The sequence below is a fragment of the Xenopus tropicalis genome, chromosome 1 (assembly GCF_000004195.4).
Source record: "Xenopus tropicalis strain Nigerian chromosome 1, UCB_Xtro_10.0, whole genome shotgun sequence".
NCBI lineage: Eukaryota > Metazoa > Chordata > Amphibia > Anura > Pipidae > Xenopus > Xenopus tropicalis.
Window position 1 is genome coordinate 151368894 of NC_030677.2, and position 258795 is coordinate 151627688.

General features: G+C 39.1%; 7 protein-coding genes across 19 annotated transcripts; 2 read left to right on the forward strand and 5 right to left on the reverse strand.

Annotated features, from left to right (window-relative positions):
• The first annotated feature begins 7727 nt into the window (after positions 1 to 7727).
• prkab1 (protein kinase, AMP-activated, beta 1 non-catalytic subunit) lies at positions 7728 to 17613 on the forward strand. Its single transcript, XM_002932076.5, has 7 exons — positions 7728 to 7967; positions 11401 to 11567; positions 12491 to 12584; positions 15629 to 15743; positions 16249 to 16382; positions 17225 to 17293; positions 17373 to 17613. Exons 1-7 carry the CDS (start codon positions 7824 to 7826, stop codon positions 17448 to 17450), a joined length of 801 nt encoding a protein of 266 aa, XP_002932122.1. The 5' UTR covers positions 7728 to 7823; the 3' UTR covers positions 17451 to 17613.
• Positions 17614 to 18004: 391 nt separating this feature from the next.
• Positions 18005 to 88722, reverse strand: cit (citron rho-interacting serine/threonine kinase). Of its 6 annotated transcripts, none has more exons than XM_031895845.1 (49): positions 88620 to 88722; positions 84132 to 84229; positions 82267 to 82414; positions 81473 to 81648; positions 80378 to 80479; positions 77926 to 78068; positions 75105 to 75198; positions 73731 to 73934; positions 70883 to 71036; positions 64857 to 65040; positions 58106 to 58211; positions 57226 to 57369; positions 52130 to 52249; positions 51745 to 51915; positions 48908 to 48961; positions 47613 to 47666; positions 47049 to 47189; positions 44691 to 44816; positions 42912 to 43007; positions 42211 to 42327; positions 41969 to 42078; positions 41351 to 41525; positions 39370 to 39567; positions 39220 to 39273; positions 37923 to 38120; positions 37636 to 37829; positions 36668 to 36803; positions 35160 to 35180; positions 34825 to 34929; positions 34330 to 34470; positions 34106 to 34222; positions 33415 to 33577; positions 33168 to 33332; positions 32930 to 33067; positions 32590 to 32770; positions 31670 to 31761; positions 30948 to 31052; positions 29937 to 30106; positions 29750 to 29830; positions 29102 to 29237; positions 28871 to 29010; positions 27089 to 27181; positions 25805 to 25913; positions 25192 to 25320; positions 25009 to 25089; positions 24387 to 24465; positions 24132 to 24311; positions 21344 to 21635; positions 18005 to 19481 (listed from the first exon to the last, which is right to left on the reverse strand). In XM_031895845.1, exons 2-49 carry the CDS (start codon positions 84225 to 84227, stop codon positions 19458 to 19460), a joined length of 6237 nt encoding a protein of 2078 aa, XP_031751705.1. In that variant the 5' UTR covers positions 84228 to 84229; positions 88620 to 88722; the 3' UTR covers positions 18005 to 19457.
• A 153-nt stretch (positions 88723 to 88875) lies between these two features.
• Positions 88876 to 132264, forward strand: bicdl1 (BICD family like cargo adaptor 1). Of its 3 annotated transcripts, XR_004222626.1 has the most exons (12): positions 88876 to 90138; positions 95579 to 95794; positions 104678 to 104794; positions 113563 to 113574; positions 115366 to 115512; positions 116395 to 116574; positions 116701 to 116919; positions 117316 to 117459; positions 121799 to 121929; positions 122710 to 122830; positions 126755 to 126863; positions 131265 to 131352. XR_004222626.1 is itself a non-coding variant. In XM_031901601.1 (11 exons), exons 1-11 carry the CDS (start codon positions 89821 to 89823, stop codon positions 131469 to 131471), a joined length of 1812 nt encoding a protein of 603 aa, XP_031757461.1. In that variant the 5' UTR covers positions 88876 to 89820; the 3' UTR covers positions 131472 to 132264.
• Positions 132265 to 132353: 89 nt separating this feature from the next.
• rab35 (similar to RAB35, member RAS oncogene family) lies at positions 132354 to 147385 on the reverse strand. Its single transcript, NM_203688.1, has 6 exons — positions 147261 to 147385; positions 139830 to 139880; positions 136068 to 136191; positions 134532 to 134656; positions 134313 to 134437; positions 132354 to 133265 (listed from the first exon to the last, which is right to left on the reverse strand). The coding sequence occupies exons 1-6, from the start codon at positions 147310 to 147312 to the stop codon at positions 133137 to 133139; spliced, it is 606 nt and encodes a 201-aa protein (NP_989019.1). The 5' UTR covers positions 147313 to 147385; the 3' UTR covers positions 132354 to 133136.
• A 4900-nt stretch (positions 147386 to 152285) lies between these two features.
• On the reverse strand, positions 152286 to 192273 carry gcn1 (GCN1, eIF2 alpha kinase activator homolog). The gene is made up of 58 exons (XM_012969744.3): positions 192170 to 192273; positions 190958 to 191060; positions 190552 to 190615; positions 190345 to 190476; positions 190143 to 190251; positions 189579 to 189677; positions 189363 to 189497; positions 189188 to 189256; positions 188997 to 189105; positions 188768 to 188842; positions 188515 to 188643; positions 187603 to 187653; positions 186215 to 186313; positions 185860 to 186033; positions 185562 to 185714; positions 184550 to 184642; positions 183155 to 183230; positions 182888 to 183047; positions 182339 to 182528; positions 182123 to 182247; positions 181104 to 181282; positions 179891 to 179984; positions 179502 to 179615; positions 177986 to 178184; positions 177100 to 177249; positions 176831 to 177009; positions 176620 to 176700; positions 176292 to 176435; positions 176070 to 176197; positions 175746 to 175935; positions 175355 to 175425; positions 175052 to 175217; positions 174650 to 174844; positions 173945 to 174191; positions 173740 to 173861; positions 173549 to 173663; positions 172906 to 173085; positions 172602 to 172822; positions 171902 to 171970; positions 171639 to 171777; positions 171351 to 171547; positions 166683 to 166825; positions 166466 to 166583; positions 165375 to 165590; positions 164709 to 164873; positions 164463 to 164624; positions 164055 to 164147; positions 163322 to 163465; positions 161213 to 161482; positions 160153 to 160266; positions 159838 to 160068; positions 158957 to 159150; positions 158761 to 158875; positions 156993 to 157089; positions 154903 to 155051; positions 154037 to 154144; positions 152837 to 153055; positions 152286 to 152743 (listed from the first exon to the last, which is right to left on the reverse strand). Exons 1-58 carry the CDS (start codon positions 192185 to 192187, stop codon positions 152618 to 152620), a joined length of 8007 nt encoding a protein of 2668 aa, XP_012825198.2. The 5' UTR covers positions 192188 to 192273; the 3' UTR covers positions 152286 to 152617.
• Positions 192274 to 197999: 5726 nt separating this feature from the next.
• On the reverse strand, positions 198000 to 203237 carry rplp0 (ribosomal protein, large, P0). Of its 4 annotated transcripts, none has more exons than XM_012958254.3 (8): positions 203140 to 203237; positions 202053 to 202159; positions 200161 to 200336; positions 199993 to 200080; positions 199764 to 199910; positions 199421 to 199606; positions 199199 to 199339; positions 198002 to 198260 (listed from the first exon to the last, which is right to left on the reverse strand). In XM_012958254.3, the coding sequence occupies exons 2-8, from the start codon at positions 202104 to 202106 to the stop codon at positions 198108 to 198110; spliced, it is 945 nt and encodes a 314-aa protein (XP_012813708.1). In that variant the 5' UTR covers positions 202107 to 202159; positions 203140 to 203237; the 3' UTR covers positions 198002 to 198107.
• A 7549-nt stretch (positions 203238 to 210786) lies between these two features.
• Positions 210787 to 245244, reverse strand: pxn (paxillin). 3 transcript variants are annotated; one of them, XM_031896189.1, is made up of 16 exons: positions 244976 to 245244; positions 229323 to 229531; positions 225534 to 225610; positions 225316 to 225455; positions 223652 to 223850; positions 223379 to 223514; positions 219309 to 220061; positions 218738 to 219001; positions 217841 to 218224; positions 217435 to 217506; positions 216993 to 217115; positions 216682 to 216852; positions 216437 to 216610; positions 216107 to 216188; positions 215556 to 215704; positions 210787 to 214399 (listed from the first exon to the last, which is right to left on the reverse strand). In XM_031896189.1, exons 1-16 carry the CDS (start codon positions 244986 to 244988, stop codon positions 214133 to 214135), a joined length of 3213 nt encoding a protein of 1070 aa, XP_031752049.1. In that variant the 5' UTR covers positions 244989 to 245244; the 3' UTR covers positions 210787 to 214132.
• Between the last annotated feature and the right edge of the window lie 13551 nt (positions 245245 to 258795).

Sequence of the window (258795 nt, forward strand, 5' to 3'; positions counted from 1 at the left end):
ACTTTATATCCATCTAGAAGATAGGCATGCAGGCATAGGTACGGACATTTGGAAGCGCAACAAGGCGGCCATTTGACTAGGACCAGGTCGTGCGTGAGAGAGCCTGGACTGGTAATCATACCCACTGAAGAGGGAGATAAGTATTAAGTACCAACATATGCATGTATAACTCTGCATTGGAATATGAGACTCATACAGTTTTCAACTTTTAATCCTATCCGGATACATCTAAGACTGTGTTTACTATAACACAATCTGGAGTTACATAAAGAAACGTGACACGCTTTAATTCACGTGTAGAACTTTGCCCAAGTCTTATACACTCAAATATGTACTTAGATTGATATCCCAATACACCTTATTAAGGTTGTATGAACACAATATAGTTACTTATGAGATTGCGATTATCTTGTCTTATTACAATTCAATTTCTGTGTGAATGAGGGGCCCCTCTGCTGAATGGTAGTTGACTTGTGGTTTTATGGGTTAGGGTTTTTAATTGTGCTGGCAGACATGGCTAATAAAGATTAAAGTCTTTTATTTTTATCTAAATCTTATCTGCATACTATTCTTTTGAGGTTATTAAGTCCTTTAGGGTTTAGGTTTGTTTGTTCATATTATTTATGGAACATCCTCATATAGCTATATATACTTTGAAGACACCTAGGGAAATTTTCCTTATTCTTTGTATTACATTGTTATTGTTACATGTATAGATACATACCCCACGTTCATATTTGACCTAAATTATTCTATGCCGCACTTTTTTTTTTTACTTATGTTTTCTGTTGTTGTCTTTACTGGGTAAGTGGTCATCTAAGAGGCCTGGCACAAGCCATGAATTGTGATTTTAGTGTAAAGCTATTAACTGCTAATAATGTGAGCAGGGGCTTTAAAAATAAATTCTACAGTTCCAACTGAGGACATGCAAATTTAGCTGGGTGCCTTAATGCAGTGCTTTTAGCTTTTTGGGGATATCTGGATACTTTTGGCATATACAGTTTTTATGAAATACAAAGTTTAGACTTCTCTTATCCAGTGATCCCAGTGCAGACATCAGGTCCTAACTATCTTTCCTTCCTGATTCACTGATTTGCCCTTTTGTGGACCCTCTCAGAATCCACGGGAGCATATCCAGGGGAATTACAATTAGATATCTTAGTTTACATTTAAATTACATGTTTTTAATTACTTATTCTGTATGCTGCTCTGTAATTGTTGTAGCAGGCAACTCATTACAGTTAGGAAGGATATATAACATGTAATAGGCTACACAGTTCTTCTAGACTCCAAGCCTTGCTGATACAGTGGGGTACAACTGAAAAGGTGATTGCACCAACCTAAAAGTAACTGTAACCCTATTTTGGCTACTGTGGTACTTATAACACGCAATCACCTGCGTGTGGCGCTACAGGAGCCCTGAGCCCCCGCTTATTTGTGGGGGACAGGTTTGATATAAATGGCGTGCCTCCACCCATGGTAGGTATAGGTAGAACTATATGTCTCCTCCCTGGGAAAACTCTATGAGGTCCTCCTTGGACCCGGACTCCCAGCAACTCCCGGTACCTTGCCCCTCCCTTGGGGTAGCTGCTTACCAGGCAGTTGAGGATCCTCAGTATATGAACCACCAAGACACTGGTTAAAATGGTGAACCAGATGAACTTGTTTATTGATGCAGGCAAAACACTTCAGAGGATGTCACACAGACGGCTCAAGTCACACACTCTCTCTTTGGGCTACCCCCGGTACTCCCGCCGGATGCTTCCACCTAGGAACTCACCCCGGTCCACGCGTAGGGCCCCTTCACTGGGAACACTCCCAGGTGCTGACTTGGCTCCTCTTACTACACACTACAGATCCTTAACTCCAGCCATGAGTGCTGGGGGTCTTAACCCCTCTTTCTCCTGTCGGGGCTATCACTGCCCGTTCTCTCTAGCCTGCCTGTCACTCCTAGAGTGACCTGTTACAGTACCTCCTGTACTAGAACACAAGCCTGTTATACGCTTCTTTACAAGAAGCAGTCCCAGGACGAAGACCTGCTGAAACTGGGAGTCATTCCCTTTTATACTTTTAGCACAGCGACATCTAGTGGTGGCTGTTAACTTGCAGGGAAACTCCCTTTTCACACATAAACACCCAGGACCACCTTTAGGTGTCCAAATCTCATAAGGCCACCCTCATGGTGCCTGTCTAAAGGGGAACTAATCCTGGAGGGGCCCAATTCTTTGGGGTCCCTACATTCTCCCCCAGCTGAAACTCTGTCACCTCCTGGCTGACATCTCATACACACTCAAATACTTTACACAGTACTTTTACATCACGCTTCAACAGCCTCTCCTGAGGTCTGTCAAGGATACAATGGGTTACCTGGAAAAAATGTTAAACACAATAAACATTTCCCTTCAACCCCTTCAATCTTTGTGTAAGTCCCACACAAGAAAAATTTGAAAGGACACTTGTTGCCCTTAACCAAATTTAAAATTTATTGAACTGGAAAATCAAAGTCTCCACCTCTCCTTAAGGGAGTCCATGTCCCAAGGTAATCGGTACCCTGGGATACCTCCAACCAACCGGTTGGGCACTCTGGTCAGTCCACACTCCGACTGACGAACCCTCCTGGGTCTCCTTGCGGCCGGGCATCCTCCTCTGGCCAACACAGGATCTCCCTGCTGTCTGATGCAGCTGTCATCTTTGCTGGCAAAAGCTACCAGTAACTGTGCACACGCTTTCTCTCGCGCTGACTCACTCTTCTCCAAAATGGCCGCCGCGACGTCACTCCTTAAGTCACGCCCAGGCCTCTTGGCGCACTTTCTCACTGATCCAGTCGGTCGCTCCACGCAATTGGGCGGCACCAATACAAACGCTGGTTACACCCCTCTCTCTCACGCTTCCTCGCGTGTGCCTTCTCGGTCCCTTTGGCGCCAACAGCCCTGCAACCCGATTGGCTAGGAGCCTTTCCTCACTCCTCTCGCGCCAAAATCCCTCTTGGATGTGGATCAGGGTGGCCCAAACTTTAGCACGGACGGAAGGGAGGGTGTAGCACTCACACAAGGCCTCAGTTCCCTTAGGGCCCTTTCTGCTTAATGATTTCTGCTCTCATCTCAGCAGTGCCTCCAAATGTAACCCTATTTTGGCTACTGTGGTACTTATAACACGCAATCACCTGCGTGTGGCGCTACAGGAGCCCTGAGCCCCCGCTTATTTGTGGGGGACAGGTTTGATATAAATGGCGTGCCTCCACCCAGGGTAGGTATAGGTAGAACTATATGTCTCCTCCCTGGGAAAACTCTATGAGGTCCTCCTTGGACCCGGACTCCCAGCAACTCCCGGTACCTTGCCCCTCCCTTGGGGTAGCTGCTTACCAGGCAGTTGAGGATCCTCAGTATATGAACCACCAAGACACTGGTTAAAATGGTGAACCAGATGAACTTGTTTATTGATGCAGGCAAAACACTTCAGAGGATGTCACACAGACGGCTCAAGTCACACACTCTCTCTTTGGGCTACCCCCGGTACTCCCGCCGGATGCTTCCACCTAGGAACTCACCCCGGTCCACGCGTAGGGCCCCTTCACTGGGAACACTCCCAGGTGCTGACTTGGCTCCTCTTACTACACACTACAGATCCTTAACTCCAGCCATGAGTGCTGGGGGTCTTAACCCCTCTTTCTCCTGTCGGGGCTATCACTGCCCGTTCTCTCTAGCCTGCCTGTCACTCCTAGAGTGACCTGTTACAGTACCTCCTGTACTAGAACACAAGCCTGTTATACGCCTCTTTACAAGAAGCAGTCCCAGGACGAAGACCTGCTGAAACTGGGAGTCATTCCCTTTTATACTTTTAGCACAGCGACATCTAGTGGTGGCTGTTAACTTGCAGGGAAACTCCCTTTTCACACATAAACACCCAGGACCACCTTTAGGTGTCCAAATCTCATAAGGCCACCCTCATGGTGCCTGTCTAAAGGGGAACTAATCCTGGAGGGGCCCAATTCTTTGGGGTCCCTACATAACAATATTTTCTCCTCATTTACTGGTAAACACGTATCATCCTACTGAAGAAACCTGCTTGTTTATAACCATTTTTCATATACATATCTTGTAATGGGGTATTAGTTTGAATTTCAATACCAGAATCCAATCTCTTAGGACGTTAATTAAAGCATCCTAGAAATTGAATGAGCAATAAAACGCACAGCAGCATTAGCCTTCTAGAACAAAACGGTGAATCTTCTGGATTCAATTAATTTAGGCAGTTACAAGTCTTGTAAAACCTGTGCATAATAACAAATATGCAAATATGAATGTGCCATGAAATGTGCTCAGAATATTCTGCATATTTTTTTCCTTGACTTTACAGTCAGATATACTTTGTTCTTAATCCTGAGTTCTTTTGGTGGAATGTGTTTTCCAAAAATGTTTTGTTAATTTATCATTAGCCACTGTTGTTGCGGTCTGTTTTATTTTTTGCTATTTAGTTACTGAATATATTTGCGCTTTGCATAGACTAATGCAGATTTGCAACATAATACACCCTTGTAACTTTATTGTGGCTGTATTACCTGTAGAAATACAGTAATTTTTTCCCCTGAAATCCCAACAGATTAGATATTCTAGTAGAAGATCTATTATAGTGTCTGTTAAGAGCCACTGTTTGCTATGTGGCAAGAGAACAGATGTCTCACTTGCTGTTATATGTAATCTTGTTTATATGTAGCCCCAGAATAAGTGGTGTTGTGGCTTGAAGTGGATTCCATGAAGTTGTTAGGTAGATATATGATGATATCTTAATGGGAGAAAGATCTAGGAGTATTTAATGTTTGTTCTAAAAAGGAGTTCATTGGAGTAGATTAAACAAAGAGGGAACTAGAGAGGAAACACAGGTGTATGGTTGGATAGAAATCTCCTAGGTAGTTGTTGGATATAGGTATGGGGCATGATGAAACCCATGAGATGAGACAGTAATGTATAATCTCTGTGATTATACCTAGGGAGAAATTCAATTCAGAACAGTACTTTAGTCCACGTGTAGAGCTTATATGAGTCTTATATGTTGGTGGGGCTCTAATTGGTACCTCTGCCACCAGTGGAAATAGTACAGGTATAGGACCCATTATCCAGAATGCTCGGGACCAAGGGTATTCCGGATAAGGGGTCTTTCCGTAATTTGGATCTCCATACCTTAAGTCTACTAAAAAATTAATAAAACATTAATTAAACCCAATAGGATAGTTTTGCATCCAATAAGGATTAATTATATCTTAGTTGGAATCAATTACAAGGTACTGTTTTATTTCTACATAAAAAAAGGAAATCAGTTTTAAAATTCTGAATTATTTGCTTATAATGGAGTCTATGGGAGACGGGCTTTCCGTAATTCGGAGCTTTCTGGATAACGGGTTTCCGGATAAGGGGTCCGATACCTGTATATACATATGTCACAATATTTCCAAATGGTTTGTGTGGTTTTATTGAAGATTACCTCTCTAAAACCACACACGTTGCAGAGTCATGTGAGTGTCATTTGAAATATTATAATATAATGCCCGGGGAGAGCAGTAAATCCCCAGAGAGCTGGATACACTGGCCCATGTTGGATTGTACAGCTATTTAACTTATACATTCTATTGTCACTTTCTTTGTAAGACTTTTTTTGTGAGCTGAGAATTCCTTACCCTGGTTGAGGAAATAAAGGAATCATCGGTGGGGCTCCCCAGCTACTCAAGAAAGTGCTTCCTTATAAAAGACTCCATTTGCCACAATGGCTTGCATGAGATTAACAGACCTATAAATACAAAAAACTGCAGAAGTTTAAAAAGCATTGTAGGAAACTAAGTTTTAGCTAGAGGTGAGTTAACTACTTCAACATTTTTTTAAATGCGCACGTAGTCAAAACCAGTGGTGAAGGAAGTAGCAACGAAGACACAGCTTCCAATAGCAGTTACATTTACAAAGTTGCTTAAAATTTACATTTTCTTTCACTAGATAAAGTATACATTTGGGGTTTTAAACCCATTTAATGCATGAGACCATTTATTAATGCTTCTCTATTTACTCCATTCTTTAACTCATCTGTAACAATGAAAACATGTGGCCTGCTAAACAAAACCTTTTATCAAGCCACAAAGCAGCAGTGTATATTATTTTAGAAATATCACAAGGTGTCACTGCTTGACAGCAAATGCAGTATAGAAAAACATTACCAGCATAGAAAACATTACCAAAATGTTCCTGCCATAGGTTGAGTTAAATACAGTGTCAGTCTAGTACTAATCTGCAAACTAAGATTTCATGATGGGGCTCTATGTATATATGTATTTATTATATTCAAACATTATGCCAGTGTAATTAAGCCTTAGTACCTAGATAAATTCCATGCCCTAAGGTTACAAAACTAAAAATTAATAAAAAAAATAAACAAAAAGCAAATAAAATATGAAGACCAGGTACAAATTGCATTAGAAGTTAGTTATCTGTACCAAGTTTTTTGCGGGACAGTCCCTCTTTTGACAGCTCAACCCGCAGTCCTGGATTCTTACTGAAAAGTCCCTCGTTTCCCTTTGATCTACTGCACCGAAGCTAAAAATGATACAAATTTAATTAAAAAATGACTTTTGACAAAGAGCCCAGAAAAGTAAAAAGCCCCCCCACCCTGCACTGAGATACCATTGAAACTAATAAGCTAAACAGGTCTCTTGGGGGAACTGAGACTTGCTGCTTAAAGGGCAACTTCACCTTTTTCAGCAAAACTGTAATAATACATAAAAATAGACCCCAAAACCCCCAGAAATGTGTTAACTTTGAATAGTAAAATGGGCATGCCAAATGTAATAAAATGGGAGTGGTATTTAGGGGGTGTGGTTGCAAAAATGGGTGTGTTCAAAAAGATTTGCCGCACTGTGAGCAGTGTCCCTCTTTCTGGTCTCAAGATGTTGGGAGGTATGCTAATGTGGCAAATCTATTGGCAGTAAAATGCCAAAAAGAGACCCAGACTCCAGACTCCTCGTTTTAAAAGGGAACTACTTCCCCCCCAGGCAACTTTTAAGCCTTTGATACAGTGCTACACTAACTCCACCTCCCCCACAGCCCCAAATGTATCTGATCATCTAATCACCTGTACAAGTATCAGATCCAGGAGCATGTGCATGGTCTACTACTGGCCCAGTGTGCATGTTACTGTTAGTTATAAGTTAGAAAACCAAAAATGTGCAAATGTGCAGGCACTAGCCCTGCTACACAGCTTTGCACCCCAGGAGCTGCTATGGAAGTACAGATACATTTGGCAGTGGCACTGTTGGTGTCATGAAGTCTTTCTTACTTTTCTCCTACAACTGTTTAAACTGTAGTTTTAGTTTAATTATTATTAATAATAATAATAATCATTTGACATTATGCAGTAACCCATAGCAACCAATAAGATTTTTGTTTTTAAACAGGCTACTTGCTGGTTGATTGCTATATGCAATTAATTAGATATAGTGCAGCTTTTTACTACCCAACCTCTCAATCTCATAGCAGTGTCAATATTCTTATAACCCTTTTTAATATTGTATACTTTTCCTACATCTGCAAACAACGACCCCAGTAGAGGAATTCCAATTCCAACTATACGCAGATATTAATTGGCACCTATCCCTTTATTGTCACTGATATCACTGACAGATAGCTGGAAAAGGAGTAATGGAAAAAAACAGATCGAACGTCATGTGCGACAACGAGTCTTTGAACGCAATATCGTCACATCCGCAGCAGGAAGCGGAAGCGGCGTGATAAACAAAGTCCTTTCTGGAGGTTTAAAGAGCGATACCTGCTCGTAAAGTGTGGAATATGGGGAACACAAGCAGTGAACGTCCCGGTCCCCACAAGGTGCGAAGAGATAGCACCGGAGCAGTGTCGAAAGGGGATGACAGAGCCAAAATACTGATGGACAGTCCTGAGGATGCGGATATGTTCCCTGCGGAGGAGAGTAAGGTAGAGAAGCGGCTCGTCCTGCAGCCATGTCCCTGCGAAACATCGTCCTGGATTAGTACAGGACAAGTTTAGGCTTAGTCCGACCTATGTCAGATCAACAAGTTTTCACTCATAAAGTGACCATGATACAATCTTTTAATACTAAAGTGTAATTGCTTCCTACACCAGCCTGTTGCTATTGGTTCTGTCACCCAGTATCTTGTCTCTCTTCTTGTCCACATAAATGGCAAAAGGAAATTCAAAAAGAGTTGCACAGTACCGCCCAGCAGTGGTGAAAAGGGTACATCACAGTAGTGATATTCTCTTCTCTGATTGGGGCAAATTTGTATAAACACAGGGCCAATTTGCACCGTGGCAACCAGTAAGAATTCTACTTTCAGACTTGAAAAATAAAATTGCTGATTAGTTGCTATGGGTTACTGCCCATGTGCAAATCTCCCCATTGACTTTAAATGAGCCCCATTATGTCTTAGAGAGTTATAAGGCAGATCATTAACAAGTAATGCTCTGGGAACTGGGTTGAGTTGCATATGCCCCAGGCCCTCAGAAAGGGTTAATAGCCAGGAGCAGAAAAGTTGAGCAAGCATCATGTGAACAGGTGTAGTAAAAGCAACAAGTCATGTATGTAAAATGTGTATATGCACAGGCTGAGAAATAGCTCCTCTGCTGGCTGCACCCAGTGGCACCGCTGACCTGGCTGTAGATGCATGGTGCATTTAGGCGTTACATGAATACATGAGTATACATTTCCAGTGACCTGTCTTTCTCCTGAGACAAGAGGTCCTCTGCGCTCACCCAGTATTCAAATATAAATATATATGATGGACATTAGGACATTATGTGCATTAAACTATTAAATAATGTCCTCTTCTTAAAGAAAAAACAGGAATTGTTTGACTGTATATTCCAGGTAAAGATACCTCCTGTATGAATCTTGTGTTTACAGCCTCATTGCACGCCCAATAAATGTTTTAAAATTTAGTGGTGAACACAACTTTCCCTTTTTTCCTCTGTGTCTCCACGCACTGTAGTCTTGCTGCTGCTGGTACTACTAAAAAACATTTTCTGTAGAGAATGAATAGTATATGGGTGTGTAACAACACACTAAGTACTAAGTCCACTGCATGAATTAAGAGCGGGTGGAGGTGTAACCAAACTACATAAACCAATAATAAACAATCCAGTATTTGTCCATCCTTGGCAGAGAAGTTTTACTGTCTGCACCCAACACTTCATCAAGTAAATTGGGGATTCTGTGTAGCACCTTTATTTAACCATCATGTCCCCACACTATAGGCTTTCATTGAATTCTTTAACCAGACATTGCTATTCTGTTTCTTAGTTGCTTAGTAAAATGAAGAGAGGTTGATGGGTAACATTAGAATGGGGTAAGGCTTCTTCTTTGGTAGCTCAGTGGTTAGCTATGCAGCCTGGCCTCTCAGAGTTCCTGAGTTTGATTCCGACATGGGCGGGTGCTCCAGTTTCTTTATACAGTCAGGTTAATGTGCTCCTGGTGACATTGAACCTGCTGGGTGTAAAAGTGGTAGGAAAGTTAGATTGTAAGCTCCAGTGGAGCAGGAACTGACGTGAGCAATTAGCAAGCTATGTAAAGCTTTGTGTAAATGTGTCAGTGCTATGTAAGTAAAAGATAAAATAAAAATGAATGGTGATTGCCTGCAGCTTGGGACTATGTGGTGTAGAGAAAGTAAATAACGGAGAGCAGCTATCTGATAGGGGACAAGATGCTGATAAAGACTGAGCTGGAACTGGTATTTTACAGAACTACTTTTCTTGGTTACATATTTATATTAACTTTAACCAGAAATTCTTAACCCATGTGTGCCCATTGATTTTTAGCAAGGATCAGCATGATGTCAGAGATTTTCCATGAGGTTCAGTATACATGCCTTGTGCAGCTGCCTATAGGGCCTTCTCATGGATATTCATCAGCCGAAGCAGAGGCACAAGTTCATGGCCTTTTATTAAGTAGATGTACTGTATAAATCATTTGCCCTGGGTACAGTGTAGAAAGTTGATAGTGCCTTAATTCATGCAATAAATGTCAAAACCATATTTAGTGGGTATTACGGACTTGAATAGTGATCATTGGGAGAAATGTTAAGTAAATACATAAATATGGGCATGGCTGTATCAGTTGGTTTATTCTGCTGAAGACTTTATTATAGACCAAAAGTATTTAGGTTTGTTCCCATAGATCACAGTGAGCATGTACTGCAGGAATAGAAACAACCTTTACTCATATTTGTCAGTCAAGTGGTATTTCAGTACTCCTGTTAATTGAGGATATTAGAGTCTTATAGAGACACATGGTTCCTTAGTGCTTCTCTGAGCATATCTGATATTTCATTTAATTCCCAGCTGTTTTCTAGATATTTATATAATCTTTAGCTCGGCTCCATGTGACTGTCTGCCACTGCACCCCAGGCAAACTCCTGCAGCTCTGCACAACTATCTATGTCTGTAAGGATTATGCGATCCTTGCCTCAACTTGTTTGAACCTGCCTCAATGTTTTAACCTGCCCGATTTTAAGCCAGATATTGGTTAGTGAGGCCCATACACAGGCAGATAAGTTGCTGGCTCAGTCTGAAGGGGACAAATCAGCAGCTTAAATCTGCTGTATGAAAGAATGGAGGACAAGCAAGGCAGGATGCAGTAAAAGTATGAATAATACTTTGGGCAGGAAGCAATTCAGGTAGAATTTGTGAGAGTTAATATTAAACACCAGGATCTAGAGTAATATGAAACTTTAGAGGGTAGATTTATAAAAATGTGAGTGTAGAGCTTAATACATAAAAATCACCCACATTCTATTCATTCCTATCATCCATTGATAAATACACTTCTAAAAATCCAATAGGAATGAATAAACAACGGGTGAGTTTTATATATATTTTCCCCAAATCCCATGTTCTAAGATGAAATGAAGTACAGGTATCGGACCCCTTATCCGGAAACCCGTTATCCAGAAAGCTCCGAATTACGGAATGCCCATCTCCCATAGACTCCATTTTAATCAAATAATTCAGAATTTTAAAACTGATTTCCTTTTTCTATGTAGAAATAAAACAGAACCTTGTAATTGATTCCAACTAAGATATAATTAATCCTTATTGGATGCAAAACAATCCTATTGGGTTTAATTAATGTTTTATTGATATTTTAGTAGACTTAAGGTATTGAGATCCAAATTACGGAAAGACCCCTTATCCGGAATACCCTTGGTCCCGAGCATTCTGGATAATGGGTCCTATACCTGTATTCTAATTCAGCATTGTAAACATCTTTATTGCTTTATGGAGCATAAATCGGCAAATAATTAACTTGCAAGTTTATTGTACTCTGAATTCAACCGCTATTAGGACCTGTTTAAAAAGTGTGATCTCTTCCTTTTCTTTCTCATTGTTCTTTTAGGGTTCCACAGAAAAGGAAGAGTTCCTGGCTTGGCAGCATGATTTAGAAGTAAATGATAAAATGCCATCTCAAGCCAGACCGACTGTATTCCGCTGGACAGGAGGCGGCAAAGAAATCTATTTATCAGGGACCTTTAACAACTGGGCAAAAATCCCACTTATCAGAAGGTAAGCACAACATTTACATCTGGAATATTTGTTTTATTTATAAATGTATTTATTTTTTTTAATTTTAGTCAGTTTCTAACATTCCATAAATGCTGCTGAGAAATGTATCAACTAATGCAGGAAACTGTAACAGTTCAGAGTCTGTGCCTGGGTTACAGAGTTGCTAAACTAAAACACCAGAGAGAGGAACAGTAACATATCAGCTCCTATATTGGAAAACCAGAAAAAAATGAAAAATAGAAAGCAATAGGATATTTTCTGTTTGTAATGCCCCATTCAAGAAAATAAGGGTACAATGGCAGAGCTGTAAATGATAGTCTGGTGCGATTTTTTTATTTTTTTTTCCATTTATTTATTTCTTAAAGGGGACATATAGGATAAATGGGAAAACCCTAATCCTGTAGGCAATTATGAATAATATACGGTGCTGGTTTCACTTTGTGCTAAAAATGAATCCTATCTGTAAAAATTGCCCCTTTATTGGAGCTCCCTATAGACTCTATCAGTTCTCTGTCTGTGTTTGAAATGGAGAGTGGGCGTGTCCTAACGGTCCCTGCCAGAAGCACAGTAGGAGGGGAGAGCCAATCACAGCCCTGCAGTGACACAAGCACAGACAGGCTTCAGTTCCCTATCAGGTCAGCCTAGCTGCTGATTGGTTCCTATCTTATAGTGCAGTGTACGGAGGGCCGCCGGCTCCCCAGCTCATCCAGAGAATTCAGCCAGCAGGAAGTGGAACAGATGGGCGGGCCTAGTGGAGTTTTGGTGGAATTTCTCAATAAATCAGTCTGAAACACAACTTTTTTAAGCACATTTCTTCTATATCTAGAGGAGTATAATTCTCCGGTACATTCTTAATTGTTATAGGATATGTCTCCTTTAAGATGGGTGTTCATGTGTTTCAGTTGAGCTGTGTGTTTTTTCAGCCACAACAACTTTTTTGCGATATTGGATCTTCCAGAGGGGGAACATCAGTACAAGTTCTTAGTTGATGGCCAGTGGACCCATGATCCAGCTGAGGTAAAAGAATGTATTTTATTTGTTTAAAGATCACTGTAAGTCTAAATCACATTATGTTTGTTGAGCTATTAAAGGAGAAGGTAAGTCCTCTATCAAAAGAAACACAGGATTGTTTTTCTTCTTTTGTGTACACATGTTTTTCATGTTCTTCTGTGTCAGACCTGCTCTCAGAAAAATCCTTCAGGGCACAGGCACGGGCATGAGTCTGCTCAGTTTGCTCCTCTCTCCTGCTCCACCTCTCGTCAAAATTTGCTCTGTGTAATCTGAGCTACCAGCAGCTTGAGCTGCAGCACAGAAGATACTGAGACCAAGCTAAAATGGCAGCTATCTTAAAACAGAGGGAGCTTCTAGGGCTGTTAACTCGGGTATGGTAAAGCTGTGGTAAAGCTTTCTGCAGAATAAATATAGCATTCAAGCTTGCACTAATGTGACTAATATATTGGCAGTAAAATGCAAAGATGCCATTCCTTCTCCGTTAACTAGTATTAGCTGGGATTTTTAACAAACTAAATTTCATAAGGAAAAATGTGCCTGCTAGTGTTCAATATAGAAGTACTAGCAGTTCCATGGAGTTCTGTGTCCTCCTGATGCAGAACACCATTACAAAACTGCCCTGCACCAGAGGTCAGAAGTCTAGAATTGGGGTGCACCATTCAAATAGTCTTAATGCATATCTGACACATCAGTCATTAAGCTTTTGCTAGGTGTCAGACATCAAATGGAAAAAAGACGAACTTGAAAACCAGTCTACATCACACTTTAAATTAATTGCCAGAGAGTGTTTGTACAGTGAGATTTGTGGGAGCTGTGGGATTCTCTCCCATAAGCAATATAGCAAACCTGGCTGGCAGGTTTCTGAGCATTGTCAGTAGAATAGGGAAAAAACTGATTAAGCTGTCTAAAAGCCGGATGTTAGGATATTGGGTACAGAGAAGTAACAGCCACATTTTGCTAAAGCAAAGGAAAATGGATATGGGAGTATGGTAGGCCTATTAATGCAAAGGGATGTGTATTGCATGTTTTTTGTGGCTACTGTCATTGTGATTTTGCTGTTACGAAATATTCTTTTCCCCTTCGGTGGCACATTGCAGATGAATGTAGGTGTTTCTGGAGTAACTAGAAGATGGGTAGGAATTATTATAGAAGAAGGAAGGACTGCTGGAAGGAGCTATTTACCAGTTGGTCCTTCCAGCAGACACGAGGGACACATTCCAATTACAAGAAAGGAGTTCCTGTTTCCTGTAAGGAAAGGATTTTTTTACAGTTTAAAAACTGACTGACACATTAGCAGGGTCAGACTAGGGGGTGAAAGGCCCACCGGGGCTACCGCCCCAGGGGCCCTGCACCCCCCAAGGTACCTCCACTGACGCATCCACTGCAGGGGCCCCCGCTGCACACCCCTAGCCCCGCCCAAAGTCCTCCCCTGAATGCGTGTACAGGTATAGGACCCATTATCCAGAATGCTCGGGACCAAGGGTATTCCGGATAAGGGGTCTTTCCGTAATTTGGATCTCAATAACTTAAGTCTACTAAAAAATCAATAAAACATTAATTAAACCCAATAGGATTGTTTTGCATCCAATAAGGATTAATTATATCTTAGTTGGGATCAAATACAAGGTTCTGTTTTATTTCTACATAGAAAAAGGAAATCAGTTTTAGAATTCTGAATTATTTGATTAAAATGGAGTCTATGGGAGACGGGCATTCCGCAATTCGGAGCTTTCTGGATAACGGGTTTCCGGATAAGGGATCCCATACCTGTATATGAAACGCATCAGGGGAGGACATCGCTGGCCAGGAGAAGCGCCAACAGGGTCGGGTCTGGGCCTGCCGGGTATTTTCCCAGTGTCCCGGCAGCCCAGTCCGACCCTGTACATTAGATAGCTTCATGAATGGGCTGGGTTGGGCTTTTTAGCAAGTGAGGGAATACAGGGTTATGGGAGATAGCTCTTAGTACAAGTTGATCCAGGGACTGGTCCGATTGCCATCTTGGAGTCAGGAAGGATTTTTTTCCCACTCTGCGGCAAAAAGAGTCTTCCTCTGGGTCAACTAGCAGTTAGGCAGGTTATATATAGGAAAAGTAACTACAGTAGAATGTACTGTTGCCCTGCACAGGTAAAGCAGGTGTGTTTGCTACAGAAAGGCTACTATAGTTTATATAAATAAGCTGCGGTGTAGCCGTGGGGGCAGCCATTCAAGCTGGAAAAAAGGCGTGGGTTACATAGCAGATAACAGATAAAACGCTATTTTACTCTACAGAATTATCTGTCCCTTTTCTCCTTTTTTTTCCAGATTAAATGGCTGTCCACATGGCTACACAGCAGCTTGTTTATATAAACTCTAGTAATGTTACTGTAGCAAACGCACAACTTTTAGCAGTGCATTTACTTTCATCTACTTTTTTTTTTTTTTTTTTTTAAAAAGGTTAATTTATTGGTGTTACTATTCCTTTAAGGTTGAACTTGATGGACATGTGTCTTTTTTCCCAAACTTACTTTGTTACTATGTAAAAGAAAAAACACTGAGGTGGGGCACACAGTACAGTAACCAAGCTCTGAAAAACTGCAGTACTGTGGATACACGTGCTCAGAGGTGTGGAAGATGTTTGCAGCTCTCAGCAATAAGTACCCCTGGCTAGTTTTTTTTTTTTTTTTTTTTTTTTACCATATTGTAAATTCTATGGCATTAAGACTTAGGGGGGTTATGTAATAAAAGGCACCAGGTTTGCCTAGAGCAGTAAGAAATAGCAGCAAACATCTTATTGGTTGCTATGGGTTACTGCGACTGGGCAAACTTAAGTTTCTAACCCTAATAAGTAATAAAAGGCACTAATTGTAAAATCAAATGGTCAGCATTTGAATAACGTGCCTGGCTCTTGAAGGGTGAATTTACTTGTATAATTATATAAAAATGTCTATAATCAGTTGTGCCTGAACTGACAGATTTCTCTAGCACTTGCTGCATATAAAATGTATCGCGGAAAATCACATTGCAAATTTAATGAATACTGCTTTTTAAAAATGCTCACTCTCTTTGTCCAGCCAGTAACAACCAGTCAGCTTGGCACTGTGAACAACATCATTCAGGTTCAAAAAACAGACTTTGAAGTATTTGATGCCCTAATGGTGGATTCTCAAAAAGGCTCTGATATATCAGGTAAGGTTAGCCTCTTCATTAATTTAACACTCTCTGTTTCTAGGTATATAGCAAATGGACCTGCATACTACTCCCACAGAGGTATCTGGCTCTTTACATGGACACGGGAATCTTCTTTTTCTAATATACATTACAGCAGTGATATACTGTCTTATTCTGTATAGGGAATAAAGTCCCCCGTGTTGTAAAATATAAGGATATTAAAAGTCACTTTTTATTTCATGCAAGAGGCCGAAGACTAAGTGCTTTCGTACAAGTCCTGCAAGGCATATTTACATAAGTTTCAAGGACTAATAAAAGAATACATGTTCTGCCCTAAACTCAAATCCAAAAGCAAGCAACTCTCAGTAGTGCAGAACACTCCGACTTATACATACCAACCAGGAAGTGCTTAAAAAAGAAGGCAGGAAAGAGTGTGCTCTTTGTTTTACGTTGATATGTGCTCATGTTTTAGATATCACGCTTTTTGTGTTGCAGCTATAAAGTGCCATTGTTTTTCTTGTAGATTTATCCAGCTCTCCGCCTGGGCCTTACCAACAAGATCCATATAACTGTAAACTAGAAGAACGCTTTAAAACCCCTCCAATCCTTCCACCACATTTGCTTCAAGTAATTCTCAATAAAGACACAGGCATTTCAGTAAGTACGGCTGTTTGCTTTAAAATCTGTCACTGCATTCAGGATGTACTCACATTATATTGGCTTATAAAGATTTATAGCATCAAGGGCAGAACCACATTTCTTTATCTTTATCCTTTGTTTGGGAATTAGATGTTGGACAGACAGCTTCCCAGATACTTTGTCAAATTGTGTATGTTTAATATTTATGTAGCTCAGGTTTGGGTGTATGTAGTTGGATAGTTTATACAATAGCAGTTTTTTTGTTTTTTTTATATATATATATATATCTTTGAAAAATGTATTCCCTGCTTTTTATTGAACTTAACTTTTTCTAGGTTCAGTGTTCAATGTTATTTATTCACAGGTAGCCCTAAGTATTTTTATTTCGTTAGCGGAGTTTGCTATAATTTCTCATAAAGGAGAACTAAACCCTTAAAACAAATGTGCATAAAAATGTTGTTTATTTTGCACAGCCTACCTTTTTACCCAGTTTCATTTTTACTCTGAACGGTTCCTTTAATTAAGGAACCTGTCCCCCAGGCATAGGAGTAAAACATTGTTTTCCTAAATTCATAACTGGTAAGTATAGTAACAGAGCCATTCAATTTGACATTGGGCGATAAGGCACACATGTATGGCAGCTCTGTAGAATGCAGTGGTAGAGAGAAACAGGAGTACATTGTACAACATGGGGAAGCAGCACCCTCTGCTCACATTTTTATTCTCTAACCCTTGTTTATGTGCTGTGTAACTTGCTGGTACTGTACAAATAAGCCCTGAAATGAAATATGATTGTGTTACTCTTATGCTGTATTATTCAAGATGAGTACAAGCTCCTACATTTTTTTTTTCGCTTACAGTGTGACCCAGCGTTGCTTCCAGAGCCAAACCATGTTATGTTAAACCATCTTTATGCCCTTTCAATTAAGGTAAAATGAGGGGGGGAAGAGTGTTTTTAATATGTTGCTTGTACGATTGTTGATCTGATTTTCTTTCTTTATTTTTAAGGATGGTGTGATGGTGCTAAGTGCAACCCACCGTTACAAGAAGAAATATGTTACCACATTGCTGTACAAACCAATATGAGTGTGCTTGATCGATGCTATAGAATTTTTTTCACTTTTTTTTTTACCTGTAAAGTGCATTAAATATTTAAAAATAAGCTATATTGTGTACAACCAAATTCTGTGGGTCAAACCTTTGACTTCTTAAAAATTATATGTAATAATAATACTCTGATGAAAGATTGTGTCGACTCCTCTGCATCATTTCTTTACACTAATAGGCCTGGCATCCTGATGTATGTCTGCATTTATATGCCAGAGCAGTTATTCTGATGTCAGTGCTCACAAAGCACAATTATAGATGTACACTGAAGTCACGCAGATTATCATAACTGTCATGTTGCAAATGAAAACTCTGCCAGCAAAGGTACCTTGTTACAGAGAAAAAGAAAATGACATGAATTAAAATGGACTCTATTGGAGATGGCCTTCCCATACTTTAGTGTTTTCTGTCTAAAGGTTTTAGGTCACTGAAGGAAAAGGATATTATTCCTGTTGATAGCGGTGCCATCAGTTCCAATGGGAAGAGTGAGTACATCCTCTGTACATAGTTAAAAACCTGTCCGACACAAGAAGTTTGCACAAGCGAGTTATTTGTTTATTATCTAAACCTTTTTGAACAAGCACAGCTATAATTTATAGCCAAAGAGTAGTATGTTAAGGGGCATTTTTATGCCTGTGTCTGTATCACTTAAATCAGCGCCATGCCCAATTTTAATTCACACTTATACTGGTTTGGGGCAGGTGTGAGAGTGCAGTCTCCATTCTTTATACCTTACCACTATTGCCTGTAATGTCAGAGCTTATAAATTTGTTAATAGTCATTAAAGTCAGTGAGGAAAGGGTGCTCTGGTGCTGCTGGGTTAGACTAAGCCTACAGCATTGGATCTGTTCAGTAATCCGTAATACTCTAGAGCACAGATTTGCATAAGTTTGAAGTGCATTTATTTTGTTCTACATTATTAGCAAAAAGCAGCAAAGCATAATAGAAACCAAGCATCCGGCACCTTGCAAGCACGTCCAGTTCTCATTCTTAGTCTATTACCTAGGAGCAGCCTGCTCACCTCTCTTAAGTCTCCACTCATTACACAATGGGCAAATTGAAAAATGCACAGTTTACCTTAAAAAAGTAGAAACATATTCAATTTTATGAATATAAACTTTCTGGTAAATATGTACAATCCTTGTAATTAAGGAAGCATTTAAAGGGACACTGAACCAACTCACTAACATCTCCATTAGATGAGACTGGGCATGTTAGCTTAGCATTACCCAATAAATTACAAGGGACACAACATCAGCAGGAATGAATAGTAGTGTGAGGGTTCTCCTTTTGGGGTGAAATCCTTCATGCATTAAAGAGCAACACAAATATATACATTGTCAAAGTGCAAATTACTACATGAACACATATTCTCAGAGTTAGGAGATTACAAACGTTCTCGATTACAAATTGAAAAATGAGAAGCCAATAGAATATCTTCTTCATGAACACCTAGAAAAGATTTTAGCACCTTTTTCTGACATATTACCCCTGGCACATTCATGATGATAAAGCAAGATCTGGATTTTAGTGAGGTAGCAGAAGCATTAGGATGTAAATATGCAGAATGGTGTGAAATCATTTGCTGGCCAAAAAGTAGTAGGGATTTGGAAATGTACTCATATGGCACAAAGTAATAGCAAGACCCTGCAAGTTAAGTGGCATTTACATTAGGGCTGGAGGTAACATATAACTGGTAAATCAGCTGGTAGTCAGAGTTTATGGAACTTAATGACTGGAAGTGTTCAGTTAGGAAATCGAACTAAAACAAACAGAACTGATGTAGTGCAATAGTGTTCTTCTTTAGGAGATGAAACAAATGCAGTATGGAGTGTGATATTCAGCCTTTAAGCTAGTTGGCGATTTTAGCACACAGCTTCACATATACAGTTTAATGTTTTTGCAGTGGATGTCTGCTACAAACAATAGAATCTGGATATAAAAACAAATCAGTTTCAATAAAACTTTCCGGCTTCTTTTGTTCAGTTATACAGAAGACTGGTCCCAAACCTTAAAAAAAAAGAGAAAAAAAATGACTGCATGTACCTTGTAAAATCACATTTAAGGGGAACTATAGGCCCAATGTATAGTAGTAGTGGTACACAGATTGCTGTTGCAGGCGTCCCATTTTTTCTCTATATCATCTACTTCAGTGCTGTCCGACTTCTGTGGTGCAGAGGGACGGAATTTTTCTGGTCTACATGGTGGAGGGCCAATAATGGAAACCAGTTTTGACCACTCCACTTTTTTTAAACCATACCCACTTGAAACCACACCCATGTTATCACATGACCATACCCATATTAATGGTGGTAGTACAGCAAAAACTTGCCATACTCTGCCTTCCCTACCCTGCCTGTGTGTGTGTGTGCCATACTCTGCCTTCCCTACCCTGCCTGTGTGTGTGTGCCATACTCTATGGCACACAGAGGCAGCATAGGGCAGGCAGAGTATGGCGCACACACAGGCAGCATACAATGACACAATGCTGGCACTGCTCCTACAGTCTGCACAATAACTATATATTAAACTTTTAAATTGCAGTACCACCTCAGTATATGTACTTTTTGTAGTGTGCAGAGATTATTTGTGGGTTTCTACTGCTCCTACAGTCTGAGGTGTGAACAGGTGAACAATGTGGGTGATTACAGTCTGAGCCTGAGGTGTGAACAATGCAGGGGGTGAACAATGTAGGGATAAAAAGGTGTGAACAACACAGGGGATTACATTTTTAAACAATTCAGGGGGTTTACAGTTAATCTCAGTACTGATACCATTTAAAGCTTACAGAAAGGTAAGCCATCAAAGCAGCCAGACAGGTGGGGGGCCACACAGAGGGGGTCATGGGCTGCCAGTTGGATAGCACTGATCTACTTATACTGCTCCAGACCTCCTCAAATATACATGAGTTCTGGGCACAACTCACAGACTGTATGCCATCAGGGTGATGATGGGATATGTTACTTGTTAGGACTAGAATATTATCTGATGACATGAAGTTTTAAGATGTCTTTAAAAAAAAGTGCAGAAAACCCAAAAACTCAATGTAAAAATTCACCATCTGAAAGCTAATCAGTTTCTATAGAAGGCATTTGGAGTTGTCATAGGCAAAGTCAAGCCATATTCTCAAACTTGATTTTTTTTCGAGCTTGTGAACTTGAAAAATTTGAGATGATATTTAAGTTTTTTATTCAAGTGACTTTTCCCTATTAATAAATAAGCGACCATTTGATATGCAAGTTTTTTTGATTTAGAATAACAAACCTGAGTTCACAAACTCGAAAATTGGTAAATGATCCCCTTTAGTGTTGCCAGGTGGCGAAAGTCAAAAAGGTGCATAGAATGTTTGGGTGGTTACAGCTTAGGGCAGGGATCCCCAACCTTTTCAACCTGTGAGCAACATTTAAATATTAAAAAGTTGGGGAGCAACGCATGAGTTTCTAGGCGGTTATTTACTTGTCCAATGTGAACCAGCAGCCGACAGGAGGCTCTATATGTTAGTACACCTGCTTTTTATACAACCAAAACCTGCCTCCAAACCAGGAATTCAAAAATAACTACCTGCTTTGAGGCCACTGGGAGCAACATCCAAGGGGTTAGGGAGCAACATCCAAGGGGTTAGGGAGCAACAAGCTGCTCATGAGCTGCTGGTTGGAGATCACTGGCTTAGGGATACATACATAATATTCATGCTGTCAGAAGTGCTCAGAAGTGTAATGTGAGCAATTGTAAATTAAGCAGTATGGGTGGGCATTCTGTTTCAGTGAGAATTAACCAATGTACCTCCACGTGCTATCAGTGCTATTCTATAAACTGAGTTTTTCGGTAGAAAAGTGATATTTCTGAGGAATACTAGGAATTTATTCCCATACCTTATTGACTTGTGACAAGGGTGTCCTTACAGCTCCACGGCTCCTGTTGCTCTCTTCAAAAAGCCTTCCAGGTGACCTCTCCCGTCTGGTGCTCAGTAACCTCCCTGGAGACTTCTCCCTGTCCAAAGGCCTCCCAGGAGATTTGTCTCTGCGCATTTCTGTCCGTCCTTCGCGGTATCTATGAGGTGTACTAGGCTCCCGTACGAGACCTTGGACCTCAGTTGGCACTGGGCTGGATGCTATTCGCTTTGTTATATGGTCATTGTAAGATGGTGGTCCTCTCTTGTTTGGGCTGTCAATAAAAGCATCCTTTACTTACAAATCAACCTTTCTTGTTATGTCCTGTAGCCTATTTATTATTTCTAAATAGAAGCTAAAAGCAACTGTCACAATCTGTACACTCACTGTCAATTAATTATCATATGTAGCAAGCCTTATTATGACAGCATAGGCACTGTACCATACTAAACAAAATACAGTAAGAAAGTTTATGGGTGTGTTGCCTATTTAATAGAAAGTCTGGCTTTTAATGTTATTATTTCACTTGTCTTTTTGTTCAAGAGATACTCTTTCAGCTTGCTACTTTGCCTGATTGCTAGTAGCATTAAGAACCTAGCAACCAGCTGTTTAAAGAAGGAAAACAAATGTTTATATTTATACTATGTAGAACTACATACACACATACCCTAAGGGGCTGATTTACTAACCCACGAATCCGACCCGAATTGGAAAAGTTCCGACTTGAAAACGAACATTTTGCGACTTTTTCGTATTTTTTGCGATTTTTTCGGCGTCTTTACGAATTTTTCGTTACCAATACGATTTTTGCGTAAAAACGCGAGTTTTTCGTAGCCATTACGAAAGTTGCGTAAAATCTGGCGATTTTTCGTAGCGTTAAAACTTGCGCAAAAAGTTGCGCTTTTTTCGTAGCGTTAAAACTTACGCGAAACCTCGCACCTTTTAAGTTTTAACGCTATGAAAAAGGCGCAACTTTTCGCGTAAGTTTTAACGCTACGGAAAAATCAGGCCAGATTTTACGCAACTTTCGTAATGGCTACGAAAAACTCGCGTTTTTACGCAAAAATCGTATTGGTAACAAAAATTCGTAAAGATGCCGAAAAAATCGCAAAAAATACGAAAAAATCGCAAAATACCGATCATTACGAAAAAAACGCCATCGGACTCATTTCGACCCGTTCGTGGGTTAGTAAATGTGCCCCTATGACTTATACATACTATTTAGATTATAATCCTTATGTAGTGTATGTATACAAACTAAGGTTGTTAAGATATTAGCTGTCTGTATTGGAGTGGGGGAGGGACTGATACAGACACAGGGAATAAAACTCCTTGCAGAATGTGCCCTAGTCAGTTGTAACCATGTACCCAAGTGCTGTAAGACAGAAGTGCTTGTTACTACTAAGCCACCATGAGCTGAGTGAGTTCTGACCTTGCCCCTCCTGCCCTGGAGGATAGCAATTCATTCTCTACAGCTCTCAGTACATCTAGATATGCTGGGAGGATAAAGCTGAAGATACAGAATGGCTTCTCAATGGAGAATGCCTGAATATTTATTGAATCCTTGGGCTGTCTTCAGAACAGTCCTTGAATAAAATCACAATTCTTTTGAAAAAAAAAGGAAGTGGAAAGCAAAACTGCTCAGAATAGGACAGCTACAGCTATCATACCTTTTAATATGAACACTCAAAATGCTTTAACTATAGGACTGATTAGTTGCATACTGCATGATTGAAGTCAGTCTGCTAAGTTCATAATGCACAAAAGCCATGAATATACTGTAACATATTTTCTAAATGGCTAGTTAAACCACACCCATTGCTGACAAAGGTGTATAATTAAGCACAATGTTGTGTAATCTCCAGCAACAAATACTTTCCTCAATTCAAACAATGTTGAGTTGGAGACGTTCTCTGGTAGAAACATCAGCACACAAACTATTCACGCGAGTGAAACAAAATGGGTTTCTATGGCAAAGGATCAGCTCAAGTGCGGGCTGTAAGTTAGGTGGGAGAAGAATGCTGCTCGGGGGCTGTTTTCCTAGTTTAAGTTAGGGCTACAGCATACAATGCCATTCTTGAATATTCTATGCTTCCCACAAGGTGCAGACAGAATGGGGAAGGCTGTTTCCTGTTTCAGCACAATAATGCCACCAAGCATTAAGCAATGTCCATAAAGATGCACTTCTGACTACACACCTGTTGGGTAAATTGGAATGCCAAATGCAAGCCAGGCCTAAACTCCAACATCAGTGCCCAACCTCACTGATACATCTATGGATGAATGGAAGCAAATCACTGCAACAAATTTCAACATTCAGCAAAAAGCCTTCTAATAATGGTAGAGGCTGTAGTAGCAAAGGGAGGATCAACTTAAAAATATTATTCTTGCGTTCAGAATGAGATATTAAATAGTTAGGTGTCCAGATACTTTTGGTGATATGTGTATAAAGATGCTGATGGATGGATAGATACCTAATGTTTGCATCAGAGTTAAGTTCTAGTCCCTTTGCAATAACACAGAGGGTTTTCTTTTTTCATCTGAGCTGAGCAGCAAATTACCTGGCACAAAATAAGATGCTGCTGGTTCACATCACTAGCAAATGAGTATGATGAGCTAATTGAAATACAGTTTATTTTTAAACCTGTTATTCAGTGTAGGCTGCAATCTAATCAGTCTGTTTTGCTATGATGGAAAACATTTGGTATTTCTTATGCTCATGCAAAAGACTTCTAGGTTCCTAGTAACTGAACTGGGGATCTGAGCTCACCTGCGAGTTGTAGAAGGAGCCCTATGAAGTTCACTTGTAGTGTCCTTTACTAGATTTCCCTTGCAACAGATTACTCTCAGCTTATCCTGGTAAACAGATGCAATATAAATGGCTCCAGAAGAGATTGCTGGTCCCAGGTAACGTGGGTTGGGAATATCAAGATGGGCTCGAGCTGGAGCACTATGAAGAGAAGGAGTGCTTAATGTCACTGTTTCAGATTGGCGTTTCAATTTGGTTTCATAGAATCTCACTCACCCTAGTGCAGCACGTCCCTGGATCTCAATCACCTCCAAAGAGTTAAAATGGGTCACAAATAAGTACGGTTCCCTGTAGGCTAAATTAAACCAAAAAATTATTGGTAATATATTTCCTATAAATAATATAGGTAAAAAATTACAATGATCCAGATGCACATTTAGTGCACTCATATATTCATAGCAACTATTACTGCAATTCATCTTAGTTTGAAGGAAGGCTGAATAGAAAAACAATTAAATCAGAAATTCATATCTAGAGATATTTTTTCCATCAGAACTCATGTGACAACGTCTAGTTGAGTGCAAAGGGGAAATGAATATCACTGGCATTGGGATCCAGAGAGGACCTAGCCTTTGGGAAGGGGGGGGAAGAGTATTTATTACACTGTGGCATATCAGTAGTTTTAGATTTGCATCTCAAACATTGTACCTTAATAACTCTAAATGTATTTTATTGTTTTATATATTTTTGGGTTGCAATTTGTACCATCAGAAATGGCTTTAGCTACCACTGGAGACATTTTGGGGATGTGGAAAAATATGCTTTAAGAACTTAACAGGAGGGTGCAGTGCAAAGACCTGCCAGTACTGTTTTTTTCTCATTTTGTAAATTCACCTACCAAATGCAAGAGGAAGCCGACTCCATTTCAAATCTTCAGTACGACTACGTCTTCCATAAGAATCAACAAATACACCGAACTCTGCAATGTGTTAAAAGTATTGTCAGTATTGCACAAGACAATCCGACAGTGCTATAAAATATGCTTACATAACATTTCCCCAGTGTTCTGTACAGATCTTACCATGGAAGCAAAGGAGGTATTCTTCTCTCTGGCCTGTGCTGTTTACTTGCATTATAGCTATTGGGAAGCTATTGGAAGATGAAGCAAACACAGCAGAAGCCAAGGAATGGTCATTTTTATCCAAGAACTCTGCAATGAAATAAATATTCAGAAGCATATTGCATATTGCACATTGCACAATATTGCATATTGCACTGACTTTGTGGCTAAGAATGCGATTAGAGTCACTAGGGGATGACTCCCAGCATACTGGCCTTTCTTTGTCCTTTAATATCATACAGAACTTGTATATATTAAATAAGATGACTAAAAAGGGAAAACTGCAAATGATGATCAGTTGCCTTTACTTTCCCCCAACCTGCAGTACTGTAAAGAAGCAATAGGCAATATAATGACCAGTGATCATGCTTTATATTCTGATATACAGACAGCTAGTGTTCTGTGAATGGAAGGGCATAGGCTCACGTGTATTATCAAATACAGTATATATTTAATAGAAATCCCCTTTTAATACTAATTGAACTAACACCACTTTGCATGTTACGTATTGTTAACCCCCTGTATTCTTTCAAGAGTACACCTTTATTATGTATCAGGCTACATGATTACCCACCCTCCAGAGTGTACTGCTTCATCTCAATCTCATAGAACTTGTTTGTTCCAATGATGACACTGTAGCCAGTGAAATAAATGCAACTGCATGGCTCAGAAGTTTCAATTTCCTGTAAAGACATACAGAGAAGGCATTAAAGGCATGTTATATAAAAAATTCTGGATTCTTTAAATGGTTTATACAATACTGCCTGAAAGATGTTATTGCTCGGTAAATCTGTGCATACATTCTGCAATGCAATTGTTCATTTAAATATACATGCTTATCTTCTGACTGCACTGGCCAAGAAGTACATCCCAAGGCATCACACTGAACAAGTTCTGTGCCCAGTATATGGTAAAGAAGGGTCACGCCACTGAAATACAGAAGCTGAGGCAAAGTCATGTCTTATGCCATGTGCTGACATTTTATGCTCCATCCTGACTCTGCATGAGATGACGTCACCATATAATGATGGGGGCAAATAAACAGGACAGTTTTGCTATTATTAATTATTTATACTTGGGATAGGCACAAACCATAGAAACCCCAATCACTTTTTCACAAGCATGCCAACCAACATGTTTTAATTTGTTTTTACTATCAAGCACACAAATATGATACAAATAAATAACATTAGATCTGGTGTTAGGGTTTCCACCTCACCCCTTTAATACTGGTAACTTAGTGAACCCACATCCTGAAAGGTTAATTAGCAAATAAGATGCATGCTGCAGGCTGAACTGATTTTTGTGCAGTCATGCAACATGCATCTTAATTAATTGATAACTACCCATGCAGAATGACGATTCAATATGTGGTTAGTATTAAAGGGGTAAGGTGGCATCCCTATCTATTGTTCACATTTGTGCCACAGACCATAAGGTCAGAACCCAACTTTACTTTGAAGAGATGTCAGAGACCAAAACTAATAATAACAGTATTGGGGAGCTCAACTCTCTGTTAACATACCCAAACGGGTATCAGGTGCAAATACTGGAGAAAGGGTCCAGAGGGGCCCGAAACGTTGCTCTTGTTTTTTGTATGTACTTGGGCAAATAAAAACTTTTTTACACGGCTTGCAACTTCAGTGTGCTACTGGATTTTTTTGCAGAGACCAAAACTAAAATCTTGTCAGACCCGTTAATTGTGTTGAAGGTAGAATAGTGCCAGGCAAGCAGAGCCAGGCCAAGTAGTATTGTTGCCCACAGCAACACTTCTTGGACCTGGTTCCCTGTCCTTTAACCCCTTTCTCACTGACACCGACAACTCACCAGTACCATTACAAATTTAATTTGCGATTACCTTTCTTATGCAAAACTTGCCGAGACTTTCATTGTAGCGCAGTATGACAACTTTATTTAACATGGCTGCACAGATGCATAACCCATTTTCAATCTAGAAAAAAATTATATTTTTTGTTAAACACAAGGCAGTTAACAAACATTTTAACTTCTTAGAATCATTGTCTGGATGTTTTGGTCAATCAGCTGCATAATCTAACCATGATAATGGTAGATGCAGTTAAACTGTTACAATCCCAACATTTATCATTTATAGTTCTATATTCACTATATAGATATATTTAACTTGTTCTATAATGTTCTGCCAGCAGGTGGTGCTACAGGCATCCTTGTACAGCTTGTGAATGTTAACTCGTAAAAAAGAATTACTTGAATGTTCCAGAATATTGTAAGTAAGATAAAGGAATAAAAACCAAATAAGAAATCCTTTCATTTAAAATTCATTATATGAAGCTGCTGGGTGAGTAGTGATCAGTATTTGTATGTAACCTGTATGTTCGAGGTACTACACACCTTTCTATTGTGCAGCACTACAAAAGTATGTGCAGTGAATTTTCTCAAGTGTTCGGAGTCCAACCTTAGACCTATGGCATCTACCTAGGTCCACCTGTCACCACTGCTAATGCTACTGAATGAGAAATTATGTGTGTTCAAGGAAGCGTTTTAGAGTGGAGGTCTGACTGTCACCAATCCATATGCTTTATACACATCACTTCTCATTATGTAACATTAGCAGCAGTGACAGTGCATTCGCGCCCTGTTATTTTAAAGTGTGAAAGAAGCTTAAATATCACACTATCACTATAATACATTCGCTGTTTTTAGTATTTGCTATTTTTATCTGGTGATTGTGAGCATAGCCTTCAGCTTGCACTCCAAAACATTCCAATTCTCATTCAGAGTTTAAGCAAACTGTCACTTACAACTACTGCTTGACACCACAGAATGGCACTCCATTTGCAATTTTTGGAACCATGAAGATCTGCACAACATACATATGGATTTGGTTTAACAAACCATACAGCAGTAGTTGAGGCTTTTATTCTTCATACTTAGGTTACATAAGCTCTAATGTTTAGGACTGAAAACATTTGAACCCTGCACACATGGATGCACTCATTTCACTCTAATTAAGCAAGAAGCATGTTAACTCCGGACTGCAGGCTGAGCTGCACTTCTCTGCATATTTACTTTTTGCTTGATGATGATCAGATTAAATTCTACAAGTTGCCTGTATTTGCTCACATCTACAAGTAATAAAATTGACAATAAAATCTGGTCTGTAAACTACATGAAAGATTTGCCATCCAATACGACAACTGCTGGAAGGGAACACTGCATGCTGCATGTTCATCCACTAGGAAGTCTGATTTCTGCTTCTCATTGAAATACACTGACTGCAATATGTAGACGGAGGAAAACAAGAAGCCATCTGACTTTAGCTGATCAGATTGTACACTGCATTGCAGCAATAAGGATCAGATTGCATACCATCACAAAATCATGTGGTGTTGCATGATAAGGCCCTATGGGTCAGATAAAGCCAGAAAGCAGTTAAATGATAGAATGAAAAAAGAAAAAAGAGTTAACCAGGACTCGCACTTCAAAATGGAAAGGCAACTAATTATATCACATACCAATTCTTAATTAAACAGCAGCTGCTTTTTCAAGACACTGAAAACTATTTTGGTGAACTTTCTAAAGCATTTGTGCTGCAAAGAAAAAGAGAGGTGCATGCTACAAAGCTGGAGAGAGAATTAACCCTTGCCCAGACATTTCTAACCTTTCCTGCAGCAAAAAGGTGACATCCTTTAACAGCTTCAAAAACAGTCATTGAGATTTCTGGCTGTGCTGGTAGATGTGACTGAGCCAATGACTGCTTCACCTTCTTCACATCAACAAGGCATAGAGCCCTTTCTTCCCCTGAAAAATGAAATAGGAACACTCAAGATACAGCTAAAGCTACATGCTATGGGGTTGCAACAAAGATTAGGTTAATCAATGAATGCCTTACCTGCTATTAAAAGAAGTTTATCCAGCTCCTTAACAATATGAATCTGGAATACTGCTCCTATACCTGGTATGTGAGTGAGAGAATTCTTCAGCACATTCAGAGCATAAAGACCCTCCTCTGCGCCAACCAAAACAATCTGCACACAAAGGATGGAAGCATATGATACCAGCGCCAGTGCAAGACCTTCATATATTTTTATCTCAATATTGTTTATTCTTTTAATCACATATTTTCCTAACTCAGTGGAACCTACAATCTTGGGTCCCAATCACATTCATATAACACATGCTAGGGTCAGTTTAATTAGGAACCAATTAACCTGCCTTTATGCTTTTGAAGTGTGGGAGGAAACCCACACAGACACAGGAAGAACATGTCAACACCTTGCAGATAATGCCCCAGTTGGAACGGAGCTCAGGACCCCAGCGCTGTAAAGAAGCAACGCTAAACCACTGAAGAGGGACTAAAATAAGAGCCTAAAGTTGAAGGTGGTTTTTGATCCTGTCTCTTCTTCTGCAATATAGGAAATAATTTAGTGAAGCACATCTCTCTTTGCTGAAGAAAAAGTAGTTAACTAAGCCTTGCCATGCCAAGGCAATGTTAGCCAATGGCTGAAACAGACCTGCCAGAATGAAAAATTCAGATTACCTGCTCAGTTAGAGGTATTGTGCAATTTATATCAAGACGGTCTTCCCCCTCCAATTTTAACAAAGAGTTTCCAAGCAGTTTCTGTATTAAAAATAAAAAAATTAAAAATACATAACTAAAATAACTCCTAAAATGTGTCACACTTTGGTACAGTACATAGATTTAATCTTTTATATTGAATCCTTACAGCATCAGCCTCTGCTTTTTCTCTGGACACCCTTCCTCCTGCAACCACAGACTCCAGTGCATTAACCCAACGCTGCTTATCAGGAAAACTTGGCGCTAACAAGTACATAGTGCGCCCTGGCCAACAAGTTGTGTGTGGATGAGACTCAATCTTCATGACGTATGGCACATCTGCAGAAAATAAAATGCAGGCAGTATAAATTCTGAACTGATAATGTAAAGTAACTGTACATAAGACTGTCACAATTTTTCTTGTCTTTACAGTCCCCTAAGGTGGCCATACAAACCCTAGGGCCAATTGATCGAATTACAAGGGCGGACATAGGTAAGATTTGCATCAATGTGGACGATATTAGACTAATTTGATTGTTCGGCCCTAGTGGAATGGCATATTCGTTTCGTTTTTCCAAAGCTGCATGATGTTTCCTCTTGCAGACTTCACGCGACTGGTGGAAAGACAATTAAGGGAGATTAGTTGCCAATGGTAGCCGAGTAACTGTGAGCAACTAGTCTTCCCATGCGCCATGAGCCTTAGCTGCTTTGTTTAGTCACTGTCGGGTAGATAATTAGTTTGCCAGTGTACAGATAAAATAAGTCCATGATGGTAATATCTACCTTGCAAGGACCAAACATAGAAGCTAAGTGGCTGCATCATACAAGATACGCACTCTACACAGTGGTCTCACTAGAATTTACTGGGTCCCCCTATGTTTTAATGTCTCTTAAAACTTCAGTACAATGACTTTAATAAACAAATATTGAAATTGCCATCAACCAGGGCTCCACTGGGCCCTCTCTACACCAGGGCACGCAGCAGTCATCAGATCTGCTTTTTATATGTTTTTTTTTAAAAGGTATATTATGAGGCATTACTTATTTACTTAATTATACCCTGTTTGAGGATGAACCCAGTACAGATATAGGATCCATTATCTGGAATGCCTGAGACCTGGGGTTTTCTGGATCAGGGAGTCTCTCTATAATTTGGATCACCATACCTTAAGTCACCTACCTGATTTTGCAGTATTTACAAGCTCTGTAGATCCAACGGCACCATGAACGGTTACATCTCCATCAGGAAGACAAAGCTCAAACTCCTCTGAAGGCCGTTGTCCTCCTTTAGTCAAGAAGATTTATATATAGATATAAATGTGTAGAAAATCTGAATATGGGACGCTTACAGGATAAGTTATACATTACCAGCAGGAAACCGCAGTGCACTGTACTGGTCTGCCGATTATGTTTAGGTTTGGTTTATTTGGTATCAAAGAAAAGCAGTTCCAAACAACTTTCCAATAAATTAAACATTTTTGTATATGGTATGGCAATTGAAAGTAGTATTTGTTTATCCCTTTCTGTTCTTTAGTCCTGACTGTAGCAAAGTCATTTCTACCCTAGGTAGCTGTCACTAAATTGGTTTCTGCTACATCATATTAGGAGTCAGAGCCAGAAATGCAGAGAATATATAACCAGCTGGAGAGAAACTGCTTTCAATAGCAAATACATTAAAAAACAACAACTTTTGGGAAAAAAAAGCTTAGAACTGCTTTTTCTTTTATTACAGAAACAGCATTTTTTGGTTGGAGATAAAAATCTGTGAAATCCTTACATAGCAGCAAAAATATAATTTCCGATGGTGGAATGCAATTCTTAAAGTCAAAGGATGATAAATATTGTTTCTTAATCCATAACTGATCAATAAAATATTTCTTTAAATAAATATTAAAAGTGTACCTTCTTTTAATTCAGTATCATAGATCAGCACTTTAGACCCTTCCAAGACCACATATTTCCTGTCCCATCCTTGCTGGCCACGTTTGTTATTCCTAAAAAAAAAATTCAGGAAAACATCGACATTATATATATATATATATAGTGAAAAATATAAGGCAACAGGCACTCACGTTTAACAATGGAAAAGGATGCCTGGGTGCAAAGTCCAAGTAAAATGCATAATCAACAAATGTGAGCCGCACTCGCAGGTCTTAGTATGATCAAAAAAGAAAATTTATTAAAGCATCAAGCCATATATATATATATACAGCCAACGTTGAGTAACAAAAGCATATTAATTTAAAATTAAAAAAAGCCATGACAAATGTTTTCTAAGCAATTAACCAGTTTGAAATAAAGTTATATCTGCATGAAACTGAAACATGGGTACAGGTATGAGATGAGTTATCTGTAAACCCATTATCCAGAAAGTTCCAAATTACGGAAAGGCCATCTCCCATAGACTCCATTTTAAACAAATGATTCTAATTTTTAGAAACTATTTCTATTTTCTCTGTAATATTATAACAGTGCCTTGTACTTGATCCAAACAGATATAATTAATCCATATTGGATGGAAAACAATCCTATTGGGTTTATTTAATGTATAACGTTTAAATTATTTTTTAGTAAACTTAAAGCATGGAGATCCAAACTACAGAAAGATCTGTCCCAAGCATTCCGGATAACAGATCCCATACCTGTACTTCAGCTCAGGACATAAAATGTATTACTAATGCTGTCACTATATTTCATGCACCTGTGCACAGCATGAAATGCTACAAAAAGGAAAAAAAAAATCCCATCTTTGACTTAAGCTCATTGACATACAGATATTGCACCAAATAAGAAATATCTCTGTGTTCTTTAAAATGTTATACCTCGGAATTTTCATCCAGCCTTCAAGTCGCACAACACCATTTGCTTCCTTCGTCTGCATTCCAGGCGAATTCATTTTCTCTCTACAAAAGGCTTCAGTGAAATGTGAAGCATATTCTGCAGGGAGGCCACATGTAGCTGGGAGGCAGGAGGAACACTTTGGGTGACACATGACCTGACATTCTTATAGAAAAACAAACAGAAACACATGTTAACAAGTTGGCTCAGCAATTTGTTTGATGGGTTTACAACCGAGATGACTGCCCTTAATATGTTATATATTTACAAAAAAAAAGTGATAATTTGTTTTACTGAAATGTCAGAAATAAAATCTCTTCATACCTAGGCACTTTGCTCCCTGCCGCCCAAAGTGAACAGTATCCAAGCACACCGAACATTTTGCTGCTCTCATGGTAAGTGCAACATTAAATCTGTGTGGAATATTATGATGCATTCTTTCTTTAAGTCGGCGACTGAATTCTGTAAATAAAAAAATAAAATGGAAGGTGGTACAGTGCTTTATGTAGCATTCTGCACACCATAAGAATAATTGTCAACAATTTGCTGACAAATAACACACCTTCAGGAGCTGATGATTCTTTCCTTCTGCTGTTCTGTGGGGCAAGCAGGCTGACTGCATTGGGCTGATGCTCAGGTGATCTGACCAGTGCAGACATGATAATCTGTTGTCTTGCTGTACCAGGTGTAGAAGGAACAGGATGATCTGACACCTTTAAGTGAGCAGCTACATGAGGCAAAAACATTATTCAGAAATCATGTACAGTGAGGCTGATTCTTTATAAGTGGATACAAGAAACATGACCTACCTTCCTCTCTTGCAGAGCGGAGTTCAATTCGTGTTTTTTGAAGAGCCTCTTCTAATTCTGCAGTTCTAGCCTTCTCTTTTTCAAGCGCTACTTTTAGCTCATTGTACTGTAATGGAACCTGTGAGGTTTGATTGGGTTCATCTCTGCGCCTACTGAACAAACCCTGCCAAAGCAGCCAACAAAGAGCTAGATGGTCAGTACTGTAGTGTTTAGCTAGCAGCCACAAGGCTATTTTGACAGCATACATCCTGAATGAAAACTCATTTTTAGGAATTAGCAAACTAATCTTAACTCTGAAAATACTCAATATTTATTATGAAAATATCTAATAGTAGATTTGGCGTTTGGCATATTGCTGGCATTTTGAAAACCAACATATATATATATATAAACAAATATATATTTATGTTATTCAATTTTCATATGTTTGTGCTGTAGAGACCCTTACAACATCATGTAAACTGGAAAAAAAGGACTGATCAGTTGGGCAAGCTATTTCAAGCTTTACATACTGTATATCTGTGACTATTGTAAGGGAATCCTTATTATACAAAGTATATAGCTGGCAATGTATATAGGTGTTGGGTTTCTTTAACATAAGATTAAACCTGCTTCTTGGAGGGATATACTTTTTGTTATTAACCCTTTAAAACACCCACACCCTTAAAAAAAATAAAAAGGATTCTCTCACATTTTGTACCTTTTTCTTCTTAGATGGCTGATCCATTTTTGCTTGTAAGAAGTCAATGAGTTTTGTTTGTTGGGAAATGGTTCCTTCCATCTTTACTTTTTCATGAGAAAAGAGTGCCTGTAAGGAAAGAGTCTAACTAGATCAACCTTTTCACTAAAAATAATTCCATGGATAAGACAGAAAGGAGCCTAGTAAACACTTTATTTAATACCATATTAAGCTACCTGCATGTTTTCCAGTTGATACTCCAAATCACTTCTTTCTGTTTTAAGCAGATCAGCTCGATCCAGGGCCTCCTGAAGTCCTTGGGTCAGGCGGAAAATGTGATTCTTTTGCAGGTCCATCTGCTGTTGCAACTTAGCCTGCTGCTCATTGTAAAGTTTATATACAAGTTTAATAGAATGCAAAGGTCTACGTGTGCATTGCTGGGTTTACAACTAACTTATGGGTTTACTTAAATAGATTTTTTTGAAATCCAATTTTTGTTTAACGTTTTGGTTGAATAATTTATATAGCAATGGTTTTAATGGGCCCATCCCCAACCACCTGACTGTTACAATGAGTAAGTAAAGTCAATGAGGAAAGCTACAAAAAACAAAATCACATTCTGCTTGTAATCCTTGTCTATGACTTTTGGCACCCGTGAAGATTTGACGCTGCCTTTGGGGGGGAGGGAAATAAGGGCAAACAAACCTTTGCTTTCCTTATTATTTCATTACCTCTTCTAAAAGCCGTTGCTTTAGTTCTCTTTCAGTCTCCAGTTTTTGTTGCAAACTGCGAGCATTCATTTCCAGCATTGCATGCTTCTTTTCCAAGTCATTTAGCTGATAAGTTAGAGAACAATCAAATGAAACAAAGGGGAAAAGTAAATATAAAAAAGTAAAAAAAAAACTGCCTCCAATAACAAATATATTTCTATGCAAAACCATAGGGATTTGCGGAATACACTATTGGTTACAGCCACAGTAAAAAGGAAAAAAAAAAAACTGATTGGGGACCAGAAGATCTCTCCATAGATTTGTCAAGTATCATAAAGGGAAAACCAGACACTAACCTGATTCAAAATACGGGCAGGCTGCAAAACAGGAAGATGGGAACCTGTACTGCTTTTGTCAAATCACAGTCACAAAATTAGATGTGCAAAGCACAGAAAAAATGAGCAGTATCATTTATGAAAAAATGATGACTGAGAAAGGAAAAGGCTAAAATGACTAAAGCAATGGATGTGTGAAATGAAATCATCTGTCTTCTCAAGGTATACAAAAATACACCACTAGCTAAGCTGGAAGAATTATTTATTAAAATTGTAGTAAAATTGACTACATAAAATATTATAGCATGATTTGGTTGGAGACAGCATCCCCTGCAGTAAAACTAGGTAAGGTCACACTTCTAGGCACCAACTACCTCCCAAGTGACTGCACTCACATTTGAAGGTGACTAATGGGGGGGAATTCAATTATTTTTTCCCTGCCTCCAAAACTATCAGTCACATGCTGGAAATCTCCCCATTTGCTATTACCATGCAGGAATTAAATACAAAAAAACATGAGGGATGCTTGCATAGCTTGTGAGGCCTTTCTCACAAGCAGAAATTCAGCAGGAGTGGGGCCTGCCTTCACAGTGTAGGGATGAAAGCAATGTGCTTATTTAATGCCTTGGATATCACAGTAATAGTGTGACCACAGCAACTATGTTTTATATATCTGCAGTGTTCTCTTTAGACCCTTTTAGCCTCAGGCTTAGCTGAGCATATATTATGAGCTAACCGGCAAATATTGCACCTTTTATTACATAACCCTGTAAATATATATCCTAAATGTGATATCCTTGCTTTTCATACATGCCCATATCTGCTGCTGCTTCTACATAAATCTAAACTAAACATATATTTAGTTGTTTTTATTAATACATATTTAGTGAAAACAATGTCAGTTGTACTTCATAGACTGCAATTTTGAAAGTGATTTTTCAGATGCAGAAAGTTTGAGTAAAAAATAAAGTTGTGAACTGATTAGTGATTTTTGCAACCACAAGGCAGAGTAACATACAAATGACTGCTATGGCTCAATAAACAGCTGTTAAGAACAATATTTTGCCTTACAAATTTGCATAAGAACCTTTATGCAATTTGATCATAATGATGGACAGTGAAAGTTTAATCTATCTGTCCATCTATGAAATATGATGTGGGTGGTTCAGCAAGACTTAGCGAGTTGGCAAACATTAGCATTAGGCACATGTTTTGCCAGCCAGGTTGTTAGAATCCCAATAAGGGCAACATGATTCATGGCACAACATATAGTATGTGCACCTATATAATCATGATATTTGTTTGATATTTGATTTTTATTAAATGTCATAATTAAATATTGGCTTTTGCGGATGCCATCAGGGTTTTACATGCTTAGGAAGCAAGTAGGGCAAAAAATGAGAATGAGAAACGCAAACATGGCTTTTCAAATATGCAAATTTGAAGAAAGTATGAAGGCCATCACAGAAAAAGACATTTTGCACAATTATTAAATACTGTAAATGCAGTTTTATATAGATTTTGCTGACCTTATCTGAAAGACTTTCTGTCTTGAGCTTCTGATCTTTCAGTGCTTGCTGTAAAGCTAAGATTTCAGCCTTGTGTTCCTTGGCAGCTAATTCCACCATCTGGCGTGATTCTGTAGTTCGTTGGTCAGATCGTACCCTACAACATATATTTTTAAATGGCTTAATAATACCTTATAATACTCTTTTTTTCACAGGGCCCCCGCGGCCCTGCTGAATGCTACATATGTGTATGCTTCTGGTTCAAAGAGAGTCTTTTGAATCAGAGGAGGAATGTACGTCCCCAGTCTGACCACCATCCAACCTGAACCTGCAATGGTTGCCCAAATTTCCATCCAAACCTGTTATATCCTAACCATCTACAAATAACAGGGAATTAGCCTCTCACTTCTATTACTGCAAAAGGTTATCACAAAAGCATGTGTTATATATTGATAATATTTTGATCATGGAGAGGGCACTAGTATCCTTTCAGACAAATAAAAAAATTCCAGAAGGACTGGGACCCCTGGATCTGGTGCACATTAACACAAACCTTTCATAAATCTACATTGCTTTATTAGCCAAGTAATAACACAGCTTCTTAACACGATTATATATTAAAGCTTTTTTTATCTCACATCTTCCCCTACCCCCTTTTCTTCCCCTGGTTATTTTTTTGTCATTCCTGTTATTCCACTGCATTTTTCTGGTACATCTATGTAAGATAACATTCTGTGTATTAACAACATACCAGTCAAATCACTTACAATCACTATAAATGTCAAACATACTATTATTTATGAATAATGCTTTTATTTGAATATAAGTCTAAGGGTCACAGTTAAGAACAACTGCAATACTGGAACAGTCACTATATACATGGAAAACACCGTAGCAATTTAGAGAAAAAGTAATCCATAGAGTCTGTATGTGGTTATCTACTTCAGTGATCTTTTTACAATAACCCATGCAGTTTCGTTGTAACTTACCTGCTCTGTTTTTCGGTATCCAGCAATCTCTGTACCTCTCGAAGTCTACATTCAAACTGAGTTTTCTCATCTTCTAGGGAACTACGCCAGCTCTCCCACTGACGTTCCTTTTCTAGCAACTCATCATTCAATGCTTCAAGATCCAGCACTTGTTCCTCTAGCATGGTACATGTAGTTTTCAGGGCCTCCATGGTCTGAGAATGCCACACAACAAAAAACAAGTGAAACAGTCTCCTTACTAAAACCACAGATAATGTAAAGTAATTCTTCTAAATTAAAATTCCCACCTGCTTTTGACTTGTGAGTTGCATCTCTCTTTCTGTGATTTCTCTTCTGAGATGATCCACTTCACTTCGCAGTTGCACAATTTCATCAGTGGCTCCTGAAACCTCACTAAGTTGCTTTGACAAATAAAAGTTTTGATTGTTCAAATCTGCATTTTCTTGACTGATACGATTAAGCTGATCCTCTAGCTCTGTAAGGACCTGTAAACATCATTTCATCAAAAGTTATGTATCAAATACTTTAATTATCCTGTATATTGTGTAAACATTTGTTACTACTCATTAGATTCTCAAAACATTGCTAAATTTTGTTTTTATACCATTTCCAATTTTTATCAAAAATATAAAATTTTCATGAAATTACCTATTTAAAAATGGAAACGTTTTATTTGACTTTGTAAGACCCCTTAATCATTAAGAGAGCAATCATTTTATTTAGGTAGCTAGAGAAATAGCTATAACACATCTATGTACAGATCCCAACCCTTCAGGGATCATTTTCTACTTAATTTGAGTATTTCAAAATGTAATATCACATTTCTCATTCATTGCCTTTTCCCCTTAAAGGGGTGGTTGACTTTCAGTTAATTTTTAGTATGTTATAGAATGTCCTATTCTTATCAACTTTGCAGTTGGTCTTCATTTTAATAGTTTTTGAATTATCTTCAAAATCTTATGCCTCTTTCTAAATTTAAATGTGGTCAAATCATGTCAGAATATCAATGTCTTTAAAGGTGAGCTACCCCTATAATAGTTGAATTATATTTGTTTCATAGCAAAACCTAATTAGTGAGTGTGGGGGGGATCACACCTATACACAATGGTTCCCTCTTTTAAAACAATAAATTGCATTTTGTAAACTAACAAGCACGGTACCTATAGTTAGTAAATAAGAAAATAAGTAGAAGAAAATACAAAAATAACTGATAACACAGAAAATCTAATTTTAGATAATAAAAGTAAGTTGAACAGCAAGGAGGGCATAAGATTGGGAGGTAGGAAATAATAAAAGCAATGCCATTTGGAAAATCAAGATGACACAAGCTGTTTAAAACAAAACATTAAGGATTTCTAAAATTAGCCAATGAAAAAAAAAATTAATTGCTTAATTTCAAGGACCAGCTTTTAGTAAACAAGATAGTAGCAAATGATGGGTGCTCAATATGGCTTGTTAGACTCTGTGCATTGGCCACATTCCCAGCATGTCTTCTCAGAAGCTAGCAGCAGGAAGCACATAAGGAAATATGAAATTTAATCTCCCTTTCAATACAACAATAAAAATGATAAATTCTGTTCTTACCGTACAACTGTCACGCAAAGTATCAAATTTGCGCTGGATCTCATCTCTGTGAGACTAAAAAAAGAGGGAATATAAAAGTGAAAAATTGAATGTTTTAATTGAGAATGTAAAACTATAAAACGGATTGGTTTCTGTAAGAAGGATCCTCACCCTTAAAACTTGAATCTCTTCCTCAGCCTCTGCAGTTGTATCTTCCAGCTCTGTTTTTGCCTGATGTAGCTGACTCTCTAATGCAGAACGTGCAGATTGCAAACTGGAGATCTGGGTTTCTCTTTCCTGTAATGTGAGCTGCACCTCTGTTAACTGTCTCTTTAGCTCCAGCTTTTGTTCTTCATGCTCCAAACTAATCTGGATAAAGAATGCAAAATTATTAGCCTGTTTGGTGTAGTGTCTAGAACAGTATTGCCCAGATTTTGGTACAATGTCAAAATAGGGAGAGCATATTGGGCAAAAACAGTGAAAGAAAAAAAGGGAAAATCTGTGGAGGAGGGCAAAATCAGTAAAGAAAAAGGAGAAATCATTAAAGGAGAACTAAACCCTAAAAATGCCATATGAGGGCTGCCTGTCATATAAGCTGATGCTACAGAGCTAATTATTCAATACTGATGCAATCAGCAATTGGGGTAATAAATCAATGAAAGAAGAGAAAGGTGAGGGAGTCCGTTTGGGTCAGGCCAAAAGAAGGACAAAATGTGAAAGACACTTTGACTTAGCAACAATCAAATGATAATAAAAGCCAGTGGACAATGGCCAGTAGCCAAGTCTGCAGCTTTTACTAGTCTTGAAATGGCCAGCCTTAGTGCAAACAAAGAGAATATTGTGTTTTTATAATTCAATGGCCTTCTTTGATGAAACAGTGTATCCCAAATCTTTCTGACAATGATTCAGCCCCATCCAAGGTCTTAACCCTTCCAAGCACTGGCTGACCCTACTCTTTAAATGTCAATCCTTTTAACAGTCACAATAAACAGGTATCTAGCTTGTTTGTGTTTTCTCAGTCCACATGTGTCTGCTTTTTCTGTATATTACATTTTGTCCAACTGGTGGTATGTATATTATGTATTGTAATTGTATTTACTGTTTTGTGAATATTATTTATTTGGGAAATGTTTTTAATTCTGATGTATTTACTGTTGTTTTTTAATATATTTATATAGAACACATATTTGGTGAACTGTTCTGAACGACGATTGATCTTAGACTCTCTACCCGGTGAATGGGACAATCTCATCACTGAAAATTGGTTTTTACCTCCTTGTAATAACGTCACTATTGGCACTTCCAGACTCATTGAGAGTACTATTTCAACTGCGATTTTGCACTTTCAATATTATTAACTATATATATTGATGTATTTGTATGACACTTATTTTTTGACACTATTGCACTTTATGTATTTTTTATAACAATATGATGGTATTTTATTGTCTGTAAACATATTATATGCTATACTGTGGAAAAAGAACTTTTGGAACTATTTTTTAAATTTTTTTGTAAGAATATAGTGTATATTTTTTCTTTAAAGGAAATTTTTTTCTTAATATATTAAAAAGGATTTTTGACTCTATGTTGAAAATGTTCTGTCCCCAATATTTAGATATGATGTGTAATTTTCACTATATGGAATAATATACATTGTGTATTGTTAATGCTATTGGTAACTGCTAGAAGATATATTTTTGTATAAAGTATTTGTATGGCACCCTTGTTGTGGGTTAGTTAGAAACTATGTTTTTAGCTTTTTTTGATATGCGCCAGTTTTCTCTGACTCGCGACTAATCTGGCTTGCGACAATTTTTTACAGCAGAAATGACATAACGGAAGTGACGTCACTTGCAGTACCAAACAAGGTGTGTCTTATGGGTATTTAAACTTGCATAGAATGCCTGCACATCAGAATCCTCTTGACAAAGGACTGTGTTCTGAAACGTTGGAGTTTTCTCAATCCACGTGTCTGCTTTTTCTGTATATTACATTTTGTCCAACTGGTGGTATGTATATTATGCATTGTAATTGTATTAACAGTTCTGTGAATATTTTCCATATAAAGAGCATTATATGTTAAACATACCATTTGCTGCCTTTTTGTGGTTAGTAGGTGTGCATTGAGTAACTGATTGATTTGTATTACCTCTCGCAGCCTTGTCTCCAGTTCTAGAAGGCGGTTTTTGTCAGTGTGGTCCTGATTATTTATTCTCTCTAGCTGTTCCTCCAGTTTCTGATTCTGAGCCTCTATTTTTCCTGCCTGTGTTTCCAGGTAAAACTTTTGCTGCCTGAGTTCTGAAATCATCTCCTCTTGGGCTTTCCTAAAAGAGTAAAAAAAAAAAAAAAAATTTTTTTTTGCAGTGACAGCATATGGTTTTACTATAGGGGACAATTTAAAGTGATACTGGCATGTTCCAGGTTTTTACAGGAACTTGTCAGTATCACTTTAAAAAGCTTCCTGGCACTAATTTAACATTAACATTTAACCATGCCATATCCCAGTCCCTTATTACTTGCCTGCATAGGAGTTTAGACACCGCTACAGCCAAGGGTTCAGGAGGAAGGGGGGGGGGGGGTGGGACCAGGTCTTGGAAGGGGTGTTGGTAGTCAATCACAGGTAAGTTAACAAGGGGAGTCAGTGTGATAATTTAAACATGTTAGATTAGTGCCAGGATGCTTTTTAAAGTAATACTGACACGTTCCAGTAAAACACAGAATGTGTCAGTATCACTTTAATATATTATTAAACATTAAATATACTTACATGTTCCTTTGTGTAAAAAGACTGCTATTAGCTGCCAGTTTATTAGCTTCAGATAATTCTGCTAACCTTTGTTCCAAGGACGTGATCTTTGATTCCAGAGCATTTATCATCTAAAACATTTAAATGTATATTACAGAACATGCATTCAAATATAGTTTATAGTATATAGAGACAATTATGCGCCAGCAATAAATACATTAATTGTAAACTTAGTAGACCATCTACTTTCCTTGTATACTCACCGCTTTTTGTTCACTAAGGATTCTGTTTTTCTCACAAATCTCTTCTTCATTTTTTATACGAGATAATTCAAGGGCCTCTTTATCAGCAAGGTCTTTTTTCATTTGAGTTTCAATATTCTGTTTGGGAAGATAATTTATACATAGCACTCAGCTGGATACATCCAATACAATCCCTTAAAATATTTTTTCTCCAATATCACAGAAGGGAACTTAGTGTATTCTACCATCTACCTTCCTTTTCTTTCTGAAGGTGTTTATATTTGAAGATGGCCATGTAATTTTATTATAATTATCAAAACACATTTAAATAGAAGGCCAAAAATGTTTTCAAAACAACGCACATTGCGAAAATATAAAGCAACATTCTAATTACTGAAACAAGTACAAAAGGTCAATTTTAACAAGAAAAAAAAGTTTTTAATCAGGGTAGGACCTTTGCTTTGTAGAAAGTAATAGTAGTGATGATGAAATCCAAACATTATTTTTTAAACTATGATGCTGGGCAACTTGACCTGGACAATTTAAAAAACAAATAAAGGGGATACAATAAGAATGTACGGTTGAACCCCTTATCCGTTATATCCTTGGTCCTGAGCATTCTGAATAATGGGTCCTATACCTGTATAACTAAAGGCTACTAAAAATAATTATTATTGATGGTATATATAAAACATATAAACAAGCTTAAAAAAATTATTTACTCTGGCCTTTTCTTCATAGACTTGTTCGTTCTGTTTTAGATGAACTTCCAAACGCTGTGCTCCCACCTGGGCCTCTCTGTATCTTTCTTCAAGTTCCTGCATAGACAAATTAAATCATTATTACTCATATATAAATACTTTTCTTGAGCATTTACACTTTTAGTGGTCGCATAAAATCTAAAAATAACAGTAACAACTTTAATAATAATAATTATAATTTAATAATAAAAGCCTATTTTAAAAAGCAGTTAACAAAATGTGGTGTGATTGGTCAGTTAGACTTAGATGGCTACAACTGGTCAAATATACTTTCCATGTGTTAAATGACAACTTAGTTTTCTTCTTGTAGATTGTAAGCTCTTTTGGGAAGGGCCCTCTTCACCTCTTGTATCGGTTATTGATTGCTTTATATGTTACTCTGTATGTCCAATGTATGAAACCCACTTATTGTACAGCGCTGCGGAATATGTTGGCGCTTTATAAATAAATGATAATAATAATAATACTTAGGTGCATACTTCATGGATGCACTCTTTTCTCTGCAGCCACATCTTATTTAAATGAGAATTAGGTGAGGCAGCTAGTATATGTTTGCATGGGGTAATTACACAAGTAACTAGTATAAATCAAAGAGTACAAAACACACAAATAGAATATACCGGAATGCCTTGTGGCACAGATATTTTCATTTCACTTTTACTTAGGAACATATTTTATGTCACAAAGGTGGCTTAGCATTTAGATTTTGATAACAGAAATGCAGAGGTTGATTTATCAACACTCAGTAATTTATTAGTAGTATTTATTAAACAGCAAAGATGTTTGTCAAAACACTACTGAGGATTTCAAATGTAACTGTTTATCTTCCTCAGTGAAGTGAATTGTTCCAGTGCTGAAAATAATTGTTTGAATATTTTCTCCCTGAATGCAAAATGCTTGGTTTGGACAGGTGATAGCACTGCTGTAAAACAGAACAGAACTGACATAGGTATCTTCTTTGATATAATGTCCCTGACATTAAGGAAAAAATTAATAAATGTGAAAAATATTGATATTTGATAAATCGGTACGTAAAGGGGTGGTTCGCCTTTAGATTAACTTTTAATATATTATAATGATCAGTTCTAAACAACCATTCAATTGGACTTTTTTTTTTTATAGTTTATGAATTATTTGCCTTCTTCTTCTGACTCTTTCCTGCCTTCACATGGGGGCCACAGCCAAAAAACGTTTGTTCTGTGCGACTACAAATTTATACTTACTGTTATTGTTATTTTATACAACTTATCTTACTATTCAGGCCCTCCTTTATTAATATTCCTGTCTCTCGTTCCAACCACTCCCTGATTGCTAAGGTTGCTGAAACCCTGGCAACCTGATAGCTGCTGAAATTCCAAACTGGAGAGTTGCTGAACAGAAAGTGAAATAATTAAACCCTAAACATAATAAAAAATGAAGACCGATTGTCTCTCTGCGTCATACTAAAAGTTAACTCAAAAGGTGAACAACCCCTTTAAAGGCTATGACAAATGGGAAGTTCTTTACGCCACTGACATCCAGTGGAAAACATAAGAAGATAAATTACCAATCTGCCTGTCACCACTCCATTTTAGAAGCACTTGGTGCCATGAATATGTTCCACTATGTGCTAAAGCCCTAAGTGTCTCTGTCAAAGTTACAAGTTTCACACTAATGTATTTCTATATAAAGGAAGGACCAAACTGTGAATTTGACTTCATAATATTATGGTAAGTATTACTGTATTATGTTTAAACCTACCATAATCTTTTCAGCCATTTGCTGAATTTGTTCAGATTTTGTCTGAATATCTTCCTTCAACTTGTTTTCCCTACGTTCTACTGTCTCCAGTCTTCTTACTTGGTTTTCTAGGGAATGACGTCTTTCCTAAAAATTAAACATAAATCTTATATTTCATTTATACTCAGTCAACATAAAATAAAAAAATATATTCCATCACAAAACAACAGATGTAGCTATATTTAAAGAGTGATATGAATGCAGTTTACTTATAAAGATGCATTAAAAGGGATTCATGATTTTTATTGTGTAGTTTTCAAATGATATTATATTGTGTGTATTGCTAGAAACTCTACTAAATTCTACCACTTTAAATTGCATTTGTTAAACTAATAACTATTCCTGGAAGTCACTGTACTATTATACACTTACACTGAAGTGTACACTGGTAAGGCCCCATCTAGAATATGCTGTTCAGTTTTGGTCTCCAGTGCTCAAACGGGACATTATTGAGCTAGAGAGGGTCCAGAGAAGGGCAACTAAGCTGGTAAAGGGTATGGAAAGTCTCGGTTATGAAGAAAGACTGGCCAAGTTGGGTCTGTTTACACTGGAGAAGAGGCGCTTAAGAGGTGACATGATAACTATGTATAAATATATAAGGGGATCATATAATAACCTCTCTAATGTTTTATTTACCAGTAGGTCCTTCCAACGGACACGAGGGCACCCACTCCGTTTAGAAGAAGGGAGGTTCCATTTAAATATTCGGAAAGGATTTTTTACAGTGAGAGCTGTGAAGTTGTGGAATTCCCTCCCCGAATCAGTCGTACTGGCTGATACATTATATAGCTTTAAGAAGGGGCTGGATGGATTCTTAGCAAGTGAGGGAATACACGGTTATGGGAGATAGCTCTTAGTACAAGTTGATACAGGGACTGGTCCGATTGCCATCTTGGAGTCAGGAAGGAATTTTTTCCCCTCTGAGGCAAATTAGAGAGGCTTCAGATGGGGTTTTTTGCCTTCCTCTGGATCAACTTGTAGTTAGGCAGGTTAGGTATAGGCATTATGGTTGAACTTGATGGACGTATGTCTTTTTTCAACCCAACTTACTATGTTACTATGTTACTATGTAAGTGTATACATATGGCCTTTACTGTACAAGCTGATTCATATAGTCTGAAGCTAATGGCATGTAGGACAATTTTTCAACCGCATATTTTACCTAGTAGAGAAAAGCCTAAAACTTCCTATTGATATAAATTAAAACTGCCAGGCACAGCAAGTACACACTGGCCTTGTCCCAAAAATGCAGGTTAAAGCATTTTAACAACCATCTGTACTAGCAGAATTAGTCAGTTTCCAGTTTTGTCCACATTGGCGATTAGTGGCAGCTAAAATGCCATTGCAATGCTTGATAAAATTAAATGAAAACCAAACTGAGTGACATACATGGTGTCATGAAAACCAGACCTCCACCTGTCCCTGTTACATGTACTGGTGGTTTTCCCAGTGGCAGCATCAGCCAACCCTGTGTGCTGTAGCCCATACTGTAAGTATACACAGGTCATTTTCTTGCTAGGGCATTTTCTTGCTTGCATATTATTGTGTGAAAACACAAAAGATTACATTTTCTCCCTGACACATGGTTTAAATTTCTTGGAGACTGCAATTCTGGTAAGGTGCCACGCAATTTTGTCAGCTGTGGTAAACATGATTTCCTCGGTCAACATAACTACCCAAGTATGCTTCTTCTTAAAGTGAATGGGGAACAGCAGTGCTAGCAGAAACAATGATTTATTTTCAGTTCAGTCAGCTAAATCCTTCAGCAGAAGTGTCAGGGAGACCTCATTTCTTGAAACCTGCCCATCATTCCATTAGTAAGCTCACTTGATTTTCCTCTGTTTGCATGATAGGACTGTACTGCAGCATTGAGAAGAGGCAAACTTATTGAAAAACATGTTACAAGGCTAAGAGAACTTGAGAAAGAAAAATTTTGAAATGAGCTAGAAAAACATCTGCTTTTTTTCCCTTTTTTTGTTTAAAAAAAAAAAAAAATCAATTCACGATTCTAGTCAAGAAGCCTTATTAACTAATGCTTTTTGAAATAAATCTGTTTTCCCATGACAGTATTCCTTTAAGATAAGGTTTTGACATTTGAGCAAAAGTTGAATAAAATTAAAAATGCAGTTTGATTTCATGTAAAGGATTTGTGTCCCATTTTAAAGCACTGGCGTATAAAGCATCAGTTGCTTCAGGACGAAAAACGCTGTATTGTAATGTATGTGTGTTGATGGTTTAATAAGTAAAGTATTGCATTTAAAAAATGGTAGCCATTTCTAAATAATTTCTTTTACAGAAAAACTTAATTTGTGGCTGTACCTCAGCATCAAGCAGTTTTTTCTTTATTGCATCATTTGAATCATCTCGGTTCTTGAGTTTCTCAAGCTCTTTCTCTGCTCTCTCTTTTGCTTGGCGGATGTTTTGGAGCAATTCTGTAGCTTCTGAACTGGCTTTCACAGCCTAGAAATATGCACATATAAATATAAAACAGTAAAACTGATATATCTTAAAAGTTATATTTTTGACAAAAAAGAGCAATGGCTGGAATTTAAAAAAAATTACTGTCATTAGATCTAGATAGTTTTTGAAAAAGTAAGTAGTTATACTAAGAATAATAATGGTGTAAAAAAAAAAAAGTGTCTGCAAACAGGCAGCTTGCAAACCCAAGGTTTGACCAAATGGTTAAATGCAGTTTGCAACCACTAGTTTTAGTCAGTCAATAACTAGAGTACAAATATAGTGCAATGTTAGATATCCCTGACAGGATCTTGGAAGCACTTTATTAATACCAGCAGAAATTTCTGGCAGCCTTTTCTTTAAAACAAGCTTAACTGAATAAGCCCATTTTGGGGAATATTTTTCCCTTTAAAAGTTGTATTTTACCTTTGCCAATTTTTCCTGCAACTCTTGAATTTTGTTCTGTTGGTCAGCATTGACCTGGAATCAAAGTTGGAAGATAAAGTTATTATCAAACTAGACACAGGAAAGTTCTTTATGAGCATAACATAAAATAATGATTTACTTACCATACCTAGAAAAAGACAATGTAAAATATATTAAAATATACCCTCCATTTTGACATGAGCTCATGCAGCTCATCTACACAAACATGTCAGATTCCACAGACTGAAAGAAAACCATAACTGTATGAACAATTATTTTCCATTGTGAAGTGATGGATTCTGGGACCAATGGAATGCTACAGCCTTATTATTAATCTTTGAACAAACAGAGAGGAAGATGTTTAAAGATTTCAAAGAGGCTGTTCACATATTATTTTTTTTTTTTTTTGGGGGGGGGGGGGGTTTACATGTCCTTTAAAGGAGAAAAAAAAGTTAAGTACCAGCCCAGGGCACTTCTCAGCAAGCACTACAACGTGATCTTCTTTTTTCAATGGCTTCTCACTCTACTGTGCATGCACACTTGCGCAAAGAACGTAGAAACAGAACACCATGGGTCTGCAGTGCTCACTGAGAAATGCCTTTGGCCAAGAGCAGTTTTCTGCACTGGAGAGTATCTAACATTTGGCACCCCTTTCCTTCTCATTTAAGGGTGATGGTGAACTGGTGCTTGTGAACAGACTATCATGGTTTCTTCTTAATCTGTGGAATTGGGTATGTTAGTGCAGAAAAAAAAAATCATTTATATTTACTTCTGGAAGTTCAGACAGTGTTTATGCACCATTTCTACATAAGCCTAACTGAAAAGGCACCTGTCAGAAAGGAGATATATTTTCTCTTTAAAGAACAGCAAACATGTTCATCATCTTCTGCTGCTAAATGATCATAATTCCATGAGAATAAAGTTAATTTCCTACTGCAGTGTTTTGCAATTCAGGCTGAACTCAAATATCATCTGAATCTGATGCAACAGCCAGATCCAAAATTGGACTGATATGAAACATTACATATTACATTTTACCTACAGCTTTCTTTGTTTGATTTAACTATGATAGTAGAAGTGGTCAGAGCTTAGCTGACCCAGAATAAAACATTAAAAATTACTTTTTAAAATACCTAAAATTTATGTTTATATTAACATGTAATGCAAAAGAAAATACAGCACTATTAATGCTTTTATAAAAATTAGATTTTATTAAAGGGGTGGTTCAGCATTAAGATAACTTTTAGTATCAAAAATATATTCTATATATTTAGAATCAAAACTATAAACCATACCTTTTCCAGCTTAGTATGCAGTTCTCCAACTTCACCTTTGCCATGATCTTTAGCCTTAAAAGAAATGATTGAAACAAGTGTCAATATAAATTAAGGGCTCATACTCACGGGTGTTTTGCCCTGCATTTCTCTGCAGTGGATTTCTCTTGCATTCCGCCACAGGGGAGCACAGAACGAAATGCAGCCCATTCTTTCTTACTGGCCTTTACTGACACAGACGCATATAAGCACTAAACGCAGGTGGAACGCATCATGTTCCACCTGAATTCAGCGCTTACATATGCCTGTGTCAGAGTAATCCACGGAAGGTAAGCACAGGGTGAGACACCTGTGAATATGAGCCCTAACAAAAAACTGGTTTGCTGTGTATTTATCTTTTTAAATTAAATATAACATTTCAAATTTCATAACTGTGAATTCCAGAAAATTTTAAATGATGATTAAAAACTGGTTAAGGTTCTCCCATTAAACAAAAATGCCATTGCTGAAGATAACAATATGTATGCAACTAAAAATTGTGGTTATTCTTTTTTTTCCTCAGACACTTTGGGATACAGGAGCTATATAGTAGCAAAACTTCCACCAGTAGGAGGCAAAACACCCAGGAGAAAAGACTGGCTTCTTCTGTAGCTATACTCTTTCTGTTTTGACAAGCTCAGGCAAGAAAGGAACCAGAGACAGAAGAAGTCTGGTGCCCCTCAAGAGACTGAAGAGAAAAGTATATAATGGTAATACAAGATCCTACTTTTTCTCACATTATTATGAGGGGCACAGAAATCAAGATATTGGAACATACCAAAGCTTAGCTATAAGTAGTAAAGAGAAAGTGGTGCTGTTCCCAAGTAGGCTTACTTATCTGTTGCCTGCAATAATCAAGCATCAAGACTGACGATGCTGAAGCAATGCTGACAACTGGAGTGACATGTTAGGAGGCCTTACAGCTGCAACCACTGACTGACTTGGAATTTTACCTTACTTTTCCCAGATCAGCAGAGCTCCGGTGAAAGGCCTCTCTGGGTTAGCTGCACAGGATCCAGTAATTTGTGACTAAATAAGAGAATCTGTGAGGATCGGATGCACTGTCAAAATAACTATACAATAATAACTTCTGTGAGGAATTCTGGGGGGTACGTTCACGGATTTTCTGCCTAATGACAATAAGCATTTCAATTGCTGTCCAGCAAGCTAGACTCCAAAGCAGGTGTGAGTAGCTAGGTGGCCTGTTCAAGAGCAACTCACAAGGCACAGCAGAGAATTCCCAATTGGGACCTCCTCAGTGGTGGTCTCTAGTACAATCCCTAGTAGCAGTAAAGCAGGAATCCATTATAGAACTGCCTGTTATCCTGTATCTGTGGAAGATACAATAAAAACTGAACTTTTTCTTCAGAGCAGGGATGGTTTAGCTACAAAAGGATAAGAAAACTTTTCATGAAGTGTCCTGCCCCCTAGTGGTGGTTCCTATGTCCACCTTGCTTCCTGCATCCCAAAGGTTATACGAGAGCAAAGGAACATTTGGGGACAGAACAGAAAAAACAATAAGTAATAGTTGGAGAAGTTAGATGAGTATACTGAGCTTTTAGTTTATTTAATCAGGTTATCAGTCAAGTTGTATCTAGCCCTTAGAAACACTGATTTCAAGAAAATCCATATATAAGGACATATGTATAAAACTTGCATAAACAATGTCTTAACTTCCAAAAACAACCCTCCCCCAAAACCTTAAGCTCACAATTTGCTACTCTCCCTTACTTGTTCTGTTTAGAAATGGTGGACTTGAAGTCTCTCAGCTTTCAAGAGAACCTGTGTAACACACACTATGGAAAGCAGAGGGCCTCCAAAACCCAAAATACATCACCCTTAAAAGTAGAACAAGGTGAGGGAAGGGTAACATTAAACTGTGAGCCGCAAGGGGTGGAAAGCTGGTCCAAGCAAGTACACCTACACCTATCATGGATTCCTTTTAATCTATGGAATTAGGTATATCTGTATATATTTTGTTTCGAAAGTTCAGACTGTTTATCCAGCTTTTCTACAAAAGTCCAACTAATAAAGGTAATGTCAAAAAGGGTGTTATAGTTCCCTATAAAGAGGGAGTATGATATTTTAATGAAATACTGGACATATTTTCTTTTCAGATATAAAACATTTTAAAGCCCCTCCAGCTAATCAGATGAAGGGGACCATAGAAAATCCTTCATTAAACAACTAAGGCCACTGAAAATCTGATACCTGTATCAATTGCAGTACAAATTTTTACCTAACTGGAGCAAATCCTTTTTCATAAGCTTTAAAAGAACAGTGTCCCTTGACTAAATAATGCAACAGACACATGTAATGTTTTCAAATAGAATAACTTATAAATGGCAATATTAATTGTTTGGTTTAATTAGTTAAAAGAGCAATAAAACATCTGTTTCCATTAAAACATATAAACTATTTGTCAGCAAAACTTTGACACACTTAGCTACTACTGTATATGATCTGTCTGGAGACAACAGAAGTAGGTTGTACCTTGGGGCTATCAGAACATTTTGTTCATAGCCTCTCATCATATGTATATGCTTTGCAGTCACTACACACGATGCATCAGTGCCACAGTGGAATAGCTATGGATAGACCAGAGTTTGAAAAACAACATAGGCATGCTCCCTGAATAAACTACCCCAGCAATGGCAGCAAGATGCATTAATTGGGTCTGTTTATGAATTTCCATTGAACAGTAAAATCCTAGGTTTTAACTTCCATATATTGATTTTGTGGCAGCAAGACAATGCCACATAGTCCACATGGATTGCTCAGCTAATCAAATGCATTCACTAAAGTCTGTTAGTTATTACCTTCTGAAGCTTTTGTTGACATTCCACTGCTTTACGTTTAAAATCTTCTGCCGCTAATCTGGAGTCTCGTAGTTCTGTTTCATAAAGATCACTCCGTCTCCGGGCAGCTAAAAGATCTTCTTCCAGTTGGTGCATCATCATCTTCATCTCTTCTAACTGAGCTTGAAACTCCTTCAAAGAAAGGTGGAGTGTATTATAATCTATGTCCAAACTTAATCACACAACATGTAAGGAGCCAGGGGCTGCATTACAAAACTCCCATTTTCCACTCAGCATCAAACTTTAAATAGTAGTACACAAAATATATATTTACGTTTGCATGATACCAACATATAGAATTTATCAGTATTTTCAAAAAGCTAAATTGTATCATAAGAGTACAAACCTGCTCCTTTATATCCTGAAGCTTTCTGCTCTGTTCTCGTATATCATTCAGTAGTTGCAGAGCCTTATCATCCTCCTGGGAAACTTCCATTCGGGCCTGTTCGAGGCTGCGCTTTAAACTCTGATAAACATACATGACGTTGGATAATGAGCTAACTTCTCCAGATTTTGTAATACATACCAAATAAATGTCAGCTCTTGTTTTCAAAAAGTAAAAAAAAAAATAATTATACAGGTTAGAACTTAGCAATAGATGGGGGAGCTAGCAATAAGGAATTTAGATATCTCAATCTTGTTATGTGCAAGTGGGGGGAAGGGGGGGCAAGTCAAATGGAGGTTTGAACCCAACAAGCCTGAAAACCATTGTGCAATACATTTATTTTTTGCTAGCACTGTGTACAGAGTGGCTTAGTAAAGCAGAAAGCCACACTTCCCTGATACACAAAGTAAACCTGGTTCAGAAAGATAATATTATGGCCCAGATTCCATTGACAGTCAGTAGGGGAGAGAGGTTAATATAACCTTTTAATAAAGAAAAAAACAAAAAAAAACACATCATTCATTACCTATAGGAGTAGCTAACTTTAAAATAGGAATTATTACATTTTAATTAACAGGTAAACTATTATGCCTGGATTTTCCCATAACAGCATTATGACTGCCACACTTCCTCTTAAACAGTCTGCAATCTATGCTAACATTTATTTTGCTTTTCTTGAAGCAGAAATCGATACCACATGAAGCTTTGTGTGATGTTAAGAAAAATAATAAAGAAAACAAATAGGTACAGTTAATGCTAACAAATGGGGGATAAAGTCCTAACTAAATATATGTAAGAAAATAATTTAAAACGCAAACGCCACAAAACAAAAGCTTCTGTATATAAGACATAGGGATTGTGGTTGGTTCTATGCATTTAATTATGTTTGTTGGTCTTGTATAGTTCTCTCTTATAAAGGCTCCAGTCCCACCAATGGATTCATTATCTATTTGAGTGTATGGAAGGAGGAAGTGGAAGTGATACAGTCTCTACCAGCTGAAAAATGTTAGTAAGAGATTTGCTCTGTGTGCCATAGCCCCAAAATGCTACACTTAAAGTTAAAGGGGTGGTTCACCTTCAGGTTAACTTTTAGTGTGTTATAGAATGGCCTATTCTTAAAAACCTTTCAACTGGTTTTCATATTTTATAGTTTTTAAATTATTTGCCTTCATCTTCTGACTCTTTCCAGCTTACAAATGGGGGTTACTAACCCCAGCACCCAAAACACTGTTGCTCTCTGAAGCTACTATTTTATTGTTATCATTCCTTTTTATTACATATCTTTCTATTCATATTCCTGTGTTTCTTTCAAACCATTGTCTGGTTGTTAGGTTAAAGGAGAAGGAAAGGCAAAGTCACTTGGGGGTGCCAAAATGTTAGGCACCCCCAAATGACTTGAATCGCATACCTTTTACCCTGGGCTGGTGCCCCTGTACGGAGGGAACAGCACCAGCCCAGGGTACCTGTAGCGCTTCCTCTTCCTGTAGTGTTCGCGTGCGCATGCGCGGTAGATTGAAAAGCCGAACTTTAACAGAGAAGTCGGCTTTTCACTCTACTGCGCATGCGCCTATTGTGTTAGTCTTATCGAAACGCAGGCGGAAGGAGGAAGCACATCGCTCCAGGTACCCCAGGCTGGTGCTGTTTTCTCCTAACAGGGGCACCAGCCCGGGGTACGAGGTAAGCGATTAAAGTCACTTGGGGGTGCTTAAGATTTTAGTACCCCCAAATGACTTAGCCTTTCCTTCTCCTTTAAATTGGACCCTAGCAACCAGATAGCTGCTGAAATTCCAAACTAAATAATTTAAAAAAATGCAAATAACAAAAAATGAAGACCAATTGCAAATTGCATCTGAATAGCACTCTCTACATCATACTAAAACTTAATGCCTATGCCTATAAAAACAACCACATGAAACTAACTTCTGTGTGGTGATAATGGCTTAGCAATTTGTAACTAAAAACCTGCCTTTTGGGAAAAAATATATATATAAATAATTTCACCCAATATATGGAGCCAAAAATTATTTTTTTTTGTGCCCTTCAAGCAAAACATAAAAAAGACTTGACCAGCAATATAAAAAATAAATGATCGTATTATAAGAGCAGAAACCCAATTGAATCTAACTGCATCTAACTCAACCTTAGTGGCATTGACATGGTACTATTTTGACGAAGTTACAAATAGCCAGAAATACCCTGCCATAGACAATACTGAGAATTCCCTACTAAAACACTAAAATTCAGAAATCATTTTCTTATGCATTTTTGAGCGATTACACGATTTGAGTGTTTTAGCAGTATTGTTCATGGCAGGTAAATTTCTGGTGTTTTGTAGCACCTTGTGTCATTGCCCTATCCTATGACAGTCTGACGGGCTTTTACTTTGTCTACTGCTGAACTATAAGAGCTTATGCACTTTACATACCCTATGGTCAAACTCAATTTCACTCTTACCAAGTTACCATATCATGCCTGTGTTAAGTCAAATTGGGTATCTATTTGTATATGAGCTCATTTTAGAGCAATAGTCTACAGACTGATTTATTTCACCTTTTATTTATCAACTGTATCTGATTTTCTGTTGGTCAAAAGTTTACATACACTCGGCTAGTATTCAACAGCATTGCCTTTTAATTGCTTAAAGAGACAGCATACACCTAAAAAAACTTTTCCTAAAAATGAACACAATAAATAAGACTTGTGTTAAAATTATTTAATGCAAATTGTTTTATTCAAAGATACTTTCCTATTTTTTGTCATTATAAAGCACTAATTAGAAAGCGGAGTAATTTTCAGAGCTTTCTATCTAACTTTGAACAAAAAAACCCTTCCCTAACTAAGGAAGCATTTTTAAGGCTTCTCAGTGAAGTGGTAATTAGTTTTATAAGCTCCTTTGAAGTTGGTTGGGATCAGGAAATGACAGGAAGTGCTAAAGTGAAACTGGCTTCACATTCTTCTTTAATGCCAGAAATAAAAGAAACCATAGATATTTCCTAATTAAAAGAATAGGCAAAAAAGCATGTTCAGCACAAGCCCCTATGTGTACTGGCAGCCTACAGAAGTCTCTGTTTGGCATCATACTAGTTTTTATGCAACCCCAATACCTCCTTACCACAAATTCAAAAATAAGCACCTGCTTTGAGGCCATTGGGAGCAACATCCAAGGAGTTGGTGAGCAATACGTTGCTCACGAGCCACTGGTTGGTGATCACTGCTTTAGAGCATGGCTATGCTCGAAGACAAAATTACAACCAAGTTTTAAGTTGCTGGTTGATGTCTGAGGTGTTGCTTCACAATTTCAACATAAATCTTCTACCTCATGATGCCATCTATTTTCTTAAGTGCACCTGTCTATTTCCCAACAAAACACCCCCATAGCATTATGCTGCCACCCCTATTCTTTACAGTGGGGTGGTGTTCTTCGGCTTAAAAGCTTCACCCTTATTTGTCCTTACATAGCAATGATGATTACAGACAATTCTATTTAAGCTTCATATGACCAGAGAACCCTCCTTTTAAAAGACTAATTCTTTGTCCTCGTGATCATCTGCAAACTTCAACTTCTGTATTGCTGATGTTAATAATTTGGTACCTAATGCCGCCATCTGCTTCACCAGTTCCATTGTTTTTGTCCTGGGTTCAACCATTCAGAGCAAAGTTTGTAATTCCTGAGTATTAATTTTAACCTCCTTCTTATGGCTCTAAGATTTTTGTATTGGTGTATAAATGTTTAAACAGATGCTCGAGGAACCTTCAACCTTCAAAATTGCTCCTAAGGAAGAACCGGTCATGTGGAGATCAACAATTTTGTTTCTGATGTCTTGCTCGGATTTTCCCCATGGTATCAAGGACAAACAGATACAGCTGTATTTAAGGATTGACTTTAGAGCCACTTCCTTTATTTGCACTGCCATTTAACTAGCAATTTAAAAATTATTTAAAGCGATGGGCAACTTGGTTTACGTAAGCTTTTGACCCACAGAAAATCATATAGGTATAGTAAATAAAAACTAAAATATGGATCTCTAAATTATTGTTTTGAAATTACTTCATATGAAATTAAAGTAGATACCCTACTTAAAGCAACAGTAAGTATATTTTAAAGAAATTAAACTATAATGTACTGCTGCCCTGCACTGGTAAAAGTTTTGTGTTTGCTTCAGAAACATTACTAGAGTTTATATAAACCCTGGTGTGTAGCCATGGGGGCAGCCATTCAAAAGAAGAAAAGATACAGATAAACCCTGTAGAATACAATGGTGTCTTATCTGTTATCTGCTATGTAACCTGTGCCTTTTCTCCTTTTTTCCAGCTTCAATGGCTGCCCCCGGGGCTACACAGCAGCTTATTTATATAAACTATAGTAGTGTTCCTGAAGCAAACACACCAGTTTTACCAGTGTAGGGCCACAGTAAGTTATATTTCAATTACTTTAAAACACTTTCATTTTTTGGTGTTACTGTTCCTTTAACACAGGCAATGTATGGCAATATGAGTGAAAGTGCAAAAAAATTGAATTTGAACATCTTTAACATAGGTGTATGTGACCTTTAGGGCTCAACTGTCTTGTAAATCTTCTATAGAAGTATTTTGTTTATTCTTGAATCCTGATTTTTATTCAGCCAATTTTCCCTTATTATTTCTGGTTACAAAAAAATTATTAATTTCTTTGGTTTTCAGTGCTGTTTAGTGCTCTGTATACTTTTTCCTGTTACTCAAATGTTTAGTGGTTCTGTTAAACAGAAAAATTAGTTTAAATACACTCACAAAAGACTGAAAAACACAATAACAGGCAAAACAAACAACACACATTCAGTTACTTAAGCTAAGTAATACACATCATTGCATTGCCTTTTAGGTAACCCTTTAAATTCTAACAATACCTTACAAAATAGTGATTCCTCCTATGTAAAGGATTTAAGACCTTGGCCTCTAATATACAGATACCACAGTGGATTAATTACTTCTAATTGTTCTTAATTACTGTACTGTTTTACTGGCTAGTAAACAATATCACAGATGGAAATCATTTTGAATGAACATAATTTAATGCTCACGCTGCATTCTGTTATGTAGGTTGCCAAGTCCTGTTCCAAAAGAGATCTCTGAGTTTCAGATGCTTTCAGCTCAACCTCCTTTTGGCTGAGAACAGCCTCCACCTCTGAAACCCGTCGGTGAAGTCGCGTCATTTCTTGCTCCATCTGTAACATAAACAAAATTATCTGCATGTAAACAGCTCTTTAATTTCAACTTGCTTGCAAAAGAAAATTTTCTTAAGAGGTGCTGCCACATATACTGAACAAACTGCCCACTTCTTCTACAAGATGGGCTCACAAAGTCATCCACAGTCAGGCTGTTTACATTAAAATAGTGGCCGATGAAAACTCCTCACTGAGAAGAGTTTTGTAAGAAAGATATGGTCATTTTCACCTGTTAAAGTCCCTTTAGAATTATCCCAATTCCAAGTCTGAAGAGAAGATGATTTGCCTCATTTTCACATAAACAAGGGGAAAGCAGTTTGATGCCTTCAGAAAGTCTCCAAGATGAGTGAAAACAATATCCAGTAAAATGCCCAATATGTTCCGTATAAAAAAAATAAAGCAACTTATTTCTTCCTATCCACAAGCACTGAATGTCTACAGTTTAGAAAAAAATAAATGAATTTGCATCAGCTTATCCTCTCCAACAATGAGGAATGTGCTCTCCTCACCCAAAACAGAAGGTATCCTACACTCGGTGTAAGACGGACTATTGAAGGTCCAGAGTGGTCAGTTGAAAGTAATGAGAACAAAGGCCTGAACACATTCGTAAGGAAGAAGAGAGCTGGTGGAAAAGTACTCTTTGCACCAAACAACAAAAATACTTTCTTGATTCCCACGCAAGCAGAGGATGTGTAATCCTGCAGCAAACAGGCAGGTCGATCGTTGATTTAAATACCTTGTGGCATTTGTCCTGTGTGTCCTGAAGCTCTTTACTCTTGTGAAATAACTTCTTCTCCATGGAGCTCACCTTGGCTGGAGAGTCCAGGCCAGATACAACAGACCTAAAACACACAAAGACCAACAGACAGCTGAAAACATGCATACTGAGCAGTTTCTTGCTCTATATTAGCATTCACCCAGAAATAGATCCCAGGTCTAACTGTACACATTTTTTTTATTTTCTAATGTTTTATATTCTACTACAGGTATAGGATCTATTACTCGGAATGCTTGGGACCTGGGATTTTTCCATAATTTTGGTGGGGAAATTTTGGGATGTGCTTTAAAAACTTAACAGTTCTCTTACCAAAGAGGAGGGTGTAGTGCTAAGGTTTGCCAGTACATGTATGGAGAATATTATCCAGTCTTTCTGTAATATGATCACTGTGCCTTAAGTCTTTTAAAATCATTACATATTAAAAAAAGGCCCCTAATTAATAATAACAATTATTTAATGAGGAACCTCATCTGAGCTCCTCTTAACACCTTGCATGCAGAAGTTCAACAACAAGAAGGAACCACAAAAGGACATATAATAGTTCTGTTAATGCAAACAGTGAATCCCATGTTGGCAGATGACATAATGACCAATCGTCCAATTATCCAAGCCTAATTCCTATTTCAGCACCTCAACATCAGAACTCTAGTCTTAGAGATAAAGAAAATGTCAGGCCTAAATTACAAGTAAGAGGTATAAGACTATACAGAAGTAGAATAATTTCTAGAGGTCTAAAATAAAATCCAGTATCTTTACCATGGATGTGAAAAAACAGTCAAGGACTAATAAACAAGCTTTAGAAGTAGCAACCTGGAGCTAATTACTTCTGAGGTGACCCAGCACTATGGACTTCAAAACATATCTTTTGGATCCAGCAAAAAACCTGACCAATGTCAGCTAGGGCTAGGGCTTACCACTGATAAAATTCAGATTGGTCATAAACTTCTGTTGATGCTAGAAAGGAACCCTATAGATCAGTGCTGTCCAACTTCTGTGGTGCCGAGGCAGAGGTAGAGAATGGCACAGGCAGCACTCTGCCTGCCCTATGCTGCCTGTGTGTGCCATACTCTGCCTGCCCTACCCTGCATGTGTGCCATACTCTGCCTGCCTTATGCTGCCTGTGTGTGCCATACTCTGCCTGCCCTACCTGTTTGTGCCATACCCTCCCTGCCCATGCTGCCTATGTGCCATAATCTGCCTACCCTATGCTGCCTGTGTGTGCCATACTCTGCCTACCCTATGCTGCCTGTGTGTGCCATACTCTGCCTACCCTATGCTGCCTGTGTGTGCCATACTCTGCCTGCCCCACCCTGCCTGTGTGTGCCATACTCTGCCTGCCCTACCCTGCCTGTGTGTGTGTGCCATACTCTGCCTGCCCTATGCTGCCTGTGTGTGCCATACACACAGGCAGCATAGACCAGGCAGTACATACAGTGTCTGGGGTGTGAACAGGTGAACAATGTGGGTTCACCTGGGATTACAGCCTGAGCCAGAGGTGTGAACACTGCAGGGGGTGAACAATGCAGGGATTAAAAAGTGTGAACAACACAGGAGATTACATTTTAAAACAATACAGGGGGAATACTGCCTGAATCTGAGGTGAGAACCATGCAGCGGGCCAGTTAATCTCAGTACTGATACCATTTAAAACTTACATAAAGGTAAACCATCAAAGCAGCCAGACAGGTGGGGGGGCCACACAGAGGGGGGTTGCGGGCCGCCTGTTGGACAGCACTGCTATAGATGATGGCGCCAAGCAGCACTCAGTGCTGGATTTCTAAACTGGGCGCCCCTAGGCCAGCCTCAACTACACCACCTACCCACCCACCAGGCAACCTGTCTGGCAACCCATGCACCTAGTAAGCCAGCAACCTCACACTCCTTGCCCCACATGCATGCGCACCAATTGACCAATTGGATACCTTATTCAGCTAGACGCTTTGGACTAAGGACTAGTGCTTGAGAGATATATGTGGCTGTGGCCTTCCCACAATGCCCAAATTCTTTTTAAATAAATAAAACTAAATTTCTCAAGGTTGCAAATTTGGGGAAAGTATTAATAACAGTCAATTTCAATCACCAAGATACTGACAGCAGCAACAATACTGCCACCTTTGTTAAAGGAAAAAAGTTTATAAATGTGCTGCAACCCAAACAGAAAATATGCTATATTTGATCTAGTGATCTCTAACAACCTAGAGAGAATCACCAGTCTTGTAGTACTACATGACTTAAAACACATAAATTGGGTCAAAGAGACTATAAATTTCAGAACAGTGAACTGTAACCCTCTTAAAAAAATCTAGAAGCAAAGACCAACCTTGTGTGGCTTAACTCAAATGTAAACAAGTAAAATACTGAAGAGGAAAGCTTCTAAAAACTACATGTCTGGGAGGCAGATGCCTTTTTAAACAAATGCCCCCTACGAGCGGTATGCCGTTTGCACACGGAGGGAGCTTCCAGTGTGGGCATGTTTACCCCAACCAGAGTGCAATCTCTTAGCCTTATTTGGGTGACAGGCTTTAAGGGATGGAGATATTTTGGTTACAGAGGCTCTGAAAGGGAATCACCAGTGAAAAGGCCTGCACATCACTTCACATCAACTTCTAGCAGCCAGTGAAGATATAGAACTGCTGATTTCTTTAGAAACCAACAGTGCTTAGAAGCTCTATCTGTGCACTCTGCAGGAGAAACATGTTTTTTCTATTAACCTCCTCTCTTAAGCTCAGCTTAACCATTAGAGTGCACAATCCAAGCAGGACTTTGTATCAAAGTAAATTCTGCCTGTGTAAGCCTGCATTTTTGATTGCATGTGATGGTGCTGGTGAACAAAAGGGATATATGCAGTGCAAATGATGCGGTTCAGGTGGAGGAGATGTGTCCAACTTACATACACGATAGGAAAATGTAGGGTTTATGTTTCCTTTAAGTTTATCCAGAATGTGTCACCTCTGCAGGGTTATCTGGAAACAGTGGCTATCTGGGGGTACACAAAGGTACTTGTGGATGAAAAAATTAGCTGTGACAAGCTATCACAGATAATCATTAGAAAAGGCCAGAAAGATATGGCTCTGTATTAAAGGCTTTATAGATTCACGGGAGGATCCAGAAATTCTTCCTCTTTACACTGTTATGTCCCATCTAGAATATTCAGTCCAGTTTTAGTCTCCTGTACTTAAAAAGGATATTAATGAATTGGAGAAAGCCCAAACAAGAGCAACTAAAGGTGGCCATACACGCACCGATAATATCATACGAAACCTCGTTTCGTACGATATTCGGTGCGTGTATATGGTATGTCGGCGAGTCGACCGATATCGCAGGAAGCTGATTGGACCAGTTTGAAAATTTTGAACGGGCGCCTGACCAAAATTCTCCCTTCAGCGCTGAATCGGCAGAAGGAGGTAGAAATCCTATTGTTTCTACCTCCTTACCTGCCGATTCAGCCCTGAATGGTGTGTGGCGGATCTGACGATGTTTCGTGCGACCATCGCCACGTGTATGGCCAGCTTTAGTTAATAATTGGTATGAAAAGCTGCAGTTATGATAAAGGCTGTTTAAGATAGGATTGTTTACACTGGAAACAACAAGCTTAAGGGTGAAGACATACAAAGCTACTAGTAGCAGATACTTGTCAAGCCAACTAAAATAGATAATGCTGATCATTTACTGATAATTGTCTCTACATGTGTTTTAGCAGAGGCATTTCTTAGTATTTGTATAGTATTTCTTAGTATTTTGTCTATTGCAGGGTATTTTAGTAGCCGTAAAAAAAAGTAGCTGCTACTAGTAGCTGTGTGTGTCTTCACTCTAAGGGGACATATGATAACTATTTATAGATATATAAAGGAACCAAACAATACATTCTCTGATGCTTTATTCAACAGTAGATCCTTCCAGTGGAGGCAAGGACAGCCATTCTAATTAGAAGAAAAAAGATTTCACCTTAAGATGCAAAAAGGGGTTCTGTTTACAGTAAAGGCGGCTATACGTATCAGTAGTACATTTAATGCAACAATCTAAAACTAACATTAAGACTAGAATGTCACAATACAAATCGGAGGATGTTTTGAACAAGAAATAGTTGGCAGACACCAATTGTATGAAAGTGACCATTGTAGGTCCCCCAAGAACATGGTGGTACAATACACAACACATGCGCTGATTTTCGTTATCGTTATCCAACCAAAATTTCCTAACCTGTCCGATCCACTAAACAACCGATTGCCATGGTACAATAATAATTCTGAGCCCACGCACAGTATGATTTTATCGGTACATGTATGGCCAGCTTAAGACTTGTTCTAGCAGATTTATCAGATTTCATTTTTAAGAAAGGGTTGGATTATTTTATAGCAAGGGAGACAATACAGGGTTACTGAAAATACCTTTTAGTACAAACTTGACTGCTTCGTCTTCTTTGTTACTATGACATCATATAATGAAACTAATCTACACCTAGAACATTTAATACAACAGAAAGGAAAGACAAATGTAAACAAAGGCAGGATTTGGTGCTTAACATCTTAACATCATTTGAATGATTTCTCTTAGGGCTCTGGCACACGGGGAGATTAGTTGGCCGCGACAAATCTCCCTTGTCACGGGCGACTAATCTCCCCGAACTACCATCCCACCAGCAAAAATGTAAGTCGCCGGTGGGATGGCACACACTGCGCAGGCGATTTCGGCAAATCTCCGAAGTTGCCTCGCGATTTGCCGAAGTTGCCTGTGCAGCGTGTGCCATCCCACCGGCGACTTACATTGTCGCCGGTGGGATGGCAATCCGGGGAGATTTGTCGCGGGTGACTAATCTCCCCGTGTGCCAGAGCCCTTACGTAAACTACTGGAGAAGATCTTTAGATTTTAAATTTTAAATGCAGAGTTACAGATGCACACAGGGTGGCTAGTTATTTTCACATATTTGCTGTTTAGGGTTGGTCTCCAGGTTTCCTTTTAATGAACCTTGAAAATGATATTATTATGGGCTCTTTTTTAATGCTTTCGATATCTGTGTAAGTGTAAAAAAATAGAATTAAAAAACACACATCCACAATGACCTTCTGCTTTCACATAACCAGGTAAGTAAAAATGGTTGTTCTGTGTTAACTAAATCTCACATGACCAGCCCCTTGTGCTTTCTGTGTGGTTACTAACTAAAAAGCACATTTTTAGTAAAGTGTGAGTTTACCTCAATATGTCAGGCATATTGTTACGACGACATTGGCTTATTTACTTAAAATCATAACTAGGCCATTGCAGATCTAATGTGTGAAAATTTTTCTGGCATAAAATCTCTGAAAATTCAGCAGCATATTTTCCCTATCAAATCTTAGTGGAGAAAATCTGCTAGAGAAATTAAACTTATGTGGAATATTTGCTTGTAGGATATAATGTTGATAATGAGATGCAAAAGTGGCTTCCTTATCTTAATAATGATAGTTCGCCTGCCTAAACCTGGCGAAATTCCTCTTGTGTTTTTGGCACATTGGTGTATCGACATGAATGTTCGCTATATTATGGTGAATTGTCATATTTGGTGAAAATATTTAAAATTTTAACTTTTGCCCTTTAGTGAATAAATCCCTCAGTTTCTATTAATAAATTCCTACTACATAGATGTAAATTAACACAGCTTATAAAAACAGTTAAAGCTTTCAAATGTTAGCATATCCATTTATAGTCACACCCATACTGAAAGTATAACCTCTAAAAAGCAGTGCCTTGCACATGCCCTTTAAATGGACCGTGTTTATGCTTTGATTATACAGTAAGGGTTAGTGTCGTGAATTGTATAGCTCTGACAAATCTAAATTTAAATAATCAGTATTGTAACAGGGCAACACATCAGCTTGATACCAAGGTAGAGTTACAGTAGGCTTAATTTAAAGTAGTTGTATCACAATTACGCTGCTGTAGGAACTATGCAGATGAACAGCTTGTATAGAACATCAAATAATTGCCTGGTCCGTCTAACTGCTGCCTTATCAGAAACACTGCATATTCAGTGTCATCTGGACTACTATGCTACCGCACACAGTATTATTTCACTGCATGTTTATCATAACCACAGAGTGGATCCACCCTTTCTGCATAAAGTTTGCAGAGAAAAATATACTATACAGAAATTACCAGCTCTGATGTTTTTTGCATGTCTTAAATTCTGGCACAAATGTATGGAAATAGGGATGGCAGTACCCGGTTTCAACAAGCAGGCATTACATGCCAATATAACCTGGCTGCATTTGAACATTTTTTTTTAAATCAAGGATTTGTGTGATTTCACCATAAAAGTTCTATAGGAAAAGATCAGATAACAACATATTTTTAGCTTTCATTTCAAAGTCCTGGCATCATCTGTAGTAGTAAAGTGTTGTCATTAACCCCTACATGTCTGTTAGATCTCAGGCATCTTGCTACTATTGAATGGGTTTCATTGCCTAGTAAGCAAAATTATGTCAATTATTTATATTAAATGTTAGTCTTTCGGAGACTCTTCTTCATTTTACTGCTGAAATATTAGGCTTCACTAAAGAATTCACTCCTAGATTACCTTGATCTTCCTATATGTGAAAAAGCAAAGCTGCATGTATACGTATTAATGTCAGCAGGGGTAGTGTGATGCAGATAGATTACAAATAGCACAGCAGGCCACAGTATCATGCATTCTAGGACAAAACCATGCCAGCTACAGAATTGTCTTACTTACTCAGATTTATTAAGCAAGCTCAGAGCCTTTATGAATGAAAACCCCACAAATGGTAAATCGTCACCCGAGAATCCTGCAGAATTCAGCTGGCATGAAGAAGGTAAAATCCGCAAATTCTTCTCCGGTTCATCAAAATTTGAGGTGTCATCATCAGACTTTAAGGTAGGAACGAATGGAGGAGGAGCTGGTCAGAATGAGAAAAATTTGGATTACAAGCCAGAGAAGAAACCTTGATCATTAGCTGCACTAGCACTGCAGCCCCTGCTCTCTCAGGAACTGGCAGACTGAGTCACTGCTATGAAATCGTATTACAGCAACAAGATATTAACCCTTCCATCTCCAGGGCTCCTTTCTGTATCCCATGTAAATATCAGCACAGGTTTTTGCATCATTATCATTTCATCAATTAAAAGAAAAACACATATTGCAGTGTTTCTCCTTCAGCATGGACTGTGCATTTAAAAGATATGAATTCAGCTTCCATATTGGACAGTTCCATCATTAGAGTGAGACTGAAAGGTATTGGGAAAGATTAGCTACGAAGAGTAGAATATATGCAGATGAAAGCCACATATTGAAGATCTATGTATTTTATGTATCATTTACAAGTGGCATTGCAAAGGTGGGGGGGTGGAGTGGAGGCCATGTTTACAGAAAACAAGCAGTGCTTCCTGAGAGAATCGAGAGCTTCTCATCTAGCAGTCTGAGCAAGCACTGTTGTGTGCAGGAAACTCCGGTGTGCTAATACCGTTACCATGGATTCTGAAAAAATCTCCTTCAAGCCAATAGGATATGAACAGAAATGTTCACACTCTATATGGGCTGGCACCCAGCTTGTTTACAGAATTGAATTTCAGTTATGCCATGTTTCGTCCTAATTAAAAAATATTATAACTGCTTCGAAGAGTGGCAAAACCTTCTGACATGACAGTGCTCGAGCAGTACTATGGGAACAGACTTTACACATTTTAATAGACAGAATTTTTCCAGTAACAGAAAAGACAGAAAGGATTCCAAGAAATAGCCATTTTCCTGCTAACATTTGGGGCACGCCAGCTAATTTCTGCACAGCGAGCAGGAACAATAGGGTAAAAAGGCAGCACAGCAGTCCCAAGGAGGTTAATTTAAATTTGAATGAATACAGCCGTCTGCAATTCATTCTCTGGTCATCACCCTAATTATGCAATGATATGCAAGGAAAAAATAACCCTTTCGAATAAAGGCTTCTCAGCAGCAATAATTCAACCATGCACATGTACAGTACAAGAACACACACACAAACATTAAAATGAATCTACTTCCTAATGGATCAGTTTGTCATGTTTATGCTGTCAGGCAATATTCAGTACAGGGTTGGACAACCTTTAGCCCTCCAAATGTACTAAAACAAGCACTGTTGGAGATGCAGTAGTTGCATTTAAAGGACAGCAAGTTACATGTAGCTTAGGAATGCATGTCTACTTGAACAAATAAAATACATGTGGACAGCTACTAGTTGGATAAAGCAAATGCTAACCACATACAAATCTTGCTTGGCAAGAAGGACTCCTTAAAAAGAAATGTATTTTCCTATTTTAGTGTGGCAAGAAAAGATAAGTATATTATGCTTACTAACTGGGAATTCCTAGATTGTAAGCTCCTGCGAGCAGGGTCCTCTGATCCTATTGTAACTCTGTATACCCTTGTTTGTTAAACTTTTTAAGAACCCTGTTTGTTTAAATGTATTGTGAAGCACTGCATAATTTGCTGGTGCTATATAAATAAATGATGATCTTAGTATATTGGCCAAGTATAGGATAATTCATCATTAAAAGGCTTTGTACCCACAGATATGCCTAACAACACAAGTGTTAACCGATCACATTGTTTTCTGTGCCAGCCGCCATTGTTGATAACTGGTAGATGACTACAGATGTTAGTGGCAAGTCAGACCTGCAACAGAATTTTGCTCTACTCTCAATATTTGCTTCTCAGCACCCACATCCAGCCTTCAGCCTGTTCTTGGAAGATATCAAAATCAGTTTTGGGTTAATGACACCTCTGTGTTTAAAGGAACAGTTCAGTGTAAAAAATAAATAAATAGACAGAGCAAAATAAAAAATATTTGAATTAAAATTAGTTGGGCAAAATGTAATTTGTAAAAGATGGAGTGAATGTTACTTTATTGAGTCTATAGTAACTTATTGAGTCTATAGTAACGGCAAGAACACTTCTTCCTGCTTTAAGCTCTCTAACCTCGTAGTTAGTCAGTGACTTTAGAAGGGGCATATGGGACATAACTGGTCATTTAGTTTGCATTTGAATCTGACCTGTGTGCTCACAAACTAACTGAACAGTTATGTCCCATGTGCCCCTCCCTAAAGTCACTGACTAAGAGGTTAGAGAAAGCAGGAATTAAAGTTCTGGCTATTATGTTAGACATCTGCTCACTCCAGCTTTTACAAATTACATTTTTGACTAACTATATTACATATATTTTTTATTTTGTGCAGTCTGTCTATTTTACCCATTTTAATATTTACACTGAACTGTTCCTTTAAGGGCTGGCAGTAGGTAGCAGCCCTGATCTGGTCAAAATGTGGGTGCATATTCTGGGTCCATCCATTTAAACCTATGCAGGTCACTATGCTAAATGCAAGGGGTAAAACAGCACTTGACAACTTTTACTATATTTAGGTGGTTTATTAGATTACCAGTGCATAATGGACTCCTGTTAACAAAATAGTCACAACAAAGGGTGAAGAAAGGGAACTGCATATTAATTAAATAACTTGTGAGGACTAAGGGTGAAGGCAAAATAGGCAACTAGTCGCCGCGACTTTAAAAAATCCAGTGATGCTGCAACTGGGTTTTTAAAAATCACAGTGACTAATCACCCCATTTGTCTTCACCCTAGACATGGACTGGCTCAGTTTTCCCATTCACCTCAACAAATAACAAAAAAGTTATTTTGTTTGTTTTTTTTGTTATTAAAACAATAAGTAAAAAGGTGTTATACTGCCCCCTTAGGTTGGTTGCACATGTAAAGATTAGTTGCCCAAAATAAATCTTCAACTAATCTCCTAAGGGCTGTGGCAGACGGGGAGACTAGTCGCCCACGACAAATCTCCCCGAAATACCATCCCACCGGTGAGTATGTAAATCACTGGTGGGATGGCATTCGCAGCGCCGCGTTTTCCCTGAAATCGCGAAGTTTCCTCTCAAGGAAAGTCATGGCGCCGCGTATGCCAACCCCCCAGCGATTTACATACTCGCCGGTGGGATGGTATTTTGGGGAGACTTGTTGCCCACAACAAGGGATATTTGTTGTGGGCGACTAGTCTCCCCGTCAGCCACAGCCTTTAAAAAGCTTTTCCCCGGTTATTTTAGAAAATTGAAGCAATGCGTATTTACAATATTGCAGGTGGAAAGTATTTTTTAGGAGATTTGTTGCTTGTGGTAAAGCAGATTTATTGCAGGCAACTTATCTCCATGTGTGCCACAGCCCCTAAGTGTAGAAAATCTTAAGGAGGCAGAAAATGTGACTATTGCTGGCTCTCAGCATTTACAGGGCTAAGCCAGTACGGTCTGCTTACCTTTGGAAGCCTTACAGGTATGCTAAGTATCCCTGTGCATGCAACATTGTAATATACCATTTATGGTGGTATGACACAAGGCAACTCCACAGGTTCACGTTTTTTTGTTAGCAAAGAATTTTATTAAAGTGCAACATAACAGTCCACTCTCATGTGGAGCGGTCACCCTTACTGCCAAAGGTTAATACCAGAGTGGTTATCTCTTGAAAACACAGCACTCAAATATTGGGAAAAGGTGATTTATTGTGCCAAAAAAAACATGAGACAATTTTGAGTGTAGAGATTTGCTGCAATTGGTGCTATAAGATACCAGCACCATAAACTGAGAATTTGTAATAAAATACATGACATAACACAGAACACACTGACTGAGAGACAGCATCTCATTTAAACCTGTCCTTAGGCCTAGCAACAGTGTGTGCTTGATTTTTCTCACAGCACCACAAGTAGACTAGAAAGAGGACTGTTTTAGTTGTTTTGTGGCATGGAAATGATTAGTCAAAGAACACACAGGAGTTTTTTTCTGCTCTTCAGAACCAAATTCCAATAGAGATGCCAATATAGCTTACTGTATATACTCGAGTATAAGCCTAGTTTTTCAGCACCCAAAATGTGCTGAAAAAGTCACCCTCGGCTTATACTCGAGTCGGGTGCCATGGGTCCCTCTAGACTAGCACCCTCTCTCCTTTGTGTGCCCTTTAGGCCCCCCACAACCAGACCCTCCAGTGCCCTGGCCTAGGCTCCCACTAGCAATACTTATTATCCCTTACATTTCCTCCGGGACCGGGTCTGCTGCCAGTTTGCCAATGTGCAATGAGCGTGGGGTAGTACTCATATTGTTTTTGTTGACCCTCTTCTCCGCTTACAGAGCTAGTTTACTGTTTTTCTTTGAAATAAATATTGAAAAACATATACCCCACTGATGCCTCATTTAATGTAATTTTATTGGTATTTATTTTGATTGTTAAAACTTAGCAGTAGCGGCTGCATTTCCCACCCTAGGCTTATACTCGAGTCAATAAGGTTTTCCAGTTTTCTTAGGTAAAATTAGGTACCTCGGCTTATACTCGAGTATATACGGTACTTAAACATTTTAGAAGACCACCAAGTAACAGTTGTATAAAACAACAAGTGCATTTACAACTGGGTGCCTTGATACAGTACGTGGCCACATATCTCCAGACTAATATACCCAGAAATAACCCAGGGGTTAGCATCAACACATCCAAGAGAGCCAAAAGGCATCTGATTGACAAAACAGCAGGGACAGGGGATAAATCCATGAGCAAGTAGCAAAAGCTGTTAGAAATCACTGAATATTTCAAAATTGCTCAGTAGAACAGTTTTAGCATGCTTAATTTATATTGCTGCATTTTGCTTCCTCTAAAAATTGATAAACATCAAAACGTTTGCTTTTAAAGGGATCTAAACCCCAAAAAATAATTGGTTTAAACTTACTCAGGGTGGTTCTCTGAATGCTGCAAATTATCTTGACTGCTCCTGCCTACATCCAGTTTATGGCAGTGGGTTATTAGCCTAAATTGTCTAATTAATTAAGAGATATACCCAATGCCCTGAAAAATCAAGCCAGCCTGCCTGCCCCAATTGCAAAGTTGCTATACGTGTCCAAAAGGGTATTGTCCATTTAGTAAAGAAAATGCTAAGAAAAACAATGCCCGCCTGCTGTGCATTTTGTGAGCAAACCACACAAACAGCACGCAAACAAATACATTTGACTAAAGGGCTAAACTCCACAAGCACTTTTGTTGGATGGTGTCACATCAACAGAAAACATCCAACAAAATGGACATACTTTTATGGGTCAAAATATAATGGGACTGATACAAAATCTTACATGTAAACTACATAAAAGAATTGCTATCAAACACAACATGCCTGTTGGATGTGTACGCTGCATGTTGCATCTGACAAGATATAAACTGATGGTGTCGGAAAGACATTTTTTTCTCATTGAAATCCATTGACTGTCAGATGGACACACATGAACAAAAGAAAATATCTTTATCTGCTTGTTTGAGTGCACCTTTATACATAGGCTGTAATCTAATGTGGGATCAGATAAAGATAACTAAGAACAAAGGCAAAGACACACACTAAAATATAAAGGCACACTAACTACTTTGGAATAAGTTTTTCCCTCTGCATGAAGGTTAGTTCATCTTGGTGACCTTTACTATTCTTATGTTTAGAGATGCACACATATTGTATAGGAAAGATGTTCCTATTACAAGAGAGTATTCTACCATTTAACCATGGATCTTCAAGGGGCACTCTGACCAAAAGCTGGACATTGAAGTGGGGCTTGAACTAAATAAGTATGACAGACACTACTTTATATATTACAGTGAAATAAAAAAATCACAAACAAAAGTGTATCAATAGGGTTAATGTACCCTTTACTTATAAAAGTCAGCCTTGCTGCATACTTACTGTTTCGTAACCTATCCCAGTCAGTGTTAGAAAAAAATGGATGACAGCAAAGATCTTCATATTTCAGCCTCTCTTTCTGTCCACAGATCAAAGACTGAATCAGATCAAGAAAATTACTACTGAGTTTCGGTTCTTCTGGAAACTTTAAAAAACGCTGCAAATTTAAAAAAAAATAAATGAACATGGGGCAGCTTGCATGTTAACTTGTCCTTAATTTACCATGTAACATTTCAACTTTTTAATCTTTGTATGTGGTTTTCCTACCATACCCCCATATTCTTTCCCATTTAGGGAATTTTATCCAGTCCCCTAACAACTCCCTGCACTTTGTCATATATTTGTGCAGGGTTTGATGGTTTACTGTATTTAGTATTGAGCACCATCTGGTTACCTAGTGCTTCTGTGTGATTTTGGCTTTGTAGAATTCAGTGAGCAGGTGGTGGGGAGTGATCTGTTCCAGGAGGGAATATTCCATAATAAATGCTACCATTGTAAATATAAATACTTCACTCTTTTTTTTTTTGTAGGGGGGGTCCATTAGTTTATTGTATGAAATGATTTTGTTGTTTACCACCTTAACAATGAATGGTTTGTAAAAGTATGCTTAGTAATTTTTTTCTATTCATAGCCAACATGTTGGATTTTCTTCCCTCACATAGTTTGCAATATTTCTTCATATTCATTTTAGATTGATTTTTCCAGATCTAACTTAAAGCAGCCAGGTACTATTGTCACGTACTGGTTTGTATAAACAGGCCCTCCTTTTTGTGCAGTATGTGACCAACTCATTTAGATTGTAAACTGTACTGAACCTTCTTCCTACTGTGGCTCTTAGAACAGGGTACTTAATATTTGTAACTTTTTTTATTGCAATGATGTAGTTTTACTGCATTGTACTGACAGCCCTCACCATAGAAGAAATCATATATGAATGGAATTATACACATAAACATTATTGTATCTTATCATCTTCTGTGTCACTAATGGCAAATTATAATTTTAGATTTCTGTTAGTTGCATATTTTCAGCTTTGGCAGTGGTTTAAGAACAGTTATAAATTAACCTTGGCAATGTTATCTTGCAGAACCACTCGACCCTAACCCGCCCGCTCCCAACCCAAACACGACCTGGCTTCCTTCCTTTATTTATAGATCCGCCCGCAATGACATCATAAAAAGGGAGGGGCTTCCGGGCGTGCACCTATAAATAAAGCTGGAAGAGAGCTGCCAGCAGTGTAAGGCTGTAGGCGGGGAGGGCGAGCGGAAGAGCTCAGCACGAACCCGCCCGCAACGCGCAGGTGATGTGCCGAGGATGGCCTGAACCGACCCGCGGGTATCAGGCCTGCCCGCACATCACTACCACAGATACTCTCTGGCCCCTGTTAGTGTTACAAATGAGTGGTGGGTGTTTCCTAAGGGTCTGCTCCCAGTGGCAAGAAAGGACATGCATAGGCAATAACAGTAATCACACATTGCAGTTCCTGGTCAGGTCTGCCTAGCTGCTAATTACCATCTGTCATTCTACATTGCAAAGTAGCGAGTGTATTCAGCTTTTTTGCACGTTTTAGGAAAATGGATGGCTGGCGGGGATATTTTAATTAGAGGTGTAGAATAGCAACTATGAAAGGAAAACTAAAGCGTAACTAAAGAAGTAGAGCAGAAATGTTGTACATTATGTTTTGGGTTTCTGTAGCAGCCCAAGGTGACATGGTCTGTGCTGTTGTCAGTTACTGAGCTTAGGGATCGACTCAAAATATACTGCATAAATCGAGTATAAATGTAACAGTAAAAAGCTGATTAGTAAATTTATTCAGATTCACATTATATGACAGATCTAAAACCAGGAAATTGGATCAGACAGACAACCCTTATTTTCAGCTTGATAATTTACAATGGGGAAGGGGGGGGGGGGCGGACAGAATCCAAGATGGGGAGCTCCTGTGACAACTGTTATGACCTATATCATTACTACTATAGAGATGCTGAAACTTTAAGCCAGTGCAGTCAGTTTAGAATATAAAATGTGGCATTTCTAGCCATACTCATTTTTAGGGTTTAGTTCTTCTTTAGGGCAGGGGTACACGGGGAGATTAGTCACACCGCGACAAATCTCAGTTGTCGCGGGTGACTAATCTCCCTGCAATGTAAATCGCCGGTGAGATGGCATACGCGGTGCCATGATTTGCCGAAATCGTCAAAGTTTCCTCTCAAGGCAACTTCGGCAAATCGCGGCACCGCGTATGCCATCCCACCAGCAGAGCGACTAATCTCCCCATGTGTCACTGCCCTTAAAGACACATTCTATAGGTGTATCATGCATTGCCAAACATTTGTTCTGACACTATGGGGGTCATTTATCAAAAATGAAGCTAGCATTTTTTTATTGATTGAAAGAAAAACTACAAAAATGCAATAATATGCACAAGTATTTTCTGAAACCTTGAATAGCCGAGATTTATCAGAGAAAAAAAATGTAAAAGGTGGCCGAAGAAAACTCAGTACATAAAAGAAGTCAATGGGTATTGTTTGTACATTTACAGATTATTAAATCACTCGAGATTGGCAGCCTTGTTAAAAAAATCAATGGAACAAAGTGATGCTTTCCTGCAAAAAATGTGGCAATGTGACTGCTAGTAAAATTATACCCTCGGCTGCTGTTTTCTTCAAGGAAGAGGAGAGTTTGAGGTAAGCAATTACATATCACTATGAGTTTCTTGCCCTTCTTGCCTCATCCAAACAAAAAAAAAGTGACATTCTGGTATAGCAGAATGTAGTTGCACAAAAAAGCAGATACATAATAAAGCACAGAATAAAAAAAAATCCATATTGAAAGACGAATGTACATGTACCTGAAAATTCATGATGTTATTGAATGTTTTTATTGAAGTCCCTTCTGTGAAGGGTGATTTTCCATACATCATTTCATAGGCAACAATGCCTAAAGACCACCAGTCACATTCAGGACCATATGTTGATCTGCCATCTCCATTCATTACCATGAGAACTTCTGGAGCAATGTAATCTGGAGTGCCAACAGGAAGCTTTGCATTTACCTATAAAAGGAAGTGAAATACATTATTTTGAGCAGTGCCAATTGCATTTTTATATATATAAAAAAAAAAGTTATCCTTGAACCAACAACTGTTTTTTTAGCTGTAATTTTGGTGTGTGGGCAGTCATCTCAATGAACTGTGCCTGATCCTGAGCTTTCAGAAGGAACCAGCACTGCACAACAGAACAGGGTTTATCCTTCTTAGGTGTTAGTCTCATATTTGGGAGCTCATTTAGCAATGAAAACAATTTCTGAACTTGTTTTGACCTCTATAATGCAAAATCTTCTAGAGCCTTCAGGAAACCTGCTTTTTGAAAGGATAAGGGTCATTGTATTTAATGTATTTGGGGCTATATTTCCCACTGCCTCTCACTGTATTTCACTGTGCCATTTACTGTATACTGTATTTAGGATCTGGAATTTTTGTTCATAGAAGTCAATGTAACATTATATATGTGCATAGAGTGTGTATATATCCTTTACAGTGCAAGCTAGCTAAGGCTAATGGCACATGGGACAGTGTAGTATATCTGGCAGAGAAATGCCTGAAGCCACCCTGAATTATTGGGAGGCAGTATAGGCAACTTTTCGCTAAAGTTCAGGACAGTACCAATAGTGCTGTTGGCTCATGGAGGCACTATCAAATCAGGCAGCTGAATCCTTCAGCAGCAGTGTAAGAGAGCTGCTATCTTGTTAACTATTATTCTGTTGAACAGCTGCTGGCAGGGGACAGGAAGGGGGTGATTACCACTCCAAGTTGTAGTGCTGCAGTAAAGAGTGACTGAAGTTTATCAGAGCAAAAATCACATGGCTAAGGGCCCCTGGAAAACTAAGGATATATATCTAACCCCTTGTCAAATTTCACAATTAAATATAAAAAAAAAAGTTTTGCTTTTTTAAAAATGGATTTCGGTGGAGTTATCTGCTGGAGCAGCACTATAAACACCTGTGAAAGTTTTTCTGTCAGTATTTCTGTAAACCTGACACAAAGGCAAAAATTAGGAGTAGGTAGTTTATACAGAGGTCTATCTTTCTCCCTAAGCAAAATAAAGAATTTTCTTTCTTTACTTGAAATTGTTTTTAATACAAGCACTATTTGTTTAGCTTAGGAGGAACCTAGTGATACTTAGCAATACAAGATGGGGAGGAAAAGAAAGTTCTATGTTCTTACAGTCTTATTTGCTGTTAGTTTTGCAGCTGATCCAAAGTCAACAAGCTTAATATGTCCAGTGCGGTCAATAAGGATGTTTTCAGGTTTAATATCTCTGTAAATTAAAAAAAAAAAAAAAAAAAAAAGAAGGTTAGAGCCTAAAAGAATGGTATCAAAATAATACTGGAATGCTAGAAAGAATGTGTCTGCAGACTGAAATTGCTAATTTAAATAGAGGGACAAGAAATGTGTGGTATAAGTCGTACAGGGAGAAAAAACGAAATCTTCAAGCAGCACACTTGTATGTTACCTAGTCAACCCTTATTATAAAGCTATTGGATCCATTATCTGGAAACTTATTATCCAGAAAGCACAGAATTACAGGATGTCCATCTTCCCATAGAATCCATTTTAAACAAATAATTTAATATTTTTTGTTCTATTTTTTTCCTTTTTCGGAACTAGCCTTCCACTTAATTCAAATTAAAGGAGAAAGAAAGGTAAAAACTAAGTAAGCATTATCAGAAAGGTCTATGTAAATACAGCCATAAGCACTTACAGAAACGCTGCAATGACTTCTCTGTCAAAAGATTTCTTGTGTCTGTAATTCATGTGCCAGAGACATGCAGCTTTCTGCTCTCTCCTCTCTTCTGCTCCCCCCTCCCTCAAGAATGCTGAGAACTAGCTCCCCCCCCTTAGGAATGTGAATCTGAGCCAATCAGCAGGAAGCTGACTCACTGTTTTACAAACTGAGCATGTACACCGGTCTTGCTTTTGGTGCAGGAGTGAGGCATTATGGGAACTTTCTTTACACAGCTCAGTGTTTTTTCTTCCTGTTTGGCTTCTGACCATCTGAACAGGAGAAATATGGGGAGACTTAAAGGCACTATTGAGGGAACTGGAGGTATGCCTGCAGCTTGAGATTAACTCTTTATTAGCCGTTCCTTCTCCTTTAAGGCTGAAAACTTATTTCCCCATAAGGTTTAAAAGTAGTTAGCATAGTAGTAAAAGAATATGTGAAAGTTGTAGTTCAGTAGCACTAAATGATGGATCATGTCCATAGTGGTACAGGCTCACAACCAAACTTATTCTACCAGTACTTTTACAAGAACTTTCTCCCTTTTGGCCTCCTGGAAGCCATAAACAGAACCTCCCTCAGGGATTTAAGATTTAACAAGAGTTGATTTGTAAAATTTCAGTAATGTATATATGCAACTTTCAACAATACAAACTTTCCTTCAGCCAGGAATGTTAAAGTGGACCTGTCACCCAGACATGAAAAGCTGTATAATAAAAGTCCTTTTCAAATTAAACATGAAACCAAAATTCATTTTTATATTAACACATTCAAACCCATTATAAAGGCATTTAAAAATCACAGCTGTCAATCATATACTGCCTGCCCCGCAGACAATTACTTAAACTTTCCATTCAGCACTAACATACCCCCTACCATCTTCCCCATCTAATTGTGTAGCCAGTGCATAGGCAAGGGCATCAGGTCCCCCATTCTAGCAAATAAACAAAATTTTGTGGTGATACAAAGCTTGCCTTAATAACAGTTCCCACAAAATGGCAACTGCCTGCTGGCTGTGATTGTATATTCCCAAGGCTGAAGGAAAAAAGATTTATATCATTTATACAGTAGGTGAAGTTAATTTTGCTTAATAAACACAATAGAAAATAAATTGGAATTATTTCTTAGGGTGACAGGTCTCATTTAAGAGTTACAGTTTAATTTAAAATACCTATTCAAGTCTAAGGCAATATCTAAGTAGATATGAACTGGTTTGGCACTATGCCTCAGCATTCTAAAGATTACATTTATATTATTTAGCTAATGTAAAGCTATAAAACAACAGCAATATTGTCACACTTGCATAACACTTTCCACAACTTAATGGTTCTCCAAAAAACAATTAATTTTTGCGTGTGTGTCAAATTTGTAACCATGTAGTTAACCCTTCCAGTGCAGCAGATCACATAATTACAGCAGTGTAACAGAAACACCAGTACAATAGAATTTATGTACAGGTATCGGACCCCTTATCCGGAAACCCATTATCAAGAATTCCGAATTATGGAAAGGCCATCTTCCATAGACTCAATTTTAATCAAATAATTCACATTTTTAAAAATGGTTTCCCTTTTTCCTGTAATAATAAAACAGTACCGTGTACTTGATTCCAACTAATATATAATTAATCCTTATTGGTGCCAAAACAATCCTGGTGGGTGTAATTACGGTTTAAATCATTTTTTAGCAAACTTAAAGTAGGAGATCCGAGTTACGGAAAGGCCCCTTATCCAGAAAACCCCAGGTTCCGAGCATTCTGGATAATGGGTCCCCTACCTGTACTATTTTGCCTTGTGAAGAAGGAAAACATACAAACCCCTATACAGGCAATGCCCTGGCTCAGCTCCCTAGCTATATAATTATAGATGTATACATTAATAAAATTAATACATAATATATATGTGTATATAATTTATTATTATGTTAACATTGGTAGATTAATGTTAAGAGCAAATAACAGAGCTAATTTTATGTTTGTTAAGCTGAAATAAACACTGATAGACCTGTACTTGGTTTAGAAAATGTTTTAAAAAGTCTCAGAATAATCTTGCCCAATAATATATAATCGTCTGGTGAGAAATAGTCTCTCTTTCACACAAGTTGGTTTGTTCTAAAATATTTCAAGAGTATAACAACCACACACTTTTAATAAATTACAAAATAATTTTGATTACCAATTAATTGCAAAGAAATAAGGCAGGATAGGCGTGAAATTAATTAGTTGTGTAATGTTTTAATACCTGTGTGATGTCTCATTTCACTCACCTATGCACATAACCCATCTGATGAACACTGTAAATTGCAAGAACTAATTCTGCTAGATAAAACTGTGCCATGTTTTCATCAAACTGTTCATCATAGCGATTCATCAGTGCAAACAAGTCTCCTCCTGGCTGGTATTGCATAACCTGCAAAAAGTTCAAATTGGCATTTACACAGCTAGCATGAAACCACAGAGACATATTCCAAAATTTTAACCAACTCTGCATGTGGTGGCTTATAGCATTTCATTACAGAAGGCAAATATTTTTAAATCCATTATATATGATCGACATCACACACCTGTTACTCTCCATGTTCATATGGCCTTACTTTTCCATTATTCGATAAAGAAAATAACAGGGATTTTCCTATATTTTTTATGATGGTAAGGCATGGAGAAGTCATACACAAAGGGCTCATATATCATAACAACAAAATGAAAATAAATAACAATGCACTACAGGTATCGGACCCCTTATCCACAAACCCATTATCCAGAAAGTTCCAAATTACGGAAAGGCCATCTCTCATAGACTCCATTTTAATCAAATAATTCACATTTTTAAAAATGGTTTCCATTATCTCTGTAATAATAAAACAGTACTTGATCCCAACTACAATATACTTAATATTGGAGTTAAAACAATCCTATTGGGTTTAATTACTGTTTAAATATTTTTTTTAGTAGACTTAAGGTAGGAGATCTGAATTACAGAAAGACCCCTTATCCAGAATAACCTGAGCATTCTGGATAACGGGTCCCATACCTGTACTAATAAGTGTCTGGTATAGAAAATATCTGAAAAAATCTGCACTTTTACTTTGAAACAATATGAAATCAAAAAGATTTTAAAAACTGGCAATAATTCTTGTAGAGTTCACAATTAATTGATTTATGTGAGTAAAGGTATCAGATCTGGCCCAGCAACACACCAGTAGAATGCTAAAGTTTAAAACAAATACCTGTATTAATGCAGCAAACGGGGTGATCTCAACTTTATTCCAAGGTGCTAAAGACACTTAACACTGACCAAACGGTTTCAGGATCACACGGCCCTTCCTCAGCTTGGAATAAAGTTGGGATCACCCAGTTTGCTGCATTAGTATAGGTATTGGCTTTCCAATTTGTTCTTGAGTAATTCCTGCAGAGACATTTAGATCAGTGATCCCCAACCAGTGGTTCATGAGCGACCTGTTGCTCACCAACCCCTTGGATGTTGCTGTCAGTGCCCCCAAACCAGGTAGTTATTCTTGAATTCCTGATTGAATTCCTGGTTGAATAAAAACAAGATTTACTATCAAATAAAGTAAAAATTTGTACCTGGTCTTCATATTTTATGATTTTTTTTTTTTTTATTAATTTTTTGTTTAGGGCATGGAATTTATCTAGGTACTAGGGCTTAATTACACTAGCAACCACAAAGTAGATCCCCTTTAATGACCATGTAGAACAGTGATCCCCAACCAGTGGCTCGTGAGTAACATGTATATATAAATAAAATATGAAAAAAAAACTGAAAGTGCTAATGAGTATATTTTACAAATATACTCTTAATAGATAATTAAATATTTTCAATCAAGTGTTAAAAAGCCGATAAATCAAATGACCATATAAGTGTAGTATACACTGTAGTATACTCTTAATAGATAATTAAATATTTTCAATCAAGTGATAAAAAGCCAATAAATCAGATGACCATATAAGTGTAGGCAGCTACTATTTTCCTATGTAATGTGTCACCAAATATAGCTATGGAATAATAAAAGGAAAAAAAATACCACCTATGGTAAAATCCATCCATTCAATATTAAAGCCTTTTCTATTAACTTAACATAGTATTAACTCATGAGTAAAACATGAATTCATACCCTAATGAAAAAATAACAACTCTTTAAATCTGCTAGAAGTGACATATAGTTAGAAGCCCATTTTCTATGTCCATGTATCACTGTACATTTATGAAGAACTGGGGCACCCCCTATTGTCCCTAAACAGATAATGTGCTACTTTAGGCCTGAGCAAAGATGAGAGATTACTAATACAGAGTATATAAAGGTTCAGTGGTATGATATATATGAAAGTTCATGAGTTAAGATGGGAATCAGCTGAAGTAGCAAGCAATGAATGCAAGCAGTTTTGAGACTACAAGGAGGCTTATTTGTTTTGGATATATATTTATGTATTTAGATTCTAGTTTTTATCACAGCCTTCTCTTACTAAATAAAGAATTTAACATTGTCTGGACGAAAAATTAGTAGCTTTCTTCCTAGGCTACTCTCCTAGATACACACAGGAGAGTCTATCCCATGTGTCGTCTGCTACAGATCACAAAATGACACAGCAACATGAAAGGTGCATAGCAGGGAAAAGGCTAAAGGAACTTCCTGAAACAATTCCTAGATTGTGCTGTTACCCCTTATGCCTCTTCAATCATAACAGACAAAAGTCACTTACCAAATACAAATTTTCTTTGTCTTGGAATGCATAATGCAACTGAGGAATCCAAGGACTGTTATGATGGCTTAATATATTCCTCTCTTCTTCAAAAAAAGAAACCTATAAAAAATTCATGTACCCAGTAGAAAAATAAATTAATTAAAATCTTGCCCTTACAAAGATTCATCAAGAGCTTATAAGTGTACCTTTAAATACAAAAAGTGAATTGACCCTTAATGATCCGAAATAAAAAGCTTTGCAATAATTTACTATTACTTTTACAAATAACAATATAATCACTGCTTTTCTCCATTTCACATTTATCTTTATGTTCTGTTACCAAACACTAAAAATATCTTGCAAAGATGTCTGCTGAATCATATAATTGCTCTGTATTTATAGTAATTGTGTGTACAGAAGTATGAGTCTAATATTATTTGGTTCAGGGAAGATGCAGCAGAATTTTTTCTTCTCTCTTTTCATGCAAGCTCTTGGTATCTATTGCATTGTTTGATTTAGAGAAGATGTTTTAGACACAGTAACCATAAGCTGCTCCTATTTTAAAGTGCCCCTTTAAGAAAGCTTTAAAGAGATACTGACACCAGAAAGTTTAGTGTAGTAAATCTTTTTTTTTTTACATCTATCATAACATTGTCTTTACAAGAACTTTATAATTTTGCCATAAAATTATTTGCCTGATGCTTTTACATTACCTGTCTGATCCTCTGTTCCTCTATGATGGGCAGCCATATTTGTCTGTTAGCATTAGAAGCTATAACTGACAGGTTGGGAAGGGACAGTCAGGCTGGCAAAACAGTCAGGTTTAGGAACTTCAAGTAACAATTGCTTACAAAACCAAACCTGTCAGCGAAAAAACCGCCAACACGACCTATAGGTAGCTTTTTATGTATATTCATATTTTGAAAAGTAGTTTTTTCGTGTCAGTATCACTTTAAACTGAAGATTTGCAGTAGCTGCCAAATCAGCCTATAGCATATAGGGGAGGATCTTGCTACACAAGAGATATAATTAACGATAATTAAACCACCAGAGTTGTTCAAAAGGAAGCATGAGCCTTTTACAGTCTTTTGCACAAAACAGTTTGCTATATACCTGATCTTGTGCAAGGAGAGCTTTCTTCTTCATCACTTTCATAGCAAAGATGTCTCCTGTCACTTTCTCTTTAACTACATGCACTTCTGCAAAATGACCGCGTCCAACAACATTCTTGATCTCAAAGTCTTTTACATTGGGTTGTAGCTCTCGTAACTCTGCAACAGTGTCAGAATCTAGAAAAGTATTAGTCAAAATTTGAGTTATATTGTACAAATATTTCATATATTTCCAAAGTACTACTATTTCGACAATGAGAAAAAATATAGCTATTTCCCAAAAAAGTATGTAATTAATAACAATTAACATTACTATTAGAACCAAGTGTCTAGATATGGGTTTAAGACTTCATTTAAACAATTCTGCAACACACATGTAGTAATTATTGCTTATACATGAGGTTGGTGGATTTTACATTAACCTGAAAAAGCAACAGTTCAGTGTAAAAATAAAACTGGGTAGATCGGCTGGGCAAAATAAAAATTGCAATATAGTTAGTTAACAACAAATGCGATCTATAAGTCTGGAGTGAAAAGACATCTAATGTAGCAGCCAGAAAACAACTTCCTCCATTGTATCTCTCTAACCTGTCAGTCAGCGACTTGAAGGGGGGGGCCACATGAAATATAACTCCTCAGTTTACTTTTGATCATGACCTGACCTCCATGCTCAGGCCACTGCTTACCCTACATTAAATGGGTATCAAGAGGCTTAAAGATTAAAGAAAACATGTTCTTTACAAAATGCATTAGTTTATAGTGGTGAGGGAAAATAAGTAATGGATACAGACTTACATTTCTTTACAAAGTTTGATACATGTTTAATCTTCATCAGTGCAGGGTTGCAACATTCTTCATAAAGAGCACATAAGGAATCTAAAAGACCTTCTCGACTCAGGACATTTAATTGTTGTTGAAAAGGAAACTGGCATGATGACTTTCCCTGAAACAAACATAACACATTATCAGTATTAAAGTGCAAATAAAATATTTAGCTATTATCTCTCGTACAGCATACAGAGTATACTGGTAAGCTAGGTTTATATTTAAGGGTGATTAACACTATATATATGGGGGGCCAAGAAAGCAGCCCCAGCAGCTGCTGGGAATTTTGGGTACCTGGAGTAGGCAAAAATGTACAGACTCTTGACTAATAAATGTAAATTATAACGAAAAAAAACAGTATGTTACAATGTCCTATTTCACATAATAAAGTACAACTTTGCTGTAAGAATAAAACCCAGTGTGTAGTTGTTGCACTAGTGTGAAGTCCAGGTGAGCTGTCATAACCTTATTGATTTCATTTTTTGTCTTTTGTTTAAACTTTAGGTTTAAGGAAGATTTGTAGTTTCTTTAATAAACAAAATAAAAAAGCCACAATGACATAAGCTTAGATATATATATATATATATATATTATATATATATATATATATTTCAGACCCAAACTTAAACAGTACCCTCATTCATGTTGGCAGTGACAGGCCTGGATGGCCCATAAAGTAGTGCGTCAGCTTCATAGCCAGTAGTTCTTCGGTTTGTTCCCAAAAGACACCATGTTCATATAGCTTTAAAACTGCTGAGCTCTACCAGTGATGAAATGCCTTGTATGTTGTGTTTTTTCAATGAACGTGGAAAATATATCAGCATATTATAAGAGTAATCAGAGTCAGAGTGGGATTCGGAGGTACCATAAACTGAGGAGTTGGATATTTACTGATATATATATTCCAGTTTGTCCAGATTCTTTAATAGGTGACTATTAAAGAATCTCGAGAAACTGGAATATATATATATATATATATATATATATATATATATATATATCGCCCTTTAACATCCTTTCCCTTGATCCACCATTTAGTGATGGGCTGTGTCTTCCCTCAGAGATCACATGACCAGAAATAATGCAGCTCTAACTGTAACCGGAAGTAGTGTGGGAGCAAAAAGGCAGAACTCTGTCCATTAATTGGCTGATGGGGCCTAGCATGTATGTGTGCCTTGACTTGTTTGTGTGCACTGAGAATCCTATGATCCCAGGAGGTGGCCTTTAATTTTTAAAATGGCAATTTTCCATTTAGGAATACCCAGTAGCACATACTACTAAATAAGTATATTTTTATGAAAAATGGTTTATTTAGATGAAGCAGGGTTTTACATAGGAGCTTGTTTATGCAATATATATTTATAGAGACCTACATTGTTTAGGGGTACAATCTTTCTTTAAGAAGCTTTTTGCCTTAGTTAAAGGTTATGAGATGAGGGATGTATAACTCTTAAAGAAAGGGTCCCTTCAATAGAACAACACTTTTGGTGAATGGCTACAACTTCTAAACAACTAAACTCACTGAGGTCTCCAATACACTGGAAAAAACAAAACAACCATTATGTGTAGTGGAAGGTGCTAAAAATGTTGATCAGGTAAAGGGACAAGTGTAGAGAGGAGGGGTAAGATTAAAAAATTGTAAAATTAGAAGAGACAAAATAGGGGGAGTCTGTATAAAATACTCCAAAGTGTCTAATAGGGTTGTAAATATGTTTTACATGTAACCACACATTCATGGGCATTATCACATTAATATGCCATGCATTTTTAAAAAAAAAAGGGGAGCACTCGAGCACTAATAAAACTATATGTCCAAAAAGAAATACCAATACTACCTGAAAGAAGTTGTTAAGCCGTGCTGCCCTGCTTGTAATGGGGTCAGAAGAAATGGCATCCGCAGCACTGCGGCTTCCAAACTTGAATTTCAGCATCTCTGAAAAGACAAAAACAGTCAAATATTTTGGAAAGAGCTAACGTGCAGTTCCATGCATTGGCACATACTATGGTAATGCATGGGCAACAAATCTGCAATTGTGCTATGAATTTAGAGTCATACCTAAGGTTATACTATTCCACCACACAGATGTTGGTAATAAAAAGGTAATTCTGTGGCTCAATATCTCCAAAGAGCACTAGCTGCAGCAAACAAAATCCTAAGGGTGAAGACACATGGAGCTACTAGTAGCAGCACTTGTCATGGCTACAAAAATAGACAATGCTGATCATTTACTGATAATTGTCTCTACGTGTGTTTTAGCAGAGGCAATTCTCAGTATTGTCTATAAGTGGCCAATCTTTGCAGCTCCTTCTCACTACTTTTCTGATCATTGGAGTGTTAGGCCACAACAAACAATAAAAAGATGGCCAAGCAAGTGCATAGCCCATCGTATGGTATCTATCCATTTGGACCATGCACTGTGTATGATTACCTCAAACCCCACCTCAAAGGCAACCTTTACATCAGTGATTCTGAAATAGTGGGGCTGGCCTCATGGGGGGGACTTGGAGTAATGGCAGACTCAGCCTGAAGGCCATTATGGATACTCCTGAAAGCCAAGCTTGATGGTGAGAGTGAGATTTGGGGTGAATATTTATTTGCGGTCCTAGATAATCTTGCAACTATGATGAATTAACGGAGACACTGGAGAGCTAAACAAAGGTTAGACCTTCAAGGGGGGCCCTTACAAAAAGTTGGACCTTCAATTGGGGCTTAAACTGTAAGGGCTCTGGCACACGGGGGAGATTAGTCGCCCGCGATTTAACTCCCTGTTCGCGGGCGACTAATCTCCCCTAGTTGCCTACCCCTGCCATCCCACCGGCGAACATGTAAGTCGCTGGCGGGATGGCAGACGCGGCGGGGCGATTTGCGCGAAATCGCGCCGCCGCATCTGCCATCCCGCCGGCGACTTACATGTTCGCCGGTGGGATGGCAGGGGTAGGCAACTCGGGGAGATTAGTCGCCCGCGAACAGGGAGTTAAATCGCGGGCGACTAATCTCCCCCGTGTGCCAGAGCCCTAAAAGTGTTTTATCACTGCTCTACATAGCCCTTAATAATTTTTTTTTTTAGTTGATATTGGTGCGTAGGCGCCATCTCAGTGCATTGTGCCCGAGTCTGAGCTTTCAGAAGGAGCCAGCGCCTCACATTAGAACTGCTTTCAGGTAACCTATTGTTTCTCCTACTCCCATGTAACTGGAGGAGTCCCAAGCTGGACTTGGATTTCTTACTAACTGAGTGGTATTCTGATATCTGATGGGAGCTGCTATCTTGCTACCTTCCCATTGTTCTGCTGATCAGCTGCTGGTAAGGGGGTGATATCACTCCAACTTGCAGCTCAGCAGTAAAGTGTGACTGAAGTTTATCATAGCACAGGTCACATGGCTGTGGCACCCTCGAAAAATGAATACAGCTAGCCCCAGTTTCTGCTGGAGAAGCTCTATTAACTGATGTGTTTTGAAAAAAAAAATTCCTTTAAGTTCCATATATTGGACATTGAAGCTTTGAGAACCAATTTGGTCATTTCATAATGCTGTATCATCCAGCTCCCGACATATACTGGCTTTATCATACATATATTTTGTAACTATAAAAACCAGTAAAAACTAAGGAATGTCCCTTAAATGTTACTATATTTACAGGCATTTAGAAAATTTATGGACAAAGAAAATATATTGATATATACACAGCAGTGTTTGGAGAAAACATAACTTTGTCACATGCAGGTACTCTGTATATGGTTAAATGAAAACATATAAAAGTACAAAATTACAGCTTGACTGCATATTTATTTTGCACTTTTAAATTCTTTCGATTTTAGAAATGGAGTCCACGCGATGATCATACTGACATTTGGTGACAACTTAAGATATCGGAGGGTTCCAGTGGTGGAATTTTTACACTATTTTTTTATCATAATAAAGATTTGGGAGGCACCCAGCCAATATACCTAGTATTATCAACAGGTCATGTGATGCATGTCAAGCTGGGCTATTACACACACCATAGTATGCATACATTATATATACCCTATCTATACCCAGACTTGTTTGGTGGGAGTTAAACTATATCATTCAGATGACTATGGGGTTGCGATTTTTCAGCCCACTCCAAGATTGTTGCTATTTATATTCTGCAAAATGGTGCCCAGGCTCCACAAAGGCAGAACTAGCAACATTTACTCTCAGCCGTGTCCCCTAACTGAAAGCAACAATTGCATTTCACAGCAGCCCCCAACAGCAGCCTGGTATACTATTAGGGCTCTGGCACACGGGGAGATTAGTCGCCCGGAACAAATCTCCCTGTTCGCGGGCGACTAATCTCCCCAAATTGCCATCCCACCAGCGAAAATGTAAGTCGCCGGTGGGACCGCACACGCAAATCGCCAAAGTTGCCTCGTGAGGCATTTTCGGCGATTTGCCGAAATCGCGCCGCCGCGTGCGCCATCCCACTGGCGACTTACATTTTCGCCGGTGGGGATGGCAACTTTGGGGAAATTAGTCGCCCACGAACAGGGAGATTTGTTGTGGGCGACTAATCTCCCCGTGTGCCAGAGCCCTTAGGGTGAAGACACAGAACTACTAGAAGCAGCTACTTGTAATGGCTACAGAAAAAGACAATGACAATCATTTACTGATAATTGTCTCTATGTGTGTTTCAACAAAGGCAATTCTCAGTAGTGTCTAGGGCAGGGTATTTTCTGTCATTTAGTAGTTGTGACAAGTAGCTGCTACTATGTAGCTCACTTATACAGACTGAAAGATTAGGAGGCAGACATGAATGAATTTATGAGACAGGGCTGATTTAGAAAGGTAGGTGTTAAATAGTCCATAGTAATCAATTGCACATTTTGCTTTCATTTTCTAACATTAAATATGCTGTCTAAACTAACTGGTGATTGGTTAGTAAGGGTATCTGGACAAGTGCAATTTATCACCTATATTCGTAATATCCCTGTCTGCAGTGTTATACCTACACTGGCAGGTAAACAGAGGCAGACTCGGGTACATGAGAGAATAGCAGGCCGTACCCACGGACAGCAAGAAGCACTGACACGGGCATAAATATCCCAAATGCGGCAGCTCCGCACTGACACGGGCATAAATATCCCAAATGCGGCAGCTCCGCACTGACACGGGCAGACGAGTCCGCCAAGTCCCTAGCGTGTGCTCCAACAAAAGACGACTAAAATCGTAATCTCGCATAAATAAAGCTGTGCCAGTTAGAAAGCAGCGACTATTCTCTCACACTCTTTATCACATAAATTAACGCCGTATGCTCTGCTTACCTTATATCCTTCTTACCGCCATTAAATTCAAAAACAAACCGTGTACTCTGACTTCACTTCCGCAAACATGTCGGAAACGCCTCACGCCCAACACACTGTAGCGCACTGTACAGCTCCCTGCCGCTGGGACTGGTTCCTCCTGCCTAACGCAGCTCCATGGCTGCAGGCTGCCCCTTCCTAATATCTTCCTTAGAACGAATTGCCCAAAAGAAAAATGAGCAAAATAACGCTTTTCGTAGTTTCTGAATTACGTCAGCAGATAATGACTGTATTGCGCCATCTGGAGTATTTTAATACATAGTAATCGCTTGTTGCGTGTTATATACACAGACCCTTATCTGCTAGTAAGGTATCATTAGTAAAGAAATGTGTGTGAGATCAACCTCGGTTTATCAGTGTCATTTAACCATTTTTTGTGCCAGTGTCATACTCATAGGACTTTTAGTGCCACAGTAACAACTGGAGCTTTCTTTATCTTACTGATGCAATTGTACTTGTTACTTTTGTTGCCATAGATAGTTGTGTTGTGCATACATTGTATAAACTACAAACTCAGCCTGGTTTTTGGGTCCAGGCAAATACTAAATTATACGTGTGTGTGTAGACGCACACACACACTTCGATTGTGCAGAAAACGTGCAGATCTTTCAGCAGCAGTTCCCAAACTGTAGAGCTTCCATAGATGCAGCCGGAATCTCATTTAAATTTGGTGGAAAATAATATTTGCTTTTCTAGATACTCTTGAAAGCCTTATGTTAAGGTCAGTATCTTCCCAAGATATTCTTGGAACAGAATCTCTCCTACAGCAATGTCTGTAACCTTGTTCGATCTCAGAGGTAACCCATGCCAAACTGGCTTTGAAGGGAAAATTGTAAAATTATTTTCCCCAATAATTTCTTTATTCGAAGAGAAATTTAATTGGATGATGTTAAAATTATTATTATTTTTGTAGTCATCTAACTAGACTGTAGTTCATCTTACACAAAAAATACTATTATCTACTTCCTAAAAAGTACATTTATTTCTAGAGGACGCCTTACCGTATGGGTCTGCAGGTGCTAAAATTATGACTGGAATATCTGAGAAATCCTAAATGATTCTAGTGAATTCTCTGATGTGTGCGTTTTAGTTGAACATCTTTTTCTGACTTGTCCAACACGTAGTTCTATTTCCTCCCAAGCAGCAGTCTCCCCATAAGTTAACCTTAGGGGTTTGAGCTCCAGCCTGGAACGGAGGGTGGGATAAGGAGCTCCTACTCTCATCGTGCAAGATATTTCATCCAATCCCGGCGCCCAACAAGACCGGTGCTTGTGACGTCACGCAGTGTGCGCACGCATTCCTAGGGTCCTTGCAGAGATGGGTGAGGGGGAGCTGAGCGCTGAGGGGCGAGGAGAGAGCAGCGCAGCCCGGGGCCTTCGGGGCCGGACCCACTCATATTAAGCTCACTAGTACGGGGAGCGGGGGGAGGGGGTTGGGGTCTGTGAGGCTTTGCGGGGGGTTGATAGAAGACATATCCAATCAGTCACTGTAGCCGGTAGCGCGGGGGTGCTTGCCTTTGCGTAGTTGGTTTAGCGGCAGTGCGGCTGTTTGCATGTGTTTGTACATAGTACATTGATGCCGTGGGGCAGTGTTACAATCTGTACGTGTAGGCTGGGGCAGTTGTCGCGGGTTGGCTAGGGGCCGTGACAGTTTTAGGGACCCAGTCATCACTTCGGGAGGGGTGAGTATCCGACACATGGGGGGATCTGTGGGCAGATTTCCAGACTGGCTTGCGTTACACCCAGCCTGGCGTTCTTCTGTGCCACTGAGGGTGTTTGGGCAGGTAACGCTTGTGGTGGATGTCAGACAGCTGCTAATCCCCCACTTAAGCACTGAGCCAGTGTAAGGCCCTTTAGCCGGCTCACCGGGATTGTACGAGTCCTGAGCCAGCTGCTGTGTTTCATGACATATAAGTCGTACCTTGGTTAGAGGGATTTTGCTTCCACAGTGTAGGGAGGGGGGGCTGGATTTGGTGACAGGTTGTGCTTAGCGGGGTTGCAGTTGTACGGGCTTGGCAGCAGCAGCACATGGTAGAATTGGCTGGGGCGGTAAAGCCATGCTATAAACAGTGCTGTTTAGCGGAGGTGTTTCGGCTGGCTGCGTAGGCTTTCACGCTGGGTGCCGGGGCCCTGGGCTTGGTGTGTGAAGGTAGCACAGTCCGAAGCTCCCCGCTTCAGCACCATTGGCTCCGGACAGCGCCCCATGGAGCTTCCTATCAGCTTCCTGTCAGACAGCAGCCGCCCTGCAGCCTCCTCGGAGCGGGGAGATCAGGCAGCTTTGGGGCGGGGGGAGCTAGAGTTTGATGAGGAGCTGGTGTTTCTGGCAGCTGAAGGAGAGGGGGACCCTGAAGAAATTGAGGGCCCGGAGGTGAGGGAACAGTCGGAACTTCTGTGCATCATAAGGCAGAAGGAGAAGGATCTGGTGCTGGCAGCCAGGCTGGGAAAGGCGCTGCTAGAGAGAAATCAGGACATGAGCAGGCGCTATGAGGAGATGCAGAGAGAGATGACCGACAAGCTGGAGGTAAGGACATTAAAACATAGCACAGCAGTTTACATATAAGCTATAACTTACCACTGATAAGATCCCAAAGATCCCATGTAAAGGGCTTTAGACATACAGCCAGATTCAGTTCAATGAGAAAAAGTTATCTCGTGATTTATTACATGAAAACTTTCCTCCTATTTCAAATCCAGTTTTTTTTTTCTATTGACTTCAATAGAGTTATCACATGATAAACCATGAGATAAGTGTTTCTGAATTGAAGGGTAGCAGATATCGTCTGTAAGATGCTAGGCACGTAGTTTCCCATGGATCTCCAGTGTCTGAAAAGGTGAGCATATTATAGGGCATATTTATCAAAATGTGAGTTGAGAGCTTAAATTATACAGGGATCGTCAACCTTTTTTTACCCATGGGCTACATTCAAATGTAAAAAGAGTTGGGGAGCAACACAAGCATGAAAAAGGTGCCTGATGGGGCCAAATAAGGGCTATGATTGGCTATTTGGAAGAGCCTATGTGGACTGGCAGCCTAAAGAAGGCTCTGTTTGGCTTTACACTGGGTTTTATGCCACCAAAACTTGCCTCCAAGCCAAGTAATCGAAAAATAAACACCTGCTTTGAGGCCAACATCCAAGGGGTTGGTGAGCAACATGTTGCTCACAAGCTACTGGTTGGGGATCACTGGCTTAATATGTAAAAAATTCACCCACATTCTATTCTTTCCTTTGCGTTTTTAAGTGTACTTATCGAATAGCGAGTTTAAACTTTCACCCATTGATAAATACACTTCTAAAAAGCCAATAAGACTGGCTTTGGCCAGAAGTACAACATAACGCAGGAAAATTGCTGGCTGAGCTTTCACAGAAATTTACAAGGAGTTGGTCCTGGTAAAAAATATGCTTTGAGTGAGATCTAAACCACAATATCTTTTTAAGCAGTCACAGCACTGTGCAGTCTCAAAAATGTAAGAATATTACTGAGGCAATCAGAGCCTTTATCAGGAGATACTTTCCTAATATAATTTTATAACAGTTGCTCTTCCATTCTTCTCTTATGGGTAATATTCACCTGGCTGCCTCCTCAATATAGGCCTAGATAATTTCCAAAATGAAAAGGGGGTGCTGGGGGTGAGTAGGAGAGGAAAGACCTACTGAATTGTCATAGACATTCAAAATATGTGATGACAAAGGGAATTAGTGTTTGCAATAAACTACATTTAATTTAAGTAATCAAGGTAACATAAATAAGTTAGCTTCCAATGAATTTATCAATTGCTTCCAATTAAAATTGACATTTAAATGCTGAATTATGAGTGGAAAAGCAGAAGGTAGCCAAAAGGGAAGATGTCTGGTCACCAGAAGCTGCAGCAAGTTGAAATACTTTTCTTACCAGCTGCTAATTAAACTGAATCTTAATGCACTAACATACAGGTCTACATCTGGTGTATTATTAAGCACTGTGTTTTTTTTATTAGCACAAAAACACAACACTAAAACACATCATATTTAACTATTTGACTGAATGCATCTATTGTAGCCTAGGCTTTGCCTGTAGCCCTCTCCCACTCTCATTGTATAGTTAATAAATGTCCTTCAGATGGCATAATGTTTGCAAAACATAGTAGCCTTCCTGTTGTGTGATTGCTTTGTTACAAGTGTAACAACTCATGGCCAGGAAAGCGCATTTTACAGCTCTTTTAGCCTATATAGAACTTTAACGTTTTGTTATAGCAAACTTTGTTAAATTGTTTGTTGCCCTGTTGATAATTATGTCCCATAGTGTACTATGTACTCTAAGCAGTATATGTTAGGGCTGTAGACACCTGCTGTCCAACATCTTGTTCTAAAACTAAGGGTATTAATATGGATTTGGTCATTCTTTTGCTGCTCTAAGAGTCTTCACTCTTCTGCAAAGGCTTTACAATAGCTGTTTGGAATATTATTAGGATTTTCCTCCATTTAGTCAATACAGCATTAGTACAGTTGGTTACTGATGTTGAGTAATCTATCGTAGCTCACAGTCAATATTCCAATTCATGTCACACTTGTTTGGTTGGGTTTCTGTCGGGGTTCTGTGTAGGCCACTCTGCAAACCAGTTATGTACAGAGCTCACATTGTGCATGTAGGTATTATTCTCCTGAAACAGAAAGGGCCCTACCCACATTTGCCACAAGGTAGGAAGCACATAATTGCCATAAATATAATGGTATGCTATAGAATTTAATGTCTGCTTACACTGTAAGAGAGGCCCTAGGCCAAACATGAAAAGGAATCCTATCCCCCATCCTCTTCTACAAGCAATTGTAACTGGCATAACACATTCAGGCAAGAAGAGCTTTCCTCAGAGTAGCTGTAATAAATTGTGTAACGCGCCTGTCTACCAATACTGCCAACCAGCTAAAACCTTTTTACAGAAAGCCCTGCCCTTTCTTATCAGGCCAGGCCCCCTGAACCAGCAGGGCCTGTGACAAGAGTTCTGCCTGTTCACCTTCAATGGCAGTGAACTTGTTTCCTCTGCTCCATAATCCCAGTGTAGTGACCTTTACACCACTCCAGGCAATGCTTGGCTTTGGCTTTTAAGCTTCTGTGTGGCTGCTCTCCAATAAAAAATACCAAGTTTGTGTTATATAGTTCCTGTTCTGATGTTGCTTCCATAGAGTTTGGAACTCTGCAATGAGTGTTGAAATTGAGGGCATACAATTTTCAAATGTGTGTCCAGCCTTTTTAAAAAGTGAAAATTCAAACATCTACAGTGCCTTTAAATTCTTTATGAATGGGAAAAGAGGCCCCAGTGACCTAATTAGGACATCACTCTTGTGAGACACCACAAACCGAAAGGTAAACAAACAAAGTTACATAAAAAAAAAAACAAAATTAAATGTGAATCAAAAATAAAATTGTATCCAATTGTAGTCAGTCCTGTGCAGTGCATTTCAAAACAGTATAAAAAGCAACAAAGTAAAGTTAACCATTATTTTTAAAACTGGTATTGTATTGCTGCTATAAATATTTTAAACACAGTATTTTGCATACCATGATATTTCTTTTCCCTTTGTTGTGTAAATAATGCTGAGGCAACCACCTATGCAATTCACATAAGTAACATTTGTACAAATGATGCATCCTTCATCATATCAAACAAGACTACACTCTGGGGGTAATACTGCATGTTATCAGAGATTCAGTCAGTATGTTTAGTCCAATGAACTTTGTGTGGAAAAGTTAACCTGACGCTATAGATGATAACAAACTCATTCAAGTCAAAACAAAATTAGTATGTGGTTGTTAGAGTTCAACACATAACCATACCTTATGTGTCCAGAAAAAATCATCTTGAATCACACAGAGTGATATGCCACAAATATGGTCCTCAATCTTACTATATAGCCCACTGAAGCCATACATTGTTTTGAGGTCAGGTGTAGATGCATTTCCATCTCAGTATAATCCACAGGGATGAAAAGTTACTTGATATACCATTGTGGTACCAAGTAGCATTTCTCCAGAAAATAGCAGTGGTCAGTAGTCATGTTGAATCGGTCTACCTTGAGTGTTGCTCACCGTGTATAACAATTTTAGTGGTATATAGTACAGGCAAATTGACCAGGGCCAGAACTAGGGGTTAACAAAAGAGGCACATGCCTAGGGTGCAGCGGTTGCGGGATGCTGGGCACATACCACTTTTCCCTGACTTCCCCTAGTTTTCAATGCGCACTCACTAACTTATATATATGATGTATATTTGTCACCAAATACTAGGCACTTGTAGCACTGCTTTCAGAAGAATGTCATGGACACAAAAGAGTCACAAATCTGGACTATGCTGTGGAAGTATTAGGCGTGCCATGTACATGGTCAATGAATACATGGCATGTGTAAAGTGAAAGAGGAGGAAAAGGGAAATTTAAACATTTTATCTGTAATTTAAGATGCTGCCATTGATTCTAAGGACAGACTGACTGAAAACCAGGCAGCAGTTTAAATTAAATGCCTGAGGACTGCACAAATAAAATCATTTAAAACGACCTGACCAGTTGAAGATTTCTTTTAGAAAACCAATACTTACATTATACTTATGGTGACTTTCCTTCTGTAAAGTACAATATACTCTAGATGCAAGACCACTAGTAGTCGGTACCGTATTTAGGTCTTGTGCTACCCTAGCCATTGCACCTAAGTGCGCCCCTCCTGCTTACAAACTGCACGTGCGTATGGGTGTGAGTGATGCAACTTCTAGTGATAATGTTCAGGGGCGCTGCTGCCATGAAGCCAGTAGAAAAACTTTCCTCAGGTGGCAGCACCCTGCAAGTTACCAGTGCAGCAAAAAGTCACTCCTTGTAACTTTAGGATCCGAATTTTTTTTTTTTTTTTTTGTAACTTCTTTTTTATTAAACATAATCAATAATGACAGTTTACATAGTTTCATTCAGTAAGAGAAGCATGTAATATTGCTGTCTTTGATTTATATATTATTAATAACCAAAGACAAATTTAATTTTTTTTAAACCAGAAATTTGTCGCTTCTAGTGCAGGGAGTTCAATGGCACTCCCTGCGCTAGTGATGCAGCCCCCCTCTGGCGCTCAAAAGGTAAGTGCGTGGGTCCGAGGGGGACAGCATCTTGAAAGCCGCCTCAGGCAGCATTAGGGCTAGAAACGCTCCTGGTGACACCACTTCCGGAATGCACTACAATGCGCCTGATACCCCTCTGCCACTGAATTTGCACTGCAAGTGTTTAGTGGTGGCTAGGGAATTTTTTTTTATTATTATTAAAAAATGTAATCTATTATATAGGCACCTGAGGGCCGCTCTCCTTAAACTGTTGCCCTAGGCACAAATCCTTGGGGCCTATATATAAATACAGCCCTTTATGTAGACAGTTTCTGGTGTGTACAGCAACTGCCTATGTTTAATTACCAGGACTCAATGTTTGCTATTGACTGTTTGCTAGGAATGAATGAGTAAGCATCCTGGGAACATAAGAATGATTTTTTTTAAGAATGTCTGTCAGGAAAATGCAGTCATGCGTTTCAAATCCTCGATCATAAAAATAGGCTCTCATCTCATTTCAATAGCCATATAGTTAAATTGACTAATATGATTATTTTGCCTTTTAAATATCCCTTTTTAATATCCTTGGAATAGCAGATGAGACTCCTGTCATTCTGCAGTTTATTTTTTTTCCAGTTTCACAAAATTTGAGTATCCCCACACAAATTGCTTACCAGCTTGTAATCAGCAGTTAACTCTGATTGGTCTGCTGATAACGTTACTGCCATTTCATTTTTAAAGAAATAGTAGTGTAATTTTGTAAATTGGTCCATTGTTTTTCATACTATCTCTAAAGAATGTGTTCTGGGAATAGTTAACACAAACTGACGGCTATGAATCAAATTTCAGGTGCAGTCAATTTAGTGGAGGGATTTGTGATCAATCTATATGTTTTACTGTTTCTTTCCAGCATCTGGAACAAGAGAAACATGAATTAAAGCGCAAACTGGAGAATCGTGAGGGAGAGTGGGAAGGAAGGGTGTCAGAACTGGAGAGTGATGTGAAGCTGCTACAGGAGGAGCTGGAGAAGCAGCAGGTGAATTTAAGAGAAGCAGACCGGGAGAAATTATCTGTTGTCCAGGAACTGTCAGAACAAAACCAAAGACTCTTGGAACAGCTTAGCAGGGTGAGTACTAATGTTGCACTTGAGCTTTACTACCCTGGGGATTCTTTCAAGTTTACATTTTCACTCTTTTCGCCTCTGCTTTGGGGTAAATGTCAGGGATGACCAATCAGTCCTGAAGCTGGCCTCACACAGGCTGATTGTATTGTAATGCTCAAACTGTATTATACAAAGTTCTGTACAGGTTCCATTTGCCTGTTTGCTGTTGTACCCTTTTGATAACATTTTTTTTTTTGCTTTCATTAACTAATATATAGTACATTGATGAGAGGCAATTTCTGAATAGTACTGGCAATCTTATTTATATCCAACTTGTGTGGGTTTGATGGTGAAGCAGGTCTAGTTAAAACATTTCCTGTTTACTGTGCTTATGTGTATCACAAAGCACAGCTCTTGCATGATACTTCAAAAAACATCCTCTGTCATTTATTCCTGTGGGCAAATACCCACTCATATGTGTTGTACAATTTATTTCACTTTATTTGCTGCTGGAACAGTATGTCTAGTTCTAAAAATAATTGTCTGGATATCAGTTGATCCCCACTAACTATCGGATCAGCCCACAAACAAACCTGCAATGCTACATCTATTATCAGTAGGTAGAAGTTGTTTCTTTCTCTGTCAGATTATAGGTATTTAGTTGGAAAAAGATGCTGTGATCCCTAACCAGTGGCTTGTAGGTGTCAGCATTTTGAAGATAGTCTGTTAGGGCTAAAATTCTGGTCTTATGATACCCTCTTGGCCTGTTGCAGAGGTTTTTCTACATTTGTAAAAGCTGAAGTGGTCAAGTAGACCTCCAAACTACTGTTGTAGTTTGTTCATGTTGCTTTCCCTCAGGTGCTCCAGTTTTCCCCCACACTCCAACTACATACTGGCATATTATTTGGCCTTAGGAAACTTGGCAGTAGATGGGTGCACAAGGTTAAGAACCTAGTGTAGAGACCCATAGGGTTAATATGTCCCTATGACTCTACCTTTCCTTTCTCACTAGGCAAGGATTACTGTATCTTTGGTATTAACATATACCTTTTTATTGGCCCAAGGCTAGACCACACCCTACCACACTTTAATATAGTGTTAGGAAAGGGGTGGTTCTTCCTTCTTGGCCTGCAGCATCTAACCTAAATGGATGTCTCCAGGAAGCTTGGGATCCACAAGGCCCAGAAGTTTAGGCCCTAAGGGGACAAGCATCCTTAATGAAGTCAGGGAGCAGGGACCCCGTGAACAAGGTAAAGAAAGAACTGGTTAAATAATATCAGAGCACTTTCTAGGAAAGTGAGTCAGACAGTGAATCGAGAGAGCAGCTTTCCTGCTGCACCCATGAGAGGAGAGTCAAGGAATAGTCTCCTACAGGCTTACTTGCCTTAGCTTAGGGACACAGAATAAACCGGTGGACACCATACTTCACTGCTTAACCTGCATTTACACAACACCCTCTGTGTAGTTGCTTCCACTTTATGAAGGCTCATCCTGTGGAAAGAGAGTCACACATACCCCATTCTCTATCCTAGCTGGACATTTTGAATAATTATAGCCAAAAAGGGGTTACACTAGCTTCACTGAAGCAGGGATAAGTGCATTAAGCACAGTTTCATTTGTCTGCACAATAAATTATATGATAATAAGCACCACTTGAAAGTCTTTGGAACTGGCCTGCATTGTAGCCATATTGTAATCAAATATTCAACTGGCAGCTAAAATAAACCTAAGAAACCTGCAGGTGGAAATTCTTTTATTAGAATTGCACATACAAAGAAAATATTATGGCTGACTATTTGCTTTAGATGTATTGTATAAAACACATATACTGAGTTTAAAATTATTTATTTAAAAAAGGCTATTTCTTGTAAGATATAAATTAATTTTTTCAACTTGTCACTAATGATTGATCAGTTTCTATAAGACTGTATCAAGTCACAAGCCAGTCTATATATAGACAAAAGAATAAAGCTACCCTAAATCTGAAAGGCAGCCAGTGAACTAATAGGATTCAGGCTTGACTGTGCCAAGGAGTTCTGGCATGCCAACAGATTTTGCTTTGTTTATTTGTAATTGTTTAACTGTTTAAGGCTTGCGTGAATTTTCGGCTCCCTTACTGACAAGGTTGCTTTATTTTGGGGGTGGGAATTATATAACAAAAATAAATTAAATGAAGGATATGAAGATATGTTTAAGGCATGGGGTGTGAATTACTCTGAGAGTAAAATCCATTGCTTCATTGAATCTCCATTGACGAGTCAGATATTTATCTATAGTGTTGTAGATGGGTATTCCTCAGAAACCCTGATGCCTGCATACCCAAGTGATAACCACCTACTGAGATTAGATTCTGTTCCATTCAAGTATTCCGATTCCATCTGAAAGCTTAAAATAACCTTATAACCAACAGGTCATGCATTGACTTCACTCACCCCTGAAGTTTCTTTTGGTGGGGATCACTGTCTAATGATATTACTGTATACAGTAGAAGGTTTTTATTGTAGTGTTCATTAATTAATCATAAAGACTACTTAGACATCACTATATATAAGGTTGAAATAACCCCCCTCTAAGCCTCTTTAGTGAGTTGCATCTGGAAGTTTAGGTGGCTGTACTGCTGGAAATCCTTTGTTTTGTGTAATTTGTCAACCCCAGGAAATCAGGTTTTATAAGGTGTCCATATCCCTATAATTATGTTAGGAATTCCTTAGCTGTTGTGCTAGGTAAGATTTTGGGCGGTCAGTTTTCTGTATAATCTCTCAGATCTGACCACAAAATGATTTAGTGTAAAATAGTCATTGCGATTCTTGTTCTGTCTGGTCGTCTGGTTGTTTTTTTTGTGGGGGGAAGGATATTAAAAATAAAATAACAAATAGCTGAGGGTCACCCTCTGTTTCCCTGGGTTTGGCAAGCGGTCGCAGAGTGAGCAAGGATTCACCTGCTTTTAGATGAGACTTTGGTGACTCACAAGCTAATGTAATTGTCACAGTTACCCTACTGTGTGGCTATAGGTGGCCATACACATTTAGATTTTAGTATTCTTCGGATGAACATTTGGATATCGGTTGTACGTTTAAATGCAAGGATCTGAAACTAACATTCAGGCTGAAATTGTAGGATAAAGCCCTTAAAAACAAATCCGAGGATGTTCTGAAAAGAAAATAGTTGGCAGCCACCAATCCTACGAAAGTGACTTCCATTGTAGGTCCCCCAAGGATATCGTCAGATACACAATACATGCACAGATTTTATCGTTATCCGACCCAAATATCCTAACCTGTCTGAGCGACTAAATGAGCAATCGCCATGGTACAAAAATTTGGAGCCCACACACAGTCCAAAAATCTATGCAAACTAGGTTTCGTACGTGTATTACTTTAGTGTTTGTTGGTGTGATTAGGATGGGTTTTAATCTTATGTACCTATGTACATGTACATATGTAGATGATTTTCTGATACAAATCACTAGCCAAAATATTCTGATGCCAGGTTTCTCCTTTAAACTTTTATACTCTGTTCTCATGTGTAGAAGGAGTCTTTATAAAAGAAAATCACCTGCACTGTATTCATCCAAACATTTACTGGTGCTTTTTCTTCTCAAGGCATTTTTATGCGGCATTATCTTGAATAGTGACTAAAGATGGCTGTACACAGGCAGCTGCAGATTGGAGTTCTTCAAACCGATTCGGCAGCTTATCTGCCCATGTATGGGCACCCTCAACAGGCTCACCAGACCAATATCTGGCTTAAATTGGCCAGATCTTGATCAAACAGGTTTGTTTTTCAGTCGGATCAGGGACCACAATGGCTCATTGATGTGGTCCTCGGTTCGACAGCGCCTATGCCCGCCATTAAGGTTCAGAGTGCCTTTTTTGTTCGACAACAGGACATCTACTTTTGTATGCATAAAGTTTTTATTCTAATTGTGAAATCAGCCATCTCTGTAGATAAGAATCTGTAAACCTGTGGTCAAACGAAAATCATTACTAATGCATTTACATGAGAGACCTTCAGATGGCCAAATAAACTTAAAGACTAGAGGGCAACCATTGCTGTGACTATAGATTGCTCTTTATGAGCTATTTGATAATTACCCTGTCCCTGACCATAAGCAGTAGGCATACTATAGAGTACAAATAAAAAAGGGCATTGGTTAAGAATGTATGTAAAAATTAAAAAGAAAAACTTTAGGTACCAGTAATTTTCCTGAATTTTTTGAATCTTTGGTGCAGGTTTACTACGATACTTTAATATATACATACTGATTATTTACATATACATACACACATACAGTACATAAAATAAAGTCTGCTTTAAACTGAACACGAGCATTGTTATGAAGCTGTGGCCATCGTACCACTGTGCAGCATTCCTTTCCGCTGAACAGAGATTGTACTGAGCAGCTAAACTTTCAGTGAATTTTAGGTTGGAAAAATACTGAGCATTGAGTAAAGGATGTGCACACTTACTCTCTCTGTATAATAGAATTTGTTTCACAAACCAGAGATTCAGGGGTGAAGGATTTTGCAGCTGTTTATGATGCACCATGGGCCAAAGACTGCTCCCCACTTTGTTGTGTTATTTTTTGTATGCCTAAAGCATTATAGCGCATGACACCAATTGTTTTCTGTAGCACTTTTTTTTGTAACTAACAATTTTTTATTAAAAGAAAATACAAAAAGGGAGGAGAATTAGCAAATACAGCTACCTTCTGGTAGTGTTTTCTGTAGCACTTTTAACACACAAGCATAATGCATGGCAGTCAGTCACGTAAGGCTATGACAGTTCAGCAACCTGTTCTGGGGTGCCTAAAATATATTTGTACAGGTATGAGACCTGTTATCCAGAATGCTTTGGACCTGGGGTATTCCAAGAAAAGGGATCTTTCTGTAATTTCGATCTCCATACCTTTCATAAAAGTCTACTGAAAAATCATTTAAACATTGCTTAAACCCAATAGGATTGTTTTGCCTCCAAAAAGGATTAATTTTATGGCCTGTTACATTTGTTGCCATTGAAGAAAAGAAATAATGAAGAGTTTGGTTTTTGGATAACCCCACAGAGTTTGAAAAAATCTAAGCTAAATTTTAATCCAAAGGTCTAAACACACCAGCAGAGAAAAAACGATCTGTTGTTTCCTGGATATCTGTTCCTTGACAGGCATCTCCCGCAGCAGTGGCATGACTAGAGTTTGGGGCCCACTCTATAGAGGGCTAATGAAGCATACTCTGACTGGCAGATGCTTACTTTCCAACATTTAAGAAAGAGAGATGTGATGATGTGTTTTGGACACACCCACTTTGTGGACGCTTCGCCAAATACTTTGCCCATTTTACAAAAACACACCTTTTTGGAATGGCAGGATCAGATATGCAAAGTGCACCAGGAGAGACACACAGTAGCCCCCACAATTTTATGATATATTGTGGCCCTAAGCATTTCATGACACATTGTTGTACCTGCATTTTATGCCAGTAAGATCACTTCAAACAATGAAGCTGACACACTTTGTAGCCTTTGCATAGTGTTAGTAGGGGCATGGTCCTGCTCAAAGAGCTTACAGTCTAAATGGGTACTTGTAACTGCTTGTACGTTGCCTCAAATGTGCCAACCTGTTATATGCATTATATATTGGTGGGACAACAAACAATAAACGGTGTGAAATGAGGGGAAACTGTCAAATTTAGGTTTCAGTGTATTTTAAATATTATATACAGTAGCGAGATTGTTTTAGGTGATCTAATGTAGACTCCTTAACATTTTACAAACTGGGTTGAACGAGAGACATGGGATTTTCCTTGCATGTTATCACCTTGATTGCCACAAAGCTTCCATTGTTAATGACAGAGGATTAATGAATGCATTTACTGACCAAGGGCTCAGAGCTACTTAATGGAATTAGTTTTGGCACTTGTAAATTCCATGGAGGTCATTTATTTTGATTAAAAAGCTGTAAATGCAGTATTATGCAAACATGCCTTTCCACTACTCATTTTCTAAACACTACTGAACAATTTGGGGAGACAGAGGAGCCCAGTTCTGAGGGGGATGTTTGCTGTTGCAATAGGAGGAAGGATAGGAGACATTGTAGCAGCTCTTTCCTGGGAAGGGGGGATTCCATTCCAACGGTCGGAGAGTGGAATACTGTGCACTACACAGACATCAACTGTGCCAAAAAGCAATGTTATTGGAACCCACTCCATTGTCAGCCAGTTCTTGTTTTCTGATTTTTGCATTGCTTTTCTGTAAATATCTAAATAAGGAACTTTGTGTTTTATTGGATGGTAATTGTTGAATGATATTGTAATGAAAATTGGAGCATTCCTCTCTTATCCACTTGCATTGAGGGCTTTCCTTTAGCGCATACTTAATTGTGTTAGAAGTTCCAGTAACGTGCTGTAGGAAGTTGGTGCTGTAAGAAGTGATAGTAAATAAACAGCTTCAGGTAGATACTGCTCCAGCAGCTGCTACCTTTTTAATTTTTGTATCAGGGAAAAAAGATTCAGGTCTTGTTAATTACTCTTATTAGCGCTCTGCAAAACTGGATGTTGTGATGCATTGTACTACAGGCTGTTATCCTAGTATAATTAGAGTAAAGTTTTAAAAGTGTGTGATCTCTTCAGTGTCTCGCCACGTCATTACTAGATTAGGCATTGTCACATTAGACTTAACTCTTAAGCTGGCCGTGCACGCACTGAATATCGTACAAACAGGGTCGTACTGGGCTGCCGGGACACCGGGAAAAATCCCGGTGGGCCCCGGCGGCCCAGACCCAACCCTTGCCGACGCTCCCCCTGCCCGACTGTTCCTCCCACTCAGGGGGTGGACGCCTTGTGAGGGGGGTTAGGGGGGCCCCTGCGGGAGGGGGGTGCGGCGGCATGGGCACCTGAAGGGCCCCTGAGGCAGGAGCCCTGGTGGACCCTTCACCCCCCAGTCCAACCCTGCGTACAAAACCTTGTTTCGTTCAATATTCGGTGCGTGTATGGTGGCTCGATGAGGTGACAGATATCACAAAAGGCCTCGGACATCAGTCTGCCTGAGCAAAATCTTCGTTCAGGGCTGAATCGGCAGAAGGAGGTAAAATTTCTATTGTTTCTACCTCCATATCTGACTATTCAGCCCTGAACGTCAGTGGAGGGTGGGAAAGATTGAAATTGCTATGTGTATGGCCACCTTTGGTCTGCATTGTTTAGTATTGCTACTTTTGTATTTGCTTTTTTGGGATCACAAGTTTTTGTGATCAGGAATTTCATTTTAAATCGCAGTCATAATGTAGGTTATAATGTTTGCTCCCATTCAGCCTGATTTGAGTTTTGGGCTTGGACTGACAATATGTGGATTCTGACAAATGCCAGACGGGGTGATATAAGTTGCTATAGACGGTCAATATTTAGTGGAACTGGTTGGGCAATGTGTACCTGAAATGCCATGGCCTATTTTGAATTTCAATCCAGGCCTGCAAATGAGTGGTGGGTATGTCCTAACCCTTATTCCCCCAAAAGCACAGTGGGATGTGAAAATCCATTAGCAGCCTTATAAGGTGGGCACAGGGTGAGAAAAATCTGCTGACTCGGTCTTTCTAAACCCATAGGCAGATGATGGGTAGGAGTCCCTGTGGGCTGGCCCCCTCTGAAAATTTTCAGCAGAGGGGCCCAGCACAGATTAGTTACACAGATTAGACACTGGCTATTAAGGGCTCTGCTGCGTCTGCCATCCCGCCGGCGACTTACATGTTCGCCGGTGGGATGGCAGGGGGAAGGCAACTCAGGGAGATTAGTCGCCCGCGAGCAGGGAGTTTTGCCGCGGGCGACTAATCTCCCCGTGTACCAGAGCCCTAACAGATGAAATCTCCAGGACTCCACAGATAATTAATCTCACCCATAAATAAGTGGTTGCTGACAATGCATATGATATGCTGGCCAACAGTTAGCTGGTGTACCAACCACATGGCAGTTAGCTTTTGCCCATTACATTCGGCCAGAGCTGCTTACAGTAGTCTATTTCAATAGCAGTTTTCCTTCTCTTCCATCTTTCTATTTTTTCATGTCTTGTCTTTTATCATTTCAACAGGAGAATCCATCTCATTGCTCTCCTTCTTTCTCTCTGGAACCATCATATTCTTAGTTTCTTTTCCATGTTAAATCCATTTTAAATTTCTTGGCTTATCCTTGCCCGAATACTTCAGTAGTCTGTCTACATCTTTTCAAAAAATCCTTACTTATTTACTTCTACCTCATCCCATATCTCCAGGTATGGAGTCATTGCACCAACTAGCTTTCTTATTCTGTTAGATCAGTGCTGTCCAACTTCTGGAATTTTTCCAGCATACATAGTGGAGGGTTGCTAATGGAAGCCGGTTTTGACCACTCCCTTTTTTTAAAATCACACCCACTTCAAACCACACCCATGTTGTCACAAGAGCTTTTAAGACCATCCCCACATTGATGGTGGTAGCACAGCATAAACCCAAATGGTTGATGCTCACTGTGGGGATATCAACCATCATTCATATGTGAAAGAATTATATTATGTCATATTAAGACATACCCTTAAATCCATACGGCGGCTCCTCTCCTGTGAATAGCACAGCAACCTGCTAACAAACTCCCAGGACAAACCCATGCCAGGTTCACCTCACACAGGCAGCATAGGGCAGGCAGAGTATGGCACACACAGGCAGTACTCTGCCTGCACTATTCTGCCTGTGTGTGTCCACACAGGGGAGGGTCGGCCTGCGGGCCGCCAGTTGGACAGCACTGCCTTAGATGATTTTGCAGATTTAAACATTATTACACATTCAATTTTTCATATTCCCTGATAAGTAATAATGTGTTTAATAACTTAATATCTACTAATACATTATTTCTAGTTTTTTTTTTACATTGTTTTATTTTGATTTGTGTCTAGGCTACAGAGATGGAGAGGCAACTTTCTCAGCAGGTGAATGTACTTCAGGAGGAATTCCGGGAAAAAAGCCTTTCTACAAGCCAGCATGTTTCACGGTTGGAAAGTCTTTTAGCTGAGGTGAGTCTCTCTAAAGAATGATAGACATCCCTCCTGAATGGTAGTTTGTTTTTAGGGGGCCCTTTAATAAAAAATTGGTTATAGAGTGTAGATTTCAAGATACCATTTGAACTGGTATACACGAAAAAGTCACGTGGGATTATCAGTGTGAATGTATATCTCTGCTTAATATATACAAGAAGGTGTTTGTGTGTCAATGAAATCACTTATGTTCCCAATCCCAATAATGGAAAGTACCAAACTACAGGACCATAGAGTCCATTATAAGCAAATAATACTGATCATTTTGAAAAAAAATTTGTTCCCTTTTCTCTTGATGGTAACTTTTTTTAGTAACTTTTTTTTTTAGTCACCCACACATTAAAAGCTGTATAATAAAAGGCCTTTTTTAATTTAAACATGAAACCCAAATCCCTTTTTTATTAAAACATCCATACCTGTTCTAAATATATTTAAAAATCAGAGCTGTCAATTATATACTGCCTTCTCTATCTCTATGCCTCAGGTATAGAGGTGGGGCATTCAGTTACTTACACTTTTCATTCTGCACTTCCTAGATGTCACTGCCCCACTCACATTCCCCCTCCTTCCTCACAGTCTATAACTGTGTAGCCTGTGCATGGGCATGGGCAACAGTTCCCCCATTCTGGAACATACACAAGATTTTGGGGTGATACAAAACTTGCCTTAACAGTGTCTACAAAATGGCACCTGCCTGCTTGCCATGATTGTGAATTACAAGACTTTAGAAAACAAAATGGTAATAATTTATATAGTAAAATGTGTTTTGCTTAACTAACATGATAGAAAAGGATTTGGAATTATTTCTTCGGATAACTGGTCCCCTTTAAGCTATGGGGATCCAAATTATGGAAAAACCTCTTGTCAGGACAAACTCAGGCCCCAAGCATTCCAGATAATAGATCCTGTACCTGTAAAAGTTTTGTTTCTGTTTTTGTATTTTATATAGGAGCACAGCTTCCAAACCTTCCAAACAAACTTCAATTTTTATTTATAAAATATTGATCTCACATTTCAGCTTATTAGTAACCAAATTTAGATATGGCTTCTGCTGGTGTATGTGTGTATATATGTATATGTGTGTATATATGTATATATATATATATATATAATATATATATATATATATATATATATATATTATATATAATATATATATATAATATATATATAATATATAATATATATGTGTGTATGTGTGTATGTATATGTCTGTACACACTCCATTTTTTTAAAGCTTTTCCAAAACCCCATCTAAAGCTGTCTTTTAAACATAAGCAACCTCAAGAAAACAAATGGATTTATTGCTGTTGCATGGAACGTTCACTCCCACCTCCCTTTCCCTGCTCCTCTGCCAGTCTTTTTTGGGGGGGGGATCAGGGTGCCTAGTACGGATATCAGCATCTGCCCTGAAACACAACAGGCCGCAACTGTAGGCCGTCCAGCATACTAGATATTGGCAAACCTACATTTCTCTCAAACTGTTGAATTGTTTCATTTGTAAGCTTTCATGCAATAAAAATGTCTTTAAAGGAAATCAATACCCAGATGTAATTTATGTCACAGAAGGGTGGATGCATGTCAAGGAAATTGTAGCCTTAAAGGGCAGGCACTGCAGCAGTTACAAAGTCAGAATGGAAGATAAATGAGATAGAAATAACAATAAAATCACTAGCAGATAACATTTTCAGTTGCAGACTGAGAAGATGCAAAAAATGAAAGCCAACTGAAAAATGCATAAGACTATTTTTATCTATAAGCCACCAGCAGTTTATGGGCTGTGCCTTATCCAGAGACTCCCCTGATTGAAAGTCTGCAAGCAGCCTGATTGCCAGTGTCATCACTAACTCACCTTCTGGTGGCTGCACAGAATGCTAAATCATCCCCCCTCCCCCATCTATATGGGTGTTAGTACATACACAGGGAGAATGCTTCAGTATTGGCAATAGGTATCTAGCACCAAAACCATCATCCTTGGTCATTCCCTGGCAATGTTTTAATCTACAAATATCTAAGCAGTACATACAGCCCCGGTAATTGTTCTACACTATCCTCTTATTCTCATATTCTCTTTATCTATGGATAGCACCATCTTTTGTATCTGAACCTCTGGTTAGCTCTGTCTCTGTACCTCTGGTTAGCGTTTAGCTCTGTCTCTGTATCAATGGTTAGTGGTTAGCCGTGTCGCTATGTCTCAATCACTAGTTAGCTCTGTCTCTGTATCACTAGTTAGCTCTCTCTTTTTTTTTTTTTGGTTTGCTTTGTCTCTGTATCTCTGGTTAGCTGTAGCTCTAATTGGCTCTGTCCCTCTTAATCTGGTTAGCTCCGTACCTATGGTTCGTGGATAGCTTTGTATCTGTATCTCTGGTTAGCTATCTATCTAAATTATTTCCGTTTTCTCTTTAATAAAAGTAATGCCATGACTACGTAAGATAATTATGAAAATGAAATTCTTGGTAAAATCTCTTCACGTCACTTGTTAGGGATAACACATCTTGCAGAGAGTTGTTGAAATCCCTGCAGCCCCACTGTTGCATTCCTTTGCAGCTCTCCCATGAAGAGGTAGACTAATAAAGCATATCCCTTTTTTAAAGGATAATATATGTTTCTGGGTTGGTAGGTAGGGCATACTAGGAATGCTGCTGAACAGTGCAGAACCCAAGTATTGCAAAAGGGCTTTGTTGCTCATCAGTGTTGGGATTTATAAGGAAGCATGGCGCTGCTGCTGCAGCATGTAACACTGAAATGCATTTGGGTGGGGTTATACTACTTTTGCAGCATATTGCTATATAAGTTGGGCACCATCAACAGGGAGAAAAGATGAAGACAATGAATAGATAGGGGAACTGGCAGCACATTTTTTGCATGTGCCCAGGGGTTTATTGACGATAGATGGATTATTCTGCATTGCAACCTGCTTTAGCATGCAATTAATGGAGGATTACAATTCTTCTGGCACCATTGCTCAGAAAACAAGAGCTTCCTAAAAAGATTAAAAAGTAAAAGTTCACTGTACTGTACTTCTCTCCCGTCTTTTAGTTTCTGAATATGTATTTAAAAAAAAAATATATATATATATATATATTATATTGGCCTTTAAATGTTATGTTTTCTCTATGCACAAAGGTTTAATATTTAGGATGTGATTTTGGCCCAGCCTTGTGTTAATTTGTCAGTGATATTCAGGTGGGTGTTAAATATATTCTTTATGTACAACATACTTATGTACAATAGTAATCTTAAAGCACAGTTTTTATTAGGGGTGTTTGTTGTTAAATTGTAAGCATAAAATCCTTCACCACCGAGTTCAAACCATAATTTGCATATGGCAAAACTGCACCGCCGTGAAAATATAATTGCTTTCAGTTTTCCAGTGCTTTTCAAGTTACATAATTAGAATGAACCATTTTGATGTAGTTCATCTAGAATTAAAGTGATACTGACAAGAAAAACTACTTTTTAAAATATGAATCTACATAAAAAGTTCCCTATAGGTCATGTTGATCATTTTTCCCTGATAGGGCTGCTTTTGTGAGTAATTGTTGCTTGAAGTCCTTAAACCTGACTGTTTTGCCAGCCTGACTGTCCCTTCTCAGCCTGTCAGTTACTGCTTCTAATGCTAACGGCCTCCTGCTGCACAAATATGGCCGCCCCCTCATAGAGAAAGATGGGGGATCAGATAGGGAATGTAAAAGCCTCAGGAAATACATTTATGGCAAAATTATAAAGCTCATGCAAAGACAATGTTTTGAAAGATGTAAAAAAAGGTTTAATTTCTGGTGTCAGTATCTCTTTAAGAATGTGGCAAAATCAAATTTTATGAAAAGCCATATTTCTTCCAGAATCCTCTAATTGGTGTATTTCGCCACAGCACTACCTAATGGGAAAAAAAGATTTTTTCCTAAATTAAATAAATAGGACTTATGTTTTACATTTTTGCCACTTTATGGGGACGGTGTTGAACACAGATGAACATTGATTATAAGATATGCATGTGACATATTTAGGAAAGAGATGGATACTTTTTCAGAAAAATCTAGTATCCATGGTTACAGGAACTGAGCTAAACACAGACAGACAATTAATTTAGTGAAACCTTATTGCATATATAAAACATAGGAACCCTCCCAGAAATAAATGCCATACCCTATATACTGGCTATTTATTATCCGTTAATAGTATACAGTGCTCATATTGGTTGGGAATCTTTGCTCTCTACCCCCAGTAGAGCAATTACACTAAATGGACATAGCAGGACTTTATTCTGCGCTCTGTTCAATTCCTGCTGAGAGCTAATTACCCAGGAAAACACTGATGCAATTGGGTTCCTATAGAGAAAGAAATCTGACTCCATCCTTCACATTCGATAATTGACGGCAGGTCAAGCAAACTTTATTGAAGGATTCGGTACAGGAATTCATACCCATTTCCCCTGTAAAATAGATGTTGTACACTGTGCCAGATTAATCAATATGTCCTGCTCCATCAGTTTGTATGTTCTTGCTAGTTGAGGGTCTTACATGTCTGAGAGAGAAGAGTAGGCCTTCTCTTAATTATGTATTTCATTGGACATTTATAATGTTATTCATTTGTTAAATAATTACCCAGATTAATATATTTATAATTGAAGTGCAAGGAAGATAATGTGCAACTGCAATGGTTTTATACAGTCCTTGTTCTTTTACAGTTAGTTGTACGGGTATGGGATCTATTATCCAGAATGCTTGGAACCAGGGAATTTTAAGATAAAGGGTCTTTCTGTAATTTGCAGCTTTAGAACTTGTCTACTAAAAAATCATTTAAACATTAAATCCAATAGGATTGTTTTGCCTCTATTAAGGGTTAATTAGAGTGTAGTTACCATCAAGTACATGGTACTGTTTTATTATTACAGAGAAAAAGAAAATCTAAAAATTAGAAATATTTGCTTATAATGGAGTCTATGGGAGATGGCCTTCCCATAATTTGTAACTTTCTGGATAACAGGTTTCCAGATAACAGATCCCATGCCTGTACATTTTGTGTTGCAGTCCTTGTAGTGCTTCATTCTTTATCAGCAAGATGAATTGCAGTATCGGATAGGCTTTTTGTGGGTAATGAGAGTTGGTAGAAAGCTGCTTTATACTTTTAAAATGTCATTCTATACACAGTGACTATGGGGCCCCCTCCACCCTACACCTGTGCAGGTCCCACTTGTGTGCTTTACCTGAAATGCTTAGCAGTCCAGCCTGTTGTTGGTTTTGAGTTGACTCTAGTATGGGCTGCATTAGCGAACTCTCTTATTGCTTGTGCCTACATTGTGAGATTATTGAATTAGGTTTTCCTTCCCTCTGGCAAGTGGGTAGTTTTAAAAGTGATAGGTCCCTTCCTACAACATAGATTCAGAAAGTCCCCTACCTCTATTTTTTAAAATGACTTATAAGACAACTGGTCCATAAAAAAAATATTGGCTATTACTAAACTAAATTTACTTTGGCCATCCACTTGTGTGGCTTCACTGCAAACAATACATACAGTGGAGGAAATAATTATTTGACCCCTCACTGATTTTGTAAGTTTGTCCAATGACAAAGAAATGAAAAGTCTCAGAACAGTATCATTTCAATGGTAGGTTTATTTTAACAGTGGCAGATAGCACATCAAAAGGAAAATCGAAAAAATATCTTTAAATAAATGATAGCAACTGATTTGCATTTCATTGAGTGAAATAAGTTTTTGAACCCCTACCAACCATTAAGAGTTCTGGCTCCCACAGAGTGGTTAGACACTTCTACTCAATTAGTCAACCTCATTAAGGACACCTGTCTTAACTAGTCACCTGTATAAAAGACACCTGTCCACAGAATCAATCAATCAAGCAGACTCCAAACCCTCCAACATGGGAAAGACCAAAGAGCTGTCCAAGGATGTCAGAGACAAAATTGTAGACCTGCACAAGGCTGGAATGGGCTACAAAACCATTAGCAAGAAGCTGGGAGAGAAGGTGACAACTGTTGGTGCGATTGTTCGAAAATGGAAGGAGCACAAAATGACCATCAATCGACCTTGCTCTGGGGCTCCACGCAAGATCTCACCTCGTGGGGTGTCAATGATTCTGAGAAAGGTGAAAAAGCATCCTAGAACTACACGGGAGGAGTTAGTTAATGACCTCAAATTAGCAGGGACCACAGTCACCAAGAAAACCATTGGAAACACATTACACCGCAATGGATTAAAATCCTGCAGGGCTCGCAAGGTCCCCCTGCTCAAGAAGGCACATGTGCAGGCCCGTCTGAAGTTTGCCAATGAACACCTGAATGATTCTGTGAGTGACTGGGAGAAGGTGCTGTGGTCTGATGAGACCAAAATAGAGCTCTTTGGCATTAACTCAACTCGCTGTGTTTGGAGGAAGAAAAATGCTGCCTATGACCCCCAAAACACCGTCCCCACCGTCAAGCATGGGGGTGGAAACATTTTGCTTTGGGGGTGTTTTTCTGCTAAGGGCACAGGACAACTTATTCGCATTAACGGGAAAATGGACGGAGCCATGTATCGTGAAATCCTGAACGACAACCTCCTTCCCTCTGCCAGGAAACTGAAAGTGGGTCGTGGATGGGTGTTCCAGCACGACAATGACCCAAAACATACAGCAAAGGCAACAAAGGAGTGGCTCAAGAAGAAGCACATTAAGGTCATGGAGTGGCCTTGTCAGTCTCCGGACCTTAATCCAATAGAAAACCTATGGAGGGAGCTCAAGCTCAGAGTTGCACAGAGACAGCCTCGAAACCTTAGGGATTTAGAGATGATCTGCAAAGAGGAGTGGACCAACATTCCTCCTAAAATGTGCGCAAACTTGGTCATCAATTACAAGAAACGTTTGACCTCTGTGCTTGCAAACAAGGGTTTTTCCACTAAGTATTAAGTCTTTTTTTGTTAGAGGGTTCAAAAACTTATTTCACTCAATGAAATGCAAATCAGTTGCTATCATTTATTTAAAGATATTTTTTCGATTTTCCTTTTGATGTGCTATCTGCCACTGTTAAAATAAACCTACCATTGAAATGATACTGTTCTGAGACTTTTCATTTCTTTGTCATTGGACAAACTTACAAAATCAGTGAGGGGTCAAATAATTATTTCCTCCACTGTAGATATATGTCTCATCCATTTACCTGAGGGATACCAAGTTTGCAGTGCTCCAGCTGTTTTAGAAATATGACTTCCAGCATCCCACTTACACTAAAAGCCTGTAATCCGGTTTCAGAAAACCCTCCATTTGCCTCAGGGCACCCAAATTATATTGGCTATTCTGGTTCTGATTATACAGCTGCTACTGCGCTTTGCTGTTACCTTGTCTGGTGCATCTTTGGGACATTCATGTGTGTAAACCGGCAGATTGCCCCTGTGTCTCTCGCATGCCTAGTGGGCTGGGCCCATGGCTGGACTGGCAATCTGTGGGTTTGGGCAAATGCCAGAGGGGCTGCTATAATAGGTCATAGACAGTGGAGGGCAGTTTGGGCCTCTGCGTGCCTGATATGTCAGGCCCTATTTAAATCTCATTCCGGACTTAGCTGGGCCCCGCTTGACACATCAGGCATGGGTTTCCCCTTTAATGCTCAGGCTGCTTCACTATGATTTAAGATAAACATATTTATCTCTCAGTTGTTATCAAATTGTCCTATGACAACAACACAAACCAACTGCAATGGTCCTGTATACTTATTTATACAAAGACACTTCATTTATTTTTGATTTTTTTTTTTTTTTTTACAAGCATTTCGGTAAAAGCTGCAAGAAAGATACAGAGACATTAGAACCCTGTTTCTTGGGTCCCCAGATGTTTTTTGTATTATAACTCTCGAGCTAGCTGTGTATCCCTGCTTTTACTTTGTTTTCCAGCCACATCTAGGGACCCAAGGTTACAAAAATAGTGTTGGAGCAAAATAAAAAAAAAAACTAGGACTGGTATAAGCATAATTACAGATTTATAGTGATGACTCTAATGGGTTTTCAACCACTGATAACCTTTAGTTTAAACCTAGAGGCTCCAGGATTGACAGTCGTGATGAAAACTGGGATCCAGGAACCCGTTATGCATAAAGCTTTGAATTATGGGAAGGCCACCTCCCATTAACTCCTTTTTAATCAAAATTTTAAAACATATTTTCTTTTTCTCTAATAATGAAGTAGTTCCTTTTACTTGATACTAATTAAGATATAATTAATCCTTATTGGAGGTGCAAGGATCCTATTTAGTAGATTTAAAGAGACATAGAGCATTAGTGAATAGCTCCCCAGTCCTGTGGGTAATAATGAAAAATATATGGTGCTCATTTTACTTTGGGCTAAAATTATTAACTTTAAAAATGAACTCTTTATTGGAGCACCCTATAGTTTTTTCTATGGTCCCTGTCCGATTTTCAAAGGGGTGGGTGCGTTCCAATGGTCCCTGCAAGAAGCACATTAGGAGGGGAATAGCCAATCACAGCCCTGCATTCGCACAAGACAAGGTAGACTTCAATTCCCTATCAGGGCAGGCTAGCTTCTGATTGGTTCCTTTCCTACAGTGCAGTGTGCTGCCACACCCTCATTAAATCAACTGGAAACATCACATTATTTTGCAGACAGAATCTCAGCCTAATGTCAAATTTTGGTGCACATAGGTTTGCACAGCTGTAATAAAAAAAGTCTTCCTGTGTCTCCTCAGTCCCTCTTCTCCCCAATTCAATCCCATTTTTCCTCTTTCTTTCTCTCCTAATGTGGAGCAGCAGATCCTAGAAGTAAGTACCTGAGCTTTCCTGTGGCTGGTGTGCATGAGCGCTTTCAGTCTGTGTGCATGATATCCTGCCATTAAACATGCAGCGGAGCAGGGGTACTTGCGTAAACCTTCCTAACATTGCTCAGATCTGAATAAAGCATTTCCTGGGTGGCTAAATACCATGTACGCTAATCACAGAGCCCAAGTGTCCTCATCATAATTCAGACCGCTTTGGCCGAATTGTTCTGCCTGACTGACCAACCTGAAAGTTGGAGGCAAGGAAAGATGTCATTTAAAGGTCATGTTTATAGAGATGTCACAGGCAAGTGTGTTATGTGCATTTAGAAATAAGGGAACATTTGCTGGAAGGATCATAGTTCTTAGATTCGTCATCACCATAACAGTCATTGCTTACTTGCCTTATAAACCGCCCCAGGTACCCATTACTCTTTTTATGAATTTAAGAGACAGTCTTTTTTAATTGTCGTGTTGATTTTTTGCTAATATAGTATTCTTTGATTAACCAACGGCAAACAGTGGTACACTAGGCAGGGCAATTTGTTTGTATTTCTTATGTCCTACTCTTTCTTGCTAATTTAGATTATTAAATGGAATGTGCCAACTCAGAGAGGGGTTAAGCTCTGTGTGCTTCAGTGGAGGGAGGGGCTGAGAGGATTGTGAGCGGGAAAGTGAAATGGTTTATTATTGTAAACAGGGGAGAGAGAAGAGGGGTTGAAAGGAGGACACCTATGATAAAGTGCAGGTTGCCTTGGATTGCAGTAATAAACATTTATACAAATCTTTTTGAACGTTTGATGACCTGTTTTGTTCTTATACATGATTTCCCACCTGTAACATCTAGGTTCTCATTATACCCTACCTTTCATATATTCATCTGCTATGTCCTGCATATTCCCAGCTGCAAATTTTTTGCTAACTCTGCCTGCCCAGTTGGCTTGTATCAGAGATACAAGTATTTGCCCAATGCTTTTACATTACCAATCTGATCCCCCATGTTTCTCATGTTCATGTTTTTTTAACAATGTCAGCTTATGACCACATTGACCCTAAAATAAGTTCTATTTTCCAACATACATATTGGGATGTCCAGACCTATATGGCCTTTCCACAAACTCATTTTAGAGCCATTCCTGTCATAATGAGTAATGGCAAATTCACAATTACCGTCACTTAAATAAAAATATAAGTGAATTCAGCTTTAGAACTGAACTTTTGCTTTTGAGGTGAAATTAGAATTCAAGGTCTCAACATTAGGAGTTCAGTACCAGCAGTAGGAATGGCAAGAGTGATTAGCAGGGGTCCGCTGGGTAACGGTGCCTGAAATGAGCTACTGATTAAAAAATAACAAAAAACATACAAACGTACAATACTTTTGTGTTTTTTGTTTTTTATTTGTTATTTTTGCCACTGGCTATCACGCTACTGATGCAAGCAACTGTTAGGTGTAATAATCGGAATAGCCAGTTCATCCTAAAATCGGGCCATATTTATTGCCATCGAGTATTGAAACTGTTTCAGTAGGTCAAGGTAACGGTTAAGTCAAGGATGAAGTTTATGCAGCTCCGCTTTATCTTCTGGCATTCCTTAGCACTCCCACACCCGCCTGCTTCTTTCTGGACCCTGGTTTCCAGGCAGCCCACATTCCTTCCCTGCTTTCACTCCTCCTTTCTTGTAAGCAGAAACCAGGCTTTTCATTCCTGGCCACTACATCAGAATCATTTGGACGCCAGATACATCATTCCTTGTTCTTCCACTCTGTCCTACTCAACTGATTCTACCATTGAATTTCTAGATAAAAATGCTTTCAGATCGTAAACGAGAACTGGAGCAACAACTGAGCACTATCATGGAAGAAAATGAGCAACTTCAGGGACTTGTGGAGGAACTGCAGGACAAAGAGTTAAGCCTAAATCAGCAGAATTTTGGGAAGGACTTACAGGTGAATCAGATAAAGAGACACTGTTTTAAATACCAAGTAGGAAGACAAAGGGTTGCTTTATGACATGCTGTCCATCTCTCTTCCCACTGGAAACTTGCTTCTGCTGGTAATATTCTGAAATGAAGCTATTTTAGCGTGGGTCTCTATTTGCATTTTTACCTAGAAAAAAAGATGGGTGTTTGAGAACTAGGATTTGGGTAATTGTTAATTGGCCATGGTGACCCTTGCAGCCAGCTCAGATGTCCTAGTGATAGACTGAAGAGCAAGTGGGAGAGAGGCAGAATAGGCGAGGGACTCAAAATTATAATAAACCACAATTAGAGGGGAATGAAAATTTTAGATGTTATTTATGATGGAAATTGAATACTTAAAATTTTAATGAGAAATTTTTAAGCCTTTTTGCTGTCCTTTTTTCTCACCCTGCTACTGCTGGGGCTCATTGGAATTCTTCAGACAGTACAGTCTTCTGTGTGTTAGCTTTGAAACATAAGCGCACTGCTTAGTGTAACAATCGGGCCATAATCCCCTTTAACCAGTTGCAAAGGCTTAGTAAACTAATTGCATTGATTACTGCTGACGAACTAGATGCAAAAGGAAAAATCTATTTTAATAAGGTCACCAATACTAATACAATAATAAAAAAATTCTTTGAGAGCAGGTTAGGCCAACGTGTTGGCAAGTGAATACTCCTAGCACTGCTTGTTACGTTTGCTTTAGCTTGTGCAGTTACGCAGGCAAAACTGAACAGGAAATGTTTAAGGGCATTATGGTAGTTTTCACAGTTTGTGCATGAAATTTTTGCCACCCATTATTCATTTTCAGGGTCCATATGTCCTGTTTCAGCGACTGTATTTATCAAACTGTATTTTTTCTTTCTACTAGTTAAGAGAAAGTCAGTTGGAGATAGAAGAAATGCGCCTTTCTTATCGGCAGCTGGAGGGGAAGCTGGAGGAGCTCAGAGAAGAGAAAAGCCTTCAGCATATGAACAGCACAAGCACCTCACTTCTGTCAGAGATTGAGCAAAGCATAGAAGCAGAAGAACAGGAACAGGAAAGGGAGCAGGTATAGGTCATACAAGATTTTGGTATTAGCAAACTTTCTTTGGTTCTTCGGGAATATACCTCTGCATGTTTCCAGCAACTGCAGCTTCCCTTTACTAACTCCCCACTTCTATCTGTATATTCCTAGCTGAGATTGCAGCTCTGGGAAGCACATTGCCAGGTCCGATCCCTCTGCTGCCAGCTCAGAGGGAATGAGAGTGCAGATTCAGCCGTCTCAACTGACTCTTCCATGGACGAATCCTCTGAAACCTCATCTGCCAAAGATGTACCAGCTGGCAGCCTACGCACTGCCCTGAGTGAACTGAAGAGCCTCATATTGAGCATCCTTGAAACCTGCGACTCTGCGGTAATAGTTACTGGTCAGACAGAAGCAGCACTAAATTCCCAAACAACTTTGTCTCTTGCTTATTTTTGCTACCTTGTAGACAAATCTGCCCATGCACCAGCCTGATTTCAAACTCTATGACTAAAATCACTGGAGTCTCAGAATTGGGTTATGTTCCATCCCCCTTTCCTTAATCATTATTGTGGGTACAGGGAAATATACACACACCTCTATGAGTTTCATTAAGTCTAGGGTGCACTTTATAGGATAAGCTACAAAGCTAAAACAATCTGCTCTAGCTTTCTCATTATCTATTTATATTCTTCCTGTATTATTCTTTAGGGCCATTTGTGGCTCCCCTGTTTGGTACATTTAATAGTTTCTAGGGATTATTTACTGTATTGTGTAAATTTATAGAGCTCAAGAAAATGTGAAGATGATGGTTTGGAGGAACAGATCAAACAAACTAGTGAGGACTCCAGGGCTCTGCGGGAGCTTTTACAGGGAGAACAAATGAGAATGAAGCAAACATTTGATGAGCTCCAAGAGCTTCATAAACAGGTGAAATATATTTCCGGTTCAATTCTTGAGTGCTGTATTCCTTTATCTTCTGCCAGTAGTTTACAAGAGGCTATAGCAGGGATCCCCAACCTTTTATACCAATGGAAAAAGTGTTGGGGAGCAACACAACCATGATAAAGGTTCCTGGGGGTGCCAATAAGAGCAACAATTCGCTATTTAATAGCCCCTATGTGGACTGGAAGCCTACAGAAGGCTCTGTTTGACATTATACTGGGTTTTTATGCAACCAATACTTGCCCCCAAGCCAGGAATTAAAAAATGAGCATCTGTTTTGGGGCCACTGGGAGCAACATCCAAGGGGTTGGTGAGCAACATGTTGCTCACAAGCCACTGGTTGGGGGACACTGGGCTACAGGATGCCACATATGATCTTCCCTAATTTCTTTTTTTTTTATCATGGCTTATAATATCTCTTTTGGAAATGCATTGTATCTTTGTTATAAAATTAAGTTTAGGAATGCTTGGGACATACATTTATTGTTTATAGAATTGTGTCCTTTTCTACCAACATTTATGTTCTGAAACTATGGCTGATATACACTCAGGGCCGGATTTCTCTCTGAGGCGCCCCGAGGCCGCCCCTGTGGGTGTCCCCCTCTACGCATGCGCGAACGCGACCCCCGTGTGCATGCGCAAACGCGCCCTCTCCCCAGTTCGCATGTGCAAACGCTCCTTTAAACTCCCATACGGAGCAGTGGGGAGAGGTCCCGACTGATCCGTATGGGAGCCAAATTTACAAATTTTCTTGCGGCGGGGCGGCATGCTGCCCCTAAACTTCTGCCGCCCTAGGCCCGGGCCTTTGTGGCCTCTCCACAAATCCGGGCCTGTATACACTGCATTGGTAGCAGGGGAGCCCCTGGATGCTGGGCATGGGTATCCATACTTACCCCACTGATTGATACTGAGATGAAGCTTTTTGTCCTTGCTCTATATACATTCATTAGCAAATGGATCTCTTTCCCGACAGCTTGTTGGGGTCTGTGCATGCTTGAAGGGATGGTTTACAATTTTCTATTCGTCTTCATTTTTATTATTTTTAGTTTTTTAGTTATTTCAAGTTTTGTTAAGCAACTCTGCAGTTTGGAGTTGTAGCAGCTATCTGGTTGCAAGGGTCCAAATTACCTTAGCGACCAGGGAGCAGTTTGAATGAGAGAATGGTAAATGTATAGGAGAGGACCTGAATAGAAAAACAAGTTTATTACACTGTTTGTTCACCAAGCAATAATTTTTTGGCTGCCGGTATCTGTGACCCCCCCCCCCCCCAACTCCCCCCCCCCCCCCATCTGAAATCTGCAAATAGTTAGAAAAAAAAGGCAAATAGATTAAAAGCTATAAGAAATAAATAATGAAGACCAATGGAAAAGTTGCTTAGAATAGGCAATTCTATAACATACTGAAAGTTAACTTAAAGTTAAACCACCCCTTTAAAGAGGCTGTTCACCACCTTAAAGGAACAGTAACACCAAAAAATGAAAGTGTATAAAAGTAACTAAAATATAATGTGCTGCTGCCCTGCACTGGTAAAAGTTGTGTGTTTACTTCAGAAAGTCTACTATAATTTATATAAATAAGCTGCTGTGTAGCCATGGGGGCAGCCATTCAAAGGAGAAAAGGCACAGGCACATAGCAGATAACAGATAAAACACTATTGTATTCTACAGAACTTATCTGTTATCTGTTATGTAACCTGTGCCTTTTCTCCTTTTTTCCAGCTTGAATGGCTGCCCCCGTGGCTACACAGCAGCTTATTATATAAATTATAGTAGTGTTACTGTAGCAAACACACCAGTTTTACCAGTGCAGGGCAACAGTGCATTATATTTTTATTACTTTAAAGCTCTTTCATTTTTTAGTGTTACTGTTCCTTTAACAAAACTTATAGTACCACAAATATAAAATGTAAGTTTTACAAATGAATGAATTTAATTTTCCTCCTTTTGTGTATCCCAGTAGCCGTTCAATAAGCCAAATCACTGTTATAATTTGATAAGATTATTGACAGGTTTTTCAGCAGCAGTAAAAGGGTCAGGCCTTACTGGACATGCTCTCGCTGCTTTACTGAAGTGTCTAGCAGAGCGACAATTGATACATTCATTGTTGGGAATGCTGTCAAATTTTGAATAGTTTAGAAGGTCACCAACCTGGTGTTGCAAGCTTATATGAGATGGAGGGAAATTAAATAAATTATAACCAATTGATTAAACTAAATATGCAATTGTAGATGATACCTTTTGTGCAAGGGGGTTGTCTCTTTAATTGCACCAGAAATCACTCATTTGAAAGCAAATCACAAAATAATGTAAAGTCCAGAAAGCTGGAGCTATGTGTGGCCTGTGATTATCCTCATGCCTTCATTAAACACAATAAATGGATTTAAGCAGAAGGGTAGTCATAGATATTAATCTGGCTGTGCACTGCCTTGCACAATGAGAATGGTGTGACTCAATGGCAAAACTTGATTCGTTATTAGTTCTTATGTACTAGGATGGGATTATACACTGTTGTTTATTAAAGCCTTGCTATAACCTATATTGGGCAGCTGGGAGGTTTCATCTCAAATGTTTAACTACTTCCTAACTCCTAAGTTCTAGCAGCTTCTAACATAAAACCAAAAATCTCCACTGATAATTTTTATATGAATGTGATATCCTTTAAGTTTCCAGATGGAGACTAGTGTTAAGTCCTGCTGTAGAACTGCCAGTAATACATTATTATATATTTTAGGCAGCTTTGTGCATTGTACCCTTAGACTTGCCAGCAATGCAGCAGTCAAGTACAATTCAAGAGGTCAGCCATGTGCTGCTTATATTCACACACACCATTCTAAAGACAAACAGGGGCCGGTAAATCCTGATAAAACTGGCCCTAGTGTGAGTGAATGTGATAGGGACTAGTGATGTGTGGCATTGGGCAAAACCTGTGGGATGGGCAGGTTCAGGCCCAACTCTTCTCTTGCCCTCCCGGCCTGTGACAAAACTGAGCCCCGCTTCCGGCAGCATCAGGTTGGTTTAGGAACTTATTTATACTGATAAACAATTACTTACACAAGCAGCCCTATTAGTGAAAAACCATCCACATGACCTATAGGTAACTTTTAGGGGCCCATTCATCAATGTACAATTGAGTCCGAATACTAAAAATTTGTGTTTTAGAACTGTGCGTATTTTCTGCAATTTTTCCGTTCATTTCCACAACTTTTTCGTACTTTGCGATTTGTGCGACATTGTCGCAACGAGTACGAAAATTTTGTTATTCATTCAAGCTTTGGTATCGTGACTTTCCTTGGGCCAGGTTGGAGCTGCAGAGTGCCATTGATTCCTATGGGAGACTTTCCTTGGGTCAGGTTGGAGCTGCAGAGTGCCATTGAGCCCTATGGGAGGCTTTCCTTGGGCCGGGTTGGAGCTGCAGAGTGCCATTGAGCCCTATGGGAGACTTTCCTTGGGCCGGGTTGGAGCTGCAGAGTGCCATTGAGCCCTATGGGAGACTTTCCTTGGGCCGGGTTGGAGCTGCAGAGTGCCATTGAGCCCTATGGGAGACTTTCCTTGGGCCGGGTTGGAGCTGCAGAGTGCCATTGAGCCCTATGGGAGACTTTCCTTGGGCCAGGTTGGAGCTGCAGAGTGCCATTGATTCCTATGGGAGACTTTCCTTGGGCCGGGTTGGAGCTGCAGAGTGCCATTGAGCCCTATGGGAGACTTTCCTTGGGCCAGGTTGGAGCTGCAGAGTGCCATTGAGCCCTATGGGAGACTTTCCTTGGGCCAGGTTGGAGCTGCAGAGTGCCATTGATTCCTATGGGAGACTTTCCTTGGGCCGGGTTGGAGCTGCAGAGTGCCATTGAGCCCTATGGGAGACTTTCCTTGGGCCAGGTTGGAGCTGCAGAGTGCCAATGAGCCCTATGGGAGACTTTCCTTGGGCCGGGTTTGAGCTGCAGAGTGCCATTGATTCCTATGGAGGCTTCCAAAATCATGCACTGAAGGTTTAAAGTCAAAGTTTTTTGCGCCTTTTTCGATTATACTTTTCCACTCGTACTTTTTGAAGTCTGAAATTCAGACTTTGATAAATCAGCCCCTTAATGTACATTAATATTTTGAAAAGTAGTTTTTTTTTTAGTTTCAGTATCACTTTAATAAAATGAAGATTATGAATGGGGAGGGAAAAAGCTTTTATGGATCCCGGAAAGGTCAGAGATTTATAGAGCCCAAAACATACGCCCTTAGAATATTTGCATTTATTTCCTTGTGCGGAATTGATCCTGTTTCTTGTATTACTAACCACTTTCTTCCGTGAGCAATGTCTTTATTATGTATTTCTGCTTAAACAGGTAACTTTGCTCAGTGTTGAAATGAATGCACTCAAAGAAGAACGAGACCGTCTCCTAGTACTGACCCAAAATGATGAAACCCAAGAGCAGTTAATGAAAGCTATTAAGGACCGCGACGAAGCTATATCCAAGTAATAAGATTTTATATAACTGCTGTTTCTGCATCTAGGAAGCTTTACTTACTGTAACTGCTAGTCTAAGGGGGATCTAAAACATAAATTGATGTCAAAGTCTGAGATATTTACAGTTTTAGACAGTTTTATACTGCTGGGCAGGTTTCAGCCAGTAGCATAACTTTTGTTGCGGCTGGACCCCCTGTGAAACAATCTTCTAAGGGGGCCCGGAACAAACAGCCCCCCCCCCAGCCCGCTCATGCAGCACCTCCAAAGCTGCATCACGCCGTGCCGCTATTTTTAAAAAACGGTAGGACAGCAGAAATGCAGTACAGCAAACACTGTTGTCTGGGCCTCCCTGTCACCCGGGCCCCCCTCGACCATGGGGTCTGCTGTATAAGTAGTTTTGCCACTAGTTTCAGCTCAGAAGCTCTATTTTGAAGCCCCAAAGTGTTAGTAAACCTGTCTATGAATTGTCTATGCATATCTTGGATTCAGTTAACCCTCAAGTTGCTGACACTCAGTTAAGCCAAAATTAGGCAAATCTCTGGTATAATGCAAATATCCTAGAAACTGCTAAAATAGAATATGAATGTAAATTATAAAAATGAATTCTAAAAGAATGTGTCACTGTATATTCTAAAATATGTATTTGTTTTCTGCTGTAGAACTTACAGCTTGCTTATTGTTTTTTTTAGAAAGAGGGAAGTCTGTTACAGTGCTAATAAGAGAATGCATGCTTTTTTCCATTGAGTTTTTACTGACTTCTTTGTGGTGTGGCCTGTGGCTTATTTTTAGGAAGACTGCAGTGGAACTGGAGCTGGCGAAATGTAGAATTGATCTGATGTCCTTGAACACTCAGCTATTAGATGCCATTCAGCAAAAATTGAATTTGTCACAGCAGCTGGAGGCATGGCAGGTAGGAAATGATTTGGTACAAATATGCTACAAGTGGATGATCTATATTATTAGCCTGTTTCAGTCTTCTACTGATAAGCAACTGAAATACACTTTTAAAAAAGCTGGATTTTAAGATATTTTAGTTTGCTTTTTTGCCAGTGAATTTGCTGGATCTGTACTAATAATTCTTATGCACCAGTAATTTTTAAATTTAATCTGTACTTTGGAATATATATTGGATTGGCAATCGGGATTTGTAGGGCACTTTGTGTGTAGGATCTTTGTCCTGCAGAAAGATGAACTTTTGCCCAAGGTTCAGTTGTCTAGCAGACTAAAAGTTTCCTTTTGCAGCATTTCCCTGTGTTTTTGCATGTATTTCTTCCCAGCTGATGAAAAGCAGATCCACAACATGAGCCTTTTGTCACCCCCCCAGGGATTGTAATCGCTTACCTGAAACCCCCAGCCGGTGCTCCTGTTAGGAGAAAACTGCACCGGCTGCGGTGTATGTGACAAACCTATCCTGTTCCTTATTCACGCATGTGCAGTGGAGTGAAAAACTGAACTTTAACAAAAAAGCCGGCTTTTTGCTCAACTGCGCATGCACAGGCCCCGGGATCTTGTCAAAAGGAAGGAAGAGGATCGCTTGGCTGCATTAACCTCTGACCGGTGCAGTTTTCTCCTAACAGGAGCACTGCCTGGGGGTTTCCGGTAAGTGATGACAATCACTGGCGGGTGCCTAACATCCTTCTCCTTTAAGGCACTGTTTATTTGAACATTAACCCAATGCCTTAACATTTTGTATAAGAGGTGTAGCTTCTAAGGCCAGTTGTACAGACTGTTGTAAAGCATGAGGGCATGTGCCGAATACTGGTTGGACTCATCTATTTTAATTGAAAAATTATAGGTTTTTGTTTTTATCTTCTGGAATGAGTCTGACTCCTTTTCTGCCCTGTGGTTTTACAGAACAGATAAGGAATAGTTAGGCTAAGGCGCACAGACAAAATATTACTTTTTTTATTACGTTTTTTTCATAAAAATCTTTACGTCATAAACCAAAAGCTAAAACAGTTTGAGCTTTACCATATATTTGGCAAAATCCTATTTCCAGGGGGATGATTGGGCAAGAGGCTCAGGAACAATTATGAGGTTAATTGTGTTAGTCACAGGGACAGGGACAGGATCGTTACTGTATAGGGGCTAGGCCTGGCTTCTGGCGTTATTCTTCCTTAGCACTACCCTCTTCTCCAGCTTGTTCAAGGAACTTAACTAAGTTGAATCAAATGAAAAAGAGAGAACTGGTCACAAGGGCCATTCTTATTTAAATGATTGGGCATGTGGCCCTGATCCAGTGGGGAATAGTGTAAGAACAGTCCTCTTGGCCCATTCAAGAGCCTATAATAGATGCAAGTAGAGAATCTATTTTGTGAATTTCCTTGGTTGTACTTACATACACTCTGAGGGCCTGAATGGGATCCAATGAGTGATGCTCCTTTACCTTGGAGGGAAGAACAATGTTTCCATTAATATTAAAACTGGACACCTTGGCTGAAAGGTTTTACCTAAAACTACCTTGAACTGATGAAAGATTAGAAAGAGGGAGAAGCCTAAATGTATAAATATTGACACTCAAAATGGCAGGCTACAGAGATTTGAGAACTAAGTAAAGTTTCCGTGGCTGAGTGTGAGCCCCACCCCTGAAGGTTAAAACTATTGAAAACAGACAGGGCTGAGACCTGCACCTTTAGTCATAAGTGAGACCAGAGTCTAAGCCCAACTTAAGGACAAGAACAAAGGCAAGGATTTTGGAAATTTTGATTCTGGTGGATGACATATTTGGATGCACCATGCTTTCCAAACTCCAGATTAAGAAGGCGCAGATCCAGGATACCACCCTGCGTGTCATTTAATGAAGATGCTGAATACAGGAAGCAGGTGCCCTGAGCCTGAGGGGGACTTGCCAAATTGGGTCATCCTCGGTTCCCAGGGTCCAAACGACTGGTGCAGCCAATGTGGAGCTATAAGAACCACTACTTTGCATGTGAACATATTTAGGGGGTGATGTCCAATGATAAGAAGGTGGAGAGTAACACCTCAGTAAGAGTGACCTGCCTAGCAATGGGTGTCAGTGCTGCTGAATGAAAAAAATTTCCTTAATGAAAAAGCTCTGAATAACTTGGTGTCTGTTCCTGAAGAGGTTTGACAAGGCTGGAGAGCAAGATGTCTGACCAGCAGAATAAAGCAAGAGACTCAGTCAGGCCAAGATTCTTTACAGTGGTATTCCGGTGTCTTATGCTACGGATGAGGAATCAGCGATCTCTGGTTCTGTATCTTCAATTGGCTAAATGAAGAACATATTTTTCATAACTAAATATTTTTTTTCCTTGAAAGAAATTCCCACACTGCTTTTAAGCAAATTAAAGTTTTTGAATGAATAATCGATGTTTGTTGGAAAGCAGTGATATCATCCCATTCACAAATATCAGCTATCAGTTAGAAGATGCCTAACCCAGAGCCATGAAACCGCTGCAAGAAAGGATAAAAAGCTAAAAGCCCTAGCCATCTCTCTAACAGGCAGAATAGCTGGAAAGCAAAATGAGTTAAAGACGAACGTGAGGTTGCATACAATAAAGGAAGGCACTCTTCTGCGTTCTCTTGCAAGTCTTCAAACCCACACATAAACAACTGACTTAGAGTGAAATATGGGAACCTCTTAGTGATAGAGACATTTACTAGAGACTTTCCCATCATGAAAAGGCAAGTAGAAAAGTTAAATGTGACAAATCAAGATTTGCCACTTGTCGTGAGAGGACCAGAGGAACATCAATCAAATGACTAGGCGCACATAATATTAATCAGCTGGCACAGAGCAAGAGAAGAACTGCTTCCCTGTAATATCATTGAGCAGTCGCATTTAAATCCTTCTGAGATAAGCACACCACATGGCAATGCCTACTAAGCTGCACTACAAGGCACAGATGTCCCTCTATAGCCTTTTATTTCACAAAGGTGGGTCGGCCTTGTTCCTTGACCAGTGTAAAATCATAATGAAATTTGGTATCCAGGGTATCACCTTATATAAAAACAAATGGGTGAAAATAACTGGGGGTTGTCCATAAACTACCTACCTCTTTAGGAATATTGCAAATCACTGGGTTGGTTTGGGTTCTAAGAAAAAATATGGCTTATTTTTACTGAAGGCCAACCATCTTATGTTCCTATCCAAAGGGAAGTGTAATTAATACACTAACTGTATTTTCTTGAGAAGGTTACTCCAAGAAACAGAATATATATGGTATATTTTAAAATAATATAAGTATTATTAATTAAGTATTTTTTTTTCTTTTTGCACTTTACTGATTCTTGCAGGCGATAGTGAATATTATATAGTGTTGGTTCGCTCTGGAATTTCTCAATAAATCAGCCCTAAACACAGTATTCTTTCATTTTCTTTTGGTAACAGATAGAATTTTTTCTTTTTTTTCTTTTGGTGCAATGTTACATGAGAGAAACTCATCAGTAAATGCATGAATAAATGATTCATGAATAATATTCTGCTAACAGTTTGCAACAATATATATATGGAATAACAGAGCCAATCTGTATACAAACACAGACAGCTGTAGAGAAAGGCTGGTACATTATAGCACAGCTGCCTTCCCCAGAAAGCCATGGAAGAGGCATGGGTGACACTGTGCCAGTAGGTCCCACAGCAGGGCATGTTCATATTGCACTTTGGTGTGGAGGGTTGGGAACCCACCTGGGGGAACCTTTAGAGTTTGATATGGTGCTTGGTTCCCTGGCTCAAAAGGAAGACATGTTTCCAGTGACCAAGTCTGAACAAAAGTATTTTTTTCTGTGCTTAACGCCACACATTTTTGTGGATTCTCTCCAAACCATAAGATCTTCATTTCTATTTTTTTTTTCATTTGTCTCCGGGATCTAGTTTGCCTCCTCGGGGCTTTTTACTATCTGGCTGCTTTGGTTTCTGATATAATGGTCTATCTCAGTTCCAGTTCTGACAACTTTAGTCATACACCCCTCCTGCCTTAGAGGTGAGAATTTGTATTTCCACCATCACATCAGCCACCAACTCATCTCCAGGAATGCCATCTTGTCCACCGGTCACTTGCCGTACGTGTCTCTTGCTCTCACTTTCATGATTCACTCACTTCTTCACCTGCACCCAAATCCCCTCATTCAATCTGCATTCACGTTTTGTGTAATTGCATGAACTTGTCATGTGGCATGCCTGGATTAGGAAATCCTCTCCTATCCTACATCATCTCTGAATAAAGGGCAGAAATCCCAATGTATTGCTCTTGTACTGTGTATTGCAAGGAATTAAAACAAAGCAAGTTGTTTCAAATCCAGTTCAAATATGTGGTTGCGTAGATGTTCCTAAACAAGTTTTACATCTAATGTTAGATGGCACCGGGCTTAGAGCAAGATTTTCCCAAATGGCAGCCCTGTTTTCCGAAGGTGATGGTGCTCAGGTGTATATTGTGGTGTAAGCCAACCATGTCTAGCTGTAGTAATGTATGTGACGCAAACCTCTGTACCAGTGCAGAGGACTACTAAATTCTATTTAAATGCATATAAAACACTTTCATTTTTGGTGTCCGTGGTCCTGTAAAGCAGGAAAGGAGGTAAGGAAGAGACTCATTTAAAAAATAAACAATGCTTGATGGGAAAAAAAAAACACCTGTTGAATGTTTAATAGAATTCACATTATCACATAGAAAAAGCCAGGTTTCCACATTATAACTGGCAAATAGATTGCCTGAGTGGTTAGGCAACATTTTCAGTCAAGCCCTCGGGGCTCATTTAAAAACACTGGGCAAATTTGCACCTGGGCAGTAACCCATAGCAACCAATCAGAGACTAGCTGCAACTAGAAATCAAACATCTGATTGGCTGCTATGGGTAACTGCCCAGGAGCAAATTTACTTAGTGTTTATAAATGGTATTTTATAAAAAAAAAGGCAAAAAAATCTGCTTACATTTTTATATTGGCCTTCCTTGTATTCCTTGTAATTTTGTGCAGCATAGCTCAGTCCTTTTTGCTTCCATATTGAGCGCTACTGCACCTATTGAGTAGGGCAAACCCTGGAGATTCCGCCATATCTGGACCAAGCGGTAGCACCACAGTTCCCTCAGCAGCCCTGCGTCACAGTTCTGGGTGCACACGTCACTCACATGCTGAACACTACAACTGCGCCCCCGATTTACAACAAAGTGCAGTTGCATTCATTTTGGCGAATCAGATGCAATTGTGGTTGGCGCAGCACAATTGCATCAAGACCTCAATTGGGACCACAATGATGCTAGAATTCTAGGAAAAAACACTGCATTGTGGGGGGGGGGAAATGGCAATTGTGCATCAAAGTTCACTTTGCTCACTGTGCTTGCAGATATACAGGTGCCCTTACATGTAAACAATGATATTCATGGACACTAAGCAGGTGGTCTTTATTTTGCATTTTTGATTGATTAATTCTTTAGCTTTTTGTGTAGCAGCTATCTAGTTGCTAGGGACTTATTTAGCTTAATAACCAGGCAGTGATTTCAACAAGAAACTGAAATAGGATAGGCAAGATTAGAAAGAAAAGTAATAAAAAATGTAACATTAAAAACAAATTGTAGCTTCACAGATGACAGATTATCTTTAGTGATGCTCAACGACCATTTTAGATTGCAAGCTAAAAAGAGACAGAAGAGGAAAGCAAATAAGTAAAAGTATAAAAACTGAAAACCAGTTGAAAAGTTGTTAAGAATAGGACATTCTGTAACATAAGGGGTGAACTACTCCTTTAAGTATATGTACAGTTGAGTCGATACCTGCTCTCCTCCTGGAATATCAGCATAGTTTGTCTAACAGGTGCAGCACTGGGACAGAGCCACGCCAAGTATTTGTGCCCAGGGCAGTACTGCTTGGCCCAGTGCCCTGTCTGTAAACCTCCACCCACTTGCTCAGCAAACCCCCACCAACACCTCCCCCCACTGACCTGACCCGAGTGTTTACTCACCTGCAGCCAGTGTATACTTATGGTGTGCTTCCCTGCTCCCCCATATCCCATTGCACCTCAGGCAAGTGCCTCTCCTGCCTACCCATAGTTCAGCCCTACACTGAGGTAATGGAAACTCATTAAATGTGTAATAAATAAAGCTGGCCAACAGGAGAGATAAATGATTAATTTTTGGAAAATCCATAGAATAAACTTCACTCTTTTATTGTAGCAATTCACAGGTCCACAGATCTACCCCCTTGTTCAGCAATGGATAGGGCTTGTAACTAACATACTGTTTGCCTATTGTATTATCACAACAAAATCAGTTTATTGTTATTTCTTGAGCTAAACAGGGAAACTGAAGCTGTTTGGTCCATGTGAGATAGATGCCAGTGCTCAGATAAACAGAGGTTCATTATGCACAGGGATTATTTGAGCTCTGATAATCGTATTTATGTTACTGGCCCTGCATGTCCACTAGCATAGCTCCCAACTGTCCCGATTTTCACGGGACAGTCCCTCTTTTGACAGCTCAACCCCCAGTCCCAGATTCTTACTGAAAAGTCCCTCATTTCCCTTTAATCTCCTGCACTGAATGCTAAAAAAAAAGATACACATTTAATTAAAAAGTAGGTTTTGGCAGAGACCCCAGAAAGTTAACAAGCTTCGCCTGCACTTCCTCTTGGAGGAACTGAGACTTGCAGATTAAAGGGCAATTTCAGCTTTTTTAACAAAACTGGTTTGCAGCAGTTTAGCTAAGCAGAATGTATTTGCATTTCCCAGTTTTGGCCTTAAATTAAAGGACAGTGACTCTAAATCGGTGGCTTTAGGACTTAAAAGGGTATGCAAAGGCTAAAAACAATATTGCATGCACTGCTTGTAAACCTATAATGAAATATACCTGCAATGTACTTCAATTAGTAACCGATTCTGTGCAGCTGAATTCACTGTTCGTCTTTTCTCCCTCATGAAGCTGAGCGCAGGAATCCTTTCCCAGTCGGCGACAGTAGTAAGAAAGAGCAGGGTAGCAGAGCGGGGTTGTTTCGTTTGTTTATTTGTTGTAATGGATAAACTCAGTGAGAAACAACCCCATTCTGCTTGCTTGCTTGCCCTTTAGAATGCAGAGCAGCGCTGATGGTTTTCTTCCTGCTGTAGCTGGCCGGGAAAGGATTCCTGCGCTCAGCTTCATGAGGGAGAAGAGAAGAACAGCGAATTCAGATGCAGAGAATCTGTTACATTAAAGAAACAGTACAAATCTTCTAATTGAGGTACATTGCAAATATGCTTCTTTTTAGGTTTACAAGCAGTGCATGCAATGTTGTTTAAGCTGTCTTAAATATGGCTCATAACAGAAATGTTTTCATATAAGAATATATACCCTCAAATCCCCCTATATTTGCATTTTATTCTAAGCTTCCAGGTATATTAGCAGGGCCAGCTTCAAGATTTTGGAACAAATACATTAAATTGATCTTCCTGAATAAGCTTTACAAAGGGGAATGGCTATGCTAGATATAGATTTATTTAGCCCTCTGTACAAGCACTGTTAGGTTTGTTTTTCTTTGACTGGCCTTTCCTCGCTGCTTATAGTAATCCAGCCATTGGCCAATTATATCATGCTGCAGACTCATCATGTGATTACCACACAGCAGTGTGCAGATGTACTCACTTAATAGGTTTTCAGCACTACGTGATAGATATCTAGCAGACCTACTTGGGTCAGTAAGCTGCAGAATCAGTATCTAAAAAAGTTTTGAGTGCACACATGGTGTATGGTCCATTTCCTTCCTACTTACTGTGTGTAGCTGCACTAACAGGCACAGCATCAGCCTATATATTGAAAAATGGATTTGAATGTAATTTTACATATTGCAAAAACAGACTCCAAAACAAAGTATACTTACTATTGCCTTAAATTAGGAGGGTTTTGCTTGATTCATGCATAGTCCATTGCTTATTTACATAAATAGGAAATGTACAAATATAAATCTCCCATATGTAAAGGCACTAAGTTTGCTCAGTAATCCATAGCAACCTAAGTTTGCTTTTAAGGCTGATGCCACACGGGACTGATTCTTGTCCTGTTTTTCCGCAACCTGAAAATCAGTCCCAAGTGGCATCAACAAACAGGTGAACAGTAAATTCTACCTGCTGATTGGTTGCTATGGGTTACTGCTCCTGGGCAAACTTAGTGCCTTTTATTATACAACCCCATATGTATTTAATGTTGACTGCTGTGGTGGCTATGAATAATTCCAAGAGAATCCTGCTCACCTCTGGATAGCTATTTGCTGTATAAATGTAGAGGGTTGAGGAAACAGGATTTTTATTTTAAAGGGGTTAATTACTAAGTACCAGAACTAGATCTTTTAATAAACCTGTATTTTGCTGTGGTTCTTCCCAATACTGGTGACTTTAATTTTTTTGCTTCTCTCTCTCGAACAGGATGACATGCACAGAGTCATTGACCAGCAATTGATGGACAAACATCAGAAGGAATGGAGCCAACCTGCATATTCCTTCTCCAACAGCCACCATGTAAAACAATGCAGCAAGGCTGCCGCTATGAAACATGCAGAACGGCCAGGAGAAGAGTCCATTGGGGCAGAAGGGAGGCGCCTCTTCTCATTTCTAAAGAAAACTAAGTGTTAAAGCCTTTTGTCTGAATTAGGAGAAAAGCAGATCTTGATTGGTCCACATGCTGTTCTCACAGCAATGAAAATGAATAGCTAAGAGCTGGTTTGAGCTGCTTTTATACTCCTGGAGAAAAAGGATGTTGGTGTTCTAAGCCTTTGCCTGGAAGTGCAATAACATTAGTCATGTGGGATAATGATACTTGTAATAAATGATATTTGACGGCTGCAAGCTGTACTTTAAAGCAGCGGAGCTAAAATATGGGGAAGGGGGGCATACAGCAGAAAAGTGCTGCTAAGAACGGCAATGTTGTTTCGCTAGGGGCATCTGATTGAGCTGAAAGCTAGATGCACACATTGACAGCAACTAATAGAATATGATGTGGTTTCACACACCCCTCAAGTGTTAGTATTTTGTTCCAATTAAATGTATTTTCTACTTGTGAGATCAAAATGCTTTTGTTAAGAGGATTTTCTCCTTCGTGAATATTTTGCACTTTGCGCTACCTGTTTCTAGTCACTCCCAAGCTTCCTTTGTTACACTAGCAGCAGAAATTCCAGGTTTCTTAATTATGTCCCAAGCTGCTTGGGTTGCAGGGAACAGAGTCCTACCTCTGGTCTTCCAGACAGAGCACAGCGGAACCATAGAAACCTGTTCCTTCCAGTCCATGTACTGACAAATGCTCTGTGTACATAGACATTTTCTAATGAATACAGATGTTTTCTAATATATATATACAGAAAAAATGTCCTATTTTAGTACAAATTATGCTTTCTATTGTAAAGCCACTGAAATAAAATATTTCTATGAATTTCCGTCTCAGTGTTTGTCTGCCCAGCACTTGTGAGGTTTGATTCTTCACACAGGACCAATACAGTTGCTACACAAACAATGCTTACATTTTTTTTTTCTTTTTGTCTTTAAATCAGGACCCGGAGGTTCACATTTTATTAGTTCGTTCCTATTTATGAACAAGATGGTACAAAAATTTGGCAGATTTTTTCCATAATTTTTTACTTAAATTCACATGGTTCTTGAATAGGTGGAAATATTGATGGGATCCACCCACCCGTTGTTTAAAAACAGAATTACGCTGGAAGTCGTAAATCCTGGTCTGGACAATGGAATAGCTGCATGGTTGATTTTTAGCATGTTTTTAAATATGGTGAGGAAAGGGGGCAGAGAAGTGAATTAACAGCAAGGCCTGGTCCATCTTACCATATCAGGTAGTAAAGAAACCAGGGGCAGGGCATAGTTAAGACGCCATCTGTTCTAAAAACTTTAAAAAGTGACCAGTTCATATTCACACATGACAGACTGGCGATAAGGTGTAAGCGAAAGCAGCAGGGGGGGGAGTGAGGCTGGTTAACACAATATACAGTATGTACAGACTCTTGTTAATCAGTCCATAGGGTAGGCACTGCATCCGTCCTTTCCTAGCAGACGCTCTGGAAGAGCAGGGGTGGCAGGGGATGACAAGAATCCACAACACCTTCTTGGCACAGCAATAAAAAGGGTGCCAGCGCCTCAATAGAAAACTTGGAGAAAATTCTTAAATAAACAGCACATAACTAAGAATATGCCCCAACCCCTGAAAGCTGGGCACTGCCCATGGCACTACTACTCTTTGTTCCAAGAGCGAATGTTCGGATTGAGAGCAGCCTCTCTGTGCTGTGCCTGCACCTAGCAGCATCGCTTCTTCCGTTTACTGTTTTTGCTTAGTTTCACCACATCATTCTGTTGCTGCTGCTGCTGTTTTGCTAGGTTGTCTTTCTTTGCTCGCAAGACCAGCTCAGTAATGCAGTTAAACATCTAGAAAAGAAAGAGAAATTAGAAATATGCTAAAAGTGTACACTTCTAAAAACAATTTGAAAAACCCACCCCTTTACTAGCAACTGCTGAATGTAAAGGAATAGAAATGCCACGGACTTAGTAAATCTGCCCCTTGGTGCAGCTACAGCAAACCCTAACTTTTCTCTTTTTTTTTCATTAAAAATAAACTCATCTCCAGGAATGGCTGACATTTGTGTATGTGTGGGAAAAAGTCACAGAAAAGTGGTAACTACGACTTTTTTTTTTTTTTATTTGCACCAAAACCTCAACTTTTTTAACTGTCACACAAAAAACACAGAATCAAAGTTTAGAAGCAAAGAAAAACCAGGGAAGGGAAGTCTACTATTGACTTCTACGTGACTTCAGCGACTTTTAGCCCTAAAAAATCTAAATCAGAACAATAAATGAAAATCCGTTGGTAAAATGGCCCCCCAAGTGATCACAATCTCCATTTACTCAAATGTAAACAATCCCTCTGAACCACTTTCCTGCAAGATGCACCTTCCTGACTCTGGAAAGGGCACGTTAGGGACTTATAGCCATGGCTTGGGATCAGTTCTAAAAAGCACAAAATATTCATGCCATTATGCATGCCATTTAAGCATTTCCCATGCTGTGTCAGCCTAAGAGAGTAGGGAAATGCTACCTATGAGTGAGAGGTAGACCATCATATTTTCCTCTCAACCTGAGGCATCCTGTATGTCTGTAAAAAATACATATATTTGGCAGATTAGATGGATTTATGTACAAAAGGTGTAGACACTAACTGAATGTCAAAACAAGTGTTTTTCACCCTTTAAAAAGGGGAAAACCTCCTTAAAAAAATCTAATTTACATACCACTTGACAGCCTTACCACATTTCTTGGGATTATCCCTGCTTTAGATAAGGGTTGCATGCCTGAAATCATTTTGCAGCTATTTTCTTATGTGGTCCCTTACACAATCCAGTGCCACAAAAGCAGCAGTGCCCTAAAATCTCCAGCAGGAAATGTAGCAGAGTATAATGCAGGTAGCAACTGACCTACCTCTTCAACATTTAAATTCTCTTTGGCGCTAGTCTCAAACAGTTGGATATCCATCTGCGCAGCAAACTTATAGGCATCCTCTGTCTCCACCACTTTCCGTTCAGGGTCATCATTCTTATTACCCACTAAATAAATAAGAAAACAAATAAATAAATGTTCGCCACCCCACCAACATTATATTGGAGTGATGTTAATTAGAAAGTTAAAATAGAAACTTACCTAATATTCTACATACATCATCACAATTTTGGTTTATTTCATGTAACCATCGTTTAACATTGACAAATGATTCTGCGCTGGTCACATCGTAAACAACGATGACACCATGGGTCCCTCTGTAATACCTGTAACAAAGAGACCAAAGCTCATTGCAGACCTGCTGCGACATTTATAAAGCTGCAGAATTTTAGCCTCTGGTTTAATAGGACAGATTATTTGATCTATGAGAGCCAAAAGTCTCTAGTAATAGGATCTGCTCCATCAAGGACCTTGCAACTTTGACAACTGTCTGTCAGATAATTATTCGAAGTTCCATGAGCACCAAACACATTTTCTTTCATACTACTTGCTCCTTAAGCTAGCCATACAAGGGCAGATTTAAAGGATAACTAAACCCTAAAATAAATGTAGGTAGAAACGCTTTATACTGAACTTACTGCACAGACAACAGTGTAAAGGGGGTAACAATTATGAATTGAAAAAGAAGTGTTAGCAACACTCATTCTCTGTTCAGCTGCTGAAAAGCTAAACGTAGGGCTTGTCACAAATTATCAAGCAGATAAGCAAATGGTACATGGCTGATTATTAATGTCTGATGCTACTAACTGAACTGGTTTCAAAGCAGCCATGTACTATTAATCTGTATTATTTGCTAATCAGCCTTATATTGTGATATTTACTGTATATTCTATATATACAGTATATTGTGAGTTGCTCACTAAGCTCAGTAAGTGACAGCAGCACAGAGCAACTGCAGCGAATCAGCAGAAAAGTCGAGCTACTGGGGCACCTTTAGAGGCACAGATCTTCCCTGCTAAAGGGCTGTGGTTGCCTTGGGCTGGTACAGAAGCCCAAGACATAATGTACAACATTTCTAGCCTACTTCTTTAGCTAAGCTTTATTTTTCCTTTAAGATGCTGATTAAGGCCCTACTAGGCTAACTACTAGATCTGCTTATACACATGCATACTAAAGATGGACCTAAACCAGGGTTCGACTGAATCCTGAGTGCTTGACTGATCCATATCTGTACCTTTAGTCCTACAGTGGGTCAGGTACCTGTAGTTTACCCACAAAAATAGGTGCTTGTAGGTACAAATTGCGGAAGAGGTTATGAGTGTAGCTTATAGCTCACAAAGTAGGCTTCCCTGCCTCACTTTCCCCCACCTGCCCATCACTTTCAGATATGATGTTACTCATGATCAATGATGGCTTCACTTCCGATTCTATGGTTGGGAAGTGCCATTGGGGGGTGCCAAACACCTTCCAATAAACTTACCTTTCCTTCCCCTTTAAAGCACTGAGCAACTGAGAGTGACTTTTTTGAATGATGTAATTAATATTTCACACTAATCTGAATAAGCAAATCAAAGTTCATAATCAAATTTGGTATTCGACTATATCTAAATCCTGATAATCTATGCATTTCTGATCTCAGTATCTATGATGTGACTTCTTAGGGGGAAGTTTTCATGAATATAATAGCAGATATCAAAAAGTTACACCATAAAAAATAACTAAGCAGCCGAGACTTACGTGGAGGTTATGGTCCGAAATCTTTCTTGCCCTGCAGTGTCCCAAATCTGAAGTTTCACCTTCTCTCCATTAATCTCTACTGTCCGGATTTTGAAGTCAACTCCAATTGTTGTAATATAGCTGCCTAAAAAGGGAAAAGATTAAAACTAATGAACCAGTTAGAAGCATGAGCAGAAGTAAACAACAGATAGTACAACAGCATGTGTAAAGACACATAGCTAGTAGCAGCTACTAAAATAGACAATGCTGATCATTTACTGATAATGGCTCAATGTGTGATAATACTACTAATAATAATAATTTGTTATAATAATAGAGAGGCAATTCTCATTATTGTCTAAGGCAAGGTATTTTCTGGTGTTTAGTAGCTGTGAAAAAGTACCTGCTACTAGTAAGCTCAGTGTGTCTTCACCCTTAAAGGATAACTCATACATTTTGAGGGGGATTTTGTCTTCACTTTGGCATTTAAGGTGGGCAGTGGTTGGCAAGGTTACTACATCATTATCTGTGAGAGACAATCTAAATTCAAGTTTTGAGACGGACAAAATAAAAACTGATTCCTTCCTTACAATAACTTGCAGAAGACAAATTTACAAGTCCGCTGCTGAGGTTCAGCTAAAATCCATTTAACATACCTTACGCCATACAGGCTTTCCAAGATGTTCCCCCACACCCCAGATACCTGTATAAAATATGACCGAGACACTGGCTCATATATGCATGTGTTCTGGAGCTGTCCAGCTGTGCAGAACTATTGGCGAGAAATCGTTAACTACATCTCTGATGCCCTAAGCTTTCCCCGGATTCTATCACCAATTGTTTGCCTACTGGGAGTGGCCGAGGACCTAGGTCTCACACACCACTCCAGACTCTGCTACCACCAGCTTCTATACTATGCCAAAAAAGCCATTCTCTTACAATGGAAATCCTTGGTCCCCCCAACCCTACCGTTCTGGAGAACTCTAGTAAATAATACCCTTACCAACCAGAAGCTGACCTACCTCGCACGTGGTTGTCCAAAAAAATTTCATTCAATATGGGGCCCTTGGTTGATCTTCCATGAAACCCCAGAAAACTCCATAGACAGTATACCACAACAATGAAGATAAACTGGTTCCTATCTCCCCAGCTCTACACTCTGCCTCTTTCCTCTTCCTTATTCTTTCACCCTGTTTCCCCTCTGATTATTGTCCTTTTTGTATTTTTATGTTAAGTTGAAAAATGCAAAAATAAAAACTTTAAAAAAAAAATAAAATCCATTTAACCATACATGCTACTGTATTTCCGCAGACAAGAAAATGCCTCATTTATCCAAAAATTATAGTAAACAGAACTTCAATACTGGAAAAGGAACCAAGACAACCTTTATAAAGAATGTTTATTCAAACCTAGTAGTTTAAAGTTCCACATGACTCAGACATTATCAGTTGTTTTAAAGGCATACTGTCATGATTTTTATGGTGTACTTTTTATTTCTAAATTACACTGTTTACATAGCAAATAATTCACTCTACCATTTAACATTTTATTCTAAAACCAACAAAGGAAGATTTGTATACTAACCATTAAATCCTTTTCTCTATAGTCGTTAGGGGGACACAGGAACAGTAGGGGGTAAAAGGCCTCTACCAACAGGAGGCAGGACACTGCAGTGATGTCAGAACTGTTGCGCCTCCCTCTCGCCTTTTATCCCCTTGCTTAGCCAACAGGGCTCAGTTACTCCCAAAGAACTCAAACAGGAATACCATAATAACTATTTCACACACATGGTGAAATAAAAAACTGAACAAGAAAGTTCCGGGGGTAGAATGCTCGGGTAGAATGGGCCCGCAAATGTAGAGGAGGCATCCTCTTTTTCACCAACTAAAACCGCCTAATTGCTTCCTTAATCCAGCAGATAAGTGTGGTCTTGGAAGTAGGCAGACCCTTTTTGGGGCCCAAAGGGAGCACAAACAGGGTATCTGTCTTTCTGAAGGATCTAGTGCGTGAGACATAGATCTTTAGCGCTGTAATAACATCAAGGCGATGTAATTTGGAATCCTTCTCATTGTGTGGGTTTCTGCAGAAGGAGGGAAGGCTGATATCTGTATTAATATGAAAAGAGGAAACCTCCTTGGGCAAAAACCCAGGGGCAGTGCGAAGTACTGCTCGGTCCTCCTGAAAGATTAGGAGTGGTGGTGAGCACGATTGAGCACTCAACTCAAAGATACGTCTTATGGAAGATATGGCTACCAGAAAGACTGTCTTCCACGTTAGAACAGCGGAATCAAGAGGTTTGAACGACTAACAAGATTTTAGTCCCAGGGAGGGACTGGGTGCCTGAAAGGGGGGGGGGGTGATCCAGGAAACCCCTGTAGAAAGGTACATATGTAATTATGGAGGGCTATGTGTTATTGGAAAAGGACCAAGATACCTGAGATTTTAAGGAGCCAAGTCAGAGGCCATGGTTCAAGTCTGACTGAAGGAAATCCAGCACTGTTGGAATGCTAAATTCCCAAAAATTAAGGTTGTGTTGGTCACACCAAGCCCAGTAACAGTTCCATGTTCTATGGTAAATCTTGGAGGTAGAGAGTTTACGGGCTTGGAACATAGTCTGGATGGCATTCTCAGAGAATCCTTTTCCCCTCAGAATAGAGGCCTCAAGAGCCATCCCATTAAAGGGAAGAGTTGTGGGTTCTGGTGCCGAATCAGCCCTGACATAGGAGGTCGTCTCTCAGTTGCAGCAGAACTTTAGGTTCCAGAGAAAAGGCCAGAAGATCTGACTACCAGGATCTCCTGGACCATCATGGGACCACTAGTATGACAGTGGCAGCCTCTCTGCTTATTTGAGTACCTGAGGAAGCATGGGAAGAGGAGGGAAGACATAGGCCAGCTGAAAATGCCACTTGATAGTCATTGCGTCTGTTCCAGCCAACAGGGGATCCCAACACCTTGCAAAGGGAGACTTTGCAGTTGTGCCTGGTGGCCATCAAGTTGATCTGGGTGTTCCCCACTGGTCCACTAGAAGCTGAAAGATGTCCAGGTGAAGTTACCATTCCCCAGTGTATGCTTAAGAAATCCACCTCCCAGTTTGACACTCCGGGGATGTGTATGGCGGACAGGTGCGAAATGGTGCCCCAAACAAGAGGGGAGCAAACCTCCCTGTTGAAGTAAGGACCCTCAGGGCTGAGTCCAACCTACCACTATCACGCTGCTTGTGCTTAGCTAAAGGTGCTGGAATATCTGACAATTTTACCAACATTTTGTCAATTGAAGAGGCCAACTGAGGTATACATTGGAGGCCAGATAGGAAATTGGATAATAAGACGGCTCAAGCTGGTGCATCAGAGGAGGCCTGATCGACTGGGGCCCCTGCAGGAGAAGGGCCTGCTGTGGGTTGGTCAGCTGGGCCCAATGAGGAGAACTCAGGGGGCACTGGGGCCTGATTGAGGCGTGAGCTGCAGCTTTGCACAAGGTATTGAGTAAAGAGGGAGTTTTCACTGTAATATAGCAGGAAGACACACATTTTTTTTTCTCAGCAGTTGTTTGTTTGTGTTACCATCATGTCACGGATTTGATCATTGTCAGGTACATAGCTTAAGCAATGGACAGCATAATGCACCCCCCCCCCCCCAAATATATGGGAAGGGTAAGGGGTATTATGGGGTGCCTTGACACTTCAAGGACCATGATTTCCTTAGGACGCCAAACTACCCCATGTGCCTTAACCCAAACTGCAAATGTAGAAGTTAGTAGGTCTTTAAAACTGTTTAAGAAACTTACCTGAAAATGTGTTATCTGCAAATCTTAGAAGTAAGCTGCTCTTTCCAACACCTAAGGAGGAAACAGGGCTGATTAGTGCCAGAAACATTGTATGCTCACACGTAATTTAGCCTTTGCCCCAACTTCTGCTAAATATGCATATATTCTATACACCCGAGTCTGCCCCTCTCTGTTGTCACTAGGGAGCAGGTGCAAGTACAATCACATTAGAATTCCTTTATCTTAATAAAAGCACTCAGCCTGGTGCTTTTACATGGTCACAGATCTTATCAGTTATTCTACTAGACTTATAAATTACAGTAGCTGTTACATTATGCTTAAAATATACAACCCTTTTTAAACGTTAAACAAGTACAAGACCATGGGTAGAAAAATAATAAGGAGCAGGACGTACAAAAGCGTGTGGGGTTGTTCAGCACATAAAATAATGGAAAACTTACAAGTGCATTAGAGTCCATTTTTTACTGTTAAGTATCTTTAATCTCCAAATATGTTCATTTAGAATTATGGGAACATGTCCCTTTATTAGTTAAGGCTATATGGATTAAACTTGATTTTGTCTTTGTATATACTTCACTTATATTTGCTGATCTTGGTGGTTTACAAGCTTTTTAAGTATTCTAGCAAAGTAAAACAATTATCCAATATATTTTACTATTACTCATCTCTTTGAAGGATTTTTAACCTTTCCAACATGCCTGAATTAAGTGTAGAGCTTTGTACTATATAATATTTGTACAGTGAGATGTAGTTTTGACCACCAAACATGAATCCAAATGCATTTTTCCTAGGGTTTTTGTAAACTGAAGAAAATGGTCTTTTCATGGTCTGTCCCTCCTCAATTATGCTTTCCCATCGTGTGGTGTCTATTTCACTGACAGTTGAGAATTTGATTGTGGAACCTTATTTCTCTAGGATATACTACTGATATATATATACTGCTGCTAATAAACCAGTAAGTTGGGTTATTAAGTAACCCAAAAATGCAGGAATTTAGAGTTGCCTTAAACTTAGAGCAACAATGTAAGCTCATACCAAATAACCCTGTATTATGAGCTTAGTTTCACAAGGACACTTTATGCTTACTATTTATACTGCAAAAATGGATCTGAACCCAGAAAGAAGTCTGAAACAATTCCATTACCCAAAGAAACACATAATGTATACAAATGTCTTACAGCATAAGCCAAGACTTAAACTCTAAAGAAAATGCTTTAACAAGTGACTGCATTGGTCTAAATGTCATTTACTGACATTGCTGGTCCTTTAATTACAGGGTAAATGTGGTCCATGTGTCATAAGCTATGTGAAAGATTCTGACAGACTGTTTGAGGTGTGTGAAACTGGAATACATTTTTGCTACTTGAGGAAAAAGGAAACTCATTCATGATGTAAAACAAAGTCAGTATAACTAGGCTGTTCTTACACTTCTGCTTTTCTTTCATTCATGTGATTCCAGTACCACTGACCAAGCACTTTTTCTTGAGTAACAAATGCCTTTCTTCTAATCATTCAAAACATACCACAAACAGGTAAGCAGCCCTATGTGTTTGAGCAACAAGAGCAGCATGTCACCGATTTCTAATGATTTTGATTCTTTTTGGACATCTCATCTATGTCACAACATGAGAGATGGTGATTGCTAGATATCTTGACAGCTCTTGCCTATTAATAAAGCAATGTCTATTACATTAAAACAATTTAGGAGGGGGGCACTGGAGATAAAAAATTTAAATAACAGTTTACAAAAACACAGCCTGTGACAATGAGACTGCAATGTCACTGAGGTGTGCCACAAGTCTCCCCCACACTTTATCAGCAGCACTTTTCTGTTCTCTCTTTAGCTTCTGTGGTTTAGCTGTGAATAGAAGGCCTACTAATTGTCAACTGTTCTTTTTTTGTACATTTTTGCAACTGTCTAATTAAACTATTAAAAGGTGATTATAAGATTATTCTACTTTTGACTGCCAACGATATCAGTCAATCAAAATAAAATTTTGCCTAATAAAAGAAAATGTGATTCTAAACTACTTTCCAATATATATTAGTTACATATTTTTACTGGTTTTCATGTTATTTGTAACTGAAATTAGTATATATCTGGCCCTTTATTTCAGGCTGCAAATTTTTAAAAACTCCAGCTTCTGAACCAAAATTTGTTAAAGAGCCCCACACAACAGAGAAACCCCTAATACACCTATCACTGTAATCTGGCCTTCAAAAAGTATGAATAAATACCATTTTATATGCTGAAATACAGCTGCAAAACAGTTCTCTTTCTGCATCGTTTGAAATCATGGCAGGAGAGGAGGGACAGATTATGGACAGCATGCAGGAACTACATAACCCACAGTGCATTGCACTATATTCCTTATTGACATCACATATGCAGGGGATTGTGGGATTTGGAGGATGCAGGCTGAAGGCAGGCTGAGGACAGTTGACTACTGTTAAATTTTTTTAGTCTCATCATTCCAAACCATATTATATTAAACTAACTGATGTATATTGCAAACACTTTCAGCAGGCTCCTGTTACATTTGTCAGAGCAACCAGGGCAAACAAAAGAAGAGGACAGAGAAAGATTGCTTTCAACTAAAGTTACATTTACAAATTTTTACACCATTGGAAATGTGTTAGTGTGTGTGTGAGTGTCCAAGAAAAAAATGCCAGGTGATCTGCACACCTGGTGAGAACACTGGGATAATCATTTGCTCCTTTCAACATCAATTAGATTTACAAAACTTGCAATTAATGTTAATTATCATGATATATTTTTTCTGTCATGATGTATTTTTCTGTCATGTACTTCCTAGAAATCATCAGCCTTTACCTCCTTCCTGTCAAAAACAATAAAATGTTCAAGTCATGCATAATGACTGCGAGTCCTAATATAATTCAGACAGAGCAACTGTCCCAGTTCTATGGCAAAAATACTGATACTAGAGATGGATTTTATGCAAGCATAGGCCTTTTCAATATAAGCAGCAGAATGGACCAAGCAAAGAATGTAGGCTGAAGCCAACCAAAGCCATATTAAAGCCAAATCCAACATAATAAACCAATTAAAATCCAAGGTGAATGATGTATGATAGTATTATCGCATCAGATAAAACTAGGCAATCAGGAATGAGCCAAGGCCTTCCTAACAACACAACAGCCACACAAAAGATATATTACCCAAAAAACAATTATTCATTTCCTGCTAGCCAACAAGAAAACACAAAAAAGAGAAAAAGCCTAGTGCAAGACAAATACAAATCTAGATAATCCAGAATCTTGCTCATCTTTTCAGCAACTCCTTTAATGGTGTTTGAAATGTGTTTGCACTTTTACATGCCAGTCTAACAGGTAGGTTGATGCATTATAATTGGCACTCATGTATTACAGGGAAACATGCTGAGGGTAATGTACTTGAAATCATACTTCAAAGGATCAGCTTGCAAAGTTTACATTATTAATAGAGTTACTTTACCACAGGCGCTCCATCTGGTGCCCTAACCTATGTCACATAACAAAAAACGATTTACAGTACCCAGGTGGAAATAAACTGTAAATACAGTGCACTGTGAGAATGGACTGAAGGAGATTTACAGTCCAGTCCAAACATACACTGTATTTGAGAAGTGCACAGAACAACAGTCTTCTGTAAAATTATTTCTATTCTAGCAAGTGAGCTTGGGATAGGTTTTGAGGTTTATTGTATACGAATACACCTCTAACACTAAGATTTCAAACTAATGGGTGCCCACTGTCTGTACAACTGCTTACTACAAAAAAAAAAAAAGAGCATCAGAGTAGACTTGTCAATATATTGATCAGTTTTTGTGAATTTTTGTTGCAGAAAATCCCCATGGTAATATATTGATTTTATTGCTATAAAAATGCCCCCGCCACATAAAAAGTGGCTATACAAATAAGGACATTCCATCTTGACCTGAACTCTCAACACACCCATCCCTGGTTTATTTGGCTAGAGAGGCAACAAGCCAAATAGGGTAACACTATCCCAAATATGACAGTTACCACCTACTAGAACCCCTATTAGCCAACTCAGTGCACCCTGTAAGGCCAAAGACTAGAACCATAATTGCAAATTATAGTCCAATGCATTTATTACATGTAAGTGTATGCTTTCTGCCAATAAAATGGGTGAAGGGATAATTCAGTTCTGCCCAACGTAGCAAACAGAAAGCTATCAGCTGACATTCTGTATTACTTAAAGGAAAAAGAAAGGTAAAGTCACTTGGGGGTGCCAAAATGTTAGACTTTAACCGCCTACCTTTTACCCCGGGCTGGTGCCGCTGTCAGGAGAAAACAGCACCAGCCCGGGGTAGCTGCCGGCGCTTCCTCCTTCCGGCTTCGCTGCGCGCGCATGCGCAGTAGAGTGAAAAGCCGAACTTAAACATTTAAGTCGGCTTTTTCGCTCTACTGTGCATGCCCGGCCACCGGCAGTTTAGGAAGTGGAAGGCGGAAGAAGGAAGCGCTGCGCTCCAGGTGCCCCGGGCTGGTGCTATTTTCTCCTAACAGGGGCACCAGCCCGGGGTACAAGGTAAGCGGTTAAAGTCACTTGGGGGTGCTTAACATTTTGGCACCCCCAAGTGACTTTGCCTTTCCTTCCCCTTTAAGTCATTTTACTTGGTTATCCAGTACAGAGTCATTTGCACAGTATTTTCCTTACTCTCTACAGACCTATTGGATGGATACCTCAAAGGAGACATAGTATAAATGGAAAAACCCTAATCCTGTAGGCAATTATGAATAATATATGGTGCTGGTTTCACTTTGGGCTAAACATTAATCCTGACCATCTGTACAAATGGCCCCTTTATTGGAGCTCCCTACAGACCCTATCAGTTCTCTATCATTGTTTCAAATGAAGGGTGGGCGTGTCCTAAAAGTCCCTGCCAGTAGCAAAGCAGGAGGGGATAGCCAATCACAGCCTTGCACTCACACAAGCAAAAACAGGCTTCAGTTCCCTATCAGGTCAGCCTAGCTGCTGATTGGTTCCTATCCTACAGTGCCTGTACTGAGAGCCGCCGGCTCCCCTGCACATCCAGAGAATTCAGCTGGCAGGAAGTGGAACAGATGGGCGGGACTAGTATGGTTTTAGGGAAATTTCATCAGTCCAAAACCCAACCTTTTTAAGCACAATCCTTCCATATTTAGAGGAGTATAATTTACTGGTACATTCTTACCATGGTGACAGGTGATTGATGACCATCTATGGCCATCCTTACAGGGGCAGTATACGTCCTTAAAAATTAGTAAAATGAACAGGGCTTGGGCTGAACATAATTTTTACCTATTGCTTTAAAGGAGAAGGAAAGGCAAAGTCACTTGGGGGTGCCAAAATTTTAGGCACCCCCAAGTGACTTAAATCGCTTACCTTGTACCCCGGGCTGGTGCCCCTGTTAGGAGAGAACAGCACCAGCCCGGGGTAGCTGCAGCGCTTCCTCCTTCCGTCTTCGCTCGTGCACGCATGCGCAGTAGAGTGAAAAGCAGGTTTTTCACTCTACTGCGCATGCGCCTGTCGTTTAGTCGTTGCAAAACGAATCCGGAAGGAGGAAGCGCTCCGCTACAGGTACCCCGGGCTGGTGCTATTTTCTCCTAACAGGGGCACCAGCCCCAGGTACAAGGTAAGCGATTAAAGTCACTTGGGGGTGTCTAACATTTTGGCACCCCCAAGTGACTTAGCCTTTCCTTGTCCTTTAATCACAAAAAATGTATGTTTTTTGTTATTTCTTAATTTAAACAGAGCTAATGGGGAGATGCTACTTCTTGTTTGGTCCTTGCGAGGTACATAACTAGATTACCTAATGGACTACTGCTAGGAAATCAGTCACAACAAAGGGAGGTACAACAAAGGTACATAAGATCTACTATTATGGGTAAAAGAATAAGTTTAATAGCTAAAATCACAAACTGGAGACAATTAATTAAAAAGAAACTTCAGCAATAAGTAGCCAACAATCACTTAGAATATTTTTTTCTAACAAGGACCTTAGATGTTTTTTGATTTACATGGTTTTTACATGTTATAGTCATTGTATTTCAGTGATATAAATTCCATGGCTTGGATTATTATCTTTGGTATGGGGAGACCAGCACAGACTCGCAGCATTCTCCAGTGACATCTGCTGCCACCTCATTCAACTATTTCCTGATGGATACTAAGGGCAGAGCTTGCAGTTTAGTTGTAGGCAGATTAAACACAACAGTCAGGCAGACTGGAGAAGGTTGAGCCAGGCACCCTAATGCTTACTGAACTAAAATTATTATTTTTTTTTTTTTACAGAGTACAAAAAGGACACAGACAGTTAGTGGGCAGTACCCATTTATGAACTGCTGTATAGGCTCTTCAAAATAGTTCCAGTTACAGGCAAGTCCAACCCACAGGCTCTCTTTGGTGTTCTTTAACTACAACTGTAAAAGGGAGGACCTTACCCACACACCCTGGCACTCTGGTAGAGAAGAGCTTGGTGCACAAAAGCTGGAGGGATTGGCGCCCTTCAGGGCAATCACGGACAGGAATAAGTACTGGCACTGGGAGCAGGTACAAGCCCTTGCAAAGTTATTGCAGACGTGAAACGTTTCGGAGCAAAAAAAAAAAAGCCCCTTTATCAAGAAAATAAAGGAGCTTTTCTGCTCTGAAATGTTGCACGTTCACAATATCTTTGCAAGAGCTTGCCCTGCTTGTACCTGCGCCCAGTGCCAGTGCTTATTCCTGTCTTTAACAACAACTCTCACTTTCCACTGTATGGAGATGCTTGGAGCTGCCAATCAATAACAGCAGGTAAACCATATATGAGCCACCCCCATCAACTCTAAATATGTATATCTGCCAGCACATTCCTGTGCATCAGCTATGCATTATTCTTATTTGCTATTGCAGTACAGCTCTTTATATCCATATGTCCCAGAATGAATGGGAGCCACAGAAACGAGTGGCATGACCCAGTCAGTGAGAAGGTTGGGATATCTCCTTGCCTGACTTATAAGGCAACCCAGGGCACCTGTGGCTACTGCCCAAACCAGTGGCGTTGGGACCCGTGAATGCGTCTGACGTTGGTTGGTGAATTAGAATTCACTGCCATTACAGTTTTCTAGTACTACAATTAAAATCTGTCAAGCTCACAACCCTAAAAACTACAAGAATGCTTCCACTCCCAGCATCCTCGGCTAGCCAGCTGACGTCACAGTGCCCAGCACAAGAGCAGCTACTGGGCGCTGCCGGGTCTCACACACACACATAGGAGCTGACACAAGCAGCGTTGCTAAGAGCGCCGGTGACAAATATGCAACTAAATAATGAAAGAGAGATGAATGCAAATCCTACAACATCCCACTCTGTGCTGCTTCTCTCTGCTCGTATCCCTCCCAGGCCTCCCCAGCTCATGCAGCTTCCCTCAACCCCCAAATGCTTCTCACCGCTGTCTCCGATGATGAGCAACTTGAAGAGGTGGTCGTAGTCCCGGGCCATGGTGGCGACCTGTGCAAATGTGAGGCCCGGTCCCGGGATCCGCGCGCTCTATTCCGACCGAATCCGCTTCCCGGACAAACAGCCGGAAGTGACAGCGAACCCAAGCGCAATGCGCAGGCGCACAACGTCATCCGAGGGCCCCACCTGTGCGCGTTCCCGGGCTGCGTGTCCGTGAGCCGGACTCGCACCCTGGCGGTCGCCATCTTGTGTGCCGCTAGTTGGCTCCACTCTTGCTTGGCAGCTACGCATTTATTATGGTTTTATTTCAATTTGAAAACGAATCTTATTGAAGTAAATTATCACTTTTTTTTCAGAACACTTTACCAAATACTGCATGAAGTGTACATACATACAGTCGGTCACAAAAGCTCTTCGTTAACTGTAATGTAATTAACAAGGTCTTAAAAGTAACCATTGTGGGTATAATTTGAACTTGACAAAAATGTTAAGATAAAGACTAAAAAAAAAACTCCAGCAACTCCATCTATTATTTATAACTTGTTGAAGGAAGCTACAGAAAGTCCATGTAAGCCACTGACTTTGGCCTCCTCTAGGTGTTGATGGCAAAACAAGTGGTTCTAAGTAAGTACACTGATTGCTGCTGGCTACCTCAGGTTGTTAGCTGGCCTAAAGAAACCTGTAATTGTCTGTACAATTTTATCTGTACTACAGTCAATGACTGCTGGTTTAATGAGAGGAGTTATTAGCTCACCCTATTCTGCCTGGTCTAGTTACCATAGGTTACAAGCCATGGGCAGAAGTTATATGGGTTATGCATCAGCTCATACATCTGGGCCGTATAGTGACGCTGGATTTTTTTAAAGACAAACAAACTTTAGAAGAACTGACAATTTACTATATTAAAACCATGTTCCCTTCTGTTAGGGATGCTAGAGAAACTCATCTGAAACAAGGCACATTGCAAACAATTTCAGTAAAGCATTAGTGTCAGAAATACACAATATATGGTAGGATGGGAAAATTTACGAGTGAAATGGACTGAAGCAGGTCCTTTTAATAAAGGTCCCCATACACGGGCTGATAGTAGCTGCCGATATTGGTCCCTTGGACCGATTCGGCAGCTTATTGGCCCGTGTAGGGGCAAAAACGAGGGGCCTGCCCAACCGATATCTGGCCTGAAATTGGGCAGATATCGATCTGCTAGGTTAGAAAATTCAGTCGGATCAGGGACCACATCAGCTTGTTGATGCGGTCCCCAAACCGAATGCCCCATTGCCGCCAATATAATTCGATCATTTGGCTCCCCGATATCGCCTACCTGTAGGTGGGGATATCGGGTGAAGATCGCCAAGTGAGGAAATCTCAATGTGTATGGGGACCTTTAGACTCTAAGGTGCATCTTATTCCTGAACATATCAGAGTTGCAAGTTTGTTTTGATGTTTGCTTGAATCTGGGAGATACCTCTACAACAATGCAGTCCAAGGATTTTTTTCAATTCCTTTAAGGAGTTGTGTAGTTGAGCTTGAGAGATATTAATTATACAATATTTTGTATATCTTTCTTTGATTATCGCATTCAATTACGCTTTGGACATGTTAGTAAATATATCAAAAAATAAGATTTGGATCAGAATGTCTTCTTCCTGAGCACTCCTGAATTAAAAGTAAACCAAAACCCCAGTGGTAATTTTTGACATAGACTTTCCCAACCTGTACAGAACCACATAAGAAACAAGCTGTGATTTTCCCTGAAGATTTTGGGAAAAATTGTTTTTTTTTTTTTAATGGCAAAAAGTGTAGGATCTGTTGTTTTCTTACACAAAAGTAAATGCATTTCTGTAAGTTCAACCTCTATTTTAATATATTTTAAACATACATCAAACAGGACACAGCTGCAATAAAACATGTCTTAGGGCCAGTGTCAATGAACAGTGGATTGAAGCGGACATGAAGTTATTCTAATCCTAGCTTGCTGTATTTTCAGCTATCGACAGTGTACTTTTGCAATGTCTTTTTCAAGAAACATTGTACTGCAGTATACCTCCTTAATATGAAAGATTCATGGCGCACTGTGTGCAATAGGTGGCAAATGACACAGGGAACTTGCCTGCCCATCCCATGGGATTGTCCATATGATTTTAAAACACTAGCAACAAGTTATCAAAAAACAAAAACAGTGCAATTGTATATTGGGTATAATAGTAAAAATGTTAGCGAAACTTGAATAGTCAAGATTTAAAAAAACAAAAAACCAAACATGAAATGTCACAACCAATAACTAAGAAACTAGAAGCTGACGAGTCTATAGAAGTCATTAGGAATTATTTTAAGCAACTTTATTAACTTCTCAGTTTTTTTAAATACTAGAGATTCAGCCTCACTAAAAATGAATGGAACAATGTGATATTTGCTTGTGTGCCAGTCTTCTATAGCAAAAAACATGAACATTCTGTTTGCATTCTTTTTTTTACTTGAACACTAGATTATTTTAGAAAAAACGCAGTCTTGACTTCTGTGTATGCACTTCCTGTTTTGTTAACCCTGGGGTTGCTGACTCCCAGTTAAGCCAAAAGCCTGGTATTGACAGTCTAAAAATACAACATGCATGTAAATTGCAAGTGATTAGGAATGCAGCCTAAGTTTACATCAATACATTTTTTGGGTTTAGATCCTTTTTATTGAATGGAAAATTGCTTGGAATGTATTTTTTCTTTAATTAGGCAAAAACAATTTTTCTGTGGAGGTTCCCTTTATTCCTAAATCATTAGCCTTCTGCTTCTTAAAGAACTGGAATGGGGAGTTCCAATCACATTGCGCATTTAGATAACCATTTCTGTATGCAAAAAAAGCACCATTTACTCCCAGTATTGAGCGATGCAGGGAAGAAATGTAATTGTCATCTTAACCAATCCCAGTGCTCCCCATAAAGCGGTTTAGGCTGTTCAGCACTAAACAAGTCTTACTGAATCAAAGGGATTTTACAGCTAGTAAACTTAGTTCTCCTTTTTAGTTATATAAAAGCAATCGGCGCAGTAAGACAGCAGCATTCCCCACAGAGCATATCTGTTATCACAGCGAGACACAGGCAGACGTGTCACACAAGGCATTTTTTTTATTCCTAAGGAGAAAATGCTAATATGCTGCCTTCTGGCCCATGTGTGAACGGACAGGCACAGCATCCGCCAGTTAGTGAACACGTAGATGTATTTATATTTCATTTTGAAATTTCACATGGGGCTAGCCATATTCTTTATTTCCCAGAATGCTACAGCCATGTGACCTGTGCTCTAATAAACTTCAGTCACACTTTACTGCTGAGCCGCAAGTAATATCACCCCCCTCCCAGCAGCCGATCAGCAGAACAATGGGAAGGCAGCAAGACAACAGCTCCCAGCACTCAATAGTAAGAAATCCAAGTCCGGCTTGGGACTCCTCCAGTTACTGAAAGCTGAGAGCTATTGTAATGTGCAGCGCTGGCTCTTTCTGAAAGCTCAGACTCAGGCACAATGCACTGAGATAGAAATAAATTTAAAAAAAAAAGTGTTGGTTCAAGAATAAAATTTTAAATGGTAGAGTGAATTATTTGCTATGTATACAGTGTCATTTAGAAATAAAAATCACAACAGTATCCTTTAAAAAAAAAAGGCTATGGCATAAATGTTACTACTCCCCTTTTTCTGAATACATGGAATAATCCTTTATGGCTAAAGCTAATTTAGTTGCAGTATTTTGTAGTAGATGGAATATGACGGGGTTAACAAATACACTGCTTCACTTACCTTTTTCCACTAAAATAAAACCCTTTTGTATTGATATTGACCTTTTAAGAGACTCACTTGTGTTATCAAGGTTATCCTATAAGGAAAGGTTAAACATTGCCTCAGTGGTAAAAAGAGTTCTTTTCCTGAAAAGGTCACTATGAAAAAAACTGCAGCTCTAAAGCAAATGTGGACTTTAAATTGAGTGTAGCCTTGACTTAAGTCTCCTATTATATAATTTATAAAACAATATAAATGAATTGTGGTTTTCAGTCTATATGTGATTGCCAACTGCAAAAGTTCTGGATAAATATTTAATCCCTGGTCAGCTTTAAAAGGGACGTATATCCTTTTTCCCCCCCCCCCCCCCCCCCAATTAGTAGGCCTTGTGACTGCTGTTATTTAACTCTTTTTATTTCTTGCACTAAACAAGAAAACCACTCTTCACTCATATATATATTTTTTTTTCAGCCTAACACATGATCATTTTATTATGCTCATTTTAAACCCAATTTGCATAATCGTGAATATTTAGAGGCAAAAAGTGGTGTCAAATTAACTACGTATTTATAAAGTACTATTGTCCTTAGGAAAAAAAAAAGGTTTACTTATTCTTTGAGTAAAATTACTCTAAACAGCCTCCAGAATTACTTACCTTTGTCCCAGCATTCTCTCTGACCTGTTTCCTCAGTCAGAAGGTATTCTTTTTGGTTGTTTCCTTGCGCAGAGTGAACCCCCACTTCCTGTTCAGGTCTCTCTTCAATTCGACAAGGTTGTCGGAGTGGAGAGCCTTCTGCACATGCCTGGAGGCAGCAGGAGCCAGTCTGTGCATTAGCTGTTTTTTTTTTTTAAGAGAGACCTGAACAGGAAGTGGGGGCGGGGCTTCACTCTGCACAAGGAAGCAAAGATAAAGAATACCTTCTGACTGAGGAACCAGGTCAAGGAACCAGAGAATGCTGGGACAAAGGTAAGTCATTCTGGGGACTGTTTAGAGTAATTTTACTCATAGAAAAAAAGGTTTACTTATTCTTTAAGCTAAACTTAACGTTGTGCATTGTGATTTCTGGAATAATCCATTACAAAGAGCCAATCACACTATTTTAAAGGTGTGTATTTTTTTACAACAAACCAATGTTGAAAATGATTCCAAAATTTTCTGTCCGAGGCCTTAGATCTACCCATGGGGCAATAAAAATATCTGTCTCCTTCAGGTTTCACAGTGAATGTCATGTAATAAAACAAACGCAAACAATCTACAGTCCCTGTAATCTTTTTTTACAGTTGGGTTTAATTTTGCATTTACTCTTTATTGGGCAAATAGCATTCATTTTTTTCCATTATACAAATTTTCAACACTAATCTTCCAGGTGTTTAACCATTTTTTCACAAGCATCACTTTTATCTATGCAGTAACTAAATTACTGGTTGTAGATGTGGTATAGAAACTGATTTTTAATTATTCTTTTAATTAAAAAGAAACAATAGTAAGCCAATATTCCTGCACTACCCAACGAGTGCATTTTCAAAAACGAAACCATTAAATGAATGTTCAGACATGTAACAATCATACAAGCACATGGTCTCCATCACGTTAGAATAGTTTCATCAATCTGTTCAGTAGAGTCAGCCTGAGCTGCAATCTTCTTGAGAGATCTGCGGGAGCTTTCATTCAACATCTCTAAACTAGCAGTATCCAGTATCTTTGTAATATTCTGTTGGGAAGGGCAAAACAAAACAGACACACTGTTATTTTATGCCATCAAAACGAGTCTTATGTTGTTGTACTTTGATTCCTATACACCTACCTGGAATAGGTCATTGCCTGCCCTCATTTTCAGCAGGTTGACTATGGCCTGGTCGCTGTAGGCCCGCACACTGGTATTTTTGTCTTTTGTATTGTCTAAAAGCACTTTGAGAATTGGTTTGATAGCCTGGAGGTCTAAAGGAGGCAAGTGATCTTTGTTTGCCCACCATATCATCTTCTCCGCCACAAGCTTAATATCACTACATGGGTTCTGAAGACACTGGGAGAGGGAAAAAATGTAGTTGTCAGAATTCAAGCACATTAAGTGTTTTACCATTACTATGTATGTTTTAATAAAATAATGCCAGTAAAAGTGCCATTGCCCTAATGTTAGATATGTGCTCATTTTATTAATACTATATGAGCTTCTTCAACAAGCAGCAGTGCTCTGTAAAACAAAACCATACTGGAACTTTAAACTATGACTCTTCAGCTGTAGCTAAACAACAACACCATCTCAACAGCAGCTTTGGAAATGCTAGCCTTGTAGATTAGCAACAACTAAGAGTCAAAGGTTGAAGATCGTTGCTTGAACTGTTATCCTTTAGAGCTGTTCCTTGCTATCTTCAAGCAGCAACATTATATGAAATGTATACCTATTTTAGAATGTATTGTTATGCTTTACATAAACTTTGCTATAGTATACTTTTTTCATGGGCGAGGTGAGGAAATATGAACTATATTTTAAATCAAGGAAATGCATTTATAATTACTTTTTCTTTTCTGACAAAAAGCAATTGTACTAGCTTGTTTTATGGCATTCTAGATAAAAAGCACAAGGTTCAAAAGATAAAGAAGACATATTTTATATTAAAGGCCTGCTTTAACCAAAGCTAATTGTAAGATTTTTACCATTTTCACTAATGGGAAACAAAACAAGCTGACTGAACAGGGACTTAATGCAGGTTTTTACATACAGAAATTATCATTCACATTGATGAAAAAAAATATTTGCAGCAGGTAGCAGGCATCTTAAAAACGGCTTTTTGTGCCAGAGCTTTAATCTGCCTGAGGCATCACAAACAAGTAAATGGTTTAAAACTAAAGCTGTAATGGCACCAGAAATGTATAACTTGTTTAAAAAATGAAATTATCTAATTAAAAAGGTAATTTATGAGGACTCGAATTCTTAAAATGAATGAATTGGACCTCAATTAATACTTTTATACTTAAGGACATCAGGTCAAAGTATTTTACTTACCTTCATGAAAAGTGTTACTAGTTTTGGAGGCAAGTTTCCATTTTCTGCCTCAATATAATGTTTCATAAGGAATCCCATCCCTCGGATTCCACTCACTGCTATTGGAATCTATAACAAGATTTATAGCTTTGATTAGTGTAAATCCAAATCAATTACTATTTTGCACTGAGCTATAAAACAAATCGTGCCAAACATCTTAAAATGGATCATCCTAAAAAATAATCAGTTCCTAATATTACTAACATAAGGTATACAGCACAGGATTAGTGATTTTATACTGATATTAACAAACAATTCATTAAATATTCATTAAATTATGTGGCAGTCTGATAACATAACATCTCTTAATAGTTATGCCCCATTGAGAGATTAGTTGCCCATCTTTTCAAAATGCTTTTCCACTGGCAACAAATAGAATTGCTGATGGAAAGGCCATCGCAAGTTTCCTCCTGCAGGCAACTTCAGAAAACATGACTTCAGAAAACCAAAGCAATGCGTATGCTTTGTCTCTGGCGATTCCCTTTGTTGCTTGTGGAAAGGCATTTCAGAGAGATTAATCGTCCACGGTAGCAGAGATCTGTTGCGGGCAACTAATCTCTCCATGGGACATTACCCTTAAGGTCAGTGACAGACAGGGAGATTAGTTGCCCCGTGACATGTCTTCGTTTCCGCGGCTAATCTCCCCGTCTGCCACTGCCCTAAGGAAGAAAAAAAAACAAACAAATATAACTTTACAGTTTAAAAATAAAATAGGCAGTAAACACATCCATACAGGGAATGAGACCATTTTTGCAGGAGTCTGCTGACTGAAACGATATAAGAGAATCTGAACTGCAATATATACAGATGGCACCTTTATTCCTTACCCTGTCTGCTGTCGCATTGCTGAAGACCACGGATTCAATATTACTATTAAACTGTGGGGTGCAGAGCCTTCTGGATGCAACATTAATAGCAACAGCAACTGCCATGCTTCTTCCATGCCTTACCATCCAATCAATTCCAGTAAAATCGGCTATGGGTGAAATATTAAAAATCAGGGTTCAGTTCAGATTTAGAGTGACAGTGTTGTCAGATCATTCATTTAAAACATGTAAGAAAATGTAGGCTTTACATGTCCTTTAATGTATATATGTTGGGCACATCTCCCCCACCCAAATGGCATCATGTTTACTGCATATATCCCTTCTGTTTGCCAGCACCATCAAGTTTCCAATAACAAATAGCAGCACTCTGTGGCCATTTCCCTCTGACACATTATCAAGTTTTAATTTAAATCTGCAAACAGCATGCTTGCATAAAGACCCCCTACCTTACATTTTATCAAGAATGCAGGCTTACACAGGCAGAACTTACTTTGATAAAAAGTCCTGCTTGGATTTTGCATTCTAATGATTAAGCTGAGCTCAGGAGAGGAGGTTAGGAGAAAATAATAGGAGCAGACAGCTAGAGCTGAGTTTCTATGGGAACCAGCAATGCAATCTACGTATTGGCTGCTAGAGTGAAGGTGTGTTTAGTAATCTGAGCTGGGAATAACTGAACATGCCCTGGAGCCAATAGCCAAAGAAAATTCCTGAGGGAAAGGGCCTCTTAAGTCAGTGACTTGACTTTTTTTTTTTTTTTACACTGAACTGTTCCTTTAACACTTTTACATGCAAAACAGATGCTACAGTGAAATGCTGTCTGCTGTCCAATGATATTTTGTGTCTCCAATTACATATTTATCTGTTCAGCCCTGCCTACTGTACGTTACACTCACAATGGACAGCCGATTAGTAATCAGATCCAATACATGATGTAGACTGGATTGGATTTTATCTAACCAAGTGGAACATAACTGAAATTATTTCTTATCATGCATGTGTTTATTTAATGCTAATCCACATCCTACAGGGCCAGTAGATAATTAGCTCGGGTATCCAGTCCATGACCGACTAATAAGCACAGTTGTCTACAGCAGGGGCTCTCTTCATCAAGGTATCATAATATTTAATTATAGTAAATTCTTAGGTCTCACCAGTTACATAGACTATTACTAGATCAGTTCAAAAATTACAATTAGAGAAACTCAAAACTACAAATATTACCATTTATAGATAGATTTTTACACAGATTCTACATAGAAAGATGCTTAACCATATTTAAATGTAATTTGTTTCCCGAGAAACAACAGAGAACATGATTTGGGCTCACCATTCTGGTATTAAATCTAAAATGACCAACATAAAAAAAATTAAGAGCTTTATATGCATTTAAATGTAACACATGGTTAGCCTACTGTGGAGATCACCCACCTTTTTTAAACTGTGAGCTACACTCAAATGTAAAGAGAGCTGGAGAGCAACACAAACATTAAAACATTTCCTGGGGTGCCAAATTAGGTCCATTTTTGGTTAAATGGTAGCCTGACAGCCTAATGGCAGTTCTGTTTGGCAGTACACCTGGTTTTTATGCAACAAAAACTTGCCTCCAAGCCAGGAATTCAAAAATAAGCATCTGCTTTGAGGCTACTGAGAGCAACATCCAAAGGGTTGGAGAGTAACATGTTGCTCACGAGCCACTGGATGGAGATCACTGCCCTACTGTAATTTTTTCAGACTAAAAGCCACCATTTTTGCCAGTTTATGTTCTCTAACAAGTGATACTGCTCATGTTGTTATTGTAAATGGGATATTATATCCAATAACTTTGCATACTATACTTAAGTCTACTTTGGCTTTGTCCTTAAAAAAACAAATATCTAAAAACCAAATAAAATATAATTTACCTTTCACTGACCACTAATGACTTACATAAAAGTAACTACATTCAGCAATTTATGAGGCCACATCTAGATAGAATTCAATTTTGATTTGAGAGTACACTGCTAAAGCCATACTATTCCCTGTGTCCTCAGCAGCCTATGAGAAAGATGGGTATTTGGATATTATACAAACAGATAGAACAGTATACAAACCTAAGAGATGCTGCTGTAGTACTACAGAAAGTTCTTCATCAGGTAGGTAAGCACACAGCTCACCAAGACAGCCAGCAGAAGCCATGCGGGTGGCATCCTAACAGTAAGAAAAAGAAAACTGCAATTTCAATAGTTCGCTTTTAGTCCAAAAAGAGCCAAAGTCCACTGACAAATGGCCATAAGATATTCACAAAATGTTGAGAGATAGTGAGCCACACAGTAGGCTGTTGTTTTCTCTTATTGGTGACCAATATAATGGTTCAGAAGCACACGTGACTCTTGTGCATTTTTAGAAGCTATACAAGCTATATGGTCCTCCTTATCAATGGATGACAATGGATGTATAATTACCCTGTTACTAAAGGTGGCCATACACGAGCAGATCCGCTCGCTTGGCGATGTCGCCAAGCGAGCGGATCTTCCCCCGATATCCCCACCTACGGGTGGGCGATATCGGGGACCATTTAGGTAAAAAAAATAATAATCCGATCGTTTGGCCCTGGGGCCAGACGATCGGATTATGTGGGCGGCAATGGGGCAGTCAGATCGGGGACCGCATCAACGAGCCGATGCGGTCCCCGATCCGACCAGATTTTCTAACCTGGCCGATCGAGATCTGGCCAATTTCAGGCCAGATATCGGTCGGCCAGGCCGATCTGCTCTCCCCATACACGGGCCGATTAGCTGCCGAATCGGTCCAAGGGACCGATATCGGCAGCTATAGTCGGCCCGTGTATGGCCACCTTTAGGGTAAGTGCAATGTTAGCTGAATGATACATGTGCAACTCTGTTTTTAAATAAGACCACAGAATCTCAGTTTGCTTAAGGTGAGAGCTTTGACTAGGCCAGTGCAGGACCATACACCTTTCTCATCCTTGAGCTACTCTGTTACTTTAGCCTTGTGTATGAGGTCACTGTCTTCCTGAAAGATAAACTTAAGGTGGCCATACACTTTACAATTACGATCTTTCATTCGTATTCTCTACCAACGTTAAGGGCTGAATTGTCAGATACGCAGGCAGAAACCAAAGAATTCTACCTCTATCTGCCAATTCAGCATTAGGAACCAGATAAATTTTCGTCCTGTCGATCTGCAAGATGAGCGATATCCAAGGCTTTTGCCATTATCAGTCACCTTGCCTCCCACCCTACAAGCACCAAATATCGTACAAAACTATAATATCGGTGTGTGTGCATGCCCATCTTTACTCAGATGATTACATATTTACCAGACATAGGTTTTTTTTGCAGTATTTTCCCTTTATTTTGCTCTATCTAGTCTTCAAATCTAATCAAGCAGCAAACACACTGTTCGCTAAAAAGAAACTCTTGGAAGAAAGTTCAGCAGGACAATGAGCCAAAGTAACACTGGGGTAGCTCAAGGATATAGTCAAATATTTACAATGATCCAATCAAAGCCCTGTTCACATTCTAGACAATTTGTGGCATAATTTAAAGCTGCACAACTGTCATATGACTAACCTAAATAACCAGGAGCAAATCTGGCAAACTTGTAGGTAATTTTCCCTTTATAATGCAAAGCCTGGCACCAAGATTTTACCATGAATATTTTTGCAAAACGCATATTTCAGTTTTTCTTTTGTTTTATGTTAAAATAAATTGCCACATTTGTATTTCAGTAAAATGACTGGTCAAGGGAATTCATATTTTTTCAAAGCACTGTATGTCCATCAAGTGCAAAATGTTGTCCAAGTAAATCCTACCTAAATACTAGTTATATTGCACTGTGTTTTTGGGTAAACATTACCTCATCATGTCCAAGCATCCCAAGCAACAAGGTAACATAGCTTTTCCTGATTGCTCCATCTATCTTTCCTCCACCACCCTGAATAATGAATCGGACAGCCTGCAGCATGGTTTCCCTGCAACAAATTTGACAGTTACAATCCAGAAAACAAATGTAACATAGATAAAGGATTCAGGAGATGACGTGATATGCATACCTGACTCCAGAGTCCTCACACACACGGATAGTGTTTTGCAGCTCTGTGAAAAGTGGATCTACTTTAGTGTGAATGCAAATGAGCTTTCCCAAAGCATCAGCTGCCTTGAGCCTTACAGCACGGTTGGAATCTTGCAGAGCTTTGGTAAATGTGGTTTGCAGTTGTGGAAGAAAAGGCTTTAAAGCAATGCCAACCTAGTAAAAATAAAATTGAAACGTCAAAAAAAACTATCACAGGTATAGCTCACTTTAAAGCAATAGTACCATTAAAAACATTAATACCACAAATATGAATACACAAAAAAAAAGCTAAATACAAAAAAGTTTTATTTTTATAGTTTAACACCATGAATATTATGGTAAATGTGTAAATATATGGTAAATTTATAGGTTAAACAGGGAGGTTGTTAGGTCGAATTAGAAATGGCACATTCATCAAGTTTAGTTCTCCAGTTGCAAGAAAATGAACTAATACCATTGTAAAACAAAAGCCGCAAAAATCAAGAGTATCTTACATTAGCAGAAAATACATGTATTTGGCAGAGTGCAGGTATGGGATCTAATATTCAGAAACCCAGATAGCAGATAGCTCAGAATTACAGAAAGGCCATCTCCCATAGACTCCATTTTAATCAAATAATTCAAATTTTTAAAAATGATTTTCTTTTTCTCTGTGTGTTATTAACAGTACATTGTACTTGATCCTATGTAAGATATAATTAATCCTTATTGGGGGCAAAACAATCCTATTGGAGTTAATTAACGTTTAATTGAATTTTTAGAAGACTCAAGGCATGGAGATTCAAATTATGGAAAGATGCCAGGTCCCAAGCATTCTAGATAACATTTCCCATACTTGTAATAATTATCTGTGTGGTTTACCTTGGCCAGAAGAAGGCTCAGGGTTTCAAGCAGAGCCACTTTAACACTCCAGGCAAACCGATCACCGAGAATACGGATTAATGGACCTGTGATGCCAACCACAGAAGGCTTTAATGCTTCAGCAGAAGTCAACTTAATCACTAGACCTAAGGCTTTGGCTGCTTCCTCCTTCTGTTCTGGATTCCCAGTTAGAACGCCCTCTCTCAGCACAGGTAGAATTGAGGTAACACCCTAAAAGAGTAACAAAGGATAAAGATCAGTAAGGGCATTTCATTTGCCAGAAGCACTGACATGACACCTCAATATTTTACTTACCTTCTTTGGAATACAAAATCCTGGTACATGACCTCCTTTTGAGTCATTCCCCACCATGCGGATATCTCTGTGCAGATCATCAATTAGCATCAACTGGCTGCCAGCATCGAGTTTCTACAAACAAAATCATACAGTGCTGATCCTTACTTGGCACAAAAATGTGTAGATTGGCTTGCAAATGTTTTGGGTTTTTTTTTTTTTTTAATTTAGGTGATTTTGTAACTTACTTTTAAATCAGAGTAAATCCTAATGCTTTGAAAGCCATACAGAAATGCTGAAAGCAGAATCCCTAAAGAGTAAACAGCATCTTTTCCAATGCCAAGAGCAACAACTTAAGTAACTAAAAAATGGGTCTTATTACCTGGTTTACATCACAATTCAGTGGGAAGAGAGAATCTGTGGTGTGGATTAAGCTTGAATCACACCATAAACATGCAAAAGCCATGTTAAATACTAAAAAAAAAATCTGATTTAAAATGTTGTGATGTTCATTTCAATGCTACAAAAACCTTCACATAAAAAATGACCCTTCTCTCAAACAAAACTCTTTCTCATACTGTGTACTTATTTTAATGAACTGGGTGCTGGATAATCAATCCTTATAATAAATAAAAAGCAAACTAGTCCAAAGGGTAAAACAAATAAAGGGTCTTTAAATTGGTTGTTTACCCCTTTTAGTATGGTATAGACATTGATATAGAGAGTTTTTTTTTTTTTTTTTTTTTTTTTTTATTTTGGTTTGTGGTTCAGTTATTTAGCTTTCTGTTCAGCAGCTCTCCAGTTTGGAATTTCATCAGCTATCTGGTTGCTAGGGTCTTGTTTACCTTAGCAACCAGGCAGTAGTTTGAAAGAGAAGAAATAAATAGCAACAATAGTACTAGAAGTTAAAGGGGTGATTCACTGGTTAACGGTTTCACCCTTGGGCCTGTTTTATTTTTTAAGTCAATTCTTCTCCTTCAAATACATTTTTGAAGTGGTTAGAGCTTTCCAAGTTCTAAAGAGGAGTGCCCATACAAAGTTGTATTTTCCAGCAGATAAACTGTGACATGTGAAAACTCACTTTGGTAATGGCACTGAGGGCGTCCCAGCTTTCATTCAAAACCACCTCATTGCTATCGTTAAAAAGCCGCATAAGTCCAGACACCAGGCTCCTGAGATGTGCTGTATAATCAGCTTTTGTCTTTGCACAGAATATATTTAATATAATGGCAGCAGCTTGTCGCATTCCCACATCAGAGCTGCGGGTGGCTTCCAGTAAATCTTCTAGTACAATCCTCTGTCCAACATCATCCTCTACTGAAAGGATGACGGCTTGGCAGTTTGCCAGCTCCTGCAAAAATGAATAAAAAAAAAAAAGATAAATGCCAAATTATTCCTCCAAAACAAGACAGTTATTCATGACTGGAGTTTCAAAAACAAAATCCTGATTAATAATATGACATAGACAAAAAGTAATTTTACAAAAAAAATGGGGTTTCTGAGAATAAGAAACGAATATATCTGTCTATTTTTGTCACCAACAAAACCATCCTACAGTGGATAAAATCCAAATGAAGTAAAAATGAATTTAATCACACTCTCTTTGGAACACTTTTGCAATTTTATTAACAATTACTATAGCTTCATAAAAGTTAAAAATAAAATGGAGGCTATTTCACTTGTGGTTTTGGGGGTTAAATGAAATGTGTTTGTTTTCTAAGCACTTTTGCCATTTACTTTTTAAGCTGTTTAACTGCCAATAAATTGAATTTTCAACAACAGCAGCACCTTCTAGCCAGTCTTCTGACTGTACAGTTGGGGAGAATATGTTTAGAAGTAAAACAGGGAACCTTGCTCTGCTTAAGTAACCCTCTCCAGAGCAACATTAGAACAGTTCTCTCCCTTCCTTCTCAACATGTGTCAATTAATTTTGGGGTTTAGATCTCCATTAATGGGTTAATGTCTTATGAGAAATGGAAGTGAGGTTTAAGGAAATCCTGAAAACCATGCCGGTTGCTATATCCTAGTCCTGTTAGAGTCCCCATAGCCGTAATTAGCCTTGAAATACCAATGGTCCAGATTGCAGACCAGAAAAAAATTGGAGCCTGTGCTGGAAATAGGCAGAGTTTGGGCATGTTGTGTACATGTTTTGGGATTAACAGGGCATAGCTAGGCAGACTGGGGGTGTTGTCAGATGTGCTCAACAGGCAAGCTTTTTCTTTTTAACTGGGTCTCCATTCTTTTACTTTGCTGGGCCCCTTGGGGCAAGGACCTGTAATAAAAGGCTTTTTTTTTTAGGTTTTCCCAAGAGCAGTAAACCCATAGCTACCAATCAGTAGGTAGGATTTACTAATCACCTGTTTAAAAGCAAACATCTTATAAGTTGCCATGGGTTACTGCTCCTGGACAAACTTAATGCCTTTTGTTATATATAGGAGTAAATGTGTTGTCCTGTTATTCTAATGGTGGTCCTAAACTAAGCTAATGAGAAAGTAGCTCTGGAGCTCATTGCAGGGAAATGTCTCTCAACACCCCAGTTAAAAGGTCAGACCAAGCTTCAGACCAAGTTTGCAGACCAGGGAGGAGAAGTCATAATAGGCAAATATAGCAGGTAGAATCCAGTCATACTATGAGCAAGCTCTTGGGGACCTTATTGAGCCGTGTTTGTAGTCTGAATAGCCTGAGGCAATCACCTGCATGATCTAATTACTGCCATGAAATCTGTACTTTTGGATCAGCCCAATATGGGCATTTTTTCAATATCAGATTTTACAGGTTAAGTGGCCAGAATTAGCAATATCTGATGTAGCCCTATCCAAATCAAGTCTAGTTACACTGAAGTGCAGATTGGCTGCATTCTGGCAGCTGGGTCAACGTTAAGAACAGACACTTTGCCCTCAGTGTTTCCCCTTAATAAACAGGGGCATATACTTATCTGACTGATATCTGAAGAGGTGGATTACAATCCTGCTAAAATTAATCCAGCATGTTTAATGTTTTCAGTAACATGTCTTATAAAAGATATCAGAATAACTAAACATCTAGCTGTATTTTAACTCATTCTGCACATTTTAGAAAAAAAGGGTTAATCTCAACAGCCTGAATTATTTATAATACCTACTGAACCCTAGCATCCCAGTATCTGATAAAATCAAGTACATAATTCCCCAATTATTTAAACCTTCCTTACCACTTGCTCCTCCTCTGTTCCCAGATGTGCCTTCAAAGCAGACATCACAGCAGGAAGAATGACATTTAAGTGTTTTGTCAGGGCATCACCTGCCACCGAAGACAGAAACGCCAGGACTCGTGTGTTTACTGGAGGGCAAGTCAGCTGCGAAGAGAAATGAAACAATAAATGCAGTTATGTATTTTTTTTTACAGAGGAAGTAAACTTGAAAATACATTTTTATAGTGGGTACACACAATTGGGTACACTATTAAATTGAATGCAATGACTTTTTATAGCAAAAAGTAAATCAGATTTTTAATTATATACGTGTGATATGATTTGTGATATAGTGCTAACTCCTAGGCAAGGTATTTGGTTTAAATAAATTGCGGGATTGGGTGGAGGAAAGCTGCTTAAAAACACAAATAGATTGCCTCCTCACTCTCTTTTGAGAAAACACATTACATCAGATGATTCCAATGAGAAAGGGCAAATACTGTGTTTGAGGATTAAATTGGCTCACTAGGATGTAATAAATTGGACAGCACAGGTATAGGCAACCAGGACTAGCCAGTGGAAGAGAAAAGCAAGGGACAAGGATATTGCTTTCAAGAGCTATTCTATTTACAAATGAATTTAAAACCACTGGAAAGTTGCTTAAAAATATTTTCACTTTCGTTACACAAAATTTTATATTTTGTTTACTACCCTTTTTATTTTCACTACTAGAGCACTGCCTGGAGTGGCTCACCTTGGGTACTAGGTAAGGCAGTACAACACGACTCTTCACAGCCATAACTTGCTTAAGTCCATCCAGAGCAAAATCACACATTTCTTCATCGTTCTAAGGGTAAAAAATAGTAGTAAAAATTATCTATTGAAAGTTTCAATACAAAATTAAATATGGTTTCTGTGTATTCATAAAATGTGAATCTAAACTTTTAAAGGAAAAAAGGGCTTGGATATCTGTCTGCACTAAACATTTATACTTCTGCTCTGTATTAATGAACAGGATTCAGTTTACAATTTTCAACTGTGTTTCAGCATGCTGACTTTATTATTCCTCCTCCCCCCATAAATTGTAACTAATAACAAAATCTGAGCTTTTGTTTGCTAATGCTAATGAGTTTTGTTTTTGCACTGATAAAATTATACTTACCAGCTGTTCAAGGAGGAATGGCAGAATATCTTCAAGTGCTTGGTAGCCAATTGTGGAGTGTACCTGCTCAAAGGTTTTTGCAGCAGCTGCTCTGACTTCCTCAAGTGGATCACACAATGCTTTTCTTACAGTTGGTACAAGAGACTCAGAGAAAAACAATACCTACAAGATAAGAATAGCTAACTAGTTAAACCATAAAAATGGCAACTATGGTCAGCTGAAGTCTAAATAAATTTTGACACTCACTGCATCTCTGCTTGTGGATTTCATGATCTCACTTAACCCAATACACACGCCCTGTCTTTCGTCACTCTTATCAGATCTCAGACCCTCTTCTAATATAGGTATTATCTCTGGAAGGATTTTCTCCCCTAACTTCCGAACAAGATCGCCCAGTGTTCTAGCAGCAATCTAAGAATACCAAAGAAAGAGGATTATTATTTCATTGTTGTAGAGTTAAAGGAACAGTAACACCAAAAAATGAAAGTGTATAAAAGTAACTAAAATATAATGTACTGATGCCCTGCACTGGTAAAAGTTGTGTGTTTACTTCAGAAAGTCTACTATAATTTATATAAATAAGCTGCTATGTAGCCATGGAGGCAGCCATTCAAAGGAGAAAAGGCACAGGCACATAGCAGATAACCGATAAAACACTATTGTATTCTACAGAACTTATCTGTTATCTGCTATGTAACCTGTGCCTTTTCTCCTTTTTTCCAGCTTGAATGGCTGCCCCTGGGGCTACACAGCAGCTTATTATATAAATCATAGTAGTGTTACTGTAGCAAACACACCAGTTTTACCAGTGCAGGGCAACAGTGCATTATATTTTTATTACTTTAAAGCTCTTTCATTTTTTAGTGTTACTGTTCCTTTAATAGCAGGGTGTAGTGCTAGAAAATAACTCACCGTTCGCTTATCTGCACAAGTACTTGCAAGAAAGCCCAGAAGTAATGTAAACAAGGTTGGTAAAATTTCTCTTAAAGTGCGAGGAGTATTTGAAACCACAATTTTCCAAACGTGTAATGATGCCTGCCGCACTACAAGTTGTGTATCTGACCGTCCCATGTACAGCCCAGCTAGTACACGATTCCTTCTGTCTGCTCCTAGTGCTTCTCTGATTGCCTTTAGCGGAAAATACAAGAAGTGTAAATGAGTTGAACAAAAAGAAAACATTCAAAGAACAAACCAAAACTATCAGTGCAGATTCTTTGCTATTTCACTGCTGGCTTGTCCTTAACACCATGTGAATTTATAAAATGCATAATTTGTCAGCACCAGGTAAATATTTTTTCTGAACATAAAATGCCTTAGGACAAGGGCACAAGGGCGTATCATCAGCCTGTGGATATGTGCGGGCTGACAATACGCCCTAAAAAAAAAAACCGCAGGCGATATGCACCACCAAGTCAGAGTTTTGGACCACAGTCCTCTTCTGGTATATGTATAAAAAAAAAAAGAAGTCTCTGTATGTCCGTTAAGTGCACCCAGCAAAGTGTCAATATTACCAAGAATAAGACCACAGAAATATAAAAAAAATAAACTGCAGTTCTGCCATGTGCTTATCAATTATGTAAACGTACCAAAACAACTTTTGCAATGTATTTGTTTAATTCACCTTGCCCTCTGGATTCTCAGAAGTAGCTTAGTATGATGGACAGTCATAAATTAGTTACTAAGTTTGATACATGCCAGGATCTAGTGTATCAAATTTTAATAGGTGCCCAGTAACAGACTACACATTGAGGGACATGCTTAGTAGCTGAGAAATATATTAATTCATGTATCAAATTTAATGTAGGGAGTTAATGACCTAGTGATAGCCAAACTATTTAATTTGTAAAAAAAACAAAAAAAAACCACTAACTTAATAATATATTAGTAGACACTTGCTGAAACAGTGTACACAAATTTGCTGGCCTTCCTTACAGAACGGCTTTACAGAAGCTTGCATTCACACTTTTCCCAGCTAGCAGAATTACAATATTAATAACTTGTACCTTGGTTGATTGCACTGTTCCAAAGTTATCATCTTCTGAGGCCGTTTCTGTTGTCATTTTTCCTGTTACTCCAGAGATATGAAACAAAAGGTCCCCAAGCAGCTGTACAGAACTATACCTACATTTAGAAGATATTGTTCACAGTTAAATATAAAATGAACTTTTAATGCATATATGCTCATTAATTTAAGAAAAGCTGCATAGAATATAAGTTTACCTTATTCTCCAAAGGTCATCAAATAGACCCTGCTCCAACTGTGGTAAAAGGAGTGCAATAGCTGTTTCTGCATACATAGTTATAACTCTTTGTCCAGCACGTAATGCAGTATCACGCACAAATTCATTTTCATCAGCCAGTGCCTGAAATTATATAAAATCTGAGTAAGGCAAATCCAGGTTTTATACAATTTAATTTGAAGTTTGGAGTATTTATCTTCTAAAGTAATTTAGCATAACATATTAAAGGGGTAATTCAACTTTAACTTGCAGGGGCAGATTTATCAAAATGTGAGTTTAGACCTTAATACATAAAAATTTGCCCACATTCTATTCATTCCTATGGGATTTTTAGAAGCTTATTTATCAAATAGGGAGTTCTAACTTACACCCAATGATAAATACTCTGAATAGAACTCGGGCGAGTTTTTATGAATTAAGCTCTAAACTCACATTTTGATAAATCTGACCCTTAGTATGATGTAGATAGTGATATTTGCAATTGGGCCTCTTTTTATTTATTTATTATGGTTTTTCAGTGATTTTTGTTCATCAGCTTTCAAGTTTGGTATTTCATCAACTTTCTGACTGCTAGGATCTTATTGTCCAAGCAACAAAGCAATAGTTTTTTGGCTGCTGGGGTCCGTGACCCCCATTTCAAGGCTGGAAAGAGATAGAAAAGGAAGGCAAATAACTAACTATAAAGAAAAAAGATGGATTTTTGTCTTACCTGTAAAATCCTTTTCTCTCTTCATTGAAAAGGGGACACAGGCACTGATGGGTTAACTCTACCTTCCGGGAGGAAAGGACACTAAAAGAACTGTGACAGCCCTCCCAGGGGGCCTGGCTGCCTCTCTCGGCAGGCTACACCCCCCTGTGGGGGCTGGAATTGCCCAGAAGTAGTAGAAAAGGAGCAAGAACTATAACTGTGGGCCAAGGTCTATGAACTGTGTCTTGGCAACTATGTACATCGAGCCCTGTGGGATGAGGTTTCTTGGAGTCGGTAAGTGGAGGACTCCCTCCTAGGAGGGCCGAGGAAGACTGAGGCACCGGTCGCGTTCCAAGAAGTCGTTAACTTGGCAGGCAGAGACTAGAAGGGGGGGCGTGCCTGTGTCCCCCTTTCAATGAAGAGAGAAAAGGATTTTACAGGTAAGACAAAAATCCATCTTCCTCTTTCATTTCAGGGGGACACAGGCACTGATGGGACGTCTAAAAGCAGTCCCGAAATAGATAGGGGGGGAAACGAAATTATGTCTGAGCCTGTACTGCTGCCTGCAGTACCTTTCTGCCAAATGCGGCCTCCGCTGAGGATGCTACATGCACCTGGTAGAAACGTGTGAAGGTGTGGATAGAGGACCAGGTGGCGGCCTTGCAGATCTGATCCACAGAGGCAAGGTTCTTTGCTGCCCAAGAGGCGGCCAGGGATCTGGTTGAGTGAACTGTGACCCTGAGGGGAGAGGGCTTGCCTGCAACCTGGTAGGCTCTGGTGATGGTGCCTCTGATCCACCTTGCAAGGGTGGTTTTGGTGGCCCGTAAGCCCTTGCGGGGGCCTACGGGGATGATGAGGAGGGCATCAGACCTCCTGAAGGTTGCTGATCTTTGGATGTAGAATTTAAGAGCCCTGACTACGTCCAGGGAATGGAGCGCTGTCTCCCTGGGATTTTTGGGGTGAGGGCAGAAAGACGGAACAACAATGTCCTGGCTTAAATGGAAGGCCGAGACCACCTTAGGCAGGAACGCGGGGGTGGGCCTGAGGACGGCCTTGTCCAGGTGAAATACAAGGAACGGGGATTGGCAGGACAGAGCTGAGAGCTCTGAGACTCTTCTGGCTGAGGTGATGGCAAGAAGGAAGGCGGTCTTCCATGTAAGAAGAGTCTCAGATGTCGTGGCAAGGGGCTCAAAGGGTGGCCCCTGGAGGACAGAGAGGACCAGGTTGAGGTCCCACCCTGGAGTGGGTGGACGGATGGGGGGGGGGCTAAATGAGCCACGACCTGAAGGAAGGTCCTGATGTGGGGATTTAATGCGATCTGGCCTTGGAATAGGACAGAAAGAGCCGAAACCTGGGTCTTTAGAGACGCCGGGCGGAGGCCCTTGTCGAGACCCTGTTGCAGGAAGCCCAGTATGTGGGCTATGTTGAAGCGATGGGGAGGGAGATCCTGGACCGAGCACCAGGAGATTAAGGTTCGCCAGGTACGGTAGTTGACCCTGTTTTCCTGAGGACCAGGGCCTCTTGCCCCTCCCCCTGAAGGAGGAAGATCTGTCTGAGGAAGGCTGCTTGGTTTGTTTCGGACGAAAGGAGCGAAAACGGGAGAAGCGCCGATTTGTGTTCTGAGGTTTCGTCTTGTTCTGAGGGAGAAGGGTGCTCTTGCCTCCCGTGGCTTGGCGGATGATCTTGTCCAGCTCTAAGCCAAAGAGAACCTTCCCCAGGAAGGGGATGGAGACCAGGGATTTTTTGGAGGTAAGGTCCGCCGACCAGTGTTTGAGCCAAAGGAACCGTCTGGCGGCAATGGAGGTAGAAGAGGCTCTGGCAATCATTTTGGCCAAATCAAGGGAGGCCTGACAGAGAAATTGAGAAGCCTCCTTGATCTGTGCGGTGAGTTGGAGGATCAAGGATTGGTCAAAACCGTTGAGGACTGCTTGGCTAAGCTGGTCTGTCCAGACCTCGCAGGCGTGACTGACCCAAGCTGTGGCAAAGGTGGGTCTTAGGGCAGAGCCGGAGGCGAAGAAAATGGATTTGCAGAATCCTTCAAGCCTTTTGTCTATGGGATCTTTAAATCCCGCGGCGTCAGGGACAGGGATGGTGGTAGACTTGGATAGTCTGGAAATGGGAGGATCCACTGTAGGTGAAAGAGACCAGAGATCCATGTCCTCCTTAGAAAAGGGGTAAAGGAGGGAGAAACGCAGAGAGGTGTTGGTCTTACGATCCGGAAAGGCCCATTCATCCTTGACAACCGAGAAGAGTTGGTCGTGTGAAGTGAAGACTCTAGAGGTCTTCTTTTGTCTTTTAAAGAGATCCTTGGATGGGTCTGCAGAAGTAGGAGCGGACACGTTGAGAGTTGTTAGAACAGCCTTGATTAGGCCGTCAATGTCGGATGGGACAGGGAATTCAGCGTTGGTCTGCGGGGTGTCCTCGTCGGACCAGCCCTCTGAAAGCTGCCCTTCCTCTGCAAGTTCCGACTCTTCGTCAGAGTCCGGAATTGAAGGGATAGTTAGAGCCTTGCGCTTGCCTAAAGAGCCTGAAGGAGGCTGGGAGACTAGTTGGTTGACCAGTTTGTCCAGAGAGTCTGGCAAGGCCCTGTAGGGAGGCGAGCGAATTAGCTAATTTGCGGGCCCAAGGAGGTTCAGGCATGGAGGCTGCGGGTCCTGAGGCATCAGGTGAGGCAGCAGGCACTGGAGGAGCAGGTTGTGTGCAAGAGACACATAAGGGCTCAGAATGTCCAGTGGGGAGTCTGGCGCAACAACGGGCGCAAGCGAGGAAGGTAACCCACGCTGCAACAGGGTTCTTGGAAGTAGCCTGTGCTGAGCGTAACCTGGGGCCCTCCTTGGAAGGATCTGCCATAATAATTGGTAAAATATGATGCAATGAGGTGAGATACACCTGTTGCAGGGAAGGAAGTGTGTGTAGGCAGAAGTAGGAGTTGCCAAGAAGCAGTTGCTGACCTGCTAATGCTGTTGTCAGAGAGAGAGAGAAACCGAAGCCACTGAGGGTGTAACCTAGAGAGAGACAGGTACTCGGTCTGCAACCAGTTACAGAAGCGCTGTGAGGAAGGAGGCGGTGCAGGAAGAGAGCGCGGTCAGAAGGCGCGAATAAAAGGAGGTGGGCGCTAAGGCGCATTACTTCCGGGTACAGGGGAGAGGGCGCGCAGAAGGCACGTCGTTGATAGGGGCTGCCGCTTCTGCGGCCGCCTGAATGGGAGCGCTCGGGCTCCCCAGGGAATGCCCTTTCGAGGTGCCGGCGCCGCAGCGCCGCAGGCGTAGCCGTGGAACATTGTGCTGCGGTCTGCAGCCGCAGGGTCCAATGACCGGCGGCTTGTCCTTGTCATAGGGGCAATCGGCCCCTGTACCCCTCTCCCCCAAGGGGAGAATCGCATGGGGGTAGGAGCCCAAGGGGCTGAGCCGAAGCTCCTGCCCTTGTCAGAAGACTCCTGCCCCAGAGACCTGTAGGGAATAAAAATTTAAGTAAAAATTTTAAGTAAAACAACATAAAATAAAGTAGATAAAATAAGTAAAAGAACTCCCAGAGGGAGTTATGTCCTCCTCCCATGAGGACACTAAAAGAACTGGGCAATTCCAGCCCCCAAAGGGGGGTGTAGCCTGCAGAGAGAGGCAGCCAGGCCCCCTGGGAGGGCTGTCACAGTTCTTTTAGTGTCCTTTCCTCCCGGAAGGTAGAGTTAACCCATCAGTGCCTGTGTCCCCCTGAAATGAAAGAGGAATAAAGATCAATTGCAAAATTGCTAGTAATATGACATTCTATAACATACCAAGTTAATTCAAAAGATGAACCACTCCTATAAGATTTTAACTGTTTTTCAACAGTGATCCAATTTAAAACCAGCCCCTCCCCACATTCTGTATCCCTCAGCAGCATCACATAAATGCAAGCAAGTACAAAATTGTAACTGACTTATTACAGAGTTTAGTAAAGCTTGGGAAGCATGTAAACTTGTACCTTTAAGATGCATGGAATAATTGGTCCAACATAAGGTGTGAATTTGTCACCAAAGGTAATTGGCAAATAAATAAACATCATTATGTAACCATCACGGACATGGGGAGCAATGTCTGCTTTACTGGCGGTTGCTACAATTTCTGGCATAAGCTTATCAAGTTTCTCAACTCCTAAACCAGCCATAACTTCAGAAAGACCTGTAGAGATCAAGAATGGCAAATGGTTAACATTATTCTCTTATAAACTGTCTAGTGTGCAGAGAAAACTTTAGAAAATGAGGTTTTTAACCTTGTGCAGCACCAGAGCGATCCACAGAGCTGTAATCTGATGCTAATGTCTCCATAAGCCAAGGCAGCAAGTCCTGGAAACAAGACTCCCCAGTTCCTTTAACCATTGCACCAAGAGCTTTTGCTGACACTGTACGAACCTATATTGAAAGGGTTTATTTCAAAACAAAAAGAAAAAAATAGATTACTATAAATTTGTAACATATTAATACAATATATGTCAACTGTCTTATCTTGAGTTATAATTCTCTCAGTGCTTCTTACTTGAGGAACAGGGTCTATTAAAGAAGCTTTAAGTCCAGGGATGACACTGGGAAGGTAAGGAGCCAGATCCTGAAAGACAAAAAGTATAATAATTATAATGTAATATTGTATGGCACTCGTATAAAACTAATTAAAGCTAGTCATACATGCTTGAATGGGATTAGATCCACACATTTGACAGCATTATGAAATGAGCAGATTTTTGTTTGGCAACTGGGCCAATAAGTATTTCACATATAGGGGCCCATGCAGACCCAACAGGAGAGAACCACATTTGCAGCCTGATGTAGTCCTCACCCAACAGAATTTTTGCAGAGTAGGTCAAGGGTAGCTAAGATAGTAGACATATAACAGCTCATGTACAGCCAGCTAAAATTAACTGTAACTTAAAAAAAAAAAATATTTTAAAGTAATTAAAATAGAATGTACTGCTGTCCTGCACTGGAAAGCATGCGTTTGCTTTAGAAACACTAATTTAGACTAATTAACTACACTGTTTTCCTCAGTAATGTCCAATGGTTTCCTTACTGAGGGCGCTATTTTACAAATAGAGTTTCCGACATATAATAAAACGATGATGGCAGCCATGCTCTAAGCAATCTCTTGGTGAAATCTGCTTCATAAGTAGTCAAATGCTAAAGCACAGAAAGTTGATGCATGTAAGTCTAAAACACAAAGAAAACGGCAGGTCTATAGCTACCTTTTGGTCTGTTAGAGAATACATATTTCCAATAATCTGCGCTGCCATTTTCCTGGTATCTGTGGACCGGTCCTGAAATGCCCGTTGCACAATGGGCATAATCAGTGCAAGAGAGGGAGCATCAATAAAATGCACAAACTTTGTGTCCAGTAGAGTTTGTAGACACTTTTGTGTCATTCTTGAAGGATCAGCCAGTGCATCCAGCAAAACAGGGCAGATGGCTAAAGAAATAAGACACAGAATTTATATGTGTATGTTTATAAGGGGGTGCATGGGCAATAGTTTAACAGAAATAAAGACTTGCCCAATATTTCAGGGTTGCGTATTACTGAGCCAATCTGGCGCAATGCCTGTTGGCCAGCTTTTTGAACCTTCACATGCGAGTCAGTCAGCACTTCTGTGAGTTTTGGCACAATATTTGGAAGGCAAGATGATAGCTGTTTTGGAGCACAGTAGGCCATTGCGCCCAACAATTCCACAGACCCTGAAGGAAAGAAAAACAGATGTGTAATTAAAATATTTTGTATTAAATATTTTTGATATATGAATATAAGGACACAAAAAAAGCTAAGACTGGCCATCCAGAATAGGTATATGAGTCTTTGGTACCCAGTGGCATGTGTCCCCCATAAAATTCACTCATAAGTCAAACATTTTTGACAATATGAGCAAAAGTGACTTTTTTCTTTAGCACGGAGCTTTGGCTATACAGTTTCTTTCTAATGAGACCATGAGTGAATCATATCACATTTGTTAAAATGTTATATTGACTTTCAAGCATAACACAACAGACTGAAACCACATTTGTTCATCTATTTTCCACTGCAAGCCTATAAGGGCAAATCTCTACTGCTGATCATTACCATGAAAAAGAACATAATGAAAGCAAATTGTAACAACTCCACATATGAATAATCAACGACAGAAAGACATGGAGTTATAATTACCGGCTTTGGTTCTCCAGGATTCCTCCTCAAGAGCAACCAGTAGTGATGGCAGAACAAGCTTAACACCGTGGGCACTTAGATTACTCATAACAGCCTTGGCACATTCATCTGCAGCCTAAAACAAAGATTCTATTTTATTATTCTGTGGGTTATACTGTGACAGATATGACTAGAGATTAGCCTGTTCCTACCTCTCGCACATACTGATTTCCATCTCCAAAGCACAGCAGAAGGTGAGGTAATACATGAACAACATATGGCTCAAAAAGCTTTCCAAGCATATTGCAAAGCATCTCAAATGCAAAGAGTGCTCCTGGAATAAGATTATGAATATGTTACACAAAGTTCCAAAGCAACATCTGACAAACTACAATTCAAACTATGATTCCCGCTTACCCTCTCTACGCCGGAAATTTTTTTTATCTTGAATGGCATCAGTTAAGGTTGTCATCATGTCTTGCTGTTTCAAGGAAAGAATTCCTAGCCCCTTTACTAGTCCTGCCAGTCCATAGGCAGCACCTTTACGTTCTGCGTATTTATCAGATTCTAGAAGAAGGGTCAGAAGTTTCTGAATCATTCCTCCAGCATCTTCTTTAATAGCTGGCACAAGGGGTGGTAGACAGTTGGCAACAGATTCTTGAACCTTTAAGATAACAAAACAATGAGCACAGAAGAAAAGCAGCAGCACTCTTGGTGTTCATGGTATCTGTACAGTTACTGACAGTATTATATTTACTTATTTGCTGGCAACCATGAAGTTAAAAACTGTTAAGCTACACACAAAACAGTAGCAGTAGACAACCTCATTTTAGGAATAAACAAGCAATAAAGGACTTTTACATAAGATAGATTTTATACATGCAAAGCTGCAAAGAACACATCTGCAAATGAACTAACAAGAGGGAAGACAACTGGAAAGAAAATAGTACAACAAAATTTGTTTGATGGAATCCCAAAATTACTAATTCACACTATATTTTTTCTTTGAATTACTGTAATTAATGAAAATGGTTTAAGGTTTATGAAGATATAAATATTACTCTCTGGTACCAATCCAATCAAAACTTAAATATATGTAAATAGAATGGTCGCCACTTGTACCTGTTGTGATGGAGTAGATAATGCTGCAATTAGCTTGGCAACAATTGGTTTAACTTTGGGATCACTTTTATCCAAGTGCTTTGCCAATGAGCCCATAAGGATAACAACACTTTGCCTTACAGTATCGTAGCTAGCATCAGTGGGGGCATTCTTTAGGAATTCTTCAAACACAGGTAATAGAGAATTAACACTGTCCTGAAAAAAATAAAAAAAACAATATTGTTTACCCCATGTAGTAAATATGCAGTATTTAACTCTTCTTGAACTACAGCCCAGCCCACCTACAAGTACTGTTGGCAGTTGGATAGATGCTTACATATTACTACTTGAGATCACTGATAGGCACCCAAAGTCAAACTATTATTGGATACCTAAAACAAGCTACAATAAAAAGCAACTGACCTTCCCATGAGCATTGAGAGCAGACAACGCAGCATCCAACATGCATTTTCTGACCTCTTCATTTCGATCATTAAGTGCATCAGGGACAAAAAACTGGAAAAGTGGCTTAACTTGTGAGCCATCTAGATACTGGGCCATCTTGTTCAGAGCAAGAGCAATGCCACATCTGGAAAAGACAATCAAAGGTTAAAAGTAGTACTGAAAAAAAACTGTACTTGTTACTTTGTGCAGTTATCACACAGCTTCAGGACTTCTGAACCACTTGTGTTGTTTAAAATAATTAAGTTCCAACACGATTTTTACCTTGCTTCAAACTGGTCAGGAGGAGATTCTGAAATCACTCTTCCTAGTGCATCTAATACAGGAGGTGGTCTCTAAAACATGTGCAAACAAAAAACCAGAAATGAGAAGTGCAAACAGCAGCCCTTACTTAAAATGTGTAATGTCAAAGAAGTGCAGATAACATAACTGACATTCACTAACAGAGATTTACTATTGCAGCAGAATAAAATAAGCAGCACCAACAGATGAGCTAAAACACTACCACAGTATATTGTGGTGGCGCTGTTGCACACCAGAGGAGGAGGGCACAGATATTAAACTAGGGAACTGAGAGGGATTGCTAATAGCATTATACATTACAGCAGGTGGTACATTATCTTCTATAAATATATCAAACAGAACTGAGCCTTACATAGAGCTTCTCATGATAGATCTCAATCAGTTTGTTCATGACAGGAGTAGCTTGATGCTGATATTCTCCAACTGCATGAGACAATGCATCTGCTCCTGCTTGCCTAACTGCTTCTTCATGATAAATAACATCTTTAATAAGGAGGGAGCAGAGTTCAGGCTGCAATTCCAACCCTAATGTTTCCCAAAACCTGTGGAACACAGAAAAGCAGTCAAGTGCATGAGATAAAAACCAAATATCCAGTAACAGCCATACCACCCCTCTATCATATTTGGGCCTACAAGTCACTAGAAAATCTTAAAAGAAACATGTAACTGGACTAACTTTGCAGCTTGTTCTTTAATTTCAGCTTCAACATCAAACTTCACCACCCAGAGTCTGTGCAACAAGTTCAATCCGTTTGTCTCATCAGTGTCTGGTGTCGGCAGCACCATCTTAAGCTCCATAAGTCCCTTGTCAAAAAAATGTACAGAGAACATAAATTTGGTCTCAGACATACAACAGGACAGAGCTGGATGTAAAGTTAGAAAAACTCTTATTATTTACCATTAAAACAGCATCTCGCACACTTGAGCAAGAGGACTGAAGCGCTTGCAACAAAACATCAATTTCTTCTTGCTCTGCATATGTGCACCCTTCCCCTCCTCCACTGCTTGTACATAGTGTTGTCAGTGTATTGGAAGCCATGACCTGGGAAACCAAGCAAGGTAGCCCTGTCAATATCATGACAAAAAATTGTGCACAGAACACTTACATCTATTACATTTGTATAGACTTTGGCAGTATTTTCAATTCCTAATAAACATACAATAAATGTGAAGAAAAATATTTTCAACTTTTACAAAAATATGTCCCATAAAATAAACAGACTCACCTGTAATTGTGGGGAGGCTGTCCCTATCACCCTGGTAAGGAGAAGGAGCATGTCTCTACGTGGCAACAGTTCTGGGCCATTCTAAGAGGAACAAAATAAATATAAAAGTAAACAAACCAAAGACATTTGAATTTATCAAACCCCTCAACAGCAGTGTGGTAATTTAAGTCAATCCCTAACTTAATAAATAACCCAACAACCATATAGTCACCTCATCCACAATGTCATTTTTGTTGGTATTAGATCTTAGCTGTGAATGTTCAGTGATGATTTGCAATGTCTGAACCAGAAGCTCTTCATTCTCTTGACTGTTATTGGGAGTTTCCATCAGAACCATTTTCAAAAGTGGAAATATGAAGGCAAATACAGGAGCGGATAATGGGGAAACACCTATGTGTATAAATAAACTGTCACAAAAAAAATCTACTGCAAAATAAATAAAATTACTTATATATTGCCAACATGTAATAACTTCCTCACCTGGGTCACCCTTGCGTTTCGGTACTGTATATGAATATAAGAGAGTGACTGCTCTTTTTACCGCAACTGACAGCTCTTCCTGACACCATGCAGGGTCCAGGCTACACTCTGGTTTCAGCAAGCGGAGGGTAACGTAGGCAACTAAGGTACCTAAAGTTAACAAACCAGGAAAATATTACATACAATTGAGTTTGGCATTTTAACTAAAATAAATGTGAGTTGTACAGTCTAGGAAAGCTGTCAGGGTAGGGTAGGTATGTATAAAGCTTTAAGCTGATCTTTACAGTTAACAGGTATATATAACAGTCCTAAAAAGCTAATGGAGCACTGCACTTTCCAGTTAAACATGAAGGAATCTGCACTGGTTCATAAAAGTGCGTGATGTTTATCCTGCGTTCTTTAGATTTATCCTGTGTTTTTTAGATTTAAAAGGAACAGTTCGGTGTAAAAATAAAACTGGGTAAAATAGATAGACTGCACAGAATAAAAAATGTTTTCAATATAGTTGGTTAGGTAAAAATGTCATCTATAAAGGCTGGAGTGGGAAGATGTCTAACATAATAGCCAGAACACTACCTCTTCCTTTACAGCTCTCTAAGCTGTTAGAAGTCAGTAACCAGTGTCTTGAGGGGGGACATATGGGACATAACTGTTCAGCTTGTTTGCTTTTAAATCTGACCTGTGTGCTCACAAACTAACTTTACAGTTATGTCCCATATTGCCCCCCTAAAATCACTAACTAAGGAGTTAGAGAGCTGAAAGCAGGAAGTAGTGTTCTGGCTATTTTGCTAGACATCTGCTCACTCCAGCCTTTTCATTGTTACACTGAACTGTTCCTTCAACAACAAACTAAAAAGGTACTGGATACGTTTTCAGAGTTACTTACCAAATGTTTTCAAATGGGCTGGAATAACACAGCTAGCAAAAGACACAAAGGTTTTATGAATTCGAGGAGCAGCCAATGGAGACTGAAGTAAAGGTAGAAATGAACTAGTCAGAGCTGGAATGTGCTGAGAAAGACCAGAAGGGTTTTGCCGTAAAACAGAATCTAGAAGTCGAAGGGCGTTTTCCAATTCTCTATCCAACTAGAAAAGGAAAATCAAGGATAAACCTAAACTTCAAGTAATGTTATAAATTGAAACAATTTTTTTTTTTTTTAAATATAAAGTTTATACGGCACCTACACCTTTTTCTTGGCAATATATATCCTATTTGAGGTTTCAGTTCTGTCAAGAATAGCATTTGACCCCACTTTATATTAACAGGTAAGAACTAAAAGCATTGTATTCTGCACAGCATATTTGTTATCCAGGGCTGGCACAAAATTATTAAACACAATTCCTCCTGTCTAATTGCTTGAAGCAAAACAGACTACATATTACATTCCAATGTAAAAAAAAAAAACAGATTTTATCAGAAAAGATCTGTGCCTCTGAAGATGCCCCAGTAGCTTTCCATGTTCTTTTCTGCCGATTCACTGTGCATTCTCGGTGTTGCTGTCAGTAACTAAGTTTGGGGCCAATGCACAATATACTATAAATATAAATGTCACAATATAAGGCCAATTAGTAAATTGTAGAAATTTCTGGTACAACGCAGCTCTGAAATTTTGCAATTTGTACCAAAATTTAATAAGCTGTGTAGCATCAGCTTATATGACAGGGAAACCTTATATTCTCCTAAACAATTTGCGACAAACCCTAAGCTTAGTGTCAACAGCTGCTTAGAGCATACTAAGCATGTCACTACCACTCCTAACAAAATCCAAGATGGGAAGTTCCTGTGACAACTTTGAAGTCCTGGATCATTACTAATATAAGAGATGCTGAACCTTTACACTAGTGCAATAAGTTCTGTATATAAAATATGGCATTTTAAGCCATATTTATTTTTAGGGTTTAGTTCTCCTTTAATTTGCCTCGAACACCAGCAAGCATTCATGGGCCATTAAAAGCGGAGACTCTGCTTCCAGACCTAATCGGCAGCTTACTGGCCTCACAATGGGCAAAAATCGTCCAGATACCTAATGGGTAGGTTTAAAAACCCGGTCAGAATGAGGACCAAATCAGCTTGTTGATATGATCTTCCCTCCAAAGTCCTGCATTTCCAGCAGTGTGATATTATTGTTTTACATGTATAGCCAGCTTAACAGTACAATATATTTAAATGCATACAAAACCCTTAACTGATCCTTACAATACTGACTATATAATTTTTTTTGCAATTCTGACATGTTCCTATGGATTCTTATAGTTATGGGTCAGTATATTTTTAACAGATTACCCTTTGAGCATCTGATCTGTTCAATATATAGGTATCAGACCAGTTATCTGGAAACGGGTCCCATACCTGTACTAAATAACAAAGAGAAAGTCTATATATTATCCATTCCAATGCTGTACCTCTATAAGTCTCTTTCGGATCTGATTCTCTTTCTCCATCTGAGCCTGCAGCATTTCCTTCTGTTTACTTGTTAACTGCAGTTCTTCCTTTATGCCCTTTTTCTTCTTTATTTCCTTTAAAACAAGTTATATTATAGCAAAACATATCAGATTTTGTTACACATACTGCATACACGGTTTGTAAGATCTCTGCTTCAGGCCAACATAGGTTATCAAACTTTAAAAGTGACTTCTAATATGCTTACATTAACATAAAGGGGAACACTATTTATAACAAAATACAGATTTATATGAATGAAAAGACAATCAGCAAAGATCACTTATAAGGATTTTACAGAGTTAATGATAGTTTATAAGTTGTAAATCAGCCTTCATTATATAGAATGTACCTCCTTTAGCTCCAGTTCTATGATTTGCTCTTTGAAGGAGTATGCTTTGTTCTCCCTTTTCATGTTTGCTTTTTTCATGCTGTCCTGTTGAGCACTAAAAGAAAATAAGAAAAAAAGGATTAGGTAACAGATTGGGTAGTAAACTCATAAGGACACACACAGAGCACTGGCGATACTGTTGGACTGTTGGAATTTCAACCTGTGTATGTTTTAACCTGTGAATATGTATGGATATGAACTTATTTATGTGTGAGTACTGTAATTTACTCACCTTAACAATACGCATTATTTGATGAAAATATAGTACTAAGCCATCCTTATAACTGAGAGCAAAAAACAGACCATTTTTAAAAAATAACCATATGTTGTGGATACTGCATCTGTGGGCATAGTCAAATTCCTAGCACCTAATTATCAAAGTTCCATCCCTGTTTATTTCTACCAGCTTTCATATCTGTCTAGATTCATATGCTTTAGAGTAGCTGAGGGGTAGCTGCTATTTCATGGAAAATTAATATCCATTGCAAGGTTAAATCTTATCTTACAAACACATAGTACAGGTATCAGACCCCTTATCCGGAAACCCATTATCCAGAAAGTTCCGAATTATGGAAAGGCTGTCTCCCATAGACATAAAAAAAAATCTTCAGCACACCACTTACATACATGTTCTCAAAGGGTGCTTAACTTCCACAGCCGCTCCCAAGCCTTTTTTCCATGTATCTTTGCAAAGGGGAAGAAGCACTCCAGTGTGTCGGCAATGCCTTTAAATCATTTATTTGCAGAAATGAGCAAATAGCACAAGCTTTCGGGGGTGACCCCTTCTTCAGGTGCACCTGAAGAAGGGATCACCCCCGAAAGCTTGTGCTGTTTGTTCATTTCTGCAAATAAATGATTTAAAGGCATTGCAGACACATTGGAGTGTCTCGCATAGACCCCATTTAAAACAAATAATTTACATTTTTAAAAATGGTTTCCTTTTTCTCTCTAATAAAACAGTAACTTGTACTTGATCCCAACTAAGATATAATTAATCCTTATTGGAGGCAAAACAATCCTATTTAGTTTAATTGCTGTTTAAATAATTTTATTAGCAGACCTAAGGCAGGAGATCCGAATTATGGAAAGCCCCCTTTATCCAGAAAACCCCAGGTCCCGAGCTTTCTGGATAACAGGTCCCATACCTGTAATAGGTTTATAAAAGAATCTTTACCTTTGTATAATAGACTTGTCATACAGCTCTCCATCAGGGGTTTGCATTATTGCATACTCCTCCCGTGTCACCTGGCACAAAGAAGGATTCTGCAGAGATTCAGTGATGATCCCAATCAGACGGGGGAGAACTTTTCCAGGAGAAAGACTAGCCAGAGAGCCTGCAGCATTCAGTGCAGCCTAAAGAAGTCAGACATGATTATGCGTGCAGTTTAAGCAAGTATGTTGGTACAACTACAAAAGTGCCAAGTTTTATGAAAGGAACAAGTAAATAGTATTAATATGATTAATATAGTGAGCATTCCCTAGTCATTTTTTTCTGCGAATCTAAAAAATTGTACAGAGCTGTGGAATGTGTTGGCACTTTATAAATTTATGATAACAATCAGCCCAATGAAAATCACATTTAAATTTTGGATTTACCACAGGCTGGGGCCTCCACTGGAGCAGTTTGTTATTATCTACTACACTGGTATTTAAAAAAAGGTATGTTCCTTATAGGTCACTTTTTAAACAACAACAGTTTAATGCCAATTTAACCGATTTTAACTCGATTTGACGGGTTTATTTAATCCTAGCCATTGTCCACTGGCAATTTTTATGCTGAAGAAAAGCTGTCAAGTGTTCGGCCACCTGAAGGATGGAGCTCAACCCCATGGTTCTGTGTCCCCTGGACTGACAAAACCCTAATTTGTTTACCTGCTTTTATTCATAAGAGGATTCATTCTCAGATTTCAGTTAGAATGGGCATATTGAGGGCCACACTAGGAATAAGGAACAGGCCCAGTGTTTTCAGGACATAAAACACCAATAGAAGGAAATATTTTAGCACATCATTTCCCAGCTTTTCCTAAAGTAACAAGCAAGACCAAGCATTTATTTTTCTATTTACTGATTGTACACATATAAGGTTTAAAAGCAGAGCCTTTTTGCACAGCCTGACAATAACTAACACCTCTTTATTTGCCATGCACTTCACAAGTTGTATGTGCAGTATAAATAACAATTCTTAAAACCCACCTGGTCTAGTGCATCCTTTGATGTAATTAAAGGAACAAAATCATCAAAGTGTTTATTAATGAACTGGTTTGGGTCAATTTTCATCTTCTGCAGGAGGTCTGCCCAGAGGCCAGAGTATGCAGGCACTATTTATAGAAAAAGAAATGCAAATGTATTAACAGATAGGACCAACATGCAGAAAAAAAAGTTGACCATTTTATGCTGGCTTCCTCTTACTAAGAGATGGATGATTTGCAAGAACAAGGAGCATCTGCGCCAAATAGTCTGCCTCTATAGAGTCTGACTCCAGTCCGGGCACGTGCGTCAATACATAAAGTGCTTCCTGCAGAATTCTAGGAGACAGCTGTGATTTTCCCAGTTCTGGTGAATCCTCTGATTCTGTTACATGTATGTCTGATATCAGATGCTGCAAAATGACCAAACATAACATGCATATCAAATCAGTTGATCAATATTTTTTTAAAATATGTGGTACTTTGCCAAAGGTGTTCAGGTAATCAATGTAAAAACATGGCAGACATTTGTTATGACAAGTTATATGATTATCCTGTTTAAAGCTGACTTTCTCTAATTTGCCAGTACTCTCAAAAGCAGAACCCTGTACCTCTGAAAAAATTAAAGTATGAGCTTTTTTCCCTCTTGTGCTTGCTTTATACCATTATCAAAAAGACACGTTAAACAAGTTTGACATGTGGCTGTTACAGTTTTTGTTTTTTTGTGGAGCAACACGTTGTATTTTGAGGGTAAACATACAAGGCCACTGACCTTGTTAGAACTCAGAACAGATTTCAGTTCTATCAAAAAGCCCTTCACCAGTTTCGTTCCACCAAGGGATGCTAGCAACTTTTTTATAGTTTGACGAGACAGCTTGCGTACTTTCCATGAGCGATTTAGCAGGATGCTGATCAGAGCACGATAGTATGGTCTGTAAAGCCAACATAGAATAAATATTAGCAAACACAGTAACAATACAGGGAAAACAAATTAAAATTAAGCATATACAGCCCAAAGACGGTTTTAATATAAACCTACTGAGCTTTGTTATCAGAGAGTCGATGAATGTGATCAAGAAGAAGCCTTTCACTCAACTGCAATAATGTGCACAGCGCTGGGGGAAAAAAGCAGTTAAAAATGTCAGTCAATTATGGAAGAGAGAAATCATAAAACTGAATGAACAAGGAATACATTGAAATCAGTCTAGGCCTAAGTTATATGGCTAACTAGTGTTGAATGAATCTTCTTTCAAGGCTGAACAAGTTTAAAAGCATATTGTCATAGGAAAACAAATAGAGCTTCTCCAGCAGAATCCTGCATTGAAATTCATTTTTTTTAAAGATTGAACAGATTTTTTTATATTTAATATTGAAATTTAACATGAGGCTAGCCATGATTAGCATCTCCCAGGGTGCCACAACCATGTGACTGATAAACTTCAGTCACACTTTACTGCTGTACTGCCGGGTTGGAGTGATATCACCCCTCTCCCTTTTGCCCCTAGCAGCTGATCAGCAGAACAATGGGAAGGTAGCAAGATAGTGGCTCCCCGACACCTGTATTGCTAAAAGTGGTAGATATATGGTACTGGCACTCAATAGTAAGTAATCCATGTCCAGCCCAGTTACATGAGAGTAGGAAAAACAATGGGTTATCTGAAAGTAGTTGTAATGTGTAGCACTGGTTCTTTCTGAAAGCTCAGACTCAGGCACAACACAATGCACTGCCTACGAACCTATATTACAACTTAAGAGAGGACAGAAATATATCAGGCACACATGCACATAATGTTCTGGGAATGAGGGAGAAAATCTGCAGTTCCTGCAGAAAACCTAGTAAAGCATGGGGATAACCTACATTCACCCCACAATAGGGCTCATTCATAAACACTGGGCAAATTTGGACCTGTGCTGTAACCCATAGCAGCCAATCTGCGATTAGATTTTTTCAGCCAGCTCTAGGCAGAACACCAAAAGGAAATTTCTAATTGGTTACCTTGTGCAAATTTTGCCCAGTGTTTATAAATGACCTGTAGTGTCTTTGTTGAAAGCAAGCCCAGGCCCAGCAAGACTGTAGTGTTAACCACTATACCACTTAATATACCAACTCTCACACTTAAGTCTTCTTCCCAAACTCCTTAAAGAACCCACTACAAAATAAGTGTTTTTTTTGTCAGTAGTAGTCAGATAACATTGTCAATGAAATGCAAATTGCCTGTTTCCTTCCCACATTATTCACACAAACTCTCCCTGTCCTTTCTCCCAAGTCATGACTCGTGTCCAGTACCACTGGTGTTATTTGTAATGCTTCTTCTACTTCAAATAAAAGGTCCCTAGCATTTGTATTACTTTAACTACACCCCACATTTTTAATTCATAATACACACACCATCCTTTCCCCTTTTCAGTTATTAACAAATTGAAGTAAACTTACAATCTTCAGTTGCAGAGGTTATAAACTTCTCAGAAGTAAAAATCTGTTTCTTTTCATCTGTTACCAATTGCCAGAAAGTGCTTAGCTTGGCTTCTGAAAAATATAGAAAATAATTTTTTGAAACATGACTGCATACAGTAAACAGACTGCAAGAAATTATGGCATAACAGCCAGTAAGAATTTTTTTTTTTTTTTTTTTTTAAACTGAGAAAAATTCTGTCAAATGTATTTTTCCTATTGCAAGAGTAACATTATCATTCCTAATTAAGAGGCAATTACATTTATTAATTTGCAATACATTTCTTATATTTCTCAATTATAAAATAAATATGACATCCTCACAGTCACTGTCATTGACTTTTATCAAAGGAAATTCTCAGCCACTCTTTTCTGGGAATAGCTGCCAAGACAAAATACCACAAGATGTTGTGTACCATAAACAGTGAGATATTGTAATTAATATGTTAATTAGCAGGATCCAAATGCTGCTATTCATCTGCCAAAAAGAAGACTGCAGGATAACTTTAAACAGTCAAGCAAGATAGAACTGGATTAAATGGTTGTTTAAATATCAACTTTACAGTTGCCTTTAATTTCCTGTTTTTAAAAAACTGACTACCTCTTTGAAAGCCGAGCACAATGCATTTTTAGAAAATCTTTATCTGTCTCTTATCAGTTACATTTATATAATAACTACACTACTTCCAAGTTTCTCACAAAAAACAAATAATTAAGGCTTTAAAATGCAATAAATGGTCAATCTAAGCCTTTTATTAAATATATAAGTTGCATAGATGCTTTGTTCATGATGTACAATGATATGCTATAATTTGCTAGAAATTATTATCCTGCAATGGCCATAAATATGAAGAATATCCTAGGTATGCTTCACAATAATCTATATGAGGAAACACAACATATGAGGTAACATTGCAATTCTTTCCAATTTTCCAGCGATACCTTAAATCAGTTCAACGCTAAATAACCCATGATTTATGGCATAAAAGCTCACCATGCTTGGTCTCAACTACAGACAGCCTGCAGATAAGGACAGCTGCTGCCAACCCTTCTGCCAACACATTTATCTGAGAGGTTTGTGATGAAGCTTTCTCCACAGTTTGAATCAACAAAGGTAACAGTTCCGAAGCCTGCTGCAGAGTATCACCTGAAAAAAGCACAACATGAATGCATGTGCAATATCTTAGTCAAATTCCCTTTGTATAGTAAAAACCTAAAGGGGAAGATATTTTTATGAATACTTCTAAATAATTTTACCATATGGCAAAAAGCAGATTTCAGCTTTTACTCACCCCGGAACGACACAAGCATACACTGAAGGTACGAATGCCTTACTCCAGTGGTGCTGGTCTTTAGAACTAAAGCTTTCTGAAACCATTCAACAAGCTTCTTAGGAACATCTGTGTTGAACTTCTGACACCACAGAGTCAGTATGGCTATGGCATGTATCAAGGTTCCCTCATGAACTAGAAAACATAAAAACAACCACAGAGTAAATAAGATTTTAAAGTCTCTAATAACTAAAAACAACTGAATGTTAAAGTGTTGAGTTTACGCATATTGCATTACAATGCAAAATCAATTCATCCATAGATAATTACATAAGTATTACTTTACTTGCTTAAAAATCATAGTGTATTTTCTAACCTTCTTGCTGAAGGAAGGGGATGAATAGTTCTGAAATGGTCCTACTCAGTTCTTGACAGGAGTTTCCAGATACTACATGGTGACTGAGACTGCCAATGCCTGAAAAATGAATGCAGAAAGTTTAATAAAATGACGAGTTATATATATATATATATATATATATATATATATATATATATATATATATATATATATATATTACACACACATATTTTACGTGTGCACACAAGGGAGGATAGGCGGGGTGCTACAACATAACCCTGCAACTAAGATTTAATGGTAATGTCCACCTTTCAAACACTTTTTTGCAGTTTTTTTTTTAGAGAGCAAACCAGATATGAAGACTTTTTTTTAAATCATTCCATTTTTTATTTTAGCCATTTTTCTAAAATGTAATTTTAAACCCTAATGTTTCTTAGTCTGATGCTTTAATATTGCAGCTCGGTAACCCAGGTGCAAATTGAACTATTAGAATTGCTACATTAGTTGAAACATTCCATCTATAGAATGTTAGCAACTATTTCATCAAATTATAACTGCCTTTACTGAAACTTATCAACTCAGCAGGGCAAAAGATAAAAAAACAAATGTATCAAATTAGAACAGTTAATAGCCAGTAACATATATCCCTGAGTTGCTCTAGAGAGACAAAACTTTAAAACTTAATTATTAGAAAAACGGTTAAAAATAAAAATATGAAAGCAATTGAAAAAATGTAATCTTTATTTCTGGTGTCCTGTAAGTAAACTGAAACCCCCATAGCACTGAATGGAAATAAACAGTCAAACACATTCTGAGGAACTGACATTGACCATAGCAGTAAAAGATTTGATAAATGTATCAATTCTTGAAACATACTCCTGACAGCAAGAAAAACATATAAAATTGCTAGGAAAACATTTGGATTCCCTATTTCAATAGTTAATCTCATAAGAGTCAATGCAATAGACTTGTGGGGAAAAGAGTCTGTTTCTTTGCAAGTAGATTGCTATATATCAGAGTGATGGACTGAAAACTCAAACAATTAACCTTTACAACACTCTTGATTTCTGTTGTGCAGCTTTCTACGCATTATTCACTAGGATTCACACAGAACACATCAGGCTCTTAGATGAGCAGAATACAAGGGTTCTAAAACTTAGAGAAGTAAAAACTATAGAATAAATTAGTATTGGAACATACCAACTACAACAAAAACAGTCAGTTTAAATGATTGTAATATGATATTTCTAAGAACTGCTCTAAGAATTGAAGCATTTTTATCCTTGTTAACTAGTGAAGAGGATCAGAGAACAAATATGAAAGGCATCAGAACTGTGTGCTATTTGGAAATTAAAACCGCTAGAACGAGGAACCTAAGCTTAAATATCAGTAAACACATTTTTCACCTGAGAGTACACTCATCTTTTGGGCCACAGCTGTCAGTTTTCCCTCAGACCCTGAAAAAGGAACATAATGTCATACTGTAGGTCTAGTAGGAACAGTTCTAATAGATTAAGTCAGTGTTGTCCAACTGGCGGCCCGCGACCCCCCTCTGTGTGGCCCCCCCACCTGTCTGGCTGCTTTGATGGTTTACCATTACCATTGAGAAGGCATATGGATGTAAGGGTGTGTCTTAAAGGGACAGTAACACCAAAAAATGAAAGTGTATAAAAGTAATTACTATATAATATAATGCTGCCCTGTACTGGTACAACTGGTGTGTTTTCCTTAGAAAGACTACTATAGTTTATATAATAAAGCCTCTGTGTAGCCACGGGGGCAGCCATTTACAGGAGAAAAGGCACAGGTTACTTAGCAGATAACAGATAAAACCCCATTATATTCTACAAAGCTTATCTGTTATCTGCTGTGTGCCTGTGCCTTTTCTCCTTTTTCCCAGCTTCAATGGCTGCCTCCGTATTGACATAGCAGCTCATTTATATAAACTATAGTAGCGTTTCTGTTGCAAACTTACCAGTTTTACCAGTGCAGGGCAACAGTACATTATATTTTAATTACTTTAAAACACTTTCATTTTTTGGTGTTACTGTTCCTTTAATATGACATAATATAATTCTTTCACATTTGAATGATGGTTGATATCCCCAAAGTGAGGACCAAGCATTTGAGTTTTTGATGCGCTACCAACATTGTGATAATATGGGTGTGGTTTAGAGTGGGTGCAGTTTAAAAAAAAAAAGGGGAGTGGTCAAAACTGGCTTTCATTAGCGACCCTCCACTATGTTTTCTAGAGAAATTCCGGCCCTTGGCACCACAGAAGTTTGACAGCACTGGATTAAGTTATACCAAAGCCTCACCTCCTAAAATTGCAAATAAGTGTTTTCCCATGGTTTCTACTGCTGCTGGGTCACTGCACTGATGTGCAAGGTTCTGAAGGGCAACAACAGCACCATCCATCAGCTGAGTGTTGTTTGATTTTAATTGACCTTTAAAAGGAAAAGATTAATAAAAAATAAAAAGGTGACAGAAAATGTTATCAGATGTAGAGCATTTAGTTTAAAAAGAAACGCAAGAGGATATGTCACATAAAAATGTAGAGCCACAACACACCTGCAAGACCTTTGCCTAGTTCCTCAGCATACTGGCTAAGATCAAGGTTAACAGATGAAAATAAGGAAGAAATGGCTGCAAAATAAAAGTAGTAAAATTAAACAAACAGTAAAAAAAAAACATTTCTTTGGAACACCATACTATGTTTAACAGTTACCAAACACTAAAGGGAAGCTAATTATATCAACCATAACTAGATATCTTAACCAAAAGATAAAACATCACTCACTATCAATCACATTTTCAGGACTGCGAAGAAGAGACTTCTGTAACACAGGTAACACCTGTTCTTTAAACTCTGAGTGAGAAAGAGGCTGCAGTAATGGAACACAGCTATCCTGAAATAAAAATTAAAGATGTCATCCAACAGTACTGAGACAGGACCATCAACATTGTAAACCAAAAGATAACTGGACTCACAAGCACGTATTTCGGAGGTTTTCCTTTACTCATAAGAATGGTCTTTACGTAGAAATCTAAAAGGTTGTTCTGAAATAACAATAAGCACACAACTGTTTATGAAAAACAGAAAGAACTAGACGAAACAGCCACTTTGCAGTCAGTTATATAATCTGGGTTTGTGCTCAAAACATACCCTGCATTTATTAAGCACTTCCATCTCCTTCTGCTTCATGCAGAACTGTACGGCAAGACCAAGAATACCAGCTAAGTACTGGTTGGGCTCCAGGCTGAGAACTGTGTCCAGATGCCTTTCAACAAGACCAGAATTCTGGAAATATCAGAGCAAATTAACACTGTAATAATTTAAGCACAGAAAATAATAAAGATAGACAGCACAGCTATCACAAACCTCCTTCCACAAATTGTTCATCTTCCTCACTGACCCATCAACAGCATGTTTGTGCAAGCCTCCAAGTATCTCCATCAACAAAAATGACTGACATTCCACCTGATATTAAAAAAGAATCACATCAATATAACCAGTGCTTCATGTTGAGTGTTTACAGGAACATAATTGCGACATTGAGATAAAAATAGAATACAGATGTTCCCCATTATAACTAAGTTGGTAAAAAAAAATAAAGCCTAAATGTACAGTATTCACTAAAAATATACCATACCATGTAATCATTGTGATGAAAGCCACAGCTCACATTGTCTACAAAAAACACACTTAACCAATATCTGTGATATGGCAACACTAATGGGCAAGATTGCAAAAGCATAAACAGAAGTAATGAAAGAAAAATAATCATGGTCCCTTTGTTACTCTCAGAATGTCTTGTTCGGTGGCATAACTGTGCTGCACAAGGTAGTCCCTTTGTCTGCTTCTGTTGAATAAGGCCAGCAATTTCCGTATTAAAAGCATTAAGGTGTCCCCTAATAATATATGAGTTGCACACACAATGCATACCAGTTTCTTCCATGTTTCCCCCTGTTGCCTCTCCTTATTGGCAAATGCAACCCTGACAACCACATATGTCCAGGATAATGCCAAAGCTGCAGCTGATCCAGTGCTCTTACTGCAAAAACAGAAATTGCAAACAATCATAGGTTGTAACCAGCACTGTGGCTTAACCATGTTACAGAGCACATACATGAAGAATTGTGCTTACCTAGGCTCTGCATTCCGGGCTCCAAATCCAAAAGACTGTAGTGACTGCAATAAGTTTTTAGTTGTTACTTCTGGCTGAGATTCCAACAACTGCTGGACAGCAGACTGCAAAGCTCTTCGAGAGGCTGCATCTCTGCAGAGTCAAATGATAATTGTAAAATTACAAAGCTCAGTTGAAACACTTCAAAACAGTTATGTGCATACTCACCTATAACGGTGCAGAGTTAAACAAAACAGCTTACATAGACCCTTAACTGCTGCCTCAGGCAGATCTGTTCGCAAGGGAAAAAAAAAAAGAATTACATACAATAAAAAAAATACCTAAAAAGAAAATGCAATAATTATACATAAGAAAAAAATACATAGCAAATAATCAATGATTACTTATTACTTGTGCATTTAACAGATGAGCAGCAACCAATGGCATTACTGCCTACAATAAATCCCCAGATATTAACTTAGTAGTTAAAACTTCCATGTCCAGTGGCATAAGCAGAGACTAGAATTTTAAACCAATTACATTTTAAGCACATGAATTTATTTATTGTGTTTCAGGTTATGCAAAAGGATTTGATAAAATGTCAGTATCTAATAACATTAGATAAAATACTCACCTTTTCCTGAAATGCAAGTCTTTAGTTCACTTAGGATTTCTTTGCGCTCCTTAACACTGGATGTTGTCACTTTTGCAGCAAATTTTTTCAGCGTGTCTTGTACCTAAGAATGCACAGAAATGACATTTGTGTGCGACATTTATCAGGAATTTCAAATCTAACCATTGGCACTTTATCATACTGCCTTTGATAGTATAGTACAGGTAACCATGGCGCAAATAGTTTGATCAAATCTATATCATAAATAGTAAACAGAGGCAGCAAAATATCTGAGAATTCAAGTCTCTTGTATTGATCTTAGTTTTAATCAAGTGTCCAAATTTAACTGAAAATTCTGAAACACTTATTCATTGTAATAATTGCTTAGTAAGGCCAAACAAACAGCGTATCGAAGAAAGACGCTATACCATGCTGTCAAATGCTATACTGATGGAATCGCACTGTAACTATTTAAATTTACTATTTCTTGCATTTTAAAACACCCAATTCAGTGAATATTTGTGATAATGTCTGCTTGATCTTATTTCTTTTGTAAGATGACAGTAAGATGGTGTTAGTGACCCCAAGAGTAGCAAATCACGACCAAAACAAAGAAATCCATGCATACCATATATGTAGATATGTGTAGCATGAGTTGAAACAAGCACATTTTGTTGAAAAGCAGAAAAACTTTTAACAGCTAGCCATCTGGTAAGCCTTATGATACATCAAATACATGTGCCTATACTGCTATAAAACCCCTTAACTTTGACATTTATTTTTACATTGAATTTACATGTCTAAGCAATGTACTACACAGATCTAATCAGTCAGTACTGCACAACCATGTATGGCATCTCTGAGGTAGGAAATAGGTTTTCTAAATTATTTTATATAAGACTGAAATGTATGCTTGCATTAGAAAAAGATCAAAGACCAGACTTTATATTTGTTTGCTTTTATTTTGCCCCTGCATCTTTTTAGTCCATACGGCCTCTCCGAAGAAGATAAAATGAAACAACCATATCACACGAGAAGCCAGATATCCATTTTAGTTATGAATTATAACACGTACAAAACTAATTTATCTACTTTCTCATCTGTACGTAACAAAGCCCTCCACATATATTACAAGGGCAAAAAAAACACAGAACGTGTAAAATTTTTGTAAAGAGCTGCCAACTATAACAATAATACAGTCGAACCCCGTTACTGCAAATATGGCACACTAACCTGCGTGTCCGCCGCCATCTTACCGGCTTCAACCCAGGAAGCACTTATGACGTATTTCCGTTCCTTCAGCAGTGAAAAATCTTTGGTTTTTCGGCTGTGTGCGCGTCATTTCCTGTTGCTTCGTGATTCTTGTGCAGGAGGAAGTGTATAGTTTAACGCTATAAAATGATATGTAGTGTTTGTTGCTCGCCTTTCTGTGGCGCCTTTAGCGCTGAGTACAAAAGTTTAAAAGCCTGAGCAAGAGGGTATATGGTGACCAACAATTTGTGTCTAGATACAGGCAACACATCTGTGCACATAAAGCAACGTAATAAAATTAGTAATTACTGATTGAGTATCATCTGCAAAGAAGACCTTCCACTCGTGCTAGGCAGTCATTTGCATTCTATGGAATTGCATTGCTCGCAACGCTTCTTGATTTACTATACTTTAGCTTGTACATTATTACATCGGAAAGAATGTTACAAATATACAAGAAGCGGATACAGTTCTGAATGATGAGCTAAGATCTGTTTTGCTGTTGGTGAAAGTTTTTAAAGAATCTCTCCTAGTTGCTGTGGTAATGGGCCAACATGTAGCTCCTGGTCCTACGTCTAGAAGAGTATCAGTACTCTTATAAATGAGATTTCACTTTGATATATGATCTATAGCATTGATCCCCAAGCAGTGGCTCCTGAGTATTATGCTACTTACCCACCACCTTAAATGTTGCTACCAGTGGCCTCAAAGAAGGTGCTTTTAAATATCCTGACTTAAGGTCCCCATACACGGGCCGATTATAGCTGCCGATATTGGTCCCTTGGACCGATTCGGCAGCTTATCGGCCTGTGTAGGGGCAGAACCGAGGGGCCTGGCCGACCGATATCTGGCCTGAAATTGGCCAGATATCGATCGACCAGATTAGAAAATCCAGTCGGATCGGGGACCGCATCAACGAGCTGCCGCGTGCAGAATTCGATAGTTTCGCCTACATGCCTCCCCGATATCACCCCCCGTAGGTGGGGATATCGGGTGAAGATCCGCTCGCTTGGCGATGTCGCCAAGCGAGCGGATCTGCCCGTGTATGGCCAGCTTTAGAAACAAGCTTCCAAATATACTGCCAAACAGTTACCTGTGGCTAATAAACAGCTAATCACAGCTTTTATTTGCCAATCATTAGTATCCCTTTCAACCTTGTGTTGTTCTCCAAAACACTTTTGTACATTTGAAAATAGCTCACTGGTAAAAAAATATTGAGGCCCCTGCAGTTTAGATAATTTAGCAACATAAAGGAACAGTAACACAAAAAAATTAAAATGTATAAAATAATACTATAATGTACGGTTGCCCTTGACTGGTAAGAATGAAAACACACAGAGCTACTAGTAGCAGGTACTTGTCATGGCTAATAAGGGCAGTGACATCTTTGTTGACGTGGGCAACTAATCTCCACACAATGCCATCCCAAGGCAACTTCGCAGTACCGTGTATGCCATCTCACCAGCAATTTACATTCTAGCCGGTGGAATTGCATTGCAGGGAGGGCGACAATGCCCTAAAAAAGACAATGCTGATCCTTTACTGATAATTGTCTTTGTGTGTTTTAGCAGAGGCAATTCTTAATATTATCTATGGCAGGGTATTTTCTGGAGTTTAGTAGCCTTGAAAAAGAAGCTGCTACTTGTAGCCCGGTGTGTCTTCACCCTAAATGTTGTATGTTTGCTGCAGAAAGACTACTACAGTTTATATAGCTGCCCTGCTGTGTAGCCATTGGGGCAGTCATAGAAAAAGAGAAAAGGCATCTGTTATCTGCTTTGTAACCTGTGCCTTTTTTTTTTTAATAGTCAACTTTTATTGAGTTTTTTATAAACAAAAGAATTGATAGAAGGAAGAAAGAGAGAAGGAGGGAAGAGAGGAGGGGAAGTAGGGAATGGAGAGCGTGTTGTGGTGCTTTAGGCTGATGCCACACCAGGCGTAGGGCTGATTTTTTCGGCAAGTGGAAAAACGCTTGCCGAAAATTCAGCCCTACGCCTGCTACTTGTGCCTGCACCCGAATGAATGAGATACGCTCGGGTGCAGGCACATGTAGCCGATATACGCATGAAAACGCAAGAGAGTGCAAAGCCTGGTGTGGCATCAGCCTTAGACAGTTGTTGCTGGAGACTCCAACCATGGGTTCCAAATCTTCTCGAACTTTAGTGGGCATCCCCTGGCTAGATATGTTAACCTGTAGAGTTCCAGTTGTGAGTTAATCAGCTTTATCCATTTATTTAAAGTAGGAGGTAGGGGACCCATCCAGTGTAAGGCCACAGTTTTTTTTGCATAGAATAGCAGAGCTCTCATAAGTGATCTCGAGGCTGTCTTTGGTAGTAGGGAGTCCACCAGGCCCAGCAAGCATGTGATTGGATTTAAAACTTGAGGTAAGGAAAGTTCGTCTGCTAGGAAGCGCATGACTTGTTGCCAGAATCTCTGGATGTCTGGGCAATTCCAAAGCAAGTGCATATAATCAGCATCAGGTTCATTGCAGCGAAGGCATCAGGAGTGTTCCAAGCGACCCATCTGGTGTAGTTTCTTAGGTGTTACGTATGTTTGGTGTATAATTTTGAATTGAATTAGTTTGTCTCTTGTGCTTATTAATGGGGAATAGAGATTGTCTATCACCTCTTCCCAGTCATCTGGGTCTAGGTGGAGGCCACTTGTTTCCCATTTGAGTTTGACTCTGGGTCTAGGGTCATATTTGTGAGATGTGATTGCTGCATATGTTTTGGAGAGGGTTTTAAGCTTGTCTGGAGATTAAGTTTTCTACTGTCGTGTATTGTGTAGGGTGGGTATCTTGCTGAAATTGTGTAAGGAAGAGGTGTCATATTTGCATGTAACTGAGCACCGACAGGTCCGCCAGGGCAGGAAGTTCCTGGAACTGCTCGCAGGTTTTTAGGGATCCTGAGTGTAGTAAGTGGTGGAGTTGTTTGACCCCTGCTCTTGCCCATGTAGCGCCTTTTCCAAAAGTTGCAAAGTTTTTAAGAAGGGTATTGTGCCACAGAGGTGTATCAGGTGAGACTGAGTTTTTTATGTTGGAGGTTTTATACAACATGTCCCAGGTTTTTTTGGTGGCATTTAAAAGAGGTATTAGGGGGGGTAGACATTTGCTTGGTCTATATAGAGCATGGTGTAAGGATTCAATGGAGCCAAAATACATTGCTTCTAGTAGAGAAGCCGGGTTTTCAGTGTCAAATGTTTTCCAGTTTGAAGCATGTACTGCCTGTGCTGCAAGATAGTAGAATTCTAAGTTGGGCATTGCTAAACCTGTGCCTTTTTACCAGCTTCAATGGCTGCCCCCACAGCTACACAGTGGCCTATTTATATAAACTATAGTAGAGTTCCTAAAGTAAACACACCACTTTTACCAATGCAGGGTGAGAGTACATTATATTTGAATTACTTAAAAATACTGTTCCTATAGGAGTAGGTTACGGTCAAAATCTGAAAATATTAAAGATAACCACAACCCAAACAAATAATTACACAACTCTGAAGCCTAATACCAACAATTCTGCTAAAAAAGGCAAGATCACCATCAGAACTGTATACAGAAGGCTAAATTTAAGTCATGTTAAGGATCTCCAAAATGGGATGCATTCCATAGGCTTTCCATTTAGAAGACTCACAATCTCAGTAGTTGTCCTGGTATTCAAGCTGCTGTGATGTCCAGAAAAGTATTCTGTGCAAGCTGCTTAGTTGTGGAGAGTGCCTGAAGCACCTCTCTGCTACCAGATTCATAGCCACCACAGGTATCCTACTGTTGGAATACTGAGTGAACTGTTACAGGTGTGGTTTACCTTTTAGTTAACTTTTAGCATGTTACAGTATGGAAAATTCTTAGCAACTTTCCAATTGGTTTTTATTTCTTATAGTTTTTTTTATTATTTACCTTTTTCTTCCGACTCTTTCAAGCTTTTAAAGGGGTCACTGACCCCAGCAGCCAAAAACGGTTGCACCGTGAGCCTACAATTTTATTTCTATTCAGCCCCTCTCCTATCATATTCCAGTTCCTCATTTAAACCACTGCCTGGTTGTTAGGGTAACTGAAACCCTAGCAACCAGATATCTGCTGAAATTCCAAACTGGAGGGCTGTTGAACAAAAATGCCAATTACAGTTTGCATCACAATAAAAAGCTCTACATCATACCAAATGTTAATTTTAAAGGACAAGGAAAGGTTAATATCAATTAAAAGTAAGCCTAAAGGCATTCTTTTTAAGTACTTACTGCATATCTAAATTCCCAGATCCCTGCTTTCTTCTCTGAGATATGGTGCTGGCAGCCTACAGCAGTGTGAAGGCTACAGTGACATCATTGAAATCTCTCTCCCCTTCCTGTAGGCTGCCAGCAGCAGCCTTCCTATTCTCTGAGCATGTGTGTAACTTGATCCTGTCTCCTGTTCTGAGCTACACATGCCCACCAGCCAATCAGAAGCGGATCTTGCAGAGGGGAGGGAATGAAACACACATGAAGTATGAAGCAAGTAGGGAAAGGAAGGGAGAATACCTTTTTAAAGATGGCTGCCTGTTCAGAAAATGTGAAGTAAGTGTGAGTAAATATTTATTAGGTGAGTCAAAAGTGTGGCATTTTTACTAAACAATAGGATTATTGGGCAGTATGCTTTTTAAATTTTGACTTGCATTCTCCTTTAAGGTGGACAACACCTTTAAATGTAAACCGTGCCTTGGCCTATCGGTGTACTTTCCCTACTCCCCACCCCAAGTTTTACATCCATTACAACATCCCTGCTCTTTAAAAGAGACATATAGCATAACTAAAACCCCTCCTGTATTGAAAGCATTAACGAATAGCATACACTGCTGGTTTTAGTTTATACTAATAATTAATTATTGGCACTTCCTATGGATACTCCCCAGTCACTGTCTGTTTCAAATTAAGGGTGGGCATATCCTAACAGTCCCTGCTAGAAGCACAGTAGGAGGAGGATAGCCAATCACAGCTCTGTAGTCACACAAGCAGACAGACTTCAGTTCCTTATCAGGTCAGCCTAGCTGCTCATTGGTTCCTATCCTACAGTGCAGATGCAACAGGAAGTGATTGGCAGGACTACTTCTCAGCACATTCTTTCTATATTTAGGTATATAATTCACTGCCACATTCTTAGCTTTACCACAACTTAAAGGAGACATAGTGTAAAAATTAAGTAGCAGTGAGCTAGGGACACATTTATACAGACACAGTAACAACCCTTTTAAACTGGAAACGGTCATAGCTTATGTCGTTCCCTCCATTAAATTCTCTCAGCCCCAAGGCATATTTAGCAGTGTACATTCACAAAAAATATTTTTTACATGCATCCCTGTAGCAGGGATTGAAGAACAGCACTTTTCAGGGATACTAAAGTTATATTTCCAACAACTAAGTGAAATGGAGTTCTAAAGCAATGTTACTGCAGCCCTTTGCAGGGACTAGCTCTTGTTAATAGTTTTTTGTTTCACCCACGAAGGTTAGTGCTGTAAGGAGTGATGGTAAACAAAAAGCTTTAGGTAATATGTCAAAAAATTAAATATCAACCCTTAAGATCTGCTACTTTTTACCAAGGAAACTAGGAATTTTACACCCTCCAAAGAACATAATGGCTTACTGGGTTGACACTTACAAAAAATAAAAAAGGCTTATTTAGATCTAGCAATATGACCACCCTGTATGCTGGTAGAAGTGACGTTTCCCATGAAAATAAATTTGTGTGATGAGCATGCTAGATATTCTGACAACAGCATCCACTCCATCAACAAGTTGTGTCCCATGTAGGCAAGGCTTAGCCTCATCTGTAACTTAAAAGGGATGTGGAGATTCATAAATTTTGCTTTTATTTCTCAGTTAACAGTAGGTGTGAAGAACTGAAAGCAAAAGTAGAGACTGTAAAAGTCTTTAATTATGAACTTGGAACAATCAAGGTTTAGTCAAAGAGACCAAATCCCATATCATCATCAGATTCCTCAGACTCTTCTTGCTTTTCCTCCTTAGCAGGAGCAGCAGCAGGAGCAGCAGCCACGTCAGCAGCGGGAGCAGCAACAACAAAGGCTGATGGATCTGCCAGGAATGCCTTGACCTACAAAGAATGCAAGTTGATCATTTATTGAAGATTAGCAGTTTAAGTATCTAAAACACTGTAGAGGGCAATGGTAATTAAAATGTGCTTTTTATGAGATTCAGATGTTAAGCATCCCCCCAGTGATTGTGATCGCTTCCCTAAACCCCCTGGACGGTGCTCCTATTAGAAGAAAACTGCACCAGCCCAGGGTAAGTGCAGGAAAGTGATCCTCTTCCTTCTTTAGTTTGGCTTTTCACTCTACTGCACATAGGTGAAGGAAGAGAACGCTCGCTTGCATACACCCCGTACGTGCAGTTTTCTACTAACAGAAGCACCATCTGGAAGTTTCAGTAAGCGATTACAATTAATGGGGAGTACCTAACATTTTGAATCTCCTCCTCCTTTAAGCATTGTTAGGAAATAAGACATTTTAAAACCAAGCCTACAAACATATAAATTAATTCTATGGCAGTACAACACATCCCTGTATATCAGATTTTTTTTTTGCCTATAAATCAATTAGCTGTAATACGGATTGCAGCGATCACTACCAAGTTTGTAAAAGCAAGGGTGGACAGAACTCAACAGTACTACTTATTCATCCAGTAGACCATATTTGAGCTCATTTTAACCACAAAAGCTCTCATAAAGACTAGCAAACATTGATTTTGATTCATTTTTGGGTCTTTTTATATTGGTTAAATTATTGTAAGCCGGAAGACACAATTAAAAGTTATTTTAGTCTTGTAGTATTAACCGTCAGACTAGTGTTTCTGGATAAACCTAGGAAAATAGAATCTACCTCAGCACTGTGCAATCTACTGTAGGTGGCATATAAACTGGCATAGCCTTTAATCAGTGGTCACTTATTTAAAAAACATGATTTACAACTACATATCCGCATGCTGTAGCAGAATGTGTTGAAGTAAGAACCTTATTTTCTAATCTGTTCTCACCTTGTCGGCCAGGGGGAAGCTGTAGTCTGTTTCAACTGCAATGGCAAGGACACGCTTGTATCCATTGATGACTGAGTGAGGCACAGAGGCCACGGTGGGATAACCAATCTGAAGACAGACACTGGCAACATTACGAACACCCTAGAAAGACAAAATTAAAAGATTGTAGTTGCAGATTTAAACACAATACCAAACAGCTGACATTTCAAACAAAGTTCTTACCTCAAGGAAGCGAACATGCAAGGCCTCCTCAGTGATATCCAGCACCTCTGGACTATAGATGCTGCCATTGTCATACACTTGTTGAATGATTAATCCATAAGAAAATGGGGAAATATTCAACATGTTTAAGAGTGTGGCTTCACTGGCACCCACTTTATCTCCAGTCTTGATCAGCTGCACATCACTCTAAAGAGATTAGTTTGACAAGACATGAAAGCATTTTAAGGTCACCTCAAACTAACCAATTCAACTGGAAAGTTTCTAACAACTCAGCATTAAAATTTTCTACAGCCAACAGCTGCTGGGAACTTGACTGTTAAAAGTTCAGTAAGGTGTCACTAACCAAGATTTCAATGGTTCCTCTGGAGATTTTTGTGGTGATCCCCAAAGCCTGGAAGAAGGAGGTCTTTTCAGGGCCCAATCCAGTATTCTGAGCGGGCACAACGACCCCGCAAGGTGCTATTGCTCCTGCACGGGCACAGGCAGGAACCTATCAGGGAAGGTGAAAGTTGTTAAAACAATCTGATTTGCAATAATGCACTCAGGAAGGCTTTAGAGGATTCCTTTCTCACCTTATTTGCCAGCAACATGTCTCTGACCTCAGTAAGATCTTCCTTTGTGAAAACAAAGCCCACATTACCCTTGATGTGAGATAGAAGTCTGTAAAGACAAACAAATATTACAAATATCACAGAAATATGATCTTTCTCAAAAGGATCACAAAATACAATGTCACTCACTTCTCCAGAGCTGGGTTGTTTTCCAGATGACCACGAATAGCCTTGCGCATCATTGTGTTCTTTCCCATGAGCACCACAGCTTTTCCACGCAGGGACATACGGATCTGCTGCATTTGTTTTGAACCAACATTGTCCGCCCCCACAATGAAGCATTTTGGATAATCATCCAGCAATTGCTAAAACAAAACAGTCAGCACAGGTAATTATAAAGTGGGAAGAGAGTTGGAGATTTTTTTTTCTTCAAATGATATCAACATAGTAACACATCTATTGTTTAAACTGGGACTTTAGAAATTAAAGAACAAGGAAAAGTCAAAAATTTACCACAGTCACTAATGTTGAATCAGAGGCCAAAACCCAAATGTTCTACATATACACATCTAGGGGGGGGGGGGGCATGCCAATTCAATATTTGCGACTTGTGGTTACTAGGGGGGTGCCAAGTGACAATGAATTAAAAAAAAAAAACAAACTAATCCTGCTTATGACTTTCTATTTGCAAAATAAATGAAACAGATAAACACTAAGGGGCACATTTACTAATCCACAAATCCGAATCACGAAAGGGAAAAAATCATATTGGAAACGAAAATTTCTTAAGATCGCAAATATCACGAAAATACTTACGAAAAAATCGCATTACTCACGATAATATCGTATTGGCGATCCGAAAGTCACAAAATTTTCGTACTGAACAATTGTATACAGCGGTAAAACCTTTCCGATTTTTTCGTGCAAACGTCCGAAAAAGTCGTGCGCCGTACGAAAAAATCGGCGAAAATACGCTCAGAGTGTTCGCATGAACACTCGAGCGTTCGTGCTTTTGTAAATGTGCCCCTAAGACTTCAACCACTGATTTTCTTTTATTTTTAAAGGAAATGATTTCCAGCTGGCCTGATCCAATTCGTAAAGGCCAGCATAAACTTGCACCACTATAGCCTTAAGATGCATTATGAGGCTGTCGGCCTCAAATACAGAGACTTTTAGGTAAATGTGCAATACGGGGCCATACACCACACTGGGCATCAAATTCATCATAAAACATCATGAACGGACCCTACTGTACTATGGTTTACTACCACCACCCCTGCAGTGAGCATATTGCATAAGAAACATTACATGAGGTGGGAAAAAACTGAAGCAAAATAGCAAATATAGTAAGAAAGTCAGCATCTGCTCTTATCAATGCCTATTAAGGGTCTCATTTAGGGAGAGGCAGGGAGCAAAAAGTTGTACAACTTAGAGGTCTACCACGTGCAATTATGTATGTATGTATAACTTTATTTATAAAGCGCCACAAGGGTACGCAGCGCTGTACAGTCTTAATTATCAGAAATGAAGCCATTCTCCCCAATATACTATATATTTCCTGTTCTTAAAAGGAGAACAAAAGTTAAAACACTGGTGTTCCAATTTGTCACACCCCCCCAGTAACTAAAATCTGACCTTTTACACCAGCCTGGCTCTCTTTTAAAAATTAATAAGGCCAAGGAACTTTTCAGCAGCTCACAAAGTAACTTTCCATACTGGTATTGCTTGTGCCTTGGACAGACACCTGCAAAGTACAAAACATCTTTAGAGCTTTGGATTGGGTAAGAACTATTAAGAAAAACTAGCCTGATGTTCTTTTTTGAAGAGGTAGGCTGCCAGGGGTAAAAGCTAATCTATATTTGTTACGGAGAGTGACCATCAATTTGGCCCAGTGTTTGCAACATTGGTTCCTTTTAAGGTTACTGCTTAAAAATGAAATGACCTTTTTGGATTTTTATGTAGTCAAGTGTCATGACTATTAAGGCTTGGGTGCTATTCAAATACATGCATTTACATTTTAAGATAGTGTTAAATTGGTTAAACATGTAATGAAAAAAAAAAAACTGCATGTAGAAACTTACAATGATTTTCAGGAAATAGTTGGACTTCCAGGTAGCCCTGTCTTCCCTGGGCATCTTGTCAGTGCTTCCAAGGATTGCCACAAAAGGGTTTAAAGACTAGATATTCCCTGCAAACAGAATTTAGGAATTAGAGCACTAAACACTTATGCTGTAAAGATAACAATCAGATGTTCTTCACCCCTTGATCCCAGTGAATGATGAGCCTAGTCATAACAACCGCATACTCATTCCTATTTCTAGCAATGCAGACGTATACTGGAAACATACTTTTTAGGAATGCCTTATCTTGATGGGCCGACTATAAATCCCCTTTAACAAGGCTAGCAGATATTGCAAAGGAATACAAAGCATTTCAAGCAAAATTAACTTTTTTTTTGGGGGGGGGGGGGTTAATGAATTGCAGGCAAAAAAAAAAAAAAAAGGACTATTGACAAGCTAAAGGTTGATAAAAAAAAAAACATAGTGGGTTCAACCTCCATGCTCTCTATGAATTTGACTACAACTCCCTACATCTCAGGACCAATCATAGTATGTTGGAACTGTAAACCAACAACTGCTGACGGGCACAGACTGGCCTCGCCATTTATTACAGCAATTTTTAGTGACACTAAAGGCCCCATAACAACGTTTGCCCTATACAACTATTTTGACGCCCTTGTCTAATGTTTCCAAAGATCTGTATTTACAGCTTTATAAATAACGAGAGAGAATATGATCTACGCTTCACAAAAAGAACGCTAAATGCCTTCGTATTTTCACTATGGTATATTATGATGAGCGTTACTGCTTTAAACCACAGATGCAGCGACGGGACAAAGTCCGACCTACGTATGTTCAATCGTAGGACATCATTCAACAAATGATGCTGGAAATCGTAGCGTAACATAACCGAGAGCGGCACATGGAGGGAACTCCAGAGCACAACGTCACGCTTACGAATGACACACACGCTCCTAGAAGCCATAAACCACTGCCACTAAGCGAATGACTGCCGGCGGTCCGCTATCACTAATACCGATAATCACGGCCGATACACTTTCAGCACAGCATGGTAGTGTAGGCCAACAAATAAGGCCTAGCACCATACCTCACACTAGGGCTCCGGGAAGTTGAAAAGGCCGAACCTGTTCGCGATAGTTTATATATTTTAGTACAGCAGCCAATCACATTGCAATACGATGGTAAATCAGAATCCGATTGGCTACTGACCCTAGTGCTCCACCTATTATTGGCTAAAATAAATGTCAAACACTTTAGGTACCGGCCTGTTAAAGTTACAGGAACCTACAAAATGACTGCTGGTTGCCATAAGTTCTTGGCAGCGCTCCTACCGGATCCTACGGTTATTACCTTCGCCAAACTGTGTCCTGCCAAAAGGATTACAATGAACTCTGTTAGGACATGTGATATCTGGAATAATTTACCCTGTATTTTTGTGCAAATCAAGTTTTATAGTTAAGTGAGATGTGAAATATCCGCGTCAGGAGCGGTTTAAAGATGATTCGCTTAATTTTGACTCAGTGGACATCCGTCTCAAACAAGTGGGTAGTGTATACGTAAAAAATCACCCACATACGCTTTTTTATATGTGTTGGTAAAACTAGTAGGAAGGGTGGCAGGCAAAATGACCATCTAGGATGGGTTTTACGATTGTTATAAACGTAGGAGCAGGGACAGGCACAAGGGAAGAGTGAGCGACAGGAAAGCCAGCAGGAGCTGCGAAGGTGTAACTAGTGTATCTACAGGGCTGCTACCAGTATAAATAATAGGGCCCGTAATACTCAGCAAGGTCCGGCTTCGTGGGAGCCACAATTAGACGGTGGGTCCTGTTCCTCAGTGATGTATATATGGTCATTCCTCTGACTGCTCCATTAAACCCTACCAACTTCACAACCTGTGAATCAGACTTATGTTGGGAACCGCCTGAATGCAGCCCTGTGTAAGATATTAGAGACAATATAGGGAAGAGATCCCCAACCTTTTTATATCCATGAGTCACGTTCAAATGGAAAAAGTGTTGGGGTACCAAACAAGAGCTATGATTGGCTATTTGGTAGCCCCTATTTTGACTGGCAGGCTACAGGAGGCTCTTTTGGGCATTACAAGCCAGGAATTCAAAAATAAGTGCCTACTTTGAGGCTGCTGGGTACAACATCCATGGGGCACAAAGGCCCAGGCCTAGGGCAGTACAAATTTAGGGGCGGCATGCTGCCCAGCCACACTGAAATTTTGATTTTGTTCCTATACAGAGCAATGGGGACCGGACAAGCAGAAACTTTAACGCGTCCTCTCCCCACTGCTCCATATGTGATTTAAGGGGGGGGGGGGGTTTAGGGCACCCTGTTCTTAAATCCAGCACTGCTAGCAAAATTATTCACACTACAGAAAAACAGACCAGGGTGGTACTGTAATTAAAAAAAAATTTAATAGATTGTTGATATAAATATAATAGATATAAATATTACATTTATAAAATATACCCACAATATCCATCAATAAACAAATCAGTACATACCACCCAGCAAAAAGGAATAAAGGCAGATACTCTGGATGAGAGTCAAGAGTTCCCTTGACAAAGGCGTTTGAGCTGAAACGTTGGGGTATTCTCTCATCCAGAGTATCTGCCTTTTTGCCAGGCGGTATGTATTGAGCAGGTTTGATTTTTCCCGTCACATCGGGGACCACTTCAGTTTACTGATGGGGTCCTTGCTCTGACAGCTCCTATTGTTGTTGTAATACGATTATTTGGGCCAAGGGCCAAAGAATCGGATTACTCAGATATTGCCCACCTTAGGCCTATTGGTGGAAAGATCTTGTTTGGCAACCTCACCAGACAAGCAAATCTTACCGTGTGTGGCCAGCATTGGAATGACTAGTTGTTTGGGTGTACAACTTGATTAGAGTGCTGTTCTAAGCACTTTTGCAATTAACAATTAATTTTTAATTCCAAGATATTTATTACTGCTTGTAAGCCAACGTCACTGGTGATGTTTCCCATAAGAACCAATCACATCTTTGCTTTTTTTTTTCTAACTTGTAGGTGACTGTTAAAATCTAATTGCTGATTAGTTGCTATGGGCAACATTACCAGCGATGTTGAATTATACACTCTAATAAATATGCCACTAAGGGGGAGATTTACTAATCCACGAACGGTCCGAAGGTGTCCGAATGCGTTTTTTCGTAATGATCGGTATTTTTGCGACTTTTTCGTCGTCATCGCAACTTTTTCGCATGTCCCGCGATTTTTCCGTCGCTGCCGCGAAAAAATCGGATTGGTTTTTCCGCTGTTTACTATTGCGAAACAATCACAACGGCAACGAAATAGTCGCGCAAAACACGATAAAGTCGCAAAATTTTCGTTTCCAATACAATTTTTTCCCTTTCGGGATTCGGATTCGTGGATTAGTAAATCTGCCCCTAAGTGTTAAACTACTGTTAATATTTTGTTACAACTGTGCCACCTGCTGGTCACTTTCTGAACATGAGGTAGTCAATGATGTTGTGGAGGAAGTTGTTAGGGGAAAGAAAGAGGGATGTTCTTCTGGTTACAGTACTTTTAACCCTTTATATATTGGAACTAAAAATAAATGAATAATGCATGTAAATTGCAAAAGTGCTTAGAACAGCACGCTCATCAATTTTACATCAACTTATTTTAAAGGTTTATCCTTTAAGCCAAACTCCACTGACCCCCAGTGAACTGACTGACTTATTAGCAAATTAATTAATGGAACTAGTATTATGAACTACTTATAAGAACTCTTACTAACAAGCATTCTTAAGGTGGCCATACACGCACCGATATTATCGTACGAAACCTCGTTTCGTACGATAATCGGTGCGTGTATGGTATGTCAGCGAGCCGACCGATGTCGCAGGAAGCTGCTGAAATCGGTCGGCTCGTCGATCGGCCAGGTTAGAAAATTTTGATCGGGCGCCATAGAAGGCGCCTGACCAAAATTCTCCCTTCAGAGCTGAATCGGCAGAAGGAGGTAGAAATCCTATTGTTTCTACCTCCTTACCTGCCGATTCAGCCCTGAATGGTGTGTGGCGGATCTGACGATGTTTCGTGCGACCGATGGTCGTACGAAACATCGTCGGATCGCCACGTGTATGGCCAGCTTTATCTGCATTTTTATATGCTGGATCTTTCCATGTGATTGCACTGCACCATGCCATATTTTATATAATAAACTGACTACACTGGCTTAAAGTTTCAGCATCTCTATAGTAGTAATGATATAGGTCTTTAAGCTATTGCCACACCATGCCTATGGCGTATATATTCAGCAAGCCAAAAAACGCTTGCCGTAAATATGCATCATACGCACCATATGCTCCTTCCTGTGCCTGCACCCGAATGAATGGAATACGCTCAGGTGCAGGCACATGTAGCCGAAATACGCATAAAAGCACGTGTCTTTGCATTCTCTCACTTTTTATGCGGATTTTGGCTACATGTGCCTGCACCAGAGCGTATTCCATTCATTCGGGTGCAGGCACAGGTAGAAGCATATGGCGCTTATTTTCGGCTTGCCGAAAATATACGCCATATGCTAAGTGTGGCATTAGCCACTTCTGCAACTTTGGCAAATCGCAGCGCCGCTTATGCCATCCCAACGGCAATTTACATTCTAGCCGGTGGGATGGCATTGCGGGGAGATTAGTTGCCCGTGGCAACAAATCTCCCCGTGTGTCACTGCCCTTACAGTTGTCACAGGAACTCCTTATCTGGGAACATTCTGGGACAGTGCACATTCTCAGTTCTGATGCTACAGGGCTAGCTAATTATTTAATTCTGATGCAAATGCCCTGAAATGTGACTCTGAATGAACTAATCAGCCTTTTATTGTTATTTTATATTCTATTTATGCCATATATTTGAGTCGGTCCCTAAACTGACAGCAGCACAAAGCATGTGCAGTGAATCAGCAGAAAAGAAGATGGGGAGCTACTGGGGCATTTTTGGAGGCACAGATCCCTGCTAAAGGCTAAAAGGCTGTGGTTGCCTTCCGCTGGTAAAGAAGCCCAAAATATAACGTACAACATTTCTGCCCTACTTCTTGGGCCATTCCTCGCTTATGTTTATTTTTGCAAGAGCCTGTTCTTTGCCTCAGTTACAAATCTCTCCCTCACTGGCTTATCTATGGTACTGAAAGAAAAATAAACAAATATATAAAAAAAAAATATATATATATATATATATATAGTGTCATATGAAAAAGTTTGGGTACCCCTCTCACCCTGCATAATAATTTACTCCACTTTCAACAAAAAAGATAACAGTGGTATGTCTTTCATTTCCCAGGAACATCTGAGTACTGGGGTGCTTTCTGAACAAAGATTTTTAGTGAAACAGTATTTAGTTGTATGAAATTAAATGTAAAAAACTGGCTGTGCAAAAATTTGGGTACCCTTGTAAATTTTGCTAATTTGAATGCATGTAACTGCTCAATACTGATTACTGGCAACACCAAATTGGTTGGATTAGCCCAGTAAGCCTTGAACTTCATAGGCAGGTGTGTCCAGTCATGAGAAAAGGTATTTAAGGTGGCCAGTTGCAAGTTGTGCTTCTGTTTGACTCTCCTCTGAAGAGTGATATCATGGGATCCTCAAAGCAACTCTCAAAAGATCTAAAAACAAAGATTGTTCAGTATCATGGATTGGGGGAGGCTAAAAAAAAAAAAAGCTCTCAGAGGTTTCCCATAGAAACTCAGCTCTTAACCTCCTCTCCTGAGCTTAGCTTACAGGAGAAGGAAAGGTAAAAACTAAGTAAGCTTTATCAGAAAGGTTTATGTAAATACACCCATAAGCACTCACAGAATCGCTGCACTGAGTCCTCTGTCAAAAGATTTGTTGTCTCTGTATTCCTGTGCCAGAGACATGCAGCTCTTTCCTCTTTCCCCTCTTCAGCTCCCCCCCCTTAGGAATGTGGATCTGAGCCAATCAGCAGGAAGCTTCCTCATAGTCTTACAAACTGAGCATGTACATGGGTCTTGGTGCAGGAGTGAGGCATTATGAGAACTTTCTTTACACAGCTCAGCGTTTGTTTTTTTTCCTATGAGGCTTCTGATCATCTGAACGGGAGAAATATGGGGAAATAATAATAATAATATTGAGAGAACTGAAATTATACCTGCAGCTCTACAATTCAGCACAATTTACACAAAAAACATCTGTATGGCAGGGTGATGAGAAAGAAGCCCCTTCTGCACTCACACCACAAACAGTCGCTTGTTGTATGCAAAAGCTTGTTTAGACTAGCCACAGTCATTTTGAAACAAAGTGCTTTGGACTGATTAGACAAAAATTTAGTTAATTTGGTCATAACAAAAAGCGCTTTGCATGGCAGAAGAACACCTGCTACCTACTGTCAAATTTGGTGGAGGTTCCATCATGCTCTGGGGCTGTGTGACTTGTTCAGGGACTGGGGCCATTGTTAAAGTCAAGGGTCGGATTAAACCCAATATCAACCAATTTTTCAGGATAATGTTCAAGCATCAGTCACAAAGTTGAAGTTACACAGGGGTTGGATATTCCAATACAATGACCCTTAACACAGCTGGAAATCTACAAAGGCATTTATGCAGAGGGAGAAGTACAATATTTTGGAATGGCTGTCACAGTCCCCCGACTTGAATATCATCAAAAATCTATGGAATGGTTTGAAGCAGGCTGTCTGTGCTCGGCAGCCATCAAATTTAACTGAACTGGAGAGATTTTGTATGGATGAATGGTCAAAAATACCGCCATCCAGACACTCATCAAAGGCTAGGGGAGGCATCTAGAGGCTGTTACATTTGCAAAAGGAGGGTCAACTAAGTACTGATGTAATATCTCTGTTGGGGGGCCCAAATTTATGCACCCGTCTAATTTTGTTATCATGCATATTGCATATTTTCTGTCACTGCTGAAAACATGCCATAAGGCATGTTATATATGAAAAGGAAGTGCTCAACCAATGATAAGCTCCAAAGACTTAAGAGGGGTTCCCAGACTTTTTCATATGACTGTGTATATATACAGTCAATGGTAGCAGGCACTCAGGTTTAATTCCTTTCTGATAGCCTGGGTGCTGTCCAGAAAATAAGGTATTTAGTACATAATGGAGATCTGCACATAACAGGGCTTAGAGATGATGAAGAATGCTGATGTTTTGGCCTACACAAAGGCCATATATATATATATATATATATATATATATATATATATATATATATATATATATATATATATATATATATATATATATATTGTATCTACATTTTGCTAAACTGCTTGACTTATATTGGTTGCTTTTTACACAGAATCATGTACCCTTATGCTGAAATAAACTTAATTCTGTGTAAAGTACAAGGAAGATAGGCATCCTGTAAGCAAATAAAGGCAGATATAGAACTGAACCTGTCAATAAAATGTCTGCATTTTCAGAAGCCCAAAAAGGCCACTGCTCAAAGGATTAAAGCAAGTGCTGTGAACAGGGACATAGCAGGCTGGAATGCATAAGAAAATCTTTAATGGGATACTGTTGTGATTTTTATATTGTACTTTTTAGCAAATAATTCACTCTGCCATTTTAAATTTTATTCTTGAACCAACAAATGTATTTTTTTTAGCTATAATATTGGTGTGTAGGCACCATCTTAGTGCATTGTGCCTGAGTCTGAGCTTTCAGAAAGAGCCAATGCTACACATTAGAACTGCTTTCAGGTAACCTATTGTTTCTCCTACTCCCATGTAACTGAAGGAGTCCAAGGCCAGACTTGGATTTCTTATTATTGAGTGGTATTCTGATATCTACTGGGAGCTGCTATCTTGCTACCTTTCAATTGTTCTGCTGATCAACTGCTGGGAGGGGGGTGATATCACTCCAACTTGCAGCACAGCAGTAAAGTGTGACTGAAGTTTATCAGAGCATAGGTCACATGGCTGTGGCACACTGGAAATGAAGAATATGGATAGCCATATGTGAAATTTAAAAAAAAAAAAAAACAACCAGTTTTTGAAAAACGGATTTCAGTGCAGGATTCTGCTGGAGAAGCTCTATTAACTGATGCGTTTTGGAAAAAAAAACCCAAAAAACATGATCAAAACAAGGAGCCACAAACAAAAACCAGAGAATCCAAGACATAAAATGTACCTGTTATAATGAGCTAATATAGCAGAATTCTAGGGTTATGTTTCTTTGCTAAAATTTACTTAATTCTGTGTAAATAGTGAACAAAGTACGTAGCTTGTAAACAACAAGGAAAGATATAGATTCTCTGACAGTAAATGTCTGTATTTTTAGTAACCCAAATGACCCAGTAAGTGAAGGGTTAAATGGAGCGCTGTAAACAGGGAAATAGTTGGCTTGTCTGCTTAATAAATCTTTAAATAAGGGAACATAAGCCCAAGAAGTGAGTGATCCACGCAAGGGACCTATGAACAAAACAGGACTGCAGCACACTCCATAATTACTAACACACTATGATGAGCTGTCACTCTAATGCGGCAGGCTTCCTGGAATAACTCAAAGAATATGCACCTTGCCTATTTTTGGGGGACACTAAGCTGTGTAGACTCTAAACTGCTCTAGTGTTAGAGCTATTATGGAATGAAATAAATGCTTTATGTTTTTTATTTGGTACTAGCCAACTGTAAGTGAATCCTGCATTTTTTTTTTCTCTGCATCATTTATGTCACAAACGAAACTGCATTGAATTAACAAGACTAAAATGTAAAGAATCAATTCAGTAAAACAAATGATTGTAAATTTTATTGCCATTATCTTCATGGATGAAAAAAGGGTCAAAGTTCATTAAGCTGGTTACAAAGCAAATTGTGTTTTGCAAATCTCACAGCTGTGGTCACAACCTTGAAGCACCAGTAATGTGCAGCGGTAACTAAATGAAACCTACAAAGATAATCACATTAACAATCCACCTACAGACTCTGAGATGATGGATCCAAGTTGCACAACTGTACAAATCACTAGCGCCATGTCAGTTCTGAAGAAAAACATGGACCATGAAATTAATTTACCAATACTTAAACCTTAATGAGCACCACCTATTTTTAGAACACATACTGAAGGTGCTTTTTATACATTTAACAATTTGAAATGAAGATGGATATAATTCTAAACAACTGTGACATAAAAAAAAATAACAAAAGTGGAGAGTTCAAAATAACCGCATTAATTCATTATACAGTACAGAAACAAGATTTTACAAGAAACATTGTTGAAAAACGAGTTCAAGACTGAGTTTGTACAGGCAAAGTTCTTTCTATTGCATTTAGGAGGGCAGTTGCCTTAAAAAAAAAAACTTATTATTTAGACAGCAGTATTCTAAAGCAGACCACTGAGTGATCAGTTTTTCATGTTTGACTAATCATGCAAAAGGTGCATAACTGGACTGGCAAAAATAAAGATATATTTGTTGTTTGTTTTGTTTCACACAGAAATACATGATGATTTCGCAGGCTGAAAGGAAACCACAATAGACCATTTACATCCCCCTTAAGGAAATGACACGCTACGTTTTGTAGGTCACCCTTAATCTTCTCCAGCCTGGACAATGACAGAATATACTTTTGTACTGGAGTCATTGTGCCTTCTCCTGCATTTTCCCGAGCTTACACCAATGCAAAGGCTGACTTTTTCACCTACATTGGATATTAAGTGCGGGTAACAAAATGTAGCACATGCCATGTGCCATCACTCATTATTATTCAACCCCTCTATCACCTTGTTACATTGAGAAGTGATGAATTCTGGGACTTGAAAGTCCTTCCACTTTCTTTAGTAAGTCATGCAAAGATTCCCTGAAAAGCAGAGGAACTATAAGTCTCATAATCCATCACTTTACAATAGCACAAGATGAGGGAGGGACTGAATTTTCAGACCCCTAAGGAGAGGGATGGGAAATGGTCCCTTAGAGTCAGAAGGTGGACTATCAAGGCTTATCATGGACTATCATGGTTAACAAAAAAAAAAAAAACACATTTTATAAATTAAATTTTGTTTAGATTGTGTTTATGCACCTTTTTACATAAATTTAAATGAATAAGCTTATGTCACAAAGGGAGGTATTTTTCCCTTAAAAAGATGGAATATAAAGATACAAGTAGTAAACTAATAAAGTTTTATAAGGCATTTGCTTTATCATCACTGATCACAGTGAACAAATATGTATAAATTTTCCAGTTTGTGCAGAGTAAGAATATTAATAGAGAAACTGTGTTTATTACTGCTGTTATTATAATAAAATCTTATTTTTAAGGAAACTTTGCCATCATGCATATCAAGCTACAGCCCTCTAGCAGTTGCAAACTCTCAGCATCCACACACAAATTAGGATGGTGGGAGTAGTTGTATAGAGCCAGATGACACGGTATAGAGGACATAGCTTTTTTGTGTGCACAGAATTTTTCATCACTGCTTGCATTTATGCATATCACAGGGAACAGCAGTATTGCTGATATGTATATATGAGAATATGTAGAAAATAATTATACAGTGCATAATATAAGCCTTGTGTTTTAAAGGGCACCTATTACCCCACTGAAGTCGTAGACTGATACAGCATATTCTATAGTTCAGGCAGCACAGTGAGGGGGCTTTTACTTGGACCTACTACCAGCCTCCATGTACTGCTGTGTGCCATAACTTGATAATGCCTCCTATTTCAGTGGCTTTTGCGACATGCACCAGTCAAGCTAAGGGTGTACACAGCTTGCACTGCTTGAACACCTTCAGTGCCAGTACTGTTTTCCCCATTCAGGCATCATGTTGTGTCAGCCCACAACTTCAATGTGGGACACATTTTGGAGGGGTGATAGTTGACCTTTAAATGAAGAACATACTCCACAAACACATTCTTTTTATGAAATCTTAAAAAAAGAAGGCATAAACTCTCCTGCGCTCTCTTTGGTATTATAATCATAGTGCTTTTTCACATGCTGAAAATCTCAAAGTTTAGAATCAAAAGAAAATCACGGGTTGCTGCGAGCCCTAGGAACGTCCATGCACACACAGTTCATAGTTCACTTTTAATTCGTAAACAGAACAGCTTTCAAACTATTCACTTTCAAAGACTTTCACTATAATATTGTTTCATGTAGTGGGAGAGGCAACACACGTTTATATGATATACTAAATTGATGTTTTTGGCATTAATAATCACATAAGTTTTTCCTACCCCCACCAGGCATAATCAACTTTAAAGTGGCAATACTGCTTTTAAATCAGAAATGTCCAAACATTGTTAATACATTAATTCCACACTTAAAATATGAAAATGTTAATAGCCAGGTTTAATCAAAGCAAGAGTCAATAAGAAACATAATTCAGTCCATCTGACTTTAATATATGTATTATATGCATATATATATGCTTATAAAAAAAGGCATCTTTTGTCAATAAAACTGAATGAAATGAGTTAAACCAAGTTTACAAAATCTGGTAGGTTGCATTCCTGATTATAAAACTTGTGGCAAGTATTGCATACCCACCAGACAGAAGACAAGTTACCAGTAACTGTCAGTAGAAAATGTTATTGCTGAAGTTCCCAGGCCCTGTACCCCAGCAGCTTAACCCTGTACTACACAAGCTCGCAAGGTCTACTCAAATATACATAAAAGTGCCATATTCATTGCTCTTTCAATTCAAAGGGATTGAAATTGGTTTCTTCTTAGCAGTAAATCAGCACTACTATTTGCCCACACACACTGCCATAATTGCTGCATAGTACAAGATATCTTCCCTGGTATGTACAGTGAATGACCGGTTACCCAATTGCTAGTGCGGCAGTCAGTGGTGCGACTGTATGCCCAAGGATGAGGATTTCTGGTTAACATTACACAGGCATTTGGGTGTCAATATAGAGCTGGTAGGGGAGTTTCCTGATGCAAATGGTTAGAAACTGTTACCTACAAATAAGGAGCAGCTCCTACGGAGTGTGTGTAAAACAGGGATAGTTACTATACATTCTCTTTATAATCAATGCTGCCAGTATTGCTTATCCCCTTGACCCCTTTGCCAGTTGTTCACACTTAAGTATGTGAAATGTTTGGAGGAAAAAGTGCATTGTTCCCTAGCAGAAGAGCTTAACAAAGCAGTTCTGGCAGTAAGGCTTGTCATTCTGTTCCTTGAAGGTTCCTTTGTTGAGTTGCTTCAGGCAAAAGGCACAGACAAAATGCTCTGGGTGAAACTTCTTCCCCATAGCTGTAATACATCTGCCTGTAATTGGCTTCTGGCAGCCAGAACAGAGAGAACCACGGCGCTCATGATAATGCATCTCACAGTAAGGTTGCCCATCATGCTCAAAGAAGCTCCCATTAATGAAAGGTGTGAAGCACTCCTGTGGATAAAAGAGTATGAGAAAAAAATCATGATTTTAGAGCAACAAAATACCACTTCCATTCTCATGATGCCGAACAGCTAGCTCCTGTTACCCAACTATATCAGCACTAGGTTACAAAATTACAGGAAGGTTATCACCTTGTGATAACTGTACACAAATAATGCACCACCAAATACTGTGGTGCAGCCAAGCACCTGTTTGATGTTCAGCACTGAAAATCAGGACTATTTTACAATCAATTTAAATTTTCATGGCTGCTGTAGTAAAGACTGTATGGCACTTTCAGAATTATCAGCACAGCTTTTAAAGGGGATATATACCATAAATTTTTACAATGCACTAAACAATGTCAAATAATGTAATAGAAGGAAGTGCTTTTATTTTAATACCTTTGGGTTCAAATAAGTCCATAGCTGCTTGAAAACTGTGCTCTACCCAGACCGTATGCCAGCTTCCGGTTTAGACTCTTCAGTATAGGGCTCAGAGCCCCTGGCCCAGATAGAGTTCAATGACACCACCTCACCTACTTAAAGTGAAGTGAATATTCATAGAGTGGGTGGGGCTCTTAGGGTGCTCACAGACAGTCCATTCCTGCTCTACTTGCTCCTCTCCTCCCCCCCCCCCCAACCCCTGGCAGCAGCACAAGCAGAGAGACACAGAAGGAGGGAAGGGTTTTCCCTGCTGCTGCTGAGTAAAGCCTGTCAGTCAGTGCTATGACCACTTCCTGACTGAAGAGACACTCCCATGTCTCATTTCACTCTGGCTTCAGACTGGAGAGCTTGTGTATGCAGCTCTCATATAATGGCACATTTTGAGGGGGGATGAATATTATAACTGAATATGAACTTTATATAAAATGTCTTCTTTAAGCTCAGCATAATTTGATGGATGCAATATCAGTACTGTTTTTATGAAAGAGAGTTGAAGTGTAAATCGCCAGTGGTAAAACATATGCATTGTGTAGTAGCCCATGCATTTTTTTAGGAGGTCAAGCATGGACAACAAGAAGTCCCACCTGCCAGTACCCTAAAGTTGATTAAGATAGAGCCTATGTTGCATAAGGATAACATTCTAAAGAAGCATTCTAAATGTTTATGACATTAAAATGAAAAAAAAAACAAAACAGTGACAACAATTTAGAATAAATGCCTACCCGACAAACAAAACATTCTGGGTGCCACAGAGTATTCAAAGCAGAGATGTAATTCTCCAAGATAGCATGAGTGCATCCACCACACTTGGGTGCAAACATGTCAAAATAATCCTTGCGGCAGTAGGCCTTCCCATCTCTCTCATGGAAACCTGTTGTAGTTAAAGAAATAGGAAGATGTCAATGGGAAAACATACCCCTGAACATTACATAAGCATGCCAAAATTAAAAGCCGACATTTTAATGGGTAAATTTGCCTGTAAATACAGTTTTTTAGTATTCTATTGAGAGGACATATACTAAACAACATGACAGTTTGGTCTTAAATTTCTATCGTTTTCAAATTATTTACCTTTCTAGTGTCATCTTCTTATCCGAGTCACTAACACTGATCAATTATATTTCTATTCCAAACCTATTTTATTTATTTATATTTTCCTTTAACAGGCCATGCGGTTTTCCAGCACAGTTTTTTGAAATTGCTAGGATTTCTATAAATGCAGTTTTCTATGTACTTTGCATATATGTTCGTAATAGGATATAAATTCAGTTACCTTCTGGTCCAAAGAAAGCTCCACACTGTGCACAGAAGAAATGTTCAGGATGCCAAGTCCTGTCCAATGCAGTTACCACTTTCTGATAACCGGAGGGGGGGGGGGGGGCACAAAAAAAATGATAGTATTAAAATGATGGTATCACAGTTGGCAATTGTATTATTGACGATATTAAAATACTGCCACCCAGGGCTGATAAATGGATAAATGCAGACAGAGAATTAGCCCTTATGCTAGCATCAGACTTTATTCTGTGTTTGCAGAGAATAAGCCCCATGTGGCAGTAGCCTAAGGCCAATTAACAGTATATAAGACTACATTCTGACTCACATCCAAGATGGGTCCATTGCAGTAGAAACAGCGAGGAGAGAACAGGTTGTGATAATCTTTCTCACAATATGGCTGCCCATCTCGCTCAAAAAAGTTGCGGGACCCAATCTCCTCCTGACAGTGTGTACATACAAAGTGTTCAGGATGCCATGTCTTTCCCATTGCTGTAACAACCTGGAAAAAAGCATGCGATTAGCAACTTACAGCTAGGATGCAATCTGTCTTATACCAGAGAATCGGCTCACCTGGCCAGCAATTGGTTTCTTGCAAGCACCACACACTCCTTTGGCTACTGTGGCAACTCCCAACTTGTTAAGATCAGACTGCAGGCTTCCCAGCATGTTATCCAGCTGACTTCCAGGCTTTGGAGTATTTGACGGAGGAGAGTTACTTACAGATTTTCCCTTGGCCATGATCTAAAAAAAGACCAGAAGACCAGTTTTAGGGTTGTATAGGTACAGAATTGTTGCACAATTTCAAAAACATATATTTTACTTTTTTACTTAACCTTCTGGCAATCAACCCATTGCAATTCATAAACAATACAAATAAGTACCGAGGGTATGTCATTAGACGGAGCCAAACATTTAGAGGAGCTGGGGAACATGTCAGAATTGGAAGTCAAATGCCTTTCTTCAGGGTGAGGCCACAACGAAGGCACAAGGACGAGCCCAGATGACTGTAGACCAGCACAAGGAAAGAGAATTAAGGTAAAAAATATCTGGAAGCACGACATATAAGCCTCACGCAAATCTGGAAGCAATGAAGGTTTCTGTCCGTATATTTTCAGAACTATTCTGTAAACAGTCCTTTGGGTTTTTAGCAAAACAAACACCACACCATGCAGTAGAATCTAATCAACTCAGAGGCGGCAACAATAGATATAAAACAAGCAAAAAGAGATCTTTAACTAAGCCCAACAAAAGTTGCAACCGATACACATATCAAAACAGCAATCTCCAACCGCACAAACCAGCACACAAAAAAAAGGAACCTGCCTTATCAGGGAGAGTGGGGCTTGGAGGTGGGCGAGCAAACAAGGCAGGGCTACAAGTCTGGGGAGAAATCAACTGCAAGAAGATCACAACAAGTCAGAAAAACCAGAATTCTCAATAGAACTACTAAGAAAGGAAAATATCATTATCAATTATAAGTAAAAGTGATTAAGATATACTATTAAACCTATTCCAAGTCAAGGCTAAATACTGGCACCCCAGTAACTAAGGATACCTTTACAACCCATTTATTAAAAGCCACAGTATGACAACTATGATAATATTTCAATGTGGCATCTCACAAAGAGAGGGTTATCCCGCCAAAATATTACCACTGCTGTGCATGACAACAATGCAGAATCCAGAATGCTCTTGGGGTTTTTAAAGTAATATTTAGTAAACTCCCTGCCTGGATCGGTGGAAAAAGGGGAGTTTCATCCGTCTGACAGCCAACTGAGACGAAGGATTTGTTTGGAGGTAAAGTTTTCAAAGGAGACGGAGGCAAAAACCTAGTTGCGGAAAGTTCTTTGTTATGAGGAAGAGGAAGAGGCCTTGACAGATCCTGATAATCATCGCCAGCTGCTTTCCAGGAAGGAAACTGTTGAGGTGAATGTGGAATGAAAGCAGGGGACTGGATAGGGGGTAATGGAGGTGGAGGAGGTACACAAGCAGAGGGTTGTGCTGGGGATGTAGATTTCGACACAAGTCTGGTTCTGTGTACAGTGCCAGGAGGAGATGAACTGACAGAAAAGGATTTTCTCATAAGCTGAGGAGAATCTGGAGGTATAATTATCTATATAAAGGAAATAGAGAGAAGAAAATATGTTTCATTGCTTTCATTAAAAAAAAAAAAAAAAAAAAAACTAGAGGCAAGAGGTTAATAGAATTAAGGTGCTTTGTCACACTGATTTAGGAAGTAAAGGTTAGAATTTATAATTAAGTGATGGTCGGTATTATTTTAGGCAAAGGTTGCACGTGCAATGTTTGAGGCAACAAAAGATCATGTCCCTACCGTGCCCTTTAACATCATGCACTCAGCTGCACTGACAGGTCAGTCTTTTGTGCAATTACTTACTGTACCTTACTGTAACAGGGAAAGAAGTCTTCAATTTCCATCTGATGGGTGAAGTTACTTAAAAACCCCACTTCCCTATATACTGATTAAGGAGAGGAAAAAATAAAAAGCAGCAGCTGCAAATCTAAAAGTGTATGAAAATCCTATGAGGTCCTTTCCATGCAAAAGCCATCCAGTGTAACAGGCACGACCCAGGCTAAACATCAATGTCCCCTGGCTTTGTTCCTGTACCTTCTCAATCTGCTGCTCTGAAGGCAGCATGTTTTTAGAAGGTCTAGACGTTATAATCACCCCCTCTGTCAGCCAATCATCTTCTGGAGTCTTGCATGTCTCCTGTTTATCTATTCCAAACCGTCCATGAAGCTCCTCAATAAGGCGATCTTGTGAGGGGTTCTTGTTGTATATGGCTGGGCCAAATTTCCTTCGAGGAGAGAGGTCACGATACATTGGGTGCACATTGGGAATTTCTTTAGTTCTTTCAATAAGTGACTTCATCTGAACAACAAGGCACAGTATTATGGTCAACAACCAACAGAAATATTCAAAAATTACCTTCCAAAGCAATCTGAAACACAGGATCTTTAAAAACAAACTGCATTTGCTGAACAATGCACTGACCAATTCTGAAAAATATATATCTTTCACAAAGTTGCAAGCACAGTATAATATTAGCCATTAACTACCAAAAGAAATGTTATTTCCTGGTCATCTCCGATTCCTATTTCAGAACATGCATCTTGAAATACTGAAAGCATGCACATATTGCCATGCTCAAGGCAAAACTACCACACAAAAGGCTTGCCTGCCGAGAAGCAGAGATTCGTTCACGAGTTGATGCTTCTGGAGAAATTATAATTTGGGATTCTTTCTCCCAAAAAGCTTGAATGGCTTTGGGGTCAGACTGAAAGTCAAATTCTAAGGGACTCCCAAACTCGCCACTGATAGCACTGCCTCTAGGAGATTCCACACATACAGGACAACTTTCATCACTAGAAACAACTGCATTTTCAAACTGACTGGTCTTGGTATCTGGTGGAAAACTCTCGTGATTCACTGTAAGGTTTACTGTTGGCTCCAGTGTGACTGAACTACTTTGATCATATGCTAGTGGCTGCATATCATAGTGCAGATTGTCAGGCACATCTTGTAAACCACTAGATACAAAGCCTTCCATTTCGTTGTACGCCCAAGAAAATGCATTCTGTCTCTTATCCTCCAGTTCAGGCTTTTTCTCAAAGTCTGGTGAAGACACATCATATTTCCCACTGACTGAACTGATTGGGGTGCTTTCAAACTGCAGGTTACTTGCTGGTACAAATACATTGCTCTCTTTTCCACTTGCAGGGATCTGCATGAATAAGTCTTTTCCGATTGAGGCTGTTGATTTTGGGATTTCCTCTTCAACAATATGCAAAAAAACTGGAGAGGTGTGGGTATGAGTTTGATGAGATTCACTGTCTGGCACAGTGGTTGCACCCAGCAATTGTGAAGGTGAAAACGAACAAGAGTTGTTTTTGTAAGGTTCAAAAATGGATTCTGAAAATGTATGACAAGTCTGCACAAGAAGGGGGAAAAATTCATGTAAAATATAACAAACATAAATTGCCTTATTTCTACATAAATGTTTCAGATTTATAGGGCTACGTAGTCACCAATACCAATCAATCAGTAAGAACAGGCACATTTTTTTTTTTTTTTTACACATACATACATACATACATACATATAATATATCACTTATATTCGTATGATAAAAGGGAACAAGACAACAGTGATTCTATATATTTTAATTTATATTCTTGTTAACGTGATGTTAATCTGTACTTAATTATGTAATTTGTCTCTCAGTGTCACATTAGCAGTGGGCTGCGGAATTTTACTTTTCTGTGCTTTTCTTACTATTATTTTTACCGTATAAGCCTTATGCCTTAAAAAGGCCATGGGACACCTCAGTGACTTGTAATACCCTTATACATTAAGCCCTATATAATGGTCACAAAACTAAAGTCACCCAGAGAGGACACCAGAGATTTTTTGAGGTGTTTTGTTAATTTACCACTGCAGTAAAACCTTTAGCAGACAATCAACTCATTGCTTCCTTTTTATAACTTCTACTGACTGTTGTCTATCAAGCACCTATGTTAACAAATTAACCCAAATGTCTCCTTTTATACTACAAAGACTGATTTACAAAAAATCAATGGAGTTTTCAAAGAGATTGTTCAGGCAACACACAATGAATTACTGAAACACTGCTTTACAGCCAGTTGCCTTGCTAAAGATGGGGTGGATAATTTTCCTTTGTAAGTGAAGTTCCTCTGAAAGCTTGTGCAATTTGCCTGCCAGTAATAAATAAAGCAAGGTTTCAGCCAATAAATTATCTGCATCTCTTAGATCAGTGCTGTCCAACTTCTGTGGTACCGAGGGCCGGAATTTTTCCGACCTACGTGGTGGAGGGCCGATAATGGAAACCAGTTTTGACCACTCCCCTTTTTGAAACTGCACCCACTTGAAACCAGACCCATGCTATCACATGACCATACCTATATTAATGGTGGTAGTACAGCAAAAACCTGCCATACTCTGCCTTCCCTACCCTGCCTGTGTGTGCCATACTCTGCCTTCCCTACCCTGCCTGTGTGTGCCATACTCTGCCTTCCCTCCCCTGCCTGTGTGTGCCATACTCTGCCTTCCCTCCCCTGCCTGTGTGTGCCATACTCTGCCTTCCCTCCCCTGCCTGTGTGTGCCATACTCTGCCTTCCCTCCCCTGCCTGTGTGTGCCTTCCCTCCCCTGCCTGTGTGTGCCATACTCTGCCTTCCCTACCCTGCCTGTGTGTGCCATACTCTGCCTTCCCTACCCTGCCTGCGTGTGCCTTACTTTGACTGTGTGTGCCATACTCTGCCTGCCCTACCCTACCTGTGTGTACTATACTCTGCCTGCCCTATGCTGCCTGTGTGTGCCATACTCTGCCTGCCCTACCCTGCCTGTGTGTGTGTGTGCCATACTCTGCCTGCCCTATGCTGCCTGTGTGTGCCATACTCTGCCTGCCCTACCCTGTGTGTGCCATACTCTGCCTGCCCTACCCTGCCTGTGTGTGCCATACTCTGCCCGCCCTACCCTGCCTGTGTGTGCCATACTCTGCCTGTCCTATGCTGCCTGCGTGTATGGCACACACAGGCAGCAAACAGTGACACAATGCTGGCACTGCTCCTACAGTCTGCACAATAACTATATATTAAAATACTTGCCATACTCTGCCTGCCCTACCCTACCTGTGTGTACCATACTCTGCCTGCCCTACGCTGCCTGTGTATGCCATACTCTGCCTGCCCTACCCTGCCTGTGTGTGCCATACTCTGCCTGCCCTACCCTGCCTGTGTGTGCCATACTCTGCCTGCGTGTGCCATACTCTGCCTGCCCTACCCTGCCTGTGTGTGCCATACTCTGCCTGCCCTACCCTGCCTGTGTGTGCCATACTCTGCCTGCCCTACCCTGCCTGTGTGTGCCATACTCTGCCTGCCCTATGCTGCCTGTGTGTGCCATACTGTGCCTGCCCTACCCTGCCTGTGTGTGCCATACTCTGCCTGCCCTACCCTGCCTGTGTGTGCCATACTTTGCCTGCCCTATGCTGCCTGTGTGTGCCATACTTTGCCTGCCCTATGCTGCCTGTGTGTGCCATACTCTGCCCGCCCTACCCTGCCTGTGTGTGCCATACTCTGCCTGTATGGCACACACAGGCAGCATACAGTGACACAATGCTGGCACTGCTCCTACAGTCTGCACAATAACTATATATTAAAAAACTTTTTAATTGCAGTACCACCTCAGTATATGTTCTTTTTGTAGTGTGCAGGGATTATTTGTGGGTTTCTACTGCTCCTGAAGTGTGAACAGGGGAACAATGTGGGTGATTACAGCCTGAGCCTGAGGTGTGAACAATGCAGGGGATGAACAATGCAGAGATTAAAGGGTGTGAAAAACACAGGGGATTTCATTTTAAAATAATACAGAGGGATTACAGCCTGAATCTGAGGTGAGAACCATGCTGGGGGGCAGTTAATAATCACAGTACTGATACCATTTAAGGCTTACAAAAGAGTAAGCCATCAAAGCAGCCAGACAGGTGGGGGGGGCCACACAGGGGGGTCGCGGGCCGCCAGTTGGACAGCACTGTCTTAGATCATAACTCTGAGCCACAATTGACAAATAATGCAGAAGCTGACCATTATGGCTTTACAACACCAATGTGCTAAAATGGCACCCACACTGAATATTAACAGGGTGTTTTGTTGCTTAAATATACCCTTCTTTTGCAGACCACTGAAATCCCCACAGGCAAGTCAGTCAAATCGTAGACATGCTTCAAAATGCATTGGTGGCAATTACATAATTTTGTGAGATTTGACATACAATACCTATAGCGATTTCTCTGCTCTGTACTGGAAAGGTATTTTAGTAGGTTTCATTCATGCAACTAAATGATACATTAATCACTGCCCTGTAGGGGGAATACATGCTTTTTGTAGACACCTATATTTACTGTACCCTGTCCTGCAGGATTAAAAAAAAAAAAGTTAAAATATAGGGAGACAGGCACTGCTTCCACTTTACATTAAAAATAATGATTGTGTTATTGAGGACTTTTAAATAAATATGAATGATTGGTTGCATCCTTGTACTTTATCAGCAATTAGCTACACATTACGTGAGGTTGGCTAGGATTAGTGCAAAAGTCAGCATAATTATTTTCTGAATCCCTAATTAAGATGGGTAAAATGTAAACATACATATTTTCTAGCCTGACTGAGCATGGGCTAGATTTCTTTGTATTTAAGAATGCTACACACAGTAAATGATTGCATATACCATACCTTGAAATCTGAGAGTGAAGCCATAAGCTCATCTAGTTCCCGTGTTGCAGAAGAAGCAGAGATCCGGGTCTGCTGTTGACTTGAATTGTCTCTTTGTGGGCTGCTCATATCTCCTTGAGGCACTGTGACTGATGGACTGTAAAAAAACAATCATTATTAAGCAATGCCTAGAATAAATTGGGCTAAACATAACCCAGAGTGAGTGGAAGACAAAAGAGCATCATATGTTCTTGTAGAAAAAATGTATCCAGAAAAATGTATCCAAATACTTACACTGGAGGTGGAACAGAGTTCTCAAGTTCATCCAGAAGACTTTCAACACTTGGACGAACATCCTCTATTCCCCGTGTTCCATTGCGCTTTGGATTTTCTGCTGCTGGCTGGACAGTTTTCATAGCAGATCCAGAGCTATCTAAGGCACTAAAAAGTGGTGCAGGGACCACTGGCTGAGGCAAGCTTTGGTTTAGATCATCTTTGGGATAGAGAGAATACACTGTCAATCATACGGTGACACCATCTCATTTAAATTAATTATAAAATCTTTATGACTTATAAAAATACAACTGTAATTTTCTGCCTTTGATACATATGCCCCTAAAAATCTAATACATATGAACATAGAGCTATGAAATTTCCCTCTGGCAAACTGTTGCAAGTTCTATTTCCAGCCTGTGATAAATATACCCCATTGTCCCAATTTGGAGCTGTGATTAATGATCTTTATTCATCCTTGTTCTGGCTGCCAGAAGAAGATATAAAAAAAGAAAAAGTATGTTGATGTTTATTTTATGAAGCGGATGAAATTTAAATGCTGGTTACATTGCCTAGTACAAAGCTATCTTTAGTTCACAAAATGTGTTTTCTCCACAGGCAGAGAAACATTTATCCTGCCCCACATGTAGAGTGACAGTCATAAATATAATTTCAGTATACTCTGAGTACGCGGTGACAGGTGGTTGATCCCATTCATAACTGTTACTGCACACACCGTACAAAACACAATCTGCTAACAGAGTAGATTCCTGTTATTATAGGCCTGTTGTTACACACATGGGGCGGGATCAAGGGATCAAGTCAGATCAGAAATTTCTCCATCAGGTTATGGACTGCAATCAATGATGAACAATATTTGTAAAGCCCTAACATTTCTGAACTGGTATGGGATCCCTTATATCCAGGAGACAACTTTGTTCTCACTTCAACTTGAAACAATGTGGTAAGAACTAAGAGGACTAAAGGAATTGCAATGCTTAAAGAGAACTAAAGCATAACTAAAGAAGTAGGCTAGAAAAGTTGAACATTATGTTTTGAGCTTCTGTACCAGCCCAAGGCAAAGACATCCCTTTAGCAGGCAAGATCTGTGCCTCCAAAGATTACCCAGTAGCTCCCCATCTTCTTTTCTGCTGATTCACTGCACATACTCTGTGCTGCTGTCAGTTACAGAGCTTAGGGACCGACTCACAATATACTGTACTATATATATATATATATATATATATATATATATATATATATATATATATATAAGGCTGATTAGAAATGAATACTGATAATTACTACATTGAAGATCAGAAACCAGTGCAACTATCATCAGAATAATCAGCATCAACTTATATGACAGACAAACCTCATTTTCTGCTTGTTAATTTGCAATGACATCTAAGCTCGGCTTCTCAACAGCTGCACAGAGCACACTAAGCATACACTGTCCTGGACAATTCTAACAGAATCCAAGATAATAAAGCTACTGTGATGTGGCATTTCTAGCCATTTTCATCTTTAGGGCTTAGTTCTCCTTTAAAAATAACTTTAAAATTACTGAAAGATGTATGTTACTGTATTATGAAAAGTTGCTTAGAGTTACATTTTCTTTCATTGTGCAAAGAAAGAAAGAACTCCCTTTAATATTTTAATGGTACATTTCCTGATGTTCTCACCTGCAGACAAGCTGCTTGTTGGGGCTTGCTGTACTGCATTTAGTTCCAAGAGAAGACGGTCCAGTTCAGACAAATTGCTGCCCAATGATGAGCTCATAACAGTAGGAGATGGCTCTGCAGATCTCTGTTTATTGGGAAAACTGCAGCAAAAGGTAAGGAAAATAAGTCACCAAAAAGTGAGTGTTTAAAATGCATAGGTGTGAAATAGTCATATTTACCTGTACACATGTTCTTCTTCACCAAAACTTGGTGAGCCCGAAACCTCCTTGGCACCAGAAGAGCAGTACAAAGGGTTCTGAGACACAGGAAAATGAGGTGATTAACAGTTGCAAAACGAGAATTATTACTTTATCACAAGCTGTAGGCACTTACAGTTGCACAATTGTAGAAATGAAAAGACCAAGCCCCTGCACTGGTCATACCTACAAGCCCCAGCAGTGTTCACACCTGTAGGACCTCCAACTCAGACAGCACACCTCAGACAGACTGTTGGAGCACTGCCGGCATCATGTCACTATGTATACATAGTATAGTACAAACTGTTCATGTTGGTCATGATCAGTTACTTACATAGACATGACAGGTTTCCCTGTCTACTTCCCTACTTTTCCAGCCCTACCTGCGTGTGCCATACTCTGCCTGCCCTATGCTGCCTGTTGGAGGTGAAACTGGCAGGGGTTTGTTCTGGAAGTTTGTTAGCATTTGGAAATAGTCATTATATGGACCCTATGGTGTGTAATTATGTGCTGGGGTTGCTGTGCTACCGACAGGGGAGGAGGAGCCATATAGATTTAAGGGCATGTCTTAATATGACAAAAAATATGAATGACGTGTGATATCACTGCAGTGAGCACCAATTATTCAGAAAAATGTTTAAAATGTTGCGAGAGAAAAATTCTGGAAACTGTTTAAAAGACAAATTCACAGAAGTGGAGAAAGAGGTTTTTGAATACGGTGGGAATTGCTACAAATCTCTCTCCAGATTTATGTCTCAATATCACCACTTTTATAACTTCAACCCCAATATCTGAAGTAGGATGCTTGGGGAGGTAACTAAAATGGTGGCATGGAACCCTGTTTGTTTTTTCCCCAAAGCCTATGCTTTTTTCCTAAAAAAAGGGAGCACTGGTCCAGACAAAAAAAGTTAGTGCTTTGATTCACTGAGAGATGCCCAACATATTGGCACCCCCCAGTGAATTTGGGTTTCCTTGTCCTTTGAGCATAGTCCTATACATAATAGAACCAAAGCATTTTTAGACCAGACTTAAAGGAATAGTTCAGTGTAAAAATGAATCTGGGTAAGTAGATAAGCCGTGCAAAATTGTGATTTAAATATAGGTAGCCAAGTATGTAATCTATAAAGGCTGGAGTGAACAGATGCTGTCATAACCACAACAATAGCCCCAACATTACTTCCTCCTTTGTAGCTCTCTTAACTGTTATTAGTCAGTAACCAATCAGTGATTTGAAGGGGGCGGCATATGGGACATAACTGTTAGTTTTTTAATCTTACCTGTGTGCTCAGGATCAAAAGCAAACTAACTGAACCGTTATGTCCCATGTGCCTGCAAGTCACTAAGAGGTTAGAGAGCTGAAAAGAGGAATTAGTGTTCTGTTTTGGCTATTATGTTAGACATCTGCTCACTCTAAGCTTTATAGATTACATTTTTGGCTAACTTATTAAATTTTTGATTTTGTATGTCCTATCTATTTACCTAGTTTTATTTTTAAACTGAACTGTTCCTTTAAAGTGCCTCACTAAACACCATGAAAATAGACTTGAATTTCAAATGTTAGAACCATGTCTCTGATTTTGCTTATCTTCTTAATCAAAATAATATCCACAGATTGATACCTATTAAATATTGTGAAATGGTCGAGCTTTGTTTTAGTCTTGAAGGATGTAAGCTGTTAGCTCTTGGGTGGGTGTTGGTGGCTTTGTGCTTAGTAAAGTTTTAAAAAAAATTGCAATACAGATATATGTGAGTGTATACCTTGAAATGCTCCTGTACACTGATGTTCATAGACAAAATGGTAAGAGTAAGATACACATACAGTATATCACATATTAAGAGCACTGAACACAGACTTCAGAAGAATCTAGTGGTGGCAATTACATTTCAGCTGAAGTGCATTTTGAACATTAAATCATCCTATTGCATCAGAGGGTTCATTTGCACAGTTCTTTACAACAGGTGTTAAATTGCACCAATGCATATTTCTATAGTAACCAGTCAGCCTGTTCTAGTAAATCAGCATCTTTATCCCTAAGAGAGAGGGCATAGAAAAGTACAGACATAACCATACAGAAAAGCATACTGGGTTTGCGTAGTTGCCATTCAAAAGATTCATATAGATTGTGTGTATTTACATGCCTGTTATTTTGTATTGTTTTTAATATTAAAAAACAATGAAATGTTAGTAATGAATCCCTCCTATTCTAAAGGCATCTTATGTTAGCACTCACGGGCAGAGTTAGTCCAGTGTCCCTGGTGTCCTGTAGCAGAAATGCGCCCTCATCAGAAACCAAGTTAAGAAGTCGAGTGACGTCACTAAAATTTCTGATTCTTCAGGCCCACTGCCGCTGGCAGCCTAGAGTTGTGTTGGGTGCATTTTCATATCTGTGCACATGCTTGAAATCTGAAGCACTTTCTTTCAAATGACACGCTCCTGGAATCAGGGGAGGGGAATTTTCGCGCATGCGCATTAGTGATTAATAAGTAGACGGAAGCAGCACTGAGTTTATCAAGATGGAGGTGGTGGCCTGTATACTATACAGTATTATGGTATTTTAGCTGTGGGGCCCTGCTGGAACGTTTATGTAGAAGACGCTGATATAATTCGGTAAATAGATCCCATAATAGCCAGTTGATGTTATTCTATAATATGCCGTCCATATAAAAAGTTAAAATTAATGAATGTGATCATTTCATTTCATTGGGGGCAGTGGAATTTACCTTAAGTTCCTTAATTAATTGGGGGGCTCAGTAGAGTTTGTTTCTGCAAAGTTCTGCTTCGGCTTTTGCTTGATACACAAGTTACTTAAAATTTATTTAAGGTTACTTAATTTTTCCAAACAGCTTTTGCAGAAGTTCCCTAAATTGTGCAAGTTTCGGCTTAACTTTATGCATAACTTACACAATTTGCATGACTTTCGCAGTGCGACTGGGGCCCCTTACGAAATAACATTTCACGGGGCCCAGCACAACTGTAACCCATATTATTATTAAGTTAGAGAGGGTCCAAAGAAGGGCAACTAAGTTGATAAAGGGTATGTAAAGTCTCGAAAATGAAGAAAGACTGTATAGGTTGAGATTATTTATGCTGGAGAACATAACATAACTATGTTTAAATATATAAGGGGATCATATAATAATCTCTCTAATGATTTATTTACCAGTAGGTCCTTCCAGCAGACACGAGGGCACCCATTCTTATTACAAGAAAGGAGGTTTCATCCAAATATTCTGAAAGGGTTTGTTTTACAGCGAGAGCTGTGAATTTGTGGAATTCTCACCCTGAATCAGTCATACTGGCCGATACATTAGATAGCTTTAAGAAGGTTTTGGGTGGCTTTTTAGTGAGTGAGTGAATACAGGGCTATGGAAGATAGTTTATAGTACAAGTTGATCCAGGGACTGGTCCGATTGCCGTCTTGGAGTCAGGAAGGAATTTTATCCCCCTCTGGGTCAAATTAGAGAGGCTTCAGATGGGGTTTTTTGCCTTTCTCCGGATCAACTAGCAGTTACGCAGGTTATATATAGGCATAAAATGTTGAACTTGATGGACATGTGTCTGTTTTCAAATGCTGAAATGCTGATATAGCTTGCAGCTACACTATCACATTTAACATTTAGCTGCCCAACTTACTTAGCAAAAAATACTGACAGGGACCTGTATGCCACCCTGTACATCACTTCTTTTTCACTGAGAAAAATGTAAAGAACACCACTCATTCTTCCACTGTGATGAAAGTTAATATTCTGAATATAATCATTTAGATCTACCTCCTGCTGGATGGGAGTGTTGCTTGTCCAAGAATCTAGTGAATCTGGTAAAGTCCCATTGAGAGCTTTTGTTGTTGATGTAGCAGGTATCGTAATCTCTTGATATGTATGACATCCACTTGGAAATGAATATGGCGTTTCTTCTGCCAAAAATACTGGACGTTTGGATATATGGGAGGTGGTAGATTCCAGGTCAGCCAGCAATGCATCTATAATGGAAACAGCAGAAGGTTAAGACCACTGTAATGAGGGAAATGCCTAATATAAATATTAACTTGTTACTGATTGATAAATTAAAAACAAGGAAGCCATGAGTCAGGTGCCCTGACTTACCAGTATACCTTTTGTGGCTACATGTAGACAGTCAAGACTGGAGTGAGATTGTTCCAAGTTAAATCTTGGTAAACATACTTTTATTTATTAAGAAATGAAACATTTTGGGGAATTCATTGATTTATTATAAAAAACAATCTTAACAAACATTATTAACAGGAAGCACAGCAAATCATGTTTCAAAAGTGCTATTGTGTTGTTCTGTTGACTTCTTAATTTTACATTTCAACGTATGGCATTATTTTAATAAAAGCTGGCTCTAGCATAAGCAGCACGAGAACTAATTTGATGATGTTCATTTCAAGGGAGGTAGCAAAAGCAAAAAACTAAAGAAACTAGTCACAAAGGCTTCCATTACTGCGACAAAGTTAATAGTTCAGACAGCAAAAGAAACTTGTCTGTTAACATGTTCCTATTTATACAACTACTAAAGAGAATACCCTGCCATAGACAATACTGAGAATTGCCTCTGCTAAAACACACATAGAGACAATAATCAGTAAATGCTCAGCATTGTCTATTTTAGTAGCCATGACAAGTAGCTGCTACTACTAGCTCTGTGTGTCTTCACCCTTAACCTCTGGTGTAGTTACAATGGTTACAGTTACAATCACAATTATACTTATGTGGTTAAGCGTATATCCATGGTTACTTTAACAAACTTGAAAAGCATTGTGTTGAATCTTACACAAAGAGGCACATCTCATTAATCAAGGAGAACTACTTGGACTTGGCATTCTTTACATTAAATTCCTTCTGTTTGGCTTATCTCTAGTTGCAGGTTTCCCTGCCCCATTTGCCACCACTATATACTTAACATATTTATGAACTAGCAACATTATAATGTGCAATAATTGTTGTAGACCTACATTTCTGTGTCTCATCTTCCTTTGGGAGCAAAGAAATTCTCTCTATAACTATTTGCTCATTCTAAGGCAGAAAAAAATTTGTGAACAAAATCTGCTCCTTTTAAATAATTTCCTTTGCTCTATGGAAGTGTCATAGCTTCTTGAAGCTAGCGAAGTACTTTTGTGATAGCTATTCAGTACAACTATTTTTAAAAGAGATTCCTAGTACAAGGGACCCCTTCAATAGAAACAATTATTCAAGAACTCCACATAAGCAAAGCCCAATCAATCCTACAATCCTTAATGTAGAATCCCATTCCAATACAATTTTTTGTAAAATGAAAGAAATTATACTAATATAACATTCCAATAAATATTTATTCAAAGTAGTTGAAATGCTAATGATGGTATAGATTGCCAGACAAACATTCTAGCCCTTTTCCTATGACTTTCTTGTTGTCTTAAATTAACTTCTCTTCTCACTCACTTCCACTATTACAGGACCTGTAGTGTTCTTGATTGGCCTTTTCACCAATGGAGGAGTGTATGACTGAGTGTAAGTAACTATCTTTACTTTAGAGAAAGCCTCTGAATTAATGGTTTGTGCGCATCACGATTTGTTTTGTGCACTGGCATCAAAATTTTTGTGTGTATGCACAAGTGCACAGCTTAGAGGGAACACTGTGTGTCAGAATCTTTCAAGTTTTCCAGTAATGAAAATATAGTCTTAACAGGTACTAGAAATTCCCCAATCAACGTGTTACTGCTTTGTTGGGGAATAAAAGCAGGCCAAGAATCAGGCCCTACGCTGGCATTATCCTTTCCCTGTGTGGCACATGGAGCAGATTATGGAACGGGAACGTTTAAGTATGCATTTTAGTGCCAAATTTCACTCCATGTGCCTGCACCCAAGGCCAACGCAATGGCTTCATGTGCAGGCACAAGGAAAGATGCTTCTGGCATTAGCCTTATAATAAATCCTGACCCAGTATTTAAATAATAAAACCTTAGCATGGCAGAGAAATGGGACATATGTAATACTGTAGCTATTATTATATTAAGCGCAAATGCTTACTAAAATGAAGGAATGGCCACTTCACATTAAGAACATTTACAGGGTTAAAATGGCTTGGAGCGGACTGCATAGCCAAGAAACTACACTCTACTCAGATGCAGTATGAAACATAAATGGAAGATGTGTGACAAAAGTGTGGGCAGAGCTGGCTTGATCTCAAGCAGCTTATTATTGACACATCATTTCCTGCAGTCAGTACAAAGGTCTGCTTTATAAAAAGAAAGAAATTTTATACCGGTGGCAGTTTTCCTAATAATCTAGAATATATCTAAGGCAAACTAGTAAACTTACTAAACAGATGCCTCCCACATGTAATAGCTCAATAATGCAGGGCACTGCTGCCAAGGCGTTTTCTGTTGGACAAAGGCTCTGACACACTCGGCTAACAAAAGTAACCCAGTAGTGAAACACAGAAGTACAATGTCTTGCATATTTTCTTGTCAAATGAATTACTCCTCCCCCTCAGATTATACCCCTCAACATCCTACCCACCCCCAAACAATGTGCAAATGTAAACTTTACCTTAGGTCAGTGGACCCTATTTGGACCCTTTAAAGGAAAAGTAACACTAAAAATGTTTAAGTAAAAAAATCTATTCTGCCCTGCTCCAATAATTGCCCTATCCTGCACACCATTTATTATTTTGAATGCTTTATTATATCGATTGTTGCATAGTGGATTCTGCCCTGCATCGCCATTTAGCCTTATTTCAAATAACTGGAAGCCAAGTTTTAGCAGGTATTTTCTAATAAAGCATTCAAAATAATAAATGGTGTGCAGGATAGGGCAATTATTGGGGCAGGGTAGAATAGATTTTTTACTTAAAACATTTTAGTGTTACTTTTCCTTTAAGTGCCACATTTATAGTAGCCCCAAAACACGAGCTAAATGTGTAACAGAGGCGTAGCACTAGGTGTAACACTAACAGATTTTAATGAACACTGTCTGACAAAGAATTATATGAGCACTGTGTTTTCAAGACTGCTATTGCCTGGTAAAATGCTTGTATAATTTCCACTTAAATCTATGGAGGACTATCTGGGTGCTCAGGCACTGTGCTATTAAGATGGTAAAATACATGTCACATAATGTGCTGGAAGTAGCACCATTTGCCATTATCATTACATCATCAATCAATATACTTGTTTACACACATCTCTGCCTATAGATTTACTTACGTGACAGACATATCACTTGTTAAAAAAAATGTTCCCATAAAACAACGTACCAAGAGACACAAATTAAACTGGGGCAGCATTTCAACCCAATACTTGGTTTACAAAAAGCTATGCACTGTTTTTTCTACTATTATTTTCTATTTAAGAGGTATCACGGCGACCCTCTCTAACAGCATACTGACCCATTTTTTTGCCTTAACAACTGTAGAGAAGGAAGTGGGTTAGAAAGTTAACCACTCCTTTAATAAGATTCTACATACATACATATATTTCAAATTTAGGGCTAAATAATACAATCAATAATGCAAATAATGTAACAAAGTATGGACATAACGAACATCAGCACAAGTAGTAGAGTGAAGCAGAGACATGCAGTGTAGGTATTGGCACTGTGCTGTTATGTAGTTCACCCTCAGGTTACAATTTTAAGTATACACCCTTCATTGGTCTCGTGTCCGGCATGTGACTAAATTCTCCACATGTCAAACAGAATAATGAAACAATGTGTTCCATTGCCTTGCTGTGGTTTTCAAACTATTAGTTCAGACCTTTACTATTACTACTGATCTTGTGCTTGTTAACTCTTGTTCATTCTGCACTCTGTGAGCAAGTAATCTTGTCTGACTTTCCCTCTCTAAATCACACTAATCATTCTACCTAGACTGCAACTTTCTATCAACTGGCCTATCTGACTCCCAACTTCATATACAAACAATAAAAGCTGCTGACTGGGCTCCTCCAGATTCATCAGGCCCCAGACATCATATATATACTGGGGAGGTTATAAAATTGCACTGGCTACAAAGCCACATTGGCAAGGTCCCCTTGCTAAGGGTCATGCCATTCTGATCATCCAATTTGGTCCAACACTATTGCAGTAAAATTCCATAAAGATCCATTTATTTGGCATCCTGATTAAAGGATCTTTCAGTGCATGCTTATCATAACTTAAGCATTTCTTTTAGAATCTACCTGCTGAACATTTTCTACCCCATTAAAGCAGACCTGTCACCCAGACATAACAATTTGTATAATAATAGCCATTTCCAAATTAAACATAAATATTGTTTTAATAAAACATCAATACCTGTTAAAGGTATTTAAAAAGCCGTCAATCAAATATTGTCTTTCCCACCTGTATATTTCAGGCAGTTACTTGCACTGCCTCCTTCCCCCAATTTGTCCAATAAACAAGATTTTGAGATGATGCAAAACTTTGCTTTATAACAGTTAAGGCAGTGCTTGCTGTGATTGTACATTTTAAAGCCTAAAGGAAAACAAGATTCTAATATTTATACGGTGTAAGTGAAGTTTATTTTTCCTGACTAGCACATTAGAGAAGCAAATAATAATTTACAAGATCTGGCTCATCTGTCTTATCTGTTCAAAGACTGTTCAGAACCACCCACATCCAATGAAATCTACCAGTAGGGGACAGTATATAACTAAACTAAATTGAAATGAGTCACCATAATAGAAGAGACTTTTTACGAAGAAAACGCACTGTGTGCTTCTGTAAAATATTGTGCGCAGTTTTACCACCTTCTATAAAAAGTGTTCTATTAAAGGGGATATATACCATAAATATTTACAATGCAGTAAACCATGTAAAATAATGTAAAATAGAAGGAAGTGCTTTTATTTTAATACCTTTAGCTTCAAATATGTCCATAACTGCTTGAAAACTGTGCTCTACCCGGACCCTATGCCAGCTTCCGGTTTAGACTCAGACGCTCAGAGAGCCTCTGGCTTCAGACTGGAGAGCTTGTGTATGCAGCTCTCATATAATGGCAGTTTTAGGAGGTAAAATGCTTTCAAAACATCTTTCTTTCTGCATCATTTCACATTTTGAGGGAGGATGAATATTATAACTGAATATGAACTTTATATAAAATGTCTCCTTTAAAGGAACAGTAACATCAAAAAATGAAAGTGCTTTAAAGTAATTAAAATATAATGTGCTGTTGCTCTGCAAAAAACTGGTGTTTTTGCTACAGAAAAGCTACTATATAAATAAGCTGCTGTGTAGCCATGGGGGCAGGCATTCAAGCTGGAAAAAAGGAGAAAAGGCACAGGTTACATAGCAGATAACTAGTAGATAAGCTCCATATAATGGGGGTTTATCGGTTATCTGCTAAGTAACCTGTGCCTTTTCTCCTTTAAATGGCTGCGCCCATGGCTACACAGCAGCTAACTTATATAAACTATAGTAGTCTTTCTGAGGCAAACACACCAGTTGTAGCAATGCAGGGCAACAGTACATTATATTGTTATTACTTTTATACACTTTCATTTTTTGGTGTTACTGTTCCTTTAAGGCAAGTGAAGGGCAGGCTTTGAGGTTACATTACATTAACATTTATTTATAAAGCGCCAACATATTCCGCAGCGCTGTACAATAAGTGGGTTACATACGTTGGACATACACAGTAACATATAAAGCAGTCAATAACCGATACAAGAGGTGAAGAGGGCCCTGCCCAAAAGAGCTTACAATCTACAAGGAGAAAGGGTTGAGACACAAGGTATGGGAATGGGCATGACCAGAGTTGTAAGAGTATTGCTAAACTAGATTAGGGTAAGCCTCTCTAAATAAATGTGTTTTTAGAGATTTCTTGAAGGCAGAGAGATTGGGAGAAAGTCTGACAGTTTGTGGGAGCGAATTCCAGAGAAGGGGGGCAGCCCTTGCAAAGTCTTGAATGCGAGCATGTGAGGAGGGAATGAGAGAGGAGTTGAGGAGCAGGTCAGTAGAGGAGCGTAACAAGCGGGTTGGATGGTACCTAGAGATGAGTTCAGAGATGTAGGGTGGGGTAGTTATGAACTGCTTTAAATGTGAGGGTCATTAGTTTGAATTTTATCCTGGATGGTAGGGGAAGCCAGTGCAGGGATTGGCAGAGCGGCATGGCAGAGGAGGAGCGGTTGGAGAGGTGTATGAGCCTGGCAGCAGTATTCATTATGGACTGGAGAGGGGACAGTTTGAGGTGGAAGCTGTTTAAAAAAAAAAATACAACTCAGACTCAAAGCCTGCATGTAGACAGAGAAATTACTGAGAGAGGGATAGTGAAGAATACCCTGATTATATTATAAATCATGCTTTTCTTTTTTTACTCAATTTTTTTTTAATTTTCAACTCAAAGGGAAAAGAAAAATGTACAATAAATTAAAACTTATACCAATTAGTGCAAAAAGATATTTTAAATGTTTAAATAATGTTTATATTTAAATACATTATATTTTAATTTTATATTTAGAATGCTTCTTATTTTAACGAGAAAAGGTATATATTACATTTTTGATTCTATCATCTTCCTTTCAGTACATACAAAATTTCTTATCCAGTATGCCATGACGTCAGAGGCAAATGCAACATGCAGTATTATTATCCAACAAAAAAGCTTTTGTTTTTAGTGAAAACACATGAACTTTTCCATGTACATGCATATAAACAAGAGAGCATCTGATTTAATATTACCATCATATTTTATATTACACTATGTAGGATCAGATTGTGTTATACATCAGGCAAAGTCTTTTGCTACTTTGTGTAACTGCATAAAATAAATGAGGTAAAAAAATCTTATCAAAGTCTGCCATATAGTTTAAAGCTGGCCATACACGCACCTATAATATTGTACGAAACCTCATTTCATACGATATTCAACTCGCCGATCAGGCGGGTTAAAATGGCGCCTGAGCAAAATCTATGTTCAGGGCTGAATCAGCAGCAGGAGGTAGAAATCCTATTGTTTCTACCACCGTATCTGACAATTCAGCCCTGAACGTCAGTGGAGGGTTGGAATGATCTTTCGTGTGACTGATGGTCGCATGAAAGATCGAAAATCCCCACGTGTGTGGCCAGCTTAACTTTAATTTGAGTGTTGTGATTTGTCATCTGTTTTAAGTCTCCAGTTTTATTATTATTGCAAAGTAACTTAGTTAGAATGGGAGATAAGGTACATTTACACCAGTGATCCCCAACCTGTGGCTTGTGAGTAACATGTTGCTCACTGACCCCTCTGATGTTGCTCCCAATGGCCTCAAAGAATGTTTTCAGTTTTTAATTTCTCACTAGAAGTCAAGATTTGGAGACATAGACCATGTGTACTGTCAGAGACTCCTGTAGTCTGCCAGTGATCATTGGGCTATCAAATAAACAATCACTTTATTGGTCATCCTCTAGGAAATTTTTTCATGCTTGCGTTGCTCCCCAACATTTTTACATTTAAATGTTGCTCATGGGTTAAAAAGTTTGGGAAACCCTGATTTACACCATGGCAAATGCTTCCAACAATGCATTAAAGGAAAAGTAACACTAAATTTTTTTTAAGTAAAAAAGCTATTCTACCCTGCACCAATAACTACCCTATCCTGCAAACCACTTAGTATTTTAAATGCTTTAATAGAAAATACCTGCTAAAACTTGGCTTCCTGTCAATTGAACTACGGCGATATGGCAAAGGAAGGAGCAGCAACCACTATGTGACGATTGATTGATCGAGCCTAGCCTTCTTTCTGTATAGGAAGGAGTCAGTGGATGCTGCACCTTCCTTTGCCGTATCGCCTTAGTTCAATTGACAGGAAGCCAAGCATTTAAAATACTAAGTGGTTTGCAGGATAGGGCAGTTATTGGTGCAGGGTAGAATAGCTTTTTTACTTAAAAAAATTTTGTGTTACATTTCCTTTAAAGCAACTGGATCCAATACAGTCAATAAACAAATATATGGTATGGAAGTTCCCTTTCTGCAGTACTAAAAAGTAAACAATGATAGGTGTTGGCCCTTTCTTAGTGACAATCTAAACAAATAGTTGCATGCATATAGTATCACAATATTTTATGAATACAAGCAACTTCTGCATTTTACACAGCATAGAAGTCATTCCATTACATACCCATTGGATAAACATGTTTGCAAGTGATAATGACCAAGAAAGATAATACAATTCTTCCATTTAGAAACCTGCACAGCACTGATTATACATACAATAATGCATACTGCTTTTTCTACTGATCTACTAATCACTAAGTGTTCATTTAAAAGGGAGTGCAAGCAGTTATAATACTCCCATATAGATCTTTTTCTTCCTGTCATTAATGTATTCATTTGCTCAGTGTGTTTCTGCTTTACAGCAAAAATACACCTCCAACAATTCTTTAAAGGAATACTGTCATGGGAAAACATGTTTTCTTCAAAACACATCAGTTAATAGAGCTTCTCCATCAGAATCCTGCATTGAAATCCGTTTTTAAAAAATTGAAATAGATTCTAAAGGCAGTTCTAATGTGTAGCGCTGGCTCTTTCTGAAAGCTCAGACTGAGGCGCAATGCACTGAGATGGCGCCTACACACCAATATTACAACAAAAAACAAATACATTTTTTGGTTTAAGAATAACATTTTAAATGGTACTTTATTTGCTTTAGTAGCCACGAATGACATTTCCTGGAATTAGACAACTTGTTCTCTACAAGTCGTCTACAAAAATCCCCAGATCCTTCTCAATTAAGAATCCCCCAAACATACTACCATTTATATTATAATTTTGCACTTGTCCACATTGAACCTCATTTTCCATTTTGCTTCCCAGTTTTCCAATTTTGTAAAATCGCTCTGCAAAGTGGCAGCATCCTGCATAGAACTTATAGTTTTGCACAATTTAGTATCGTCAGCAAAAATAGAAACAGTACTCTCTATGCCCACCTCCAGGTCATTAATAAACAAGTTAAAAAGCAAAGGACCAAGGACTGACCCCTGCAGTACTTCACTAATAACACTGGGCCAATTAAAAAATGTTCCATTTACCACAAATTATTATAATCTATCCTTCAGCCAGTTCTCTATCCACGTTTAAATATGTTTCAGGTCAATATTTCCCAATTTTATCATTAACTTTCTGTGAGGTACTGTATCAAATGCTTTAGCAAAGTCCAAGTAGCTGACATCCACTGCCATTCCAGCATCAAGGTTCCTGCAAGATCCGTTACACATTAAACCATGCTGGCACAAAGTTATAGTATTATGATTTGCAATGTATTCAAGTATCTTATCCCTTATTACCCCTTCCAAAAGCTTTCCTACCACTGATGTCAGACAAATAGGCCTATAGTTTTCAGGCTAAGAGTGGGATCCTTTTTTGAATAATGTTAGTACAATAGCAATTCGCCAGTGCCTCTGCACCACGCCACACCTTAATAAATCAAAGTGAAGACATTTGGCAATCACAGAGCTAAGCTTGTTTAAGACCCTGGGATGAGTACCATCCAGTCCTAGACCTTTGTTTACCTTTATATGCTCAAGTCTCTTTTGAATTTCCTCCTGAGTGACCCATGCATCAGTAGTTATAATACTAGAATTGGGTCTATTAAAAGGGAAGCCTTGATTAGCTGGCTCCTCAGTTGTACAGACAGATAAAAATAAGAGTTCAGAATTTCTGCTTTTTCCCTGCATCAACCAACTGACCCCCCTTCTTGCATCATTTTTGTACTATTTACATATTTAAAAAATAATTTTGTATTCTTTTTACTCCTAGCTGAAATACCCCTTTCCATTTCTATTTTAGCTTGCCTGATAGCTTTTTTGCATACTTTATTTGCTTCCTTGTACCTGATGAAAGTTTCTGCTGTCCCAGCTAACTTGAATGCTTTAAAAGCATGTTTTTTCTTACTAACATTGATGCTAACACTTTCATACAATCATAAAGACTAATACTGCAAATAGTCAAATAGTTGTGCCTCTGACCAACTTGCCGTTTTATGGAACCACTGATTCTACCATTATTGCTAAACCCCTATAGCACAATTTTTTTTAGTGCCCCATGTTCCTGAAAGCTTGAGGAAGATGTAAAGTTTCAATATATAATGGTAAAACTAAGTATCTAGTCTAAACCACAACACGGCCATGGTCTGCTAACAGGCATCTGAATTGCCCTCTGACAGTGTATACACATAACAGAAGTTTATATCTTAACATTAGATTAAGAATGGAATGCAAAATACTAAGATGAGAAATTAAGTACTTGCTAGGGCCCAGCCAGGACACTATTTGAGCCCTACGAGCACATACTAAATATGCCCAGTGTGTGGCCTAAAGCCTATCCAAGGAATCCACATAATTCTTATATGACATCATTGTAAGAATATCACCTGGCCCTTTAATGTGTAGTGTTTTATATTTTATGTAATATGTCCTGTACATTAAAAATGTTGGACAAAACCATTATGACAAAAGATGCCTGTTAGTAAGATTTTCTTCCATTATTCTCACCACATTGTCAGGTTAGTAAATTCAATATTTTCAAAATCAGTTTTAAGAGGAAAAAAGGAGTACATTCAGAAGTTGACACAGCTTGAAGTAACTAGAAATAACCACGACAAAACCCATGCAACTTTTCTGCTCAAACTTAAAAAAAATGCAACAGAACATGCCCATGTCTTAGAAAAAAATTCCCACACTGTTGAGAATCACATTGTTCCATTTATTTTCAATGAGACGAAAAAACTTGAATGCTTAATAAAATGGGAAAATAAATTAAAAAAAGGTGTTAGGGACAATTTCCAATGACTTCTATTGAAACTTGCCAACTTTTAATTGCCAAGTTTATTCTGGCAATTTTTCGCTGATTTTTTCTTTAATAAATACTCACTATTTGTGATTCTAAAGAATATTCTCAAATATATTTGATTTCTTCGCCTTGTTTTTTTTCTTGAATCATGAAGAATGTGCAAACACAAATTTTCATAAATTGACCCCTTATAGTGAAGGTTACCTAACCCCACATTAAAATTAATCAACTGTGCAATATTACAACATGGTTACTGAACTAGAAATCTGAACTAGAATACCTAATTTGATTAATACAGAATATATCAGTCACCCTGCCAGTGATTTACAAACATAAAATAAAAATGCCTAATACAAAATGTAATACCAGCCTGACCCATAATGCAACACATAAGCAACTTTATTTTTCCAGAAGAAAAATAGTTTATATGGGGGAATACAGAAGTAGGGGTAATGTAACTGAAAATAAATTTCTTTTCCAAACAAATTAAAAGGTGGATACCATTAGATTACATTCCACAGCTCCTTGAGTAATGCTGCCCCCAGGCCCTGTTCCTATCACAGAAGAGATGTGTTGTCTGCCAAAAGCAGTTCAGAGGAATTCTGACACTCCTGCATGCTAGCACATGCTTCACCTCCTCAAAGAGAGGAAAAAAAAATAAACCTCAAAAGAATTACTTTTCAAATCTTACAAGAGGCATTTAAATCACCACCCAAGAATTACATTCACATAAACTGGACTAGATATGCCACAACTGCCACAAAGTGGTACGGCATAGTTTGGCCCTTTCACAGTTAACAGCCAAAATCTCATGAAAGGAGGATTGTAGGGCCCTCGGACTTATCAGTCACTACCATCCCATGACGTACTGCTGCCCATAAACAGGAAAATTCACAAGCAACTTTCAAACTACAAACAGCTGTACAGAGCTCTGGTTTGCAGCTTTGGAAAGTGAAACAGAGCCCCCAGTGTCTTCGTGCCCAACAGACTCATTATACACCATGCTGAGCTGTAATCCAATCCAATGTAACATCATCTACTCATACTGTGAGTAACTGCACAGGAATGGAGAGACTATATACAGCATGCAATGGACAGAACAAACGCAGAAAAATACTGTATTACTCAGACATCCTGTGGCAGTGTGATTGTAACAGCAAACCCTAACAGAGCTTCTGCATGTGAAATACTAGTCCCTATTACTAGTCACATGGGAAATCTGAAAGCAGATCTTAAAATTAGATGGTTAGGAGCTATCAGTTGAAATGAGCTTGCTAAATTAATACTAGACTGACAGTAACCTGCCACAGTAGGAAGGAGAGTCAAGAATTGAATTACATTAGGGCTTCTCAAACTGTGAGGCTCAATTGCAAATCTGAAAAGGCTAGTGGAGATTTCTTGCTCCTAAAACATGTCAGCAGCCGCTGCTTCCTCTTCATACAAGTGTCCGTTTCCTTTCTGTCTGCACTGAAAGTCTAGAAGATTTGTATTTCTAAAATAAAGCTCTATGATACATTAACCTAAAGGAAAAAAATTGTAAGACCATATTTGACATCTCTAACCTAAAATTATAATTTGGTGACTATATAAAATGGGTGAAGGCTGGGTGCTGACTATGAAAAGCACTGTGACTAGTAACAATAACACAGTATCTTCATGTTTGTATTTATCATGGAATATGGTGGAAAACCCAAACCTAAACCACAGAACAGTCATAGTTGAAAACAGATAGAGCAAATTCCTCCATCTGGACAAACTACTGGAAGTGGAAGGAAGTAGCATTCAGCAATGCAAGGAAACTGTTCCTTCCTCCCACACCCCTCTATCTAGAGCCAAGTGCTCCCCTCCCCCAAACCTCCATACTGCCATGCAGTGTCATGTTTTTCAAAGGCAATCCCTATATATATTCTCTTTAAATACTAGCACATGAAAAACAAATGCATAACTTAAAGGAAAAATCATCCTTGCCACCCAAGGAGAAATGCAGGCTATACTCACAAGGACACCACAGAAGAAGGTAAAACAGAAGCTATTACTTATTGGAATGGACCAAGAATGTTTGTCATAACATATATTTGTTCAGTTAAAAGTATGATAGTAAGGGGTGTGATCCTTGATAAGTCAATTGATCAATGGTCAAACTACTGCACTATGCACAAGTATCACAGTCTGTTGCAGTCAGCTGTCCTAGAGGACAACAGTTAGGAAGAATGATTCATGGAAGAATATAATAATTATAAATAATCCTGATATAAGCAGTCAGTGAAGGGTTCTTTGATCATTTAATAAATGAAAAAAAGCTCCTGTACAGGTGAAAATCAGAGGCATCTTCAAATATATTTATTTACTATAAATTATATTTATAAACTGCTAGGAAGGGACACTGTTGATCCTTACAATAAAGAGCACTTAAGGGCTCTGGTACACGGGGAGATTAGTCGCCCGCGGCAAAACTCCCTGCTCGCGGGCGACTAATCTCCCCGAGTTGCCTTTCCTCTGCCATCCCACCGGCGAACATGTAAGTCGCCGGCGGGATGGCAGACGCGGCGAGGCGATTTCGGGAAATCGCCGAAAAAGCCTCGCGAGTCTTTTGTGATAGGAAACAGCTTATTTTCTCTGGAGGGGGATGTGACAACTGGCTCACATGTGGCTAAGACTTTACAGCTTTCTTCAGCACACCATTGTTTATGTATTTGAGTAGAATGGTCAAGCATAACTGCTTTAAAAATAAACAAATAGCATTAGGTCACAGTTTAATGATGGAGGATGCTATTTACTGCACTAAAGCAGTGCATTCTAATGAAAATTCAATGGATTCTGGAACACTCACAGAAAGAAAAAAAAAAGGTTTAATAAAGAAAGGCAAGTAACTGAAAATCTGTTTATAGAATACCATAAATAATTTTACAATTGCACCACACGGTCAAAACATGACAATAAAACAATTTAGCCTGGCACAGCAAACTCAATGAAAGTGCTGTCCGCCTGTGATAGAGATATATATATATATATATAAAATATATATATGCGCATCAGCTGTTCACAATAATATATTAACAAACAGGGGACTTACAATTAATAAACAAACAAGGGTTACAAAGTGATTCAAATTACTTATGTGGTTTAATATAGTTCAACATTCACAAAAAAAAAATTCCAAATAAAGTCACACAGGAAGTACAAACAATACTATAACTGATATACAGGACCTTGTATTTTGGCAAGGCACAGACTGGATTCAATTATATTGCATCTTCATACTGCAAAAGTAAAACCCTTCTTTTACTAATTAATTAAATGCAGAGTTATGTTTAGTCCCTTCAAATATGTATGCAGTTGTCAGCTGTAAATCAGATGATATTATAAGCTAAAAACAAAGTTCTAGTAAACACATGAAACTTACTCATTCCATTCCCATATGGATTAAACTATGCACCTATTGCCATATGGCTTAACTAAAGACCCCCAACAACACCCAAAAAGGATTTTGCTGCTTGGTAAACTAGCAGTTGCCGTTCAAAATCCCAAACCAGACCTGTTGGACTAATTATTTCTCTGCAAGTTACTCAAGCACTGTAGCACTATTTTCAGGGTGGAAATCCTTTGATGCCAGGGTTAAGTATTGACACAACATATGACAATAATGTTTTTAACAGCCTGAGTGGAACCTACAGTAGGGAAAACAGCCACAGCAAATGACGGAGCATTAGAGTTCTGGCTTCCTCTGGTCAGTCAGCCACACCTGTGGCCTTCCATCAGTTGTTTAACTAAAGCTCCCAGTATCCCATGGCAAACTTTGTGAAACCTCCAGCTGCAGCCCAAGGTTAGAAGTAAGTGGAAAACTTACACTTTGATTCTGATGTGTATTAGCAGTCTAATAGTGCAGCAGCTAAATTGCTGATTAGTTTATTAAATCACTTAACTACCCACCCACTATCCAAATGTCACCCAGATCTTACTTCTCCTGATTCCTGGTTAATGCCCTACCAGGAACCTAAATGTGTCCCCCAACCTAGGTTGCACCTAAGCAATTTCGATTGCATAAGGGGACAGCATAAAATAGTTTTTAAAAAAGTCATCCCTGCAGGCAATTCGAGTGAATGAAGCGCCCATGTCTGTAGTCTGTATCTCCTGCACATTACACACACCAGGACGGTTCAGAGCTTCCTGCGCTTTTGCCTGAGGAGAGTCAGCAACTGGTTGCGCACCCCCAAATCATATCCAGCACACACGTTCAATCCCAGCCTGCTCTGTCACCAAGGGTCAGAATGATGGGCCTCAAAAGTGTAAGAGCAGCCCGGGGGCCACACGCACAACACCCGTGACCGAAACAAGTGTTTGAGTAACAGTGCCACGCAGTTCCACTGGAAAGTGCACATTTCATATCTGATCCCAGTGTACGAACCAGCACTACAGCACACACAGGAACTGCCCAACACACTTACTCCTGTCACCGCACAAGTGACAGGAGGGCCGCGGCAGTGTCACACAGAAACCCTTACGGGGGTTCTATAAAAACAAAAGCGAAACACTGGGCAGAGAAGTGCTATAAGTACGAAGGAATCCAGCATGTCAGATTAGCATGCATCCAGAGAGTCAGTATATGGTGCAGACAATGTAACGGAAGCTTCTCTATTGCTTTACTGCTGCGGTCACTTACCCAGGTCATCCATGTCGCCTCTAAATGCCGGAGCGGTCCCGGGACTCTGGTCCAACTTTCAGACCTCACCGCAAGAACGCGCACCCGCTCCCAGCGTGCGCTGCCCCGTTACACGCAGAGCCACACCCACCTGTACGTGCGCGCCCCCGGCGGTACCCCACCCCTCTGCTAGCGCTGTCTCAGGAGGGAGGTACGCGCATACCTGAGGGAGAGCTGCAACACGTGGGAGCGGGGGATTCCTTGGCAGCCAGGATCAGGCAGAGGGAAGATGGCGACCTGTTGCTAGCGCCACTAGGGGTATCAAAGTCTGAGGAGTAGCTTATTCAGATTTGGATCTGCGGCTGTGAATTGGAGTTCCATGTATAATTAAACCTTACGAGGCTAATATTAGGTATTTAATGAATGAGCAGACAACAGAGTTAATCAGATAAGCAGTTGCCTGCTATCGCAATGAACGAAAGGGTTGAATTAACAAATGGGGCCTCATGGTAATTAGCTGGAAGTGGGAAACTACTTAACCTTTTTATTTGATTTTAAACTATTATTTTATTAAAGTTAGTTGGCCTGTGTGTAAATAAGATCTGCAGAAATGTGTCAGTGCCACATAACAGGAAATAAAATGTAAATGTTTTATGTAAACTTATCATCTTCTAGTGGAGATGTAGTTGTACCTTGGTGAAGGAAATACTTAGTATGCCCCCAACCTTGTGCAGCTATTTAACCCTAAAGCTTAAATGAGAGATATCATATATAAATTAAGAATGTCCCAGTGAATTATACTCCTCTAAATATAGAAGGATTGTGCTTAAAAAAGTTGTGTTTTGGACTGATGCCACCAAAACCCCATCTGTTCCACTTCTTGCTGGATGACCTGATAGGGAACTAAAGCTTGTGTGAGTGCAAGGCTGTGATTGGCTCTCCCCCTCCTGCTGTGCTTGTGGCAGGCACTGTTAGGACACGGGCACCCTTCATTTAAAACACCGACAGAAAACTGATAGGGTCAATAGGGGCCAATGAAGGGGTCATTTTTACAGATAGGATTTATGTTTAGCTCAAAGTAAAACCAGCACCATATATTATTCATAATTGCCTATGGTATTAGGGTTTTTTTCCATTTATACAATATTCCAAAATTAGTGGTGCAAGTCATTTGCACGGATCCTGTGACCAATCTGGAATGGTTTGAGAACCAATTACAAGGGCTGTGCTGATTTCTTTGTGAACTCAGATGCAACCAGTCTGCAATAATCACAGCGCAGCAGCTTGCATTTCTAGTGTATGTGTTAAGGAGGTTGAAAGAGTGAAAATTTGAGAAGAGTTGGTCTAAAGTTTTCTGATTGGCCCCTGGCATTACAGTCTGACATTGTTTAGCTTATCTTTTTTGGGACACAGGCACCAGATGGCACAAACTTAAAGCAGGAATCCTGACCACCACTGAACTCTAGCCTCTAGCCATGTTCCATTTGAGCACACAGCAATTGCAGGCTTGACATTTTTAACATTACTTTTTTCAAATTAAAGATTTGCTTTTCCCCACTACAGACATATAACAGCACTGTGGTTAGGCATCCTGGAAGGAAATAAAACAGATTAATTAACACAAAAGTAAAATAGAAACTACAAAAATAGTACTGATTTTGAAAGGGATTTTGGAAGTTTTTGTCAGATTATTTCTTATTGCACTGATATTTTTTCAGGTAAGCTTTATATTAAAATGGTTCTGTTTATTTATCCCTCTGCTCCCTCGCAACAAATTTATTAAACCCACCACCTCTCTTCCCTTATGAGGCATTATACTTTGGTTCTTTCCCTATATATTTTATCTATCTATTACATACTTTGGTGAAAGATCTAATTATTTTTGCTAATGGGATCCCCTCTTGTCCCGAAGGCCAGATGCAGTTGCAACCCTTACACCAGGAGCTATGTTGCCTTTTTATACAGTAATATTGCTTATTACAGTAAACCATAGTAATGAGGTGCAGTATCCATTAAGCACCTTCCTACTAGACATAATCTGTGTGCTCTTAGGGAAAAAAATCTGCCCTTGATTCTGAAGCAGAGGCTTCTACTAATTCCCTGTTGGGTAAATATTGATCCAGTATGTTCAGCAGCTTGTACAGTAATATGCATATTGAATTCAACCCTCCATATAACAAACTGGGCAAGAGAAACAGGGTTGTGTATATCACGTTTGTATTAAAGAATGCAACAAAATTGACTATGATTATTAATCCTCACCCAAACAGCATGCATGTGTTTTTACTGGCATATGAAGGCCTTTGGTCTAGTCAGCTTCTTATAATGTATGATAACAGTACCATTCTGGTTCACATACCAATGCAGCACGGCTGGACCACAGAGGTGAAAACTCCTAACACAGCTGTGTGGATACCTGTGCAATGTTGGGAGTTAGAGTTGACTTGTAGACAGGTTTGCATATAATTGATCTCCATAATTCAGTGCACAGTGGAACAATAATAATCTTCATTATCTTCAACTTTCCTTTTTTTACTTTTAAAATGCATCAGGTCATTTTGCTTCATGGTGAAGGAGCCATTATGGATGCTGACTGCAACCCCCTTCCTTGTCTTCCTTCCCAGACCCAGGGAGAGGGGACACAGCGCTAATGAAGACAGTATGTTCTGCAGCACTAAAAGAAGCAAACTTCATGTTAAAAGGCAGATTTGGCTCTAAAAGAAGAAAGAAAGGGTTACTCCACAGGGTTGCTAATTTGTTAGTCACCCCACAGTGAACATAATCACAAGTGCTAGGCTAGTGCTCCTCTTTTCTGGAAAACATACCAGCCGAGGGGGCTATTTCAGTGAGTGCTGTGCCTCCACTTCCAGTAATAGCAATCTCTTGCAGCTTCCCTGGTCTTTGCACTAACACAGTAGAGTAAACTTGGAACTTAGATGCAAAGCCAGAAGGTACAGACACCCAAGGCAAGGGCACCTGCTTGGCCATCTCCCAACTTGCCAGCAACATCCCACACCCTCCCAACCTATGGCTTGCCAACAACGATCTTATAATATCACCCGAGGCTAATCTTCTCACCTTGTCTAATAGGAGGAGTGCCCCTATCTCTTATGGTGCTATCGGTCTTCCCCCTTCACAAGTTTTTATCTCTTCCTTGTAATATGTACTTTTCTTTCGGATTTATTGTCTTCATTATTACATGTACAGGATCTATTACCCAGAATGCTTGGGACCTGGGATTTTTTGAATAAGGTGTCTTTCCATAATTTCAATCACCATATCTTAAGTCTGCTAATAAAACATGTAAATATTAAATAAACCAAAAACAGAGAGGGGGTTGTTGGAACACTCCAAGGCTATGTAAAAATAATATAAGTACATTGGAAGTGCAACTGATTTGACCAAATTAGCTACAAGCATGCAAAAGAGAAGGGAATTGATCATTGCGCATTTCCTGGTCCTGTTTCACTAGTAATTTAGTATCTACACAGGTGCATTTGGATCCAAAAACAGTAATTAAGTATCTATAAAAGTAAATGGGTCTACACAGATGGTATCCAGTATCCATTAATGTAATTTAGTATCAGTGCAATTGCTTACAAATACAGGCATTTTCAGTTACAAAGTTACTGTATGATCATAAAATCGACACTTATCCCAAGTAATGTTACTGTGCAGGGAAGCGCCAGCCTTTGATAATATGACTGGAGTTAAATAGTTAGGACCACCATATGAGGTTTAACTTAACTTGGTATGGTGACTTGTCAATTTTATGATTATTACTTTGTAACTAAAATCCCCTGTGGCTAGAAGTGCCCAGAACCACTGGCACCTCACAGTGATTTTACTTTTCCTTTTAAAAAATATAAATATTTTTTGTAAATGTAATTCACCTTAATTCTAACTTTAATGAACCTTCAAGTTGGGGTTCAAGTAGCATCTAGGAGAAATAACTGGAATTTTCGAGAAACCACAACCTAACTGGTCACAATGTTGCTTATGGTTAGATTTTTATATAATCTGTTCAGAGGTTTGTCATGCTCTATTGATATTGCTGCAAGTTGGAACTCTTCAGAAATATTCAGCTGCACCTCTAATCATACAGACAAAAAATAGTACTTAAGGAAAGAAACTGCATTTTGTCTTTTTAGCTGCACAGTTTTTTCTACTCCTTGTTAGTACCAGTTTTTCACTTGTTTTTCTTCACCTGATTCTGGGAATGCAGCTGAGCCATTAGGATCTAGAGGCTTCTTCTCCCCTTACCTGTTTTGTTTCTGCCCTGGGGAAGACTACAGCCAAATTCTGGGGTCAAAAGGATCCTCCTTAGTCATGAGGTGAAGGAGGGTCTAAAGACCCTTGCCCTTGCATAGCCTTTTGGTTGGAAGGGAGGTCTGGAAGTACCCTTTTCTTTTTTAGGAAGGGTTGCTCTTTTTTTTTTTTTTCTTTGCACCTTCTTGTACTTGTGTTTTTGAGCACTGAGTAGATAGGTGACAAATAAGCAAGCGCCTCAATCTTTCAACAGAACTGTGACCTATTACTCACAAGAGGAAGGAAGTAAGATGTTAAATTACAGTAAACATTACTCATTTCTTGTATGTGCATTGAAACTTTAATACATCATAGGAGGAAATTTACCCCAAGCAGTAAATTATATTCCTTTAAGACATTTAGTGGAAATTACTCTTTTCATTTAACCCTTTAAATGATGTAGATCAGTGCTGTCCAACTTCTATGGTGCAGAGGGCCGGAATTTCTCTAGCATACATAGTGGAGGGTCGCTAATGAAAGCCGGTTTTGGCCACTCCCCCTTTTAAACCACACCCACTTCAGACCACGACCATTTTATCACAAGAGCTTTTAAGACCATGCCCACATTAATAGTGGTAGTGCAGCAAAAACCCAAATGGTTTGTGGTCACTGCAGGGATATCAGCCTTCATTCAAATGTGAAAGAATTACATTATGTCATATTAAGACACACCCTTAAATCTATATGCCTCTTCCTCCCCTGTGGGTAGCACAGCAACCCCAGGCACATAATTACACACCTTAGGGACCATTTAATGGCTATATCCAACTGCTAACAAACTCCCAGAATAAACCCCTGCCAGGTTCACCTCCCACTGGCAGCATAGGGCAGGCAGAGTATGGCACACATAGATAGCAAAGGGCAGCCAGAGTATAGCACACACAGGCAGCATAGGGCAGGAAGAGTATGGCACACACAGGCAGTACTCTGCCTGCCCTATGTTGCCTGTGTGTGCCATACTCTGCCTGCCCTATGCTGCCTGTGTGTGCCATACTCTACTTGCCCTATGCTGCCTGTGTGTGCCATACTCTGCCTGCCCTACCCTGCCTGTGTGTGCCATACTCTGCCTGCCCTATGCTGCCTATGTGCCATACTCTGCCTGCCCTACCCTGCCTGTGTGTCATACATGCTGGCACTGCTCCTACAGTCTGTCTGAGGTGTGAACAGGTGAACAATGTGGGTGATTACAGTCTGAGCCTGAGATGTGAACACTGAACAGTACTGGGGATTAAATGTTTAAACAATACAGGGGGATTACAGCCTGAATCTGAGGTGTGAGCAATGCAGGGGGCCAGTTAATCTCAGTACTGATACCATGTAAAGTTTACACAAAGGTAAACCATCAAAGCAGCCAGACAGGTGGGGGGGCCACACAGAGGGGGGTCGCGGGCCGCCAGTTGGACAGCACTGATGTAGATCATTAAATCCTTTACATTTGACATTCTCTCTTTCATGTATGCTGCATTGTTTGTTTACTGGCAAAACCTGATGCAGACAAATCAAGGTCTCCTGGCAATCAAAATTCTAATGATAGAAATTTTGTAGAATTATTATAATTCTGAGTTAGTTGTCCACATAGCATATGCATTTGAATATAAACTAAAAATTTACATTTCCATCTGCTATTTCAAAGATATACATTCACTTGCATGTTCTATATTTATGTACACCTGGGCCTTACTGTTGCCAGGACAGCCAAAAAAAAAACCCAAGAATTTGCATCTTCCTTTATATTTTCCCTGTTTTACAACCTGTGAAAGGTTTGCTTTTGTAAGTTTGTTTTAAATTTTCCTACATTATTATATATATATATATATATATATATATTCAGATTGCAGAGTGGGGAGCACACCAAACTTTAGGTACAATACCTGGGTGCCAGAGCCGCAAAATATAAATAAGTGAAAGAATGTCGGCACTCGCAGGATTCTCACAAGGATGTATCACAAACAATATGGTTGAATGCAACTAGGTGGGGTTTATTGTCCTACGTTTCGGTTCTTTACTGGAACCTTCGTCAGGGAAACCTCACCTAGTTGCATTCAACCATATTGTTTGTGATACATCCTTGTGAGAATCCTGCGAGTGCCGACATTCTTTCACTTACTTATATATATATATATTGATACATCACACGTACAACATTTCTTCTCTAAATATTTATACATAGGAGAGAACACTGATTTTAGATTGTAAGCTCTTTTGTACAGGACCCTCTTAACCTCTTGTATTGCTTTTTGGTTGTTTTGTATGTTTTCTTGTATGTTGAATGTACATCCATTTATTGTACAACGGTGCAGAATATGTTGGCATTTTATATATATACTTTTAATACTAATGTCTGACAGCGTGAATACCCCGTGCAGAGCTCCGTCAGAAAAAATGGGGCCTCATACCACTTATTTGGTAAGACCCATACTACTAATTAGAATGGGACCCTAATTAAAAAAAACATTAAAAAGACCATGCACCCAATCTGATCATCTATGCCCATATCTGCCCCAAGTCCCACCCATTCTTCAGTAAGCCCTGCCTCCTTAGGGGTGGCCTTTTGCCTTCAGAGATATGCAATATAGTTTAATGATTATAAAGGTATAAGCAGAGAATGCATATTCCTTGTACACAGTTTGCTGTGGCCTCATACATAATTTATATTAATTTGGCACAAACAGATGGAGATTGCTGAAATGTGCAGCTTACCAAGTTCTGTAAAACGGAGGTGGTATGTCTATCCAAAAATACAAAGAGGTGAAACTATACAACATATAAGGTGATCTCTAAGTATTTAAACAGAGCTACATTTATATATTTGCTTATGCATTCAGCATCTATATTGTAGTGCTTAATATCCCTATGCTTTTGTGGTTGTAAACTATGACAGGCGCAGCAGTAAACATAAAAATAGGTTTAGAATTATGCCCATTAAAATGCCAGTGTGCCAATTTGCTGATTTAGTGCATTCTCAACATCATTCTGATTTATGGACGTTGAAACCCCATGGAATTTTATACTTCATGGCATATTTTATCTTAACTCACTGTCATACTGCACCCAAGCTAGAACCCCATCTGAGGAGTAAATTCCCATTATTGTATACATGTGATTAACTAGATTAAAATATTGCAATAGAGTAGATATCACCTACTATTGCTACTTTAATTTTGTTACCTTCCTCTGGTATTTTTGTGTATGACGCTTCTCCAGCTTGCCCCTTTGTTCTGACACTGCCTAAATAATTTCTTTAACATTCCATACTGTACATTCTCCCACCTGCTGACTTTTCCCTATACTCGTTTTTCTCAGAGCCAGCCAGAGCAGGGCTGGGCTTGTGGGGGAATGGAAAGGGTTTGGGCAGGTCTCAGAAATATTTTGCAATAACAGAGCATGGCATGGGTGGATGAGCATGTTAAGAGATGTTCTGTTTAAACTGAAAAAATATTTAAATTGTGGCCCCATTTTTAGCTGAGTGGGCAGTGGGCTAATAAAACAGGCATCCTGCAGAAGAAGGCCTTCCTACCTGAGTTGTATAGGATTGTATTATTTTTTTAAGACAGCTTTGTGCTAGTGGTCCCCAATCAGTGGCTAGAGAGCAACATGTTGGATGTTGCTACCAGTGGCCAAAAACCTTATTTTTGAATTTCTTATTTTGAAGGCATAAAAACCAGTTGTGCTGCCACACAGCGCATCCTGTAGGCTGCTGGTCCACATGGGCTATTAAATAACCAGTCACAGCTTTTGTCATTCGCCTCCTAGGAACTTTTTTCATGCTTACATTGCTCCCCAACTTTTTTTAAATTTAAAGTTGCTCGCAGGTAAAAACGGTTGGGGACCCCTGTGCTAGAGCATTGGTTATTTGTAAAAAAAAAAATGTTAAAAAATTTAGCTCTTGTAGGAGGGGCCCTCAAGTCAGGTCCACTCCATCTGTGTGTAAGTTAAAAATGAGCCACACAGGTTACAATTATGAGACATTCCCTCACTTGCCTGCATGCTAGACATATCATGGACTCCTTTCTTTACTCTTCTTGCTAATCCTTCACTGTCCTTTAGCCTTGCCTACTTCATGTACTGGGGTAAAATATGCAAGTTCAAGTCTGTGGGTGCACAACTTTAGCCTTCCGTCCCTATTAGAGGATTTAGGAGAAAGGACTCAATTTTATATCATCAGCTTATCTACAGTGGTGTGAAAAACTATTTGCCCCCTTCCTGATTTCTTATTCTTTTGCATGTTTGTCACACTTAAATGTTTCTGATCATCAAAAACCGTTAACTATTAGTCAAAGATAACATAATTGAATACAAAATGCAGTTTTTAAATGAAGGTTCACGTTATTAAGGGAGAAAAAAAACTCCAAATCTACATGGCCCTGTGTGAAAAAGTGATTGCCCCCCTTGTTAAAAAATAACTTAACTGTGGTTTATCAATTTCAATTTTCAATTTCAATATCAATTTCTGTAGTCACCCCCAGGCCTGATTACTGCCACACCTGTTTCAATCAAGAAATCACTTAAATAGGAGCTACCTGACACAGAGAAGTAGACCAAAAGCACCTCAAAAGCTAGACATCATGCCAAGATCCAAAGAAATTCAGGAACAAATGAGAACAAAAGTAATTGAGATCAGTCTGGTAAAGGTTATAAAGCCATTTCTAAAGCTTTGGGACTCCAGCGAACCACAGTGAGAGCCATTATCCACAAATGGCAAAAACATGGAACAGTGGTGAACCTTCCCAGGAGTGGCCGGCCGACCAAAATTACCTCCAAGAGCGCAGAGAGAACAAAAGACCCCAGGACAACATCTAAAGAACTGCAGGCCTTACTTGCCTCAATTAAGGTCAGTGTTCACGACTCCACCATAAGAAAGAGACTGGGCAAAAACGGCCTGCATGGCAGATTTCCAAGGCGCAAACCACTTTTAAGCAAAAAGAACATTATGGCTCGTCTCAATTTTGCTTAAAAACATCTCAATGATTGCCAAGACTTTTGGGAAAATACCTTGTGGACCGACAAGACAAAAGTTGAACTTGAAGGTGCGTGTCCCGTTACATCTGGCGTAAAAGTAACACAGCATTTCAGAAAAAGAACATCATACCAACAGTAAAATATGGTGGTGGTAGTGTGATGGTCTGGGGTTGTTTTGCTGCTTCAGGACCTGGAAGGCTTGCTGTGATAGATGGAACCATGAATTCTACTGTCTACCAAAAAATCCTGAAGGAGAATGTCCGGCCATCTGTTCGTCAACTCAAGCTGAAGCGATCTTGGGTGCTGCAGCAGGACAATGACCCAAAACACACCAGCAAATCCACCTCTGAATGGCTGAAGAAAAACAAAATGAAGATTTTGGAGTGGCCTAGTCAAAGTCCTGACCTGAATCCTATTGAGATGTTGTGGCATGACCTTAAAAAGGCGGTTCATGCTAGAAAACCCTCAAATAAAGCTGAATTACAACAATTCTGCAAAGATGAGTGGGCCAAAATTCCTCCAGAGCGCTGTAAAAGATTCGTTGCAAGTTATCGCAAACGCTTGATTGCAGTTATTGCTGCTAAGGGTGGCCCAACCAGTTATTAGGTTCAGGGGGCAATTACTTTTTCACACAGGGCAATGTAGGTTTGGATTTTTTTTCTCCCTAAATAATAAAAACCCTCATTTAAAAACTGCATTTTGTGTTTACTTGTGTTATCTTTGACTAATAGTTAAATGTGTTTGATGATCAGAAACATTTTGTGTGACAAACATGCAAAAGAATAAGAAATCAGGAAGGGGGCAAATAGTTTTTCACACCACTGTATATATGCAATTGCAAGGATGATATGGCCCAATTAAAGGTCAACGTCATTTCAACATTGTTCATCACACTGCAAATTTCAGAAGCAACTATTGGCAAGTTTGTATTTTCCTGGAAATTAGAAATGATGTTTAGTGGAGTCAATACTGGTGCAATAAACCTGGCTAAAAATGTTTAATGTTTAATCAAAATTCAACCAACACTTCGTTTTCTGTTCAACTGAATACGCACACAGTAAATACAAGGTATAACATCTGTGGATAAGCACACTAATCCTGTCCCTCTACTATTATGCTCTCTGATTGCCTCATAAATAGTTGGTGCAGTCCAAACATCATGGGAGGGTAAATGAAATCTATTTAAAAAGTTACCACTGCATGGACTGTTTGAACAATGAAAGTCTTATCTATCCAATTCTAGTTGGTGGTGGCAATAAGTCATCTCCTCTTTGGATGTCTTCGATCATTTTATTTTATGAGTGTGTAACAAACAAAAATAAAAATATAATTCTATGTAGAATTTTATAGTTCATAACGGCAGCTATTGTGTTTTGATTTAGACATGAACACATATCCAGTTCATGTACTGCTGCTGGATACAGAGCTAGTAATTCAAAATAACAAGCATATAATGTATGTGCAGATGCGGCTCAGTAATGAGAGAACACAATAATGTCATATTTTTATCTGCATTTCATGTGCATCTTGCACTTGTTTGTACTTATAGGATGTACTGAGTTGTATAGAGTTAACTGGCAGGTGATGGCTTATCTTAAGCACTCCATATGGTTTAAGGCAATAGCAAATACAATGTGCATCAGTGCTTGCATTGTTTATTTTTATTTAGATGCAAATACCATTAACAGACATGGCAGAAATAACGCATTCTGGATTTGGTTTAGAATCCTTATATTCAAGTGATAGGGATCACGCCGTTATGCTCCTTGCTTCTGAATATATATTTTGATGTTGTTCAATGGATTCTCTTTTTTTATAATCTCAAGATCACAGTTACTTACTGTAATTTACAACCTTCAAAGTGTGCAAAGTGCCTTCCTCTGTTGCAGAATTGTTGCAGATTTCAGAGCACAGAGACATGTGTCTGCCCCAATAAATACAGTGCTGCCAGTTAAGTTAGTGCTGTATAAATGATGAGTGAAAGGGGAGAGTCACATAGGCCCTGAAGTTAAGCTGGCCATGGCCATACACTGAAAGATTCACTTTTTTGATGAGGTTGCCAAAGAAAAGATCTTTCCCCAATATGCTGATGCACTCCTTGCCCCAATGTAATTTTAAATCTGCCTGAATTATATCTGCCCAATTTTCAAGCAGATATTGGTCAGGCAGGCCAGTCTGAGGACCCCATAGAGGGGCAGATAAGCTGCTGACTATGTCTGTGGGAAGCTTTTATCAGTCCATGTTTGGCCACCTTTAGGGAGCAGCAGAAGACGCTGTCTGCAACAGGACAGTACCTTACCATATGCTAAGTACAGAGCTGGCCTGAATCCTACACCCTCAATCTGCACCTCTCACCACTTAAGCTGGCCATACACATATCGATAGCATTGTACGTTGCGTGTATGGCAGACTGACGAAACAACAAAATATTGCAAAAGCTTTGGATATCAGTCGTCTTGTTTGGGCTGGACAAAATATTTTGAACGGGCGCCGTTGAAGGTGCGTTTAGGCCTGAATCGTCAGGTGGAGGTAGAATCCCTACTGTTAATACCTCCATATCTGACAATTCAGCCCTGAAACAATGGTCGCTCGAAAGATTGTTATTGGTACATGTATCCTCCACTTCTTCCCTTGGTCTTTGTAAATCACCTATGCTGTGTTATGAACTTGTACATTACCAATCTATTATATTGCTACTGTGTACTTTAACCCCCTTTCCTCTGTACCCTCTTTTTATAAGCATTTTCATCTTCATGGAAGTTAAAACACATAAACTCTCAAAAACAGTGGATTTCTTCTACAATGGTATGGAGCCCAGAAAGAATATGAATTAGAATGTATTTTTATGTATACTTCTAAAGATTTCAAGATGAAACTAAAATGTGTGATGTGTTTTCCAAAGTCATGGAATAACATAATTTATTCCCATTATAAAGAGATGTACATGATCTTGGTCACAGGGTAAAAGTTCTTTGGTTACTGCCCCCTGTTCAACTATAGCTAAGGGGCAGTATTAGCATATAATTACAGTAAATTAAGAGAAACAACATATTTGAAAGGACTTGGGACCTTGTCCACAGTGAAAGTAGAGCCATTGCAAAACTACATATATTTATTGCTTGGGAGCACCATATATGTGTCAGGTGCAGTAAATGGATATGGCTATTAGGATTTACAACACCGCTTCTCAGATACACTTCTCAGATCTCACCAGTGGTGTAGATTTTCAGGATACTCACTTCAGCAAGACTGTAAAATGAAAATGTGCACTGTTAAGGGGGCCTAAATTCAAAATGTGCACTGTAAAGGATGCCTGGATTCTATAGCAGAATGTAATTTATACAACTATATGGACACTGATACAATCTAGCAAGGCTTCGTAAAAGTCATGGCATTGCAGCAGAAAGATTATTTACACAGCTGTGTCAATAAATGGACATCATTGCAATTAAACCTAACAGCAGAGAGGCGTCCTGGGCATATAGTGTTATAAATAAAATAAATTAGTCCAGTATTAACTATAAAAGAGTTGAAAATGCAGCCTGTCTCTAGTATTAGTTGTTTTTTTTTTTACATTTATTTTGGAAAGATTTTTTATGAAATTGTATTAGTCACTACAATCTCTTCATCATGGGATTAGCAGAATGTGCAGTACAAATCTGAGGAAATTTACAAAAAATATCAGTCAGGCAGTCCTCAAGACGCCAGTACATGTGTGCTAACTTGCATGCAATGGCAAGGTCCCGATAATTTTTATTGCATGGTTATCGCTCATTTAGTCGATTGAACAGGTTAGAAAATTTTGGTTGGATAATGATAAAATCTGCACATGTATTGTGTATCTGTCAATATCCTTGCATGACCTACAATGCATTTCTGGGATGTCACTTTAGTTCAGTTGTTGTCTGCCAATTATTTCAAGTTCAGAACATCCTCTGATTTGTTATTTATCCTACAATTTCTATCTGAATGTTAGTTTTAGATTGTTGCATTTAAATATATGACCGGTATCCGAGCGTTTGTTGGAACAAGACTAATATCTGAATGCTTATGGCCCGAACATGTATGGTATGAGCATTAGAGAGTAGTACATCTGAGACCAGGGCTGTCATCAGAAATCATGGGGCCCCTCCCCCACGCCCCCTCCCCCAATGAACCCTCCCCTCAGTACAAAGGACACATAGACATAAGCACTAAAACAGTAAATGAAACACTTTTGGCCAAAGAGTTATTAAGCCTACCACCGTGTCAAGTAGACTCTTTAAGCAGGTACCTATTCTAACTTAAGTTGCATTTAAGGGCAGATTTATTAAAGTACGCTCCACTCCGTAATCGCTCTGAATCTGACTTTTTCGTACTGAGCGTATTTTCTGCTACTTTTTCGTACCCTTACGCAACTTTTTCTTACTTTGCGATTAAATTTGTGCGACAAAAACGTATCGTTGCGCCGAGTACGAAAGTTTCCGATTCATTCAAAGCTTCCGTTTACGATCATTCGGATACGAAAAATTTGGGACTTTCGGATCGCCAATATGATATTATCATGACTAATAAATTTTTTTCGTAAGCATTTT

What these genes read in the sequence shown, in the direction of transcription:
- prkab1 (XM_002932076.5), top strand. Translation starts at nt 7,824, where the DNA reads ATGGGGAACACAAGCAGTGAACGTCCCGGTCCCCACAAGGTGCGAAGA. An exon ending in TCCCTGCGGAGGAGAGTAAG is followed by an intron (nt 7,968 to 11,400) that starts GTAGAGAAGCGG and finishes TTGTTCTTTTAG; the next exon opens with GGTTCCACAGAAAAGGAAGA. An exon ending in AAAAGGCTCTGATATATCAG is followed by an intron (nt 15,744 to 16,248) that starts GTAAGGTTAGCC and finishes TTTTTCTTGTAG; the next exon opens with ATTTATCCAGCTCTCCGCCT.
- cit (XM_031895845.1), bottom strand. Translation starts at nt 84,227, where the DNA reads ATGCTGAAATTCAAGTTTGGAAGCCGCAGTGCTGCGGATGCCATTTCT. An exon ending in AAGAGATTCAAGTTTTAAGG is followed by an intron (nt 39,274 to 39,369) that starts GTGAGGATCCTT and finishes CTCTTTTTTTAG; the next exon opens with TCTCACAGAGATGAGATCCA. An exon ending in TGTAAATACTGCAAAATCAG is followed by an intron (nt 30,107 to 30,947) that starts GTAGGTGACTTA and finishes TATTTTCTGCAG; the next exon opens with ATGTGCCATACGTCATGAAG.
- bicdl1 (XM_031901601.1), top strand. Translation starts at nt 89,821, where the DNA reads ATGGAGCTTCCTATCAGCTTCCTGTCAGACAGCAGCCGCCCTGCAGCC. An exon ending in ATTTTGGGAAGGACTTACAG is followed by an intron (nt 115,513 to 116,394) that starts GTGAATCAGATA and finishes TCTTTCTACTAG; the next exon opens with TTAAGAGAAAGTCAGTTGGA. An exon ending in TCCAAGAGCTTCATAAACAG is followed by an intron (nt 117,460 to 121,798) that starts GTGAAATATATT and finishes CTGCTTAAACAG; the next exon opens with GTAACTTTGCTCAGTGTTGA.
- rab35 (NM_203688.1), bottom strand. Translation starts at nt 147,312, where the DNA reads ATGGCCCGGGACTACGACCACCTCTTCAAGTTGCTCATCATCGGAGAC. An exon ending in TGCAGATAACACATTTTCAG is followed by an intron (nt 136,192 to 139,829) that starts GTAAGTTTCTTA and finishes TTCCCTTTTTAG; the next exon opens with GCAGCTATATTACAACAATT. An exon ending in TTTCGGACCATAACCTCCAC is followed by an intron (nt 134,657 to 136,067) that starts GTAAGTCTCGGC and finishes TCTTTGTTACAG; the next exon opens with GTATTACAGAGGGACCCATG.
- gcn1 (XM_012969744.3), bottom strand. An exon ending in GCCCGGAATGCAGAGCCTAG is followed by an intron (nt 190,252 to 190,344) that starts GTAAGCACAATT and finishes CTGTTTTTGCAG; the next exon opens with TAAGAGCACTGGATCAGCTG. An exon ending in CTCTCTGATAACAAAGCTCA is followed by an intron (nt 183,048 to 183,154) that starts GTAGGTTTATAT and finishes TTGGCTTTACAG; the next exon opens with ACCATACTATCGTGCTCTGA.
- rplp0 (XM_012958250.3), bottom strand. Translation starts at nt 200,313, where the DNA reads ATGCTTCATTGTGGGGGCGGACAATGTTGGTTCAAAACAAATGCAGCA. An exon ending in ACATGTTGCTGGCAAATAAG is followed by an intron (nt 199,911 to 199,992) that starts GTGAGAAAGGAA and finishes CTTCCCTGATAG; the next exon opens with GTTCCTGCCTGTGCCCGTGC. An exon ending in GCTTCCCCCTGGCCGACAAG is followed by an intron (nt 198,261 to 199,198) that starts GTGAGAACAGAT and finishes CATTCTTTGTAG; the next exon opens with GTCAAGGCATTCCTGGCAGA.
- pxn (XM_031896189.1), bottom strand. An exon ending in AGAAACCAATTGCTGGCCAG is followed by an intron (nt 216,611 to 216,681) that starts GTGAGCCGATTC and finishes GCTTTTTTCCAG; the next exon opens with GTTGTTACAGCAATGGGAAA. An exon ending in AGCTTTCTTTGGACCAGAAG is followed by an intron (nt 215,705 to 216,106) that starts GTAACTGAATTT and finishes TAACTACAACAG; the next exon opens with GTTTCCATGAGAGAGATGGG.